The 288,358-nt window shown below is 43.2% G+C and overlaps 4 protein-coding genes and 5 pseudogenes across 9 annotated transcripts; 3 read left to right on the plus strand and 6 right to left on the minus strand.

Moving 5' to 3' along the window:
* The first annotated feature begins 10,186 nt into the window (after positions 1–10,186).
* APLP2 (amyloid beta precursor like protein 2) lies at positions 10,187–79,818 on the plus strand. The gene is made up of 18 exons (XM_021671250.2): positions 10,187–10,280; positions 44,874–45,047; positions 46,366–46,489; positions 55,984–56,096; positions 56,884–57,071; positions 57,568–57,776; positions 58,875–59,042; positions 62,012–62,142; positions 63,122–63,196; positions 64,706–64,864; positions 65,725–65,853; positions 69,236–69,335; positions 71,163–71,315; positions 72,826–72,861; positions 75,844–75,929; positions 76,575–76,649; positions 77,007–77,162; positions 78,363–79,818. The coding sequence occupies exons 2-18, from the start codon at positions 44,928–44,930 to the stop codon at positions 78,462–78,464; spliced, it is 2,124 nt and encodes a 707-aa protein (XP_021526925.2). The 5' UTR covers positions 10,187–10,280; positions 44,874–44,927; the 3' UTR covers positions 78,465–79,818.
* LOC135274736 (U4 spliceosomal RNA) lies at positions 49,106–49,212 on the minus strand (annotated as a pseudogene).
* A 3,643-nt stretch (positions 79,819–83,461) lies between the features above and the next one.
* Positions 83,462–83,895, minus strand: LOC105734223 (glutathione S-transferase Mu 1-like; annotated as a pseudogene).
* Positions 83,896–95,649: 11,754 nt separating this feature from the next.
* On the plus strand, positions 95,650–141,793 carry ST14 (ST14 transmembrane serine protease matriptase). Its single transcript, XM_012476985.2, has 19 exons — positions 95,650–95,757; positions 121,194–121,353; positions 121,606–121,733; positions 121,921–121,991; positions 122,805–122,962; positions 123,179–123,214; positions 123,505–123,745; positions 126,696–126,835; positions 127,181–127,278; positions 128,305–128,414; positions 128,540–128,670; positions 129,790–129,894; positions 130,253–130,363; positions 130,453–130,566; positions 130,886–131,008; positions 131,863–132,049; positions 139,919–140,193; positions 140,914–141,050; positions 141,134–141,793. The coding sequence occupies exons 1-19, from the start codon at positions 95,677–95,679 to the stop codon at positions 141,293–141,295; spliced, it is 2,568 nt and encodes an 855-aa protein (XP_012332408.2). The 5' UTR covers positions 95,650–95,676; the 3' UTR covers positions 141,296–141,793.
* A 16,941-nt stretch (positions 141,794–158,734) lies between these two features.
* Positions 158,735–243,754, minus strand: ZBTB44 (zinc finger and BTB domain containing 44). Of its 6 annotated transcripts, none has more exons than XM_021671257.2 (6): positions 243,706–243,754; positions 189,034–190,107; positions 173,667–173,751; positions 170,902–171,011; positions 169,259–169,559; positions 158,735–166,707 (listed from the first exon to the last, which is right to left on the minus strand). In XM_021671257.2, exons 2-6 carry the CDS (start codon positions 190,049–190,051, stop codon positions 166,425–166,427), a joined length of 1,797 nt encoding a protein of 598 aa, XP_021526932.1. In that variant the 5' UTR covers positions 190,052–190,107; positions 243,706–243,754; the 3' UTR covers positions 158,735–166,424. The 6 variants fall into 6 exon arrangements, with proteins under 6 accessions (XP_021526932.1, XP_021526931.1, XP_021526929.1 ...); XM_021671256.2 differs by having other exon boundaries at positions 170,902–171,014; XM_021671254.2 differs by having other exon boundaries at positions 170,902–171,065.
* On the minus strand, positions 207,051–209,954 carry LOC110568363 (NADH dehydrogenase [ubiquinone] 1 alpha subcomplex assembly factor 2-like; annotated as a pseudogene).
* Positions 221,050–229,517, plus strand: LOC105734227 (ATP-dependent RNA helicase DDX18-like; annotated as a pseudogene).
* Positions 234,920–235,036, minus strand: LOC135274720 (small nucleolar RNA U3; annotated as a pseudogene).
* A 32,876-nt stretch (positions 243,755–276,630) lies between the features above and the next one.
* Positions 276,631–276,786, minus strand: LOC110568362 (mitochondrial import receptor subunit TOM5 homolog). Its single transcript, XM_064375320.1, has one exon. It carries the CDS (start codon positions 276,784–276,786, stop codon positions 276,631–276,633), a length of 156 nt encoding a protein of 51 aa, XP_064231390.1.
* Positions 276,787–288,358: the final 11,572 nt, after the last annotated feature.

Below are 288,358 nucleotides of genomic sequence, written 5' to 3' on the forward strand. Positions count from 1 at the left end.
CACCGCAACCTCCGCCTCCTGGGTTCAGGCAATTCTCCTGCCTCAGCCTCCTGAGTAGCTGGGATTACAGGCACACGCCACCATGCCCAGCTAATTTTTTGTATTTTTAGTAGAGACGGGGTTTCACCATGTTGACCAAGATGGTCTCGATCTCTTGACCTTGTGATCCACCCGCCTCGGCCTCCCAAAGTGCTGGGATTACAGGCGTGAGCTACCGCGCCCGGCCTTCTGATTTTTTAAAAAAGTGTTCTAAGTAGCAGAGAAAGATGTGATGGCTAAATAACTCTTTGACTCCTCTTGAGTCACATTTTTATAGAGACTGCTCTGTTTATTGTTAAGCATGTGATTTTACAGAATATCACAAAATCTTAAAATGTAAGCAAAAAGAATGGCAAGCCACTGATATATTTTCATGTATCCACTGAAGGCTGTATCAGACTAATATTTTCCAATATTTGGTGGAGAGTTGGTTAGCATCATGTGATCAGGAGATCATATATTTCTAAGTCAGTAAAACCAGGATTCAGTTTCCTTCTCTGCTAGTACTGGTTTTGACAAGTTATTTAACCTCCTTGAGCCTCAGTTTCCTCATCTGTAAAATGGGGTTAATACACATTTTACAAATTTCAACTGTGTCTCTTTCATTTTCAATTTTTTCCCTTCCACCAGCGCTTTCTTATCAGTTACAAACAGGAGCAACAACAAAGTTCTCCACCCACATCCCACAAGAGCTACTCTCCTGGTTTTTGCTCTTTTAAGCATTGAATATCTGGAAAGAGATGACTATACTTGTTAGCTCTCCTTCCTCCAAGCCACTTACACCTTTACATCCTGCAAATAGCTTTTACCCTCTCAAAGAAACGACCAATGACCAAGTTCAATGATCTCCAAGTTCAGTGGTTCTTTCTTAGTTCTCATCCTACTTGGCCTTTTCTAGTTTTTGACTCTAGGCTGTGGTGATAAATACTGGTTGAACAGAACAGTAACATAACCTTCTGGTTGCTTTCTACCTCTTTTGTTGCATTTCCTGTTGGCTGTCTCATACAGTTAACCAATAACCATTCGGAAGGTAACTCCCAAAATTCTAATTCTGATTCCAACCTCTTACTCTACTGCATCTCATGCTGAAGATTTTGCTGGCATTTCACATCTCCACCTTCCTCTCATCCCCATAATCTTCTTGTTTCTCTTATTTCTGCCGATGGCATCATCATCATCACCATATTGTCCCAGGCCTACGTTCCGAGGTTAAAGTTCTCTTTATCCCTCCTTCCTTCTCCTGCACTCGACTCCGCTGACTTCCCTGTCCAGTGACTGGCCAAGACAATACACTTTACCTTTTCCAACCAACTCCTTTCTAATTCCACTCCATCTCCCTGAGTTCTGCCCACATTTTCTCTTTCCCCAAGATCACAGTGGGCTCCTAGCTGCCTCCTGGACTCCAGGCTCTACTGCATCCCTCCCGTAGCTCTCACACTCATTTTTTTTTTTTTTTTTTTTTTTTTTTGCCTAAAAGCCAACTGTAATTATGTTCTTGTCCAAAGGTTTCTATGGCTCCTCAGTATCTTTCCTGTAAACCCACCAACCATCCTGCCTTAATATGAATTACAAACCCTGGGCTCCAATTAAGTGAAACATGACTGGCTTGTTCTCTTCTATCATGCTTTTCCAGTGCTATGCCTTTGCTTGCATTGTTCCTTCCACGCTTCTTGTCCTCTCCTTGACGCTGCGTGAGCACATCCTGTATGTAGTCCCAGGAAACCTCAGATAGCCTCTCCTCTATAATCCTCACCTGGTGTCCTCACACAGATGTAACCAACTTCCTCTGCTCTTCTTAAAAAACTTCACTTCTCTTAAGCCATTTATGACTTTTCACCTACTGCTATGCTTATGTACACCCAGGTTTTAGCTTCTCTGACAGATTGTAAATTTCACTTAGTTCTGTGTTCATTTAGGAAATATTTTTTGAACACCTGTTAAGTACAATCACTATGCTAGATTGTGGAGGTACAGACATGAACAAGACATGGTTCGTCCCCTCAAGGGACTTGTGATATAATTAAGGAAACTGAAAGGAAAATAAACAATTAATGCTTAGTTTACACATAGTATGACAAAGTTGTGTGCATACAGAATGTTAGGGGAGCAAAAAGGAGGTGCACCAAACTCAGCTTAGAAGAAGAAAGGGAGGAGCAGAAAACTTCCATGAGCAGGTGACATCTGAACCAAGTCTTAAATACTATGTCAGGTGTGGATGAGGGGGAAAGGCAATCTGGGTAGAAGGAAGGCGATATTTAAAGGCTATCAGCTATAGGCCAAGGCACAGAATTGATTCATACTTATTTCCCATACCACATGGGTTCTAACACATGTACTAAACCAGGGACATTCCATTATAAAGTATTCACAATTCTGATTTGGAATGAAAAAAAAAATGGCAATGGCCAGGCACGGTGGCTCACACCTATAATCCCAGCACTTTGGGAGGCTGAGGCGGAAGGATCACAAGGCTAGCAGTTCAAGGCCAGCCTGGCCAATATAGTGAGACCCCTGTCTCTACTAAAAATATAAAAATTAGCCAGGTGTGGTGGTGTGCGCCGGTAGTCCCAGCTACTTGGGAGGCTGAGGCAGGAGAATTGCTTGAATCTGGGAGGTGGAGGTTGCAGTGAGCCAAGATCAGGCCACTGCACTCCAGCCTGGGTGACAGAGTGAGATTCCATCTCAAAAAAAAAGGCAATGTATTAAGTTGCCAGAAAGTTATGTTATCCAATTTTTAAATTTCAAAAGATGACTATCCTAACTTTGTTGTTGTTGAATGTTCTTTCTTTAGTGAAATGGTGATGCTAATACAGTTATGTTTTAATTTAATGCATTTATTTGGAAAACAAAACAAAAAACAACTGGTAACTTAAAATTAATTATTCCACTTAAAAAGTGTTTTTTCCGGTCATGTTATTCAAGAATTAAGTAACCACTATGTTAGACCGTCAGTTCTCAAGAATATTAGTGGGTTAGAATTATTTAGAGAGCTTTAAAAATGTATGCCAATTTATTTTTTATCTTTTTGTTTTGTTTTGTTTTTTTGAGAGTTTCATTCTTGTTGCCCAGGCTGGAGTGCAATGGTGTGATCTTGGTCATGGCAACGTCCACCTCCTGGGTTCAAGCAATTCTCCTGCCTCAGCCTCCTGAGTAGCTGGGATTACAGGCATGCACCACCACGCCTGGCTAAGTTTTGTATTTTTAGTAGAGACGGGGTTTCACCATGTTGGTCAGTCTGGTCTTGAACTCCTGACCTCAGGTGATCCACCCACCTTGGCCTCCCGAAGTGCTGGGGTTACAGGCATGAGCTACCGTGCCCAGCTGAAAAATGTATACCAATTTCTTTAGGTCACCCTAGCATTAGAGATTTAAAATTTCTGACATTGGGTTTTTAAATATGTCTTTTTTTTTTTTTTTTTAAGACAGAGTCTTTCTCTGTTGCCCAGGCTGGAGAGCAGTGGTGCGATCTCGGCTCAGGTTCAAGCAATTCTCCTGCCTCAGCCTCCTGAGCAGCTGGGACTACAGGCACGTGCCACCATGCCGGGCTAATTTTTTGTATTTTTAGAAGGGACGGGGTTTCACCATGTTAGTCAGGATGGTCTCAATCTCCTGACCTTGTGATCCACCCACCTTGGCCTCCCAAAGTGCTAAGATTACAGGTGTGAGACACCGTGCCCTGCCAAAATGTGCCTTTTAAAAATAAATTCTTGGCCTGGCACAGTGGCTCATGCCTCTAATCCAAACATGTTTGGGAGGTCAAGACAAGAGGATCATTTGAAGTCAGAAGTTTGAGATCAGCATGGGCAACATAGTGAAAAAAAAAAACTAAAAAAAAAAAAAAATTACCTGGGTGTAGTAGTGCATGTGGCGGGAGAATTGCTTGATACCAGGAGGTCAAAGCTTCAGTGAGCCATAATTATGCCACTGCACTCCAGCTTGGGCGACAGAGTGAGACTGTCTCAAAAATAAAATAAAAACAAACTTCTTAGTTGATTTTGAAAAGCATCCTGATTTGGGAGCAATTATCCTAGCCAAGTGTACCTAGCCTGAATAGATATTGGATAAATAAATATCAAATTAATGTGAGGGTTCTGCTCATGTTAAGTATACATTTAGGAGACCAATAACAAGGTCTGAAGTCGAGGCAGCAATTAAGAGCCTACCACCCAAAAAAAGCCCAGGCCCAGATGGTTTCACAGCCGAATTCTACCAGACATACAAAGAGGAACTGGTACCATTCCTACGGAAATTATTCCAAATAATCCAAAAAGAGGGAATCCTTCCCAAATCATTTTATGAGACCAACATCATCCTAATACCAAAACCCGGCAGAGACTCAACAAGAAAAGAAAACTACAGGCCAATATCCATGATGAACATAGATGCAAAAATCTTCAATAAAATACTGGCAAGCCGACTACAACAGCACATCAAAAAGCTTATCCACCATGATCAAGTAGGATTCATCCCGGGGATGCAAGGCTGGTTCAATATACGCAAGTCTATAAATGTAATTCACCACATAAACAGAACCAAAAACAAAAACCACATGATTATCTCAATTGATGCAGAGAAGGCCTTCGACAAAATTCAACAGCCCTTTATGCTAAAAACCCTCAATAAACTAGGTATCGACGGAACGTATCTCAAAATAATAAAAGCTATTTATGACAAACCGACAGCCAATATCATACTGAATGGGCAAAAACTGGAAGCATTCCCTTTGAAATCGGGCACTAGACAAGGATGCCCTCTCTCACCACTCCTATTCAATATAATACTGGAAGTTCTAGCCAGAGCAATCAGGCAAGAAAAAGAAATAAAGGGTATTCGATTAGGAAAGGAGGAAGTCAAATTGTCTCTATTTGCAGACGACATGATTGTATATCTAGAAGACCCTATCGCCTCAGCCCAAAATCTCCTGAAACTGATAAGCAACTTCAGCAAAGTCTCAGGATACAAAATCAATGTGCAAAAATCACAAGCATTCCTATACACCAATGACAGACTTAAAGAGAGCCAAATCAAGAACGAACTGCCATTCACAATTGCTACAAAGAGAATAAAATACCTAGGAATACAACTAACAAGGAACGTAAAGGACCTCTTCAAGGAGAACTACAAATCACTGCTCAACGAAATAAGAGAGGACACAAACAGATGGAGAAACATTCCATGTTCATGGTTAGGAAGAATTAATATCGTGAAAATGGCCATACTGCCCAAAGTAATTTACAGATTCAACGCTATCCCCATCAAGCTACCAATGACCTTCCTCACAGAACTGGAAAAAACCACCTTAAACTTCATATGGAACCAAAAGAGAGCCCGCATAGCCAAGTCAATTCTAAGCAAAAAGAACAAAGCGGGAGGCATCACACTACCGGACATCAAACTATACTACAAGGCTACAGTAATCAAAACAGCATGGTACTGGTACCAAAAGAGAGATATAGACCAATGGAACAGAACAGAGGCGTCGGAGGCGACACAACATATCTACAACCACCTGATCTTTGACAAACCTGAAAAAAACAAGCAATGGGGAAAGGATTCCCTGTTCAATAAGTGGTGTTGGGAAAACTGGCTAGCCATATGCAGAAAGCAGAAACTGGACCCCTTCCTGACACCTTACACTAAAATTGACTCCAGATGGATTAAAGACTTAAACATAAGACGTAACACCATAAAAACACTAGAAGGAAACCTAGGCAAAACCATTCAGGACATAGGCGTAGGCAAGGACTTTATGACCAAAACACCAAAAGCATCGGCAACAAAAGCCAAAATAGACAAATGGGACCTAATCAAACTCCACAGCTTTTGCACGGCAAAAGAAACAGTCAATAGAGTGAATCGGCAACCAACAGAATGGGAAAAAATTTTTGCAGCCTACCCGTCTGACAAAGGGCTGATATCCAGAATTTACAATGAACTAAAAAAGATTTACAAGAAAAAAACAAACAAGCCCATTCAAAAATGGGCGAAGGATATGAACAGATACTTTACAAAAGAAGACATACATGAGGCCAACAAACATATGAAAAAATGCTCATCATCACTGGTCATCAGAGAAATGCAAATCAAAACTACATTGAGATACCATCTCACGCCAGTTAGAATGGCGATCATTAAAAAATCTGGAGAAAACAGATGCTGGAGAGGATGTGGAGAAATAGGAACACTTTTACACTGTTGGTGGGAGTGTAAATTAGTTCAACCACTGTGGAAAACAGTGTGGCGATTCCTCAAGGACCTAGAAATAGAAATTCCATTTGACCCAGCAATCTCATTACTGGGCATATATCCAAAGGATTATAAATCGTTCTACTATAAGGACACATGCACACGAATGTTCATTGCAGCACAGTTTACAATAGCAAAGACCTGGAACCAGCCCAAATGCCCATCGATGATAGACTGGACAGGAAAAATGTGGCACATATACACCATGGAATATTATGCAGCCATTAAAAAGGAGGAGTTCACATCCTTCGTAGGGACATGGATGAACCTGGAAAACATCATTCTCAGCAAACTGACAGAAGAACACAAAATCAAACACCACATGTTCTCACTCATAGGCGGGTGTTGAACAAGGAGAACACATGGACACAGGGAGGGGAGCACTATACACGGGGGTCTGTTGGGGGGGAGGGGGGATAGTGGGGGGGTGGGGAGTTGGGGAGGGATAGCATGGGGAGAAATGCCAGATATAGGTGAAGGGGAGGGAGGCAGCAAATCATACTGCCACGTGTGCACCTGTGCAACAACCTTGCATGTTATTCACATGTACCCCAAAACCTAAAATGCAATTAAAAAAAAAAAAAAGTATACATTTAGGAAAATTAACTTTGCTTTTTTTCAACAAGGAAATGCACACAACTTAAGTGTGCATAGAAGAGAGCTGATTTAGAAGAAAGTCTAATTCTTTTTTTTTTGAGACAGAGTCTCTCTTTGTCACCAGGCGCAAGGCTGGAGTGCAGTGGCGTAATCTTGGCTCACTGCAACCTCTGTCTCCCGGGTTCAAGCAATTCTCCTGCCTCAGCCTCCCGAGTAGCTGTGACTACAGGCGTGCGCCACCACGCCCAACTAATTTTTGTATTTTAGTAGAAATGGGGTTTCACTAAGTTGGCTGGATAGTCTTGATCTTTTGACCTCGTGATCCGCCCGCCTTGGCCTCCCAAAGTGCTGGGATTACAGGAGTAAGCCACTGCACCCGGCGAAAGTCTGATTCTTAAGAAGGTAGAAGAAACAGGAGGTTATTTTATTTTACTTTATTTTTATGTTTTGGAGACACAGTTTCACTCTTGTTGCCCAGGTTGGAGTGCAGTGGCATGATCTCAGCTCACTGCAACCTCCACCTTCCAGACGCAAGTGATCCTCCTGCCTCAGCCTCCCAGTAGCTGGGACTACAGGTGCCCGCCACCACACCCAGCTATTTTTTATTTTTTTGTATTTTTAATAGAGACAGGGTTTCACCATGTTGGCCAGGGTAGTCTGGAGCTCCTGACCTTAGGTGATCCACCCACCTTGGCCTCCTCAAGTGCTGGGATTACAGGTGTGAGCCACTGTGCCCAGCCAGGAGGTTATTTTGGGGCCTTTTGCTTTTATGCACAAAATAAAATAAAATGAAAACATACTACTCATAAGCCTTGGTAACTGACATGAGCATATTTGGGATGAAAAATTATTGTTTGAGAATTGCAAGACCAGGTATGATCCTGTCAGTGTCGTTCAATAAAAAGACAGTAACATTTTAAAGTCCAGAATGTTGATGAATGGGACTATCAGCTCTTAGTAATGATCCTCCCATAATTTGAAAATACAAATAAACTTCTTTCAAGACCTAACTAATTTTAGATTGAAGACCCTCTAAATCATGTTCCTGTATTTCCTTGTACTATCCCCATGATATTAGAGGTCAGTTTTGAAGATATAGTCTCCAAAGCATGAATATTCATGCCACTGCTCTAAAACTCAGATGTCTGACTTGCTTTTCTCTGAGCATTTAGATTCACAGAATTTGAGATCCCTGAGTTTAAGGCCCTGATTTTGTAGGTGAGGAAATCGGCCCCTGAGGGGCTACATGTCCCGCCCCAGGCTCCACAACAGAATGGAGATTGAGGTAGTCACTTGATACTGTTCCCACGTACTTGCAGATGAACCTGCACTTAGTAATACATCGCTTTATCCTCCTGCCCCTTACATTTAAGTCACTTCATGCTTTTCACTAATGTACATTCATTGTAAGTTGAATCACACAAAGTGGTGAAGTGAGACAGGTTTTAATATTCACATTTAACAGAGAAGAGAGTTCCTGAGGTTGGAGGTAGGGGACAGAGAGTGTGAGAGAAAAGCAAGCTCTCTGGTGTCTCTTCTTATAAAGGCACTAATCCCGTCATGACCTTCTACCCCCATGACCTCATCCAAACCTGATTAGCTCCCAAAGGCCCCATTTACAAATACCATCACACTGGGGTTCAGCGCTTCAGCACACACGTTTCGGAGTGGGGACGAAATTCTGACGATAGCAAGAGCCAACTTCATCCGGTTCCAGAACTAGCATCAGCGCCCAAGACAACTGGGTTCAATAACACCGGGCAAGCATTTATTGAGGCCTGCACTGTGAGGGGCACTGCAGCATGACACACCCGAGTCTTGTCAGCGGCCTGAGAGAGGTATGGAAATAACTAGGGAGCAAGTGCCACAGTGGGAGACAGCCCTCTGAGCCTTCTGAAGCGATGTTACAGCCAACTGAGCAAGGAAGAGTGAAAATGCTTCCAACAGATAGATGTTGGGGAGAGGGCATTGCAGGCGCAGGAACAGTGCAGGAAGGGCTGTGAAATGGAAAGGTGTCGTCTTGGAGGAATGGGGCAGAGCCAGTTTACCCACAGGGAACTGGGCACGTAGGAGTGGTGCAGATTAAGGCTGGGAAATCCCGGGCTCTTCTTACAGCCGCACTCCGTCTACTCCGTGGACATCTCCTCCCTTCTATTGTCAGCGTCCTGGAAGCAGGGACTGTGTTCTCTATGTATTTAGTGGAACCTGAAGGGACGAGTCCAGGTCTCTCAGAGGCGGTACCTAACTCACAGGCTACTGAAAGGAAACAAGGCCAGCGGAGCCCTGGTGGTGGCGAGGCTGTGCCAATTGCTAAATGGGGCAGCAGGACGTTTTTCTCCAGTGAAGTGGAAATGCCGCGGAGCAGGAAGGCAGAGAAGCAGGTCTCCCGCTAGTGCGTCTCAACAGAAGGAGCAGCGTGCCCTCTTCCTAAAACACACGAGGAAGGGGGCCTGGGCTGTGAGGCCGGCGTGGTCCTTGCACCCCTGGTCTCCATCCCTGACCCGGGCGGCCGCTGGGAAGGAAGGGTCGGGAAGAGGCCTAAGGACCGGAGGCCGAGCGTGCGGAGCGCTGCCGGCTCAGTGGCGAGAAACCGGCCGAGCGGGCTGGGCGGAGCAGCACGGGAGAGGCGCGCCCTGCGCCGGGCTCGCAGGAGGAGGGCAGCTGCCTCCTGTTGTCCTCCCCCTGCCACGGGGTACGGCCCTTGGCAGACTGTCCCGAACTCCTAATTCATTCTGTTTTCAATAAAACCATCTCCAGAACCAAAAAGAGGGCGGTACCCAAAGGAGTCTGAAGAATGCTCCGTAGGGGCGGGGAAACGGGGCGTGCCCGTATCGGGAGGCTGCAGGCTAACGGACGAGCGCGGCGGGGACACACAACCGCGCCGGGTGGCGGAGGCCGGAGCCAGCCCCGCGGCCGCATAGCTGCGGCCCCGGACCCACCGCGCGCACGTCCCCGCGCCTGGCGGCCACTGGGTCCAAAGCGGGGGCGGGGCCTTCCGCGGCCGGGGGCGGGGCCGGGCGGGGGCGCGCGGCTGGACCGGGCGGGAGGAGCAGGCGCTTCCATTCCCTGACTGGGTCTGGACTGCATGGAAGGCGGGGTCCTGAGGGCTTCTGCGGGCTGGCATTGGAAGCCGCAGAAGGAGGACGTGGTTTTGTGAAGTCAGTTCCGGTTGGTGTAAAACCCCCCGGGCGGCGGCGAACGGGCTTCAGATGATTCTGGGTCGCGGTGCACTGAGCGCGGAGCCGGTGTGTGTGTGAGCCTCAGAGCCGCGCGCTAGAGCGACCCTGCGAGGGATGGCGGCCACAGGGACCACGGCCGCCGCAGCCACGGGCAGGCTCCTGCTTCTGCTGCTGGTGGGGCTCACGGTGCCCGCCTCGGCGCTGGCCGGCTATATCGAGGTGGGGACCGGAGTGAACGCCGAAGCGTCATCTCCTTCGCTCGCCGAGGGAGCGCGGCCTGCGGGCGGGCCGCGGGAACCGAGGCAGGGCGGGCCGGGGGCGCGGCGCGAGGGGTCCGGCGCTGCGGCGGGTCTGGCGCCCCCTCCCCCGCCCGCCCCTGCTTGGCGCAGTGCTTAGCGCTGGAGGTCGGGCTGCCTCCGCCGCCGCAGAGGCCAAATGAAAGACGTCGAGGCTGCGGGGGGCGGCGGGCCGCCTCGGCCGCCCCAGCCCCCAACCCACCCGCGGCGCCGCCACCTCCTCCGGGGACCCCGTGCCGCCCGGGTGCTCGCCCCGCCCTCCCCCGGGACAATGCGAGCCTTTGCCTGGGCGCTTCCCTCCCGACGGAGTCCGCGGTTCGGCTGTCTCCAGGGGCGGCCCCTCGCGGACCCCGTACGCTCCCTGGCGCGGCTGCGGGGCTTCGGCTCCGGGCCTCTCACCTGCGAGCGGCGGACTTCGCCTTTGTTGCCAGGTGGACGCGGCCCAGGCCTCCGCGCGCTGCGGGGATGCTGCGAGCCCCGGGGGAGCTCCCGCGCCCGGCCGCCCGCTACTCCCTCTGCCGCCCGGGGCCGGGGCGCGGACGCGCATTTTTAGTGGCGCTGTTTGCCTGTGTCTGTAGAGGGAGGAAACTCACTCTGGATGCGTTGACCGCTTTCGTGAGGGTTTCAGTGAGCAGCGAATGGGCCAGCGAATGCATGTAAACTCCTGGAAAAATCGTCCTCTTCGGTGTCAGAATTCCAGCAGTGGTTGTGCTTCAAGGTCGCCTCCTGAGCATCCCCTATGCGAGGAGGCGAAGCGGCGGGGGCATTCGCGGGAGATGTCAGGGTCGGCGGCGGGGTCTAAGGGGTCTTCGGCGCGGGCAGGAGCGGGCCGCCTTGGAGGAGCCCTGCTGTGGCCGAGGGAGACAGCGGGCTAGATCTTTACTTCCCTTCTCGAAATAGTGCTTGAACTGCTGGAGTGGAATGTGTAGTTCTGGTGTCGTTTATTTCTTCTCCCTCTTCGCTTTTTTAAAAATTACAGTTGGTTTCTGCGTACTTAGGTAATTTCAGAGAGACCTGAAGACTGGATTTGATTAGGCATTAACTGATAACTTTCTTTTAAAGATCTCAGGTTTAGAATATGTTTACTTTTACAGAATGTTCAAGTATTTCCATGGGTAAAATAAATTTAATAAAAAACCTCTCTGATAGAACGGCTTAAAACCTTCGTATTCATCCTGCTTAAAGCTTTGTGACTGTGAGGGTAAGAAAGGAGTTCAGCTTTGAGAAATAGTAAATGTTTATCTACAGAGGATTTTAGATTACGATTGTTTGAGTCTGCACACAATGGTCAGAGTTGTATCTGTGATCCCTGATATGATGTCGCATGAAAACAGCTAGGTGAGTGAGATGGGAGGGGAAGAAGAAGGGATTTTATATGGAAGATGGGACTTCATTAGTGGATCGTGTCAGAACCCATCGTTCACACTCGCACCCCACTTCCTACTGGGATGAGTGCAATTTCAAGCATTAGTGAATTCACAGTAAAGGACTCAGCAGTTTCAAGTAATGTGTTAATAGTTGTGCAGCGGTAAAAAAAGATACCAGAATTCATTGTTGTGAATTAAATTTAATTGTTAGCCACAACGTTGCTCAGTTGAAAAGTATGGCTGAACAAAGTAGGAATTAAACATTTCTGGCAAATGGTTTTATGATAACTCCTGTTCTTTGGAGCTGTATTTTTGCTCCTACTGACTAAACGATCTTTCAAGGGGCCTTTTGTCAAGCTAGCAGAATTTTATTCATATGAATATCATTTGATTTTGTTTATTTGCTGTCAGGCAAGGGACTGCGGAAGCTTAATTTAGATGAGAATGGCCTAAATCAGGATGTCTTTGGGAAGGCCCTGATTGAGATTAGCCAAAGGGATTCTGGCCAAATCCCTCATCAAGTTGCTTGGCACAGAATTATTGATTGGCAAATCTTTAGTGTTGCTTGGTGTTGACTGACTTAATCTCTTACACCTGTTTAAAAAGGAAAAAACTCACCTCTGGACTCAGGGTCACTTCCTTTCTTAAATCCGAGACAAGTTCTCCTGTGTGCATGCTCCCATTTGGGACTGAGACCAGTATTGTGCTGGAACCCTGCATACTATGCAGTAGATGACTAGGCTCCTGAGAACCAGAACTTGAGTTTGTTCTGCCACATTTGAAAGGAAGAAGGCCATTTGGTTGCCAATTTTCAGGAAACTCAAACCAAAATTAAAGGATGACAACTGAGGCAGAGTAGAGAAGGCTTTGTGTTGGTATTTCTGACGAGTGGTATGGGAGATGTCTAACTGTACCTTGGAGAGAAACCTTGGTGTGCTTCTGATAGGAATATCGGTTTTGTTTGTTTGGTTTTTGTTTGTTTGTTTTAAGATGGAGTCTCGCTATGTTGCCCAGGCTGGAGTGCAATGTCGGGATCTCGGCTCACTGCAACCTCTGCCTTCCGGGTTCAAGTGATTCTCCTGCTTCAGCCTCCCGAGTAGCTGGGATTACAGGCACCTGCCACCATGCCGCGCTAATTTTTGTATGTTTAGTAGAGATGGGGTTTCACCACGTTGGCCAGGCTGTCTCGAACACCTGACCTCAGGTGATCCACCCGCTTTGGCCTCTGAAAGTGCTGGGATTACAGGTGTGAGCCATGGTGCCTGGCCCATTATTTTTATCATAACTATGTTTTAAAAATCTTTTGATAAATACAATAAGCTTAAGTTTTATCAATTAGTTCCTCCTTTTGTAGAGGGAATTTGTTTTACTATCTAAAGCCAGGCCTTCCCAGAGTGTAGCCACAAGCCACATGTGGTTATTGAGCCTGTAGGGTGACTAGTGTGACTGAATGAATTTTTCATTTTATTCAATTTTAGTTCATCTAAGTTTACATTTAAAAACTGATTCAGTGGTTGGGAAACTTTTAAACAATTTGGTTATGTGAATCTACTTTTTAAACTACATTTTATGAAATCTAAATGTAGATCAAGTATTTCCTATGAAAATTTAGCTTCTGAATTGATATGTACTGGAAGTATAAAATACACACCAGAGTTTGAAGATTTAGTATTTAAAAAACCCTCAGTTTTTATATTGACTAAATTGAAACAAAAATACTGTAGACAAGGACCAAAATAAAACATTGAAATTATTTTCACCTGTTTCTTTTAACTCTAATATGGCTCCTAGGGTATTTAATACTACGTATGTGGCTCACATTGTATTTCTGCCAGATGGTGCTGATTTAAATTTTTGTTTAAAGTTGATCCTGCATATGTTTTTATTAGCACAGTTTTTGAATATGTTCCCTTGCTTGAAGTTGGCCCAATATGATCTTAAGTATTTTGGTTAGAGCAATTTTGCATGTATTGATTTTTAAACTTTTTCAATTAAAAATGTTTTACTTAGAAATAACTTTAATTGCTGGGCACGGTGGCTTATGCTTGTAATCCGAGCACTTTGGGAGACTAAGACGGGCGGATCATGAGGTCAGGAGTTCGAGACCAGCCTGACCAACATGGTGAAACCCTGTCTCTACTACAAATTCAAAAATTAGCTGGGCTTGGTGGCGCACACTGCACTCCAGCCTGGGCGTCAGAGCAACAAGAGTCTGTCTCGAAAAAAAAAAAAAAGATAACTTTAATCATATAAAAAATACAAAAATTGTACAATTCTCATACCCTTTACTCAGATTCACCAATTGTTAACATTTCTTCTATTCAGCATTTGCTTTATCATTCATTCTATTATTTTTTATTTTTTGCCAAATTATTTGAAAGTAAGTTGCATTCGTCATCCCCTTTACCTCTGAGAACTTCAGTATATACTTTCTAAGAGCCAAAGACATTGCCTTACGTAGCCTTAGTGCAGTTATCAACCTGGTGAAATTTAACATTGATACAATACTTGGATCATATCTGCTGTCTGTTTTCTAGTTTGTTTGTTGACCCAATCATGTTCTTTATAGCATTTGAAAATGTGTATTTTTTTTTTTTTTTTTTTTTTTGAGATGGAGTCTTGCTCTGTCGCTCAGGGTGGAGTAGTGCAGTGGTGTGATCTGGGCTCACTGCAACCTCTGCCTCCTGAGTTCAAGCAATTCTCCTGCCTTAGCTTCCTGAGTAGCTGGGATTACAGCGTGCACCACCATGCCTGCCTAATTTTTGTATTTTTTGTAAGACGGGGTTTCACCATGTTGGCCAGGCTGGTCTTGAACTCCTGACCTCAGGTGATTCACTCACCTCAGCCTCCTAAAATGCTGGAATTACAAGCGTGAGCCACCACGCCTGGCCCCTTTCAAGATTGTTTAATTCTGGCTGGGCGTGGTGACTCATGCCTGTAATCTAAGCACTTTGGAGGCCAAGGAGGGCGGATCAGTTGAGGTCGGGAGTTCAAGACCGGCCTGCTGACCAACAAGGCGAAACCCCGTCTTCTTTAAAAAAAAAAAAAAAAAAAAAAAGATTGTTTAATTCTGTTTACCGTTACTGAATTCTCAGGCTTTTTGGATTTTCTTTCTAAAATAACAAGAAAAATTATATACATAGTACATATTCATTGTAAGAAATTTAAAAATACAGATAATAAGATATGAGAAATAACCTAAAATGGTCTTATCCAGGGAAACCTTACTGTAATGTTGTATATCCTTCTATTAATAGAAGGAATACATCATGTACATAAATTTTATAAAAATAGCACACATTGCATATTAAAGCCATCACTTAACAATTATTACTTTGGATTGTGCTAAAATGAACTATTCAACGAAAATAATGTTTTCTGTGTGACAAAAAGTAGGGGTAAATCTTTGTACAGTAATTGTAGTTTTCATTGAAGGGCCAGTTGAGAGAGAATTCTAAATTGCCTATAATTCAATTTTCATGGGTTGGTTTTTAGTGAGATAAACTAGATTACCTTGAAGCTTAATTAAATTTAGTGTATTGTACCTTGATTTATGGCCTAAGATGGAAAGTGGACCACGTATGCACATTCAAGTAGAAATGAGTTCCCGTCCTTTGTGTCAAGTACAACTAATAATCGCTTTTGCTGAGGGAATTTTTCTTATATATGCATCATGAAGTCTTTATTTTTATTTTTTGAGACAGGGTCTCATTCTTACTGAGGCTAGATTGCAGTGGCACAGTCATGGCTCACTGCAGCCCCAAACTCCTGGGCTCAAATGATCCTCCTGCCTCAGCCTCCCAAGTAGCTAGGAGTACAGTGCATACTACCACACTCGGCTAAGATCTTTTTTTCAAAATGAGGTCTTTTAAAACATAACTGTGATCTATTTTTTTTAAAGGTGAAGATTAGAAAACGTGGATTTTTCATTTGTAATTCATCCTGCTAGTATTTATTAAACCCCTGTTCCATGGTTCTGTGCCAGGTGCTAAACAATACAGTAGTAAAAACAAATGTGGATAGTGCTTTTTACTGTGCGAAATGCACTTGTGTATGATTTCTAGGCCCTAACCCCAGAGATTCTCATTGAGTACCTCTGGGATGCTCAGTTTCAAAAGCTCCCCAGGTGATTCTAATGTGCAAGGAGAGAAAAACAAAACAAACTCTTTGGGTAAATTATCTACGTAAGTCCCTAACAGTCTGGTGAAGTCGGGATTCTTTTTTTTTTTTTTTTTTGAGACGGAGTTTCGCTCTTGTTACCCAGGCTGGAGTGCAATGGCGCAATCTCGGCTCACCGCAACCTCCGCCTCCCGGGTTCAGGCAATTCTCCTGCCTCAGCCTCCTGAGTAGCTGGGATTACAGGCATGCACCACCATGCCCAGCTAATTTTTTGTATTAGTAGAGACGGGGTTTCACCATGTTGACCAGGATGGTCTCGATCTCTTGACCTCGTGATCCACCCGCCTCGGCCTCCCAAAGTGCTGGGATTACAGGCTTGAGCCACCGCGCCCGGCCCGAAGTCGGGATTCTTATCCCCACCTAAAAAGGGAGTCAGTAGGCTGGGTGCAGTGGCTCACGCCTGTAATCCCAGCACTTTGGGAGGCCGAGGTGGATGGATCACGAGGTCAAGAGATTGAGACCATTCTGGCCAACATGGTGAAACCCTGTCTCTACTAAAAATACAAAAGTTAGCCAGGTGTGGTGGCACACACCTGTAATCCCAACTACTCAGGAGGCTGAGGCAGGAGAATTCCTTGAACCCAGGAGGTGGAGGTTGCAGTGAGCTGAGATCATGCCACTGCACTCCAGCCTGGCGACAGAGTGAGGCTGTCTCAAAAAAGATGGGGAGTCAGTAGAGGCCTAGGGTTAAACATCACACAGCTTGACCAGGGGAAGGAGTCTACCCATCCTATGTAAGCCCACTGCTCTTTGCTGTCAGCATGGTTCATGTTTCCCTTTTGGACGCGGATTTCTTTTTACTCCTACCTGTCTTTCCCAATACCAAAACCTGGTATGAGTGTTTCCCTTAAAAGGAACTAATTTCATATAAGTTCCAATATATTATGACCCCGTATATGCCAAATGATTAACAGTGACCCTTTGAAGTATGTAATTACGGGGGATTTTGCTGTTTTACATTTTCCATTTTTTTTGGTGTCATTCAAATGATATTCACTGATTTTTAAAAACTTTTTGCCCTCCTCCCCTCCCCCGCTTTTTTTCTATTGAGACAGAGTCTCACTGTCATCCAGGCTGGAGTGCAGTGGTGCCATCTTGGCTCACTGCAACCTCTGCCTCCTGGATTCAAGCGATTCTTGTGCCTCAGACTCCTGAGTAGCTGGGATTACAGGTATGCGCCACTATGCCCAGCTAATTTTTGTTTTTAGTACAGGGTTTCACCATGTTGGCCAGGCTGGTCTTGAATTCCTGACTTCAAGTGATCCACCCGGCTCGGCCTCCCGTAGTGCTGGGATTACAGGCGTGAGCCACCACAGGCTCAGCCCTTTTGTGTCTTTTTATATTATGTGCAAGTTCTCTTTTTTTAGTAGTAAGCTGTGTCATTTTTGTTTTCTGACCAAAAATTTTAAGAAAGGAAATTATGGCTCCCTATAGGGAGTTTTATCCAAATCAAGGTATGGGATTATTTGGGAGAGAGAAGGCTGCCAGCACCTGATACACAGTCAGTGGCCAGTGACCAGTGTGATGGGGATAAGATTGTGGTCCAGAAAAGAATTAGCCTGCCTTCCTCGGGGCTTACTCCCCTAGTGGTTGTGGAATGGCTACTGCAGTTCCAGGGGACATGCTTTGATATGATAATGTCCAGAGGAGGAGGAGATGGTCTCTTCCTGTATATCTCCTTTTAAGAGTGAAGAAACCTTTCTCAAAGCCCACCAGCGTAAGACCTCCCTAGTGTCACTGGGCAACAGAAGTGTATCAGATGCTTCTAGCCAAAGCAAGCCTTGGCAAGGGAAATGATACTGCCTCCACAGCCTTGGACTTCTCAGGGCCTGCTTTCTGAAGCATGTGGCCAGGAGGAAGAGGAGGAGGAGGAGGATGCAGCCTCCAATCAGGTTGGGCTTTTCAGATGGTGATACCTCTTACAAAAAAAAAAAAAAAAAAAAAAAAATTGGGCTTTGTTGGAAAAGAAAGCTGTGGATATTGGTGAGAACCCAGTGTCTCCTACAGGGGCATTCCCTAGTTGGGAAGTTACATAGCTGGGATGGCTGAAAGAGAAAGAATTAATTTCTTCTGTGAGTTAAAAGTTACCTGGCAAAATTTAGGCATCTGAGACATCACAGTGCATTTGTTAGATCGTGGCACTTCATTTTAAAGGGATAATGTTATCCAGAACAGAATGACTGGAATGGTGAAGAATGTGAAACATTTGACATGAAATGTGAATGGACTGTAAGAGAATATTTAGCCCAGATAAGAAAATGTGAGATTTAGTGGTGGTAGTACAGATCATTAATATTTTCACATATTTTATGCTTTGTCTCTGGAAGGCTAAACATGTAACTTGCTTAGGTTGAAGCAGGGTTTTTACTTGGAGAGGCGAGCTGTTAGAGCTCTCTTTCATTTTACTCCCTTTGATTATGAGCATTTCCCCCATAGGATAGTTAAACATGTAAAAAAGACCCTATGTCCAGCCCCCAGTTTTATTGAACCTTAACATTTCTCATGTATGTCTTAGCCTTTAAAAAAAAAAAAAAACCCACTGGATACAGAAATAAAAACATTACCAATAAAAGCCTCATTTGAACTTTCCAGAAGTAACTTGAATTAGGAGTTTACATTTCCATTCATGTTTTCATTAAATTTCCTTAGGCCGTTATTAGAGTTGTAACACATTTATCAACACATAGCGTTAATTATTTGTGCATACTCTGATGATTTTAGAAGGTAAGAATGTCAAGCTGCTCAAACTGAAAGTAAAGATAACCCTTTACTTAGGAAAGTGCCAGCCACCCTTGCTGCTCCTATCTAGCATTGAAAGCCCTTGAGTATTTTTGAGCTTTTAAGTACACAAAAGAAAAAAAAAAGCTCAGTGTATTTTTGTAAATCAAACACTTGTGTAACTACCACCGAGGTCAAGAAATAGAATATTGCCAGTATCCCCCTTTCTTCTTCGCTCAGGAGTAACTGCTCCTCTGACTTTATGGTGATCACTTTTTCTATTTCCTTATAGTATTACTTGCAGTGCATTAGTCCCTAAACACTGTAATTCTTTTTTTTTTTTTTTAGCTTCATATAAGTGGAATCATTCAGTATATATTTTTATGCATTTGGTCTCTTTCACTAGACACATTTTTGAACACCACGTGTATCGAGTGTAGCTGTGGCTCACTGGTTTCTGTTGCTGCATAGTATTCCATTATATGAATAAACCTGAATTCGTTCTGCTGTTGATGGATGTTTGAATTGTTTCCAGTTTGAGGTTATTAAGATAATGCTGTTCTCTCTGTGGTTTGCCTTTTCACTCTCTTCATGATGTTTTTTGAATAAGTTCTTAATTTTAATGGCTAATTTTTTAGTTTTTTGTTTTATTATGGTAGGTACTTTTGGTATCCTGTTTGAGAAGTCTTTCCTACCCTAAGGATATAATGATAGTCTCCTATATTGTCTGTGAGGAGCTTTATTGTTTTGCCTCTCTCATTTGGAGCTATAATTTAACTGGATTTTTGTGCAGATGTGAAGTTAGGGGCCATTTCATTTCTGTTTTTTCCACATAGATATCTGGTCTGCACCATTTATTGTCAAGGTCATCCTTTCCCTTTTGCTCATCTTGGTCACCCTTGTTGTAAATCAGGTATCTCAAGTGAATCTGTTCCTGGGTTCTCTCTCCTATTCCATTCATCTCTTTGTTGATCCTTGTACCAACTCCACATTGTTTTAATTATTGTAAAATAAGATTTTATATCTAGTAGATGAAGCCTTTCTACCTTGCTTGTCTTGAATAGTGTCTTAGCTCTTCCTTTAACCCTTTTCTTTTCACATAAATTTGCCACATTTCACCAAAACAGCTACCTGTTAGAATTTTGATTTTGCATTTTGTCTATAGTTTAATTGGGGAAAAATTGACGTTTTTCAAATACTGAGTTTTCCAATCCAGAAACATGACGTGTATTTTATTTAAGCCCTCTGTAATTCTCCCTTCAGTGTTAGGTAGCTTTCTGCATACAGATCTTGTATATCTTTTGTTAGATTTATTCATAGATATTTGATCTTTTTTATGCTATTGTAAATATTTTGTTGTCTGTGTGGTTGTGGAAATACAATTGATATTTTCAGATTGACCTTGTATTTAGTAACCTTGCTAAACTTGCCTACTAATTATAATAATTTATCTGTAACTTTGAATTTATCTGAGTTATTCTGTGAATTGTGACAGCTCTATTTCTTTCCAACCAATCTTTGTAACTTTTATTTGTTTTTCTTGCTTTGCTGCACTGGCTAAAATGTTCAGATAGGAGAGATAATAGCTGGTATCTTAGTCTGACTTCTCTCAGAGGGAAACTGTAATTTATATGATACTTGTAGTTTTTTGGTAGATATCAAACCCTTTACCAGATAAAGAAGAGCTTATATTCTAAGTTTGCCAAAGATTCTTCTCATGAATGAATGTTAGGTTTTTTTCAGACATCTTTTTTGGCAAGTATAAGATGATCATATGATTTTAATTTTGATGGTGCGATGTGTAAGAAACTTTGCATTCCTGAAATGAACCAAACTTGGTTTGTTTATTTTCTGGATTTGGTTTGCAAAAAGTTTGTTCAGGAGTTTTGCCTCTTTGCTCATAAGTGAGTTTGACCTGTAATTTTTCTCTTTTTATTATATACTTGTCAAGTTCTGATTTCAGTTACTGGCCTCATAAGTTTTGGGGGAGGGAGCATTGCCTTTATTATTTGAGATGGAATCTCACCCTGTTGCCCACGCTGGAGTGTGGTGTCATGGTCTGTGCTCACTGCAACCTTTGTCTCCTGGGTTCAAGTGCCTCCTGCCTCAGCCTCCTGAGTAGCTGGGATTACAGGAGCCAACCACCATGCCTGGCTAATTTTTGTAGTTTTCGCTGAGATGGGGTTTCGCCATGTTGGCCAGGCTGGTCTCAAACTCCTGACCTCAAGTGATCCACCCACCTTAGCCTCCCAAAGTGCTAAGATTACAGGCATGAGCCACCATGCCCGGCCAGACATTTCATTTATACAGGTGCTTACAGATTGGTTAATTTGAGGTCTAGGCTAATGTGTGTTCTGGACATAAATTTTCATTCGACTTGGAGCCAGAGGACACTAGCAATCCAGGATCTTACTCTAAGTTCCTGGACTGTGGTGACTAAAGCTGAAGTCTGTGGAGTCCTGTCAGTTTCTGATTTATCTTTCTAGATTCATATGCTTTGAGTTACAAACTCCAAACCTTTAAATTCTCCAAGTTATGAAAAATTTAGAAAATACGGTTTTGACCAAAACAAAAACAAACCCCCAAAAACCAAAACTATAGTTTACCTTTCAGGTAAAAAACTGTTTTGTTTTTCTGGTTTTGTTTTGTTTGCATCTTAACTTCTCAGAGTAGATTCCCCCTTATGCGTGTATAACTCATTTTTTCTTCATTTAACATATTGAATAATTTCCCAGCCATTACGTATTTTATAACCTGTGTATAGCTTTTTTTTGGGATCACCCTTCATTGTTGGGGGCTTTTGAACACCTTGCAATTTTAAATGTACAACATTCACCCCTCTAAGTAGCCATTCATACTTTGAATTTGGATTTGAGTACCTAAACTTTTGTATAAACATTTTGAGTTATCGCATAGGGATGTTGCCTGCTAGCCAGTGATTGGATATTTGCAGTAGTATTGAACTGTTATTTGAATATTTTACTGCATTTTGCCCTGATTTTGTAAGAGTGAAAAAGGAGAGAAAAATGTTTATTTTATTGATAAGAAGCACATGGTGATAATTGGTGCTTTTTTGGTGTTTTTCTAGGTAGAGTTTCTTTGAACTTAGGCAAATACTCAGTGGGCTCAATTATGTGGAAAAAATGAAGGAATGCCGATAAAATGCTGGAAACAGATTTTCAAGGGCGTGTTTTCCCCTAAAACAATAGAAGTAATTGAGATCTGATAAATTATTACTTGCTAGTAGCAGAATCTCCAAATAACATGCATACATTTGTAAGTGGTTCATGTTTACAGACATACACCTTATGTGAAAGTAGAGGACTGCCTATTCTATAATTTATTTGATTCCTTTATAACTGAACATGCATGTTTCTCATTTTTCTCTAATGTAAACAGAATACTGTGGATAGCTTTAAAAAAAAAAATCACTGTGGCTATATCCCAAATTGGCATTTAAAAGAACCTCTAGAAAGGACTTGATCGAAAGTGGAAGACTTTGTGGTAATTGGTTCATTTGAGGCTCTTATAGTCATCATTATTAGCAAACATTTATTAAATTGCTATACACAGAGCACTGTGACAGAACAAATACTGTAGCTGAAGGCACTATATGGTTCCTAAGATGATACAATAAATAGAATAAACTATTTCTGTTGGAGAAATGCTGGTCAACACTTTTCCAGTCTTCTTACAGATTTTATTAATTTAGGATTTTAATTTTTATTACTCAAAAAAGCTTCATTTTTTTTTTTTTTTTTGAGAGTTTTGCTCTTGTTGCCCAGGCTAGAATGCAGTGGCTCAATCTTGGCTCAATACAACTTCCGCCTCCCAGGTTCAAGTGATTCTCCTGCCTCAGCCTGCCGAGTAGCTGGGATTATAGGCACCTGCCGCCACTCCCAGCTAATTTTTATATTTTAAGTAGAGATGGGGTTTCACCATGTTGGCCAGGCTGGTCTCAGACTGCTGACCTCAGGTGATTCACCTGCCTTGGCCTCCCAAAGTGCTGGGATTACAGGCATGAGCCACCTCACCCCGCCTCATTTTTTAGTTTAACTTTTTGACTCTGTGCTTGTGCTTTTAATACTTCCACAGTGATTTTCTGCTTCTCAATAACGAAAGCACGCTTGATCTGGTCACAAACACATACAGAACAAATGGAACCACATGGCCCTGATGCCATGTATTTTGTTTTGGACAACCTCCTAAGAACTTCTGGTCTCCCAGCTTGAAGCCCTCTAAGTCTGCCTGGGCACACACCACTGCAGGTGTTGGTGCATTTGGGACAGCCTAGTTTTGTTGGAGGCTGTATTGTAGGAAAGCCTGTGATGGTATGTCAGACTCATTGCTTATAGACAGCATCCCCAGAAGAGCGAGAAGAAAAAGCTTTTCATATACAGATTAAAAAAATCTAGCTTATCTGTTTTCTTACTGATTTATAGTGTTTCCTTCCAGATGTTTTACACATCAGCCACAAGACATAAGCATTTTCTAAATTGAATAGCCTAAAATCCCCAGATATTTTTGTGTATATGGTAAAATATACATAACATAAACTTTATTAACCATTATAACTTTTTATTTTTTTTTTGAGACATGGTTATCACTCTGTTGCCCAGGCTGGAGTACAGTGGCACAGTCATAGCTCACTAGAGGTTTAACTTCCTGGGCTCAGATGACCCTCCCGCCTCCCAAGTAGCTGGGACCACAGGCGTGAGCCATCATGCCTGGCGAATTAAACATTTTTTTGGTGGAGATGAGGACTTGCTCTGTTGCCCAAGCTGGTCTTGAACTCCTGGCCTCAAGCAGCCCTGCCTTGGCCTCCCCAAGTGCTGTGATACAGTTGTGAGCTGCCACGCCGTGCCTTAAAATATTTTTTTGTGGTATGAACACTTAACATGAGATCTATTCTTAAATTTTTAAGTGCACAAAACAGTATTGTTCATTGTAGATAAAACGTTATACAGCAAATCTCCAGAAACTTAGGCATCTTGCAAAACGAAAACTATACCTGTTGAACAGCAACTGTTTTTTCCTCCCTTCAGCCTGTGTCAATGACAGTTCTATAATTTGATTATTTTAGATATCCCATGTAAGTGGAATCTTGCAGTACTTACCCTTTTGTGACTGGTTTATTTCACTTAGCATAATGTCCTCCAGGTTCATTCATGTTGTTGAATATGGCAGGATTTACTTTTTTTTTAGGCTTAACAATATTCCATTTTATGTCTATATCACATTTTTCTTACTCATCTCTCAATGGACATTTAGGTTGTTTCCATGTATTGGCTATTGTCAGTGATTCTGCAGTGAACATGGAAATGCGTGTATCTGTCTGGGATAATGATTTTAATTCTTCTGGATATATATACCCAGATGTGAGATTGATGGATCAAATGGTAATTCTACTTTTAATTCTTTAAAATAAGAATCTTCATACTGTTTTCCATAGCAGCTGCACCATTTTTTTCACCCAACAGCATATAAGAGATTCTCCACATCCTTGCGAATACTTATCTTGATAAATATATAGCCATTTTAACAGGTGTGAGGTGATGTTTTAATTTGCATTTCCTGCGTGATTGGTGATGTTGAGCATCTTTTTGTGTACCTGTTGGTCATTTTATGTCTTTTTGGAGAAATGTTTATTCAAGCCCTTTGATTATTTTCTAAATCAGGCTTTTGGGGTGTGTGTGTGTGTGTGTGTGTGTGTGTGTGTTTGCCATTGCATTTTCTGAGTTCCTTATATATTTTCCATACTAATTCCTTATCAGATAAAGGGTTTGCATATACTTTCTCCCATTCTATAGGTTGCCTTTTTACTTTATTGTTTCTTTTGCCAAAACTTTGTAGAAGCTTTTTAGTTTGATGTAGTGCCATTTGTCTAATTTTGCTTTTTTTCTTATTAAAATTTTATTTTATTTTATTTATTTTTGAGATGGAGTCTTACTCTGTCACCTAGGCTGGAGTGCAGTGGCACAGTCATGGCTCATTGCAGCCTCGACCTCCCAGGCTCAAGCCATTCTCTCACCTCAGCCTCCAGTATAGCTGGGACCATAGGTGTGTGTCACCATGTCTGGCTAATTTTTTTGGCGGGGGGGGTGTGTTTATGTAGACACTGGGTTTTACCATGTTGCCCAAGCTGGTCTTGAACTCCTGAGCTCAAGCGATGCCCATGCCTCAGCCTCCCAAAATGCTGGGAGTACAGATGTGAGCTACCACGCCTTGCCATTTGTTGAGAATTTTATTACAAAACAACATTGAAGTGTTTTTTGTTGTTGTTTTTTTTTTTTTGAGATGGAGTCTTGCTGTATCACCCAGGCTGGAGTGCAATGGCGTTATCTCAGCTCACTGCAACCTCCACCTCCCTGGTTCAGGTGATTCTCCTGCTTCAGCCTCTCGAGTAACTGGGACTACAGGTGCATACCACCACGCCCAGCTAATTTTTGTATTTTTAGTAGAGACTGGGTTTCACCATGTTGACCAGGATGGTCTCCATCTCTTGACCTCATGATCCTTCTGCTTTGGCCTCCCAAAGTGCCGAAGAAATCAAATGGGAAATTAGAAAATGTTTTGAACAAATGAAAACACAACATACCAAAATCTCTGGGATGCAGCAAAAGCAGCACTGAGAGGGAAGTTTATTGCAATAAATGACTACATTAAAAAATCTCAAACAGCCTAACTATACACCTCAAACTAGAAAAAGAAGAATAAGCTAATCCCAGAGTGAGCAGAGGAAGAAAATAATTTGCAACAGAATGAACAAAAACAGTAGAAAAACAATAGAAAAGAATCAAAGTAAGAGTTGGTTTTTTGGAAAGATAAGCAAAATTGACAAACCCTTGTCTAGACTAAGAAAAACAGAAGACTCAAAATCAGATATGAAAGAGGAGACATTACACCTGATACTGTGAAAATAAAAAGTATGGTGAGACTATTATATGAACAGTTGTATGCCAAAAAATTGGGTAACCTAGAACAAATTGGTAAATTTCTAGAAACATACAAACTACCAAGACTGAATCATGAAGAAATAGAAAATTTGAGCAGACCAATAACAATGAAGATTGAGTCAGTAATCAAAAACCTCCCAATAGGCGGAGTGCAGTGACTTTTGCCTATAATCCCAGCACTTTGGGATGCCGAGGTGGGTGAATCACCTGAGGTCAGGAGTTTGAGACCATCATGGCCAACATGGCAAAATCCTTTCTCTTCTAAAAATACGAAAAAATTAGCCAGGCATGGTGGCATGTGCATGTAATCCCAGCTACTCGGGAGGCTGAGGCAGAAGAATCACTTGAACCTGGGAGGCAGAGGTTACAGTGAGCTAAGATGGTGTCACTGAACTCCAGTCTGGGCAACAGAGCGAAACTCCGTCTCAAAAGAAAAAAAAAAAACCACAACTTCCAACTAAGAAAAGCTCAGGACCAGATGGCTTCACTGGACAATTGTACTAAACATTAAAGAAGAATTGACACCAGTTCTTCTCATCGTCTTCCAAAATACTGAAGAAGAAACACTTTCATTTTAACTACTTTAAAGTGTACAATTCAGTGGCATTAAGGACATCCACAGTGTTGTGCACCATCCTCACTGTCCATTCCACTACTTTTTCAGCCAAACAGAAACCCTGTACCCATTAGACACTAACTTTCTATTCCCCTCGATCCCCCAGTCCCTGGTAACCTCTCTATGAATTTGCCTATTCTAGGACTCAAGTAAGTGAAATCATAAAATATGTCCTTTTGAGTTTGGCTTATTATATTTAGCATAATATTTTCAAGGCTTGTGCATCAGAATTTCATTTCTTTTTGAGACTAATATTCCATTGTGCATATATACCACATTTTGTTCATCTGTTCATGGACACTTGGGATGTTTCTACCAGTGGCTCCTGTAAACAATGCTGCTATGAAAATTGGTGTACATGTATCTGTGAGTCCCTGCTTTCAGTTCTTTTGGGTATTTACTAAGAAGTGAAATTGCTGGATCATACAGTATTCTGTGTTTAAATTTTTGAGTAATTGCCAAACTGTTTTTTCACAGTGACACAGTGACTGTACTGTTCTGTAGTCTCACTGACAGTGGACAAGGGTTCCAATTTCTCTACATCCTTGCCAACAGTTATTTACTTTTTTCAAATAACCATCCTAATGGGCATGGAGCACTATCTTATTGTTTTGATTTGCATTTCTCTTATAACTTAGTGATATTGAGTATCTTTTCATGTTGACCATTTGTATATCTTTGGAAAAATGTCCAAGTCTTTTGCCCATTTTTGAATTGGACTGTTTTGTTGCTATTGAGTTTTAGGAGTTCTTTATATATTCTGGTTGTTAATTAGATATGTGATTTGTAGATATTTTCTCTCATTGTGCTGTTTGTGATTTCACCCTCTTGATAGTGTCCTTTGATGCACAAAACTTTTAACTTTGATGAATTCTAGTTTATCTAGTTTTTCTTTTGTTGCCTGTAGTTTTGGTGTCATTTTTAAGAAATCATTGTGAAATGTAATGTTATGAAGCTTTTCTCCTAAGTCGTCTTCTAAGTGTTTCATAGTTTTAGCTCTTAAGCTTAGGTCTTTGATCCATTTTTAGTTTGGTTTTGTATATGGTTAAAGTAAGGGTCCAGCTTCACTCTTCTGCAGCTTGCTATCCAGTTTACCTGCAACATTGGTTGCAGAGACTGTCCTTTCCCCATTGAATTGTCCTGGCAGATCAATTGACCATACATGCAAGGATTTATTTCTGGACTCTATTCCAAATGTCTGTCTTTATGCCAGTATCACACTGTTTGCTTATTGTGGCTTTGTAGTAAGTCTTGAAATCAGGAAGTATGAGTCTTTGTTCTTTCTCAAGATTGTGAGATTTCATATGAACTTTAAGATGCATTTTTCTGTTTCTGAAAAAAAAAGAAAAAAAGCTGTTGGGCTATTGAGTACTACATTGAATCTGTAGATTGTTTTAGGTAGTCTTGTCATCTTAACAGTATAAGTCTTCTAACCCTCATATGCCATAGATCTTTAAAGTTAATTATGATAAGTTTGTAACTAACAGAATACAATTAATTTTAGTTTACACTATGGCTTTTGCATGTGTTTGGTGAATTTTATTCTTTTAGAGTAATTGTCGTCAGCCTCCTCACTGTGATACCTACTACATAAACTAAAGTGGAGGTTGAAGACTGCAGGCTGCAGGCAGAATGTGGCCTGTCCTTGTGTTTTATTTGGCCCTTACCGTGTTGACCCTCCTTGTTTCTTAAATTCAAAGTAAATATATACATTTCCAAATATCATGTATTTTAATATAAAAATTCTGCTCCGGTTTTAAAGAAAGCAGCAGCCCCACTTCAGTTGGTGAAGAGAGCCTGTGGTCTCCCTGAGGGGGCTGAGTGTGGGTCTCCATTTTTGTCTTACCCTCTACCCTTTGTTCCCTGTCTGGGATGTAGAGGCAGTTGAGTTTTCAGTCTTTGTTGAAAAGGTGGAAAAGAGAACGTTGGTTTGAAATGATCTTTTGTAGTAAATATTTAACACCATGGCAGATTTCAAGTGAACCAAAAACCACATTTTATAGCAGAATCCTGTGATCCTGTCCCTTACCTTCTTCTGAAGAGGATTTCTGCATAAGACTATAGAATGTTTTTCTGTCTAGCCACTTCTCCCCACCCCCACAGCAGCTATTAGAAGAATGATTATTTGCGGCTTGATTAGCTTCCTCAGGACCTACATTAAAAAAGTATCCTGCTGTTTTGAAAGATTAATCTTGTGAATTGATACAAGTCATTAATACTGAATGTTGGTTAGTGTTGTTTTTAAACAATAGGAATAGTATTCAGAACAGATTAAAATCGGATTAGAATATTTTGAGTATTGCTTTTAAAAGATTAAATACAGAGCACAGACTCAAGCCTGATAAGCTCCCAGCCGAGCATTTTTTATATGTAGTTTCTCTGTGTATGTGTACTGAGTGAAGAAGCTGAACTTGTCACAAAATGTGGATGCATGAGGCATATTATTGTAACTTGAATTCAGATGGCCCCACAGTTACTCCAGTCTCTCAGCATAATTGGTTAAACTTGGTCTGGGCGATATCTGTAAGTCATCAAAGGAAGGAACTTTTAGGACAAGGAAAAGATAACCATCTTTGATTGTTGGGGGGCGGGGGGAGGGAGGCTGTAAGCACTGGTAAGGAAACATGTAGTTTTCTAAGAAGTGAGCTGAAATTGAGAGTAAGAGATCTCTGAAGATTCTATCTTTGGGAACATCTCTGACTTCATCCTTGACATGATTGAGGCCTTCATGTAGAATGAATTAGCAATGAGAGTCATGTAGGCATATATACTGGAAGGAAATAATAAGGTTCTTAGAGCAACACCAAATACTCATGCTTGTTCCAGAGAAGTTTCCCAGGAAAAGCAAATGTCGTCTCTCTCTACTTCACCAGCTTTAAATTTTGAGACCTCAGGCAGTCTAGACCACAAATAAAACACTCCAGAAGGACTTTTATAACTGAGATACTTAAGTTTTTAACAACATTTGTGTCCTTTTTTTTCCTTTTCAAGTTTGTTCAGAGATAGACTTCCAACTGATATTAATAATATACCTGTAGAAAATAGGGACTGGCTTCTTTTCTCCCCCCATTGCACAGTCTTCCCAGGTGGTCCTGCCTAATCTCTGGGCTTAAAATTCTTCCAGCCTGGTAATGAATAGAAAATCCATAATTCCAGCTCAGATTACCCTCTGGAACATCCATCCTCTATTTTTGTCTGGTGGACAAAAATGCAGCACTTGATAAGCTGTGAGTCCTTCTAGTATGATGCACTCAAAACTGAAGTTTATCTGTCTCCAATCCCCAGTTCCCTCCCTACCACCCCCCTTCAGTTTCTTTGGCTGTTAGCCATGCCATTTTCCCATTGGTCAGAATTTGAAAGCTGGAATCATTCCGGCCCTTCCCTCATGTCCCCTGTCCAAATATTTCTTGTCTGTCCCTTTCCTATTCATACTGCTCTTACCTTTGTTCATCATCTTTTGCCTGGATGAATGCAGTGGCTTCCTAACTAGCCTCCTGTCTATACTTAATCTTTGCTGATCACAGCCTCCTACGCTCTAAAGTATGCATAGCAGGGTCATGCGCACGCTGGAAGGGAGCCCAAGCACATTTCCTTGGGGAAGAGTTCTGAAGGCTCAGCCCCTCTTCCCCCATAGCTGTTGCTCTCCTGTGCCAAGTCCGTGCATGCCTCTGTTAAGGCTCTTCTCAGTTGCAGCATGCTCACTGTCTCCACGTCCTCAGTTCGCATTCACAGCGTGCACCTTACACCGTAATCCTGTTTCTCTACATCTGGATCCTGTCTGTCAGAGTACATATGCTCCCTAAATACACATGTTGAGTCTTGTTTACCCAGTGTATTTGTTTGCTAGAGCTCCTGTAACAAAGATGCCACAAATGGAGTGAGTTAAGCAACAGAAATTTATTGTCTCACTTTTCTGGAGGCTAGAAGTAAGTCCCAGGGCAAGGTGTTGGCAGGATTGGGCTTCTTCGCAAGGCACTAATGAAGGGTCTGTTCCAGGCCTCGCTTTTGGCAGCATGACTCCAGTCTTCATGTGCCGCTGCCTCTGTGTGCATGCATGTCTGTCTCTCCATTCCCCTTCTCAGAAGGATACCCGTCATACTGGATTAAGGGCCCACCCCACTCCAGTATTACCTTTTCCCAATTACGTCAGCAGTGACCATATTTCCAAATAAGGTCACATTTGGAGGTATATGGGGCTAGGATTTCAGTAAATGAAATTTGAGGCCATATTCAACCTGTAAGACACAGTGACTAGTGTGTTGACTGTGACATAACTAAAATAATCAAGTGAAATGATCTTTGAATAAAGGGTCAGAACCTTACTTTCTCCAAAGTTATGTTTATGACAGTCAGAAATAAAAGCTTATGATCTTGAGAATACTTTCCCATCTCTAGTTTTCCAGTATATTCGTAATAGCTTTTGAATTGTTGCGTGTCAAAAGATGCTGGTGGAGTATTCTAGTTGTTCTAGCTTTGTCTTGATGGTAGAATGCCACTTAGTTTTCAGTACAGTTAAAGTATGAATAAACTAACAAAGAACAGGAAGGGAGCGATGCCTATGAAATCTTGAAGATGGAAAACCGTCTGAGCCAGCAAATCAGAAAAGGCTGAGACCTAATCTCAGTCAGGAGGAGCCAGCTAAGAGCAACCTGATTTGCAGAGCGAACTCGGATGAGAGATGATGGAAAGCATCAAGGCTTCTGAAGACATGCTGCGGCCCTAGGGGACATAGATGAAACTGAGACTTCAGGAACACCTTGAACATGGACAAAAACAAAACAGGAAGTAAAGGCAACGTGAAGGCAATGTGAGGAATAGATAAGACAAGTTCTTACCTCAAAGGAGAGAAGAGGGGGCATTATGTCTATGAAATAATTGTTTGAAATTTAAAGACGTTCAGATAACAAAGGGTTCTTGGAAATTAGAAATGTGGAAGCAGAACTTTAAGACCCCAATAGAACAAAAGGAGAAAACAAAAAAAACTAGAAAAGACAAGTAGAGAGTCAATCTAGGAGAGCCAAGATATAATTAATAAGAAATTCAGAAAGAGAATAGCAGAAACACAGGACCCTGTGTGTCTAGGCCAACAGGGCCACTGAGAACTCAGGCTGGTCAATGATGAAAAGACCAGGCATGTTAGGTTGAAATTTCAGAATACCAGAGATTGAGAAAATCTTGGAACTTTTTTTTTTTTTTGAGATGGAGTTTCATTCTTGTTACCCAGGCTGGAGTGCAATGGCGCGATCTCGGCTCACCGCAACCTCCGCCTCCTGGGTTCAGGCAATTCTCCTGCCTCAGCCTCCTGAGTAGCTGGGATTACAGGCACGCACCACCATGCCCAGCTAATTTTTTGTATTTTTAGTAGAGACGGGGTTTCACCATGTTGACCAGGATGGTCTCGATCTCTTGACCTTGTGATCCACCCGTCTCGGCCTCCCAAAGTGCTGGGATTACAGGCGTGAGCCACCGCGCCCGGCCCGGAACTTTTTTGTTTTTGAGACAAAGTCTCACTGTTGCCCAGGCTAGAGTGCACTGGCGTGATCTCAGCTCACCGCAACGTCCGCCTCCCAGGTTCAAGCAATTCTCCTCCTCAGCCTCCCAGGTAGCTGCGATTACAGGCATGCGCCACCACACCCAGCTAATTTTGTATTTTTAGTAGAGATGGATTTTCTCTATGTTGGTCAGGCTGGCCTCGAACTCCCGACCTCAAGTGATCCACCTGACTTGGCCTCCCAAAGTGCTGGGATTACAGGTATGAGCCACTGTACCCAGCCTAATTTTTGTATTTTTGGTAGAGATGGAGTTTCACCATTTTGGCCAGGCTGGTCTTGAACTCCTGACCTCAAATGATCTTGCCTTGGTCTTCCGAAGTGCTGGGATTATAGGTGTGAGCTACCACACCCTGCCAGAATTTACTTCTATGTATTAAAAAAAACCCAGACCTGCACAGAGGATTGGTAAGATTGGCTTTAGATTTATCAATAGCAGTGCTGAAAGCTAGAAGACCTTAAAATCTGAGGGAAATTATTTCCAGCCTATAATTTAGTGCTCATCCAAAGTATTGACAAGATGTGCACATAAAATAAAAACCTTTTTGGGATCTGTCATGTTTGAAATTTTCCATTCACACACACTTTCTCAGGAAGCTCTGGAACACTGTGAGCCACTAAAACAGGAAGTCGAGAAATAGGAAAGTACTGAGTCAAAACCAAAGAAAGGGGAAGGAATTTTCAGGACTCATGAGAGCTGTGTTGAGGCAGAGAGAATAATTGGTCCAGATGAAGCAGGGAAATGGAGGGCCCGAGGAGGGATGAGTTCTAGAAGGAAGCAAGTGTAACCAGTGGGTCAGTGTGTCTGACTTCACTGAAGGGAGTTTTACTAACTTTTCTGACAATTTCAGGGAGAATTAGTGGTCAATGCTTATGAAACCAAACAAGTAAAAGAAGATTCAGTTGCTTACTCTGATGGGGAAATAAAAGCCTAGAAAAGAATTGTAATCACGGTATGCTTTTAGGTTATAATAATGGAAATAGACCTGGTGCGGTGGCTCACACCTGTAGTCCCAGCACTTTGGGAGGGTGAGGTGGAAGGATTGCCTGAGGCAAGTGACATTTTGTCTCTACAAAAAAGAAGTGAAAATTAGCTGGGTGTGGTGGTGCATGTCTGTAATTCCAACTACTAGGGAGGCTGAGGCTGGAGGATTGCTTGAGCACAGGAGTTCAAGACTGCAGCGAGCTATGATCGTACCACTGCACTTCAGTTTGGGCAACAGAGGAGACCCTTTCTCTAAAAATCATAATGACAGTGGAAATAAAGAAGTACTTAAATTCTAGTGATGGGAGATGGTCACTGCAGATCAGTGAGCAAGGTCATTTCAGATTGCTTGAGAGAGAGAAATGGGTTGGAGGAGAAGGCCTTCCATGGAATGCCCCTTTGAAGAGAGTCCTGAGGGTGAGACCATCACACTTGCTTAGGAAACAGCAGGGGCAGGGAGTTCTAGGAGTTCATTACAATCCAGGACAGTCATTCTCAACAAGAGAGGACAGTTGGCCTTGAGGTGAGACGGACCCTGGCTTGTGACATCAAGGGTGGTGCTGGCCTGGAGGGATGCTAGAGTGTGGCAGGGGCTGCACCATGGTGGGCCTTGCAGGCCACACTAGTCACTCTGAATTCTCTGGAACAGAAGAGCAGTGTCTTCTGCCTTGAGGTGATACAGAGTGCTGGGTGGTGAATGGATCCTAATAGTACAAAAGTGCTGTTGGGGCTGGGTGCTGTGGTTCATCCCTGAAATCCCAACACCTTGGGAGGCCGAGGCTGGAAAATTGCATGAGGCTTGGAGTTTTGAGACCAGCCTGGGCAACATAGCAAGACCTCATCTCCACAAAACATTTAAAAACCAGCCAGGTGTGTTGGTGCACACCCATGGTCCTAGCTCCTCGGGAGGCTCAGGCAGGGGGATCACTTGAGCCCAGAAATTCAAGGTTATAGTCAGCTGTGATTGCACCACTGCACTTCAGCTTGAGTGACAGAGCAAGACCCTGTCTCTAAAAAGTACCAAAAAAAGGTGCTGTTGGACTTTACACCATATGGGTGTGTGTTCATGTGCGCTTACACACACGTTTACGTCCCTTTTATTCATTCTTTTTACTTGAAATTAGCTTTTCCTGCTGTCTTTTATGCATTTATTTAGTAGTTAGGTGGTTTGATCCCCAGAAGGTTAATTAATGGCCAGTGCAGCAAGAGGTAAACATACTGACTAGTGGCTCATACTTGCTTTATTACTTTATTTTTTTAAATTGTTGATAATTACAATAATGCACATGGGCATGGATCCAAGACAGGAAGAATTATTGTCTGCAGGCAGATCTGCTGTAAGCTGGTAATACAGTCTGATTTACTTTTAAATTTAAATGCCACATAAGTCACAGGAAAGATGTCTTAACTTGCTTTGAATTTGGAAAGGGTAGAGCACTTTCATATTTTTGTTATTTTCACAGTTTTAATGGGCATTAGAAGTTAAATTGATTTGTTATATCCAGATTGATATCTGAATGTTACATGCGCCTAATAAAATGGTTAGCAGAATGACTGTGTAGAAATTTGTATTTAAAATGTAAAGTTTCTCTCTCCCTGCCCTGTGAAAATCATTTGGGCAAATTGCCATTTTTTTTTTTTGTTACAAGCAGATATATGGATTATTCACCCAAGAATTTCATGCCTTTCAACATAACAGAACCTTAGAAATTAAAGGGCCAGGTTTGGTGACTCACGCCTGTAATCCTAACACTTTGGGAGACCAAGGAGGTGGATTGTTTGAGGCTGGGAGTACAAGACCAGCCTGAGCAATATAGTGGGACCCCATCTCTACAAAACAATTTTGTTTAATTAGCCGGGTGTGGTGGTGTGTAACTGTAGTGCCTACTACTTGGGGGCCTGAGGTGGGTGGATCACTTGAGCCTGGGAGGTTGAGGCTGCAGTGAGTCTGGGGGACATAGTTGAGACGCTGTCTGAAAAAAATTAAAAAACAACGACCAAAAAAAAAACCCGCAAGAAAAACGTAAGCCTGTGATTTCCAATGTTTGGTTTTTATGGAATAACAGAACTAAGAAAAATGTTTTAAATAGATGAGGTTGTTCTTGATTAATATTACAGAAGAATAATTTTTTAAAAGCAGCTACGTGTTTATTGTTGCCATCATTTTATGGAACTGTTTTAATAACAAAAGGTAGAAGATGATATTAGAATTCAGGACAGTTATTCTTTTTTTCTTTTTTTTTGAGACTGAGTCTCATCCTGTCTCCCAGGCTGGAGTTACGGCGCAGTCTTGGCCCACTGCAACCTCCTCCTCCTGCGTTCAGGCGGTTCTCCTGCCTCAGCCTCCTGAGTAGCTGGGACTATAGACATGCACCACCATGCTGGGCTAATTTTTATATTTTTAGTAGAGACAGAGTTTCACTGTGTTGGTCAGGCTGGTCTCGAACTCCTGATCTTGTGATCCGCCCTCCTTGGCCTCCCAAAGTGCTGGGATTACAGGCGTGAGCCACCACTCCTGGCCAGAATAGCTATTCTTAAGCAAGGACAGCAGTTCTGTACCCTTACACATCAATGTGTGCACAGTACATACACACTAGACCTAGCTTAGGTTTCTCATTTTTCAGGGGCCACTGAAAACCTTTTGCAGACCCTGTTAGCCCCCTAGTGGATGTTGGAGACCACCCCCTGCTTTAAAACACTGGCAAAAATCATATATTAAAACACGGATGTTTCAGTTGCATGGATTTGTTTTCTTATTTTTTCCCAGGTACGTTAAAGGAAAAGAGATCTCGTGAAGTCAATTTCAGATCTCTGACATTGGTTATTCGTGTTTGTGGTTTTAACCTCTTGGAGTCAGTTACAGTATTTCAGCCAAAGCTGGCATGTTGGATAGTTTCTCAACTTAACCTTGGTAAAATCACTAATTCGAGTGTTTAGTGAAATCGTTGGTCAGAAAAATGGAATATTTTAAAAGTAAGTATAGTTTTTTACAAGTATATGAAATACTCAGACTATGCTTAAAATTACCTGATTTTTAATGACTGACTTAATGCGTATAAAAAGAAAGTATATATCATAGAGTACCAGGTCAACCAGAGGAAGCTTATAATTTCTGAGAGTATTGCCAGGTTTGTGCTGGGATATTTCTACAGAAAACCCTTCATCATCTGTATTATTTCTGACATCTGAATCAATAAGAATGATTTAGAATAAACATTTCATTATTAATATTTAATCAGTAGTACTTCTGAGTGTTTGTTTCTTGAAATCATTTCACCCTTTTAGGATTTAGGAAACATTATCCCTCTGCACTCCCCCAAGCCCTGCACGTGCTGGTCAGCACACTCTTAATAAATAACTGCCTAAGTCATACTGGCCAATGAGTTCAAATGTTAAGCCCAAGTTCACACCATTTAGATCATCTTATATTAATTCCGAGGCCTCCTGCCTTCCTGACCTCTGCAGTTAGCATTCCCTGCAAAGTATGACAAATGCCTGCTTTGCTTTGGAGTCACAGTGAATTCTGACTTAGTGAGGAAACCCATGTTTCTTGTGCATGGGCAGTTTTAGGAAAATAGAGTTATTTCTTTTATAGTGTGAAACATAGTTAATCTTGTATGTGTCTCGTTGTAATACCTAAACTTTGAGTAGCACTTTATTTATGTTGCACAAAAGTGAATACTAAGTTTAAGAGAGATTAAATAACTTCCATGAGGTTACACAGCTAGGAAGCAGAATGTCCATCAAGAAATCCAATGTAGAGAAATAATTTACGTAGTGCTCTTTTGATCACAGAAGCGTCTTGGTAGTAACTGCAGATTCATCTTGACCTCACTTCCCAGTCCCAGAGGCTGGGCCAGAGCCAGGAAGTCAGCACCTCTTGGCAATTTTCTTTTAAATGGTAGGACTGTATTAAATCATTCATCTAAACATGTGGTGACTGAATTCCCACAAAATATGAAGCATTAATGCACCCTGCTTTCCGCATATCCATAGTTAAAGGGTAAATGTGCACTCTTTTGAACCCATTTCATGGCATCCTGGATTTGTGAAGGATGGCCAGTCATGTAGGGACTCTGTGGCCTCTTTCCTTGTGTGCCTTGGGTTCAAGCCCCAGTTCTGTGTAATTACAGCTGCAGAGTGGAAAGAGCCAGCCTGATGATAGTGATGCTAACGGCTGAGTGCTTACTCTGTGGCAGGCATTGTGCTCAGCACTTCTGTGTGTTATCTTAATCTAATCCCCACAGCAGGCCTGAGCAGTTGGTATGTAGATTAAAAATTAAAACCTGTTTTGTAGATTAAAAATTAAAACCTGGTAATGATAATAGCTACCAGTGCTTGAAGACCACTTCTATGTGACAAGCACTTTTCAAACACTTAATATGTATTAACTCCTTTAAACGTCAAAGCAGCACTGATGTGTAGTTAACTATTATTGTCATTACCTTAAAAATGATGAAACTGAGGCCCAGGGAGGCTAGGTGACCTGCCAGAGTTGGCACAGCCAGTTAGTGATGGAGGTAGAACTCAGTCACTGTGTGTCTGCATCTTAAAGCCACACTCTTAGTCTTTCTCCCAGGTCAGTAGTGCAATGAGTAGAAGAGTAATGGTTGGCTGAGTGGTCTCCATACTCCCGGGAATAAGTTTCTGAGACTTCCTATTTTATAATGGGCAATCAGAAAAAAAAACACAGGGACTGATGAAGAACCTATTCATTTGAGAATTTCAGTTGTGTAAACACTGTTCTGCATTTTTTTTTTTTTTTTTTTTTTTTTGAGACAGAGTTTCGCTCGTTACCCAGGCTGGAGTGCAATGGCGCGATCTCGGCTCACCGCAACCTCCGCCTCCTGGGTTCAGGCAATTCTCCTGCCTCAGCCTCCTGAGTAGCTGGGATTACAGGCACGCGCCACCGTGCCCAGCTAATTTTTTTTATTAGTAGAGACGGGGTTTCACCATGTTGACCAGGATGGTCTCGATCTCTTGACCTCGTGATCCACCCGCCTCGGCCTCCCAAAGTGCTGGGATTACAGGCTTGAGCCACCGCGCCCGGCCTCTGCATTTTTTTTTAACATGGAAGTATTTTATATATTTGTATATTTTCAATAACTTCCTCTATAAAAGACTTCTCAGCTCTCGTCTCAGCGACACATGCTGAAAGACAGACCTCTATTAAATCATGGTGCTTGGCTCTTTACCACTGTAATCCAGATGGACAAATTACCATGTTTCCATAAAAAGCCTTGGAGACAGCCTAAACCATTTTCAATCTTGGAAATGATACCTCATTTATACTTTAATATTTAAAGCTCTAATAAAAGCTAGGGTTATTTGTATAAATTACTGCCTATGAAAATAATACGTAACAGCTGGTATATGTCACTATAAGAAAAATGGCTTTTTGCGCTTAGAGTTTTCCCCCTACACCCAGTTCACCGGTTTCTAATTATAATTAAGTTTAAATGTTAAAAAATAAAAAGAACAAGAATTTTCTATTCATGTAATGCAAACTCTTTCAAGAATAGGTTTTCTCATTTTACCGTTATAAAACAAGAAAATGCTTAACAAGAATCCTGCTATTTTATTACATAGTGGTTTGAAGCTTCACTCTGCTGCTCAAAAAGATACTCTTAAGGTTTCAAACTGTCCAAACTCTGGTCACTGTTTGGACAGTAAAAAATGTGGCATTCCTTACACATTAGGCTCTGGGTCAGAATCGTAGTAGTTTTTAAATTGCAGAAAAATAGAATTTAATATGTGTACACATGGGGTTTTACTGCATCAGGATGTGTGCCCATGTGTTTAGAGTAATGAATACACTTTTCAGGTATTAAGCCTGTTCTGATTTTACTTACTGGCTGCTCTACCTCAAATTATGTCTTCTCTTTTTGACAGATTAAACTCTTAATATTGGAACAATGCATTCCAGATTGAAAATTAGGCATGTAATGAACAGAATTTAAAACAAAAACACTATTTTGAGCAAATTTTAGACTTAAAAAATAGTTGCAGAAATACTACAAGAGTTCCCCTATACAGTAACCCTGCTTCCTCTAATGTTGACATCTTTCATAACTCGTAATGCAGTGATCAAAACCAGGAGGTTTGCACTGGCACAGCACTATTAACTGACTTACAGACCTTATTCAAATAATTGCTGCAGTTTTCCACTGATGTCCTTTTCCTGTTCCAGGATCCTGTCCAGGCTCCCGCATTGCATTTACTTGTCATTTCTGCTTAGTCTTCTCAGATCTGTTGCAGTCCCCAGCCATTCCTGATCAGCACCCTCAAATGTCTCATTGTGGGTGAGGTTAATGTGGGTGTCTGATGGGTGTCTTTGCTCTAAAGTATTTGTCTTCCTTTTTGTAGCTAATATCTTGGGGGAGATAACCTTGAAAGGATACTAAAACAGGATTTTTTTTTTTTCACTTTGTTCAGTTTAGTAAATCTTCAGTTCAGTGAAGATTTATAATGGGCAACCAGAGAAAAAACACAGGGACTGGGCATTAAGTTGTTGTAATTTGTGAATCTTGAAGTAGTACCTCAGCACTTGAACAAATATGAATGAAAATAATATATAGGATCTTCATATCTTTTAATAGATGGTCCTTTTACCAACTTTTTCTTAAAAAAGGTTTTTGAGCAAGCACGTCATACCTTTCATTGTCAGTAGCTTGTGAGTGGTAACTAGATGCCTCAAAGGCCTGCTTCATTCCGCATTTGTTAGAACTAAAACTGTGTTACCTTGTCTTTGCAGGGTGAAACTTTAATACTTGTGTGTCTTATAAAGCCTTCCCGTTCAAAGAGACCTGATTCTCCCAGTAGTAGGATTAAACTGTGCTCTTGGGAAGTACTTCCCTCTATGGTAGGCACCTTTACAAGCCCTGGAGCCAGATTTGATCCTGGGGTAGTAGCTTCAATGAGGACAGAGATAACTGGCTGTGCACATTTGCTATGGAGTGGTGGGAGGACTGCCTGGTCCTAAGGGCTTTGTAAAGCGAGGTAGGCTTAGATGGGTCCAGGAGTTGCATCACTTGAAGTGATTAAAGGCCCTAATTTAAAGTAGGTTGAGATTTAGGTTTATTGAGATTTACTTACTTATTTCTTTAAGCCATAACAGGTTTTCGACCAAGTTACTAGAAGCACTTTTTACCAAGTTGAGTTTCTGTCCTTGGATAGCTAAACTGTTCCCCAAGCCAAATTAATGAAATGGAATTTCTTATTAAGAATGAATTATTAAGTAAAATGGAAGTGCTGGGCTAGGGAAGCAGTTGATGCAATTTGTTTTCGAAGCCTTAAATGTGCTGCAATGTGCATAGATCACAAGGACTGGCTTAAGTGCCAACGCATGGGGCATTCATTTTTTTTGTAGAGGATTCCAGGTTTATAGGATATCAGAAGTGCTGACTTGGCAGCAAAATCCCATTTGTAACATGTTTAATTAGGAAACAGATTGATTTATATGTTGTTGTAATGGATCAAGGCACAGTCTGTGCACAAGGAAATGGAGAACACATTAAATAAAGGCATTTTCAAGGTAGAAGTACAAACATTACAGAAAAAATTAGCCTCTTATACTGTAGGTAGGGTTGGGGCATGTTTGATTAGTTGACTCCATAGACATGGTCCACAGAGGCTTTTTATATTTCAGATGATACCTTCTTGAGAGTCTCTTATGACCACAAGGATTAATCTTTCTGAACTCAGAAGTGAATCACTACAGCATATTAGCTGTCTGGACTGATTCCAGTTTCTCTGCTTTTTCTTGGTGGTAACTGATGTGAGGATCTGTTGGTGCTTAGCTGCCTCTTCCTGTTGCTTTAACCTCCGGTATTTTAGATTCTCTTTAGGGAAGATAGTACTGACCCTCTCAGCACAGAGCTCAAATGCACTTACCACTGATGTGTTGACCTTAGTGGTTGACCCATAAACTGAACATTTATACAGTTGGAACTCTTGTGGTCTTTTAGCCAACAACCATAATGAGTAACATGTGGAACAATCTTTGGTGCTGATAAATGGCTTCTTACGATGAAATGGACCATTTCATGCTGTGGCTTGGGTGACCTCATGTAACAACTAATTACTGTTTCTTAACTGTATTCATTTTTAGAATTTAAGGGGTAAATGGTTTCTCCTTCTACAGGCTGAACTGCTGAAAGATTAGATACCACCTGAAATCTGATTTGTTTAGTAGCTGCCTTTAATGTTAAAATATAGAAAGCCATAGTCAGAATCTAGGAAACACTGTTCAGAAGCTTTCAGATTTAACTAAAGGAGTTCATTCATAGCAGGTTTAGGAAACACGTTTCTTCTGACCTGTAGATTGTTTTTCATATACATATTTATCATGTCTTCTTGGATTTTCTTCATTTAATTCTATCTGAGCTTTTGAAGTAGGAAACAAAGAATTTGGGGGAGAGCACTGGTTTCAGTACACAAAAATATCCCTGGGATTTCCTTATCTTTATCTTTGGATATCTCCATATTTCTCCAGATACAATCCTTTCTAGCCATAATCCTTAGATTACAAAAAAACAGGGCTTTTGGTACACATCTTTTTTTTGAGAGAGATTCTCTGTTGCCCAGTCTGGAGTGCAGTGGTGCAATCTCAGCTCACTGCAACCACTGCGTCTTGGGTTCAAGCGATTCTGGTACCTCAGCCTCCCAAGTAGCTGGGACCATAGGCGTGTGCCACCACGCCCAGCTAGTTTTTATATTTTTAGTAGAGACAGGGTTTCACCATGTTGGCCAGGCTGGTCTCAAACTCCTGACATCAGGTATCCACCTGCCTCAATCTCCCAAAATGCTGGGATTACAGGGGTGAGCCACCATGCCTGGCTTGGTACGCATCTTGAACTAAGTGTGAAAATTAAGCACATCTGTCTTGTGTATTTTTTATACATTTTAATGATTTGTTTGAATTAAGCACCACTGGAGTCTCACCTATGAATAAGTGTGTGTTCCTTTCTGCAGGTATCTTTAGATCTTTCCTTCGTTGGGGGAGGCAGGAACTCAACATTGGTCTGTAGCTTCACTTGCATTCTTACTGAAGGCATAGGGCCTTCTACTTTAATAAATGAGTATTCATCCCAGCAGGGTATAGTCAATTCTATAAAGGTGCTAATTGTTTGTTGGGTTTAATTGAGGTGTTTTTCAGCCCTGACAGATATTGGCAACATTTTAATTCCAAATTAGCTTTCTCCCAGCTATCCAACAAAGGTTGGTGCTTCCTTCTCTTATAGTAGAAAGCAGGTTCATTTTAATAAACTTTGAAGCAAAACGTATGTCAGATGGTAAATTGGTCCTGGAAAAAGACCATAATATATTTCAGAATCAAATTTGAGTTCCTGATTAGAAGGGTTTTTTATGTCTGTGTAGTTCATCAGCATAAATAAATGAAAGTTTCCTAGAAAAGCATACATTTTTCATATACTTTAAAAGTCAGCCAGGTGTGGTAGCTCATGCTTATGATCCCTGTCCTTTGGGAGGCTAAGGCTGAAGGATCACTTGAGCCCAAGAGTTTGAGACCAGCCTGGTCAAGATAATGAGACCCTACCTCTACCAAAAAAAAATATGTATATATACTGGGTGTGATGGTGCATGCCAGTGGTCCCAGCTGCTCAGAAGGTTAAGGCTGGAGGATGGCTTGAGCCCAGGAGGTCAAGTCTGCAATGAGCCAAGATTGCTCCACTGCACTCCACCCGGGTGACAGAATAAGACCCTGTCTCAAAAAAAAAAAAAAAAAAAAAAAAAAGTGGGAGCGTCAAAGCTACCCTTTCTTATTAATAGGAAAACCATGTTATGTTTATGCTGTTTTTAAAAAGAACAACATGATAGTCCATATAATCTAACCCTGCTCCTCCACAAGTTTTAAGAACTGTTTTTTTTTTATTTTTTTTGAAGGAAGTTTTGCATCAGGGGTGACTACAAAACGCTTCTGGCTATAAGCATGCATATGGCGTGTTTCTTGAGAGATGCTTATGCTTTTCTCATGTATGGTACTCTGCAGGAGCCGTGCTGTTGTAATGTTACTTCTCACCTATAGTTTCTGAACTGTTAATGGTTAGACTGCACAGAAAAGGATATGAGCCAAAGACAGACCTTCTGGAATAATTGATTATTTTTACCCAACATGAGTTAAAATTGTTCATGAAATCCTTTTTAGTGTTCTGTGTCCATGAATGATGCTATCACATAATTGAGTCATGAGAGCCAAACTAGACATCTTCCTCTTCCCTGTCCTCGTATCTGTTATCACACCTTGGCCTGTTTTAGGCTCTGTGATCTCCTGAATCTCTTTCTCCACCACTCCACTGTAGCCCAAGCTACCATTATTTCTCTCTTGGAATGTGCAGCTCCAGCTTCCTGAATGATTTCCCTGCATATACTCATTTCCTTTCAGTCTGTTCTTCACTGTGCAACCAGAGAAAGCATCAGAGCTTTGTTATGAAAATAGTAACTTTATGCTTAAAACCTCTCAACACTGCAGTGATAAGGACTGAAGTCATTTCCTGGTCTACAGACTGTTGTCCCTGCATGCCTCTCCCACCATCTCTCTGCCTCACAATCAACATTGCCTCAACATGGGATGCTTAAAGTGCTACTCAAGTGTCACTTTGTTTAGGAAGCTTTCTTGATCAGCTTCCTACCCAAGCTTAGGTTAGATTCCTTTTTTTTTTTTTTTTTTTGAGATGGAGTCTGTCTGTCACCCAGGCTGGAGTGCAATGATATGATCTCAGCTCACTGCAACCTTTCCTTCTGGGTTCAAGCAGTTCTCCTGCCTCAGCCTCCTGAGAAGCTGGGATTACCGGCATCCACCACCACACCCGGCTAATTTTTGTATTTTTAGGAGAGACGGGGTTTTGCTATATTGGCCAGGCTGGTCTCTAACTCCCAACCTCATGATCTACCTGCCTCGGCCTCCCAAAGTACTGGGATTATAGGCGTGAGCCACTGCGCCCAGCCCAGATTCCATTTTTATATGCTTTCTCAACACTGTGTTCTTTTCCTTCTGAGAACATTTGGGAATATGATCACACTTTTGTGAGTTTTAGCTCTTGCATTAGAGCCCCAAGAAAGCAGGCTATTACTTTTTGGCCCACTCTTAATATGCTAAGTATTTAGTATATTGCTTTGCAAAATAGTAGTTGCTCAATAAAATTTTGTTTTGTGGGTAAATTAAGTAAAAATATTGGAATTTTAGTAATTCTCTACTTTCATGATTTGATGTGTGCAAAGGAATAGAAAGTAGATTTGCTTCTACGCGGACACACTACAGTTGAGTTGTATGTTCTAAATTTAGAAGTATCCCAGATATGGGGATTGAGGGTTAGATTTTTCCTTTGCCTTTCACTTTGATCATGTATGTCCAAAAGTCACTTTTTATTCTGTTCCAGCTCCTCAGAAAATAATTTGTTTACAAAGATACAAATAGTAAATAATGAAGGTTTTTTTTGTTTTTGTTTTTTGAGACTGATTCTTGCTCAGTTGCCAGACTGGAGTGCAGTGGTGTGATCTCGGCTTACTGCAACCTCCCCCTCCTGGGTTCAAGCAATTCTCCTGCCTTAGCCTCCCAAGTAGCTGGGACTACAGGTGTGTGCCACCACACTCAGCTAATTTTTGTATTTTTAGTATGTTGGCCAGGATGGTCTCGATCTCTTGACTCCGTGATCTACCCACCTTGGCCTCCCAAAGTGCTTGGATTACAGGTGTGAGCCACTGCACCCGGCCTTAATAAAATTCTTACTTTTTTTTTTTTTGAGACCAAGTTTCGCTCTTGTTGCCCAGGCTGGAGTGCAGTGGTACAATCTTGGCTCACCGCAACCTCTGCCTCCTGGGTTCAAGTGATTCTCCTGCCTCAGCCTCCCTAGTAGCTGGGATTATAGGCATGTGCCACCACGTCTGGCTAATATTGTACTTTTAGTAAAGGTGGGGTTTCTCCATGTTGCCCAGGCTGGTCTTGAGCTCCTCACGTCAGGTGATCCACTTGGCTTGGCCTCCCAAAGTGCTGGGATTACAAGTGTGAGCCACTGCGCCCAAATATTGAAGGTTTTTAAAAGATGAATTCTGTCACATAGAACTGAATGAATGTTGCCCCTGTGTTAGCCTTTTTGGAGTAAACCTGCAATTTTTTTTCCCTTTGGTAGGCTCTTGCAGCGAATGCTGGAACGGGATTTGCTGTTGCTGAGCCTCAAATCGCAATGTTTTGTGGGAAGTTAAATATGCATGTGAACATTCAGACTGGGAAATGGGAACCTGACCCAACAGGCACCAAGAGCTGCTTTGAAGCAAAAGAAGAAGTTCTTCAGTACTGTCAGGAGGTAAGAGTGTTGCCAGTAAGTTAAAACTATTTTTTTTCTGGGGCAGGGTTGAATCTATTTACCTTAGAAATAGATATCTACCTTAGAAATAGATATTCTGTCATTCTTCCCTTTTGACCTAAGACCAAGATGCTAATGACTAGAGCCCCAAGCCTTTTATTTCTAAATGTGTGGTATGACTGAGAACTCTCGAAGGCTTTGCCTGCGTATTCTGTGAGCTCTCAGTTCTTTAAGGAAAGGATACCGCAGAAGCTTGGCAAATACCATGGAAGCGCAGCCTAGTTCTCATCCACCCACTTGTCTTGGAAGATGGAAAACAAAGCATGTCAGATGTAAGCTTGTGTTTTCCGCTTACTGATAGAAAGCTACCAGTATTATAAATGATCATCTCAGGTCTGATTCAGCTTTGGGTTTAAGAGAAGATGATATGAGATGTTATAACTTACTGATTTATTTTTTCTGATAGAGGCAGGGTCTTGCTACATTGGCCAGGGTACTCTTGAGCTCCTGGCCTCAAGCAGTCCTCCTGCCTCGGCCTCCCAAAGGGCTGGGATTCTAGGCATGAGCCATCACTTCTTTTTTTTTTTCTTTTTTCTTTTTTTTAAGATGGAGTCTTGCTCTATCGCCAGGCTGGAGTGCAGTGGCACACTCTTGGCTCACTGCAACCTCTGCCTCCTGGGTTCAAGCTATTCTTCTGTCTCAGTCTCCTGAGTAGCTGGGACCATAGGTGTGTGTGACCACGCCCGGCTAATTTTTGTATTTTTAGTAGAGACAGGGTTTCACCAAGTTGGCCAGGATGGTCTCGATCTCTTGACCTTGTGATCCACCCACCTTAGCCTCCCAAAGTGCTGGGATTACAGGCGTGAGCCACCATGCCTGGCGAGCCACCACTTCTTACCAAGACGAGCATGCAGGGCCAGGGTGAAGTTGTTCTGTAATTTCATTGGCAGAGGTTTCCATAGACTTGCCTCATAGACTCACCTCATAGACTCATCAAGTTAACAGCTACTCTACAAGCAAACTTGACATGAATTTGTTTTGGGCTAAAAGCTTCCTACTTTTGTTTGTCCTTAAATACAAATTCCTTTTGAAAAGAGAAGGCATGGAAGTGTTCAGAAATCGAAACTGTCAAAAGAACACCAGTACAGTTATCTTTTTACTTGATGACTTCAGTTGGAGCCAGAGGTAGTGGAGTGTAACTTTAGATGTATATAGGATGAGCGTGGAGGCTGAGTAAACTTAGACACACCATCCTTACTTGCAAGTGTGTGTCTGTCTGCAGATTGATTTATTGTGTGTGTTTTTGTTTTCTTAACAGATATATCCAGAGCTACAGATCACAAATGTGATGGAGGCAAACCAGCTGGTCAGTATTGACAATTGGTGCCGGAGGGACAAAAAGCAGTGCAAGAGTCACATTGTTACACCTTTCAAGTGTCTTGGTGAGTGTTCTTCGTTACTTTTCCGGAAGTGCCAGCCCCATCCCATTTTAAAATTTAATTTTCTCTTGGCTCACAGTGAAATACTTAACATCTGTTAAGCTGGGTGCTGCATGAATTTATTGAGGAGAATTTCTCTTAGTGGTGTTTACTGGCCTGGAGTGTCCGTGGTTGACCTCCTCCCTGTGATGAATAACTCTGCCTTCCCATTGTAGACATCCTTCCATGGGACTGAATAAGGGTGCTCTCCACAGAGCAGTCGCACTTATGCCCTCACATTGTTTCATATCAATGGTTTACGGTGATAGTGGTGAGTAGTGTTAAAGCAGCCCAAGGAGAAGAGTCTTCTGTTTCCCTTACTTCATCCCACACACATTTGAACTGTTAGACCAAACTTCTTACAGTTTTCAGGAGAAAGAAAAGTAACTTGTAGCAGCCTGTGGACAGTCAAGGGTACCAGGGTCAGGACTCATAGGACCTGCCATTCTGAGTTTGGGGCTGGTAAGGGTGTTCATGACTGTGTTGCTGGTGTCAACATTCAGAGCCAATTTGAGTAAAATGGTAACAGTTTGTTATACAGAAACAGAGTTGTTGCTTCAAATGCTCAGGGAATATATTCATTTTACCCATTTGTGCCTGACACATTGAAATTATACTCACATGTCTGTGGTCTGGGTGATTCAGGAACAGATGTAGATGTGGTCACAGAAACTTTTGATGACTTAATATATCTGTGAAGCTGTGTTTTTAGTTGTTGTGATGAAAAGCAAATATGCTTTGAAAATCGCTGAAAAAGAAATGAGGGTGATGGTGTTTGGTCTGATTGCAGTTGGGGGAGGTGTGCAGGGCCCAGTGGGCACTAAGGTGATAGGACATAAGTACTTACTAAGTTGTTGGGTCTAACTACTTGTAGGTATTTTTTTTTTTTTTTCGCCTAGGAGTACTGTGAAAAAATTCCTAAGATACTCGGGGAGCTATGAGTCAAAAACGTGGTCATCACTGGCTTGTGTCCTCTTCCTGCATCAGATTCCCACTGCCCTAGTTCAGCCTGTGGTCACTTCTTATCTGGGCCAAGAGCAGCCTCCAAGCTATTTCTCAGTCCTGTTGTTCAGTCTGTTGCCTACTGATGGAAAATGAAGACCAAATCATGTCTCTCATGCACAAAATCTTAAAGAATGTTGCAACTCCTTAGCATGCCTTCAAAACTACATGATCTGGCCCTTGCTCAACTCTTCTCTGTTCTCTATGACTCTGCCCCATGCTTTAGGCTTCATCAGCACTGACCGCCCCAGGGTGCTGGGCCATGCACCATCCAGCTCTCAGTATTTGGAATGGCTTTCCTCTGCTAACTTTGCTTGGGAAGTTCTTCTTGCAAGGCTTACCTCAGGGGTTGCCTCCTTTAAAGGGAGCCTTTCTTGGTCTTATTTTCTATCTATTCGTCCAGGTTTCTGTAATACTTTTTGCTGTTGCCATTGCACTTAGCGCAATGTACCGTGATTGTTCATAGACCTTTCTCCAACTATGCTGTGAACACCTTGCAGGCAACCCTGTTTTAGTCTTTCTTGTCCCCTCAGCACCATGGTAGTGCCTAGAATGTAGGATATACTGTTTACAATAATTATAAAACAAGAATGCTACCATAGTTGGTACACAGCAGAAATTTTATTTCATTGCTTTATTTCCCAAATGATATAGTTTAAATTTTTTGTCATGTTACGGAACCAAACAGTAATATTGTCATTAATGAAATGCATAGAAGACCGTTTAACCATAATCCATTTGGTACCTTCTTTGCATTGTGGTCACTGAATAAAGCATTATACAATCTTTGGTATTACTTCAGTTATTCACGTTTACCTCAGCATCCATTTGGACAACTTTTGAACCAGTTAGTAGAGCTATCCATTGGTATTTTTAAGTAAGCACAGTTGCCTAAGCCTAAACTAATAAGGGATGACATGACTGGAGTTTAAGGGAGGGAGTAGGAAAGGCATACTGCAGTTCTTCCTTATCATCAGTTAGATTTTGATGTCTCCCTGCGCCTTCCGCTATCACCTCCCCTTTGAGCAGCTGGGCAAAACTGACATCATTAGTTAATAGTGACCACCACCATTTTCCCCCATAGACTCCGTAGAAAGCCTTGGAGATAGTCTTTTAGAGTTGCTATTGCTTTTTTAAATTAAAAAATAATAGTTTAAAAATAATTTCAAATTTACAGAATAGTTACAGAAATGGCACAGAGTTCCTCTGTATACCGTTCACCCAGATTTCAGATTTTCTAACTGTTAACCTTTGATTAATGTGGTAAAAAATTCTCCCTTCCTCCCACCCCTCACACACATACTCAAGTTTTTGTTTGTTGTTTTTTGAATCATTTGGCAAGAAGGCAAACATGGTATATCCTTATGCCTTAATACTACAGTGTGTATTTTTTTAAAAAAGGAAATTCTATGTAACCGTAGTATAATCATCAGAAATCAGGATTTTGTAGACAATATCTGGTTGATCCAATATCTAATCTACAGACCCTACTTCGGTTTCACCTGTTGTTCTAATAACATCCAGGTTCTAATCTAACATCACATGTTGCATATTTCCTTGCCCTTTATGACACTGATTTTTTTTAAAAAAACTACAGGCCAATTCCTTTATAGAAAGTTTTCAATCATCAATAATCTTATCTCAGATAAACCTCATTGGCTACGATACTGCCACTGCACAAAGCTCAGTTCCTTAGAATGCTTGGCAATTTGTGTTTGTCTGTGATCCTTTTGATTTATTAATTTTTGAGGGGAGTATTAGAGAAGTGTTCTCACTGCATCGTAGTAGGAGTTGTGCATTGTCAGTTTGTCTCATCATCTGGCTAAGATGGTGTCTGCATTCATTTGTTTATTATATACACATTGTCTGCATTTGGCCAGTGGGGGCCCCTTTATGGTGGTTCCTGTATCCTTTTAATATATCCTTATCATTCTTTGAGAACTTCACTTTCGGATACAAAAGATGCTCCAGGCCCATTCTGTATTTTTCCTACTCCACCCCTGGAGTCTGTTTTCTCTAAGACACCATGGTTTCTTTTAGTGGGGAATGCTATTTAGAAACCAAGATCTGGGCCTTAGGTGATTTGCTTTTTGTTTTTGGTTATTTTTGGACAGGTAGTGTTACTGTGATATGAAAACTACTAAACAAGTTCTGATTTAATAACTACTTAGAAATCAAAATGGGTCTTGGTAGCTTTGAGGTGCTTTCTTTTGCATTCGTACCTTGGTCTGTTGGCGTAGCTCACTTATCCATTGCAGGTGTCCCTTTGCAAGTCTTTCTCGCCTTTGAGTTCATGACAGCCCATTGACAGTTCACCCTGTTCCTGGTGTGGATCCCTGTGCAAGGTGAATGTTGCACTCATGAGAGGTAGTCTGGATCCTTGACTTCTCTGAACCCTGTTTTCCCTGAAACATACCTCAGGCAACCAACAGGCCTCATTAAGTAAAGCTGTTTTCTCCCACCTGGATACAGCTTCCACCAGCTCCCTAAATTACATGGTTTTCCTGTTTGCACCTGGAGAGTGTTTTTGTAGTAAATTTATTTTGTATTTTTATTTTTTAATTTTTGTGGGTACATAGTAGGTATCTATGGGGTACGCAAGATATTTTGATACAGGCATACAGTGCTTAATAGTCACATCAGGGTATGTAGTAGATTTACTTATAGACATGGGTGTTGGTGTTGGTGGCTTCCTCAAATAGGTAAACAGCCTTTGTTATTCTGAAAGGAATTTCAGCAACTCTGAAAAAGCTCTAAAACGTGAATGGCTGCCACAGCACTGCTGGAGAGAAGTAGTAGGAAAGAAAAGCTGAATCACAGGGAATGATTAGAAATTGGAGATAAATTCTGACTGCAGCTTAAATGAATATTGTATGGGTTAGGTTTTGCTATATTGCCATATTCATCGATCAGCAAAAACAATAGAGCTTTATGTTTGTCCAGTGACTTAGGAAATTGTGGCAATTATATTATACTCTGCTGATTAAATTGAGGATGTTATGAATTTGGATATAAACTATTAAAGTGAGAGCAAACCATTTTCAGTGTTCTATAAAACAGTAATACTGATCTGCCTTGGTAAATTTTTTTTTCCTAAGAGCTTCTGATAAAAAAAATTGTAGCAAAGGCAAAGAGTAGCAATGAAATGATAGAGAGCGGATGCTGGGATTTAAATGTGTTTCCTCTTTCAGTTTACTTTTTTAAAAGGGGTTTATTTTTCAATAAAAGAGGTTTGCAGTGGGGGAAAGGGACAAAAACAATTTTATTTCCAGTTTCTTTACCAAGTTAACTGTGATTAGCATTTTGGTGTATAGATGACAATTTTTTTCTTTGGATACACTTGGAAATGTGTATGCTTTTAAATGTTTTTTTTTTTTCCTGTAAATGTGATTATACTACGTATGCTCCCCTGTTTATTTTTTAGTTCTGTTTATTTTTATTTGACATTTATTGAGCTTTTATTATTAGTGCTACTTTTAGGGATACATACATCTTTGAATAAAAGACAAAGTTGGAAAAAAAAAAAAGATTAAGTTGGCCTTAAGTAACTAGCCTGAAGAAGGGGTTAGAGATATGCGATGTGTTTGCTTTTGTTTATTTATTCAGTGATTTTAAAAATTACTAAACCGCCATGGAAATTTGTCCATGTTATATATACACATAAGCCATATTTCTTGTAACCCCGTAGTATCATGTCGTATATATGTATCATCATTTAATTAATTCTCTCTTGATGGACATTAGGTTTGTTCTAGTTTTTTGATATTGATAACACTAATGGAGATTTTAATTCACTTGTTGCCTAGTTATTTCCTTAGGGTTTGTGTATATATTTTTCTTTTCTTTTCTTTTCTTTTCTTTTTTTTTTTTTTTTGAGACAGGATCTCTGTCACCCAGGCTGGAGTGCAGTGGCGTGATCTTGGCTCACTGCAGCTTTTGCCCCTACCCCCGACAGCTGAGATTACAGGCGTTCGCCACCATGCTCAGCTAATTTCTACTATTTTTAGTAGAGACGGGGTTTCACCATGTTGGCCAGGCTGGTCTCAAACTCCTAATCTCAGGTGATCCACCTGCCTCAGCCTCCGAAAGTACTGGAATTACAGGCATGAGCCACTGCATCCAGGCATCCTTAGGATATATTTTTAGAACTGGAATTGTTGAATCAAAGAGTACTGTTAAAATATATATATATATATTTTTTAGGCTGGGCACAGTTGTTCACGCTTGCAATCCCAGCACTTTGGGAGGCCAGGACAGGAGGATCATTTGAGGTCAGGAGTTCAAGACCAGCCTGACCAACATGATGAAATCTCATCTCTACTAAAAATAGCAAAAATTAGCCAGACATGGTAGCAAATGCCTGTAATCTCAGCTACGCAGGAGGCTGAAGCAGGAAAATTGCCTGAACCCAGGAGGCAGAGGATACAGTGAGCTGAGATCGTGCCACCACACTCCAGCCTGGGCAGTAGACTGAGACTCCCTCTCAAAAAAAAAAAAAAAGCCAGGTGCCATGGCTCACACCTGTAATCCCACCACTTTGGGAGGCCGAGGTGGGTGTATCACAAGGTCAAGAAATCGAGACCATCCTGGCCAACATGGTAAAACCCCATCTCTACTAAAGTACAAAAATTAGCTGGGTGTGATGGTGCGTGCCTGTAGTCCCAGCTACTACATCTACTACCCAGCTACTACCCAGCTACTACCCAGCTACTACCCATCTAGAGGCTGAGGCAGGAGAATTGCTTGAAACCAGGAAACGGAAGTTGCAGTGAGCCAGGATCGTGCCACTGCACTCCAGCCTGGTGATAGATAAAATTTTAATTTTAAAATTTAGTTTGTTTTCAAATTCAGTGTGTTCTTTTTTGATTTTTAGAGGTCAGATAAATTGACTCAGTTATGGAATAGCTGAAGATTGGTGGCATTTAATTTTATAATTTAACATGGAATTCATTATTTTATTAAATGTCTGGCATTTTCAGAAAGATTTTGATGTTAAACTTTTAATTCTGAAGTATTATACCAAGCATCCTGAAAAGATAAAACCTAATGTGATGGTTGCTCATATACTCACTGTCCAGATTTAAGTTCTTCAATGTTTTGTCATGTTTGTTTCATATCCATCTTTTTTTATTTTTTGAGATGGAGTCTCACTCTTTCACCCAGGCTAGAGTGCAGTGGCACAATCTTGGGTCACTGTAACCTCTGCCTCCGGGTTCAGGCTATTCTCCTGCCTCAGCCTCCGGAGTAGCTTGGATTACAAACGTGCACCACCATGCCCAGCTAATTTTTGTATTTTTAGTAGAGACGGGGTTTCACCATGCTGGCCAGGCTGGTCTCGAACTCAGTTCTTTTGCAACATTCACATGCCTCTATAAACAATTAAAAATTTACATTAATGGCATCATACTATACCTGACCTTTTACAACTTGCTTTTACTTTGCATCGTTTTGGAGTTTATCCACGGTGTTACGTAGATTTAGTCAAAAGTTGTAGTGTTTCTGACCAGGCACAGTGGCTCATGCCTGTAATCCCAGCACTTTCGGAGGCTGAGGCAGGCAGATCACAAGGTCAGGAGATTGAGACCATCCTGGCTAACATGGTGAAACCCCATCTCTACTAAAAATAAAAAAAATTAGCTGGGCATGGTGGCGTGCGCCTGTAGTCCCAGCTACTGGAGAGGCTAAGGCAGGAGAATCGCTTGAACCCAGGAGGCAGAGGTTGCAGCAAGCCGAGATTGCACCACTGTACTCCAGCCTGGGCAACAGAGTGAGACTCCTTCTCGGAAAAAAAAAAAGAAAAAGAAAAAGTTGTAGTGTTTCTATAGAATATAGATCAGTAGTGAAATTGCTGCTTTAATTTTTTTTTGATGTTATAAATTGTACATTTAAAAGTGAGGTTTTACAAATTAAAGTGCATTAACTGTTGCTTAAATATGGATTGCTTTTATGAGTATGGCTATGTAGTTTTATAAAACCGAGTTACTCAAGACTTCACAGTAACATTAACATCAATAATGCCTACTGTGTGTCAGTTTGGTTTTTTTTAAACAACGAACCTAAATGTGGAACAATAGTTTCTGTTCTAAGCTTTTCTTATGTTGTATAGATGATGTCATTTAGTCCCCACAAGATAAAGAAACTGAGGGACTGAGAGGTTAAGTAACTTGGCTAAGATCACTCTACTAGTAAATGACAGTGCTGAGATTTAACCCTGGCATTCAGCCCTGCATATACTCTTCCTTATGTATACACTGTTGTTACTTCTTGTCATGAATGAACAAATACAATAACAGCCTAGTTAATTCAGAACAATCACACTAAACCATGTGAGTTGGTGGTTGGACGTCAGAATTTAAGTAATTTCTGCTTGGATTGAGTATCAGGGTTGTTTTTCCCTGTAGAGGCAGATTCTAGCTTACCATTCATGTTTTTGCTGTTTTTAAGCAATGATTATAAGTCTACTTGATTGTTAAAGTTTGTATACAGGTCCTGCCTCCCCTAGAGCTTTTGGGGTCCTCAAGGGCAGCAGTGTGTCAAAGCTCACCTTTGCATTCCTGCTTCAGTGTTATATTGAGCTATTTGAGCTCAGAGTCCCTGTGCTAGCAGTGCTGAGAAACCTGACTGCCATTTGTAACGTTCTTTTCATGTGGGGGACTGTTACACTGCTGTAGCTTGTCTTATCAGGAGCCCATCTTCCCCTGCTTATTCCCCCGCTTACCAGATCAGCAACTCCCTTTCTCTTACCACTGGGGCAATAGAAAGACCAACTTCAGTGCTTTTGCCCAAGGCCCAAGGTAGAGGATCCTGAGAGACCCAACCATGAGGGCCAGGCTGGGGTGGTTCTGTGTAGACTTCCCACTAGCTGAGCCCTAAGCTCTTTCTTAGACCACATTACTTTCTCATGATATTTTCAGGGTTTTTCCCTCTTAACCTTAGAGGTTAGCCTACCTGCTGCTTCTCCCTGCCACTGCTTCCTGCATCTTTCCTGGTATAAGCACACTTACCTCCCTCTCTTTCTCTCCCTCTCCCTCTACACTGTGTGGATCACATGGCAGACGGATGTGCAGTGCAGATTACTGAGCCTTACCTTACACTACTGAATCAGAGTCTCAGGGTGATTATCCAGTGATATGTATGTTGTATGTTTCTTACTTTTTATTGTGGCAAGTTACAAACATGGCCAAACAGAGACAGTGATACCATTCACCCTCAAGTACTGATTGCTCAGCTGTATAACCATCATCAGTTCATAAGCCATTCTTCCTCCTTCTGTGGGTCCACTCCCTGAAACCCCTGATTATTTGGAAACAAATCAGATACCTTTTTTTTTTCTTCCTATAAATAAACAGCTATGTGTATCTTTCTCCCAACTTTTTGGGACAAGTTTTAGAAAATGTAATAGTGAATACCTGTATACCGTTTACCTAAATTCTCCAATTTTTCCTGTTTTTCTCTCTCTGAATCTTGTATTTTTGTGTTGCTAAACCATTTGAAAGTTGGGACATCATGACAGTTCATTTCTAAGTATTTCAGCTGGTTTCTTTAAGAGCTAGGGATATTCTCCTGTATAATGACAATACAGTCGTAAGTTTTTGGAAAGTTTTCTAAGTGTCCAAATAGTGTTCTTTATAGCTTCTTTTTTAAAAGGATCACATACTACATTTCATCTAGAATAGTTCCTTAGTCTTTCTTTAAAAACAAAAAACTTTCATGACAATGATACTTTTTAAGAGTCCGTGCCATTTGTTTAGCATAATATCCCTGAATTTGGATTTGTGTTACTGTTTTATCATGATTGGATTCAAATGATACATATTTTTGCAGAAATACTCTGTAGGTGATATCTTCCTTTTAGGACATCACACATACTAGTTTGTTCATTATCAGTGATGTTAAGTTGGTTATCTGGCTAAGGTAGTTTTGCCAAAGCTTCCCACTATAAAGGCACCTTTGCCCCTTTGTAATTAATCATTCATTGATTATTCCTACTGGATTCAATTAGTACATCATGGTTTGTCTAAAGTAAGATTCATCTGTGCTTCAGTAGAACACCCAGTTTTAGTTTCTTGGGCATTTGATTGGAAGAGGTGTGGGCAGAAATAAGGAAGTCAGAGCCATGGTGGGAGAGTAGCTGCATGTGTTTGAGGTGGGAGTGGGTGATCCTACTGCAGCATCATCACGGGGTTACTGTAACCCTGCAGTGGGACTGCAAGGGACTGCAGTCGGGGGGCTTTTAAAAGTTCCCTGGCATCATGGCTCTGACAGATTGGTGACTTCTTGTGGCTGCTTGGCTAGAGCTGTACTGTGTAGTCAGCCTTTGAAGGTACAAGATGTGCATCTGCTCATATACATTAGACTGCTCCTGGCTGTGTAAACTGTCATCATAAACTTCAGTGAGGGGCGTTTTCACTTGGAATCATGGTCATATCCACTCTGACAAAGGTTCTCTTTTCCAGTGGGTGAATTTGTAAGTGATGTTCTGCTAGTTCCAGAAAAGTGCCAGTTTTCTCACAAAGAGCGGATGGAGGTGTGCGAGAATCACCAGCACTGGCACACTGTAGTCAAAGAGGTAAGAGAACTCAGGGGGAAAAGTCAGCTGCTGTTGTATCTATTAGGAGAGAAGGTAGCACTTTTCTCCAGTCTCACCATGCTTTTAAGTTAATTTTGTTTCCCCCTTGTCTCCTCAAGATTTACAATTCTATCTTGTAAGTTAGAAATATTTGGGAGAGGAGTAGGTATTTGTATAGGAGAGTTCAGCATTGACAGAGCAGCTTCTGAAGTTGAGGATATTAAGGAGGTGGCTGAGCGAGAATACTGTATGCTGCTGGTGAGGCTCCCAGGAAACCATCCCAACCCTAAGGCCTGCGTGGAAATCGCCAAATATAGAAAATATGGGTCTGGATGTGTGCACAGCCAGGGTTGCATGCCATCTCGCTTTTCTGGTGGTGAGAAATGCCCTTTCTTGTCTTCTGTAATTAGGTTGGCTCTTTGGTCAGTAATCTTCCTTTGGTCAAATACTGAAGTAGTGCCCACACCAGTGACGAAAATAAATTAACATTGACCACCTTCAACTGGCGTTGGTCATTATTAAAAAAAATTCTCTTTTCCTTACTTTTTCCCATGTTTGGGATTTCAGTATTTTTGGACCAGATCTTGTTTCACCATTGTAAATTAAAATTTATAAATCTTAGAATAATATTATAAATTTTTTTTTGACAGAAAATGTATGTGTTCATAAGAGAAAGCATTGCTAAGTGATTTGATAGAGTTTCTTTTGGATGAGGCTAGAGATTGGGGTGTATTTGTTCACATTTACTCTGGAGTATGTTCTGATGTGGTCTGTGGGTTTCTTTTAGGCATGTCTGACTCAGGGAATGACTTTATATAGCTACGGCATGCTGCTCCCATGTGGTGTAGACCAGTTCCATGGTACTGAATATGTGTGCTGCCCTCAGACAAAGATTATTGGATCTGTGTCAAAAGAAGAGGAGGAGGAAGATGAGGAGGAGGAAGAGGAGGAGGAAGACTATGATGTTTATAAAAGGTAACTTTTCTACTTTGAGCCATGACGCCGCTTTGCCTTTTTGTTAGCCCTTCTGTAAAGATGGCTGCTGGCTGCTAGTCCCTCACTTCTGGATAAGCTGGGCATTCCCTTGTTCTACTACAGTTGCTTAAGCTTGCATTTCATTGTAGCCGCTGCCCATCACAGGAGTACCTGTGACTTTTGTGTTTATTTCATTCTGGGCTTCGTTATTTTCTGCAGGTTACTATGATTTTTTTTTAAGTGTCCATACCATTTGTTTAACATAATATCCCTGAATTTGGAATTGTCTTATTGTTTTATCGTGATCAGATTCAAATGTTCACAGATACTTCCCTTTTGCTGATGTAGCTGGGCTCAGGGCCTTAGTGGTACAGTGAAATGTGCGTTGAGCTTATTTCCTGCCTCTGTTTTTGTGTTTCAGAATAGGGAAGGGACCTATTGTTGTGCTTTGTGCATAGGAGTTATTAACCTTCCTTTTTTCTATTTTGGCCTTCAGTGAATTTCCTACTGAAGCAGATCTGGAAGACTTCACAGAGGCAGCTGTGGATGAGGATGATGAAGATGAGGAAGAAGGGGAGGAAGTGGTGGAAGACCGAGATTACTACTATGACACCTTTAAAGGGGATGACTACAATGAGGAGAACCCTACTGAACCCAGCAGCGATGGCACCATGTCAGACAAGGAAATTACTCACGACGTCAAAGGTAACTCCACGTAGAGCCGTGGCTTTGAAATCCACGTGGTAATTATTCACTTAGACTTTTGCATTGCGTCTGTTACAGGTAAGTCAGTCACAGATGGAAAGGTGTGGTATCTCTGCACTAAAGATGAGTTCAACCCTCCAGTGCAGTGTTGGTGCCATCTTAACAAAGTAGGCAGGCAGGCACATGCAGGGAGAGGTGTAGGATTGAATTAGAGAATAGGGACTGGAGAATAACAGAGACAACGTAGTCCGCCCTTCAGCAGGATTCTTCCACGTTCAGCCTAAAATGTTCCCTCCCCAAGGGGAGCTCCCCTCTTTGATACTTCTCAAGTCCTGGCCTCCTAGAATAGAAATGACTTCTTTTCCTGCGTGTGTTCTAATCTGTAGGCTGCCCTATTTGTCCAGATGTTTGTAGTTGGGAGGGTGAAATTTATTGACCTGCTGGTAACAGATTGGGACCTGCAGTTTTTTTCATCTTGCCAATTAAAACAAGAAAAGGTTGCAGTAGTTCCAGAGCCATTTACATGCAGCCTCCTGCGGATTGTATATTTGAAACCAGTTAAGATCTGAAGAATTATTTGGAACCCAAATGGGAGGAAATTACTTAATCAGTTGAGAAGTTTACAATTTGCATTAGAGAACATAAAAATGGGAAACACTTTTCCGTTCTAGGTGCTTTATTCTTTACTGTGGGTATCACCACTTAAAAAAGCCTTTCCACTCACATTGTCCCCTTTGGTCCTTGAAACTACCAGAATAGACAAACTAGGCAAATATCTTCAGTGAGCAGATCAGAAATGCGAGGCTCACACAGCTATGAGATAAGGAATTCCTCTATGTCAGTCCAAACTTGGATCTAGACTCCAGAGGGTGCCAAAAAAATATTTATCCCAGTTCCTAAAAGTCTCTACTCCATGGGGAAACAACTTGTCCTCAGCAAGGCTGGCCTGAGCTGGCGCGCTCGGCCAGCCAGGGCCTCCGGGCTCCATCCCATCTTGGGCCTCCCACAACCCATCCCCTGGCTTGCTGGCCTGTAGCATTTTGAAGCATTTGACGTCACTGCCTCTGTCCTGCTGACACTCTGACCATTTTCACACAGCTGTCTGCTCCCAGGAGGCGATGACGGGGCCCTGCCGGGCCGTGATGCCTCGTTGGTACTTCGACCTCTCCAAGGGAAAGTGCGTGCGCTTTATATATGGCGGCTGCGGCGGCAACAGGAACAATTTTGAGTCTGAGGATTATTGTATGGCTGTGTGTAAAGCGATGAGTAAGTCCCGCCTCACACTGGCCCTGTGCGGCAGCACCGTCCTGTCCGGTGTCCGTCTCCCCGCCGTCCTTGTGGCCGCATCTGTGTGATGTCCCTGCCCACTCGGGTGTTTACTGTCGGTCGTCCTCCCCTCATCTTTGTGCTTTCTTAGATCTAGGCTTTGCTCTCCTGCTGGCAGTGGTAAGCTCAGTTCTCGTGTCCCGTGCTCACCGTGTGTCTGGTGCTGCTTGGTGGTGGTGGTGCGTGCCCGTCTTGGTATAGCGGGCGGCATGACCAGGGGCTTGTCCTTTCTCATCTGGCCTTGGAGTCTGCAGGCTCCTGGGGCACTGTAGTGTCAGTGGGGAAGGCAGCCGTGCCCCGGGCTGGCTCTAGCTCAGAGGCACCGAACGTTCCTGTCTTTGAACTGCCCTGTCACTAACCCCTGTGCTGTATGCCAGCTCAGAGGATGCCTGCTCTCGAGAGGAGTGACAGTGGAGTACTTTGGGCAGTCTAGAATATTGAAATATCTTGCATAATGCACTCTAGAGAGAGCTGGCAGCCGAGTGGTAGTGACTCACTCTGTTTCTCCAGTATTTTGCAACACCAGGTCACATAGAGCTGTAGGAAGTGAGAGGATTTCATTTGGTGTGTGCTTTGGTCTGACAGGAAGTTCCGTGGTTTGGTTGAATTGGGTTTATGCTGGACGTTGGTAGGAAGAGTTTCCCTTTTCTCCATGGCTACTCCTTTTTCTCATTAAGACCTTTATTCTCTCACCTTGCAGCACTAACCTACTCATTAGGAAAATCCTCAGGCCAGGCAGTTTTCCTTGGTTCCTACTCTGGAATTTGTTGGAATAATAATTTGCTATAAAGGATCTGGCTATAGCTTCCGATGGTTTTTCATTCAAATGCCTTCATGTTCTCTTTCTTCCTTCTACCAAAAGATCTTTCAAATCTTAATGTGATATGGTAATGCTTTGAGTGCTTCCCTTCCAACTCCAGGAAAGCTGTTTTTATTTGATAATAGTTGAAAGATGAAATAAAAGGAGTCCTTAGGGAACCTTGATGAATAAACTTTGCATATTCAGGAAAGATTTAGAGATAGAAATTATTGTGATACTTATTACTTTGTAAAACCTGAATGGAAGCCTGAGGAATCTCACGGAGTATGGAGGTGGTGGTCTCTGCCTGAAGGGTGAGCTAGGTAGTGGTGTGAGACATGATGGAGTGGCGGGTCTGTAAAACTCCCATTTGCTGTGACTTGGATGAGGTTTGCCTTGGAGGAGCAGTGTGTTCATGTACTTGTGGGACCTCTGCCTAGAGAGCTTTGCAGGTCAAGAAGCATCAGGTTGCCTTCCAGTGGTAACGTTTTTGTTCTTCTTTGAAGGGACTGAGGCTGGCGAATGTGCTGGCTTCGTGAGTGAGTAATTCACAAGGACAGAGGGTGTCTTCAGAACAAAGCCCTCTGGCCGGCTGTCCTCTCCACTCTGGTCCCAGGGAGGGTGAGGGCAGCCTGTGTTTGCTGTTACCTTTATCCAGCCCAGCTATGTGAACCAAATGCTCCATCTCCAGCGCTCAGGCCTTTACAGCACAGGCATGTGTCGCTGATCCACGTGATGGACTACAATGCTTGCAATTCTCCTTCACTGAACTTCTGAGTATCTTGGGGAATGGTGTTTACTAAGTTACAGATTCTAATTTAATTTATCTGAAAGCGGGATATTGAGATCCTTTTTAAACTTGTGTAGGACTCATATTCTTTATGACTTTAGTTGTAGTTTTTAATTAAGTCTTAAATAAAGGGGCAAATAAAAGATGCTTCCAACAGAAAAACTTGAATTGGCTGGCTAATTTGTAGCTATACTGATCAGTTACACAGTTGCTTTAATGTATTAAAATAATGCAATTCTAGATTTGCTTCTAAATTAAAAGTCAGTCAGACCTTGGCATTCACTACTTGCTCTAAAATTGTGTCATAATCTATCAAGAAAGTTCACACCAGCTTGGGAAATCTTGCATGAAATTAGGCTAATAAGGTGTTACCTTAGGTATGTCTTGAGAGACTGACTGAGTAAACTTGTCATCTCAGTTCTTTCCCTTATCAGACTAAGTTCCATTGTGCAGAGACTCACCTGCCTGGGCCCCGTAAGAGGCCCATCCAGCAGTGGGGGTGCTCCAGTGGGCCTGTACTCTGGGGAACACTTGGGAAGGCTGATTGGTCAGTGTCATGGATCAAAAAGCCCTATCTTCGTACTGGCGAAAGGTGTCCTTGTCAAATAGAGCAACTTAGTTTTATCCTTTTTGGTTCTGTCACTGATGGTGGGGCTAAGAGTCCTTCAGTGATACTGAAAACTCAAAATTATAGCTGGAGTGTTGTGGACTTTCCCTACCCAGCCTATATGCAAAGAACATTCAGTTGAGCCTGTTTTCCATTGTAAATTATGACCCAAGGATAGCCAGAAGAGCCGGGGTATCTGAGTAATAAATTTCTTTAAAAATAGGGAATCACATAAAAGTGCCTCTACAGGATCTGATTTCTGCCTTTGTCTCTGTTCAGATGCTATCAGTTGGATGAGGTTTGCCTCAGAGGAGCAGTGTGTTCATGTACTTGTGGGACCTCTGCCTGGAGGCAAAGTACATGAACAAAGGGTAGCTATTGTTTAGGTGTCCAGGGTTCAAGCACTGAAGGGAAGGTATAGAAGAAACCACCTCTTTTTCAGCCCTGAGATCCTAAGTAATGCCTCTGTTGGTGCTGAAGCTGGCAATAAATTGCTGTATTCACGTGGGCTGACATGGTTGATGAATACTATGTAAGGAAGATTGCCCACTGTAATCTAACCAAGTGAAGTCTTGGCAGATAGCAGCACCCTGCACTTAAGAGAATGCCACAAGACAAATTGAGTCCATCCTGCAGGTCCTGAGCTGGGTTTTCTTCCTGGAGCACCAGTGCACCTGATCCCAAAGAGAACTTCCTCTGTAATTTTGTTTCAGTTCCCCCAACTCCTCTGCCAACCAATGATGTTGATGTGTATTTTGAGACCTCTGCAGATGACAATGAGCATGCTCGCTTCCAGAAGGCTAAGGAGCAGCTGGAGATTCGGCACCGCAACCGAATGGACAGGGTAAACCTTGACAGTTCCTTCATCTTCATGGCGCTTGGCTTTGGGTAGCATGGTTCTCATAGCTGAAGAAAAGTGATACCTTCTCCCTAGATTGTCAAGCTGATGTGTAAGGACTGGTAAGGCAGGAGAGAGTGAATCAGTGGAGCTGCCTTCTGGGTGGACTAGGCCTCCTTCCCCGCCTGCATCCAGCTAATAATATAATTACCCTCTGAGTACTTAGCATGTCCCAAACACTCAGCTGAGCACTTCCTCCTATACCTATTATCTGCTTTTTAAAATTTTTTATTCATTTTTTTTTGCAATTAACTTGCTTTAAAATTTATTTTAAAGAAGGAAACCTTTTGTCACTGTTATCAATAGAAAGCTAGTACCATTTGCCATGAGAACAAGGTGACCAACCATAAGATATGTTAGATGAAAGCAAACATGTACTAATACATGTTAGCTAGATACTGCTGTCTGTAGAAGGTTCTGAGTCTTAGTGATGTTTCTTTTCCTTTAAAAGGGTTATTAGAGAGCAGCAGGAGCACCAAAGTGCAGCTTTTCTTCTGGATTTACTCAGGATTGAAAGAAAATTGAAAAGAGAATGCCTTGCTAGGCCTAAGCTCCACCCCAAATCCCACACAGTCCCATGTTGGGCTTATAGTTTGCAAAATGCTCATTGTTTTACCTACATCAGCTCTGAAAAGTAGGTATTAACCTCAATTTTTTTGGTTAGGAGACTAAGGCACAGAGACTTTTAAATAACTTATCCAAGGTTATGTAACAAAGAGGTCATGGAATTGAGACTCCATTTGGGGATAGTTGAGGCCTAGAACCTTCTCAAGCAGTAACAATGCTGAACTCATAAGGGATCATATGATTGGTTTCCTTTTTGCAGTTTCCTATTAGACTTAGCATCTGGCAGTAATTATAGAAAATGGAGGAGTTGTTTCAGGATATTAATCATGGCTGACAGTGTTTTTGACCTTTGTTCTAGGTAAAGAAGGAATGGGAAGAGGCAGAACTTCAAGCTAAGAACCTCCCCAAAGCAGAGAGGCAGACTCTGATTCAGGTGAGATGCCTTCTCCAGGGACATAGCTTTCAGCCTGACCATTGGAAAATATGGTCAGAGCCACACTCCCAACAAAATTTAGAATTGGACACCACCTCCTTTTAGGTGAGGGCTTACATTACAAGGAAGTTGTAACTGGCCTATTTTTCTTTTTCACCTTAAGTTTTGTTCACCTATGATAGAAGTAAACCAAACCCCCACCAGAGCACACCTAATTCATGCCAGAAGGTAACCTTAGCTCAGCTGCCATTTGTTAATTCTGCTTTCCTGGCAAAAGTCCTCTGCTGTTTTCAGTCTTAGACTGTGACTTGTTTTTCAGCAGTACTGAGTTTCTTTTTTAGGACTAATTGAAAGTCAAAGGATAGAAAATAAAAATCTCTGGTACAGTTCATCTGTAACTTTATAGACTATAGCTAAAATCGTAGCAGCAAACTGCATTTCCCTTCAGTAGAAGAGTGTTGATAGGAATAGGGATAGCGGTTTCCAGGACTGATTTGCTTTTTACAGAACTGATTCTGTAAATTTTATATCATTTTATGTTTAGCTGAAATCTCTTTCCTCCTAATGTTAATACTTTAGTAAAATGCAATTTTAAAAACCCTTGCTTTTTTATTGATCACTTAGAAAATCTAACAGTTTTAATTCCTGTGTAAGCCAGTGCATCTTGTTCAGGGAAATTAAGTTCAGCAGGCTTAACCTGTACCTGTAAACCTGGCCGAATACCTCACAGATAACTTGCCCTTTATTATTTTATTGATAGTAATGGCAAAAACCACAATTACTTCTGCATAAACCTAATGACAGGAATGCTTCAACAGAACTTACCATGTATCTCCCATTGGTCAGTGGTCTCAAGGTTTGAAAGTTGGTGCCTTGCTGCAATGTGGGAAGGACAGTTTTCCTTTTTTTTATGGAAACCAGGCCTTGGGCTTGGAGGCACTAGCACTTTCAGTTATGCAGATACTGAGGAGTCCCTCTGACACTCAGATTTAACTTGCTCTCTCTCTTTTTTTTTTTTTTTTTTTTTTTGAGACAGAGTCTCACTCTGTCACCCAGGCTGGAGTGCAGTGGGACAATCTTGGCTCACTGCAACCTCCACCTTCTGGGTTCAAGAAGTTCTCTGCCTCAGCCTACCGAGTAGCTGGGATTACAGGCGCGCATCACCATGCCCGGCTAATTTTTCGTATTTTTAGTAGAGATTGCCAGGCTGGTCTTGAACTCCTGACCTTAAGTGATCCACCCACCTCAGCCTCCCAAAGTGCAAGGATTACAGGTGTGAGCCACTGCGCTAACTTGCTCTCTTTAAAGAAGGAAATAATTCTCCTGATAGAAATTGAATGAAGGTAGAATGAAGTAGACTTTGATCCTACCCTTGCTCCACTCTCCAAACCTGTTACCTGTTAGTCTCGTGTGGGTACAGACAAGGAGAAGCACTGGGGTCTAAGGTTGCTTGCTTAGGCTTCCTCTGGGTACCATACATTATATGTGGTTCCTGCTGTCTTGGTTTAGCACTTCCAAGCCATGGTTAAAGCTTTAGAGAAGGAAGCAGCCAGTGAGAAGCAGCAGCTGGTGGAGACCCATCTGGCCCGAGTGGAAGCTATGCTGAATGACCGCCGCCGGATGGCTCTGGAGAACTACCTGGCTGCCTTGCAGTCTGACCCACCACGGGTGAGTCACAGACAGAGCCGAATCATTGATGAGTCCTAGCGCTGCCTGCCCTGACAAGTGGTATATGTAGGGGACCAGTGCCTGACACTCAGGTCAGTAAAAATGACATTTGTATGACAAGTTCTGGCAAAGTTGAAGCTAAGGAAAGATGATTAGGGAGGAAAAGGTATTACATTTGAATACCTGTGTATATAAGCTTAGCATTACATCACTTTATGCCTGTGTATACCACCTGTGATGTGAAAGTGTTTTATATTAGAAAAGTATGACCTCAGGAAATTGGTAATCACCAGTTATTGAACTTCCTTTCAAAGAATGAAAATGTGCTATTCATGAAGACTTTGGAACAAGTTACATTGTAAATAAGATGATGAAGAAAGGGGTACAGTAATTTCTTCTGAAACTCTTGTGTGAGTGGTCTCAAACTATTTTGTCCCTTAACACTAACCTGCCTTGCTTTGGGGGATGGAAAGCATTAGGAAGGAGGATATTTGTATCCTTAATTAAGCCAGTTAAAGTTTTCTCTCTTTGGGCAACACAAGAGACTACCTAGCTTATAATTCAGGTGTCAGAGGCTGAGAAAGGAAAAAGGACAGATAAGAAGAGAACAGTGGGCTGGAGATTCTGAAAAATACTGAATGTTAAGGATCCAATATAACTTTGGAACTTAGTTTTGCTATTTTACCTAGACAGTTTTTTTTTTGTTACTTGGTAAGCTAAAAAAGCTTTCAAAGTTGCAGCTTTCATTCTTGTGCCTAGCTGAGCTTTACATTCTTAAGTGAACTTTTTAAGCTTTTGTTTTCCTGCCTGTTTTCAATTCTCTAGTCTCTGGATATTAAAACAACTGTTCTGTCTTGCAGCCTCATCGCATTCTCCAGGCCTTACGGCGTTATGTCCGTGCTGAGAACAAAGATCGCCTGCATACCATCCGTCATTACCAGCATGTGTTGGCTGTTGACCCAGAAAAGGCGGCCCAGATGAAATCCCAGGTACAGTAGATGCAGTAGAAATTGTTGCCTTGAAAGCATTTCCAGTGGGAGACATAATACCTAGACTAATGGTTGAACAGCACTGTTAGTCATGTTTGTTATTAGTCCTTAAAAAATGATTTTTGATTTCCAAGGACATTTGGTACATGAGCTGGTTTTTGCAAGGGTGCTATTTTTAAAACATCTTTTTAATACTTTTTTTATATTAACCACTTTGTACTTAATTTCTAAATTCTTTTATATTATTTCTTTCTGATTTAGGGTATTGCTGGAACCAGTGTTTGAGATCCTTTTCTAGGTATATTTATCAAGGAGATCTTAAAAATTGGTCTCTTGTTTGGTGCAGTATAGTTTCTGTTTAGACTTTTACATTCCTAGGCTTTGTCCAGCTTTACTTTAATCTACAGAGGTTTATTTCTGGTTCCTCTTTCTAATATTGGTAGTGTTCATATATTAACTTGAGTTTTACTTTCTTGTATTCATAAAAATGAACTTGCCTACAAGACTGCTAGCTTTCATTTAAACCAGGAAGTCTTGTAGCTCAGCCTGTTAGTTTTCCTAGAGGGCCTTATAGTAACGACGCTGATCTTATTTGATTTCCTCTCATATTGTAAATACAGTGCTGTGCTGAGTGTGAATGCCAGGGTACATGAGCTTACTTACTGCATGGGTGCTGGCCCGTCAGCCCAAAACCCTCCTTCCCCACGGCTGCTTTGTATATGAAGATGGCAAGGTAATGTGCCTAAAGGCCTTTGAAAAGTATTGGAGCTGAGCACTTATCTGTGGGGCCGAGGTCTGTGTGTCACTGTCTGCGTGCCAGACTCTGCACTGGCTGCTGCCAGGTGGACTCCCTTGAGTGCCCTTGAGTAGCTCACATGCTAGCTGTAAAGGTGAAGAGCAGGTTTTCTTTAAAAAAAAATTTTTTTTTTGAGATAGAGTCCTGCTCTGTCACCCAGGCTAGAGTGCAATGGCACAATCTCTGCCCACTGCAACTTTAGCCTCCCAGGTTCAAGTGATTCTCCTGCCTCAGCCTCCTAAATAGCTGGGATGACAGGCGCCCACCATCACACCCAGCTAATTTTTGTAGTTTTAGTAGAGACGGGGTTTCACCATGTTGTCCAGGCTGGTATTGAACTCCTGGCCTCAGGTAATCGCCCACCTTGGCCTCCCAGAGTGCTGGGATTACAGACATGAGCCACCGTGCCTGGCCTAGAGCAGGTGTTCTTAGTTGTACAGAGTTCACTTCAAAAGCTGGTTGTTTTGGGGAATTAAAGACCTCAGGCTTCTAAAGAGTGGGAAGAACGTGGAAAAGGGCTGGGTTGGAGACTCTAAGAGGCATCTGGTGTGGGCCTGGAGCTCAAGGCTTTGCTTTACCCTGGATGTAGCAGAAGAGGAGAAAGTTCAAGAGTCCTGGATGGAAATTGCATGCATCTTGACAGGGCTTAGGGTTTTTGGGTCTACTTGATTTTTTTTTTTAAAGACTTAATCATTTTCCAAACGTTCTGTTGAAAAATTAAATTATTGTGTTGTGTTTTAGCCAGTTTTGTGTGGTGAGAGTCGAAGGGAAGGAGAGATTTTGATCAGTATATTAAATTAATAGAGAATTCCTGCAAGTGAGATCAAGCTTCCAAAGGTGTTTACCTTTGGGGAGAAAACCCAGCTCTCCTGTCTGCTACTACTTACTGTCTGCTCTTAGCTGTAATTCTAGCAAAGCTTAGTTGCTGGATTATATTAACCTTCTGCCTGTTCCCTATTGTGTTTTCTAAACACTAGAAAAAGTTGCAGATATTCAGCCTGTTGTAACTTGTGCCATATCTGCCTGTCTGGAGATGAGTGAGATACCCCCATACTATAGCCAAGGGTTTGCTGTGGAGACACTAATTTCCAGTCTCCCACCCTGCGGTTCTTGTCCTCTGTGAGTGTATGAAGTGTCCTCTCTCATGAGGGTCCCTGTTCCTCTGGGGAGGTGTAGCAGGACAACACTTCCTGAACCCCCCTGGGTGTTGCATATCGGCTCCATTTGCATTTTTCCTTCAAGGCACTCTTGTGCTTTCCTTGATTGACAGAATGGCAGATATAAAAATAAATAGCTTTCATCATTGCTTTTAAAGTTTAGAGAGACATCAATCTACAATAAAAGCATCTTTCCATTTAACTTTTGTTTTCATTTTGACCCTTCATGTTAATGGCTTCAAGGCCACAAAATTAATCCATTGGTTTCCAGCACTGTCTTTAGGAAAAGCTTGGTAATTGCAGGTCTAACCAGGCAGGGATGACTTTGCTTGAAAAGCTTGTGGGAGCTACAGCATCACACCTCGCTGTGTCACTGGGGGTGGATGCTAGCCCAAGTCACCTTTCACTTCCATCCTGAAAAGCTGTAAAAATAGCGACCACTTCTGATGGCTTTTTTTTTTTTTAAATGAATAACCTTAGAACTTTTGCATTCAGAAAAGGCAGTGAGCTATGGTAGATGAGTTTTCCTTTATCACTCCCTTAAAATCAGGTTCGTACCTCAGCATGAATTTTTCAAAAAATAACAATAATCATTTAAGCAATTGCTTCACTAAGCAAAATCTGTAATGGTTTCCTCTGTCGCCATATCTGCTTTTCAGCTAGTAACTTAAGTCTTTTTTAATCCCATCTAATCTGACCAGTGGTAGAAATTGACTCTTTCCTTCTTTCACTCAGCAAAACCTTACTGAATATTCAGCATTGTACAAATTAGAGTTCTTTGTTTAACTCAATATAATTAGTAGTAAGTTCCTCATATGAAAATCCAATCAATAACTAGCTAGTAAGCATTTTTTAATAAATTGTTTCTTAACTTGGAGCACTCTCTTTGGATACGTTCTCACGTCACCTGAGGGAATTATACAGTTTGAACACATTCTTCTTCTTCTTTTTTTTTTTTTTTTTTTTTTGGAGACAGGATCTTGCTCTGTTGCCCAGGCTGGAGTGCAGTAGCACAATCATAGCTCACTGTAGCCTATTGGGCTCAAGTCATCCTCCAGCCTCAGCCTCTCAAGTAGCTACGCCTGGCTAATATTTTTATTTTTGGTAGAGACAGAGTTTTGTCATGTTGGCCAGGCTGGTCTCAAACTCCTTGGCTCAGGTGATTCTCCTGTCTCAGCCTCCCAAAGTGCTGGCATTACAGGCGTAAGCCACCACTCCCAGGCTGAACACATTCTTATACTTTAGCAGTCAATAAATATGGCATGAGCATTAATACATCTCCCCTGAGCAGTTGCTTTGCTGGACTCTGTAGAGAATATACTTTGTAAAGTGGTTTTTCCAGAAGTTGTGTTGATGTTGCAGCTGCAGATTTCCTCCTGGCCTAGTTATTTTCAGTCACAACACCTCTCCCCCATAACTGTGCTTCCAGGTGATGACACATCTCCACGTGATTGAAGAAAGAAGGAACCAAAGCCTCTCTCTGCTCTACAAAGTACCTTATGTAGCCCAAGAAATTCAAGAGGAAATTGGTGAGTACTGGCTATTTGTGTCAAGGTCATGTGGAACTTCTTGCAGAGGCTCAGGAGTGAAAGCTGGGCAAGAGTAGAGAGAGACGAGCAAGCAAGGCCTGGGCAGTGGGGCATTAGCACACACTGGCTTCAGAAGTCTGGAATCCGCTGGAGCTTACATGGCAAGGTGAAGGAGGAGCCAAGGACAGACGCACTGGCTGTGGGCCACAGAGCCTTGGGTTTCACTGACCTTCACTCTGTTAGCGGAAGAACTAGGGTGTGAAATTGCAAGAGACTAGATTTCCTGTTACCATTTTCCTCCTTAATTATGACTATTTCAAGCACCTGATATTATATAAATTCTCACCTCCTCCTCCTCCTCTTTAGGAGGTCTTTATCTTCTTCATTTATTCCACAAGTTTTATTGTGTCTGCTGTGTCACAGAGTAAAATGGTCCATAAGCAGACAGTACCTGCTGGAGTTCATGTTATGATAGGAGAAAAACAGACAGTAAAACAAGAAAACAAGTGTCAGGTGGTGATAAGTGCTGTGCAGAGTTAAAACTTGGGTGGAGTGGTAGAGAGTGGCTGCTCAGGGCACCTGGCTCTGGGGGCGGTGTCCTGAGATCCAAATGATAAGATCTCAGCGGGAGAGCACATCTGTGGCAGAGGGAGCAGCAGCTACAAGGGCCCCAGGGCGAAGTCAGACATCACATTTGAGTAGATCCGTGTGGCTACAACATAACAAAGGGGATGCAGCCAAAGTATGCAGGGACCAGATCAGGAAGAGATTTAAGTAAAACCAAGGAGTTTGGATTTTATTCTAGGATAATGGGAAGCCGTTAGAGGATTTTCAGCTAGGGAAAGACTAGATCTGGATTATGAATTTTTAAAAGCTCACTTGGCTGCTGTGTGTGGAGTTGATTAAAATTAGAAACCAGCCAGGAAGCGATTATAGAAATCCAGGAGAGGGCTGTTGGGAGTATGCACTGAAGAGGTGACGGGGTAGGAGAAGGAGCTCCCTGGGGACAGCCGGGGACGGTCTCTAGGATGTGTTCTGCTGGGAGTGTGCAGGGCTGTGCCCAGGGCTGCGTGTGGGGTTGGGGGAGCAGCATTAAGAATTGCACTTAGGGTTCCACGGTGAGCAGGTTGGGGGATGGTGGTACCTTTGCCGACTGAGGTGCAGTAGGAAATTGGGAACTCTATTGATACATGTTAAGATAGAAATTTCTGTTGGATGTTATGTGGAGATCTAAGTAGGATCTAGGTTCAGGCAGTAGCTCCAGGATTCGGGCCTGGGAGTCGTGGTATATAGTCAGTATTTAAAACTGGCATTGGGGAGAAGTAGGGCAGAGGGTACGAAGTGGTAGTTGTAGTTATGTGGGGTGCATACGTCTAGAGATGGGATGGACAGCATGAAGACTGTAGTTAGTAATACTGGACTGTATGCTAAGAATCTGCTGAGAGAGTAGATTTGAGGTATTCTCATTTTTAAAAACGTAACTCTGGAAGGTGATGTGTATGTTTGCTTGACTGTGGTAATCATTTCACGGTGTACACGTATATCAAATCATTACATTTTATACCTTAAATATGTATAAGTTTTAAAACCCTCGAAATCTGTGGCGTTGGAGACCACTTAACTTGAGTGTGGAGGTGGAGGCAGGGGTGCCTGGGACGGTGCCCTGGGGTCCCCGATGCTGGGGCTCTGTGGTGCCACAGCATCAGGGAAGGTGTTTCAGGCAGGAGCCAGGAGTCACAGTGGGGTCGCTGAGCTCTGAAGCATCCCGTGCCTGGACACCAGGCCCTTCTGAAGCCTGCTGTCTGTCCCCTGCCCTGTCTTCATCAGATGAGCTCCTTCAGGAGCAGCGTGCAGACATGGACCAGTTCACTGCCTCCATCTCGGAGACCCCTGTGGACGTCCGGGTGAGCTCTGAGGAGAGTGAGGAGATCCCGCCGTTCCACCCCTTCCACCCCTTCCCAGCCTTACCTGAGAACGAAGGTGTGTATGGGCGACGGTGCCGCTTCTGGGCAGCAGGGGGAGGACAAAATGAGAGATTTTAAGTAAGTTTTTCCTAAAACCAGATTGAGTTGGGAGACTGTGTACCTGTGAGAGTCAGGGGAAGGAAGACTGGATTCATTGAGCACCTAGTGTGTGCAAGGATCCTGCTAGGTGCCTTCAAATCATTGGCATCAATATCACCATTAAGTTAGGACTATTTCTCCCATTTCAAGATGGGTGACTTCAAACCCCCCTTCTTCCAACTTGGGCACTTCCTCACACATGGGAGGCACTTGGCAGTTGAAACAGCACCTTCCTGTTACGCTGTTACCTTTGCCCAGCTGTCTTGGGAGGTAGATGCCAGAGAGGCTGAGGAGGTGACGAGGCTGCGCACAGTCACATCTCTGACATGAGGTGGGGATAAGAAACTGATCCTCTGGCTCCTAGGCAGGCCTTCTTTCCTCTACTCCTCTGCTGGTTCTCAGTGTCTAAGAGGATCTCTAAAAGCTGTGAATCTGCTCCAGAAATAAACAAGTTGCTGAGACCAGTGCTCAGAGAGCAGCCCGTGTCATCGGTTCTGTTGGTTGCTGTTGCTGATGATGGGGTAATGATAAGAATGGCCCATAGCTATGGAGTCCATGTTATATGCCAGCTTTATTTAGCTAAGCATCTCAGTGGGTACTCTCTGTCCTCGCAGTAACCCTCACAGGTGGGTACTCCAGTGTCCCCTTGTGGGGATTATGAGTTTTAAAGAGGTTAAGTAACTTGCCCAGGGTCACGTAGCTTGTAAGTGGAGAATCAGGAGTCAAACCCAAACCAGTCTGGTCCTACAGTCACTGTGGTACAGTCACAGACCTGACTGGATACAGCACTGGAACAGAGGCCTCAGGAAGGCATCAAATTGGGGTTGGAGGGTGGGGGTGCATCCAGCTTAGCCTTCAGACCTTAACGGAAATGCCTTCTAAACTAGTTATCTCGGAGTAGTTGGCTCTCCGGAAATAAAACAGGATCTGAGGAAGTGGCATGTAGATGAAGAGGCATCATGCCATTCCCAAATCTCCATGGGTCTATTGGGTGGCCATGCTTAGACAACTTCTTACGTGCTTTTTGGGAGTCGGGACAGCTTGGATATACCTGAACCAGGACCTTAGCTCCCTGTCAGCAAACCACAACTAACACTAACTTCAATTTTTGCTTTTTTCTAAGAAAAATAATTATGTGAGCTAAGCTAAATAGTGCAGGCATCTCCCAGAGTTTCCCTAAAAAGGCCCAAGACAGACTTACTACTTTTCTCTCTTATCAAGGATACTCTCCAGTGATTCGCTGTGGCTCGTGACCCTGTGGCTGGTTTGTTCATGGGATAGTTCAGGCATGGTGTTTTTAAGGAGGAATACTTTTTGTTCACATTATAGAGAAACTCTAAGATAGAAATTTTAAAAGAAGCCGTTTTCTTTTTTAATCTCCTTTTGTGCTATTTTATTTTGTTTTTTATTGTTTTCCTTTCTGCTAGACACTCAGCCGGAGTTGTACCACCCAATGAAGAAAGGTTGGTTTGTCCAAGATGTTCCCTTTAAGACCTTCATTCCTCTCCACTCCCCAGTGTGTCCAAAGCTTCATGTTCTGTTTCATGCCATCACCTGGCTTTCCCCACCTCATTTCTTCCGACACAGCTGTGAGTGGAGTCAGAGCAGCCCTACCTCCATGTTGCTAACAAGCTGTCCTGACTCCAGCGCTCCGAGGCCAGTTTCTGTGGTGTTGGTTACCGTGTGGTCATGCTAAGCTTTCCCTCTGGGATGTCCAGAGAGTGCACAGCAACCAAAATAGATTTCATGACCTTTTAATCTGGGTAGATTTTTAGAAGTATATCCAACTTAGGACGGTTGTGAACTGCTGTATCTATATAAATACGCCTCATTTGCAGTCAGGTGGAGAGTCTTTCTCTTGTCCCTCTTTTTCTCTGCAATTCCCATTTACATCTTTTCTTTTTGGCTCTCCTTGCCCTTGTCTGTGCCAGTTGTCTCATGTCCCCTGAGTTGTAGCATTCCTCAGAACATCAAACACCGGTGGATGAAATGAGTGGAGACAACCCAACTCACTGTACTGAGTCTCCAGTTTTCAAAACAGTGTTCACTAAAGCGCTATGTGGGATACTTTGCATACTTGATCTTAGTCCACTGAACGTCCCTGTAGGATGAGTAGGGTTTGTAGCTCTAGTTTCTGTGATGACATGACTTGCTCTAAGAAGTGGAGGAACCAGCATTTGCACCCGGTTCTCTGTCCTCCAGAGCCATGTGATTTCATTACCTAAGTTAGTGTCGCAGAGTGCTCCAAGTGAGTGGGTGGCCTAGTCATTGTGAATCATTTCAACATTTCACGTTCATCATGTGTTATATGAACCCGCCCTTGGCTTTGGGAGACTTCTTATGGGTGGGCCAAATGGTGATGCCTGGCTAAGAAGTTGGTGTTCAGGTTGTTCTCAGAACACAAAGTGTGATTTGAATGAAAATCACTACGTGTAGATGCTTTGTTTTGTTCTACTTGGATATGCCTATGATTGGGGATGACTGTGCCGACATTCCTTTCAACAGCACAACTGAAATGTTTATTGAGAAAGATGAGTTTTCTGGAAGTTTAACTGGGTTTTGCCTTCATACTTAACTGTTATGAGTTGGGGACAATTTAAACATTAACTTCGGTGTCTTGAAGTCACTTGTTTATTTTTTTATTTTTTTAAGAAATACCACCTAGAAAGTATTATAACAGTCTGGACCAGCAGTAGGTCTTTTTTTTTTTTTTTTTTTTTGAGATAGGGTCTTGCTATCACCCATACTGGAGTGCAGTGGTGCGATCTTGGCTCACTTCAACCTCCGCCTCTTCCTACCTTTGTGTGTGCGTGCGTGTGTGTGTGTGTGTGTGTCTGTGTGTATAGTAGAGACGAAGTTTTGCCATGTTGCCCAGGCTGGTCTTGAACTCCTGGACTCCAGCAATCCTCCTGCCTTTGCCTCCCAAAATGCTGGAAGTACAGGCATGGGCCACCTTGTCTGGCAACAGTAGGCCTTTGGTTGGCTCAGTGCCACATTAATTTTTGAATAAGTTCTCTGCCCGTGTGACCTTTAAAATTCTGAGAGAAAAATATGGAAGGAGAATTAGAATTAATTGGGCTTGGTCATAAGCATCCTTGCTGAGGCAGCACCCTTTCAGATCTCTCTTTCTCAAATAGTTGGAGTGCAGTATTGCTGTTTCACGGGCATTTTGAGACAAAAGCTAGGTCTGATTTGACTAGAATCAAGTCGTGCAAGTCTTTAAAGTTGGAGCTTTAGACAAATTGCATCATTTTTGACTGCATTGCATTAGTTAGCCTGCAACTTCAGCAGCTGTGGAAGCTGTTACTAATTGCTTTGTGTTAAGAACAAGTCTAGTTGTGAGGCAGAAAGCTCTGCTGTGGCTGCACCTTGTGCCATTGCCTGCCTTTAACCAGCCCAGGGACAGCACGCAGTGCTTTGCATGTCCTCATGTTGAAATCTCACTTGCAGGTAGTTACCTTAGAATGCCAAGTATGCTGTCAGGTTGATCTAGTTATAAAAGGCTCAAATCACAGACATTTATATTGAACTGTATTTGTTATTATTAATAAGGAATTCTTATAATAGCTAGAAATCACATGCTTTGGAACTAAAAATAGAGGACTGCTTCTCATGTTCCCTCCCTGGGTCTGTGCTGCATCGTCGTGCTGCGTATTTGGATACTATCATTCAGAGTGCCACACACGAGTGACGTTGCTCAGGCGATGTCTGACCTTGGCAAGAGGAGAGTTGCTATTCTTGCTGCTCCGTTTAGAGAAAGGTGCTTTCCATGCTGATGTTAGAATTCTGCATGTTGGTGGAATGCTTCCTTCCTGTTTATCTTCTAGTAGCCACTTAGGATATGAGCATCTAGGATCTCGGCACTGAGAGGGATTCAGCATGGTGGAAGATGCAGGAAGAAATCCGTAATTACAAACTGTGGTTGTAAACTATCACCTGGGAATCTCCCAGGACCAACTAAAACTTGAAGGAAAAATAAGAGTTTAGGTTGGGGAGGGTATTTGAGGCAGAATGATTTCCCTGTGGGCTGACCTATGTCCAAGACAGTTGTGAGGATGGGTGCTGTGGGAGCAGGCTGTGGGTAGTAGGTGCTCCAATAATGGTGTTGTGTGTTTCCCATGCTAGAATGCCCCTGGGCTCTGCTTCTATGTATCTTACAATAAACATTCTCTCTGAAGGCTTGCATTTCATTTTTCCAAGTTGTAGACAAGTAAGCACTCCCTCCTCCTCCATTATACCCATTGGTCCTCTGCAAATGCCTGTCTCATTCATCTTTAGAGAGCACAGGGCACCCTCGGACATGTGAACGCAGTGGCAGATGAGTCGCAGGGGGGAGGTGCGTGGTGAGGGGCTCACTGGCCCTCAGGAGAAACTTTGCTGCTTCTGTGCACTGGGTTTGAGATGGGCCGTCCTTGGAAACTCAACCGTGATCTCTTTCCACACAGGATCTGGAGTGGGAGAGCAGGACGGGGGACTGATCGGTGCCGAAGAGAAAGTGATTAACAGTAAGAATAAAGTGGATGAAAACATGGTGAGCCTGTTCTTTCTTGTGCCCAACACATTTTGCTTTTGAGACTCATTAGAGGGAGTGACCTGGTGTCAGATGCTTCCAGAGCATGTCTCTGTGTTCGTTTTCCACACAGTAGAAGGTTGGGGGCCTCCAATGACTCCCACAGACTGGCTGTGGTATTGAGCATCTAGGTATGAAAAGAATTAAAGAGCCCTTTTCAGCAGTAGCTCATGTCTTGCTGTAGAGTAGGAAAGTATATTTACAACTAAAGATATGAATAACCTGTTAGAGGCCATTTTAAAGTGAGTAGAGAGTTAATAACTTGAAAATGGAAAAGTTATGTGGTTCTTATACTGCCTTAGGTTTATACCCCCCTTTTATTAATCTAATATTTTCTGTCACTTTATAGTTCTGGATTATCCCCAACTGAGTTTGATATTTAAATGTGGCTTTTTGGTAATCTGTTCTGAGATATGTCTCTACATATTGTAGGGCCAGCTGCCATAATATAGTCTTCCCTCCATACCTGCCCCTTCATTAGGGGTTTAAGGAGGACTGTGACAGAACTGGTTGGTTAGTGGGGGATCCCACAGGTACCTTCCATCAAAGCAGCAAGTAGCCGGGGAAGGAGGCACTGATACCAGACTCCGTCTACCCATGTTTCAGGTGATTGATGAGACACTGGACGTTAAAGAAATGATTTTCAATGCCGAGAGAGTTGGAGGCCTTGAGGAAGAGCGGGTACGTGTTTAGCTCCAGAACTCCAGAACCTAAGGTTTTATGTCAATCTTACATATTTCTTCTTTGGACCTTCTCAGTTCAAGTAGAAAGCGGGAGAGATACCTGGTGTGTTCATAAGGGTCCCTCATCCCCAGCTTCCCATACTTCTGGATAAGAAAGCTAAAATTAAAATCTCCATGGAGATTGGGAAGAGTGGGCATTCTCCACCTATAGGTGGTTCCCTGCAAAGCAGAATCTTGGTGCTACTCTGGGTTTTAGGGGCTCGACCTGCAAGGAGCGTGGCCCTCGGTGAGTTACTTATCTCATGGCTGCCAGATGGTCACTGGGACTTTGTTCCACATCTGCTTTGTTACATAGGAATCCGTGGGCCCACTGCGGGAGGACTTCAGTCTGAGCAGCAGTGCCCTCATTGGCCTGCTGGTCATTGCAGTGGCCATTGCCACGGTCATCGTCATCAGCCTGGTGATGCTGAGGAAGAGGCAGTATGGCACCATCAGCCACGGGATTGTGGAGGTGAGCTGGGCTGCGGAGGGCCTGCTCTGCACTGTGGGCCACGTGGGGGTGGGGACCTCTGAAATCAGGCATCTTCACTCCTTAAGAACTTACTGGACATGCCGCCTTCATCAGTTCAGTCACTCACTGGATTCTTAGGTCCTGTTTTTGGAAATCAGCTCCTGCCACAAGGGGCTGTTGCCAACTTTCAACATTAGTTTGGGCTTTCGCCGTGTGTGTCAGAAAGTCATGTGAAGATTTTATGCTACAGAGGGTGTTACTCTTTTCTTAGATTATTTCCTTAGTGTTCCTTTTTTCAGGTATGTTGTTTTTAATGAGGGGAAGAAGCAACAGGAAATTTAGAAAGAACTGAAGGAGACTGTTTCTGTTCTGTCTTCTGGTAACTGAACTTCTTTTGCCACTCATTCCTTATCCGCAAATATAAATACAATAAGGACTTGAATGAGCCCTGGGAAATTACTGCAGATGCTGGTCTTAGTTTTGAGAAAGTCTTGCTCTGTCACCCAGGCTGGAATGCAGTGGTGTGATCTCAGTGCACCGCAACCTCTGCCTCCTGGGTTTAAGCAATTCTTGTGCCTCAGCCTTCCGACTAGCAGGGACTACAGGCATGTGCCACCACAACCAGCTAGTTTTTGTATTTTTAGTAGAGGTGGGATTTTCCCATATTGACCAGGCTGGTCTCAAACTCCTGACCTCAAGTGATCCACCCGTCCTTGGCCTCCCAAAGTGCTGGGATTACAGGTGTGAGCCACTGCACCTGGCCAGTTACTTGGTTTTATCTCCGGCTGGAGACTGGCCTAGTGGTAGAATTTCAGAGCTGGAAAAGACCAGAGATCCCTTGGTCTCACTGTCTCCTTGCTAGCCTACTGCTGAGTGACTTGCCTTGGCTGGCCCAGGTAGTAAGCAGTGGCTCGGAGCCTTGCTTGTCACCATGGTGCTAGGAAACCCAGTTGACTGTCATCTTCCATGTGGGCTAAGCTTTCAGGGCTCTAGTTTCTAAAGCATTGTGTCTTTGATCCCCTTATTTTCTTTCTCCTCCTGTGTTTCATCACCGGTTCTCGTTTGGTCTGTCTGATGGGAACAGGCTGCTGGCTGCATTTGGTCCTCAGGGGATTGTGCAGCAAATTGCTCGGGTCTCCCAGCACCCTGCGCAGGTCTCTTACCAGACACCACAGTGACCCTCAGGTTTTGTTCTTCCAGGTTGATCCAATGCTCACCCCAGAAGAGCGTCACCTGAACAAGATGCAAAACCATGGCTATGAGAACCCCACCTACAAATACCTGGAGCAGATGCAGATTTAGGTGGCAGGGAGCGCAGCAATCCTGGCGGAGGGGTGCAGGCGGGCCGGAAGATCCCACGATTCCGATCGACTGCCGACCAGCAGCTGCTGCCAGGGGCTGCATCTGACATCCTGACCTCCTGGACTGTAGGACTATATAAAGTACTACTGTAGAGCTGCAATTTCCATTCTTTTAAATGGGTGAAAAATGTTAATATAACAATATATGATATATAAACCTTAAATGAAAAAAATGATCTATTGCAGATATTTGATGTAGTTTTCTTTTTTAAATTAATCAGAAATCTCACTTCCATTGTATTGTCTGACACATGCTCTCAATGTATAATAAATGGGAAATGTTGATTTTCAATAATAGACTTATATGCAGGCTGTTGTTCCAGTTATGTTGTGTAAGTCAACTCTTAAGGCTCATTCCTTGTCCTGGCTTTTATTTAAAGAAAAAAAGAAGGCAGTATTCCCTTTTTAAGTGAGCTTTCAGGAAGTTGCTGAGAAGTGAGGTGGAATAGGGAAGTACAATGAGCACGGAAGCACGTGACAATACCCTCACAAAATGATGCTAAAGGACCAGTTTCTTGAAGTCCAGTGTTCCCACGGCTGGATACCTTTGTGTCCCCATACAAGTCCCGTCACCAAGGGCGTTAAAGGCATGTCATTCCAGTGTCTTCTAGAGCTTAGTGTACACAGATGAGGGTGTCTGCTGCTGCTTTCCTTCCGAATCCAGTGCTTCCTCAGAGATTAGCCTGTGTAGTTTGTATTTGACATTCTTCACTGTCTGTTGTTTACCTGCCATAACTTTCTACTCTTCACTTCGCCTTCCAACTATGTCCAGATGTGCAGGCTCCTCCTCTCTGGACCTTTCTCTCCAAAAGCACTTACCCTTGGCCTCCGCTTTGTCCCCTCACCTCCACCCCCTCCTATCACCAGCCTTGTGACGTTCACTCAGAGACCACACCAAGGAGGCGGCTGATGGCCCAGGAGAGAACACGGGGAGGTTTGTTTGTGTGAAAGGTGAATAGTCCAGGCTGTCCCTGAAACTGGGTCTGTGAACACTGCGGAAAGCTTTGAACAATTGTTTTCTTCACATGAGTCTTTGTAATGCTTGTACAGTTGATGTTGATGCTCACAGCTTCTGCTTTTTCTTTCTTGTTATTTTAAATCTGAAGGTTCTGGTAACCTGTGGTGTATCTTTTTTTTAATTTTCCTGTGACTGTTTTTTTTTTTTTTTCCTCCCCTTTGACCCTATTCATGTCTCTACCCACTATGCACAGATTAAACTTCACCTACAAACTCCTTAATATGATCTGTGGAGAATGTACAGAGTTTAAACACATCAATAAATACTTTAACTTCCACTGAGACTGCTTGTTTCATTGACCGCGAGATTGATCTGTGTGATGGTCCTGCCCCCTGCCTCCAGGAGTGTGATACCTTCCTTCCACAAAAGACCCCAGCTGCGCCTCAGAGGCAGAAATACGTCTACTCGGGGCTTGACTCTAGGCCTCCAATTCCATTTGGCATTTAGAAAACAAAGTAAGAGGGAATGTCTGTGTAGAACATTTGTCTGGCAAAATTTAGGCTACTGATATTTATTAATATGAGACTTCTTTTTTTTTTTTTTTTTAGATGGAGTCGCGCTCTGTCGCCCAGGCTGGAGTGCAGTGGCACAATCTTGGCTCACTGCCATCTCTGCCTCCTGGGTTCAAGCATTTCTTTTTTTTTTTTCTTTTTTGAGACGGAGTTTCACTCTTGTTACCCAGGCTGGAGTGCAATGGCGCGATCTCGGCTCACCGCAACCTCCGCCTCCTGGGTTCAGGCAATTCTCCTGCCTCAGCCTCCTGAGTAACTGGGATTACAGGCACGCGCCACCATGCCCAGCTAATTTTTTGTATTTTTAGTAGAGACGGGGTTTCACCATGTTGACCAGGATGGTCTCGATCTCTTGACCTCGTGATCCACCCGCCTCAGCCTCCCAAATAGCTGGGATTACAGGCGTGAGCCACCGCGCCTGGAGGGTTCAAGCATTTCTCCTGCCTCAGCCTCCCGAGTAGCTGGGACTGCAGGCACATGCCACTATGCCCAGCTAATTTTTGTATTTTTAGTAGAGGTGGGGTTTCACCATATTGGCCAGGATGGTCTGGATCTTTTGACCTTGTGATCTGCTTGCCTTGGCCTCCCAAAGTGCTGGGATTACAGGTGTGAGCCACCGTACCTGGCCTAATATGAGACTTCTTAATGCTAATGGAAACAATGAGTAGGGCTTTTGGCTGAATTTTCAGAGAAATGCTTACAGTTTCCATTTGTTTAAATAATCTGCCACTGGGGGGCCCCATCCTCATTGATGGGGGTGTCTGGTTTGTTGCCTTGGCAACTGCTTAGAGGGCTTTCTGCCTAGGGACAGTTTTGTCCACTGAGCTGATATTTTTAATGCTCAGCTGCGGGAAAGAGGGTCAAGTTAGGGGTAAATCTCAGTTCCTACCCTAGTTTAATGCCAGTTTAAATATATGGAGTAGTTAACAAGGTAATGTGTATACGTGTGTGTAGATGTACATGTGTGTACCTATGCGACGAAATCTTCTTTAGGTACTGCAGCGTTTTATGAATGAGGAAGCATCTTGTGAGCCAGGTGAACAGGCTGGTTCTTTATCCCATCGCCACTTCCCCATCAGCCTCTCCCTCCTGCCTGCGTTGGCCACTGAAGTTGCTGCCAGGAAAGCCCTGAAGAAGAGGGAACTTTTTTGTTTTTCAAAACCAGTTTCTGCCAGAGCGCTCTGAAGAGTATTGTTACCTGACCCTCTGCGGTATCAGCTGGAAACTGATCTCAGGGTCATTCTAATTTCAAAGCTAACAGACCAGCTTCATTGATATTTAGTGCCTGCCATGTACTAGCTTCCTCCAAGGCAGTGCTGCATTTTGTCAGAGTGACAGAGTCTCACTCTGTTGCCCAGGCTGGAGTGCAGGGGCGTGATCTCAGCTGATTAGGAACTCTGCCTCCCAGCTTCAAGCAATTCTGTCTCGGCCTCCCACTAGCTGGGACTACAGGCGTGTGCCACCATGCCTGGCTAATTTTTATATTTTTAGTAGAGACAGAGTTTCACTATGTTGGCCAGGCTGGTCTCAAACTCCTGACCTCATGATCCACTCGCCTCGGCCTCCCAAAGTGCTGGGATTACAGGTGTGAGCCACCGCTCCCAGCTGCATTTAGTCTTAACCTTTTGAGGCATTCCCCTCTTCCAGAAAGAATGCTGAGGTCTTCCATGGATCGTTAAGGGGTGGAGCAGAGATGCAAACCCAGCTTGGTGGGAGTTCTTCCTTTATTCAGTGTACATCAGTCATGGAAGACAGGCGGGGGTGGCGGGTGGGGGCAGCCTGGCACCCAGTACTCGTCCAGCTGCTCAGGTCTCGTGTCTCTTACCCGTCACTCACATTCCTGTTGATGTTGAGTTAGGAGTTTTGGGCTGGTGAAAGTGCAGTAGTTTCTATTTACACATTCATTACCCAAATGGGGTCATCGAAGAGACAGTCGGGGTTAGCTGAGGACCGGGGAGGCCTGAGAGATGACGTGGAAATGTACGAGAGGCAGGGCTCCCAGGCAGCCTCACCCTAGGCTGGCTCCACTCTGCTCCCTGGTGGCTCAGCCACTTCCCAGGAACTGAGAGAAGCTCATCTCCTGGTTTCTGCCTTGGTGACTCAGCCTTGACCTCTGGGGAATGTGGCCCTGCCCACCTTGCCGCCAGCCTCAGGTGCAGACAGCCGAAAGTTGCAACAGGTGCGAAGGTCCTCCTACCTGCCTGTCTGCTTTCAATTGCAAATCAGAGCCCAGCAGCTGAAGTCTGAGCCAGGACATCAGATGCCCTGATCTCTGGTTTCAGTTGTGACAACTGATAAAGCTCTTATTTTAGGAGGCGCAGATGAGGATGTAATGAGTTCCTAAGGTCTGGAGAGGCCCAAGGGTCCACTCTCATAGGAGCAGGCAAAAAAATATTTTAAAAAGGAACATTCTGTCTTGCAGTACTTTTAAAGTCACGGACATAGAATGGATAGAGGGAACTGGAAGGCACCTTGCAACTCCTGATTATGGCACAGCTGAAACATGGCCACAGGGTCACACGCTGTTAGGGGCAGATGCAAAGGCCGTGATTATGTACAAAGGACTCTCTTCTGGGACAAAGGGTAAAGTAGTCCTTATAAGACAAGGAGACCGGTGTCAGCTGGTATCTTGCCTGTTACCGCCTGTGAAGTAAGGGAAGTCGCGTCTGTTCTGCCCTCTGTGGGTACTTACTTTTGACAGGCAGTAAGGACCACGGACTTTGTTAATGCATTTCCACTGTGGAGCACCCAGATACCCAGAGACTGGGACAGGAGACATGAATTGTTTTTTTCCCTAGAATTCTTGAAATGGATAGGGCATGGCATTCTTGAGGAATCTGCCAGAGATCTGTGGCCAAGATACAAGATAACCCGGATCTGATTGATTTTTTTTTTTTTTTTTTTTTTTTGGTGTGTGGTTGAGGCTTGACCTGATCAGGTGGGCCTAAGGCAGAGGCCATGCTGCAGGAGAAGGGCCTGTAAACCAGTTAATGCTGCTCTTTCATGCAGCGCTGGGACAGCTCGGGGCTGAGCTCCACAGGCGAGGGGCCTGCCTCGAAGCAGACACAACCACTAACAGGAAGGAAGGTGAGGCTGGCTTTAGTGCAGGGAAGGGTAATATTGGGAGGGGGACGCTGATGAAGGAAAGTGGATAGCTGAGGCTTTAAATGGCCTGCATGGGACAGGGGTTTAGGGGAAGTGAAGAGGGCCAATAAAGTCTTGGGGGTAAAGAAGGGAATAAACAGGAGAAAGGAACAAGGAGGTGGGTGCCGGGGTGCAGAATCCACCTGCTCACCACAGCCTGGGCTGAGTATGGGCTCCTCATTTCCACCCCTTGGCCTTCAAGGCACTGCTTGTCCCAGAAAACCACCCTTGTGTACAGAGGTCTTGGGAGGAAGTGGCTGGACTTCATGTAGGCAGACATCTTCTCCAAGTCCTCAAATCAAATTGGGAGATGAAGTCCTTTGGGTTTGGGAAGGCGTCCAAGCACTTGGGCTCAAATATACAGCAGAGGTCAAGGACATCATAGGCAAGGAAATCTACAAAGGTGATCTTGCCTCCAACAAACCATGGCCTCTTCCCCAGGAACTGTGAGAAGAGCTGCATCATTGTAGGAAGTCCCTCCAAGTATTCTGGCTTTAGTTTCTCAGAGTCAGGGCTGTAGCAGACTCTGGCCAGCTGATTGGAGATGTCCATAGCCTGGTTCTCCAAAATGTCCACACGAATCTTCTTCTCTTCTGTCTCCCCACCGTCCCCCATTGTGTACTTCTTAAGTCTGTGTATTCCAGGAGCAGGCGGATGGCGTGGGCCAGCCCGCGGATGTCCCAGTACCCCAGGGTCATGGACTTAGTGCTGGTTGGTGTGGATTTGGCAGACAGGCCTCACCTGGGCTGAACTGCTACCTCCTCTGGGGGTTCCTGTGCATTTGTTTTGTTTTGTTTTGTTTTTTGAGACGGAATCTCGCTCTGTCGCCCAGGCTGGAGTGCAGTGACGGCCAACTGCAACCTCAGCCTCCCGGGTTCAAGCAATTCTTATGCCTCAGCCTCCAGAGTAGCTGGGATTACAGGCGTGTACCACCATGCCTGGTTAATTTTTGTAGTTTTTAGTAGAGATGAGATTTCACCATGTTGGCCAGGCTGGTCTTGAACTGCTGACCTTGAGTGATTCGCCCACCTCAGCTTTCCAAAGTGCTGGGAGGCATGAGCCACCATGCCTAGCCTGGTTGAACTTAAAATATTGACGTCACTGCCTCTTTCTGATTAGAGCAGTGCCCTCCATCAATAAAACATTTATAGTGTGTACCATATACACAGTTATTTTAAACTATATATTGTTATTTTAAAATTATCTGCATTTATTATCATAAATAGAAACTTGGAAGGCATAAAAAAGATGAAATACTTTTTCTAAATTTTATTAAATAACAGTACAAAGCCTTTTGGGTCCAGTCAAATATTGCTAGTTTTAGTGCAGGCAAAGTGATTGCTTTCATTCCCTCCTTCCTCTCTCCTGATGGAAGTCCGTATTGTTGATTCAGATTTTGTTTTTTTTTGTTTTTGAGACGGAGTTTCACTCTTATTACCCAGGCTGGAGTACAATGGCGTGATCTTGGCTCACCGCAACCTCCGCCTCCTGGGTTCAGGCAATTCTCCTGCCTCAGCCTCCTGAGTAGCTGGGATTACAGGCACGCACCACCGTGCCCAGCTAATTTTTTTTGTATTTTTAGTAGAGACGGGGTTTCACCATGTTGACCAGGATGGTCTCGATCTCTTGACCTCGTGATCTGCCCGCCTCGGCCTCCCAAAGTGCTGGGATTACAAGCGTGAGCCACAATTCAGATTTTCTTAGTGTTTACCTAATGTCTTCTGTTTTCTCCCAGGAAATGACATTTTTTTTTTTTATTATTTTTTTAAAATTTCAAATAGAGATGGGGTTTCACCATGTTGGCCAGGATGGTCTTGATCTCTTGACCTCGTGATCCGCCTGCCTCGGCCTCCCAAAGTGCTGGGATTACAGGCGTGAGCCACGATTCAGATTTTCTTAGTGTTTACCTAATGTCTTCTGTTTTCTCCCAGGAAATGACATTGTATTTAGGCTCCTCTGGACGGTAAAGGTTTCTCAGACTTTCCTTGTTTTGATGATCTTGACAGTTTTGAGGAGTTATTGGTCAGGTATTTTGTAGGATGTCCCACTATGGGGCTTTGTCTGATGTTTTTCTCATGGTAATGCCTGAGGTATGTGTTATTAGGAGGAAGACCAAAGAGGTGAGGTGTCCTCCTATTCTATCAAGGGTACGCGCTGTCAACATGACTTAGACCTTGACACCTGGCTGAGGTGGTGGTTGTCAGGTCGTCTAAAGTTAATCTTCCCTCCCCCGTACTGTCACACTGCACCATGTGCAGCCACACTTAAAGGATGGGAGTTATGCTCTCCTGTATCTTATTTTTGTAATCGTGTTTTAGTACTTTGAATTAAAGCAATTAGAAAATCTGGTTCAAAGTTCAGTTTGTCGCAATACTATATTTAATGGCGATCAAAGCTGAAAGAATTATTGATTATGGTGATAATTTCACAGGTGTAGATATGTGTCAAAACGTACCAGACTGGACACTTTCAATATGTGCAGTCAATTATATTTCGATCAAGCTGCTTTTTGTTTTTTGGGTTTGTGTGTGTGTGTGTGTGTGTGTGTGTGTGTGTGTGTGTGTGTGATGGAGTCTCACTCTGTTGCCCATGCTGGAGTGCAGTGATGCGATGTCGGCTCACTGCAGCCTCTGCCTCCCAGGTTCAAGAGGTTCTCCTGCCCCAGCCTCCCACGTAACTGGGACTACAGGCGCCCACCACCACACCCAGCTAATTTTTGGTAGAGACGGGGTTTTGTCTTTTTGGCCAGTCTGGTTTCAAACTCTTAACCTCAAGTGATCCACTCGCCTCAGCCTCCCATTTGGGACTACAGACATGAGGCATACTGCACCTGGCCAGAAAAAATAATATTTGTATTTCATGATCAGAAAAATTGAACACCATGAGAGGAGCTACATTAGAAACATCTGTGCTTTCATCCAAACCTACCGTACTCTAAAGGTTGTTTTTTACTATATCTTCTAAGAGTATTTACTAACAGAAGAATGGATTATAGTATTGCCATATCCTTTTCTGTGTATCATTTCAGCCATTTTTACTGTTGCAAGAAAAAGTGATTCCACCATGGTTTATGGCTTTTTGCCTTTAGCATTTAATGAAGAAATCTCAAGCTGTGCATTTATCATTTCTTTTTTTTTCTTTTTTTTTTTTTGTAGAGATGGGGTTTCACCATGTTGGCCAGGCTGGTCTTGAACTCCTGACCTTGTGATCCACCCATCTCGGCCTCCCAAAGTGCTGGGATTACAGGCATGAGCCACCTCGCCTGGCCCATTTATCATTTCTTAATGAAACTTCGTAAATTACTAAATCGAGTTGCATGACTTTGAGCACTGAAGAGATTGTAATGGCTTGTCTACATGGACTGGACATTTAAATTTTAAGTCTCATTAATCACATTGGCCTCATAATATTAGTTAATACCTCAAGACCACACTTAGAGTGAAGAATACCACTATTAATAGTAATTGTAAATTCATGGTCTTAATAACTTAAACTTTTTGGGGAACGACTTCTTAGATGGTAATTGTTTTCAGCTGAGGACTGAGCTCAGCATGTAAACAAGTGAATCAGTGGACTTTGATTTTAATGAAACCTGTGTATACGCCACGCAGCACCCTGGGTCAGGGAGCGAGCTGAGCCAAAACTACGCATATTAGGTGGAAGGAGGGATGAATTTGGGTGTGCATATGATGTGGATAGGGCAGAGGAAGTCAGAGAAACACAGAGCATCAGACAAGTGGCCCATGGTGAAATATGTTTCCAGAAACACTCTGAAGACACGCTCCCACACTTGACTCACATTTCTGTGCATCTGCATTTACCCAGTTTAGGGATACCCAGTGTCTTTTGAACAGCCCTCCTAGATTGGGAGACTTTCCATCTTTTGAGTCCTGCCTACCTCAGGCAGAAACCAGAACTCCCCTTCTCAGCTTCCTTGCAGGTAGGGCACAGACATGTCACTGAGGACTTAAGGAGATGCACTTGCAAGAGACTTAAGAGGGAACAAAGCAAGGACACAGGCACTGCAGTGATCCCGCTTTCTGGTGGGGTGGAGGTGGGAGTGACCTGCTCCCGGGGCAGCAGCAGCAGCGCTGGTGAGTGGGGCTGGGCTCAGGGATTGAGCTCTAGCGGCACCTCCTTGGGCGGGAGCAGTGGGGGCATCCCTGAAGCCTTGTGGTGTGGCTGGGGCCTCGTTTCTGGCTCTGTTCCTCCCACACATTCTGTGAACCACCTAACAATTTTTAAGTGATTTCCTTTTTTCTCCCTCAAATTAGCTATTCTGTTTTTTGTGAGATGCAAGTTGACAAAAATTCCATTAAGTGCCAATTTACTGAGCTCTAATGGAAAAGTTGTACCTGTTGCCTTCATTTGATAAAGGAGGCAGGTTTAAAAAAAAGTGATATGAGAACAAGAATTCTCAGTGTGAAAAAGAAAATACAGATCCCAACTAGAGTAAGTCAGTACTCCGTGATCCTAAATTAGAATTGGGAGTATCAACATGAACAGGATAGGTGTTTTATCTCTTTCCAAAAGTCCTGGCTTTGACTACCAAAAGCCCCAGAAACAAAGACTAGGTAGAAATGAGCGTCCCCGTGGAAGATCATTTTTCATAAAAAGATGTTAGGATGTCTTCAAGAAATGGCTGATTGCATGTGTGGACAGGAAATGCACAAGGTAAATCTGCAACGTCATACCAGAAAGCAAACAAAAAGATCAAAGATGACAAGAATTGTGTCAAAAGGACTCAGCTGACTTAAAGAAGGTCCCAATGGCCAAACAGGGGACACTTTGAACATCAATAAGAATAAAAACAGCAATGAACCCAGATATATCAAATCTCTTTTGAGTCCAAGAGTTCATAATAATACAAAAGCAAGCAAACAAACACCAACTGGTGCCTTTGGAAGATGTTAAAGAATTAACTATTTTACACCAGCTAAATAAAGGGAGAAGGATGGTGAGGCGGGTAGATGACCTGAGGTCAGGAGCTTGTGTCCAGCCTGGCCTACATGATGAAATCCTGTCTTTACTACAAAATACAAAACAATTAGCCAGTCATGGTGGCATGGGCCTGTAGTCTCAGCCACTTGGGAGGTTGAGGCAGGAGAATCACTTGAACCCGGGAAGCAGAGGTTGCAGTGAGCCAAGATCATGCCATTGCACTCCAGCCTGGGCGACAGAGCGACTGAAAACAAACAAATGAAAGAACAAACAAATAAATAATTAAATAGAGGCTCAAGCATTTATCCTTCCTTTCCTATGCAAACCTTACCACCGGGTAACCAAACAGATGATGAGAAATTTCACTTTCTAGAAGTATTTCAGAAAGTGAATAAGCAAGGGATGAAAAATTGAAATCTTGCTGTTCCCATTTCCTCATGAATTTAGAATGCAAGCACAGAGCTCACGATGTGAGACAATCAGACATGTCACGTGTTGAAGAACACACCTCCCACTGTGAAGTATCTTCCCTCCCAAAAAAGCAAACCTTTATCTGCTTGTGCCTCTAGATATGACAGTTTGCAGGGAATACAAAGGACAAGGAACCCATGACATAGACTCCACTACGAGAACACAATCGGCAAAATCCTAACTGCAGGAAAGTCTCCAGAACAAATGATCTAGTTTTTTCAGTAAATAAACTGTAAAGAGGGGTGAAAAAGATGAAGTGGGAACCTATAGATTTAAAGTGACCAGCTGGGTGTGGTGGCTCATCCTGTAATCCCAGCACTTTGGGAGGCTGAGGCGGGTGGATCATCTGAGGTCAGGAGTTTGAGACCAGTCTGGCCAACATGGCGAAACTTGTCTCTACTAAAAATACAAAAATTAGCCAGGTGTGGTGGCATGCACCTGTAATCCCAGCTACTCGGAAGGCAGAGGCAGGAGAATTGCTTGAACCCAGGAGGCAAAGATCACAGTGAGCTGAGATCGTGCCATTGCACTTCAGCCTGGGTGACAGAGCCAAATTCTGTCTTAAAATAAAATAAAATAAAATAAAATAAAATAAAATAAAAACAAGGTGACTCACGCCTGCAATCCCAGTACTTTGGGAAGCCAAGGCAGGTGGATCACAAGGTCGGGAGTTTGGTACCAGCCTGGCCAGCATGGCAAAACCCTGTCTCTACTAAAAACACAAAGAATTAGCTGGGTGTGGTGGCGTGCATTTGTAGTCCCAGCTACTTGGGAGGCTGAGGCAGGAGAATCACTTGAACCCAGGAGGCGGAGGTTGCAGTGAGCCAAGATCGCACCACTGCACTCCAGTCTGGGCAACAGAGTGAGACTCCATCAAAAAAAAGAGACAGAAAAGAAAAGAAAAAGAAGAAGCACTTTAAGTGACTGAGGTGAGAGGAGGATTGCTTGAGCCCAGGAGTTCAAGACCAGCCTGGGCCACAGGACGAGATCCTTTACCACTGGCGGGGGAAATCTTTCTATGCAAGATGGCCGAAAAACAAACAAACAAAAAGTTGGCTTGGCATGGTGACTCACGCCTGTGGTTCCAGTAACTCTGGAGGCTGAAGTGGGAGCACTGCTTGAGCCTGAGAGGTTGAGGCTGCAGTGAGCCCGTGATTGTGTCACTGTACTCCAGCCTGGGCAACAGAGAGAGACCATTTCAAAAACCAAACCAAACAAAAAACCAAGGAAGTAAACCACCATCCATGTCGGTAGAGTGGTCATTCTTACTAGGGGGAGGAGGGATTGTTTTGGGGACAGGCACATAGAGGGCTTGGCGTGGGGATTGGCAATGTTCTATCTCCTCTCACATCTGGTCTTCTAAGGAGTTGCCTTATAATAATCCAGTAAGCTGGATATTTGTTTTATGCTGTTTTCTATATTTGCACCACATTTAACAATAAAAAATTTGTGACAACAGAAAACCAGAAAACATTTACTTACATTTTTCCTTATTCATGTAGTCTTTGAATAATTTAACAAAGACTGATTGAGTGTGTGCTGGGGATGCTAGCTGACACTGGTCCTTGCCTTCAGGAGCTTTGTGCCTGGAGAGGGGACCTTTCTCTGCCATCACAAGGCCTGGAGTGGAGCAGGGAAGGAGAACTTGCAGGGCTGTGTGTCGCCCAGGGAAAAGACGATGGTGCTGTGGAATAGGGACACAGCAGGAGGGAAGAGGAGAATCAGACAGACTCTAAACATTTTTGAAGATAGAACCGACTCATTGTTGATTTATTTGTGTTTGTTGTTTGTGGGTGGGTGGGATAAGGAGAGAAAAGAAGTCAGTGATGTCTTCTGGAACTGTTTGACTAAATGGATGATGAAGCTCTTTGCTAAGATGGCTAGATCCAGAGTACCATAAACAAACAGGCGTTCCTGGCACTCAAACCTGCTATGCTGCTATAAAAGGAGGGCTCATCTTGTCCCCCACATCCCCAGAACATCATCTTTTGTTTAAGGATGGGGTCTCACTTATGTTGCCCAGGCTGGAATACAGTGGCCATTCACAGGTGTGATCATAGCTCACTGCAGTCTAGAACTCCAGGTCTCAGAGATCTTCCTGCCTTGGCCTCCTGAGTAGCAGGGACCACAGGTGCACATCACCAAGCCTGGCCTCCTAGAGCATAATCTTTTATCTCATAGAGCTGAATGGGTGTCTTGCCCACAGAAGTGCTCGGTGTTGTCATTTGAATGCTATACATATGCAATGCATCAGCTGCAAATCCAGATGAAGAGGAAGCCACGCAGAGGCCAAGACCCTCCCCTAGGACTACTGTACCACACCAGCTCATTGAAGTGCGGGAGCCAGGAGGAAGTGTAGCCATTAACTATTGCATCAAACCCATTTGGTTTAATCCTCATTAAATTATGATATGCTGGCCGGGCATGGTGGCTCATGCCTGTAATCTTAGCACTTTGGGAGGCCAGGATGGGTGGATTACCTGAGGTTAGGAGTTCAAGACCAGCCTAGCCAACATGGAGAAACCCCATTTCTACTAAAAATACAAAAATTAGCTGGGTATGGTGGCGGGCACCTGTAATCCGTACTTGAAAGGCTGAGGCAGGAGAATCACTTGAATGTGGGAGGTGGAGGTTGCAGTGAACTGAGATTGCACTATTACACTCCAGCCTGGGCAACAACAGGGAGACTCTATTGAAAGGAAAGAAAGAGAGAGAGAGAGAAAGAAAGAGAGAGAGAGAGAAAGCAAAAGAAAGAAAGAAAAAAGAGAAAGAAAGAAGGAAGGAAGAAAGGAAGGGAGAAAGAAAGAAATTATGGTATGCTTTTGTTCCTGAATTCAGTGAAGAGACTCAGCAGCAGACAGCCTGAGCAAGGGCGTACTCGACAGACACCGATCAGCTCCATGGGCTGTCCTCGCTCTCGACAGACACCGATCAGCTCCATGGGCTGTCCTCGCTCTCGACAGACACCGATCAGCTCCATGGGCTGTCCTCGCTCTCGACAGACACCGATCAGCTCCATGGGCTGTCCTCGCTCTCGACAGACACCGATCAGCTCCATGGGCTGTCCTCGCTCTCGACAGACACCGATCAGCTCCATGGGCTGTCCTCGCTCTCGACAGACACCGATCAGCTCCATGGACTGTCCTCGCTCACTCTGTCTCCAAATAGCATTTTCAGCACTCTTACGTGTATCAGGAAAATCAAAGTACACTATACCATAAGCCCTAATTTATGGAAAAGATTAATTATTAACTTCTGAGGAAAGTTAATAATATCAACTTTGCTATTTTAGCTGAATTTGGGTCTCACCAAGGGGAGGGGGGCAGGTCAGTGAGGATGGGGTGGGAAGGACCGTGCAGGAAAAGGCAGCATGGTCTCGAGGATACTAAACATCTGGCATTTAGAAAGTGCATTTTCCCCACGAAGCGAATTTGACAGGGAAGCATGAGGGCTGCGCCAGCACAAAAGCAGAAGCGGTCCCAGGTGTCGAATCCACATAAACCTTGTTGTTCCAGCGGCTTTAAGTACATTCATGGATGCCAGCTCCATAACCGGTTCATGCGGCTTTATTCTGTTCTATTCTCAACCTCTCCCACACCTTTTGCTGTTCGCACTTTTCTTCCTTATTGAAGGAGTGTGAGTTGTCTGCAGGCTTGGCACGAGCTGCTGGGGCTGGGTTTGGCCCTGGTGTCCCCGTCCTGGGTGGCAGCAGAGCACTGTCTGTTTCACACTTGGGCTGGGTCTACCTGACATGGCTCCCATGTTGTCACCAGCTTCAGCCAATGTCTTTTAGCCTGCGGGCAGGTCCTTATTTGCATACCCTCTAAGTGGCCCCCGCCCCAAGGACATGGGGGCTTGTTGGATATACCCTTGAGGGGCCCCAGGTACACAGATGTGGCTTTCCCAGCCGGCAGTCCTGGAACCAGGAAGAGGATGGCCCCCTGGAGAGAGGAGAGATGACAGATTTGTGGTGCTGGGGCTGGGAAAGGGCCAGTGAGGGGTGGTGGGGAAGGCACAGTGGGTGGTGAAGGATGGGTAATCTGGTCATGAGTCATTCTTTCTATAGCAGAGAAATGACACTGGCCTCAGGCCAAGATCTGCACTTGAGTTGGATTTACTCCTGGCGAGTGTGAGAATCTGGTCCTATTCTTGAGGCTGTCTGCTCTTGGGTTCCTTCATTTACCATTTAGGAACAAAAGCACTGACATTTCATAATTTTGGGGGATTAAACCAAATGGGATTAATGTGATAACATACGGTTACAGTGCTTCCTCCATCCCAGAAGTGCACATAGGGTGCATCCAGCAAAGTACCCCAGTGCAGTCATCCTAGGGGAAGGGTCTTATCCTGCATCACTTTCTCTTTAACTGCATTTGCAGTCAATGCATAGTATTCATACGTCATCCGAATCATGCTGAGTGCACAGCTCTACGAGATAACAGATGATGCCCTAGGAAGTGGGGAGATGACGTGAGTCACTGCGTTTACGGCAGCACAGCAGGTTTGTGTGCCAGGAGTACCGTCTCACTGATGTCACATCGGATCTGGCTTGCTTTCCATCACTCACACTAGTTGAAGAATGCTGTGCCATTGGTAATCCAAAAGAAAAATTATTTATATATATATATATATATTTTTTTTTGTGTGTGGTATAAGCAGGATATTTAGACATATCTTTTTTTTTTTAGAGATGGAGTCTCGATCTGTCTCCCAGGCTGGAGTGTAATGGCACAATCTCGGCTCACTGTAACCTCCGCTTCCCAGGTTCAAGCAATTCTTCTGCCTCAGCTTCTCAAGTAGCTGGACTATAGGGGTGCACCACCACGCCCAGCTAAGTTTTGTATTTTTTAGTAGAGATGGGGTTTCACCATATGTTGGCCAGGCTGGTCTTGAACTCCTGACATCAGATGATCTGTGCACCTTGGCCTCCCAAAGTGCTGGGATTACAGACGTGAGCCACTGTGCCCAGCCTTTTTAAAAAATATTTTCTGTTTAGCATTGGAATGCTTTATGTGATGGAAGGTGGCAGATTCATTCTTCTTTCAATTAAATTGACCCAATGTATTGTGCTAGTCATTATGCTAGGCTCTGAGGGTGCAAAGGCAGATAAGACACAGACAGAAAATGCAATGAAACGGTGCTGCGTTCCACGAGAGAGACACAGAGCGAGTTCTGGTTGAGAGGGAAGGAAACTCCTGGGGAGGAGGTAGCATATCAGTCAGGACGCTTGAGGTTTGCAGCAATATCAAACAACTCAACTCTAGGTGGCTTAACGTCCCGAAAGCTGACTGACTCTTCATTCATGCTACATATCCAGTGTGTGTCACTGCAGTCACTTAGGGTTACAGGTCACAGAGGTCTAATCTCAGAAGAGAGCAGGGAATTGTGCAGTGCCTCCTTATGCCGCTATGTACAAGTGGTGTGTCCCCTTATTGGACATTTTTTTTGGCTACCGCTAGCCATACTGCCATACCTAACTTCAAAGAAGAGAGAGTAACACCCTGGCCTGTGCCCAGAGACAGATGGCTAGAAACACTCAATGAACACCACCAAAAAACCCCATCAGCCACTTTGACCCAATATGCAGAGGTGACTGTGAAGGAGAAGGGCTTCCAGGACATGAGAAGTTTTAGGAAAGGGGCCAAGGTCAGAAACGCTGGCCAGAGGGAGGGGATCCAATCAGGAATGCTGGGAGGCACCGCGCTAAGGTAGGACAGTGGGGAGTGTGAAGCCAGCCTGAGGAGGTTGGATTTGATTGGAGATACGGAAAGTCAGAAAGGAGCTGTGGTTTCAGATTTACCTGACTGCTTTGTGTAGGAGAGATCAGAGTGGGGCAGCCCAGAGGCAGGAGATTTTTCTTACACAAAGCCAGGCAAAGGTCCCTGAGGACTTGAACAGGGGTCTTCTGAATGCGCAGGAAAGAAAGGAGTATACCTATCAGCTGAGTCTTGACCAGATTTGGAACTAACTGGATGTGAGATGTAAGCAGGGTGAAGAATCAAAGGTGATTCCAGAATTTGAGCCTGGGAGAATAATGCCGTTAGGATGAGAGAAAACAGTGGAAGATAGGGAAGTCAGGGAAGGAAGCTGGGGCTTGTTGATCTCAAAGCGGGGATTTTTATTTTATTCACTCCTGTTTCCTTGTACCCAGGACCGTGCTAGCGCATAGTATGTGCTGGTAGTGTTCATTGGCTATGGAATACAGAACAGAAATGGAGGCGTCCCCAGGTAGAACTGGCACTCCTTGGCGGTGTCTGTGCTGGGAGGGAGGTTTTCTTATCTGAAGCCATAAGATGAGGCGTGCTGCCAAGAGAAAAAGCTTAAAGCAGAAAGGGATGAAACTGAAGGGAGAACTTTGGGAATCACGACATTTAGGGCTAGAAAGTAGGACCTGAATCCAGGGAAAGGGGGCATCTGAGGAAGTATCAGATGCTGCAAGTGGGCTGGGGCGGTTCTGGTTTCTCTTTAGTTTTGCGGGGTTCATAAATGCGATTTAGTCCTGTAGCAAGGTGAGCAAGGTGAAGGGGAGAGACCAGAGGAGCATGAAGGAGGAGGGAAAAATGGTTGGCATCCAGGAGGCGGATGAAGGGCTGCCCTCCGGGGGCGGCCCCTGCGAGGGCCGGAGGGGTGGGTAAACGCTGTCGTGGTGGTGGTGACGGCCCTTGCGACCACAACCCGAGTGAGGCTCCCTCACGTTCAGGCCCTGCGCGGAGGGGAGGATCCTCCCCCAGGGCCGGCGTGGGCGGGCCGGTGAGCCGGGCAGGTGCTCAGGCGAGTGCGGCGGGAGGGGCGGGCCGAAGCCACACCCTGAAACTACCTGCGCCGGCCGGGTCGGAGTCTGAGAGCCGGAGCAGGAGCAGGAGCGAGAGGGAGCGGAAGAGAGAGCGCGCGCCAGAGACAGGGCACCGAGGCCGGTCGAGCGCGCTGGGCCCGCCCGGAACCCCGCCGCCTGCGCCTCGCGCCCCACGCCCAGCATCCCGCGCCCCGCGCCCCGCGCCCCGCGGGCCATGGGAGCCGGCCGCCGGCAGGGACCACGCCTCTGAGACCCACGATCGGCCTCGGGGACCATGAGGAGCGATCGGGCCCACAAGGGCGGAGGGGGCCCGAAAGACTTCGGTGCCGGACTCAAGTACAGCTCGCGGCACGAGGTGAGTGCGGGCGGGGGACCCGGTGCTCGGTGAAGCTCCGCGCGCCTGACCCTGCAGCGCGGCGCCGGGCTCGGCCAGCTCCCCTGGAGTGCCCGTCGGTGGCCGGGCGCTGGGCGCACAGGTGGAATTTCCTGTTCGGCGGGTGCCGGGCCGTGGGCGGGCGGGGCTGGCCGGACCTTTGGTACCCGACAGGCTGTGCCCCGCCAGCGGGGAGGCAGGAAGACCCTGGGCCTGCCTGCGCCCTCGGTCCTTCCTCTCGCGCTGTTAGCGCACATCTGGAAGAAACCTGGGGCTCGGCGTGGGGTTATTTGGGCGGAAGTGAAGTTCCAGTGGAGTTTGGAGTCTCAGTCATCCGTGGCCTCTGCAGAAAGTTTCTTTTCTCTTTCTCCTTCCCGGTCAAAAGGCACCTTAGGACCTTGCAGAGGACAACTGGGAGGCCAGGGCTTTGGCTGCCGTAGGCGCTGGAGCTAAGAACTCCAGAGCTGGGCTTGCCTGGGCTTCGCGAGAGGGAATGAGCCCTTTGGGAAGGCGGCTCTCTGGGAAGAGTTGTGGGAACACATACACGTCTCTAGGCTTTTGCAAGGTACAGAAACAGGAAACTCTTTGGCAGAAAGAACAATGAAAGACCTATTGAAAGATCTCAAAAAGACTATATGTTCCTGTATGGAGTTGGGAATGGGTCGCTAGTCACTTCATTGAGGACCCACTTAGATGGTAGTGCCCGGGCGGGACCAGCAGCCAGGTCTCTACCCTCTCTGTCCAGCGCAGATCCCCAGGTTTCCCGGAAGGCCAGAGCATACCAGGTCAGGGCGGCGCTGAGAGGCAGGGACTGTTGGCAGAGAGTTTTGCTCCTCTGCAAATGATGGCCTCCCTGTCCTGCCAACCCTCACTTTCTCCCCTCCTCCCGGGTGCCCCTGGGTTCCATAACCTCCGCCGTTGCTCCCAAATCAAGCCTGATTTTGGTGCTTTCTGAGATCAATTCCTTTTCTCCAAGCAGCATCACGACTCAGGGAGCTGGCAGAAAATCAGACGCTAGGGCTTTGGAGGCTGCCTGCACCACAGACAGGACCTGGGGCTGGCCTCTGTTGTTTTCTCCACTTTTCACCCTCAACAAGGAAGGAAGCTTCCAGTGCATTTGGAAGCTTGGGCCCTTGCCCTGGCTGTGTCTGTGCCCTGCCGTGAGGCAGATTCATCTTCTTGTCCTTGCTCTAATTGCTATATTTGTGGGTCCTTCCTAATTGCCTATTTGGGGCTCTAGACTCCTGCCTCCTCAACAGAGAGCCTGCTGTTTGGAATTTGTTATTTCAGGGCAGTCCCACGCCCCCACCCTAAGTTTGTTCTTTACTTCCCTTTCTGAGACTCTCCTGCCCACACCGGGAAAGCAGGGTCTTCCTGGTCGTGCATCCCAGCCTCTTCTCTGAGCCATTTCGCCTCCCGACAGCGGCCAGGCTGGGGTTCACCCTTCACTCTGCCCCAGGGTCGCACATTGAACAGACTTCTTCTGTCACCAGCAAACCCTGGCTTTTCATTTCCTCCTCTGTGAAGCTCCTTTGCTCTCTGCGCCCTCGGGCTGTTCCTTCCTGCTCTGCTTCTGTGATTTTCCTTCTCATGGCTTGCTCTTTGTCTTTTCTCCCGCCAGGCTTTACCGAGCTCATTCGGTACCTTGTCCTGGGCCAGGCATGGCTGAAGGGCAGGCTCTCGGAGACTAGTAAGATGTGGTTGTTTCCTTTAAAGAACATCCAGTCTGGAGAGCGTAGCTGAGAGACGAGTGCCAAAGTTATCTGCGAGGTGGAGTATCCAGAGGAAAGTGACCATAGCTCATTTCCATGTCTTACAGATTCCTCCCACCCCGGGCCTCACCAGAAATCTCAGTCCCTGGAATCACCTTGTAGTGTGTGTTTGCAGCTGGGATCTCCATCCCTGGCCCAGAGGTGTGGCTGCTGCCCCTGGGTTTGCTGTCTGGGTCAGCAGAGCCTGGCCCACAAGGGTGCTGTTGTTCCTGGGTTCCTTGTCCCCAGCTGCATCCATCCCTGCACCCTTGTTTGGTGGTACTTGTATCTGACTGTCCCCTTCCCAAGGCTGATGGCGTGACCCCCGCCCCACCCCTACTGTTCCCATCAAGTGTTCTCCATGGCCTCCAGAGCCCTGATGCACATTACTACATCTGGGGATGGAGTGAGCCCAGCCTGCCAGCAAGCGGGGACACAGATGCCACTCCTTATGGCTATTAAAGAGAACCAGGAAGCCTGCCTCCCTGAGGGTCTTGATTCCTGTTGAATATTTGATGGTGACTACGAAGCTGCCTTGGTATCCACTGGTTCCTTCTGAGGTCATGATTGCCCTAGTAAGACTCAGAATCCCTTAGGCATCAGAGACCAGGGTTGGAAAATTGGATGTTGTGTGGTCAAAATCAGAAGTCTGGGGGCTAGGCTGTACAACTCTGCCTATTCAGAGAGTCATCTGCTTATTAATTGGTCAACCATTCAGGCATTCATTCACATAACAAATATCTGCTAGGTAATCCACTGACTGAGCCTGTGCCAGGTGCTGGGAACTAGCACTGAAGAAGATCCTGGACTCGCAGCCCCTGCCCTTGGGGCCACCGAGGGTACTGTGGGATACGGGGAACTAAATTCTGACTCATGAGTACTAGCTTCTCGATAAGCCCTGGGTGAGCACTTGGCATCTCTCTAAGCCAGGCTGGAAGGGCCAGGTTGGCAAATTGGGGCTGCAGGCACCTGTGATGTGGGGCAGGAGGTAACATGCGGCTGAGACCCGGGGCCACCTTGTCTAGCCACGTGATCTCAGAGATGTTACCCAATATCTCTAAGCCTTGGTTTCTGTGGCTGTAAAATGGGAATGACATAAATGTTCCATGTTTGTTGAAAGGATTAAGAAGGATACTTTACATGAAAGCCCTTTGTAAGTTGCAGTGTGGTGTTCAAATGATGCAGCTTGAGTTTTCGAGTTGAAAGGGACTTGAGACAGGCAGGAAGGTCATATAGTATCAGTAGGAGACGCATGTCGAGAGGCTGAGAACCCAGGTTGTCAGTGGGGCTCTAACCTTGCAGAGGAGCCTTCCTGCCCTGCCAAACACAGGGAAATGCCCCAAGGATTCAAGGAACCACTTGCCAGCAACAGAGACCTCTTCCTAAGGCCTTCTGGTTTTCATTCCCCCCAGCCCCGCCCTTAACCTAGCTTCTAGGAGAAAGATCTTTCTATGAAAAGAAAATGTGTGCCAGCTGTATATCCCTTTCTCCCTTTCATCCCCTGCCCCTCCCACCTTAGAAAATTAAAGTTCTATTTTGTTTCATTTTTTAGAGATGGGGGTCTCGCTACGTTGCCCACACTAGACTCGAACTCTTGGGCTTAGGCGATCGATCCTCCTTGTCTCAGCCTTCTAAGTAGTTGATGTTACAGATGTGGCCACTGTGCCTGCATAAAACTTCAGAGAACTGCCTTCTTTGTTCTCTAGAGCATGTGCTGGGCAGGTGTGTGCAGGGGGTGAGGGAGAGGGTCAGGAAGGCAGAAAGCAGCAGGAAGCTAGGATTATCCTGTAGGTGCGGCCCCAGCTGCTGGAGTAGACAGGAAGTCTGCCTTCTCTGCCTTCTCTGGGGGCTTTCTGGACCCTTCCCTCTGCCTTGGCCCTGGGAACACCTGGAAATTCCTCGTTTAGGAGTTGGGAAAACTGAGGAAGAGAAGATGCCCCTAGCTCGATGGCTGCCTTCACCTGCTCTCAGTGGAAATGGTCAGAGGGTGGATCTGCTCAGAGCTGGCTTGTTGGCCTGATGCCACGTTGTCACAGGCTGCAGCAGGACAACCAGTCACAGCTCTCTTCTGCTACCTGGCCCTTACTCTGCTTCCTGGGAACCAGCCTACCTACTGCTGCGGCCAGTGGCCTCTGTCCCTCGAACACTTCAGTCCTGGAGTTCCCTGATGTCTGTTCCTTCTCAGGTCTGTGGTTCTGCCCAGACTGGTGGCTCATGTCTCTCTTAAGAGAGAAGTTGTCTTTGGAAGAGGAAGGGAAATGTGACAGAGCCCCCAGGAGCCGGGTTCTCAAGATGGTGTTGCTTCTGATATTGTGCAATGATTACTAGAGTGTCTAGGATACTAATCATCATTAGCATTTATTGAGCATGGCTGGCTCTTTGTCTTTTTTCCTGCTAAGCTTCATTGAACTAACTCTGTACCTAGTCCTGGGTCAGGCATGGCTGAAGGGAAGGCTGATGTGATCTTACTGGTCTTTGAGACCAAGTATTACTCCTCTCAGAGATACGTGCTATTATTATTCCTTTTTTTTTTTTAGACAGGGTCTCCCTCTGTCACCAAGGCTGGAGTGCAGTGGTGCAATCATGGCTTACTGCCACCTTAATCTCCTGGGCTCAAGCAGTTCTCCCACCTCAGCTTCCTGAGTAGCTGGGGCTGCAGTTGGGCACCACCGTGCCTGGCTAATTTTTGTATTTTTTGTAGAGGCAGGGTCTTGCTATGTTGCCCAAGCTGGGCTTGAACTCCTGGGCTCAAGTGATCTGCCTGCCTCAGCCTCCCAAAGTGCTGGGACTACAGGTGTGAGCCACCACACCCAGCCGTATTATTATTACCTTTTTAGAGGTGAGGACAATGGAGCACAGAGAGGCTAAGTAACTTGGCTGAGGTCACAGAGCAAAATAGTGCTGGAATCCGGATTGGAGCCCAGGTAGTCTGGCCCTGCTGTATCCTATGTGGACTGCGACATGCGGGACGGGGCTGTCAGCCCACAGGACTCAGGAGGGGATGGCATACTAAAGGTTGAGAATTCATCTGATTTGGGTAAGAAACTGGATTTCTCTTCTCAGGATGTTTCTGAGATGCCTGGGACTAAATTATAGAAGCCATTTGGTAGGATGGGAATAGAAACTTCTGGAATTCTCAGAGGTCTTAGCCTGGCCTGGTTGGCAGTGGTGAGAAGTGTGTTTGGCGTTTGCTCATAGCTCTTGGGCATTAGTTGCCCTTTTTGTTTTGTTAAGAACCTTTCCAGAAGCAGCTCCCTGCTAAAAATTCTGTCTCAGATGCTCCTATTATCAGAATTTGCCTATTTGGCCTGGGCTTTGCAATATTTTGGGATTTTTTTTCCCTTGAATCCTGGGACAGTCGGCTAACTGATCAGAATCTTGGATCTTTTGACTCTTTTTGGCCCACGTTGGTGATGTGGAGGTGGTGGTGAGGATGATGACGGCAGTGGTGATGGTGAAATGGTGAAGAAGAATGTGATAACAGTTATTTCTACCTTTCACTAAATATCTACATTTCAGTTCATGACCTCACTTTATCCTCACAACAGCCATGTGGGGAGGCCGGGCTGGTGGCTCACACCTGTAATCCCAGCACTTTGGAAGGCTGAGGTGGGTCAATCACGAGGTCAAGAGTTCAAGACGAGCTTTGCCAACATGGCGAAACCCTGTCTCTACTAAAAACACAAAAAATTAGCCGGGAGTGGTGGCGGGTGCCTGTTGTCCCAGCTACCTGAGAGGCTGAGGCAAGAGAATTGCTTGAACCTGGGAAGGGGACGTTGCAGTGAGCTGAGATGATGCCATTGCACTCCAGCCTAGGTGACAGAGCAAGACTGCGTCTCAAAAACAAAACAAAACAAAACAAAACCAGCTATGTGGGAGAAAGAATGCCCAGCTCACAGATGAGAATACCGAGGCTCAAAGGGTTTGTGTAAAGGCAGTAAGAAGTAGAGCAAGAACGCAAACTTAGATCTGCACAACTTCAAAGCCTGTGAGCTCATCACGATGCCATTATAAAACTGTATTCCAGAGATGGTTGGTGATGGTTATGTATCCCCAGAAAATGGTTAGAACATGTTATTCACCAGAGAGCTGTGAGCACATAAAAAGGAAGTGGCGATTGCCTGGCGCCAGTGCTGGTGTGCTACAAACATCACAGAAAACAAACTTGTCTGGTTTCCCCTTTTGATGCGGTTTCTTAGCTGGTGGACCAGGAGCACAGCTGGAGATGTAATTTCAATGTCACTTTGTGTATTATACATATGATTAAAAATTATGGTGGAAGTTTTAAAATGAAAAACGATTCACCCACTCATGCCCACAAATCATTTTTCACGCCTCTTTCCCTTCCTTACTGTGTGTGGTTCAGCGTGTCGAGTTGGTGGTTGTGCACATATCCCTTGTATCGTGGGCAAGGTGTTTTATTGGCTCCTGTCTGCTGGGCCCCAAGCCTTGGGTGCTGGAGGATGGAAGGTCTGGTGGGCTTGTGTCTGATTGAATGGCTGTGCCTAGGTGGGGACTGTTCCTGAGTCCACATCACTTTGGGTGGTGACCTCAGGCTGCCCCTCACTCCTTCCTGGGTTCTGTGCCATTTGTTATTTAGTAACAGCTCAGATGAGGACCTGGGGCATTTGTCTATCAGCTCCTTAGATGACACCAGCTGGGAGGGAAAGGCCGATACCTTGTATGACTTGATTATGAGTCAGAGCATCTGTACAGCCTGCCTGATAGGCTGCACTGAGCAGAATGTATCCATCTGGGTCAGGAGTCAGTGCTGTGCTCATCGCACCTCCTCCCTCAAACATGGAGCAGAAACCATGAGATCCGGAGTCCTGAGCTGACGGCGAGCCCAGGAGAGACCAGGCATGGAAGTGTGACTGCCCAAAGTTGAAGTGTGCTTTCTTCCCCTCCTGTTTTTATTTGGTTATACGTTTAAAAATTATCATCAAAAGGGTTAATATGTACATATTTAAAGAAAACTTGGGCCTGGCATGGTGGCTTACGTCTGTAATCTTAGCACTTTGGGAGGCCCAGGCGGGTGGATCATGAGGTCAGAAGATCGAGACCATCCTGGCCAACAAAGTGAAGCCCCAGCCGTCTCTACTAAAATACAAGAAATTAGCCAGGTGTGATGATGTGCACCTGTAGTCCTAGCTACTTGGGAGGCTGAGGCAGGGGAATCTTTGAAGTCGGGAGTTGGAGATTGCAGTGAGCCGAGATCACACCACTGCACTCCAGCCTGGGTGACAGAGTAAGGCTCTGTAAAAAAAAAAAAAAAAAATTCTCATCACAACATTTAGGAAGGTTTTTTTTGGTCACACAATATAGAAATGTACAATGTAAAATGTGAAATTCCTCTAAAATTTCCTCTCCCAGGTTTTAGAACCTCTGTAAATGGTTTGGTTGAGATTCTCCCACAAGTCTTACATGCGTGTTCTGCTGTTTGTGTGCACGTCTATTCTCCGCCAAATGGAGTAGTCACTAATTTCACTCTGCAGTAAAGCCATGATTGTGATTAATGAACTTATCAAACATTCATTAGATATCATACCTCATGATTGCGTTGTGGAGCAAGACAAACTTCCTTCCCTCCCCTGTCACAGGAGGCTGGAAGGGAAGGTATTGGGGAGGGATCTCCCAGAGTTACTCCAAGGAAACGCCTGAGCTGAGTTTGAAGGGCTAAAGTGACTATTTTTTTCTTTCTGAGATACGGCCTTGCTCTGTCGCTGAGGTTGGAGTGCAGTGGCGCAATCTCGGCTCACCGCAACCTCCACCTCCTGCGTTCAAGCAATTCTCCTGCCTCAGCCTCCCAAGTAACTGGAATTACAGGTGCGTGCCACCGCATGCGGCTAATTTTTGTATTTTTGGTAGAGACGGGGCTTCACCATATTGGCCAGGCTGGTCTTGAATTCCTGGCCTCAAGTGATCTACCTGCCTTGGCCTCCCAAAGTGCTGGGATTGCAGGCATGAGCCACTGCGCCCAGACTATTTTTTTCTTTTCTTTTTTTTTTGAGGTGGAGTTTCACTGTCGTTGCCCAGACAGGATTACAGGCATGTGCCACTATGCCTGGCTAATTTTTGTAGTTTTAGTGGAGACAGGGTTTCTCCACATTGGTCAGGCTGGTCTCGAACTCCCGACCTCAGGTGATCTGCCTGCCTCGGCCTGCCTGTCTGTTGTTGCCCAGACAGGGTGCAATGGTGCGATCTCGGCTCACCCAAACCTCCACCTCCCAGGTTCAAGCAATTCTCCTGCCTCAGCCTCCTGAGTAGATGGGATTACAGGCGTGAGCCCCCATGCTCGGTCCTATTTTTTTCATTTAATGTTCTATCTTAGATAGCTTTGCCACCTTATTATCTACTTTTTGAAAAAACGTTTTTGATTGCCTCATGAGCTTTCATCAAGGGAATATATCATTCTTTCCTTCTTCTTTATAATTGTTTTATTGTTTGGGTGTGTTACTTGAATGCATTATTGGACAATTAATGGAAAAAGAGCAAACAGAATGAGGGAGGTGATTAGCAAGCAGCCCCTGTGGAGGCCATGCTGTTTAGACCTCTTGTGGGTTATGCTGGTGAATTCTGGAAACAGTGTCTTCAAGGGAATATGGCTAAGGGTGAGATTGAATCAGATGGCCAGAGGTTTAGAAAACATTTTGTTTGAATAATCAGAGGAGTTGAGGATGTTTAGCCAGAGGAGGTGCAGACTCAGAGAGCCACTAGCAGCAGCGTAGACCTTCCACTGGAGTGTCTCCTTAACTGGAGAAGCTAGACCGCTTCTGTTGCAGTGCTAATTAGCGCAGCAGTGATTGCGGTGCCGATCACGCTTGGTGGAAGGAAGAGCTTCCTAATACTGGTACTAAGGAAAATGCTATTTCCTCCAAAAGAATTGTCCCGGCAGGATAAGAGGTGGGTGACGTGCCCTCTAGAATCTGTCCCAGCTCTGAGAATCCAGTTCCAAGGGTAGACCCAGCAGTTCTCCTCTCACTTGTATCCTATTCCTTGTATCCAGGAGAGAGTCTGGTTCTAATAGAGGACACAGACCTCCCAGTGCCCTCCCCTGGGGGCCCGTTTGCATAGTTGGTCCTTTTCCCAAAACAGGTGCTCAGATTTGTGGCCGTGGAAGGGTGTTTCAGAACCTAGCCAGGCTGCAGGCGGGTTTGGGTCTTTCCTGCTAGCTTCTGCAGATCCCTGGGTTCTCCAAGGCAGGCTTGGGTCTTTCCTGCTAGCTTCTGCAGATCCCTGGGTTCCCCAAGGCAGAAACAGACAGTGACACCTCCATGCCATGGAATGCGACTCAGCCATGACAAGGAACAAGCTGATGGATGCAACAACTTAATGACCTCCAGGGAATGCTGTGCAGTTAAAATAAAGCCAACAGTTCCATACACACTGTATTATTTATTTATATAACATAATTTTTGAAGTGACACCATGTTAGCAGCAGAGACAGATTGGTGATTGTGGTGCTGAAGGAGTGGGGAACAGGAGGGAGGTGGCTGTGGTTACAGAAGCCACAGGGCATCCTCTTGTGGGAGCTGTTCAAATTTGACTGTGATGCTGGAGAGGAGCCTCTGCTAGTGATGACATACATAGAACTTAATACTCACATTCGTAGCAGTGAAATGGGAAATCTGAATAAGATCTGCGGATGATACCGCAGCTGTGGTATCATGGTGTAGTTTTATGAGGTGTGACTATTGGGGGAAACTGGGCCAGCTGTACAAGTTGGTACAACAATCTCAACAATCTCAGTGTAATTTCCTACAACCGCATGGGAACCTACAAGTATCTCAATAAAAACATCAGTAATAAAAGGCACACTAGCTCGTGAAATCAGAATGTGGATTTGGTAAAAAGTCAGGAAAATGAATGAAAAGAAGTTACGAGGCACTGGCTGCACCTCTTGTTTCTCTTGTTGGGTTTTGGGGGATCTGCCTGGTTGTGCTGCTGCAGGCAGATCTGGTGACTTGTGGCGGGAGGAAGGTGGGGTGGCTGGGCTGGGAAGTGGGTCTTTGACACATAAGGAGAGGGCTGGTGTAAACAGTGGGATTAGAGAGTCAGGGATGCAATTCTCTGGCTAGAATTAGCAAAAGAGGTTATGTCCTGATGTGTGTGTTTTGGGGGCGACACACTGAACTGAGGCCCAGGAAAGGAGGCGATTGGGCAGAGTCCAATCGTAAATGGGGTCTGAGGACAGTGGGTGGCCAGGCCAGGGCTGACTCCAGAGAGCTTGGGGGACTGCCAGCAGATCCCTGAGGTGTGGACCGAGTATTTTCTCCCCTTCTTGGTTGAAGGCACTTGGCACCTGGTGGATTATTCCAGCCTGCCCTGGGGAGGCCGCCTAAGTCTGCTTATGGAGAGAGAAGACCTTCCATCAATCCATCAATTAATCAATCAAGTGCTACCTCTGGGCAAGGCCGAGGGTGGAGGGGGAGGGAGAAAGGCAGTAGGAAGAGGAAACCGGGGCACCATGACCACCCAGGACTGCCAGGTCCACCCAGCATGGTGCAGGCTGGGGAGGAGGTGAGGCCCCTGGGAGAAAGTAGTGTGACTTGGTGTGGTCCAGGGAGGATTCCTGGCGAGGCTCAGCTTTGGCCTGTGTGCTCGAGGGCAGGCAGGGTTCTGTAGGCGGTAGGGGAGACCAGCCATCCTGAGCAGACAGATGGGACTGCCTAGGAACCTCTTGGTTCCTAATAGGCTTGGGGGACCTCCTGACTAGACCCGAGGTCCGAGTTGGGGGAGCCAGTGCCCCTAGACCAACGTTGAAGGATGACAACCCATATACAGGGATGGAGACAGCAGGGGTCTGTCTCTTGGGCCCAAGAAGTGAGCTTTGTAGTAGATAGAGTTTTGCAGAGTGTTCCTTTTTTTCTTTTGAAATCAACACTGTATTTATTGATTTAGACTACTTTATTGAGGTATGATTGCTATACAAAAAGCCGTACCTATTTAATGTGTACAACCTGATGAGTGGACGTATGGTGACACCAGGGACACCATCACCATAAGTTAGGCTGTAAAAATATCCATCACCTTCCAAAGTTGCCTCCCGCCCTCTTTATCTATTATTCTATTTATCTATAATAATAATTATTTTGTGGCAAGAACACTGAAGACAAGACCTCTTATTGAATGTACAGACTAACTGTACATTTTGTTTATCCATTCATTCGCTAAGTTTGTTTCCACATCTTGGCTTCTGTGAACAGTGCTGCAGTGAGTATGGGATGCAGCTATCCCTTCAGGGTCCTGGTTTCAATTCCTTCCTTTGGATGAATACTCGGAAGTGGGCTTGCTGGGTCAGCAGAGCATGACCTCTCTGGGCTTCAGTGGGCTTTCCTGCAATATTGGCGGGGAGGTGGGGGGTCTCGTGAGTGGTGCAAGGTCAGAGATAACGAGGTGCCTGCACGTTTGTATCTTTCCACAAGGTCAGGCTTTTATTGATGCAATTTCAATCATAAAAGCCACGAACCACATGGAGCTCTCAAAGAGGCAATTCTCCTTAGTACTTCCTGCTCACACGGAGTCAGAGCCTTGGGCACACGGGCTGAAGCTGTGCCACAGGCAGTCAACACTGCAAACCATACATAATAATATACTTAATCAGTATATAAATGTATAGATTAAACATTCCACATCAGAGTAACATTTATCATCAAGAGAAAGGGGTTAGGAAAAAGGGCTAATGAACTAGTTCAGGGAGAGCCGGGAAGACAAAAAGAACCTCATGCTCTAGCCTGGGCAGTCTGTCTGTTTCATGGGAAAGAGTTTCTGATGTCGGCAGAGGCTTCCCTGGCAGATACTAGGTGCTTATCATGAATGACAGCAAGGTAGTGTCAATTAAGACAGCCATTTCAGGCTGCTGAAGTCCTGCTCTTTTCTCTTGTTTTATTTTTCTTTTCTTTTGTTCGGCTTTTTTTTTTTTTTTTTTGAGACAGGGTCTTGCTCTGTTGCCCAAGCTGGAGTGCAGTGGCATGATCACAGCTTACTGCAGCCTCGACATCCCAGGCTCAAGTGATCTTCCCATCGTAGCCTACTGAGTAGCTGTGCCACCATGCTGAACTAATTAAAAAATAAAATTTCATAGAGATGGGGTCTCACTGCATTGCCCAGGCTATCCTCCCACCTCAGCCTCCCAAAATGTTGGGATTCCAGGCGTGAGCCACTGTGCCCGGCTGTCCTCTTTTTATGGCCACAGAGTCCTCTACTGAGGACTGACAGTGGAGGAGTATGCTTGTGTATATCCTTGTCTGGTTGGATGCTGTGTTTATTTATCTGCAGGACGTCTTGTCCCTGCTGACAAAGCGAAACGTAAGATGATGTCTTTCTCTAAGATGGAGTTACTTATGTCAAGGGTGCTCTGTGCAAGCCTCACACATCTGCAATGGGACCCTGTAGGGGGGCAAAGAACTGGCTTCAGGCAGGACTGCCTGACACAAGTCTCTTCTTTCCTTTCTGGGGAGCTGGTGCAGGGGAGGATGTAGGGTAATCAGGTGAGTGGTCAGGGCTGAGAGCCTGAGCTGTTGGGGTAAATACTTTTCTTGGTGCCTCAGTTTTCCCCTCTTAAAAGTGGGTTAATAACCCCTTATGACCTTCCAAATAGAACATAATTAGCTAATTCCTGCTAATGACTACCTACTGTATCTCTTTGATTTTAATTTCTCCACCCACTGTTCACCCATCTGCCCAAAGCCAGGCGGCCCCATTCCTCCCTTTGGTCTCGTGGACCAGCTGGAGTTCAGATTCAAACTTCAAAACAAAATGAAAGCTGGACACGGTGGCTCATGCTTGTAATCCCAGCACTTTGGGAGGCCGAGGCGAGCGGATCACCTGAGATCAGGAGTTTGAGACCAGCCTGGCCAACATGGCAAAATCCCGTCTCTTCTAAAAATACAAAAATTAGCCGGGTGTGGTGATGGGCACCTGTAATCCCAGCTACTCGGGAGGCTGAGGCAGGAGAATTGTTTGAACCCAGAGGCGGAGCTTGCGGTGAGCTGAGTTGGTGCCACTGCACTCCAGACCGGGCAACAGAGTGAGGTTTGGTCTCAAAAAAAAAAAAAAAAAAACCCACCCAAAATGAAAGACCTTAACAGCACAAGTCTACTATGTGGGCCTCAAAGACCAGTGGGGAGTGGCCTGGCAGGTCTTCCCAGGAGCCCAGGAGCCAATCCTTGGCTGGCCTACATCCACCCACCTTTGCCACTCTGCCCCAACCCACGCTCCAGAGGGGCTCTGCTGCTGTCCCGCTTCCCTGAAGCCCCTCTGTCCACTGAGGATGCAGAGACTGGCCTCTGGGAGAGAGAAGAAGGCCAACCAGGGTGCCCCTACCCACTCATGCCCATGGGTGATTTACCCCACAAGGCCAGAGAGTGCTGGCCAGGTTACAGCATGCTCTGGGCCTCAGCTTACACATCAAGTTTCTGGTAATTTTCAAAAACATTTTTTAAAACAATGAAAACCTTGTTTCAAATATATATTTTTGCAAGGCCTCAAAATAATGGAATAATTGGCTTGAAGCAGGAGCAGGGCACAGAGGGTCTCTGGATCATTCCTTAAGACAAGTTAGGGATTCAAAACCACAGACAGACGCAGGGCAGCAGGAGGAGGGAGACTACAGCCCCAGGAGCTGCTCTGCTGCCTCTGAGGGCTCCCAAGGGATTGTGAGGGAGGCGGCGGCCACAGCAAACACACTCATTATTTTTGACATCTTTGTGCCATGTAGGTATTTTCAATAAATATCACCTCTAATTCTTAGAGCAACTAGGCTTCATTTTCAGATGAAAAAAGGGTTAAGAGGCTTTATCAAAAACCCAGATAGCTGAAAGTGTGGCAGAGCTGAATTTTGAGCCCAAATCTATCTGACTCCAAAGCTAGTGTTGCCCCCCACCCACACCAGGCCCTTCGCTGCTTCTCCTGGGGGTGGGGTGTGTGGGTGCGGGGTGGCAGTTATGACCAACTCCCTGTATAGAGCCACCCTTGACGTAAGTAACTCCATCTTAGAAAAAGACTTCATCTTACATTTCATAGGGCACTTTGCCGACAAGAACAAGGTGTTTGCTTGATAAATTTAAAGACTGCATCCTTCCAGACGAGCACACTCCTCCACTGTCAGTCCTCACCAGAGGACTCTGTGGCCATAAAAAGAGCAGGACTTTGGCTGCTCGCCCTCTGTTGTCACTGGAGATGAGCACCCAACATCCACTGCCAAAGGCTCTGCCCACATTACAGACTCTTCCCTGAAAGACTGATGAACCGTCCAGCCCAGCCCAGCCCAGACTTTGTTAGTCTTCATGGCTGTCTGTGGACTGGTTCATTAACCCCTTTTCCTAACCCCTGTCTCTTGATATGTTTTTCAGGTTTGCCATTAAGTGTTACCTCATGGTTCCTGATGATTCTAAGTCTGTTATATCTTGCATGGCTCTGCATACCAAGAGAGCATTCATGTAGGAGAACTGCACGTTAGGTGGTGCTCCTAACAGAAGTGTTCTCTGAATTTCATTTATGGCTGGAATTTCCAGCTGAGTGGCAAATTCATTATATCTATCACATACCGTCCCTAAGAGAGCTGATTTTCTTGGATTCCTTTGTCCGTGTGTTAGATTGTTCCAAGTCCATCTCCAGATTTTGTTGGGCCTAAATATGGGTGCACGGCTCTCTAGGCTCATGTGATCCAGTCCCAGAGGGCTAGAACACATCTTGGCTGATTAGTTTCTTCTCTCTTTCCTTCCTTCTTTCTTTCTTTCTTTCTTTCTTTCTTTCTTTCTTTCTTTCCTTCCTTCCTTCCTTCCTTCCTTCCTTCCTTCCTTCCTTCCTTCCTTCCTTCCTTCCTTCCTTCTTCTTTCTTTCTTTCTTTTTTGAGACAGTCTTGCTCTGTCGCCAGGCGCCATGCTAGAGTGCAGTGGCACGATCTCGGCTCACTGAAACCTCCGCCTCCTGGGTTCAGCAATCCTCCTGCCTCAGCCTCCTGAGTAGCTGGGACTACAGGTGTGTGGCACCACGCCCAGCTAATTTTTGTATTTTTTAGTAGAGAGGGGATTTCACCATGTTGGCCAGGATAGTTTTGATCTCTTGACCTCGTGATCCGCCTACCTTGACCTCCCAAAGTGCTGGGATTACAGACGTGAGCCACCGCGCCCAGACTTCTTTCTTTTTTTTTGAGATGGAGTCTCTGTCTTGTCCAGGCTGGAGTGCAGTGGTGCGATCTCCGCTCACTGCAACCTTTGCCTGCCAGGTTCAAGAGATTGTCCTGTCTCAGCCTCTGAGTAGCTGGGACTACAGGTGTGTGCCACCACACCCGGTTAATTTTGTATTTATAGTAGATACGGGGTTTCACCATGTTGGCCAGGCTGATCTCAAACTTCTGACCTCAGGTGATCCACCTGCCTCAGCCTCCTGAAGTGCTGGGATTACAGGCGTGAGCCACCACACCCAGCCTTGGCTGATTTGTTGATGGTTCTAATGGTTTATGATTTGGTAGTTTTATAATAGTTCATGACGTTTCCTGCTTGTGCAGGGATCCGAGTTTCTGTGCCTGATAGTGCCATGGTGTCTGCTCCATTCTCCCGCAGAAGGAGGGGCCGGTCCGCATTGTGCTCTGTCTTTGGCAAAACTCCGTTCTTAGTTTTAGTAACTCTGCTGTGGTGTATTCTCTGTCCTCGCTGGTGTCCTGAGGTCTGCGATTCTCATAGTTATCATCAATAACTCTCTTTCTAGTTATTGTAAGTCTTTCTGTATATACCCGCCTCAGTGGTCATTGTAATCTCCTAAATTCTCTGCATGGGTTCCTCCCTAAAAGTTACCTCTGACAGGGATTTACTTTTCCTTAAAATTCTTTGAGCTGCCTCTTTTCCTGTCTGGCAATCTGTGAGATACTTTGCATTAAAAGTGCAGGGATTTGTTTCCCCTCAGGGATCATACAGGGAGTCTTTCTGACTTCCAATTCTATTTGGGCAACTGTTCGATTTCCCACCTTGGTCAACCGTATGAGTGGGGATTATGCAATCATTGGCTTTCTCTTCTTTCAGCCGAGTTAAAAATTTGTTTGGCCAATTCCCATCTCCTAAGTTGAGACCATGCTTACTATGCTTCCTAGCCTGGCGTCAGCCGAGACCGTGTCAGCTCTTGGAGCTATAGGACGTGGGTAAAGAACCCCATCACCTGAGGTTTTCCTCAGGGAGCCAGACTTTCAAGGTGTAGTGAGATTATGTTTCTTTTTCGAGAGGGAGGCAGTATGTTTTTTCAATCGGCTTGATTTCTAATTTAAATGTTAGTGGAGGCTTTGGCCTTAGAATCTGCTGTGCCAGCTATGCCTGCTAAGCTGATTGTGCCAATTCTCATGAGTGGTGCGAGGTCACAGACAACCAGGTCCGTGCACCTTTGTGTCTTTCCACAAAGTCAGAGATAGTGATGTGACTTCAGTCACACCTGAGCCGCACGGAGTTCCCAAGGAGACAGTTCTCTTTAATACTTCCTGTTTACTCTGTAGTCAGAGCTTCAGGCACACAGGCTCAAACCACTCCAGTCAACACTGCAAACCATACATAATAATATACTTAACCAATATATAAAAGTATAGATTAAACACTCCACATCAAAGTAACATTTAACATCAAGAGAAAGGGGTTAGGAAAAAGGGTCAACACACCAGTCCAGGAAGAGCCACGAAGACAAAAGTAATCTCCTGGTCTGAGCTGGGCTGTTCGTCAGTCTTGCAGGGAAGTTTCTGATGTTGGCAGAGCCTTCGTTGGCAGATGCTGGGTGGTTATCACGAGTGACAGCAAAACGCTGTCAGTGAAGACGGCATCTCGAGCTGCTGACACTCTGCTCTTTTTATGGCCACAGAGTCCTCTGGTGAGGACCGACCGTGAAGGAGCGTGCTTGTGTGCTCTTCTCTGGTTGGATGTAGTCTTTATTTTGTTCTTGTTCTTGTTGTTTGTGGAGATGGAGTCTTGCTCTGTTGCCCAGGCTAAAGTGCAGTGGTGCGACCCTGGCTCATTGCAACCTCCGCCTCTGGGGTTCAGGCAATTCTCCTGCCTCAGCCTCCCGAGTAGCTGGGATTATAGATGCATGCCACCACACCTGGCTAATTTTTGTGTTTTCAGTAGAGACAGGGTTTCACCATGTTAGTCAGGCTGGTCTCGAACTCCTGACCTTGTGATTCGCCCACCTTGGCCTCCCAAAGTGCTGGGATTACAAGCGTGAGCCACCGTGCATGGCCAAATATAGTCTTTATTTATTAAGCAAAATGTCTTGTCCCTGTTGGCAAAGTGCCCTATGAAATGTAAGATGAAGTCTTTTTCTAAGACGGCGTTACTTACGTCAAGGGTGCTCTGTACGAGGCTCCTGGTCCCCTGGCTGCATGGGGAGGGCCCTGGGAAGTGCTGGGAGTTGGGACAGGACCCTGACTGGAACCCGCAGGAGCCGGCTGCTGGCTGGCAGAGACCCACTGGGTTTCTGTGTTGACGGAAGTCCTCACAGCAGTCCTCACAGCTGGCTGAGTCAGAGCCCGGGGGACTTTCCTTCAGGCTCCCACCAGGTGTGGAGACTTGTGGTTTACTTCCTTCTGTGGGAGTTCTGGACTGTGGGTCAGCTTTGTGTTCCCCTGATGGGCTGGAGTTACAGATATTTCTGGATCTTTCTTGCGGCCCTGCAGCCCCATTTTCTGGCAGCTCCTTCTGTTGGGCAGCTGACGGCGGTGACGGGTCAGAAAGGTGGGCAGGCCGGGGTTTGGGAGTGTCCACTACCAGCTGGCTGGGCTTGCGGCTGGCCCTGTGCTCTCCCGGGAGGACCTAGAGTGTGTGTCTCTGGGAAAAGTGATAGCTTCGGGGACTTCTGGGACGATGCTTATAACCAGTTGTGGGAGGGTCCCCAGGGCATGGAACAAAGTTCGACCTGGCACAGCAGCTCCCCTGAATCCCAGGTGGTTGCTCAAAAGAGACCAGCTGAGGCTATAAGCCAGCTCCTCCTGCTGGTGATGGGAAGGGGTGAGCCTCCTGGAAATGGCGAGTGGTGTTTCTCCAACTTTCAGGTTCCCAAGAATAACCTAAGGCATTTGATAAAACCTTCCAAATCCCAGGCCCTGCTCCTGACTGATGACATCAGAATCTCCAGGGAGAGGGGCTTGGGAATCTGGATGTGGAACAAACACTGCGTTTGTTTAAGTTGATTTTTATTGTTATTTTTCATGACCAGACAAGTCCGAGAAATGCTGGGGGTTGCGATCAGTGGGAACCCAAGGCTCTTGCAGGTTTAGTGAGAATTGGCTCCTAGAGAGATGGATTGCCCCTGGTTGGGGAGTAGGTGGGAGGATTCCAGTGTGGGCTTTCTTTTCCTTTCTCGTTTGCCCCTCGGTCATCCCCAGATAAGCACTCAAGTGTCCTCTCTTATGAGACCCGGTGCTGCGTCCTGGACTGCTGTAAGTGGCAGGTGGGGTGGGGTCCCGCCCTCAGGAGCCCGCAGATGGGCTGACCACCGGTTCTGTGCACAGTTGCCGGAGCTTTCCAGTGGCTGCTGATTTAACTGGGGAGGGCCTGTCTACATGGGGCCCCTCCTAGCTGGAGACAGGTCCCTTTTATAATCAGCAGCCTGATGAAGAGGACTTCCTGTAACATCCTTCTGATATCTGTCTCCTTTCAGTATCTGTTTCCTTTCAGTATTGCCCAGGTGACAAACACGGTGTTCATTCTTGGCAGTCATTCCCTGTTGTCATCTGAGGTGGGCCCGAGCTGTGCTGGGTTTCCGGGTAATCTGGCCAGGATCCAGCACAACCCTGTGGCCAATCCAGCAGGGAGCGGCCACGAGGTTGTGCTGGCTCAGTCTTTCCCTTGCAAAGGAAGGCATCTTCGGACTGCCACAGAATGCTCTCTTCCCCAGCAAAACCCTTGCAGTTGCTCGGGCAGTACTTTCCTTTCTCGCTTGAACAATTACAGGGGTAGTTTATGGTTCTCATGACTCTGGTGGTGGTGATGACGTCATGGGATTGAAATCCGTCTCACCTGGTGGGTGGGTACACTGAGTCACTGAGTGTGTCAGTCAAGAGCATTGGGCACAAATCAGTGGCACTTGGCAGCAATACACAAATCCAGCCACCCCGTCCTCGCTTCAGGTCTGAGCGGCACAGCTGGGTCCCTAGCCGGTGGCATCGCCCCTGCCCCTTGACCTTGATCTTCAGCCTCAGAAGCAGATTACCTGTTGCCATGTGATTGCCCTTCAAGGTCCCTCCCCGGGATTCCAAGTGACCTCTTCAGGTTTCCAGGTTCAGCCCCTTCCATCCCAGCCGATCACACTCTACCATAGCCACAGGAGGAACAAGCTTTAGAAAAGGTCTGGCATGAAGCTTCGTTTCTCCCTGTCTGCTTTGGCTGGAATCTTGTGTGGGTTTGCGGGCGGTTGGCAGTATTTTGTTGTTTGTAAGTGTAGGGGCTCTTCCCCATTGCTTTTCTCTAAGAACAACCACACTCTTGAGCTACCCATGGCAAATTCTGGCTTTGGACTTGTTGATCCCCAGAGCCAGTGGGGTTGTGGGCCCTGGAGGGTTTGCACCCAGTGACAGGTCTGAGTGTGTATTTAAGGAACCAGGAGAGTGTTCCTCTCAGAGGGAGGATTCTCTGGTTGACTCAGACAGAGTTTTGTTAGCTCAGCATTTAGCTTTCAGCCCTGGTGAGTTTCTGACTTATTGAGAGTAGGCTGGCCGCAATAATCTTTCCTATATTATCAAATAAAATAGGTCTCTTTTTTGGCCCTCTAGAAATCAGTGTTTTTTCTTTTGGTTTTGGAGAGCTCGGCTTTGGGGAGGATATGCATCAGTTGCTCTAGCGTGCTTAAAGCAATGAGATAAGATGAAATAGGACTTCTCCACTCTCCCTTCCTGGGTTTCTGGATCTGACCCCTCGCTCCCTGTGGAAAGTTGGGTGGGATGGTGATGGTCAGATCTCCTCCCTGCTGGGTGGGATGGATGGTGGTCTTTGCTGGGTGGGATGATGGTGGTCCCTGTTAGATCCTGGCCTTCTGGGGTCTGTACCCTGCCTGTCCTGAGCCCTTTATTCCCAACCACGCTCCTATAAGTCATTCCTCGCCCCCTTGTCGGAATGGCCTAGAGCTGAGCTGTGTTTCTGGGCCCTTTGGCCAGGATCTGACTAGAGTGGGCCAGTAGGAAGAGGCTGTGATAGCTACATGGCCTCTATCTGTGTTTATGGTAAGCAGACACCTGGCTTCATAGCACCATTTTATGTGTGCACCTGCAAATGTGTTTACTTTTAAGAAAGAGAGACAGGAGAAGTGAAAGCAGGCACAGACATACATTCCCTCCTGTCAGCTCTGTGGCCCCGTGGAGAGGTGTTCTGTTTACAGTTGAGCTGGGGTGGATGGGAGCTCCCTGAGACCTTCCTTTCTCCTCCCCTGCCCAGGAGTTAAAGGAGCTTTGCTGCTTCACTGACTTGACTAACTTTGTGACCTTGGACAGGCCACTCCCTCTTTCAGCCTCAGTATTCTTACCAATAAAATGATGGGATTATGCAATACTATCTCTATTACACCTGAAAATGGAGCCAAGAGCTAAGACTATAAAAGGAAGCAGCCCAGTTACTGATTAGATGGCACTTTTGGGCTGAGTGGAGCCACAGAGCTCACACCACAGGGAGGGCGGTGGACCCCCCATTCAGCTAGCGCCACAGTGACAGCCTCGCTCCATGGCAGAGTCTGGGGTGACCCTGGATCTACCGTTAATGCCCTCAGCCACCTTCCCCCTTCTCATGGGAGCCTCTGCCTACTTTTCTGTTCCCCTGAATTCTTGCTCCCTGAGTTCTGGAACCTAACCATGCTGGGAGGCAGAAAACCAGGACCAGATTCTGGATCTGCCACCAAGTGCTAGGTGACCTTGCAAAATTAGCATTCTTCCCTGCCTTCTCTATATAACAGGGGTGATAGCACCAGCGAGTCTTTTTTTTTTTTTTTTTTTAGACGGAGTCTCAATGTCTCCAGGCTGGAGTGCAGTGACGCGATCTTGGCTCACTGCAACCTCCGCCTCTCGGGTTCAAGCAATTCTCCTGTCTCAGCCTCCCGAGTAGCTGGAACTAAAGGCATGCGCCACCACCCCAGCTAATTTTTGTATTTTTTTTTTTTTGAGACGGAGTTTCGCTCTTGTTACCCAGGCTGGAGTGCAATGGCACGATCTCGGCTCACTGCAACCTCCGCCTCCTGGGTTCGGGCAATTCTCCTGCCTCAGCCTCCTGAGTAGCTGGGATTACAGGCACGCGCCACCATGCCCAGCTAATTTTTTGTATTTTTAGTAGAGACGGGGTTTCACCATGTTGACCAGGATGGTCTTGATCTCTTGACCTCGTGATCCACCCGCCTCGGCCTCCCAAAGTGCTGGGATTACAGGCGTGAGCCACCGCGCCCGGCCTAATTTTTGTGTTTTTAATAGAGTCAGGGTTTCACTATGTTGGCCAGGATGGTCTTGATCTCTTGAGTTCATGATCCACCTATCTCGGCCTCCCAAAAGTGCTGGGATTACAGGTGTGAGCCACAGCACCCAGATGCACCAGTGAGTCTTGAATGATTCACAGGAGTGTTGTGAGGATCCAGTAAGAAAATAGTTGTGAAATTACTCTGTGAATTGGATATACATCTAAATATAATAAATTATTATTTTGTTTCATTTCTTTCTTCCTTTTTTTTTTTTGAGATGTGGTTGGAAGGCTTGCCCAGGCTGGAGTACTATGATCGTGGCTCGCTGGAGTACTATGATCGTGCCTCACTGCAGCCTCAGCCTTCCTGGGCTCAGATGATCCTCTTCCCTCAGCCTCCCGAGTAGCCAGGACTACAGGTGCATGCTGCCACGCCTGGCTAGTTTTTTATATTTTTGAGGAGATGGGGTTTAGCCATGTTGCCAGGCTGGTCTTGAACTCATGGGCTCAAGTGATCCACCCAACTTGGCCTTTCACAGTGCAGGCATGAGCCACCATGCCTGGCCCTTTTGTTAAATTTTTTTTTTTTTTGAGACCAAGTCTCGCTCTGTTGCCCAGGTTGGATTACAGTGGTATGATCTCGGCTCACTGCAACCTTTGCCTCCCAGGTTCAAGCGATTCTTTTTTTTTTTTTTTTTAAATTTAAATTAAAGACAGGGTTTCACCATGTTGGTCAGGCTGGTCTTGAACTCCTGACCTCAGGTAATCTGCCCGCCTTGGCCTCCCAAAGTGCTGAGATTACAGGCATGAGCCACCACACCTGGCCTCAAGCGACTTTTATACTTCAGCCTCCTGAGTAGCTGAGACTACAGGTGTGCACCACCATGCCTGGCTAATTTGTGTATTTTCAGTAGATACGGGGTTTCACCATGTTGGCCAGGCTGGTCCCGAACTCCTGACCTCAGGTGATCTGCCTGCCTCAGTCTCCCAAAATGCTGGGATTACAGGCATGCGCCACCACACCCAGCTAATTTTGTATTTTCAGGAGAGACGGGGTTTCTCCATGTTGGTCAGGCTGGTCTAGAACTCCTGACCTCAGGTGATCTGCCCGCCTTGGCCTCCCAAAGTGCTGGGATTACAGGCATGAGCCACTGGGCCCAGCCGACACTGTATCTTAAAAAAAAAAAAGATTGCATTGAATCTGTAGCTAAATTTGAGAATAGATACCTTAATATTGAGTCTTCTAATCCATGAACAGCATCTATTGCTCAGTTAATTTAGGTCTTTCAGAATTTCTCCCAGCAGTGTTTTGCATCTTTCAGTGTACAGGTTTTGTGTATTTTTTTGGTCAGATTTACCTCTAAGTATTTCATATTTTTGAAGCTATTGTAAATGGTATCTTTTAGTTTTAGTTCCCAGTTGTTCATTGCTGATATGCCAGTACAAAGACAGCTACGGGAGTGTTTCTAGCAGCTTTATTTGTAATGGCCTCAAATTGGAGACACCTCAAATGTTTATCAACAGGTGAACAGGTAAACACATGCTTGTGCATCCAAACGATGGGATAAAGGCAGCGACCGAAAGGAATGCACTGCTGTGCACACAGGAACCAGGGTGAGTCTCGGAGGAATTGTGCGGAGTGAAAGAAGCCGGATGGAAGAGAGTGCATACTGCAGAATTCCATTTACATAAAGCTCTGGGAAAAGCAGCCTGAAGCAGTTCAGTGGTTTCTTGGGGAGGGGAAATGGATTCAGGGAGGAACATGTGGGAAGGGCCAGGAGGAGACTTGGAAGGCTATGGACACGTGCATCATCTTAATTGTGGATGGTTTCATGGGTGCGTATGGATGCCCCAAATTGTACACTTAAATGCACACACTTTATTTTATGTCAATAATGCCTCAATTAAGTTATTTTTTAAAGTCAATGGAAGGTTTGCAAAAGCAAGTCAAAAAAATTCCCAAAATAGAACCAGACGAAGAAACGCAAAATACAGGAGAGAAAAGACGACAGCTAGAGGCGTAGAGGATCCATTCTTTATCCGTGATGTTCTGAAATGTCATCACAAAGCAGTAGGTTTGGCTACGTGTGCGGTTTCATTTGTCTTTCTCACCATCACTGAGCCTTCACACTGAAAGATTTATGCCTTTCTTCAGCTCTTGGAAATGTCCTTTTGGTATTTCTTTGGTAATGTTCTCTTCTCTGCTAGGCTCAGAAAAGACTGGGCTCAAGTGTTCTAGAAGACAGAGATGAGACAAGAAAGGGCATTGTTAGAAATCCCCAAATCTCCACCTCCGCCCCAAGGAAAAACACAGATACCCCAACAGATTCCCAGAGCAGATGGGTAAAATAATCTGGAGAGATCGAATCAAAGACTATCTGGACTTGAGGACTCCAGGTACAGAGAAAAAGCTGTGGTGAGAGGTGAAAAGAAGGGGAATGAATCTCATCTACCCGTTCCTGAAATTTAGTGGCTGGGTTTAAATCACTCCAGCCAGGAGGTTAGAAAATTCTTCTCTGGAGCAATGAAACCATCCACAGAAGGACGTATACAGCCTAACAGTTGGGAGTACCCAGAAAACAAATCTGTTTAGCCACTCACTTGTGTCCCCTGCCAACCCCGTGGTGAAACCAGTTATGGCAAGCCATGCACACAGAGCTTCCAAAGGGCCTCCAGGAGCTTGTTTCTGAATAAAAATAACCACCAAGGACCCCTCAGCATTTGAGGAAAGTCTTCAACATGGAAGAGAAAATCAAAAAGAGAAAAGGTACTCACTGGAAATATAAAGATGAGAAGGTTTTGCATTCATGAAACAAGATGCCAGAGAAGAGGAGAATTCAAAGAAGAAGAAAGCTCTTAGAAATTAAAATTTTGATACCAGAAACGAAAAACTCAATTGAAAGGTTAAAAATAATGATATGGATAATACAGAGAAAGAATACGTAGAGGATAAATATAGTAAGGATTGAAGAGTGGTAGCCCAGAGAAAATAAAAGGGAGACATAATCTAAAAACTATGACAGGAAAATCACTTTGGGAGGCTGAGGTGAAAGGATAGCTTGAGGCCAGGAGTTTGAGACCAGCCTGGGCAACATAGCAAGACTTTGCCTCTACAAAATTTTTTTAAAAAATTAACTGGACCTGATGGTGTACAGCTATAGTCCTAGCGACTCGGGAGGCTGAGGTGCGGTGACAAACCAAGACATGTCACCTTAAACTTACTCTGTTGAATTATGAGATCACCACCAGAAGAATGATATCAGGAAACCGTTAAAAGGGCTGACACCTGTGAGCTTGGGATGGGCCATTGCTTTTGTTGTGAGCTGTATTGAGTGGGTGTGAGGGAGTTAAGCCTAAGGTGCCACAGCACCAGGCCATGGTGCATCCCCAGGATTCAGGGCAGCCAGATGGCGTGCACTATGGGCAGAAACCCTTGCTGGTCTGTCACTGGGTGCAGCAGACACCTGCCTGCCCCCTCCCTATTCTGGGTCCTCATCCTGGATACCCTTGGCAGAGAGGAACCCGTGGAAGTTGCCAGCCTGTTTGTTGGGCGTTCTGTTTGCTTGCTTTCCTTCTCTTGGGACTGTGCATGGGTGTGGATTCCACAGATATCTGGCCCTCTCAGTGTGCTGTGAGGTCCTGGACTGGGGTGCCCAAGGTTAAAGGCAGAGCAGCTTTTTCCATGATGGCACTGCTTTTTTACTTTTGGCTGGTTCCATGTTGGCAGGGCAAGGCTCTGGGTAGGGTGTACAGTTAAGTGCCAACCACAGGCTCCTGGGCCAGGTGATGGGGGGACTGAATCTGGTAGGGGCCGCGTCGGAGGGAGCAGGGTCTGCTCTTAGAAGTCTGCACAGGGACACCACGGTTGTCAGTCATGGCCCTGGGCTGGGGCCACTCTCTGCATCAAAGGTGATCACTGAAGGGGAGACATCAACGAATAGGTTTAGACAGCCTTTCGTTGTGTTTTAATTTAAGCAAACAATTCTTAAGCAGTGATTGCCTGGTGTTGTCCAGACACTGGGATGTGTGGTTGGGAATGCTGACCTCATGTTCCTCCCAGAGCATGCCCAGGGTTCACGTCCCAGAGTGTACGCTCTGGGCAGTGGTCCCCAAGCCCCTGGGGAAAGCCCCTTCTTCTCCCCCAAGCCCCTGCTTTCTTCTCCAAGCTGGATCTCACAAAATGTGAACATCTTCCCCAGTGGGGAGCGGGGGGTGGGGGGAAGAGGGGGCGAGAGCGTCTGAGTGGCAGTGCCTCTCTCTGCAGGATGTGAATGGCTTGGAGGAAGGAGTGGAGTTCCTGCCTGCCAACAACGTCAAGAAGGTGGAGAAGCACGGCCCGGTGCGCTGGGTGGTGCTGACAGCCGTGCTGATCGGCCTCTTCTTGGTCTCGTTGGTAGTCGGCTTCCTGGTGTGGCATTTCCAGTGTGAGTAAAGCTGGGGCTGGCACTGGGGAGGGCGACGAGTGGTGGCTGTCCCTTCTCCCTCAGCGGACAGACCTAGGGCCACCTAGTGAGGACACAAGAATCTCTCAGCTTCTCTGGAACCCTATGAGAAGTGATGGGAAGGTCAGGGATGGCTCATGGCCCCCTCCCGGCATTCATTCCCCATTGTGGACGGTGAGGCAAGGCGGGGGTGGTACCGCCTCCCCTGACTGAGCACCTTCTGGTCTCGCACAGACCGGGACGTGCGTGTCCAGAAGGTCTTCAATGGCTACCTGAGGATCACAAATGAGAAGTTTGTGGATGCCTATGAGAACTCTAGCTCTACTGAGTTTGTAAGCCTGGCCAGCAAGGTGAAGGACGCGGTGAGTGTGGCCTGCCCAGAGCCATGCCAGGCTGTCTGCCCTGGCATCCCACACATCGGATAGGAGGACATGCCTCACCTCGGATGGGGGTGGCCTGCGAAGGGGGCCCAGGCCCCGCAGGGGAGGGAGCGGCCGGGGCAGGATCATCGCCGTGAGGAGCCCGTCATGAGTCTCTGCCCTTCCTCAGCTGAAGCTGCTGTACAGCCGAGTCCCGGTCCTGGGCCCCTACCACAAGGAGTCGGCCGTGACGGCCTTCAGGTGGGTGAAGGGAGAAGGCTCAGTGGATGCACCCAGCCTGGCTAGGAATGTGATCGGCTGCAGTGTGCGGGACAGAAAGCGGGAGATGGTGCTGGAGGTCCTGGCCTGGAGAGCCAAGGAGGGTCCTTGCTCTGCCCTCCTGGGCATTACTTGGCAACCTGACTCTTCTGCCCCCATGGCAGAGGTGACCATAGCAATTACTGTGATGAGCTGCCCAAAGGCCTGTGAAGTGCTTGGCATGATGCCAGGAACGGCCATGAGTCTTTATTGTTTTTCCAAATTTGGGTTTGGAGGAGTTGGGGCGCTCAGGCAGGTTTCCATGAGTCCCACATTTTCTGTGCTTGGGAAGTTTTTCATGCATACTTTTGTTAAAAAGAAATAGACTTTATTCTCAAAGTGCTTTTTATTTTGTCTGTTCATTTGAACCCTGGAGAATGCCGTGTGGCAGGTGGCATTCCCCATTCCTTTCTAGGTCAGAAAACATGCTCAGGAAGGTGACACTTGGTGTCTCCTTGCTTGTGGCCAAACTCCAATGGGATTCTTCCCCTCATTCCTATCCCTGAGCGGGCCCCAGAATCGGTCTGGTTGGGGATGAGACTGTGAGAGCAGAGAGCAAAGTGGCAAGGCCTCTCCTTTCGGAGTGGAAAGATGGGTGCACACAAAAGCGGAGCTGGGGCAGGGCCCCTGCAGATGGAGGGCCCAGGTCAGCCCCCACGGGAGGCCTGAGCGGCCCACGTGCCCTGGAGTCGCTCTGGGCCAGCGTGGGGGAAGTGGGGCCTAGAGCCCCGCCTCAGGCCCCCGTTCTCCCCCCAGTGAGGGCAGCGTCATCGCCTACTACTGGTCTGAGTTCAGCATCCCGCAGCCCCTGGTGGAGGACGCGGAGCGCATCATGGCCGAGGAGCGCGTAGTCATGCTGCCCCCGCGGGCGCGCGCCCTGCAGTCCTTTGTGTTGACCTCAGTGGTGGCCTTCCGTGAGTCTGAGGGTCCGGGGTGGGCATGGGACCGGCCAGCCTTCCATGGAGTGGGGCTGGGCCCTGGACCACAGCAGGGAACCGGCACTCCCAGGACCTGGTGCCCCAGAGGGAAGACTACGTGCTGGCCGGGCACCTCCCTTTAGATAATAAGGAAGCAGGAATAAGGAAATGGATCGTATCAGTAAACACTTTATTCCCCCTCTTATTCTTCAGCCACTGACCCCAGAACAGTACAGAGGACCCAGGACAGTAAGTATCATGTCTGCCCCCTCCTCTGGGTGTGGAAGAGGGGGTGTGGCCAGAAGCCCTTGAGCCAGTGGGCTCCCCAGAAGCATATCCCTCTGAATGAAGTATATTATGATGGTCTTTCCAGGCCCTTCTGAGAAACCCTCTTCCTGGTTTCCTGAGGCTCAGCGCAGCCTGAGGCATCTCAAAGGGGCCAGGCCTGAGGTGCACGCCCATGGGGTCTCGGGTTCTTCCCTCGGTTCTGCCCAGCCCTGCCCCCCTGACACATGCCCTTATTCTTGTCTCCTGTGCAGACAGCTGCAGCTTTGCCCTGCACGCCCGGGGCGTGGAGGTGACGCGCTTCACCACGCCCGGCTTCCCCGACAGCCCCTACCCCGCTCATGCCCGCTGCCAGTGGGCCCTGCGGGGGGATGCGGACTCGGTGCTGAGCCTCACCTTCCGCAGCTTTGACCTTGCGTCCTGTGATGAGCGCGGCAGCGACCTGGTGACGGTGTACAACGCCCTGAGCCCCATGGAGCCCCACGCCCTGGTGCAGTGAGTACCCCGGGGAGTGGGTGGGGCTGTGAAGCTTGGCGGCTGCCCCGATGGGGGCCAGCCTCTTCAACGGATTGTGGCACAGGCCTGGGATCCAGTTTGTGACTCTTGGCCACAGGCCACTGCCAGACGTCCAGGCAGCAGGAGACACGTGTGGTGTGATCCTCACTGGGAGCTCCAGCGGAGTCTGGAAGGTGACTGTCTCAGTCGTGGCAGGGTGGAGGAAGGTCCAGTGGTCCTCAGATACCAAATCTAGCCTGTGCAGGGTGTGATCCCCTGAACTGCCAGAGAGAAGGCACTGCCTGCGGTTGTAAAATGTAAGCTTTGTTATGCAGGTATGTGAAGGCCAACAGATCAGGAGATGATTGTCCTTGAAAAGGCAATTTTGTTGGCCGGGCATGGTAGCTCATGCCTGTAATATCAGCACTTTGGGGAGGTTGAGGCGAGAGGATCCTTTGAGGCCAGGAGTTTGAGACCAGCCTGGGCAAGCAAGACCCTGTCTCTATAAAAAATAAAAAACTTAGCTGGGTGTGGTGGTGCGTGCCTACTCAGGAGGCTGATGCAGGAGAATCTCCAGCCCAGGAGGTCGAGGCTGCAGTAAACTGTGATTGCACCACTGCATGCTAGCCTGGGCAACAGAGCACGACCCTGTCGTCTCAGGCCACATGAGGAAGCACCAGGGTTGGGCAAGGGGTAACAGGAACAAGGAGAAAATGTAAGCAAGAGCTTTTATTATGGGCTGGGCATGGTGGCTCATGCCTGTAAGCCCAACACTTTGAGAGGCCGAGGGAGCTGGATCACTTGAGGTCAGGAGTTCAAGGCCAGCCTAGCCAACCTGGTGAAAAATCAGCTGGGTGTGGTAGTGGGCACCTGTATTCCCAGCTACTCAGGAGGCTAAGGCAGGAGAATTGCTTGAACCTGGGAGGCAGAAGGTGCAGTGAGCTGAGAATGCACCACTGCACACCAGCCTGGGTGACAGAGCGAGACTCCATCCCCAAAAAAAAAAAAAAGCCTGTATATGGTTTACACAGAAAGGGCAAGACAAATCAGGGTGACAGGTTTAGAATTGGCTTGTTTGAATAATTTCAGCAGACTCTGAGGCATAGGAGCTGTCCCTGGTTCTCTGATATTTAGGCCTGGGGTGCTTAGGGCAAGGAATAGCGGCCCTGAGTGTGAGATCCTGATGGAGAAGTTGGGGCTGGGCCCTCCATGGGTGGGTTTGCACAGGGAAGGTTTGCTTGCAGGTGGGTCTTTTCCTATCTCTAAGCATTGGCCAGCCCCGGAGGGCAGTTCCTCCAGTCAGCAGGGCCCAGATGTCAAAGCACCCGCATTATAGAAAACAGAAAGGCGTGGTTAATGCACCAGTGGGATACGCACGTCAGGGTGGAGTGTACCACGCAGAGGTGCTGCGCGTGGGGGGTGAGCGCCTCTCCTGCACTCACTGGGCCAGAGCCTTCTGTGGCTGTCTATGGAAATGAGCTGGGCGGACATTTCATGATTAATAATGGGCTAAAATTCAGGCCAAAACCAATCTAGAACCATCTGCTGCCACAGCTTTGCAACCGGGACTTTTTTTTCCATTTAATTTATTAATTGTACAACAAAGAAATACATGGTCCCAGTGGGAAAAGGAAATCAACAAGCAAAAGGAAGACTAAAGTCACTCATCCCTTACTGCCTAGAAATAACCACTGTTAATATTTTTTTAAATTTTATTTTGAGATAGAGTCTCACTGTGTCACCCAGGCTGGCATGCAGTGGTGTGATCTCAGCTCACTGCAAACTTCTCCTCCCAGGTTCAAGGGATTCTCCTGTCTCAGCCTCTCAAGTAGCTGGGATTACAGGAGCATGCCACCATGCCCGGCTAATTTTTGTATTTATTTATTTATTTATTTTAGTAGAGATGAGGTTTCACCACGTTGGCCAGGCTGGTCTTGAACTCCTGACCTCAAGTGATCTGCCTACCTCAGCCTCCCAAACTGCTGGGATTATAGGCGTGAGCCACCGTGCCCAGCCAAGTTAACAGATTTAAGAGCACCAAGAACCATGCCAGGCATGCTCTTCTTTTTATTTTTATTTTTCGAGTCTTCTGGTCACCCAGGCTGGAGTGAAGTGGTGCAATCATAGCTTACTGTAATCTTGAACTCCTTGGGCTCAAGCAATCCTCTGACCTTGCCTCTGAGTAGCTAGGGCTATGGGTAAGCACCACCATGCCTCGCAAGTTTTTTGATTATGGAGATGAGGTCTCACTGTGTTACCCAGGCTGGCCTCAAGTGATTCTCCTGCCTCCCTCCCAATGTACTGGGATTATAGGCCTGACCTTGGCATGTTCTTAATAAATGTTGGTTGTTGCGACTGCTGTTGTTCTGATTGAGCCCACAGTTTATTTAATAAATCCTCTGTCATGTGCATTCATTGTTTCTAGGGTGTTTTTTTGGACAGAGTCTTGCTCTGTCGCCCAGGCTGGAGTGCAATGATGCAATCTTGGCTCACTGGAACTTCCACCTCCTGGGTTCCAACGATTCTCCTGCCTCAGCCTCCTGAGTAGCTAGGATTACAGGCGTCCACCACCACACCCAGCTAATTTTTGTATTTTTAGTAGAGATGGGGTTTTACCATGTTGGCCAGGCTAGTTTCAAACTCCTGACCTCAGGTGATCCTCCCGCTTTGGCCTCCCAAAGTACTGGAATTATAGGCATGAGCCACCGCGCCTGGCCAGGTGGTGTTCTTTTAAACAAAGATAAACAGTTTATCACTAACTCCTTCCATCAGTGATTATGTGGGGAAGGACTCACCTGAATAAAGGTCTTTATGACTCCATTCTTAGCCCTCTGTGGATGGGACCTGCGTTAGGGACGGGGTCCTCAGGCCCCTCTGGGAGCCTGGTCCAGGTGTGTGAGAAGCTTGGGTTCTGTCTGCTCTTCTTAATGCTTGCCCTCTGCCCCCACAGGTTGTGTGGCACCTACCCTCCCTCCTACAACCTGACCTTCCTCTCCTCCCAGAACGTCCTGCTCATCACGCTGATAATCAACACTGAGCGGCGGCATCCCGGCTTTGAGGCCACCTTCTTCCAGCTGCCTAAGATGAGCAGTAAGGAAGGGCAGGGCAGGGCGGAACTGCCTGTGGAGAAGGGGAAGGCCTTAGTGGGGGATGACCTGAGCTTAGGAGACCACAGGCTAGACCCTGTGGCTGGCAAGCTGGCCTAGGTCAGCAGCAGAGGCTGAAGCTTAAGCCAAAGGCATCTGGCTAACCTCCCAGGTCAGGAGCCCTCCTGAAGCTTTAGCCCCCAGTGCCCAGCCCTCCTGGCTGTGCACTTGCTGTGCAGCGTCCAGGTGTCCAGGAGGCAGCTCCAGGCCTCAGGCTGCAGAGCCCTCGCCTGCCTGCTTGGCCGGGCAATTTCCCGATCCTCATGCTTTCTCCCACCTTTCCTCTCAGGCTGTGGAGGCTACTTACGTGAAACCGAAGGGACATTCACCAGCCCCTACTACCCGGGTCACTACCCACCCAACATGGACTGCACATGGAACATCGAGGTAGGAGCTATGGGTGTGTGTGTGCATGTGTATGCTCTGTGTGTGTGTGCATGTGTGTGTGTGCATGTGTATGCTCTGTGTGTGTGTGCATGTGTGTGTGTGCATGTGTATGCTGTGTGTGCATGTGTGTGTGCATGTGTATGCTCTGTGTGTGTGTGCATATGTGTGTGTGTGTGTGTGAGAGAGAGAGAGAGAGAGAGAGAGAGAGAGGTGGATGGCAAATGAGGAAGGCAGAAGAAAGGAAAGAGCAGCTTCTTTATCAATCCCAAAGAGGCAGCCCGGCATGGTGACTCACACCTGGGAGGCCAAGGCGGGAGGATCACTTGTGGCCAGGAATTCAAGACCAGCCTAGGCAACATAGTGAGACTTCATCTCTACCAAAAAAAAAAAAAAAAACAAAAATTAGCCAGACATGGTGGTGCACACCTGTAGTCCCAGCTACTCAGGAGGCCGAGGTGGGAGGATCACTTAAACCCAGGAGTTTAAGGCTACAGTAAGCTATGACAGTGCCATTGCACTCCAGCCTGGGCAGCAGTGAGACCCTGTCTCAAAAAGCAACAAAAACACACACACAAACAAACAAACCCCAAAGAGACCATGTGTCTGAGGACCCAGGGCGGGGTCCGGGCTTCCCCTGCAGTGTCAGGCAGACCCAGACTCTTATCCTAGCTCCTTGTCCGGTGACTGAGGGACCTGGACAGTTGCTGAAGCTCCCTGGGCCTCAGCTTGCCCCTAGATGAAGTGAGGGTAGACCCAGGGTAATGGCGCCTGGGTCTCAGAGGTGCCGTCAGGAAGACATCAAAGGTGTGTGAGACAAGAGTCGCCCATCCATGCCCCTCACGCCATCCCAGCCAGAGCCACCTTCCTTTCCTTTCGTCACTAACGCCGGGAGAACTTTCCAGCCTGTCTTGGTGATGGAAGGCATAGTGTCTCTCCCTGCTCCATGCCGCCCCTCCCCTGCGATGTCCTCGGGTTCAGGAAGGAGGGAGGGAAGCCGCAGATTCCCAGCAGCCTCTGTTCCCTCAGGTGCCCAACAACAAGCACGTGAAGGTGCGCTTCCAAGTCTTCTACCTGCTGGAGCCCGGCGCGCCTGTGGGCACCTGCCCCAAGGACTATGTGGAGATCAACGGGGAGAAGTGAGGCCCCGGGGGCATGGGGGCTGCCGGTCCCATGGGGCAGGGGGAGGGCTCCCACCAGCCCCCCAGCGCCCCGATTCTGAGCTGTCCCTCCTCGCCTTGTGCCCCCCGACCCCCTGCTCCAGGTACTGTGGAGAGAAGTCCAAGTTCGTCGTCACCAGCAACAGCAACAAGATCACAGTTCGCTTCCACTCGGATCAGTCCTACACCGACACCGGCTTCTTAGCTGAATACGTCTCCTTCGATTCCAGAGACCGTGAGTGAACGCCGTCGGGAGGAGGGCTGACGAGGGCCTGGCCTGCATGTTCTGTCTACCGTGCGTCTTGTTAGCGTCGTGCTTTGCTGATTCTAAAATGCTGGAGAATATAAGAGCATCTCACCCCTCCTGAAGCTTTGGGAGGAAAACCTGCTACCTTTGATGTGTTAATTAAAGCAGGATGGCTGTGAGCGCTGGTACACTCTGTGCCCTTCTGGGTTGCAGTCACAGCATGAGGTACCTGTGGCTGGAGACGCCCCTCACCTGAGCTCCCCCGGCCATCTGTCCCTCAGGCCACCTTCACCGTGACTTTGACCTTCTGAGCTTGCCTCTGTGGCCTGTTAGCACCGTTAGGATTAATAGCGTAATTCTGAGACACATTAGGAAGTACTGTTGGCTGTGTGAGCAGCGGTTCTTTCACGTATATGATGTGTTTTTATTTCAACCCTGTGTCATAGAATAGCTTTGGGAAGACATGTAACCATGCTTAGGAATCCAGATTTAAGGTAAAATTCAAGGGCCTGGCTCACCACCCAAAGTGCACTCGGACGAACCAACACCTTTGATCTAAACACTTACCTGTGACTGAAGTGTACCTGTGCCGAGGTGGTGACAATGGCCTCCTTACAACTTTGTCATCTGCAAAGTGGTCAGATGACTCCTGATTTCAGAAACATTGAAATGTGGAAAATGTTTAGAGTGAAGGAAGCACGCTATGCCACGCTGCATTTGGATAGGACATGTTCAATGCATCGGGGACCTGCTGAGCGTCACAGGCAGGGCCTGGCCCTCAGCGACCCCAGGCGGCCCAGCAGGTTCTGCAACCAGCCGGTCTCTCTGCAGGGTGCCTGGGGCTTCCTGGGCCCCGGTCCTCAGTGGTGGGGAGGGACCCCACCAGCCCAGGTTAGGGTCTGTGGCCAGCCCTCCACCACACTGGCTGCAGGTGCAGAAACACCTTTGTCACAGCTTGGTGGGCCTGGGCAATCCCTGCCCTGGGCCACAGCGCTCGTCCTGCTCCTCTGTGTTTGTGGCTGGGAGGTTGGCCTGAGGCGGGGAGCCGGGAGCCCCCAGAGGGAGGCAGGTGGGTACGGGGGGTCTCAGGTCTGCCTGTGCCCGCAGCGTGCCCTGGGCAGTTCACGTGCCGCACGGGGCGGTGTATCCGGAAGGAGCTGCGCTGTGATGGCTGGGCCGATTGCACCGACTACAGCGATGAGCTTGACTGCAGTGAGTTGGGCTAGGAGCCCCGTCCCCCACCCTCCTTCCCAGCCCTGACTGCATCCCATGGACCTGCTGGGCTGACTGCCAAGGCAGAAAGGCCAGAGGTGGTGGAAGTTTGCTCTTGGCCCTGTGTAGAGACCTCTGGCCTCCCTTCCCACCCTGCCGTGTGGAGATCTTGGCCTCTGTGGGGCAGGAGGTGGGGTATCTGGGAAGTGCTGAGGTCAGCTTGGTAGCTAGTGGAGCAGGGACACTTGGGCCTCTCTGCAGATGGGAAAGTGGTCCCCAGGGAGCTCTGAGTGCCTATCCTGGGGAAGCAGTGAGTGATGAGGGCCTCGCGGCTGACCCTCCCCTTACCCCGCTCCAGTTTGCAACGCCACCCACCAGTTCACGTGCCAGAACAAGTTCTGCAAGCCCCTTTTCTGGGTCTGTGACAGTGTGAATGACTGCGGAGACAACAGCGACGAGCTGGCGTGCAGTGAGTGCTGGGGGAGGGTGCCGCCGGGGCACGTGGGTGGCCAGGGCGGGCAGGTGGCTCCTGGTGGCTGAGTCCCCGTGCCTTTCCAGGTTGTCCGGCCGAGACCTTCAAGTGTTCCAATGGGAAGTGCCTCTCGAAGAGCCAGCAGTGTAATGGGAAGGACGACTGTGGGGACGGGTCCGACGAGGCCTCCTGCTCCAGGGGTGAGGCCGCCCCATCCACCTTCTTGCTGGGAGGCTTTGCCCCTGGTGGAGGCTGCCCTGAGCACACCCACGTGCAGGGTACCCCAAGTTTAATGAACACAAACCACCTGTGTGTTCACTGATGAGAGAGGGCGCCAGTTGGGGGAGAATTTTCCGGAAGGTGGAGAACCTGTAGCAGGGCGAGGAGGCCAGTGGGCTTGGGTGGGGCAGGCCTGGTGAGGGGTAAGGTGCAGGGATCGTGAGTTGCCACTGGGGGTTTCTGGCTTCGGGTCGGATGCTGTGGAGGAATTCATTCCCTCCCTGTGTCCTCCTTGAATAGTGAACGTCGTCACTTGTACCAAGCACACCTACCGCTGCCAGAACGGGCTCTGCTTGAGCAAGGGCAACCCTGAGTGTGACGGGACGAAGGACTGTAGCGACGGCTCGGATGAGAAGGACTGCGGTGAGCGGGGCATCCGAGTACGGTGGTGCAGGTTGTTCACTGTGTCAAGTGCTCACTGAGCAGCTCACGTAGCAGCCTCACTTAGCAGCTCTGCACTTGGGTGAGAGGGTGTGTCTCCTGGAGGAAAGGATAGCCTTGCCAGTTGGCATGAAGGTACCACTCCATGGGCTGACTCTGTTCTTAGAGAACGGCCTGGGCAGCCAGCATCTCAGGGCTTCTGTGGCATGGCGAGGTCGTGGCTGCAGTGCGGGGCTGGCGCCTGCTCTGTAGACACAGCTGTGGGAGTAACCTGGGAAAGAGCAGCCCCGCTCACCCAAGCCCAAGGCAGGGTCTCACCCTTGCCCGCCCATACTTTAATTTGCAGTCTCTGTGTTTCAGAAGCGTTGGCGGCCACAGGTTAGAGTTGAGCCCAGCTGCAGCTAGTCTGTGTCAATCACATCACTGGTTCATTTGTCCCTCTGAGAGCTGTGCCCTTCAGCATCCAGACAAGCCTCTTTCTGCCACTCCCTCCCCTGCGACGTCCCAAAAGATGTCAAATCAGGCAGATGACACCCAAATCAAAATGAAGCTGACCAGATGGCCTCTGGAGGCCCTCGTTGCATTTGTGTGGGAGGGGGAGGTGGGAAGATGAGGGTTTGAATTTGGGAGCGGGGAGAGAGAGGGGCATGGTGGGAGTCTGTGAAGCTCGAAGATAGTTTTGGGGTCTCTCATGCTGTGGCCGCTCCAGCAGTGCTGTGCACGCCGAAAGCTGGCTTCCCCACATGGGGTCTCCTGGTACCCACCATGTGTCCCCTTGGGGTTCGGTGTCCTCACCTTGACTTGCTGTTCTCTCTGGTTCTCTGCCCCCTCTGCAGACTGTGGGCTGCGGTCATTCACCAGACAGGCTCGTGTTGTGGGGGGCACGGATGCGGACGAGGGCGAGTGGCCCTGGCAGGTGAGCCTGCACGCGCTGGGCCAGGGGCACATCTGCGGTGCTTCCCTCATCTCTCCCAGCTGGCTGGTCTCTGCCGCACACTGCTACATCGACGACAGGGGATTCAGGTGGGTCACTGGGTGGGCAGCAGGGAATCTCCTTGCTGGCATCTTGCGTCTGTGAGTCATGCCAGGGTGGGTTGGCACTGGGGCAGGGCATCGGAGGGGTGGGCACATGTGTTAGTCCATTCTTGAGTTGCTCTAAAGAAACACCTGAGCCTGGGTCATTTATAAAGCAAAGAGATATATGTGGCTCATGGTTCTGCAGGTCGTAGAGGAAGCGTGGCACCAGCCTCTGCTTCTGGTGAGGGCCTCAGGGAGCTTCCAACCATGGCAGAAGGTGAAGGGGGAGCCGGCACATCACACGGTGAGAGCGGGAGCAAGAGAGAGCACGGGGAGATCACAGACTCTTAAGCAGCTAGCCTCCTGTGAACTCAGAACTCACTCATCACCACGGGGAGGGCACCAAGCCACTCAGGAGGGATCCGTGACCAAAACACCTCCCACCACGCCCCACCTCCAGCACTGGGAACCCCATCTCAGCATGAGATTTGGAGGTGACAAACATCCAAACCAAATGAGCAGATATCCCAGGACGGGGCTTCGTAACAGTAATGATAACAGCTCACTGCATCTGGTGCCCATTCACAGCCAAATGCTGTCTCTGAGCCTCTCCTAAAACCCCCTAGCAAGTTAGGCAGGTCTGTTGTATCCTCATTTTACAGAAAGTAAGGTTCAGAGAAATAGGGACATTTGCTGAGGATGGCACAGCTCTTAAGGGGCAGAGCCAGACTTGAGAACCGGTGTGGTCTCCAAGTTGCAGTGAGCCTGCACTGTGTGACTCCTCGGGATTGGCCAACATGAGCTTTGGAGTCATGCTCCAGCTCTGGCTTGCCAATGACTTTGGCAGGTTATTCAAACTTCCTAGGCCTTGGGTTCTTCACTGATGATGGTGATAGTATCAGTCCCTACCCTAAGAGTTGTGAGAATTAAATATGATGCTGTACTTGAGACACAGCACTGTGCCTGGCGCACAGAAGGTGTTCATCATGTCATGGCCTCAGACACACAGGCGGATGAGAGGCCTGGAAGGGTCACGTGGGCGTTGCAGGAACGGCGGCACAATGCTGGGCTGAGCTACTTGTGTCTTAGCTCCCGGCCTCTCTGTGTGTCTGGCCATTGGTTGCAGGAAGGAGTGTTAGGGCCTGGCTTGCTCTGAAGAGGCAGGTGCAGGGGTGTGGCCCTTCTAGAAGATTCTGCCCTCGGGAGGAGGGGATGGGCTTCCTGTTGGCAGCTCCGGGAGCAGACAACCCAGGCCCTCAGCTGCCCTTAGCAGGGAGGAGAGATGGGCCCACAGCAGAAGGGAGGCCTGCGGCACAGGTGGAGTGCTCTCAGACACATGCATAGGGCTCAGGTGATGAAGATGGACAGCAAGAACCTGAGGGGAGTGGAGCCGACTCTGTGGTCCCTGGCCTCACTGGATGCTTGACATATGGCTTTGTCTAGCCTCAGACTGTCCCTTGTCTCATTTTGTCACACTCAACTCCACACAGAGCAGGAACGATTTTCTTTTTGGAGTATTGGGAGCTTATGTGCAATGGTGCAAATCATAGCTCACTGCAGCCTTGAACTCCTGGGCTTGAGCGATCCTCCTGCCTCAGCCTCCCAAGTACCTGGAACTACAGGCACATGCCACCATACCCAGCTAGTTTAAAATTTTTGCAGAGACAGTCTTGCTAAGCCTGGCCTCCAACTCTTGGCTGAAGTGATCCTCCCATCTTGGCCTCCCGAAGTGCTGGCATTACAGAGATGAGCCACCATGCCTGGCCTGACCACAGCTCTTGATGGCAGCTTCAGTGTCTCTTTGACATGCCCCATTCTTTCCTTTTTTGAGTCACGTCCTTGCTTTCTGGCACTACCAGGTACTCTAGGCTCATCTTGTGCTTCCCCAGCCCAGTCCTAGGATCAGCCATTTCTCCAAGGAGTCCTTTACTGGGGATGGTATTTAGAGACCAAGGTTCGCATGCTCAGTGTGCTCATTGTCACCATGGTGTCATGTCTAGACCCCGTCAGCAGGTGGATCCAGGAAACGGCTGTGTATATACTAAGAACTGCCCTGCCATCCTGCACTGCTTCCTCTTTTCCTTTGTTCCATCGTTTCCTTTTTCATTTCCTTCTCCTTCATCCTCTGTTGGTCATTAGTCATACTTCTGCCAATGAATAGTGCAATTAATATTCAACACCCATAGTTACTGTTGGCACTAGAGAGACCAACACTTGGTCCCTGCAGATTATGCGTCACAGACTTGTGAGGGTAGGGACAAGACATGACACCCACGCACAGTAAGTGCTGTGCCAGGGCTGTGTCCAGGCCCCCTTGGGCCCAGGATGTGGAGTTTAGAATTCCAAACCCACATGCCTGAGGGGCTGGGGAGGGTGACTGTTGGTGACACCCAACAAGGGTGTCTGAACTGAGGGTTGAAGGTGAGGGTGTTTGTCAGCTTGACCAGGTGGCTCAGACCTTCCAGGCAAAGGGACTGTCATGTGCAGAGGCAGGGAGATGTGAGGTGTGCAGGGGCCTGGCGTCAAGGGACCCTGAGCACGTGGCTAAGTCATCATGCACTCATCGGGCATTGCCGGGAGGCAGCATCACGTTGTGGTTAAATGCATAGGCTGCCTAGGTTCAATGTGGCCTATGACATGTTAGCTATATGAGCCTGGGCAAGTTACCTTCTCTGTGCCTGAGTCTTCATCTTAAAAAGGGTGACCCTACCTTGCGGGGCTGTTTTGGGGATAAAACCGTTTACTGTGTCAGCATTGAGAAGAGTGAGTGGGACATCAGAAGTTCTACCTGAACACTAGCGATTTCCAACTGCACTGCAGCCCCTGGTGGTCACCCTGGGGGATACCGGTGGCTGCATCTTCACAGCCGGTCTCTCAGCTGCTGGTAGACGCGCATGCCTTAAACAATTAGAGGCTGAGTCTGCTGATGTAATCAAATATTGTTCGACTGATTGATGTTGGCTGGGTTTGCAGAGAGGGCTTTGGGAAAGCGAGGTGTTGAGCTGAGGTCGCCGGGTGAATGGCGTGGGCTTGGAGGAGCGAGGTGGAAACCTGCAGGCACAGGGCAAAGAGCTGGATGGGGGCATCCGTGCTGGGTGTTGGGGTCATGGGGAATGGAGCCAGAGGGACAAGGATGGCTCTCCCCTCTGCCTCATCCCATGACACCCTTTCAGCTACATCCTCACCTCCTGAGTTCCTGAAGCATCTCTACTGTCTTTCATTTGCACTGCCACCACCTTGCCCATCCTAGCTCACCGTAGCCAGGGCAACTGCAGCGCCTCTCCCCATCTGCTTCCTCCCCTCTCAGCACGCTGGTCAGCACCACTCAAGCCCAGCATGGTCTTCCCAAAATCTGGTCATGCCAATCTCTTGCTTCAGTGCCTGCCACGGCTTGCAGTATAAAGCAGGATCTCCTTCTTTATATTGATGGAGTTCAACTCCTTTTATTTTTTATTTTTATTTTTTTTGAGATGGAGTCTTACTCTGTTGTCAGGCTGGAGCACAGTGGCGCAGTCTCAGCTCACTGCAACCTCCGCCTCCTGGGTTCAAGTGATTCTTCCGCCTCAGCCTCACAAGTAGCTGGAACTACAGGCACATGCCAAACACCCGGCTAATTTTTGTATTTTTAGTAGAGACGGGGTTTCATCATATTGGCCAGAATGATCTTCATCTCTTGACCTCGTGATCCGCCCACCTCGGCCTCCCAACAACTCCTTCTTTATACTGAGTCCATCCAGCCTCAGTCTCCAGTGCAATTCTCACCTTCCCCATGTTCAATGTGGGGGCTTCCTAAACATGCGTTTGCTCTCTCGCTCTCTCTTTTTTTTGGAGATGGAGTTTCACTCTTGTTGCCCATGTTGGAGTGCAATGGCACCATCTCAGCTCACTGCACCTTCCCCCTCCCGGGTTCCAGGAATTCTCCTGCCTCAGCCTCCTGAGTAGCTGGGATTACAGGTGCGTGCCACCACGCCCAGCTAACTTTTTTGTATTTGTAGTAGAAATGGGGTTTCATTATGTTAGCTAGGCTGGTCTCGAACTCCTGACCTCAGGTGATCCACCCGCCTCAGCCTCTCAAAGTGCTGGGATTACAGGCATGAGCCACCGCACCTGGCTGCCTTTGCTCTCTTTCAACATGCAGCATTCTTCACCCCTGCAGGCCGGGGCTGGCCAGGCCTATGTAATGTTGAGGCTTGGTTCATAACTTGCTTTGTTTTCCAGCTGCCAGCCTGTCCTCTTCCACAGCTTTCTACCCAGTCCTCTGTGGAACCCTTCACATCGCACTGTAATTACTGGTTTTCATGTCTCTCCCCATGTACACTGTGAACCTGAAGACTGGGTCATAGATTGCATCACAGATGCCCATTGTTGAGTGAATGGGGGTCGGGGGGTGAGTACATGGCTGGGGCACAGTTAGAAAGGTCAGGCCGATTCATGGTGAACGCAGGCCTGGATGGGTCACAAGGCCTTGCCTGGCAGCTCTTAGGAATCCTTTCAGGGTGTGGAATGAGATGAAAAGGATCTCACAAAAGCAGCTTTTGGGAAGTCATTTTCTGGTGGCAACAGATTACAGACAGTGAAGCAAGATTGGGCATAGCCCAGGTTGGAGAGCTGTGCTTTGGCTTAGGCGTACGATTCTGTGGGGAGATGGCTGTAAGAAAGGCCAGAAGGGGACCGGGCATGGTGGCTCACACCTGTGATCCTAGCATTTTGGGAGACTGAGGCAGGTGGATCACCTGAGGTCAGGAGTTTGAGACCAGCCTGGACAACATAGTGAAACCTCATCTCTACAAAAATTAGCTGAGCATGGTGGCGCGCACCAGTAATTCCATCTGCTCGGGAGGCTAAAGTGAGAGGATTGTTTGAGCCCGGGAGGCCGAGGTTTCCGTGAGCCCAGATCACGCCACTGCATTCCAGCCTGGGCAACAGAGCAAGACTCCATCTCAGAAAAAAGAAAGGCCAGAAGGTGATGGATGCCAAGGTAGCGAGAGCGGACCAGGGCTTCGGCGGGCTCGGGGAGAGATGCGGAGGCAGAGGCTCGTTCAACGCTCCAGGGTGAGGGAGGTGCCTTGGCTGAGCCGTTCAGTAGCCTCTTGACTTTCCTGAGAGGTCAGGGAAAATCAAGCGGGTCTTCACGCCTTTCTCTTGCCACACACATTTTCTATGTTAAATATGTATTTTTCCAATGTTTTATTTTGAAATTTTTCAGACCGAGAAAAATGTTGTAAATACAATGAAAGAAGAAAAGGACTAGGACAGTGAACACTCTTATACCTTTGATCTACATTCAGTAATTGAGTTAATCACGTTTGCTTTCTCTCTGTTTGCAGAGCACGTATTTTTCAGAACTGTTTCCTAGTAAGGAGGAGCCACTGTGAGGCTTCCCACCAGGTGCCTCGGCCTGGTGGTACGAGGTCAAGAACAAGGACATTCTCACACACTGAGAAATGGCGGCATTGCTTTGTGCTGTGAGCTGCCATGCTCGTCATAAATGTCCTCCCATCATGTCCAGCATGTTCTTCTTTAGAGCTTTTTTTTTTTTTTTTTTTTTGAGATGCACTCTATTTTCCAGTCTGGAGTGCAGCAGCGTGATCTCAGCTCACTGCAACTTCTGCCTCCCAGATTCAGGTGATTCTCCTGTCTCAGCCTCTGGAGTAGCTGGGATTACAGGTATGTGCTACCACGCCTGGCTAATTTTTGTATTTTTAGTAGAGACTGGGTTTCACTATATGTTGGCCAGGCTGGTCTCCAACTCCTGACCTCAGGTGATCCACCCACCTCGGCCTCCCAAAGTGCTGGGATTACAGGCGTGAGCCACCACACCTGATCTTCTTTAGAGCTTTTTAAACAGTGCTAGGATGCAGTGAAAGTTCATGCCTTGTATTTGGTCATTAGGTTTCTTTAATCTCTTTTTAATCAAGAACAGTTTCTCTAAGCCTTTTATTTGTGGTCTTTTATGGCATGACTTTTTTGAAAAGTCCTGGCCAGTTATCTTACGGGATGCCTCTCAATTTGGGTTTTCCTGACTGTATTTTCATGGTTGAGTTAGCAAGCAGTGCCTGGGTGGTGCTGTACCCTTTTCAGGGAGTGCATGATCCCTGGGTGGAGCCTGAGTACCTGGCTGGGGGCACCCAGCCAAGCTTCCCCTTGGCTGTGAATACATCATTGCAGGTGATTCTTTCAATCAGCGTTGAGCGCCTCATTCCCCAGCCATATTTTACCTGGTGTCTGTGTCTGTTGGTGATTCTTACGTGTGTTGATTATTACTGTGGCAGATACGAATGTGGTTACTTTTTGTACAATTTTTTCAGCATTTAGCGGCTGCTTTTTCTTTTTTTCTCTTTCTCTTTCTTTCTTTCATTTCATTTCATTTCATTTTTTTTTGCGACAGAGTCTCACTCTGTTGCCCAGGCTGGAGTTCAGTGGTGTGATCTTGGCTTGTTACAACCTCTGCCTCTCGGGTTCAAGCGATTCTCCTGCTTCAGCCTCACGAGTAGCTAGGATCACGGGTGTGCACCACTTGGCTAATTTTTGTATTTTTAATAGAGACGGGGTTTCACCATGTTGGCCAGGCTGGTCTTGAACTCCTGACCTCAGGTGATCTGCCTCAGCCTCCCAAAGTGCTGGGATCACAGGTGTGAGCCACCGCGCCCGGCCAGGGGCTGCTTTTTCTCTGTAAAAAATAGCTTTCCTGCTCCCCTTATAAATTCTTTTGAAATTACTCTTTAGATTCAGGGTGGACCAATGGATTCTCCCTGCCCTTTTTTTATTTTTTGTCATTCTGTCACTATTTATTTTGGGGATCTTATCGTCCTCACTTTAGCTAGCTTTGTCAGATGGGCCGCATTGGTGTTTGAGTGCTCGTTTGCTTCCTGCAGAAACAATGTTCCAGGTTTTCTTTATCCTTCCCTTTAAGCCCCAGATCTGAAATCAACCATTTTTCCAAGGACCCCCGGTTCCTTTCAATGGAGAAGAATATTTAGATACTAAGTTCTGGGTGCTACTGGGAAGAGCACTGCTTTTAGGTCAGTTTTTAAAAATCTTGAGCCGGCCAGGCACAGTCAGTGGCTTTTGCCTATAATCCCAGCAATTTGGGAAGCCCAGACAGGCAGATCGTTTGAGGTCAGGAGTTCAAGACCAGCTTGGCCAACATGGCGAAACCCTGTCTCCACTAAAAATACAAAAATCAGCCAGGTGTGGCTGCGGATGCCTGTGGTCCCAGCTACTCGGGAGGCTGAGGTGGGAGAATTGCTTGAACCCAGGAGACGAAGGTTACAGTGAGCTGAGATCATGCCACTGCACTCTAGCTTGGGTGACAGAGTGAGACTCCGTCTCAAAAAATAACAAATAAAATAAAAATCATGAGTATTTCCTGATACCTCGGATCCCATTCCACATCTGTGCCTCCCTTTCCCCATACTGGGATGGGCTCTGGCTCTGCAGTGCACATGGCACAGCTTCAGAATCGCCAAACCTATCCCATAGCCAACAACAAACGTAATAGATACAACTCAACATAGTTTTCAATTCATTTTGGTCTCAGGATATATGCCACTGCATTAAAAATTATTTGGATTGATTTTTCTGTTATTCCTCCTGTGAAAGATCAGGTACATAACATACCTAATTTTTGGTCATCAGATTAAAAATGTATTTGAGGAGGGGGGAAAAGAGGTCAAGAGGGGTTTCGTGCTGCAGCGGGAGGCACTTAGTAGTTTCTAGCTTAGGGTCAAGATCGAGTAAGAGCTGGCCCTGTGGTCTTCTCTGCACAGCTGCTGTGCCTCATCTATGCGCAGTCCTCTGGGAACGCACAGGGTTGCGGCGCCGTGTGCACAGACCCGAGTGACCGCGCCGTCTCACGGTGGCTCTCCCTCCCAGGTACTCGGACCCTACGCAGTGGACAGCCTTCTTGGGCTTGCACGACCAGAGCAAGCGCAGCGCCCCGGAGGTGCAGGAGCGCGGGCTCAAGCGCATCATCTCCCACCCCTCCTTCAACGACTTCACCTTCGACTACGACATCGCGCTGCTGGAGCTGGAGCAGCCGGTGGAGTACAGCTCCGCGGTGCGGCCCATCTGCCTGCCGGATGCCTCGCATGTCTTCCCTGCCGGCAAGGCCATCTGGGTCACGGGCTGGGGACACACCCAGTATGGAGGTGAGCTTCAGGCTGGCCCAGGGCTCCGCAGGGGCCTGGGGCCTTCCCCTAAGGCCGTGTCGCCTCTGCATGTCCAGCCTCGGGGCTGGGGGCTGCCCCAGTCTCTCTTTGTCTGGCAGGATGAGGCTGTCCAGGGCGGAATGGAGGCCTTTAGTAAAAGGGGCATGGGATTTGCGGTCCGGCTTTGCCCCTAACTACCTGAGTGACCTTGAGCGAGTTGCTTAAACTCTGATCCCGTTTCTTCAGCCGCAAAATGAAGATGGCCACACCTTAACCCAGTGGCGCTTAAGGCATGTTGGGGGTGGGTTTGGAGGGAAGCAGGCCATTCGTTGACAGACGCTGGATTGAAAAAATGCACTCTATAGCATTTGTAGACTTTGGAGAGGAAAAAGAAAAGGAACCGGACGCCGAGCTCTAATGCCCTCCCAGAACCCTGGCGGCGTTTGCGGCGCCTTGCCTCCGCCTCTCTGTTTCCTCACCCCTGTTTGCCACATGGCATCTGTTCCATCTCATCTCACCTGGCAGATCTCAGCATGCCCCCTACTTTCTCTAGGTGGCTGCTATTGCCAGAGCCCATTGGGTAGACGCGATTTACCCGTTTGTCAGCCCCTGGCATCTGGGCTGTTCCAGAGTTTTGCTAGGAAAATGACCAGTGGGGAGCATCGGATGACGCTGCCCCGCCGCAGCCCGGCTCCCAGCCCCGTCCTGCCCTCTTCCCAGGCACCGGTGCGCTGATCCTGCAGAAGGGTGAGATCCGCGTCATCAACCAGACCACCTGCGAGAGCCTCCTGCCGCAGCAGATCACGCCGCGCATGATGTGCGTGGGTGTCCTCAGCGGCGGCGTGGACTCCTGCCAGGTGCGCCTAGGGGCAGGAGGGAGGCAGGTGGGCCCCGGGAGAGGTGGGGCAGGGGACTCACGGCAGGGCTTGTTTCCGCCCAGGGTGACTCCGGGGGCCCTCTGTCCAGCGTGGAGGCAGATGGGCGGATCTTCCAGGCCGGTGTGGTGAGCTGGGGAGATGGCTGCGCTCAGAGGAACAAGCCAGGCGTGTACACGAGGCTCCCTCTGTTTCGGGACTGGATCAAAGAGGAAACTGGGGTGTAGGGGCAGGGGCCACCCAAATGTGTACCTGGGGACCGGACCGCTGACTGCACCAGCGACCCCAGAACAGAGGCTGTGAATTGCATCCCCGGGACTCCAGATCTGCCTAGAAAACCTCTCTGCTTCCTCAGCCTCCAAAGTGGAGCTGGGAGGTGGAAGGGGAGGACACTGGCGGTTCTGCTGGCCCCACTGGGGGCAAAGGTTTGAAGACACAGCCTCCCCAGCAACTCCAAGCTGAGCCGAGGCTGGTTTCTGCACGTCTGCCTCCTCTATCTCTACGGAGCAGCGGGAATGGAGCTTCGGGCCTCGTGGTGAAGGTGGTGGGGCTGTGGACTTTGGGCTGTGGGGCCCTTAGCAGTTGGGCCATGCTCTTCAGGAAGCCCAGGCTTGGAGGACCCTGGAAAACAAACGGATCTGAGATAGGAATTGTTTCACTGGCTCCCAGGGTGGGCTTCAGTGTGTGTATTTGTGTATATGAGTAAAACATTTTATTTCTTTTTAGGTAAGCTTCTTTTCTTAATGGAGTTGTGCCCTCCTTCCTCCTTCTTCCTAGCTCAATTTACAAAAAATTGGTCTTAAATTCCCTCAGCACAGACCCTGGAGTCAGGCTGAGCGGGGGCCACAGCGCCATTGCCTTCTGCAGGCCAGCAAGGGGCGGGTTTTGCTCTGACCTGGAGCTTCCAGGACTAGGGGCCTGGTGCCCTTGGTAGGAGGGACATGCGGGTTGGTGATACAGGGAGAGGAAAGTGTGGGGACAGTGGAGAGGGGCACACTGGCTGCCCAGGCCTAGGTCCAATCTAGGAGGAGGAAGAGCTATGTCAGAGGAAGATGGGCAGAAGCATGCCTTCGTGTTTGGTGAGGAGGTGGTCATGTGAGCAGTGTGTGTGTGTGGGGGGTGTGTGTGCACACGCATGCACGGGCACAGATAGGAGGCTGTGCATGGATACCTATCTGTCCAGCAAGGACTGAGCAGATGGGTCATCCCCCTTGATTTTTTTTTTTTTTTGAGTCAGGGTCTTGCTCTGTCACCCAGGCTGGAGTGCAGTGACACGATCATAGTTCATTGCAGCCTCAGTCACCTGTGCTGAAGCCATCCTCCTGCCTCAGCCTCAGCTGAGGGACTAGAGGTGCCCACCATCACACCCAGCTAATTTTTGTATTTCTTTTTTGTAGAGACAGGGTCTCACTATGTTTCCCAGGCTGGTCTCGAACACCTGGGCTCAAGTGATCTTCCCACCTTGGCCTTTTGCTGAGCCACCTCCTCCAGCCTCCCTTGATTTTTACTTATTAATTTAAAATATTCCCTCTTGCTGGGCATGGTGGGTCATGCCTGTCATCCCAGTACTTTGAAAGGCTGAGGCAGGAGGATCACAAGGTCAGGAGTTTGAGATCAGCCTGGCCAATATGGTGAAACCCAGTCTCTACTAAAAATACAAAAATTAGCTGGACATGGTGGTGGGAGCCTATAATCCCAGCTATTCGGGAGGCTGAGCCAAGAGAATCACTTCAACCTGGGAGGCGGAAGTTGCAGTGAGCCAAGATCGCACCATTGCACTCCGGCCTGGACAGAGCGACAGAGCAAGACTCTGTCTCAAAATAAATATATATGGCCAAGTGTTGGGAAGGCAGAGGGTAGCCGTGGCTCACCACCGTGTCCTCGGCTTAGGCCTGCTCCTGGAAGATGCTATGCGTTTGTGCAGTGAATGATCTTTGCCTGCCATGAGTTAATGAGGAAACCAAAGGGAGGAAAGACAGTCTGATTGGAGCAATCCTTCAAGGCTTCTCGGGGGAGGTGGGCTTTGCACTGCCTCTTTCATTCTGGCCTGAGCATTTTACTCTTTTGAGGGTGTGAGTTTTGCCTGGAACCTGTGTGAGCATGTGTGTTGCATTTTCCTCCCAGGGGAGGGAAGGAACACCTGATCTTACCAAGGCGTGGGAAGTGGAAGGACTGATGACCTGAAGGGCTCCTGTGCGGTTGCTGCCGTGTTATAAATGCCATTCCTTTTCTGCCTGACGTAGTCATTCCCTCCTGATTGCATTGGACAGAGGTGCCCCGTGCAGGCGCTGAGCTATGGTCTATGTTAAATGGAGAGATTTCACGGGGCCCATGTGTGCTCTGGTTCCTAAGTGTGCATGAGCCTTGGCAGCCAGGGCTTGGCCCAGGTGTAGACATGGTCACTCATGCAGTGGGATTCAGGGAGGCCAGTCCAGTCCACACCACTGCAGCACCCTCAGCTCCACTGCGGCTTAACAGTCTCTGGACTGCTGACTCCCCCATGTCAGATTCTTACCTGGGGAGCAGAGTGAAAACACAGATGGCTAGCCTTCGGGGGTCACTCCACCCTTTGGACTCTCTGCGGGAAGTCTGGGTGGGACAAGATGTGTCACTGTGACAGTGTTTCTTGTGGGGAGATCCCCTGGGACTCATAGGTGCAGTCTCATGCTTCACCCAGACCTGAACAGAAACTGGGGGGCCTGCTGGGTGGGGCCAGCAGCTTGTGCTCTAAGAATTGTTCTCGTGAGGTTGGAGAGCACCATTAGAGCAGTAGGTCATGCCACTCCAAGTGCCACAGAGCAGCACATCGCCAAGTGCTCCACAAGATGCCCAGAGCTGCAGTTTGTAGGATGCTCTTGGTCCTGGGAGGATCCTGGAAGCCTGCCTAAATGTACAGAAACATTTGATCCCTGGAAAATCAATCAAGTGTCAATGCCTTTTAAAAAGATTATGGGGCCAAATCCCGCGTTACTTCTGGCTGGAGATCAGAAGATCAGGCTGAGAATCCCTAACTCACCGGAGGCCAGACACATCATCAGGCCCAGTGATGATACCTCTCAAGAAGACAGAAGTCTCCGGTCCAAGAGCCTGAGCTGACAGGATGGGAATGCCAGCAGGCTGTAGCCATTCCTTCTTGCTGAGGATGGCAGCACAGCCCTGCAGCGGCTGGGAGAGGCCAGAGGCCTGCGTGCGTCTGCTGCTGACCAGCCTTTCCTTCAACCGGGTGAAGGCCACAGCTGAGGTCTGAAGGGGTAGAGGAGGAGGTGGGAGGGCCACCGCTGCTCCCCCACACGCTCAGTGCAGCCCCGCAGAGCCTTTCCCCTACTGACCAGCTGTTTTCGTTGCTGAGAGCTCGAGATAATCCGTCTGTCTTGTCCCCCAAACTACCTTGTATTGCTGTTGTTCTAGCTACTAATCAGGTAAATGTAATGAAAGTTTAACTCAAGTCCTGCTTATTGAAGCCATGGAGAGTCCTACTCAGACCTAGAATCTGCAGGAATTGCAGTGAAATTTAGATTAGGATGAACTTTATGGAAAAGGTAAGGTTTAAAATCCTGGGCCCAGTTTGGAGGTTTCCAGAGACCTTGAGCTACAGACTCCAGGGTCTGAACGGCTGTTGTTTAGGCTGTTGGCCACACGGTGGCGATGTTGCGCTGTTCCAGGGCGCGGGCGCTCACTGGTGGGGCGGGGTGGCTGGGGCCATCTGATCTTGCAAGGCTGCCTTCTGCTGCTTCTCAGTCACCTTTCAGGGTAGTGAAATCGGTGCCTGGCTCAGGGTGAGCATCAAAGAGGCCCCCATCCTGAAGCCTTTCCTGGCCAGCCCTTCAGCCCCTTTAGTACCTCCACCTCCAGTCTGTAGCCAGGACCTGTGGGCTTTCTGGCTCTGGGGCCTGGAGGAGGACCTATTCTCAGGGCAGGCTCTAAAGATGGCTTTTGAGATTGAGGAGGACAGAGAGATGACCTGTGGGCCCAGGTGGGTGCCATCTCTAAGTGTGGAACTTCATCCCACGAGACACAACTGACCTCAGAGACAACTTCGCAGGGAGGGCCCTTTACCACGTGTGGCATGTCTGTCCATACCCACGTACACAGACAGGTGTTCTGGGGGCAGCGGGATGTGTGTGTGTGTGTGTGTGTGTGTGTGTGTGTGTGTGTTGGGGATTGTGCAGTCCTGGAATAGACAGATTAGAATGTACCAGAAGAACATGACCTGGCTACTACACAGGATGCCCTCTCCCTCTCCAGGGGCACCTGAGGTGCCTACAGACCCAGGGTCAGGTGCCTGTGATCAAACATTACTTCTCATTTTTCATCAGTTTTCCAGGCTTGAGGTATGTGTGTGTGTTTGTGTGTGTGTGCATGTATGTGCGTGTGCACGTATGTGGATGTGGGCGTCCGTGTGTGTGTGTGTGTGCATGCGTGCGTGTGTTGCCCACTTGCGACCACACATGAGGTGTGTGTGTGCATGCATGTGTATGTGTGTTGTATGTGCGTGCATGAGTGTATGTGCATATGTGTATGTGTGTTTGTGTGTGCGTGTGTGTTGTGTGTGCCTGCATGTGTATGTGCATGTGTGTATGTGTGTTGTGTGTGCGTGTGTGTGTGTTGCTCACTTACAACCACACATGTGGAAAATTGGATCTTCAGTCAGGGATTCTCAGACAATTGAATTTCGTGGAGTGGTGAGCTGAAAGGAGAAACATGGTGCAGCATATCCAGCATTTATGAAGATCAGCTTCCAAGTGCTCTAAGTGCTTTCTGAGTCTTATTTCCATTCAACTTCACAGCAGCTGCGTGGTCTTTCCACTTTATAGATAGATAGAACACCAAGGCACCAAGAATCTGCATAACTGCCCAAGGCCCCACACTCAGATATATAGTATTGGATGTAGGAATTGAACGCCAGTGATCTGGCTCCAGAGCCAGTACTGTGCTCTATCATATCCATATATATCATGTATATATGATATACATATCAGCACCGTTGCTGTATCGTACACATCCACCCCGTATACTATATACAAGTCACATACTGTCACCAGCATTTCATAAAGGAGATTTTAACATGCGAAATGCAGGAAGGTCATACTTTTGGTATAAAAGACAGTGTTGTAATGCTGGGCACAGTGGCTCATGCCTATAATCCCTGCACTCTGGGAGGCCGAGGTGGGTGGATTGTTTGAATCCAGGAGTTCAAGACCAGGCTCGGGCAACAGAGTGAAACCCTGTCTGGAAAAACACAAAAAAATTAACAGGACATGGTGGCAGGCGCCTGTGATCCCAGCCACTTGGGAGACTGAGGTGGGAGAATCATCTGAGCCCAGGTTGTGGCTGCAGGGAGCCAAGATTGGGCCACTGTACTCCAGCCTGGGCAAACAGTGAGACCCTGTCTCGAAAAATTTAAAAAAGCAAATGTTTTAAATGTTTTAATTTTTGGGCAAACACTCAAAACTGTCTCAGCAGCAAATATGTGTAGACCAGCATTTGGGAATTGTCCTCTAATGAGTCCTCTTTCTTTTGGGAATCCTGACAAACCTTCCAGAGACCTTCGGGCTGTGAAATGTTCCGGCCAGAAGACCCATTTCCCAGGCTAGGGGTTTGCTCCAGGCTGGTCATGCACTTGTCGTCCATCTGCATCGCCACCTTCAATGGCATTGCTTCTTGGGTTCCTGGAGTCCACTCAGCCAGATGGAGGACGATTTTCATTAGCCACAATGCACCTAAATTTGCTCAGTGAGGATGGTTAATGGGGACAGGAAAGGGAGCAGGATGTTGGTTGAAGGAGGTGAGCACAACAGCTATCTCAGGCCAGGCCACCGGGCCATTCCTCAGAGTGACACAGGAAGGGAGCTTGGAAAGGCCTGAAACACCACTAAGAATGATGAGACCAAACCCCAAAGAAGAAATGGGAGTACTTGCCCCTGGTTTTATATCTTTGGACTGCCTAGAAGATGGTTCAAGCTGCTGTCCCATGAGATGGCCAGCACAGTGTTGGCAGTGGGGAAGACATCAGGGCAGGCGTTCCCTTAGGGGCATAGGGGCACAGGATCCTGCAACGCACAGCCAGAAGTGCCAGTGGCGGGGGCCGGCCTGGCTCCACTCCGGGGCTCTGGCCGGCCACCAAAGGGAAACCTGTGTGTAGACACCTTCCCACGCAGGCCGTTCCCTGCCCTGGAAGCTGATGTGTGTGTGACACTAGTTTCTTCTGTGACCTGATACGCCTACAACGAGGACATTGTATTTTGATGGAGAGATCCTCTTAGGATTAAAATGGGCTTGACCATCCTCTTCCTTTTTTTCTCTCCTTTTCTCCTCAAGAGGAGTGTCTCCTCCCAAGTTCCACCGTCCTGCGCCAGCTCGGAGACCGTGTGTCCATTCCACCCTTTCCGCTCCCTCCCATCGTTTCCTAAAAAGCCCCCGTCCAGGGCTGTTTGCGGGCGGAGGTGGACTCCGCTCCATTGTCCGTTTGTTCCATAGTCTCAGCATCTTCCAGCAGGAGGGACGTGTGTGTTTTCCTGGGATGGGAACTCAGCTTTCCCTTGGCCTTGGCTGGCTGCGGCTCCCTCCCCCACGTGCTGCGTTCACCTTGGAGGTTATCACTGTTTCCCCCGCCCACACCCCTGGATGGAGCAGAACCAGCCTCTGCGCCAGATGCTCTGGAACTTCATATGGTCTCATTTAACTCAATAGGGAAAGAGCTCAGCGGGGAAATTCTTCCATCCTCAGCCTGAACGCTTTTTCCACAGAGCTCTGAGAACACAGTGTGGGGGAGGGGGTCGAGGGACCAGGCCCACCAGGGAAGGGTGGAGAAGATCTCACTCTCCACGCAGAAGGACGTTCTGAGAACAGCTCCCAGAATACCCCAGGGCATCTGACACCTCTTCGCAGCTCATAATCCACTTCCCGTCCAAATCCTGATGAAGACAAATAGGACAGAAGAAATGTATAGGTATCGACTAGGAAAAAAATAAAATCTGTTTGAAAAAAATAAAATGTGGCAAAAGAAAGGGTAACATGCTCATTTGTATGAGCCGAGGGAAAGGATGAGAGAAGCAGCCACTCATTAATTCGCCAAATCAGCTGTCTGTGACCAGGGAATGGGCACCTGGTGTAGGCTGGGGGGCACTGGGCCCCATGTGAGGCAGACACTTGGGAAACGAGGTCCTAGGCATGTCTGGTGGGGAGAGAGGTCACATTCTTGGCAGGTGAGGTCACAGGGTGTGGCCAACCGGCCTGAGCTGAGAGCAGGGAAGGTGCCTCTGCCTGGGACCTTCTCGGGTATGTGTGAGGACCGGTGTGATCCTTCAAGGCTCAGTGGAGAACCTATTTCCCGGGACAGCAGTGGCCTGAGGGACATCCTTTCAGAACTGGAAGCTCACGGTTGGAAAGAACCTTACATTCAAGGTGACCCGTGCCAAATGCCAGTGAGGCATTCTCATCCCCTCCTAACGTGGGAGCACAGATAGGCCCCGTCCAGCCTGGGACCTGACTGTGACTCCGCCCCGTGTGCCCCTGACCTTGCTAAGTGGGATGCTAAGCGACCTCTTTCTCTCTCCTGCGCTGGATGCGAGAGCTGGAGAGCACCTGTCAAGTGTCACCTTCATCACAGTCCTAGGAAGTGGGTTCCATCATTCCCAGCTACAGGAGAGGACACTGTGGCCGTGTGGGGGTGAGCCTCCTGCTCAGGGTTCCTCAGCGGGGGAAGAGAAGAACACACCTTGGCTGCTGGCTCCACCCGCATGTACGATGACAGACTGCACAGCCTCCTGCAGCCAGTGCCTGCTCCACCTGGGGCTTTAGGGGCTGGAGCCAGGCAGGACCTCTCTCTCCAGGTCATAAACTCACTGGCTTAGGCACACGTGGAAAAGGCCCAAAGAGACTTTCACTAGCTGGACTCCAACCCGGCTTCATCAGCATTTCAAAATCTACCCCACCCTTTCTTTCCTGGGCCGCCCCCAGCAGCCCCTGGGCATTTCCCTTTCTAAGGGGCCAAACCATCTGCTTCCTCTTACTCCTCGGCCTGAGGCAGTGTGGACTGGAGGGAGAGCATGTTTCCTTGAGGTCTTGGCTGTGGGCAGTAGAACGACATGTTCTGTCCTCTGATTCAGGAGGATCAGCCTGTGACCCTCGTCTTCCTCGCTGAGCAGTTCAGTTCTGCTGAAGGCTGCTTGGCCTTGTGGGAAGCTTAAGCAAAGGGAACAGAGGCCAGGGGTGGTTGGGTGGGGGCTCGGCCTGGAGCCGCGACGGGGAAGAGCTGGAGAGAGATTCTGCAGGGCTGGCCTCTGTGCCCAGATTTTCCAGTCCCAAAGAAGACCCACAAACTGAACCTGTGTGGGGGGACAGAAATATTTCTGCATCACCAGTGACAAGGATTTTTCACTGGGACCTGGGGACATGTAGCAAGACCCAAGCTGAAAATATAATTCCGTTTTGCTCTAATTCAAAGACTTCTGAAAAATGAATGGTTAACAGCTTGAAATTTTTTGTTGGGTATTTATTTTAAACAGAAGGCATTTGATTTCTTTTTTGAGATGGAGTCTTTCCCTGTTGCCCAGGCTGGAGCGCAGTGGTGAGATCTCAGCTCACTGCAACCTCTGCCTCCCTGGTTCAAGTGATTCTCTCACCTTAGCCTCCTGAGTAACTGCGATTACAGACACCCACCACCATGCCCGGCTAATTTTTGTATTTTTAGTAGAGATGGGGTCTTGCCATGTTGGCCAGGCTGGTCTCAAATACCTGATCTCAGGGGATCCACCTACCTCGGCCTCTCAAAGTATTGGGATTATAGGAGTGAGCCACAGCGCCCGGCCTGATTTAGTTTTCAAAAGAATATTTTGTAAATTTGGGTTGAGTAAAGAAAGGTGATGTGGGCCTAGTTCAGAGTCCACTGTGGGGCTCACTGCTGGTGATGGCAGCAGGGACATGCACACTGCGTTTCAGCAGGACCAGCTGGGCAGCAGGGCAGGATGGACGTGTGGTTCAGAAGCAGCTTTGGGCAGCCCACCTCTCCCACAAGCCCCTGCCCACACGGTTTATGGTGTATCTCAGTGAAGCATAGATGTCGAACAGCTGTGCTCCCATGAGTGGAAACATCAGGCCTGGACACGTCAGGTTGGGACACCGCTGTGAAGGTGGCATTCCAGGGGCTAACCCGACTGCCTTCCTGTGCCCTGACCCTCACCCCGGGTGCTTTGGGCATACAGTGGGGAACGCACTGTGTCTCGGAGAAGCTGGCAGACACTTAAAAGTCCCCCAAGCGTTTCCTGAACACTTGACCAAAACACTCCATCACTGCACACTGAAACAGGCCTTACTTCTGAGACCCTGGAGAATGCTAAGGGCTGGAATCACACAGGAGTCCCCGGCACCTTCCCAGGTTGGAGCAGGTTTATGGGAGGCCAAGGGAATTTGGGAACATGGTCACGGGTAACCAGGTCCTTTCTCTGCTCTCTTCTCATGGGTATGGAGATGCTGCTCAGACCACCTGTGCCAGAGCTTGGATCTCATCTTATGTAATGTACCTGGAAGCCTCCACATCTCTAAGGCTTTTCTTCTCCAAGGTTAAATATCGCTAACCAGTTATGTTCATATTAAGGCCTAGGGAAGCAGATGAAGATTGGGGTGGGGGTTGCTAAAGTCCTGCAGAGCTGTCACGTGGCACCACTTCCGGTATAGGGGCACCAAAGAGCACCACGAGCTGTGAAGAGCTCGACTTCTCTGTGGACAGCTCATAATTGGTGCTCCCTCGTTCCTGAAAATGCCTGAGGGAGGAAGTGTATTGGCTCATATCATACTGGGGGTGTTTAACTGTAAGCTGATTACCAGACTTGCCTTCCCATGGACCCATTTCCAGCAGCTTCTCACTTCCATCTCCCCGCCTGCCCATCTAAAGGGTGCTCACTGGCGTCTGTTTGCCAGGCCTTGTTCTAGGAACCAGGAGTACAGCTGGGATCCTCAAAATAACTCAAAATAACACCTGGAGGGGAAAGCGATGCTCATGCCAGGCTCCTGCCTTCCATCCCCAATGCACCGAGAGCCCTCCTGCCTTCAGTCTACCAATGGGGGAAGGAAGGACCCTTCCAGAGGCAGAGGGTACAGCTGAGCGGTTTGCAAACATTTTATCAGCACTCAGCCACTGAAGGACGAGTTTTTGGCTCTGAAAGGGTAAGTGTGTTTCTCACCACACGTTCCCGTCACTCTGGATCCACAGGACCTGGAACCTGCTATGGCCACCCAGATGCTTTTTATCCTTCTTGAGATGAGCGAGCCTCCTCTGTTCTGGACACTGGCTGTTCTTGGAACTGCACCACGGACAACTTCTGGGAAGCAAGCACCGAACCTGAGTGTCTCACTGAGCACAGGTTACGTAACTGCCACTTCCCACACCTAGAGGTGGCCTCTTGAGATGCCAGGTGGGGAGAATCAGGGACAAGGCCCACACTCCGAGGTTCCGGAGCGTGCTGCGTGGGTGGCAGCTGGTTCCCCTGGAGACTGGGGGCTGCTGGGCAGAGCCGAGCTGCTCGGTGGTTTCCCTGCTCTTGGCTCTTTCTGCTCACCCCTCCGCCCCACTCCATACCTAAGCTTTCCGCTGGGAGAGGAACTGGAAAGTCCACTGACTCACAAAAACGCTGGGGCCAACCAATGACTGTCAGTGGAAGGGCCCAGGCGGAGAGACAGTCAGCAAATTGGGGAAATTCTTTCCACACCTGAGGCCTGTCAACAGAGGCCGGTCAGGGCCGGCTGCAAAGGCAGGCTCCACTGGGAGCACAGTGACTTCACTCCGCGTGGAAGGGCTCTTGTTCCCATGTGCTTCAGGGGTGGAGGCTCAGGGCCCTGTGATCCAGTCCCATCAGGGTCTGGGAGAAGTTCTGGGAGTGGGCACTTAGGTGAGCATGACTGGTGGTTACAGAGCATTCTGATGACATGGAGAGGGCTAGGGGTCCAAAGGTTCTTTCTTACTGAACTAGGGAGGCCTCTGCCTCTCCTTCAGTTTTCCCTCCTTTCCACCGAGATAAGTTACACACATGTCTGTGTGTCTGTGCAGATATATGTGCATGTATTGGCGTACTTACAAAGTGCAAAGTAAAGTTAGAACCAACTCTTCCTCCGAAACTAATCTGTGCCAGTCTTTCTCTTGAGAACACAAGGAAACCCCTGCCATGTCTGCCAGCCTGTATGTATGTAGTGGATTGGAATTCTCATAGGTAAGTGTGGGGGTAGGGTTCTGTGGAACCCTAGCTCTGCAGAGAAATCAAACACAAACATACTGGCACATATTGGGCACCAGTGGATGAATCAGTGCAAATGCACATTGCCCGTTTAAATCTCATCCCTTACCCTGGCCTTCTCCAGGGCAGTTAAGTGCTCTTATGAAAGCCATTTTTAATCTATTGAATGAACACATAGTACATGCCTGTGAAGCACATCTGCTGTGTGCACGTTCTGGGGTTGGCACACGCAGGAGTAGCTGTGTAGTCAGCCAGTCCCTCTGTGGTTGGGGATCTGACATGTAGAGGACTTTCAAATGGCATTTTAAATTCCCATAGATGACAAAAATTTGGATATGGAGAATGAACTCTGCTTTTTAAAAAATTAAAGTTGACAAGTGCTGTGAGCACCCGGCTCTAGCTCAGAGGCACAGGCTCCTTGGCTTGTGTTGGGGAAACAGGCTTCCTTTGACTGTCCAGGAAAGGTCATCTGCCTCCCAGGTTCATGTGATTCTCCTGCCTCAGCCTCCCGAGTAGCTGGGATTACAGGCGCTCACCACCACGCCCAGTTAATATTTTTTTGTATTTATGTTGGCCAGGCTGGTCTTAAACTCCTGACCTCAGGTGATCCACCCGCCTTGGCCCCCGAAAGTGCTGGGATTACAAGGTGTGAGCCACTGCACCTGTCCTCAGAAAAGCCATCTATTAGGCCTGGAAACAAGCCTCCTCCACTCCCAGCTCCTCTGGTGCGTCACGTTTTAATCTCTCTGGCACTGCCTGTTCTATTTTGGCTTCTTCCCAGGCTCACACCAGCTGTTCCCTCTGCCTGCAGCCTCTTTCCTCACTGGGCCTTTCCTCAACTGTCACTTCCTCACCAGGCCACCAATGCTTTTTCCCCACTTTGATCTTTCTCCTTAGCCTTTGCTACCACCTGCTTATCTTTGTTGTTGATCATACCCAACCTTCACCAAGACTATAAACTCCAGGAGGGCAGGATTTCTGTTGTTCTGTTCACTGCTATCTGCAATGTCTCGTGCGAGTCATTCAATGCTTACAGATGGAAATGAGGAGGAATTGCAGGCAGCAGAATTTGTACGTGAGAAATGTTTTTGGAGCACTCGACCCCACCAACCTGGTTTAGTGGAAGTTACATTCTGTTGGAGAGTTAGTAACTTAATAACTAAATAACCAGCTAGATGACTTAATTTGCATGACTACAACGGCGGCTGGAGGAGCGGGGGCGGGAATCTCTCCTTTAGCCTAATTCTGAAGCCCAACTCTTGAACTTGGTCTAATTCTTGCTTCATTTTCTCTGGGAAAGTTTCCTCTCAAAAAACGAACAAGAAAGGGAGGTTGCCTAAGCATTTACGGAGGCCACGTACTTGGTGTTGCTACATCGTAGAATACAGCTGCTGTTCTCGACTGTGCAGAGATGAGACCTGGACTGAAGATCAGGCCACCTCTCCCCAACTTCCGTCTCCTTCAGCCTGGATGTCACGAACACACACCCCTTCCTCTCCAGCGCCACTCCCATCCCCTTCTGGGTTCTTACCCGAAGTTCTGCTGAAACTCAGGGGTCTCAGTTAAGTCCATATGCATCTCTTTAATCTGCTTTTAATCTTTCTAGAGAGGGCTCTGCTCATGTTTTTCCTGTGCTTGAAAATGTGAGATGATTCCCACCAAATATAGCTGCTGCAGTTCTTCAGGTCTTCTCTGACCTGGTGCTCGTCTAGTTTATAAGGTTTTCTTCCACTCCTCCCCTCAGGGATCCTGCAAGGCTCAGCAAGTTACACTTCTTCTGTTCCCTCAAGCTGTGAGGCTGCATATTGCTTCCTGGAGCCATCTCCTTGTCCCTCACTTGTCTGTACAAATCCTACACATCTCTTCTCAAGAACACCCAGCTCAAGCGTCACCTCTGCCATGCTGCCTTCCCTCACTCCTCCAGCCAGGTCTCTCTCTTCTTCAAATTTCCAAAGTATACTTTTTGGTGTTTCTCTCATGGCAATCAGTTATTTCTATCAGTTGTACTTCTGCAATTCTTATTTCTGCTTACTTCCATAAGCTCCTTAAGGGCAGAGACTTCATTCAAACAGCCTTGGGCCTGGGGACCCCTTGGTACAAAAAACAGATATGATCACTGTCCTAGCGGAACTTAATGTAATGGGGTTTAGTCCAACTGTTTTTAAATAGTCAGTTACCACAGTAACAGAAGCGCAGGATGTTATGCGAACAAAACATAAAGTCCCAACATAGCGGGGAAGGCTCTGGGAAAGCTTCCTTAAGAAGAGATACTTAAGGCCAGGTGTGGTAGCTCAGGCCTGTAATCCCAGCACTTTGGGAGGTTGAGGCAGCCAGATCACTTGAGGTCAGGAGTTTGGGACTGGCCTGGCCAACATGGCGAAACCCCATCTCTACCAAAAATATACAAAATTAGCCGGGCGTGGAGGCGAGCACCTGTAATCCCAGCTACTTGGGAGGCTGAGGCAGGGGAATCACTTGAACCCAGGAGATGAAATCTGCAGTGAGCTGACATTGTGCCACTGCACTCCAGCCTGGGTGACAGAGCAAGACTCCGTCCCCGCCGCCAAAAAAAGAGATACTTAAGGTTGAACTTGATGGATCAGGAAACCAGGTGAAGGGGAGAAAAACGGCAGATGCCAGTGTTCTAAAGAACAGGTTGGGCCGGGCGCGGTGGCTCACGCCTGTAATCCCAGCACTTTGGGAGGCCGAGGCGGGTGGATCACGAGGTCAAGAGATCGAGACCATCCTGGTCAACATGGTGAAACCCCGTCTCTACTAAAAATACAAAAAATTAGCTGGGCATGGTGGCACGTGCCTGTAGTCCCAGCTACTCAGGAGGCTGAGGCAGGAGAATTGCCTGAACCCAGGAGGCGGAGGTTGCGGTGAGCCGAGATCGCGCCATTGCACTCCAGCCTGGGTAACAAGAGCAAAACTCCGTCTCAAAAAAAAAAAAAAAAAAAAAAAAAAAAAAAAAAAAAGAACAGGTTGGGGAAATGCTAGCCAGGCTGATAGTAGTTGTTCTGAGGATTAAAGTTAGTATTAATTCATAACTCATACAGCCTTCTATTTCATTTAAAAGTGAGGGCTGGATACGGTGGCTCAAGCCTGTAATCCCAGCACTTTGGGAGGCCGAGGCAGGTGGATCACCTGTCAGGAGTTTGAGACCAGCCTGACCAACACGGAGAAACCCTGTCTCTACTAAAAATGCAAAATTAGCTGGGCGTGGTGGCACATGCCTGTAATCCCAGCTATTTGGGAGGCTGAGGCAGGAGAATCGCTTGAACCTGGGAGATGGAGGTTGTGATGAGCCAAGACTGCACCATCGCATTCCAGCCTCGGCAACAAGAGCAAAACTCAAAAAAAAAAAAAGTAAGATGCTGAGACATTTGCTGAAGTGAGGGTTGACGCTACTTATCAGGTGACATGATGAAAATAATTCTAGGTATTCTTTCCTAAAGTTCCCGGACAAGTACCGCTAAGCACTGTCATAAATTGAGCTTATGACCAATTCTTGGCAACATTTAATCATTCATTCGACAGTTTTTGAGTTCTCTGTACCAGGTACTACAGAGGACACACAAATAAAAGGCATACTCCCTGACCTCTTAGTCAGGCGAGGGAGACAGAGGCGAGTGCAATGCCAGTGTCTTGTAATAACAGACAAGGCTTCTGTAGTGGTCACAATACACGAGGCATGGTTCTAAGCATTTTACATGTAACTCACTCGATTCTCACAACTACCCTGAGGTCGATTTTACAAGGCTGTGTGGCTAAGTGGTTTGGTAAAGCCAAACAAAATCTACAGGAGTGAGTCAACCTCAAACCGTGGGTAGGGCAGAAGGGGAAAGTGAGGATTGAGGGGCGGGTCCGGGGGAGCCGGGGGGCAGGAGGCTTTATGCAGGGCAGTGGCCTGATTAGAAAGATAACTCCAGTAGCAATGCCAAGAATGGACTGGAAGGAAGCCCAGCTGAAGGGAGGGAATGGCAGCAGAGGCTGGTGCTGTTATTAGGCCAGAAACCACAAAGGCTCGAATTAAGCTAGTAGCAGCAGGAATGAAGAAAATAATGGAAAATGTTATCAACAGGGGTGGGAAGGATAACCCTGTGGAGGTATTAAATAGGTAAGAGCACATGAGAAAAAACCGACCAGTGCACATCTTTAGAAAATGGTCACGAGCAGTTCTTTTCACACCGTAAAAGTTACAATGGCTCTCCTGTAAGATAATTTAGACACAAACCACCTGCAGAATTCGTATTTCACTCTAGCATTACCTTCCCTCAAAGGTTTCACAAAGTGCCAGTGCACAAAAGAACCCCAATTCCTGTTCTAGGAACTGTGCTGGGAGAGAGCAGAGTCCAGAGACTCCACCAAGTCAATACCTCTGAGACTCCAGCCCTGTTCCCAGCCTGATTTCTCAGTGGCTCTCTCCCTGTAATGGGCGAGAAGGGCACCGTCTATGTGGCTCACACATCTGTTACAACTTTTCCTGTTTATCTTACTGGCTTTCTGAAGATCAAATAGCTAAAAGTGCTAGCATTTTATGAACCATAAAACAAACTGAAAAGGATTGTTTACTAATTTTTGGAGTCATTTGCATTCAACAAAGAATGCAACAAAGAATGTTCCTGGACAAAAGTTATCATGTATACAGGTCCTACTATATGTACTGTTGTTGACACGTCAAAGAGAGCATTTCTGTCTAAGCCCCCAATTTAAAATAGGCTACAGAACATTTATTTGGTGTAGTATTTTCTTGTTACGTCCTAAGGCAACTTTCTCAACAGAGGGTCTCTAGACGTCAACAATCATCAAAGGCAAGTCATTTGAGCTGGCCCTTTACTAGGGGTGTGTGTGTGGTACTGAGCCTAACTTTCAAGGTCTCTGATAAACGAGACACTCGCTAAATGACTTCCAGCCAAAGGCAGCCAGAAATGTTAAGTCATGGAAAAAATTAGGCAGGTGTGGAAGAAAGGGCGTGGGATAATGTGAGAAAGCCTTGCAAAACGATGCTAATGCCAGCTCCTCTCTCTTATCCACAAAATATACATAAACATTTTAATTTTTCAGAAAAATTCAAGTAAATGAATTGGAATTTAAGAAAACAACAAAATAGCTTTCCGTTTAAGGGTGTTCAAACCCTAGTTATAAATCTATTTGTTCAAGAGGACTGACTTTCTAGATTGAACATGCCTTGTCTTAGTTTTTCTATCTGTATAGAAGTTTACTCCCCCAAAAAGAAATACATTAAATTGTGGGATTTGATGTTGTTACCAAGTTCTCCCCCTTTAAACCTTTGGTATGTTTGCAGATTTTGTTAACTTTCTGTTTAGTTCTTAGAATCAAAATTCCTGTTCAAAAAAGAAAAAGCCCCAGCTACTAATTTCTGCTCTATCAGTTGATAACACATCTTTGGTCATTACCTTTACTATCATTCTCTGAAAGGAATCTTTCTGGTACATAATTTATATGTAAGTATGCAAAGCAAACTGACAGGTTCTCACTCTGTTACCCAGGCTGGAGTGCAGTGGTGCAATCTCAGCTCACTGCAGTCTTGATCTTCCAGGTTCAAGCAATTCTCCCGCTTCAGCCTCCCGAGTAGCTGGGACTACAGGTGCGAGCCACTAAGCCCAGTGTTTTTTTTTTTGTTTTGTTTTTTTGGTACAGATGATGTCTTCCTATGTTGTCCAGACCGGTCTTGAACTCCTGGGCTCAAGTGATCCTCCTCCTTCAGTCTTCCAAAGTGCTGGGATTACAGGTGTGAGCCACCATGGCTGGCAAGGATCTATCTGTTTCCAGTTCTACATTCTGCACTTATATGCTTCATCTGTGGCCAAGGCTACTAAAGAACCCAACATTTTCTGACCTTGAATGATTTGGTAAATTGTTAAAAATGCTCAACACATTGGAATGAAAGAGCATCCTTCTTAAAATTTACCCTCTTCCTCTCTGAACTTAATTCTAAAATGATCCAGGTAGCTTGGGGTCAATAAAATAATTTTCTTTGCCTGTTACTGTCATTCTAAAGACCAGTATTGTCAAAATCCACATCAATGAATCTAAAGTTAGAAAACTTTTCCTTCCTTAGGATCTCATAGATTCATCACCTATGTAATGAGCTGTTTTCCCCTACTAGGTACCTACTTTTTACTCCCTGGTGGTAAGATATCGTTGAAATGGCACCAATTGGTCTCTAGTCAATAAAATATGACTTGGGAAAGAATCAGAGCAACTTTGAAAGATGCAACCCACCCACGAGTACCTAGCTTTATACAAGAACCTGATTCAACAGCTCTAGGATTGGATGAGTTCCTCTAACCAGCTGCCTTTATACTCTCCTTCCAAGGTATAGTATGGTGTTTGTGAGATCTTTGCACTTACGCTTCTGCCTTTTCTCACTCACATGACCTCAGCCAACACCACCATCCAGCAAACAACAAATAACAAGAGCAGGAAGTTTTATTCCATAAAGCGTAAGATATTTTAATGAGAAAACAAAACCAAAACCAAACCTTAGTCTCATGTTTCTATCTAAAGACACTCAAAACTAGTTTTCCCTTACCCATCCCTTTACTAACTGCAACTTTGTGACCATGTAATAAAGGCCAGTTTAAAGATTTTTTTTTAAAAAAAGTTTAAACCTTTTTTAAAAAGATTAAACAATCAGGCTAGCAAAAAGGTACTCAATACATATTTTCCTTATATCAAACAAGCTAATATTTCAGTACAATATAACTATACAGAATATATACAATACACTTATGTTCACAAAGCAAACACTATAGGCTCAGAACAGATTTGAAAAAACATGATATTCACATTGATTACAATAACTCTAAAAATGATTGTAACGTTGAAACGGCACTTAGTTTACAAAAAGTCACAAAAATATATATATATATATGTAGTCACCAAGAACTATGGTTCCTGTAAAATACTAATAGCCAGATACTAGTATATAAAATGTGAAGTTCTGACATTGTATACATTTTTTGGAAATAAAACAAAATCCAAAACCATTTTTGTTATTGTCAAAAGTCAAACATGCCAAGTAACTTAGCTATGGCCAGTGTCACCAAGTAAAGCCATACTTGAATGAGATGACGACTGGATACAAAGCTGGTGAACTGGGGACTGGCATAGTTAAGAGCTGTACTAGTTCTAGGAAAGGAGTAGAAGACATAAAAACACCCATCTATGTAATTTAATTCACATTTTTCCCCCTGCATCACCTTCCCTTGAGAGTTTCACAAAATGCCAGTACCCAGAAAGAATCATAATGCTATAACTGGCTGGGTAAAAAAGTCCCTCCCACCCCGACTTCCTTGCTGCCGGGCTATAGGCAAATATTAAAGCATGCATCAGCTACACAAAGCGATCAGTCGCCCATCTGGAAGACCATGGTGTACAGTTTCCGCCTAGGCTGGTTGCACTAGGAAGTACTCCAGTTTTTAAATGGAGCCAGATTTACGTTAGCCCTATAAAATATTCAGCTACTGTAGCAGCAAATATGAAATTACAGAACAAAAACAAAATTTTTTAAAAAATTCACTTGTTACATCAAAAATTTTTTCCTCCAAATCTGTCTCCTTTAACTAAACAACAGTTTCTTCTGTCACTTATTTCTGGTCTATCACCTCAATCTGACTTTTTCATTATGCCTCTCTGGAAAAAAAGACATTTCTAAATCCTGGAGAAGATTAAATTTACTCTTAAAAATGGAAATACAGACATTTTAAAGTTAAAAAAAAAGTCTGTTCTAAAAGTTCTTTCACAAATATATATATTTAAATATTAAAATAGGCTACCTAGGATTTTTATAAAATGGCTTTTGAAAAGATAGTAGAGGCACAAATACGCCATATACTATCCTCCAAGTTGGACGTAAGGTGCCACAAGGGTGCCCTATAAAGAGGCAGGCAATCTCTATCTGATGCAACAGGAGGCACCAGTAATAACAGAAACATTAAATATATTATTGGGAACTTGAACCAAAACCAAATTTTACTCTATTAGGGACTGTTGCTTTTTTAAAAAATACCTTGAGAGATATAAGCATTAGAAGTCATCACTTTGTACAAGGAAGAAAATGAATAAAGTTTATGACCTTACTCCTTCCAAATACCTGATGTCATTCATTTCAGGTACCTGAAAGATGAAAAACAGTGCAACTTTCAAAAGTTTAATGGACTACTCTCAGTATGAGAGACTTTACATAGCATCTGTCAACTTGAAAATTAAATTGGTAACTGAAATAAAAAATCTCCTAGAGAACACACATAACCTAATCCTAGAAAAGGCTCTCTTTAGAAAGCAGGTGTTTCTAAGAATTGCATGAAAGGCTTCCCAACTTGAACACAGCTTCCACTAATACCAAGGGAAACAATGTGTTTTAAGAGGAGACAACAGGGCTCCCTTAAAGCAGGAAGATTTATCCTTCCTCAGCAGGTGATGTACTTTGGTAACCTCAACATTCATTTGGGGGATGATTTTTCATCTGTTTGACTGAATAATGAAATCTAAATACGGCTAGATTGGCATGTGGGTAAACAAAGGCAATTTAATAAAAGTCATGACACTGGAGCTCCTCAAACCCCTAGGCAGCAATTTTATCAGTGTATCATCACAATTGTGCCTGGGACTTTAAGATTAATTAGCAAAATTCGTCAATTTAAAAGAGAAAGGAAATAATACAAGAATTTGATTTTATAAACCAGGTACTTCAAACAAAAACTAAAAATTTTAAAGTTAAACAAATTTTTAAAAGTTTTTGTTTTTAATCCATAGTCTTTACTCTTAAGTTCTTTGTAAACTATCATGCACATAGAAACCTTGGTATTAGTTGGAATAGGCCTAGGTCTTATACAGTGGGGGTTTACTTAACTAAAAGTAGCACAAACACTTTAAAAGCAATCTCAATTTTTTGGATACTGCCAAACCGAGATACCAATAACATCATCTGAAATCTCTGCAGAGACTATTTATAAAAACGTGGAACAGTTTTTTTCTGTCATAAAAATATAATCATGATAGAATGGAAATATCTAACTGTATCAGTTTAGTAAAAAGTTTTTTAAGAAGTATAACTACTGATGGTACTAGTGCAAGTCTTTAAACCATAACTGACATAGGCTTAATCCCCCCATAAATATTACAACATCTCAACTTATCCATAGTCTAAAATGAAACATCCAGAGAGCGACTGTTCCTTAGTTGAGCCTGGGGATTGGATCAATTCCACTTTGTTGTTTAATCTGAACCATTATTGCTTTTGGCTAATTCATCTTGCTGAGGACTTTCCAAATAAAAATACTCTATATTCTGTCAAGCAAAAATTACACTGCAAGATAAAAATGGGTATAGACAAAATAAGGAACAACTGAATTTAAATGTTCATGATTTGAGTTTAAAGCCTGTGGGAGTATGCTTAGTTATAATATTCCTCATAGACATGTTTGCCACAATAGAGCTTCTTTGTTATCCCAATTTTGTTCTGCTGCTTCAGAAAAGAAAATTTAGCTTTTATACATTTGTATCTCAATAACTTTCAAAATCTAAATATATTACAAATAAAGCATCTTACATTAATAACTTACAGTGAAAACTACATTTATTTATTACCTTTTGGCAACTTTGGGTCTGTTTCTTCTAACTGTAAACTTCACACTAGCTTTTTTCCCCCAGTTAATGTTAATATTAATATTGAGAAAATTTTAAATTCTCGTTCACTTGGATGTATATTTCAGAAATACAACTTCATACTTTGCAGATGAGTGAAACACAGTAAAAAGTTTCTAATTCTTTTGTTCATCAATTCCACAAATCTCAAACTTCAGCTGAAATATTAAAATTTTAGGATTATTCATTCATCAAGTAATAAGAACAATTCTCTGTTATAGAATTGCCACTGTATTATATAGTAATGTATTTTTCAAGGACTATTAAAGCTAAAAGGGACTAAAAACATAATCTGAGAATCTTCAAGCCAAAAGCTGCTAACATAGATAACTGGCCTCTATTTAGGTGAAGAGAATAAAAGAAGAAATAAAAGACTGAAAGATTTAATACAGCTTCCAAAGGCTCCCAAGGGAACCATTTATAAACTGGGAGAGTCTCCTGAACCAGCCTACTGGTTAAGTTACTAATAATTATGGACATTAGATGTGTTAACTAGTCTATTTCATTTGGTAAAGTATTTTAACAAAATGAAAGGTTTTTTGCTAGTTTTTAAGACTAAAGGGCATGTGTCATAACAGGGGACCTAATTATTGTAAGCCAGAATGGTTGTTGAAATGTCAAAATGTAAGACTGAATGAGGCTATTTAAACATTTTAGTATATTTTGTCTTACTGAAATTGAGAACTTAAAAAAAAAAAACTGGCAATGTAATTAAATGCGTAACTCATTACTTGAAATAAAAAGATTACCTGAAATTCAAATTAAGAAAAATCTATTTAAATATATTTGTGGGTGATAATCTCCATCTGTATCCATTTATATAAAACTTAAAATGCCAAAAAAAAATAAAGACCAATATTAATCCCTTTGTTTCTGAATTAGATGAAATCACTGACATGCTAGATGCTACCACTATTAGAATATACCCTTTAAAAATGAAGAGAACAACTGCAGGAGCTTTAACATCTATTATCATAGGTGAACGTCTTTATTTACTTCTAAAGTACATCACACCTATTTGGTAGTTAAAAAAGTGAAAATAAAAGCTTCTCTTGTATAAAATGCTTGGTTTTAAAAAGGCAATTTATTCTGCATTCTGAAATTTAAGCCCTTTAGATACCACAAAGTTACCTTCCTGGCCTTAAGAAAGATAGCTATGTTTAAGTACTCTAAACTGGAATATTTATGTTTAGTTACACTTGTAATTTCTAGTGAATGGGATAATATAGCTGGATATCTCTTCGTAATATTTTCAATATGTCCTGGTAAAAGTTATGCATCCAGGCATCCCTCTCTAAGATGAATTTGAAATAAATCTAAATACCACTATATATACAATTATCCCTTGCAAATTTGTTTCCTAAAACAGATCCAGTATCCTTAAAGTACATATATCAAGAAAAATGTAGACTCTCACTGAAATAGAAAAAGGCCTTTGTATCATTTTATGTTAAGTACTGGTTAGTTACTGGTATTGGTAAGATCTGGGCAGCAGACAACTAACCAGATACGCATTTTCACAGTATTTTTTGATTTCCCATAAAACCTGGCAATTTATAATTACCAATGAAAATCTAAAATTTCTACTTGGGAAAGAATACCCAGTGATGGGTAATCCTTCATTCTGAGAACACAGAATATCTTACAACTACCAAAATTGTGCTTGGCTCTTTTAATGTAAAGTTTTCAAGCAATAAATCTGCAAACAATTCTTATACATTTATCTTCTTTATTCTTATTTCTTTCCTTTTTTCCCCCGCTCTTTCCTCTTGCTCTTTCAAAAATAAAAAACCTCTTGGAACTAAGAGTAACAATAATTCCTGATTATAATTTTACCTATTCTTGTCAATATAGATTTTTAAATTAATTTTGAGATTTATCTATTGGTAGGCACGACAGTTTTCAAAGACCACAATATGACATTAAAATAAAAATTCCTGACCTTTCCAGTTGAGAAACAGCAGTACTATATGAAGTATTACAGTCTGCTGCAGAAAGTAATTCAACCCATCAGTAAAGAAGCATAAATGGTGGAAGCCTATCATAACCTGTGTATTCTGATTCTCCTGAAGGTAACACACCTATGTTTGAGAGCAAATGAGTAAAAACAAGTTCATGAGTGAAGTAAAGAGCTGAAAACAAGTTGAGGACTGCAGAATATGGGCAGAGACAATCTTAACCTAAAACAATTCTAAAAAAATGTAATGTCCTTTTCCTTTTTTTGGGGGGAAAAATTACAGAATTAGCCAATTTTTAAAACTGAAACAAATCAGTTTAATTAAAAATATATACATTTAGCATGGTCTAGCACCTGAACAAAATCCAGATCTTGTATTGACTAAAGAACTGTATTTTCTGTCTCTTTTCTAATCAAATCAGGTGGTCTCATAATTATTAAACTTTGGGTATCTACACAGAAACTTATTCAAATGTTCACTGTTCACGGACTTACAAATATTTAGGATAAATATTAGAGATGCTTTAATGGCACCAGATAAAAAGTATACCAAGTCTAGAGAATCATAAAAATTTCAACTACACACCAAAAAATTTCATATTTTTAGCAGCAGAAATGGTAATATTCATTGCTTTAAGGTTTTCAGTTTCTAATTAGTATTAACAATTTTTTTCTCCCAAACAGATTTATGAGTCATAGATGAAAATCTTACAGCCTATTCTCATCTTTTACATTGTTGCCTACATTGTGTAAAAGCTATACTAATTGCTTTTAATAACTTTGCAATGTCTAAAAATATGTAAGGACAATGTATTGCTGTCATATGGGATTTAGCAAACAATCTAGTTGGGTAAAGAATGTAGCCTTGGCCAGCTGCAGTGATCCTAGCAGTCTGGGAGGCCAAGGGAGGAGGCGCAGTGTGGGAGGCCAAGGGAGGAGGCTCACTTGGCCTAGGAATTCAAGACCAGCATGGGCAGCATAGTGAGATCTCATCTCTATAAAAAATAAAAATAAAATTAGCCAGGTGTGATGGAGCATGCCTATAATCCTAGCTACTCAAGGGGCTGAGGCAGGAGAATTGCCTGAGCCCAGGAGTTTGAATCTGCAGTGAGCTATGACTGAGCCACCACACTTCCGGCTTGGGCGACAGAGTGAGATGCCACCCTCTTTAAAAAAACAAAAAACAAAAAACAAAAAAAAGCCGGGCGCGATGGCTCACGCCTGTAATCCCAGCACTTTGGGAGGCCGAGGCGGGTGGATCACGAGGTCAAGAGATCGAGACCATCCTGGTCAACATGGTGAAACCCCGTCTCTACTAAAAATACAAAAAATTAGCTGGGCATGGTGGTGCGTGCCTGTAATCCCAGCTACTCAGGAGGCTGAGGCAGGAGAACTGCCTGAACCCAGGAGGCGGAGGTTGCGGTGAGTCGAGATTGCGCCATTGCACTCCAGCCTGGGTAACAAGAGCAAAACTCCATCTCAAAAAAAAAAAAAAAAAAAAAGCCAAAAAAGAATGTAGCCTCAATAGAGAATTCTTTATTACATCCAAAAGAGCACAACGAAAACATCCCCAACAATACATAAACCTGTATGTAAAATATAGAATATCTCTAATATTTTAATTTATATGGTAGCAGGCCAATATATGCAAGAGAAGAGAACATATTGATGGGGCAAGAGGAAAAATGATTAACTGATTTGGGTAATGACTTAAATTAGTCAGGCATTAACATTCAGAGACCAGGTAAACAGCAATTTTAGTCAGAAAAGCAATATGAGAAGTTCCTATGAAGCTGGGATTTACATACTTCACTCTCCATTCCTGGTCATTTCATCCACAGCTTGACTATTGTCAATCATAGTTCTTTGCCTTTGGAGTGGTACTATAAAGGTATAGAGAATGTCCACTGCAGTACCAAAATTTCACCAGGAAAAAACATAATGGAAATGACAAGGCTTTAAAAAAAAAGTATGCTGAGTTTCGTAAGTATTTACCCTAATAATTTTTAAGAAAGCTTACCATAAATACTTCCAGAAACAACAGGCTTTACAAAATATTATACAACATCCTGTGTACAGCAGTAAGTATCTATTCTGGCCATTTGTCAAACTGTTTAGTAACTAGTTTCTTGTGTACTTTTTCATCTCAAGAAGGTCAATAATCATCTGATTTCCTCTCTAGCTAATGATCTGTTGTTAGCCTACTTTTAACAATGGAAGAAGAAACTGGTGTACGTATGTTTTAAGTCAACCAGTTCTCCTTAAGTCTCGTAGTTTCTGTTTCAACATCATGTTATTGTGTACTTACAGAAGCAATCTCTCATTTATGAAAAATAAAATTAGTTTCAGGGCTCAGAAAGTAAAAGGGAAATACTTTCCCAATCTCCCCCTCCCCTGCTGCCCAGCTTTTTTTGTTTAAAAAATTAAATTTAATTTAAATATACAAGACCAAGCACAGGCACTTTCCAAAAAACAAAAATGAAGCCAAATCACAAATTACTCAATAGTTATAGAAGACAGCTCTGACTTTGGGGGGTCATCTCTGGTTGCCTCGGCACAAGCACTGGTCTTTGGCTGCTCGGGCACTTCTTCCTCTTTTTCTGCCAGCCCACCAAGAGACCCCAAGGGAAAAGTGCTTTCACAATTCTGGGTCGAGGAGACCTGTGAAATTACAGGCATTTGAACAGAGGAGTTGCTTTCAAAACCGTGTTCTCCAAGATCATATTGAACAAGGGTCTCTTCTTGTTCCTGGTTTAAGTAGTCCGGCACTAGGAAATCACTAGATAAGAGGCAAAGGATGAAATACAGAATTAATTTTCAAACCAGTAATGGATAAGCAACAATAAAAAGCTCTGATTTATACAACAAAATTGGGACTTTTCATTTCACTAATTGTTCAGTGAAGATTAAAACTTAGGAACTTTCAACTTACAAACTTTCCTAAATATGAACCAAAACATCCAGTAAAACCAAAATGTATCAATCTTCCCTACCACCAATACATCAGATTATCACTTTTATTATAACTCTGGACACCCTTAACACCTTTCTTGTTCTATGTAGAGGAGTTTCCACATACAAAACAAATGTAGGATGCTCACTTAAACAAAGATCATCTGAGTAACTTTAATGCTTAACTTTTCTTGATTATATACTGAGTAATAGATATATAAACCTAGCTTTATATTACTAAACTTGACATTAGTTAAGAAATTAAGTCCTTATGCATAAGTGACCTGATACATAATCTACTATATAAAGTTGTGAAATGTAGAAAATAATGTATGTGTATCTTGCTATTACATTTGGTTTATGAAAATAAATTATCTTTGAATCAGAATTTGGAAATGAATGCCTTGAGATTGGTTATGTGTTAACCCTCAGAAAGTATTTAATTATTGATACCCACAGGAAACATGGACAGTAAAATATACTAAAACAGTGGCTATTTTCCTTAAGTAATGAGATCAGAAAAGATTTTAAATTTCTTCCTTATACTTTTCTGTATTTCCTAAATTTTCTACTTATAAGCATTTTTTGGTAGTTGAAACCAAGCATGTAAAATAACTCTTATCTTAGAGGCTTTATTTAAATCTTATTACTGAACTAAAAATTTCATTATATCAAAATTGTCAATAATGTATGTAATCAGACTTGGTAAGTTTATTTTATAATTTTTATTGTTCAGTATTAATAAAAAATTAAAATCTGTTCATCTGCAAAGCAATTTAGAATGCCCTATGTTATATTTTCTAAGAAGTCTTCAGGTGTTAGAGAAGAGTGGAGAATACAGGGCTCTGTACAGGGAAGATAAAGATAACAGGAGTAGTTAACAGGAACACTATTTTAGTCCCAAGCAAACTATGTTTAATATGATTATGTATAACCTAAGGTTTAGTGAGATGGCAACCACACATTCAGAATTAGAGATGACTGCATTAAATAAAATGAATGTCTGATTTGAGGGGAAAAACAAAATCTATGCAGGAATAATTTGGAATTTGTTTAAAAATAAGGTTTTTTGGATATCAAGTGGATGTTTTGTTCTGCAAAAAAATAAATAAATAGATAAAAATAATAAGGTTTTAAGTCAGGTGTGGTGGCCCACACTTGTAACCCCAGCAGGAGAACTGCTTGACCCAGGAGTGCATGATGATTGTGCCTGTGAATAGCCATTGCACTCCAGCCTGGGCAACAATGCAAGACCCCATCTATTCAATTAAAAAATTAAAAGGTTTTAAAAATAAAGGTATTAAAAATGTAAAGAATTGGCCTGGGCATGGTGGCTCACACCTATTATCCCAGCACTTTGAGAGGCCAGGGTTGGTGGACCACTTGAGGTCAGGAGTTCAAGACCAGACTGGCCAACATGGTGAAACCACATCTTGACTAAAAATACAAAAATTAGCTACGTTTGGTGGTGGGTGCCTGTAATTCAAGCTACTCAGGAGGCTGAGGCTGTTGTAAGACGAAATCGTGCCACTGTATTCCAGCCTGGGGGACAGAGTGAGACTCTGTCTCAATAAAAAAAAGGTAAAGATTCGTAAAAATTTCATTTTATGAGAAACTAAGGATCCCTACAGAAGTATAATTCTTATAAATGATTTAAAACAACAGTTTTATATCTAGAGGAGAACTTAGAAACCATAGTTTAAAGCTTAAATTTTCTCTAAATTTCAAGCTTTTTCACCTGTAAAGTGACATGTTTAATCAACAGCAGTTAGTGGCAGAACTAGAACTAGAACCTGATTTCCTTGGATGCGCTATATATCAGAAAGGTAATTCTATTATAAAAGAATAGAACCCTAAACTGAATGAAAACAGGAATGACTTTATGAAATCTAAATTATCACACCCATTATAGTTACTGTTGAAACTTTTCTTACTGGTCAATGGATATTCCTTTATATAGAATTTTTTTAAATAGAGAGAAGTGGTCAAGAATTTTACTAACATCCAGAGTCTGAAGTAATCCAGTATCACTAAGTATCATCTGACATGGTAAAATTTCCAATAAGATCTATTTAAGGTCCATTACAGAATTACTTAAACCTTGTATTATTTAAAAAATATCTCAAGAGGACAAGTAGTCTATTTCTACAGGAAAATATTTTTAATACCAACTGTAAAATATTTATAATTTTACATACTTAGAAGACTCAGCAAAATTTTATCAGATCAGGAGTTTAGAGTATGAATAGTGGGGATTTGTAACGAATGTGACTGACTAGCTGGCAACCTGATGCAAAAACACAGCAGGCTACCCTAAAAGCAGGAAAAGAGAGTTTAGAAAGCAGTTTTCCTGGTTGGGTTTTCGTTGTGCACCTCACCTGCTCTGGAAGTAGTTTGCTAGCTCTGATGCTTCATGGTTCAGACTCCTCAGGTGCACGATTAAATTTCCAGAGTTGGTGAACATGGCGCCACATGTTTTGCACTCGTAAATCCGAGGCTTGCGGATAATATGCCGGGAAACCCTCATGTGGTGCTTATATTCCCCGAAGGAAGTGAAAGTGGCACTACATATCTGGCACCGGAAACAGCGTTTACCTTCATGCTTTAGGCGATGCATCTTTAGCGAGTAAGCCCTGGTGAACTTTTTCCCACAGCGGTCACACTGAAATGGTTTAATTCCTATAAAGAAAACCAAAATATAATCTAAAAACAAAAAATAAACTGAAAAGTCATAAACCTTACAAATCTGTGAATATTTCTGTAGCAATACATCATTTGAAAAGACAAAAATTACCAGCAAAAACATATTCTAATTTGAAAATGTGCAGAATTTGAAAAGTGCTTAAAAATGAAAAGAAAAAAAGGCAGCAGGGGAGGCAAACTAGGTAATGTCTACTGAAGATGATTTTTGAATATTTTTCTAAATCATCTATTTTACTAACTTCAAAACACAATTTAACTACAGTATGTAGACAGAACCCAAATCTCCATGTAACAGCATGTATTATTTCATTTCATTAGAAAGGTTTGTATTGAAAAGATGTGAAAATCATCACTACCTACTCTCTGTTCCCTATCTCATAGAGAAATAAGAAGAAGAAAGAACACTTCTAATATCTCTGAATGTAAGGAGCAAGACAGAACCATCATTTGATATAATGCTTTTTTTGGGGTAATCTGATGTAATATTGCTAGAAATAAGTAAGTTATAAAGTATATTAATAGTCTTCTTAAATTCATTATCACAGTTTTTTGGGGAAAAAATTTTAAAATCTTTCAAAACACAATCTGTTGATTGAACAAAGTCACAGAGAATTGGTGCTAGGCCAGGGACTATAAGACCTATCTACAGAAGAGGGAAATGAGATATTAACTCACACAGCTGAAAACAGCAGCAAAGACCTCTTACTCATCAGAGGTCACTGTTTTACCCACAAGAATCCTGTTGCCTTTATGTGATTATTGAACTAAAGTTTCAAAACCCTTCTATTCATCTATCCAAAATCTCTCTTATGTTTTAAAAATATACAAACTACAAAGCTGACTCATCAGGGAACACGGAGATTTGAGACTGTAGAATTGAAAGTAAATTAGCAAGAAAATATATTTTAAACACACCTTTTATTTGGGAATAATTTCAAACTTACAGAGACGTTATAAGAGAAACAGCACAAAGAACACCCACATTGACCCTTTTAACCTTATTTGGTTTACCATCTGTGTTTGCACTTGTTTATCTCACCTCTATGTGCACACCTAATATGTCTTTTTATTTACATATTACTCACTCCATATCACCTTAGGTTCTTTTCATCAGAATACTTAACACCTATGGCAAACAACTTTCTGACACTGCACCATTTCAGCAATAAACCTTAGCTATTCTGTTTTCATTTGATTTCTCAAGAGTTTTTTTTTTCTTTTTTAAACTCAGAAGCACCTGTTTTCTATTTTAACTGGGACTCCAAAATAAAATGTTTTAGAGTGTTTACTTATGCAACAACAGGGAAGGTGACATTACCTGAGTGGATGAGCATGTGCTGCTTTAGGTTCTGAATACGGGTGAATCGCACCCCGCAGGTTGGACACTGAAAAGGTCTGTCTGGACCATTTGGACTTGGTCGTTCTGTACTGCTGGTAGAAGGAGCAATGTAGAGTTGGTAGGGATACTGAACATTTTCCAATCTAAAAAAAACAGACCAAAGAAGGCAACCAGGCTCTGATTTTTAAACTGAATAAACACTGCTATAGGTCAATTTTAAATAAAAAAAGATAAAACACTTAAAAGACTTTTTGAAACAGTTTAACGGTTAGATTTCAAATTTTACTTTAACAATATGAAAAATAATGTTACAGTCCAGAATGCTTTTGTTTTTTTGAGACAGAGTCACGCTCTGTCACCCAGGATGGAGTGCAGCGGTGTGATCTTGGTGCAACCTCCGCCTCCCAGGTTCAAGTGATTCTCCTGCTTCAGTCTCCCTCACAGTTGGGATTACAGGCATGTGCCACCACACCCGGCTAATTTTTGTATTTTAGTAGAGACAAGGTTTCACCATACTGACCAGGCTGGTCTCAAACTCCTGACCTCAAGTGATCTGCCCACCTTGGCCTCCCAAAGTGCTGAGATTATGGGCCTGAGCCACCGCGCCCAGCCCAGAATGCGTTATCTTGGTTAAACATGGACACACAACCACAGAACATATCTACTATTTTACCTTAAATGTCCTTAATCTTAATAATCCTTTTCTTCTAACCACTTCTGAAATTTAGGCATTAATACAAGCCTGAATTAATAACTCTCTTCATTTAGCTCCACACTCCTCTAATCCATCCTTTCACTGCATCATAGTGTTCTGATCAAATCAGTCCATTGTCTAAAATTCTACAATGGCTGTTATCTTCAGAATAAAATCAAACCCTTTTGCAAGGTATAGAAGATTCCTCATGATGTGAACTTTTATGCCCTTCTAGCCTCATTTCTTGTCATACTCCCCAAACATACCCCATACCATACACCTACTCATTTTACGAAATGTAGCTAGGAAGTCACATACTCCTCCTGAAAGCCTTCTTTGATTGATCAGTGGTTTAGGTAGGCATCCTCCTATGCAGGGCAACAGAGCTCTGCAGATCACTTATGATGATCTGTTTGTCTACCTTCAATCCTTATCCTTCCTCCAAAATCAATTGAGTTCCTTAAGGGAAGGGGCTGCATATTTCATCTCTAAATTTCTACCATGCAGCACAGTATCTAACACATAACAAACAACCCGATTAATACTTGAAATTAAGGAGGCTAGGCACATTGCTGTTTATGCTTTCATTAATCCATTCAAATGATTCCAGTTCATAACCTCCCTACTAGGTTTAGCTATCCAAGAAAAATAAACCTAGTTTGAGTCCCTTGAATCCTTCAAGTTTTCAACAAATACCATTTTTAAGATCGTCTTGGACCTTCTCTGAGGAAGAATGTAATCATTCAGTAGAGTCTACATTCGGTGGGTGAGACACAGATAATAAATAATCAAGGAAATTATTAGAGCAGATAATTAAATTAGAAGGATTTAAGAGTGATTGGGTACTGCTTGAGACTGGTGGTCAGGAAAAGTCTCCTTGAGAACTGATACCAAGACAGTGATCTGAAGGTCAAGAATCTAGAGCCAACAATGTGAAAATTGGGAGAGAAAGCTTTTCTAGCAAAGGTCCTAAAGTGACAGAATGGCCCAAAGGCAGTACTCCAGGAACTATGAAAGAAGATCTATGAGGCTAGAATGTAGTGTAAGAGGGAGAATGGTCTGAAAGGAGTCTGGCAGAAGTCATATCATGTAGAGCTCTAAGGCATAGCAAGGACTATGGATTTTAGGTATGAAAAAAGAATGTTAAGAATCTATAGCTTAAAACAGTGACATAATCTGACTTAATTACAAAAGAAAAGATGATTTTGGTTGCTACATAGAAAATGGATTAGAATTGGGGAAAAATGAAATCAGAGGCTAATTTGAAGGCTATTGCAGTAGTCAAGGCAAAAGATAGTGGTGACTTAGACTAGGGTGGCTATAGTACAGACTGGAAAAGTAGACAGGGATATATTTTATAGGCAGAGTGGACAGGACTTGCTTAAGGATTAACTATGGGGGAGATGAAGAATGGTAAGGAAAAAGATTAATTCTCAGAGATTTTGCTTGAGAAATTAGGGGGATAATGATGAGGTGTACTGAAATGGGAGAAAAGCTGGAGAAGCAGGATTCAGACAGGGAGTTAGAAATCAAGAGTTCTGTCTTGGCCTTGTTCAATGTGAAATGCTCTTTATACATTTATGTGGAAATATCAAGCAGGGAGGAAGTTATGAGTACACAGATCAGACTCTGGCAGATGTTTTTCACAGCAGTCCATACAGTACACATTCTGACTCTGCACACCATACAGTCTGTACCACTCAACTCTGCCATCCACAAACAATATGTCAACAAATGAGCGTGGCTGTGTTCCAATAATACTTGGTTTACAAATAAAAGTGGTGGGCTGGAATTGGCCTGTGGTTCATAGTTTGCCGACACCTGATACAGATACGATTTAATGCAATGGGACTAGGTAGTTATGGAAATGCTGGAAAAAAAAAAGCCTTGTATAGGTGCTCTAATTTATAATGTGATGATGCTACTTCATTACTCTTCATATACTGAAGTGAGGTTGCAATAAACTTCTACAACTCTGAGATAAAATGCTTGAATTTGGAGTTGTAAACACAACCCTTACAAGGTAATGACATGCTATATTAGTACTGACCGATCATCATCATCCGGAGGAGCATTAGTGCTAGACGTGCTTTGAAGTGTAGGCAACCCCTCAGTAACGCCTTCATCTACTGAACCTGTAAGTAAGAGAAAGAGGACAACTGTAATCCTTTGGTGTAAATAAAGCCAAGATTGTAACTGAAAGCCATATTATATCTAAGTCACTGACACATATTATCTAGTGTTCATATCCTGAATTATTAATGCAAAATAGTAGTGTTCTATATTTTTAAATGTTTGTGATTAAGAGTCACATAGTAATATAACATTTAAATTCTTCTAGAAATAGTTCTGACAGATTTCAGAAAGCAGTGCAATTCAAAAGCGAATAAAAATCCACACAAAACTGAATTAACCATTTAAGGAAACACTGACAATTTTTATTTTTAAAAACTTATTTAAGACATACAACTTGTTGTACAACTTTTACACAGAATTTAATAAACACCTGGGTAACCTCCATGCATAAGTCACATGAAAACACTGCCAGCATCCTGGAAGTCCTCATTTATCCTTCCCTGATCATACACCCCTCTCTTCTCCAAAAGCTTTTTATGGTTATCATTTTCCTTCTCCCATCCCCTTACTTTTAAAAGTAATTTTATCTTGAATGCAAGTATCCATAAATTAGGGATTAGTTCTTGCTGGAACACAGCTTTGTCTGGACTAGGACTACTTCTGCACTACAGTGCCAGAGTTTAGTAGCTTTGGTTGTAACAGAGACCATGTGGCAGTTAAATCTAAAATAGTTACCATCTTGCCTTTAAGGGAAAGTTTGCCAAGGCTTGCCATAAACAATACTTTTTAGCATTGTCTGGCTGTTTTATAGAAACCAGGTCATACTATATGTATTCTTTTATCTTGCTTCTTTACTCCAACATTGTGGACTCATCCTTGTTACATGTAACCAAAGTTTATTTTCACTGTTGTATAATTTTCATCATTCATTTTACTCTTGATGGACAGCTTTGTGGCTATTAAGAACAATGCTGCTATGAATATACTTAATGCACATGAGCATGCTTTTCTCATGTGTGGAGCAACTTTTCAAAGACTTTACAGCTTTTACAAACTCTGAGCTTTCAGTTTCATTTCTCCTGGTCTGAGTTGATGAACCAAAGCCCATTTGTGTTTTGACAAATGTCTTGAAGGCAAAACTGACTTTAGTGCTCTGATGATCTACTTACCTCCCTGGGCCAGGCTTTCTCCCCCAATTTAACCTTGCAGATCCTGACCATCTTTTCAGCTTTTCAAATAAAGGTGAATTTTTAAAAACTTAAAATTTGTTGTTTTTAAACAACAATTTGGTGAAACAGCAGAATCAAACAATCTAGCCTATTCTCATTAGGTAATGAACTTTGCCAATTTCTTTACTGAACCCAAATTAGCTGTGTTGCACCAAATGAACAAATCTGAGCCTCTGAGAATTTCGGTCATTTAATAGCAAACAAGCTTTTGGTTACAATGTTTTAATGAAAATGAAAATGTACTAACTGTAACAGTTTGTGCACCACAATATACATGTGAACATTTAATAACATCTGCTAATGAACATACAGGATGAAATTTCCTCTTGATGAAAATCTGGAATCTGATACTTAAGTTTCCCTCTTTGGATCACTTAAATTAGCTGTCATTAGGAAATACGTAAATTATCCACCTAAGGATAAAATTTTTTAAACTAAATTTTAAGGCATTCAAACTTACTTTATTTAATCATTTGTACTGGAAAATTTGTGACAGGGTTATATTTTGCCTTGACTTCTTAAATGAAGGATACTAAATATAACATTTTTTGTTTCTTGATGACACCTCAATCATAAAGAACATTCATTATTATACTGTGTTCTAATACATGAATATACTCCAAGGCTTTTGAAAATAGGCAGGATTATGTGTGTTTACATTCACCCCTATTGTACCCCCATTTTTTCTGGCCTCCCCATTCCATCCCTTCTGACGTGTGTGTAGCATTTCTGTGTCTTTTGTTTTTCTCTTTTTCTTAATATCAAATGGCATTTATGCTTTTCCCCTATGTTTACTTATGCAACTTATTCCCGGGTCCTTCTGACTTGTTTTTAATCCAGATGTAGGGTAGAGAACCAGATAATGCTACATTTTAAGAAAGAACTGTTTACTTGTCAATATCTTCCCATTCTCAGTTTTTTTCCTTAAAGAAAAGAGAACTAAACATTAACATTTCAATCTGTCCTGGGATAAAAAACTGGAAAAACCCCAATATTTAGACTTGGTCTCATGGAGACAGAAAGATCTATTTTATAGTATTCTGAACTTATTCAGAGTGTAGACAATATTAAAGCTTATAGGCAAAGGCTTGCCGAAAAACACTTGGAGTTTTGGTAAGGGCAGGCCAAGAAGACTGATCTAACCGACATTTGCTTCTCATTATCAGGCAGTCCATACTACTTCTAGGAGGGAGCGGACTCATGGTGAGGTGAAAATAAAAACCACACTGTCTGGCACTGATACTAATATTGTCGAACGTTTGTTTAAAAAGCTGGTCGAAAAGAACTAAAATGGAGTACAAGATACATCTAGCAGATGGTCCTTCTTCAAACAAATCCATCTCTATATTCTAAAATGTCTGGATCCCCCAATTCAATGGATAATGAGCATGCAAAGCAAAAGCAAAGCAACTTTCCCTCACCCATGGCTACTGAATGTAACAACAGCTAAAAATGAAGGCCACTCCGAGCTAAAATGAGTTAAAACAGACTTTCAGAATTCTATGTATACTGTTGAGGAAAACATATATTATCACTATCAGCAAAAAATAAATTTTGTAAGAATCTTTTTTTTGAGGTGATGGTTTATGCAAATGATAACACAAGTAATCATATGAATTGGAATTTTAAACTGATTTAACAGCAGGAGATACATATATATATATACCCACACACACGCACACATGCCCGCACACACACAAAAACACACACACATATCTACATGCAGTATTACCTTCCTGAGGTGACAGTGATGTTTCTTCAATTATTAAATGAAGTTTCCTTTGTATACTATAGGAATTCTGTTCTCAGTGGTAGTGAGAGGCTAAGAATTCTGATCAGATGCTTTTTACCTTGTGAAACAGTAAAAGTGATTCACAGAGACAATCAGCTTTATATGGTTCAGGGCTAGCTTATCAAGACAGAGTGGACTCTCTTCCCAATTAGAAGTGCTATATGATAACTTCTGTTGCATCAAACTCAAGTTGCTGTTGTCACTGTTTAGGTATTCAAGATACTTAAAAAAATCCTTCTGAAATTGAAAAGTAATTACAGTGGTCATCTCCTATTAAGTATTTACCATGTGCCAGGCATTGTTCTAAAGGTTTTCAATATAAGATCTCACTTCATACTTGAAAAAGAGAAGCATCTTCCAACATTTAGAAAAAGGTCTGGCACTCATTTAGGAGTGGGGCCTGGTCCTTATGGCCACAGTATTCTCCTAAGGGACATAAACAGTCTCACAGAACAATGTAAGATCAAGTCACTCTGTGACCCTTATTAAAGAGAGACTAAAAAATACTTTTATTTGTGCAATCACAAAAATACCAGTCATCCCTATCTCTCTCCAGCTAATGAGTCACTACTGCTATAGATTCACTTTAGTCTGCATCCCTAGATAATATTTATTAAGATGTTCAATCATAGAATTATCTCCCCTTTCTGAAATCACCTGTCTTGAGCAAACCTCACTTCCTTGAATCCTCCCTAATGGAGAATAAGCATCCCTGAAGTCACCTAACACAAGACCAAATCCTCTGCTAAGATCTTTTTAACACGTTCTTACTGAGAACCAGCCCTAAAAACCCCATGGTGTATAATCTCCCTTGTTGCAAGTGAGCAACAGACTCAACTTGTTCAGTCATAGGTGGTCTTTGGATATAGGGCCCTGGCAGAAATGAAGACCAATGGAGATTCAGCTAAAGTCCTTGTTGCTTTGTCCTTGGATCCTTAATGAGAGGGCAGATACAAAATCCCTTTTGAGGTGTCACCTGCCCTTGGTTGGGACATAAGTTCATGCTGAATTAAGCTTAAATAGTTCAATGAAGCCCTTCACTGTCAGGTTTGTTTTCCATGAAACAGTCTTTTGAAAATATTTTGGTTATTCAGATTCTGTTGCTCCTTGGTGAAATTGTTTTCTAGTCTAACACCTGCTCTGATGATCATCTGCCTGCCTGCCTACTGTGTTAACGGTCTACAAGAGAAATAAACTATAATGAGAGGATGAACATAGGTTGGATTAGTTCATCTGAACTGGCCCTCGGGGCCAAGTTCAGATCTCTGACTGGCAAAACCATTTCAAAACTTTGCAAGGTGTAACACAGAAAAACTGTGAAAACATTATGGTAAAAACAGAAGCCAGTCAGAAAAACAAAAACATGTATTTCATGATCCCACCGATATAAAACATCCAGAATAGGCAAATATTACTATTTAGAGTGGTTTGCCTAGGAGTGGTGATATGGTTAGGAAGGACTAGGGAGTCATCTTTTTAAGTAACATGTTAGGCTCAATCTAAAATCAGCAGTCTTTTTTCTCCTTTAAATTTGTTGTATTTATTGTTGCAAGTTGAGGATACTGAATTTTACAACCTTTCCAAGGACAAGTGGCAACAAAGGAAACTTAAAATAGTAGGTAAAATCCCATCTGAACTAATTTCACATATAATCAAATTATTATTTTAAAATCTGAGGGTAAATATACTAAACACTATATTCCCCACCCCTAAAAAGACAAGATACCTCTCAGAGATGTTCTTTAACAAATTAGTAAGTAAAATTAAGTACTCTTATAGAACTTACAGGGGAAAAAGTACCATGCACATCTACCCTTTCTCCCTTTCAGATTTGTTGACTGCCTTCAATATCCCAAGGAATTTACTCTCTTTTCTGTATGGCTTTGTTTTAGTATGTAAGTTTGGAGTTAAGATAGGTTTGTGAGCGACATTTGCCATGAAGGCAAGGAACAAAAAAAAAATCACAATGGGGTCAGGTGCAGTGGCTCATGCTTGCAATCCCAGCACTTTGGGAGGGTGAGGCAGGCAAATCACTTGAGGTCAGGAGTTTGAGACCAGCCTGGCCAAAATGGTGAAATCCTATCTCTATTAAAAATACAAAAATAAGCCAGGTATGGTGGCGGGTGCCTGTAATCCCAGCTACTCAGGAGGTTGAGGCCGGAGTACCACCTGAACCGAGGCAGAGGTTTCAGTAAGCTGACATTGCGTCACAGCACTCCAGCTTGTGCGACAGAGCAAGACTCGGGCAACACAACAAAACAAAACAAGCAAAAACCCCAAAACATGAAACAAACCACATTGGGATTATCTGATTATATGATATTCAGATCAGAGTGGTTCCCATGTCCGCTTTATAGAATCCATATTTACAATAATATATAGGAAACAGATCACACTTATGTAACTGAAAGGTTTGTTCTACTTTTTTTTTTTTTTTGAGACATAGTTTCGCTCTTGTTGCCCAGGCTGATTTTGGCTCACCACAACCAACTCCCAGGTTCAAGAAATTCTCCTGCCTCAGCCTCCTGAGTAGGTAGGATTACATGCCTGCACCACCACGTCTAGCTAATTTTTTTCTATTTTTAGTAGGGGTTTCTCCATGTTGGTCAGGCTGGTCTCAAACTCCTGATCTCAGGTTATCCACCTGCCTTGGCCTCTCCAAGTGCTGGGATTACAGGTGTGAGCCACCACGCTCGGCCTACTTATTAACTTAGTAACATCATAAAGGGCCAGGCGCGGTGGCTCACGCCTGTAATCCCAGCAGTTTGGGAGGTTGAGGTGGGCCAATCACTTGAGGTCAGGACTTTGAGACCAGCCTGGCTGACACGGTGAAACTGTCTCTATTAAAAATACAAACATTAGTTGGGTGTGGTGGCTGTGCCTATAGTCCCAGCTACTTGGGAGGCTGAGGCAGCAGAATCGCTTGAACCTGGGAGGCAGAGGTTGTAGTGAGCTAAGACTGTGCTACTGCATTTCAGCCTGGGTGACAGGTGAGACTCAGTCTCAAACAAAAGCAAAAACAAAGCCGTCATAAAGGCATAACCTGAACTGATTATATATACTTGGGAGTGGTAACAGATGACTATTTCACATGCCTATTTAGGAACATACTTATATTTGGGTTTCTACTTTCTTAAATGATTAAAATTGTAATTATTCAGTAGGCAGTTTGTTACTCAGCAGGTACTAAGGTGCTTTCAATTAAAGACTCTGGTAGTTTAGTAAAAACTTGGTTGTATCAACAAATAGCTATGATTTCTTGAAATTAAATATTTTGTTGGATGTGTGTTCATGTAAATTCTTCAAAACTATCTCGACTCCAATTCAGGAATATGAACTTCAGTGGCTGCTATGGATGAAATCATTTCTCCCAAAAAAAGACTCTACGTCTTGGCTGCTGGTGAGATGGCTGAATTGGAACAGCTCTGGTCTGCATTTCCCAGCCAGACCAACATAGAAGGTGGGTGAGTTTTGCATTTCCAATGACGTACCCTAGGGTACGTCAAGCAAGTGGGTGCAGCCCACGGAGGGTGAGCAGAATCAGGGTGAGGTGTCACCTCACCCCAGAAGTGCAAGGAGCCAGGGGCTTACCTTTCTCAGCCAAGGGAAGCTGTGAGGGACTGTGCTATCTGACCCAGATGCTTTTTCCATGGTTTCTGCAATCCGCAGACTAGGAGATTCCCTCATGTACCTATACCACCAGGGGTTCGGGTTTCAAGCACAAAACTGGGCTGCTATTCAGGCAGACACCAAGCTAGCTGTTATTTTTTTGTACCCCAGTGATGCCTGGAACTCCATCGAGACAGAACTGTTTCGCTACCCTGGAAAGGGGGCTAAAGCCAGGAAGCCAAGTGGTCTCGTTCAGGGGGTCCTACTCCCATGGAGCCCAGCAAGCTAAGAATCACTAGCTTGAAATTCTCACTGCCAGCACAGCAGTCTGAAGTCCACCTGGGACAATGGAGCTTGGTGCGGGGAAGGGTATCTGCCATTACTGAGGCTTGAGTAGGCGGTTTTCCCCTGACAGTGCTAAAAAGGCCTGGAAATTCTGACTGGGCAGAAATCAACACAGTGTGGCAAGGTGGCTGTGACCAGACCGCCTCTCTAGATTCCTCTTCACTGGGCACGGTATCACTGAAAGAAAGGCAGCAGCCCCAGTCAGAGACTTATGGATAAAAATCCCATCTCACTGGGACAGAGCACCTAGGGGAAGGGGCCGCTGTGGGTGCAGTTTCCACGAACTTAAATGTTCCTGCCTGCGGGCTCTGAAGAGAGCAGTGGATACTGACAAGCAGGGTTCTACCAGCACAGTGCTCAAGCTCTGCTAAGGGACAAACTGCTTCCTCAAGTGGGTCCCTGAACCCCGTGCCTCCTGACTGGGAAAGACCTCCCAACAAGGGTTGACAGACACCTCATACAGGAGAGCTCTGGCTGGCATCAGGCCAGTGCCCCTCTGGGGCAAAGCCTCCAGAGGAAGGAGCAGGCAGCAATCTTTGCTGTTCTGCAGCCTCTGCTGGTGATACCCAAGCAAACAGGGTCTGGAGTGGACCTCCAACAAACTGCAGCAGACCTGCAGAAGTGGGGTCTGTTAGAAGAAAAACTAATGAACAGAAAGCAATAACATCAACATCAACAAAAAGAACCCTCACACAGAAACCCCATCCAAACCCATCCAAAGGTCATCAGCCTCAAAGATCGCAGGTAGATAAATCCACAAAGATGAGAAAAACCAGCAAAAAAATGCTGAGAATTCAAAACCCAGAATGCCTCTTTTCTTCCAAATGATTGCAACTCTTCTCCAGTAAGGGCACAAAACTGTACAGAGAATGAGTTTGACGAATTGACAGAAGTAGGCTTCAGAAGGTGGGTAATAACAAACTCCTCTGAGCTAAAGAAACATGTTCTAACCCAATGCAAGGAAGCTAAGAACCTTGACAAAATGTCACAGGAATTGTGAACTAGAATAACCAGTTTAGAGAAGAACATAAACGACCTGACAGAGCTGAAAAACATGGCACGAGAACTTTATGAAGCATACAAAAGTATCAATAGCTGAATCAATCAAGTGGAGTCTGAAGATCAGCTTAATGAAATGAGGCATGACGGTAAGATTAGAGAAAAAAGATTCAAAAGGAACAAACAAAGCCTCCAAGAAATATGGGATGCGAAAAGACCAAATCTACAATAGATTGGGGTCCCTGAAAGTGACAGGGAGAATGGAACCAAGTTGAAAAACTCACTTCAGGATATTATCCAGCACAGTTTCCTCAACCTAGCAAGACAGGCCAACATTCAAATTCAGGAAATACAAAGAAAACCACAAAGATACTCCTTGAGAAGAGCAATCCCAAGACACATAATTGTCAGATTCTCCAAGGTTGAGATGAAGGAAAAATATTAAGGGCAGCCAGAGAGAAAGGCCAGGTTACCTACAAAGGGAAGTGCATCAGACTAACAGCGGATATCTCTGCAAAACCCCTACATGCCACAAGAGAGTATTCAACATTCTTAAAGAATTTTCTTTTCTTTCCTTTTTTTTTTTTTGGAGATGGAAGGAAAAGAATTTTCAACCCAGAATTTCATATCCAGACAGTTTCATAAGTGAAGGAGAAGTAAAATCCTTTACAGACAAGCAAATGCTGAGGGATTTTGTCACCACCAGGCCTGCTTTACAAGAGCTCCTGAAGGAAGCATTAAATATGGAAAGGAAAAACCAGTACCAGCCACTGCAAAAACACACCAAAATATAAAGACCAATGATACTATAAAGAAACTACATCAACTAATGTACAAAATAACCAGCTAGCATCATGATGACAGGATCAAATTTGCATATAACAATATTAACCGTAAATGGGCTAAATGTCCCAATTAAAAGACACAGACTGTCAAATTGGATAAAGAGTCAAGACCCATTGGTGTGCTGTATTGAGGAGACCCATTTCACATGCAAAGATACACACAGACTTGAAATAAAGGGATGGAGTCATATTTACCAACCAAATGGGAAAAAAAACAACAACAAAAAACAGGGGTTGCAATCCTAGTCTCAGATAAAACAGACTTTAAACCGACAAAGATCAAAAAACACAAAGAAGGGCTAAATAATGGAAAAGGGATTAAAGCAACAAGAGCTAACTATCCTAAATATATATGCACCCAATACAGGAGCACCCAGATTCATGAAACAAGTTCTTAGAGACCTACAATAAGACTTAGACTCCCATACAATAACAGTGGGAGACTTTAACACCCCACTGTCAATATTAGACAAGTCAACAAGACAGAAAATTAACAAAGATATTCAGGACTTGAACTCAGCTCTGGACTGAGCAGACCTAATAGATGTCTATGGAACTCTCCACCCCAAATCAACAGAATATACATTCTTCTCAGCACCACATAGCACTTATTCTAAAATCAACCATATAATTCGAAGTAAAACATTCCTCAGCAAATGCAAAGGAACAGAAATAATAACAAACAGCCTCTCAGACCACAGTGCAATCAAATTAAAACTCAGGATTAAGAAACTCACTAAAAACTGCACAACTGCATGGAAACTGAACAACCTGCTCCTACATGACCACCGGGTAAATAACAAAGTTAACGCAGAAATAATAAAGTTCTTTGAAACCAATGAGAACAAAGAGACAACGTACCAGAATCTCCGGGACACAGCTAAAGTAGTGTTTGGAGGGAAATTTATGGCACTAAATGCCCAGAAGAGAAACAAGGAAAGATCTAAAATCAACACCCTAACATCACAATTAAAAGAACGAGAGAAGCAAGAGCAAACAAATTCAAAAGCTAGCAGATGACAAGAAATAATGAAAATCAGAGCAGAACTAAGGAGACAGAGATACAAAAAACCCTCCCCCTGCAAAATCAATAAATCCAGGAGCTGGTGTTTTGAAAAGATTAACAAAAATAGATAGACCACTAGCCACATTAATAAAAGAAGAGAGAGAAGAATCAAATAGACACAACAAAAAATGATAAAGGGGATATCATCACCGATCCCACAGAAATACAAACTATCATCAGAAAATACTATAAACACCTCTATGCAAATAAACTAGAAAATCTAGAAGAAATGGATAAATTCCTGGACACATACACCCTCCCACGACTAAATCCAGAAGTCGAAATCCCTGAATAAACCAATAACAAGTTCTGAAATTGAGGCAGTAATAAATAGCCTACTAACCAAAAAAAGCCCAGGACCGGATGGATTCACAGCCAAATTCTACCAGAGGTACAAAGAGGAGCTGGTACTATTTCTGCAACTATTCCAAACAACAGAAAAAGAGGGACTCCTCCCTAACTCATTTTATGGGACGACCAGCATCATCCTGATACCAAAACCTGGCAGAGATACAACAAAAAGGAAAAGTTCAGGCCAATATTCCTGATGAACATTAATGCAAAAATCATCAATAAAATACTGGCAAACTGAATCCAGCAGCACATCAAAAAGCTTATCCACCATGATCGAGTTGGTTTCATCCCTGGGATGCAAGACTGATTCAACATATGCAAATCATTCCACCACATAAACAGAACCAATGACAAAAACCACATGATTATGTCAATAGATGTAGAAAAGGCCTTCAGTAGATGTAGAAAAGGCCTTTGATAAAATTCAACACCCCTTCACGCTAAAAAAAAAACCCTCAATAAACTAGGTACTGATGGAACATATCTCAAAATAATAAGAGCTATTTATGTCAAACCCATAGCCAATATCATACTGAATGGGCAAAAGCTGGAAGCATTCCCTTTGAAAACTGGCACAAGACAAGGATGCCCTCTCTCACCACCCCTATTCAACGCAGTACTGGAAGTTCTGGCCAGAGTAATCAGGCAAAAGAAAGAAATACAGGGTATTCAAATAGGAAGAGAGGAAGTAAAACTGTCTCTGTTTGCAGATGACATTATTGTATATTTACATTGTCTCAGCCCAAAAACTCCTTAAGGTGATAAACAACTTCAGCCAAGTTTCAGGATACAAAATCAATGTGCAAAAATCACAAGCATTCCTAAACACCAATAATAGACAAGCAGAGAGGCAAATCATCAGTGAACTCCCATTCACAATTGCTACAAAGAAAATAAAATACCTAGGAATATAACTTAAAAGAGTCATGAAGGATCTCTTCAAGGAGAGCTACAAACCACTGCTCCAGGAAATAAGGACACTAACAAATGGAAAAAAAATTCCATCCTCATGGAGAGGAAAAATCAGTATCGTGAAAATGACCATACTGCCCAAAGTAATTTATAGATCCAATGCTATTCCCATCAAGCTACTATTGACTTTCTACACAAAACTAGAAAGAAACTACTTTAAGTTTCATATGGAACCAAAAGAGTCTGTATAGTCAAGGCAATCCTAAGAACAAAGCTGGAGGCATCACGCTACCTGGCTTCAAGCTATACTATAAGGCTATAGTAACCAAAACAGCATGGTACTGGTACCAAAACAGATATATAGACCAATGGAACAGAACAGAGGCCTCAGAAATAACACCACACATCTACAATTATCTGATCTTCGGCAAACCTGACAAAAACAAGCAATGGGGAAAGGATTTCCTATTTAATCAATGGTGTTGGGAAAACCGGCTAGCCATATGCAGAAAACAGAAACTGGACACCTTCCTTACACCTTATGCAAAAATTAACTCAACATGGATTAAAGACTTAAACATAAAACCTGAAACTATAAAAACCCTAGAAGAAAACCTAGGCAATATAATTCAAAACATAAGCATGGGCAAAGACTTTATGGCTAAAACACCAAAACCAATTGCAACAAAAGCCAAAATTGACAAATGAGATCTAATTAAACTAAAGAGCTTCTGCACAGCAAAAGAAACTGATCATCAGAGTGAACAGGCAACCTATAGAATGGGAGAAAATTTTTGCAATCTATCCATCTGACAAAGGTCTAATATCCAGAATCTACAAGGAACATAAACAAATTTACAAGAAAAAAACAACCACATCAAAAAGTGGGCGAAGATTATGAACAGACACTTCTCAAAAGATGACATTTATGTGGTCAACAAACATATGAAAAAAAGTTCATCATCAGTAGTCATTAGAGAAATGCACATTAAAACCACAATGAGATAGCATCTCACTCCAGTCAGAATGGCGATCATTAAAAAGTCTGGAAACAACAGATGCTTGTGAGGAAGTGGAGAAATAGGAATGCTTTTACATTGTTGGTGGGAGTGTAAATTAATTCAACCATTGTGGAAGACAGTGTGGTGATTCCTCAAGGATCTAGAACTAGAAATACCATTTGACCCAGCAATCCCACTACTGGGTTTATACTCAAAGGATTATAAATCATTCTACTATGAAGACACACGTGCACGTATGTTTATTGCAGCACTGTTTACAATAGCAAAGACTTGGAACTAACCCAAATGCCTATCAATGATAGACTGGATAAAGAAAATGTGGCACATGTACACCACAGAATACTATGCAGCCATAAAAAAGAATGAGTTCATGTCCTTTACAGGGTCATGGATGAAGCTGGAAACTATCATCCTTAGCAAACTAACACAGAAACAGAAAACCAAACACCACATGTTCTCATTCATAAGTGGGAGTTGAACAATGAGAACCCATGGATACAGGGAGAGGAACATCACACACCAGGGCCTGATGGGGAGGTGGTATGGGGGGAAAGGAGAGGGAGAGCATTAGGACAAATACCTAATGCATGCAGGGCTTAAAATCTGGATGACAGGGTAACAGGTGCAGCAAAGCACGATGGCACATGTATACCTATGTAACAAACTTGCATGTTCAGCACATGTATCCCAGAACTTCAAGTTAAAAAAAAAAAAAAAGACACTACATGTTAATCCTTGGTACCAATGAATGTAACCTTATTTGGAAATAGGGTCTTTGTAGATGTAATCAAGTTAAGATGAGGTCATGTTTATTACAGTTGGACCTGAATCCAATGATTGGTATCCTTTCATGGAGAGAAAGATTTGAAGCCAGTGACAGAAGAGAGAGATAGGGAAGGTCACCTGAAGACAAATGCAGATACTAAAGTAAAATATCAGATACTGGAGCTACAAGCCAAAGAACACTAAGGATTGTGGGCAGCTGCCATAAGCTGTTGGAAGAGGCAAGGAAGGATTCTTCCCTACAATCTTCAAAGAGAGAAAGACCCTTCAAAGGGAGGTAACACCTGTATTTCAGACTTCTGGCCTCCTAAGCTGTGAGAGAATAAATTTGTTTTAAACTATTCAGTTTATGGTAGTTTGTTGCAGCAGCCCAGGGAAACTCACACAGAGGGTAAAAACATAAGAAACTAACAAAGTTAATATGGTCTTCTTAATTCTCCAATCTTTTGGACAAATCTGTATTATTCACTGTTGGCTTTTCTTCTATCCCTTCCCAAACCTGAATATAGTTTCCCCAACGATCAGTCCCTTGGTTTTGGCTCTTCTGTTTTTTCCTATTGATACTAAATTTGCCACTACTAATAGAAAAGTCCCATGTTGGTAGTCTCACTAATCTTGTCTTTTCTACTGCTTTTGGCATGACACTGCTTGATCATCATTCAAGCACAATTTACACAGAATTGACCTTGATGATTTACTCTCAAAACTGGATTCTGACCATCTTCCACTGATTTTCATACTGCAGTAACTGCATTGAATAGATTCATATGATTGCCATTATTTTCTACAGTACTAAGGAAGAAAAAAGCAACTGTAAAAGATTTCCAAGTGTAAGACATTAGCTGGATTCAGAAATAACAAAATATTGAAAATTTGTGACTTCGAATCAATGGAATATAATAAAGTGTTATCACTATTTCCTAGTCATCAGAGTACTCTGACCTCTCCTGTTCTTTCAATACACATATTCAGTATCATCAGGTACTGAGTCTTTGTTTACAAAGTCTTGCAACATCTGTTTTCTTTCACATGGTTTGAGTCTTCATCCACACCAAGTTAACTGTACTGCAACTGGTCTCTGAGATTGTCTCCATACAACCAAACTCACTGCATGTCAATACCAATTTTCCTAAAATATCTGCATATTTTTTTTTTAATCCCTTTAATGTAGACTCCTAGTTACTAGCCACCACTAAGATAAAACCCAAGCTTACTTGGTGTACTTGTGGCAGATACTGCTAGTTGCATACTCAATATCCATTCTGCTCTAATTTTGTTCAAGGCATTTATGTACCCAACTAATACCCATTACCTTTCCAGATTTCCTTGCAGTTAGGAAAGACTATGGGACACAGACCAGCAGAAGTTTTTTAGGAATTTCTGAGAACACAGGTGCTTTCTTTATACAAGCATTGCCCCTTTCTAAAATACAAAGCTGAAGATAAAGTGAGCATCTCATGGATGAAACCAACAAACTGAAGATGGCACATTATAAATATACAAGTCGCCTAGGCCACTGATTACATTGAAGATTCACTGTACCAGCCCTGGACTTTTATTTCTCAATACTTTACGTGATAAAAATAAAACCTTGCTATGGTTTAAGTTACTGTAGAAGGGATTCCGTTACCTGTACTTAAATGCAACCCTTACTGAAACTAGGATTCAAGGCTCTTCACAGCCTGCACTCAACTACTCCTTTTTGTCTTATCTCCCACTATTTCCAGCACTTTCAGGCATCTGTGCTTATTTACATAATTTAGCACTGAATTCACTGTTTACCAAACACACAATGCTCTTCCATACCTCTGTGTTTGCATACATGCTCCGTGCTTTCATGTTTTCACAGAAATGACATTCCCTCACTTGGGTAAACTCTTACTTATTGCATAAGACCCAGCTCAAATATATAGTGTTAACTTGCTCTTTTCTTTGTTGCAACCATACTACTCTGTTCACACCCCAGCACTTCAAATAGTTCACTGTAATCATTTACTTACATATCTGCTTCCCCAATCAGATGATCAATCTCTTCATTGCAGGGACTATGTGTTTTTCTTTATGTATCATCAATGTTTGCTTGGCACATGGTAAGTTTTCAATACATATTTTAATTAAGAATAAACACAAACTGGATTTAACTGAGTTTTTTGTGTATGTGTATCTGCCTTTGTCCCATCAGATATTATTCAATTATTTCTATCTTCACTAATGTGCAACTTGTAAAAAATAAGCGATAGTGCTACTGGCATCTTAAACAAATCCAGTCATCATGTTTTACTCTTTATATTTCCTATATGACCAAGCACAAAACTTATCTACCAGGAACTCAAAAATGTTTGAATTGACTTTACAGCACCATGAAAAACACAGAAGACATTATACCTATAGAGGAAGACTGTGGACTAATCAGAAGGTCCTCTTGGACTTGTTCACTTCCTGGAACTGTCTGCTGATCACTCAGGGAACTCTGAGATGCACTGACAGGCTGGGACACTTCCTCATGGACTTCCTCGTCACTTAACCTTTCTACTTTGACCCGGACATCTTCTTCGGTACCTAAAGGCAAGGTAGTTTTTGTGCTCTCACAAGTCACATAATCAGTCATTCTTCTACCAGTCTCAGATGGGCCAGGTAATTCTAAAGTCCGGGTATTTTCTCCTTGCTTAACTTTCTCAGGCTGAATCCTTCGATCAATTCCAAAAGGAAAAGTCCAGGGAAAAGCTAAGGAAGAGTCAACTGGTTGGTTTCTATTTTCTGAGTAGGAAGCTGAAGAATTCAGTACCTGGGGTGAACTTGTTTGTGTGCTACACTTTACAGGACTTTCAGGAGACATAACAATGTAGCTTTTACGCTTTCTCCGGGATTCTCGGCAGACAGGAATCGTTCTTTCTACCACACTGCACTCTGAGGACACGGGAGAAATGCTCCCATCTCGAGAAGTAAAATTGCAGTTAGAATTATTTTCTTGCCCAGCATCTAGACCCTTTTCAGGTTGGCTGTTGGGTGTATTCCATAAAATGCTTGATTTCATGAACTCTGAGCAGGTGCTGGCAACACTGAACATTTGCATATAGCTGGCTGCTGCTAGAACATCAATAATATTTTCTGTGTTAATCGATAGAGTGGCTGTGTAAGCATATTCTAAAAGAGGTATAAAGCCAGTCACTGTAACATGATGCAGATCCAATACATTCTTGTTCTCATCCTCGGCTTGGCCTACAAGTTTGGTGCGAAAGAAATCACTGCAAGCTGCTAGTACCACCTTATGTGCCCGGAAGATTTTGTCCTGGACACGAATAGTGATATCACAAAAATGTCCATCATTTCGCAGCATATTTAGCTTTCCAAGCATTTCCTGGCTGTGGGAAGAGGAGCTATGAGTAAATGTTTTCACACCCATCTTTTACTTCCTCTTCTACAGATGCTCTTCAAGGATGCAAATGAATCACAAATATCCTAAAAAATACATAAAATAAATCATTAATTGATATTTTAGTAGTTTAAATGTGATTTAGATCATTTTCATGTGGACACTGTACTAAATTAAAAAGCTGAAAGATTATGAGAGAAACTTCAAGATAGGGACTGTATAGAAATATATTCTCCCTATCTGCCTTCCAAACGGTCCAATCAGTGAAGTCTGTGAACCAATGTTTTAATGAGCTGCAGGGCTGCAACAGTTTGTAAATAATGACAATTGTAGAGTGTCTTCTATGTGCCAGACAGTATTTGTAATGCTTCACATTGAATAGTTGATCGTCATCATATCTGTCAGTAGGCACATTATTACTCCTGTTTCTAAATGTGAGCATGCAGCAGGCAATGCCAGTGTAAACATTAAACAATCCATTACATAATCATCCCTGTGAATGTTTTATGCAGGTAAATGTATAGAGGAAAAGAAAGATGAGAAAAAGAAAAAAATGAAGTAGAAAGAAAAAAACCCAAACAATTTCAAAATGAATTTAAAAAGGCTGCCAGGCATGGTGGTTCATACCTGTAATCCCAGCACTTTGGGAGGCCAACGCAGGAAGACTGCTTGAGCTCAGGAGTCTGAGACCACCCTAGCCAACATGGCGAAGCCCTGTCTCTACTAAAAACATACAAAAATTAGCTGGGTATGGTGGCATGGGTTTGCAGTCCCAGCTATTTGGGATGTTGATGTGGAAGGATCACTTGAGCCTGGGAAGCAGAGGTTGCAGTAAGCTGAGATTGCGCTAGTACACTCCAAGCCTTGGTGACAGAGTAAGACCCTGTCTAAAAAAAAAAAAAAAAAAAAAAGTACAGACTCTTCTAACTTGAGAAGACACAACGATCAATGTGGAACTGTCCCATGTCAGACTTCACAAAAGGATAAGGCATAAATCTGTTTCAAAGCAGCCAGGTAAAGTTACTGAAATAATTATCTTGACCATAATTACTGACAGAAGTTCAAATGCAAACTGAGTGCTCCACATACCCTTCCTAAAGACAACTGACCACAATGAGACACTAGACAGCCAGGGACTGGTCTATGTAAACCACCATTTAATGTATTTGCTGATTTAGGTCTCACAAAAATGAGATGAAGAGGAAGAAAATAGAAGGGCTATATATAAAGTGTTTTGTTCATTTACTGCATCCCAAGAAACTAGCTTCTGCTTTTAAAGCATGGCCTTCAAGAGTGCTTAGTTTGGGAGCATGTGGTTGAAGAAAGAAACATGCTTTCAGAGCAAGTGAATTAGTTATAATCCAGGGACCATCTGCATGAACAAAGGTGTGAAGGCGAGAAATTAAAAAGCATCTTTGGAAAACGTGCATCAGAGTATTAAAATGAAACGATTTCAATTTTGAATAGGTACCAAACAATAGATAATGTACTACATTGTCAAGTGGGGCACAAAGGCACCTTATACAAGGGGGTAGTGGAAAACTATTTTCAACCTGAGTTACATCCACCTGCAATCATTTTCCATGTTCAAAGAGTAGACATGAAAAGGATTTTTGCTGAGCATAATCAGTGAGTTGGAAACCCCATTCTACTTCCCTGCTTACTCCCCTGCAGGGAAAGGGGCTTCAAGGCATGTTGATCCTTTATCTCTGGTCTATGGAAAATATGTTACACTTGAAAAAACTCTAAAGGGCACATGAGTCTGATTTAAACAACAGACAAGGCCAAGGAGTATGCCTACTGTCTCTCAACATATATAAAGGCAACATAGTGGAGTGGTTGAGAGTACAGACTCTGGAGCCAGAATGCTGGCTCTGCATGCTGGTTCTGCTATTTTTAACTGTGTGACCTTAGGCAAGTCATTAAACAAACCCTCTGTATCTTAATATATTCATCAGTATAATAAAGACAACACAACACACCTAATAGAGTTCTGAGGATTAAATGATCTAATACATGTTAAGTGTTTAGAATAGTAACTAGCAACACAATCCAATGCTATAGAAATGCTAGTTGCTGCTGCTACTAATATTACCATTAGAGACCTTTGCTTCCTGGAAGGGCCAGAAACCACACCAGCAAATGAAGAAGAGTGAAAGAAGAAAGTTGGGGAAGACAGAAAGAAAAAGGAGGCAAACCAAACCTGACTCTTCAACTGCAAGCCTGTAGTAGGCCTGAAGTGGGAAAGGAAGGAAAGCTTTCACCTAAGATTATTAGTTCTTGAAAAGATTGTTGGTATTTCCTGAAAGTGATCAGAACAGTTATTAAAACTTGCTCTCCAGGAAGCTGGAGGAAGAACTACCACCACAGAATAAAATGGCTCATGAGTACCTCCTGTAATGCACAGTACAAAGTCTGATAGAAGTATGGGATGAGAGAGGAAGGTGATGATGAGGAAATGCAGTTCAGAAACCACAAAGTATAACTTGAAGTTTTATAAGTTAGATAAGTCTCTTTTAAAAAATCTTGTCGGGAGTGGTAGCTCACACCTGTAATCCCAGAACTTTGGGAGGCTAATGTGGGCGGATCACCAAGGTCAGAAGTTTGAGATCAGCCTGGCTAACATGGTGAAACCCCATCTCTACTAAAAATACAAAATTAGCTGGGCATGATGTGATGGTGCACACCTGTAATCCTACCTACTTGGGAGGCTGAGGCAGAAAATCACTTGAACCCGGGAGGCAGAGGTTGCAGTGGGCCGAGATCATGCCATTGCACTCCAGCCTGGGCAAAAACAGCAAAACTTCATTAAAAAAAATTTTTTTTTTCATTTATCTCTGTGTATAGATGAATATGTGTATGTGTAGTTACACGTTTAATTTGGTGCTCATTTAAAATTCTTGAGTAAAGATCAGTATTAACTACAATTACTAATTTAGACTTTGAGTATCATTTACAAATAATAAAAATGTACGTGTAGCCAGGCGCAGTGCCTCAAGCCTGTAATCCTGGCACTTTGGGAGGCCAATGTGGGCAGATCACGAGATCAAGAGATCGAGACCATCCTGGCCAACATGGGGAAACCCCGTCTCTACTAAAAATACAAAGAGCGTGGTGGCGCACGCCTGTAGTTCCAGCTACTCGGGAGGCTGAGGCAGGAGAACTGCTTGAACCCAGGAGGTGGAGGTTGCAGTGAGCCCAGATCGCGCCACTGCACTCTAGCCTGGCTCCTGGCAACGGAGCGAGACTCTGTCTCAAAAAAAAAAATCGTGTAGCAGTTTGCAATTTAAACTATTCAATAAATCAGAAAGTTTACTTCCCACCCATTTTATTCCAAATTACTGATGAAATATTGCTTTCAGACATTCTTATGAAAGAGGTATGTTGCTAAACAACATATAATTTAAGGGAATGCAAAAAAAAAAAAAAAAAAAACCTACAATTTTTTTTTTTTTTACAGTTGAGTTGAAAAAATTTTGCCAAATAAGGTATATAGCCTAGTTGATAAAGTAGAACGGCTTAAATTAGACAAATCTTAGGTTTTAAATTTTCACTTCCCCATTTATCAGCCAGGCATTAAATCTAAGTCAAGTTGTTCACCTCTCTAATGATGCTTCTATTTTTTTCTCATCTGAAAAACAAGAATCACAGAAATTATACTTCCAAGATAGTCAAGAGGATCAAATTAGCACAATTCTTGGCATTAAGCAAGCATTCAATAAATGTTAGCTATTTATTCACACTAGAAAAAGTGTGAACAAAAATTAAATGGAGATCAAATTTTAAAATGTCTACTCTTTCTCACACCATATTCTGAAATCTGTATTTTGATATATAGATTAGCTGATAAAAATTATCAGAAGATTTGACATTAAAACAAAGTAGCTCTTAGCATATAAAGTGAGGTGGCTGTCTAACATGATTAAAGAGGAAGTAATGAGACTGTGAACCTTGAAAATAATTTTAGTTAGATGAGAAAATATAATATTTAAAAGAATGTGCCTATTTATGCAGTCACATCTCAAAATTGGAGGCTAACTTTCAAAAGATACTAAACCAGGGTTTTTTGTTTGTTTGTTTGTTTGTTTGCTTGAGACGAAGACTCACTCTGACGCCAGATTGGAGTGCAGTGGCACAATCTCGGCTCACTGCAACCTCTGCCTCTCAGGTTCAAGTGATTCTCCTGCCTCAGCCTCCCAAGTAGCTGGGACTACAGGCATGTGCCACCATGCCTAGCTAATTTTTGTATTTTTAGTAGACACGGGGTTTCACCATGTTGGCCAAGATGGTTTTGATCTCTTGACCTTGTGATCCGCTGGCCTCAGCCTCCCAAAGTGCCAGGATCATAGGCGTTAGCATAGTTAAAATCCGGCCTGATACTAACCAGGTTTTAACTGTGCTAAAACTAAACTGAGATCACTCAATTGCAGCTTATATTCTAATTAAAACCAATCGAGGACAGAAAAAGTTAAGGAGAGGGGCATATAGGTTTAAGATGCCTGTAAAAGGAATATCCAGGTGGAAATTTATACATAAACTTGTCTGTATTGGTTAATTATCTACTATGTACCAGATATAACACTAGGGGCTTTAGATTTGCTATGTCACATGAGGGTAGATGATAATACCCTTATTTTACAGATGAGGAAACAGGGGCTCAGAAAATTATTTAGTTCAAGACCACTTACGTTTATACGAACCTTCAGACCTACAATCTCCTTCAATAAGTATGGGTAGCCACATGGAAGTAGAAGAGCACTATTTGCATTTGAAAAAGATTGTCTTGGTGGCAGCAGTGAGGATAAAGAAAATGCATCTGAGAAATATTTAGGATGGAACACCACCTGGGTATGATTTTTTATTAAGGCTGGGTGGAATAGTAGCTAGAAGAGGAAAGTCGGATGGTTGTATCTCTAACTTTGTTTTCACCAAACAAGATGAAAGAAGAGCTGGTTTTGATAGGGGCTTGTGAAGGGGGAAAGAAATGTTTCAATTTTGGATATACTGAGTTTAAAATTCCTGAGAAGAATATCCACGCATATACGTATACATGAAATTGCCCACTCTGCACTGCAGTTCAGGGAAAAAGTCACTGATAAATTTCATTCTGTTGAATTTATTAGAGCTGAAGACATGTAAAGAATGTATGGCGAAGAAGGGGCAGAAAGGCAAGTTGTTAGAAGTTTAGAGCAGATAAAGCAAAAGGACTTGGTGAAAACATTTTATGGTACCTAATTTCTCTTTTGATCCTGTCCAGTATTTCCCATAACATACAACACAGTGAAATAGGATGTGAGGGCGATCTGGCTGCGACATCTGTCACCCCATTGATTGCCAGGGTTGATTCGGCTGATCTGGCTGGCTAGGCGGGTGTCCCCTTCCTCCCTCACCACTCCATGTGCATCCTTCCTGAAGCTGCGTGCTTGGTTGAAGAGGATGACCATCCCTGATAGAGGAGGACCGGTCTTCGGTCAAGGGTATACGAGTAGCTGCGCTCCCCTGCTAGAACCTCCAAACAAGCTCTCAAGGTCCATACAACACAGTGAAATAAATGAACGAATAAATTTATATTATAAAATTGCTATCTGATTTTGCTATATAAAATGCCTACATCTATTCATTATAAATAGTTAAAAGAAAAAGTTGCAATTTGAATTTATAGTCTTCAGTTCTGAATTAAAAGCATCACTGATATGAAATGATAATGTACTTAATCTCCAGTAATGACTAGCACCCAGAATGGCTTCTAAATTCCATTTCTCACCCCAAAAAACTATAAATTCATGGGTCCTTAGGGAAATGGCTGATTCCATGTCTCAGGTAGTAAATGTCTCCCTGGAATATCTGACCAGATAGCAAGGAAGTTATCAAAGATTACTAAGGGTATGTCAAAGCTCATGTCACCTTGAGGAGGTTCCCAAGACAAATCTAGGAGAATATACTCCAACTTCCTGCCAGCCCTAAGCAACCACTAATCTATATTTTATCTATAAACTTCCCTATCCAAGACTTTCAAATGAATAGAATCATATGTGAACTTTTGGGACTCACTTCATTTAGCATAATGTTCTACCACGTAACATGCCTCATTTACATTTATTGCGGAAAAAATATTCCATTCCATATTCCACATTTTGATTATCTATAGTTAATGGACACAAGTTGTATCCAGTTTTTGGCTATTATGAATAATGCTGCTATAAACAGTCATGTGTATGTTTTTGTGTAGATGCATGTTTTCAGTTTGTTGGGTAAATGTATATGAGGGGAATTGTTGGGTAATACGGTAACTCTGTATTTAATCATTTGAGAAACTGTCAGACTGTTTTCCCAAGGAGCCACACTTTTATATTCCCATCAAGAGTGTATGAGGAGGCTGGACGAGGTGGCTCATGTCTGTAAGCCTAGCACTTTGGGAGGTCAACATGGGCGGATTACTTGAGGTCAGGTATTTGAGACCAGCCTGGCCAATATGGTGAAATCCCGACCCTACTACATCTTTAAAATACAAAAAAATTAGCTGGGTGTGGTGGGGGGCGCCTGTAATCCCAGTTGCTAGGAGGCTGAGGCAGGAGAACAGTTGAACCTAGGAGGCAGAGGTTGTGGTAAGCCAAGATCATAACACTGCACTCTGGCCTGAGTGTCAGAGTGAGATCCCATCTCAAAAAGAAAAAAAGAGTTTATGAGGATTCTGATTTCTCCACATCCTCACCAATGCTTGTCATTATCCAACTTTGATTCTAGCCATCCTAGTGGATGTGAAATGGTATCTCATTGTAGTTTTGATTTGCATTTCCTTGATAATTAATGATGTTGAGCATCTTCATGTGCTTACCGGACATTCATGTATCTTCCTCGGGGTCCATGTGGAGTTCTGCCCATTGGGTTTTCTTTTTGTTACTAAGTTGTCAGAGTTCTTTATATATTCTAGATATGTGCTGTTTACCAGAGAAAAGGTTTGCAAATATTTTCTCTCATTCTGTGGGTTGTCTTGTATGATGGCGTCCTTTGAAGCACAGAAGTTTTTAATTTTTATGAAGTTCAGTGTTTTCCTTTTGCTGTTTATGCTTTTGGTATCATATCTACAAATTCCTTGCCAAATACAAAGTCATGCAGATTTACTCGTGTTTTTTTCAACGAGTTTTAAAGTTTTAGGTCTTTAATCCCTTTTGAGTTATTTTTTGTATATGGTCCCACTTCGTTCTTTTGTATGTAGCTATCCAGTTGTCCCAGCACCATCTGTTAAAAAGAGTATTCTTTTACTACTGAAAGATCTTGGCATCCTTGCTGAAAATCAGTTGAACACAAATGGGTTTATATCTGGACTCACTCTATTCCATTGATTTACATGTCCTTGTGCCAGTACCACCATGTCTTAATTACTGCTGTTTTGCAGTAAGTTTTGGGAGTCAAGAAGCTGAGTCCTCTTACTTTGTCCTTTTTCAGTACTGTTTTGGCTATTCTGGGTCTCTTGCAACTCCATATTAATCTCAGAATCAGACTGTCAATCTTTACAAAGTCAGCTAGGATTGTGATAGGAACTACAGTGAATTTACAGATTAGTTTGGAGAATACTGCTGTCTACAATATTCAATCTTCTGATCCATGAACATGGGGTATTTTTCCATTTATTTAATTGTCTTTAATTTCAGCAATGTTTTAAAGTTTTCAGAGTATAACTTTTTCTTTGTTAAACTTATTCTTTAATGCCACTGTGAATAAAATTCTTTTCTTTTTTTTTTTTTGAGACTGGGTCTCACTCTTGTTGCCCAGGCTGGAGTGCAGTGATTATACTGGCTTTATACTCTGCAATCTTGCTCAACTTATTTATTAGTTCTATACATTTTAAATGAAATCCTTAGGATTTTCTATACACAGGTTGAGTATCCCTTATCCAAAATGCTTGGGGGCCAGGCATGGTGGCTCATGCTTGTAATCCCAGCACTTTGGGAGGCTGAGGCAGGTGGATCACTTGAGGCCAGGAGTTTGAGATCAGTCCGGCCAACATGGAGAGATCCCCTCCACCGCCCCCACCAACTAATCTACAAAAAATACAAAAAAAATTAGTTTGGCATGGTGGTACATGCCTGTAATCCCAGCTACTCGGTAGGCTGAGGCGTGAGACTCATTTGAAACCAGAAGGTGGAGGTTTCAGTGAGCCAAGAGCATGCCACTGTACTCCAAACTGAGTGACAGAGCGAGACCGTCTCAAGAAAAAAAAAATGTTTGGGACTAAAAATATTTTGAATATTAGAATATTTGCATTGTACGTTATCAGATGAGCATTCCTAATCCAAAAACCTGAAATCTAACGAGCATTTTCTTTGAGTGTCATGTTGGTGCTCAAAACAATTTGCATTTTGGAGCATTTAAAATTTTACATTTTTGGTTTGGGATGCTCAACATGTATAAGACCATGACATCTGAAAACAGTGTTATCTCTTTCTTTCTAAACTAGATGCCTTTTATTTACCTTGCCTAACTTCCTTACCTAGAGTCTCCAGTGCAACGTCAAACAGAAATGGCAAGAGCAGATATCTTTGTCTTGTTCCTAGTCTTAGAGGGGGAAATTCCCAGTCTTTTACCACGGATTATGATGTTAGCTATGAACAGGTTAAGAAAAGTCTTCTCTATTCCTAGTTTGCTACAGTGTTATCACTAAAGGGTATTCAATGAGTCAAATGCTTTTTTCGCATCTATTGATATAATCATATAATTTAAAAATTATTATATTTATATATTGCATTAATTAATTTTACATGTTGAACTAGCCTTGCAAACCTGAAAAAAATCCCAGTTGGTCATGAGACATAATTCATTTTTTTTTTTTTTAATATGTTGTGGGATTCAGTTGGCTAGTATTTTGTTGAGGACTTTTACATCTATATTCATAAGATATTTGTTTGTAGTTTTCTTGTGACTCCCTTGTCTTTTATTATCAGGGTAAATACCAGCCACATAAAATGAGATGGGAACAACAGTTTCCTCCTTTCCCGCTTTTTGGAAGAGTTTGTAAAGAATTGGTATTAGTTCTTTAAATGTTTGGTAGAATTCACTGTAAAGCTATCTGAGCCTGGGCTTTTCTTTGAGGGGAATTTTAAAATTACTAATCTTATTACTTGATATAGATCTATTCAGATTGTCTACTGCTTCTGACATTTGACATATGACAATTGTATTGCCATAAAAGTTTTCATAGTATTCCTTTATAATCTTTATTATTTCCTTCCTTATGCCCCCTTTAGGTTTGGTTTATTCTTTTTTTAGCGTCTTAAGGTGGAGGGGTGAAGTAATTCATTTGAGATCTTCTTCCTTAATATAAGCATTTACAGCTATAAATTACCTCTAAGCATTGCTATAACTATATCCCATGAGTTTTTGTGATGTTGTATCTTCATTTTTATTTACCAAAGAACATTTTCTTTTTTAAAATAAATTTTAAAAAACAGAGACAGGGTTTCACTTTGTTGCCCAGGCTGTTCTCAGACTTCTGGGCTCAAGCTATTCTCCTGCCTTGGCCTTCCAATATGCTGGTATTAAAGGAGTGAGCTACCATGCCCAACCCACCCTAGAATATTTTCTGACTTCATTTTTGATCTGTTGGCTATTTAGGAATGTATTGTTTAACTGCCGCATATTTGTGAGTTTCTCAAATTTTTTCCTGCTTTTGATTTCTAACTTCATTCCATATGGTCTCAGAACATAATCTGCACTTTTTTTCTTTGACCTATTAAAATCTACTGGCCTGGAGTGGTGACTCACACCTATAATCCCAGCACTTTGGGAGGCCAAGGTTGGTGGATCACCTGAGGTCAGGGGTTTGAGACCAGCCTGGCTAACATAGTGAAACCCTGTCTCTATTAAGAATACAAAATTAGCTGACTTTGGTGGCAGGTGCCTGTAATTTCAGAAATTCAGGAAGCTGAGGCAGGAGAATTGCTTTAAGCCAGGAGGTGGAGGTTGAAGTGAGCTGAGATCACGCCGTTGCACTCCAGCCTGGGCAACAAGAGTGAGGGTGAAACTCTGTCTCAAAAAAAAAAAAAAAAAAAATCTACTGAGGTTTGTTTTATGGCCTAGCATGTGGTCTATACTGGAGAATGTTCCATGTGTACTGGAGAAGAACGTATACTCTACTGTTGCTGGGTGGAGTGTGCTATAGATGTCAGCTGGGTCTAGTTGGTTTATAGTATCTATTTACTTGTTGACCTTTTAAGTATTCTATACATTATTATTTTAAAAAAAAATTTTTTTTTTGAGACAGAGTCCCGCTCTGTTGCCCAGACTGGAGGGCAGTGGCATGATCTTGGCTCACTGCAACCTCTGCCTCCTGGGTTCCAGTGATTCTCTTGCTTCAGCCTCTCAAGTAGTTGGGATTATAGAAGTGCACCACCATGCCTGGCTAATTTTTGTATTTTTAGTAGAGGGTTTTTCCATGATGGCCAGGCCAGTCTCAAACACTTAAGTGATCTGCCTACTTTGGCCTCTCAAAATGCTGGGATTACAAGTGTGAGTCACTGGGCCCATCCTGTTCTATACATTATTAAAAGTGGTATACTGAAGTTTCCAACTACTAATGTTGAATTTGTCTGTTTGTTCATTTCTGTTTTTGCTTCATGTATTTTGGTATTCTGTTATTAAGCATAGGTAGCATAACTGTTACAGCATCCCAATGAAATGACCCTTTTATCCTTATAAAATGTCTCTAGCAACACTTTTTTTATAAAGTCTATTTGTTGGATACGAATAAAACCACTCTTATTTTCTTGTGGTTACTGTTTACATGATATTATTTCCATCCTTTTACTTTCAATCTATTTTTCTTTGAATGACAATTATGTTTCCTTTAGCTAGCATATAGTTGGACGATGCTGTTCATAAACTTAGTCTAACAATCCTGTCTTTTGATTTCAATCCATTTAATATTATTTGCATCGTTAGATTCAAACCTGCCATTCTATGTCCCATGTCTGTTTTGTTCCTCTATTATTCCTTTACTACTTACTTCTGCATTATTTTCTAATGTGGCATTTGCATGATTAAAATGATTTTTTACTATATTTTTTGATTTATGTTTTTAGTAGTTGCTCAAGGTTTTAGAATGTATGCCAGAACCAGCTTCAGATCTATAGTAGCTTAATTCTTGTGATATACAAAAACATTACTACTACATATCTCAATTCCCTGCCCAATTTGTAGTAGTATTGTTACACATACCATATCTGGTCTTGATAACAAACACAACACGGTCATGATTACTACTTTCCCATCTGTAGTCATTTCCTTAGCCCAATAAAGCTTTTCTCCTACCATCTTTTTTTTTGTGCTGTTATTGGCAAATATATTACACATTTATTACATTTCTTTGTTATGGGATCAGCATTACGTATGTATATACACATATAAAATAGTTTGCTTTTTAATATACTTATAATAAGAAAAGATAAAAAATGTTAACTTACTTTTTTTAAGTAATTATATAATTACCTTTTCTGATACTCTGTTTTTTTGTGTGCATTCAAATTACCATCTAGGGTCATTTGCTTTCAGCCTGAAGAAATTCCTTCAATGGTCCTTGTAAAGTGGGTCAGCTAGCAACAAATTTTCATTTTTGTTTATCTGGGAGTCTTTATTTTGCCTTCATTTAAAAAAGATAGCATTGTTGGACATGAGATTTTTGGTTGACATTTTCTTCCCCCTGTCCTTTGAACAATTTGAGTATGTTCTCCCATTGCCTTCTGGTCTCCACAGCTTCTCATAAGAAGTAAGCTGTTAATCTTACAGTGGTTCCATTTTGAGTGAGTTGTTTTCTTACTACTTTAAAGATTTTCTTTTTAAAACTTTTAGCATTTTTGCTGTATGTTTAAATTGCTACATTTTTCTTACTTAGAAAAAGATTTTTAACTGCACCATTATACTCCAGCCTGGGTAACAGAGCAAGACTCCATCTCAAAAAAAAGATTTTCAGTAAATAAAGATGCTCCAACTTATGGACTTATGGAATTATATCCAATAAGCTCACTGTTAAAAATATTGAAGTTAAAAATGCATTTAATATACCTAGCTTCCTAAACATTATAGTTTACCTTCAAAGCGCGCAAAACACTGATATTAGCTTACACAGTTGGGCAAAATAACCTAATGCAAAATCTATTTTTAATAAAGCGTTAAGTACCTCATATGATTTATTGAATATCACATTGAAAGTGAAAAACAGAGTGGTTGTAGGAGTACTTGAAGCATGGTTTCTACTGAATGCATTAATCACTCTCACACTATTGGAAACTAAAAACTTCTAAGTCAAACCATCATTCATTTGTATGGGAAGTCTTCTGCTATCATTTGAGTGTTTTTTTCTGTTGCTATCTCAAACCATCATTCATTTGTACGGGAAGTCTTCTGCCATCATTTGAGTGTTTTTTCTATTGCTATCTCAAACCATCATTCATTTGTATGGGAAGTCTTCTGCCATTATTTGAGTGTTTTTTCTATTGCTATCTCATTTTCTGTTGTTATCTTCTTTCTCTTTCTCTTCTCCTTCCAGTACTCCCTTTACTCTTCAGTGCTTAATGGTATGTAGGATGGTGTCCTATGTTTTGCTGAAGCGCTGCTCATTATTATCTTATCTCTGTTCCTCAGTCTGCATAATTTCTATTGATCTATGTTCAAATTCACTAAATCTATCTTCTGCCAGTGAAGAAAAGCACTGCTAGTGAATTTTTGGTTAATTATATTTTTCAATTCCAGAATTTCTAATTGGTTTTCATAATTTTTATATTCTTGATATTCTCTATTTTATGCAAAATTGTCACCATACCCACTTTTACTTATTTTTCCTCTAGTTCTGTGAACACACTTAGGATGGCTACTTTGAAGTATTTTCTGTTAAATCTGACATGTGGTCTCTCTCACACAGGTGGTTTATACGGGCTGCTTTTTTTCTGGTGCAAGAATCATACTTTCTTTTTTCTCTGCATGCCTCATAATTTTTTGCTAGACACTAACATTTTTTATAATACAAGTATAGCAAATCCAGTTACTGTTCCTTTCCTCTACCTCCCTTTTTCTTGTGCTTCTTACTGTTTCTTGCTTAGTTTTCAGTGACTAGGTGAATTGTTTCAGCTAAGTCTATTTCCCCACTTTCCCAACCTCCACAATGCTAAGCGTTGGATCCACAGAGAGGTATTATTTTTGGGTACGCCCAAAGTCACCTAGGATTTACAGTGATATTCTAGGCTCTCTTTCTCTTATCACACCCAGGTATTAAACTCCACTAACTGCTCTACTTTTTTTTTTTTTTTTAAATGCCCTGGATGTATATTCTACAAATTAATTGAAATCAAATTGTGGCTCAGGCTGGGTGCAGTGGCTCAGACCTGTAATAACAGCACTTTGGAAAGCTGAGGCAAGTGGATCACTTGAGACCAAGAGTTCGAGACCAGCCTGGCCAACAAGACAAAACCCTGTCTCTATTAAAAATACCAAAATTAGCTGGGCATAGTGGTGTGTACCTGTGGTCCCAGCTAATCGGGATGCTGAGGCAGGAGAATTGCTCAAGTCCAGGAGGCAGAGGTTGCAGTAAGCCAAGATCGTACCATTGCACTCCAGCCTAGGCAACAGAGCGAGACTGTCTCAAAACCAACCAACCAACCAACCAAGCAAAAAACTGTGGCTCATTTGAAGAAATAGTTTGAGGTCTGTCTGGTACTTCTTCTTGCTACAGTAGAGCTTTTCTTCTTAGCTGTCTTATTCTGGTCTTCCCTATAGTCCTCTCCAACAACTACCACTGTTTTTCAGAGTGCCCTTAGCTTTGAAATTCTACACACTATCTTGCCAATTAAGCTGCATTCAGAAGAGATTAAAAACTATTGGTCTACTTCTCCCTGCCATAAAAAATCTCTGAGCCAAGTCTCTAAAGCTGGGGATGGAAATAATTGCAAGGTTCTCTCAGAATGAAATCTCTGCTCTAGGAGCTGAGTACTTGGTAGAAGGGGGACAACAGCCTGAGGACTTCTAGGCTTGACTCTCCTAGTCTTACTTCACAAGCCTTCACAAGGGCAATTTTGGCCCCAGTATTCTCAGGGTGTCAAGCCAAAAGTAGAGCCTTCATTTCATTAGCAGGGGATGGGTAAAAAAGGGAGCCTCTACCTCTGAAGTGTACTTGCAAGTATAATAAATGCAAATGGTTTAATCACAACAATGAAAACACACCAGAGACAGCATGAGGAGAAAAAAGAGAAAAACCATGAGCTCAATGTATTAACTTCAAACATATCTTAGGTGTGTTATAAGGAAAACGTTGGAAAAGAATACATACCATTCAAACACTAATCAAGAGAAAGCTGAACTGAATTAATTTACCAAGTGAAATAATTTTGTGTATATACCTTAAAAGACAGCTTCATTTTGTTGCAGGATTGAAGAAAAAAAAAAGAGAGCTTTAAAATACATGAAGTTAAAACTGACAGAAATAGAAGAAAAAATATGTAAGGCCTTAATCTTGAGACTTTAACACTTCTGTCTCACCCATCACAAAACCAGTTGACAGAAAATCAGCAAAGATATAAACACCATCAACCAACTGGATCTAACTGACATTTATAGAACATTCCATGCAATAACAGAAGAACAGTCTTTCTAAGTATGTTCTCTGACCCTAATGGAATTACACAAAAAATTAGTAACAGAAAGGTAATTAAAAAACCACCAAACTTTTTTTATGTTAACCTTGTTTCTGTCATTTATTAGTTCTAGCAGGCTTTTTGTATTTTTTAAAAGATTACTTGGGTATAAGTAATCAGGTATCTCAACAGGAAGAGTTTTGTTTTTTCCTTTCAAATCTCTATGTCTATTATTTTTCTTGCCTTTTTGCACTAGTGAGAACTTCCAATATAATGTCTAATAGGATTGCTGAGAATAGGACCTGAGCGAAGGGACAGTCTTGCGTTTTTAGCATTCAGTCTTATTATTCTAGGTTTTTTGTAATTGCTCTTTACCAGATTGGGGAAGTTCTCTTATTAACACAGCACACTTCTAACAACCCATAAATTAAAGGGCAAGACTCAAGGGAAGCTATAAAATGTTAAAGTGAATAAAAATGAAACACATCTAAATTTATGGAATGCAGCTAAAATAGTGCTTATAGGGAAATTCATTCCATTAAATGATTATAGTTAGAAAATAAGGTCTCAAATTAATCATCTAAAGTGCCTGCCTTAAGAAGCCAGAAAAGAGGCCAGGTGTGGTGGCACACGCCTGTAATTCCAGCACTTCTGGAGACTGAGGCTGGCAGATCACCTGAGGTTGGCAGTTCAAGACCAGACTGAACAACACTGAGAAACCCCGTCTCTACTAAAAATACAAAATTAGCCAGGCGTGGTGGTACACACCTGTAGTCCCAGCTACTCAGGAGGCTGAGGCAGAAGAATCACTTGAACCAGGGAAGCAAAGGTTGCAATAAGCTGAGATTGTCCCACTACACTCCAGCCTGGTCTCCATTCCCGAGCTCAAGCAATTCTCCCACCTCAGTCACCTAAGTTGCTGGGACTACAGGTGCCCACCACTGTGACTAGCTCCAAATTTGTTTTAATTGTAGTAAAAAATATATATAAAATAAAATTTGCCATTCTAACCATTTTTTGTTTTTTTGAGATGCAGTCTCACTGTGTCCCCCAGGCTGAAGTGCAATGGTGCAACCTTGGCTCACTGCAACCTCCACCTCCTAGGTTCAAGCAATTCTCCTGCCTTAGCCTCCCAAGTGGATGAGACTACAGGTGTGTGTAGCCTGGCTAATTTTTTTGTATTTTTAGTAGAGGGGGTTTCGCCATGTTGGCCAGGCTGGTCTCGAACTCCTGACCTCAAGTGATCCACCCGCCTCAGCCTCCAGAAGTGCTGGGATTACAGGCATGAGCCACCATGGCTGACCCATTCTAACCATTTTAAAGTATATAGTTCAGTGACATTAAGTACAATTACACTGTTGGGCAACCAGCACCATTACCTATTTCCAAAATTTTTCATTAGCAAGGCCAGATTTTTACAAAACTCAAAAGAACTTCAGGGAACAAAAGCAAAGAGTACCACAGACTTTATTTTGGCATGATCACTGCAAAAGAATCTTACAAAGTATGTAAGAATTAATCAATTTAAATTCATATCAGAAGATTTTCATTTTCATATAAACACAATAAATCATATGTTCAATCTCATTTTTAAAACAAGCTTTATTTGACAATGAGAATGAATTTTGATTTTTCTTTCTTGATATTAAAAAGGTAAACAGGTGGGCACAGTGGCTCTTGCCTGTAATCCCAGCACTTTGGGAGGCCAAGGCAGGCAGATCACCTGAGATTAGGAGTTTAAGACTAAATGGCCAACACTGTGAAACCCCAACTCTACTAAAAAAAAAAAGAAAACAAAGAAACAAACAAAAATTAGCTGGGTGTGTGTGGCAGGAACCCATTCAAGTAACTAATAATCACAAACACTTTGGTAATTTCTAATTGCCACAACTATTCATGGTACTTTACAAAAGTATGAGGCAATTAAGCTACAGAAGTCCAATTCCTGAAGCTCTTCTTTTACTTCACAACTGATCAAGTGATAGTAATCACAAAACCTCTGCTAAGATCTCCTTTGAGGACCCTGGATGAAGCTAGTCAAGAACAGGGCTTTACCTTGGGCACAGTGGCTTATGCTTATAATGCCAGGACTTTGGGAGGCTAAGGTGGGTAGACTGCTTGAGCTCAGGAGCTTAAGACCAGCCTGAGCAACATGGTGAAAACCCATCTCTACAAAAAAAAAAAAAAAAAAATTAGCCAGGTGTGGTAGCGTGTGCCTGTAGTCCCAGCTACTTGTAGGGATGAGGCAGGAGAATCACTTCAGTCTGGGAGGTCAAGGCTTCAGTGAGCCCAGATTGAGCCACTGCACTTCAGCCTAGGTGAAAAAGTGAGACCCTGTGTCAAATAATAATAATCAAATAGTAAGAACAAGGTTTCAGAGATACAGCAGCTCTATAAATTACCAGTCTTTGGAAATACAGAGAGCTATGGAAAATTTCTGCTCTAATATAGTCAATATTATATTGTCTCTAGAGGAACCACATGCCAGAGTATGGAGTATGACTCTGGGACAGGTAGTTTTCATTATCTTATACTATAATTATTACTACTAATGGCTTGAGTGTTATGTTAGAGATTAAAAAAGACAAAGGATGAATGAATAGATTGAAAAAGAGGCAATATTTTACCCTCTCAGATTCGGAAAAACACTCAAATAGAATAAATAAATTTGAATTTTAGCGCTTAATGGGTGAATAGATTATTTTATGGCTCAGGAAATGAAGTTTAGCTTAAAAAACATTTACTGGTGGCATATAGCGCTAAAACCCAGAAAGGTAAACCAAGTCAATACCTTAATGTCTGAGCTAGGGATGGAGCACAGATTACTTGGTTCTTAAGAGTCCACTGCTTTGTACAAAAATTACTGTAAAAAGAGGACCTGGGGGCTAATCTCTCTAACTTACCAGTCTCTCTAAATTATACTTTACTTTTTTTAACTTTTGACTTCTTTTGTCAAAATAGTCACATCCATATACACAAAATGATCTGACCACAATGCATTCACTGATTGTGGCTCTATCTTGTGGCATCTGGGATTCTGGCTGAAAGGTTTTACTAGTGCTCGTGGGAGCCAACGAGGGTTCTTCCTTTCCAAAGTATGGAGCAAAGCCATGTCCTTTGAGTTTGAACTGGTGGAACCAAGAGTTCCTCACTGGTCTCTTTACTAAGGAGTTTTTGGTTTTCATAAAAATCCTTGCTTTTTAATTTCTTCTCTGTATTTTTCATTCTATAGTATTTCTTCCACAGTAGGTGCAGTCTTTCTCGTTCTTTTTTGAGACAGAGTTTCGCTCTTGTTGGCTAGGCTGGAGTGCAGTGGCCCAATCTCGGCTCACTACAACCTCTGCCTCCTGGGTTCAAGTGATTCTCCTGCCTCAGCCTCCCGAGTAGCTGGGATCACAGGCATGCGCCACCACGCCCGGCTAGTTTTTGTATTTTTAGTAGAGATGGGGTTTTACCATGTTGGCCAGGCTGGTCTCAAACTCCTGACCTGAGGTGATCAGCCTGCCTTGGCCTCCCAAAGTGCTGGGATTACAGGCTTAAGCCATTGCACTCAGCCTCTTTCTTGTTTTTCTGATCCAAGCTTCCCTTTCTGTTGGAATATCCCCCACTTCACAGTCTACTTTTTTATTTGCTGCTTGTACAATTCTTTTCTCTTGAATAGTTTGTCCTCACCTTTCCAGTTCTTGTACTCTGGAATGGAGTAGTATTTGTTCCCAAACCAATTCGTGCTCACATGCTCCTTCTTTTGACAGTGATCTCTACAAGGCACAGAACAAATCCTGAGACCAACCCATGCTGTTCACCCTGCTCTCAGCACTGCTGGCAGCTGGTCCGCAGCAGGGGTAATGCTCCAGCTACTGACCCAGCCCACCTAGAAGTATTCTTTCTAGTGAATTGATAATAGTGTTAAGAATAATTGTTTCTATAAAGGAACAATTGTTCTTATTAGAATAAAAATATTAAATCTGTTCAAACCAGCAAATCAACTATCCCAAAAGTGACAAACTACACAACTAAAAAGATTGGTGCGGACAAATGTTATGACTCATTACAGTAAATTCTTTTCTAAATTTTCAAACCAAGAGGAAATAAGGCAAATTCTGTAACAAAATGATCCTTTAAAAAATGAAAAAATTACCAACGGGCTAGAATATTAAAAGCTGAATCCTTAGCTATAGTTATTTGCTGCCTAACAACCTAAAGAGAAAAAAGTGATTGCAAACATGACAGACATTAGCCTATTCTGATTATCTGAATATCCCAAAAAAATACATACTTTTCAACCTGTAAATGTATTTTTAAAATTACAATGAACTTTTAAAAAGATCTATTAATTTGAATATTCTCTGAAACTTACCACCTGAAATTTCCCAGTAAAGTATATCTCACACCATAACGACTCAATTTCTATTAAGGTTTCTAATTCTAGATCTGCTATAGACACTCCTGGTATCCCTGTCCCTTTAAACTATAGAAGATCACTACAAGGATAAATATATTTTGATTTTGGCTTGGCGTGGTGGCTCATGTCTGTAATCCCAGCACTTTGGGAGGCCGAGGCAGGCAGATCACGAGGTCAAGAGATCGAAACCATCCTGGCCAACATGATGAAACCCTGTCTCTACTAAAAATACAAAAAAATTAGCTGGGTGTGGTGGCACACGCCTGTAGTTGCAGCTACTCGTGAGGCTGAGGCAGGAGAATTGCTTGAACCCAGAAGGAAAAGATTGCAGTGAGCAGAGATCACGCCACTGCACTACAGCCTGGGTGACAGTGTGAGACTCTGTCTTAAAAAAAAAATATATATATATATATATATATATTTTTTGAATCTTTTGACATATTACTAAGCATTAATTAAAGGAATTACTGTCTTTTCGTTTTTTTGTTTTTTTCAGTAGCTGTAGGTGAAAATGTAAGGCACACATGCAACAGATAAAACCCATACTTTTTTTCCCATTTGTTTGTGTTCTCTCTTATTTCCTTGAAACCCATACGTTTTTTTTTCTGATGGGAAGGTGGATACTAGGGGCTTTTGAACTGATTTTTTTTTTTTTTTTTTTAAAGAAAGAAAGAAAGAAAAAGAATAAAGAGGAGGAGGAAAAAGGAAGAGAAAGAGAGAGAGAATGGGAGTATTGCTTTCTTGCCCAGGCTAGAATGCATTTTAGTAATGGGTATTGAAAACCTCTTTTATACCAATAATTATACTTGATGTAAACAGGAAGGAATAAGGGAAGAAAATAACAAACGAGCAGCCAACCAGTATTTCATTTAAACCTATGAAATGCTATGCGATTACTGAGGAGTTATTTACTTCCAATTATGTAGTCACTTATGGAATAGGTGTGAGGTGGTAATGTATGTTTTATGTATTTGAAGTGGAGAGTTCTATAAATGTTTATTAAGTTTACTTGTTCCGGGTCTGAGTTCAAGTCCTGGATGTCCTTGTTAATCTTCTCTCGTTGATCTATAAAATCATTAGCTCTTCTTGTTACATTGATCCTTTTGCCATTATGTAATGTCCTTCTTTGCCTCTTTTGCTCTTTGTTGCTTTAAAGTCTACTTTATCAGAGGCGAGAATTGCATCTCCTACTTTTTATTTATTTGTTTATTTTTACTCTCTGAATGGTCTTTTCATATTACCTAAAACTCAGTAACAGATTTCTTCACCTCATGCATAAGTATTTCACATTTAATTCAATTATCAATGAATATATTAATATTGCCTGGAGATAGCATACACACTAGGTAGAACAACTGCTTTTTAGTTCAGACAGATCTGCATGTTAATCATGGTTATATGACTGTAGTGGCTGGATGACCTTAAACAAGTGAGCTTTCTGAGGACTGTTATACAGATTAAATGAGATTAGTCTATGTAAAGTGCCCAGTGCCTAGCATAGGTTGTTTATATAAGAATATGGTGCAGCAGTAATTGATGAGCTATCATTATTGACAGATCTCTGACTCACCTTTGACTCGGAATTGACTCGAATGTCAATTCTGGGTTTTTACTGACCAGCTAGAGTGCTAGACAATTCCATCTGAATGTGTCTGCCATCTTGGAAATTTGATGTCTGAAAACAAACTCAAATTATTTCCCAACTACAATACCACTACAGAATTTCTTAATCTGCTAAGGATGGATGCCTTCAATTGCTCAGGCACCCATAGCTTAAAATCTAGTACTCATGTTTCATTCTCCATGCCCCATCCCTCATCTCTCATCGAAACTGGGTATCATCCCTCAGGCACTCTCCCTTCACAGCCAAGTTTATAAAAATTACAGATACTCCCCACTTATAAATGTTTATTGATAAATCAAAGTCATTTCTCAGAGCAAGAGTGTTAACTATGCCCACTACCAAGAGATGATAACAATGGGTATGCTCATGTAAGTCTTGGCTCTCTAGTCTTCATTGGTTTGTTCTCCATGCTTAGTTTTGAGGTATGTAAGAAAATTATTAAATCCAGCATGTTCAATAAGCACAAAAACAGTAAGAATGTTGAAAATACTACTAAACAGAGGTAAGTAATTATGGTGGAAATAAAATAGAGATATATTCATCAAGAATGAGAAAGCATGCTGCTCCCATAAACGGGATCAATATTAAATAGTATGAATGACTGTGAAGTACTTACAACAAATCCTGCAACTTATAAAGATGATACATGATAACTGATAATAGCAAGAGACAGGAAAAAAATTGGAGAAATGGAAAAACTTTGGAGTATGTGGTTAACACTAGAAAGCAGATTTTAAACTCGGATATCAGGCCTCTTTACACTCTTAAAATTTATTGAGAACTCAAAAGAGCTTTTATTTATATAAACTATATCTAAAAATATTTACCATATAATAAATTAAAACTTAGAAATTAAAAAAATTATTCACCTAAAAATAACAGTAAGTCTGTAACAGTAAGTCTGTTATATTTTAAGACAACATAGTTTTCAAAAAACTAAATTTTCTCAGACCCCCCAAAAAAAAGAAAAAGGTAAGAGTAGTACTGATTTTTGAAAATCTCTTAAAGTCTATTGGAAATCAGCTGAATTCTCATGTGTTAAGTCTGTTACGGTATCACATTCCCAGCACTTTGGGAGGCCAAGACAGGCAGATGATACCTGAGGTCAGGAGTTTGAGACCAGCCTGGCCAACATGGTGAAACACTCTCTCTACCAAAAACACAAAATTTAGCCAGGCATGGTGGTACACACCTGTAGTCCCAGCTACTTGGGAGGCTGAGACAGGAGAATCACTTGAACCTGGGAGGCAGAGGTTGCAGTGAGCTGAGACTGCTCCATCACACTCCAGCCTGGGGACAGAGTGAGACTCTGTTTCAAAAAAAAAAAAAAAAAAATCACATTTCAAGTAGCCTCTGGAAAACTCCGTCGTATATCTGAGAGAATAAGACTGGAATGAAAAATGGCAACTAATGTCTTTAAACACTGCTAGAAGATTGTCTTGATCTCACGGACACTCTAAAAGGTTCTGGGGATCCCCAGGAGAGTCTCCAGATTACATTAACCACTGTTTTCAAGTTTAATGTTAAAAATGAGGACATGGGCCAGGCACAATGGCTCATCATACGTGTAATCCCAGCACTTTAGGAGACCGAGGCCAGCGGATCACCTGAGGTCAGAACTTTGAGACCAGCCTGCTCAGCATGGTTAAACTGCATCTCTACTAAAAATACAAAAATTAGCCAGGCGTAGTGATCTGCACCTGTAATCCCAGCTACTTGGGAGGCTGAGGCACAAGAATCGCTTGAACCCAGGGGGAGGCTACAGTCAGCTGAGATCTCGTCACTGCACTCCAGGGCCTGGGGGTCAGAGCAAGACTGTCTCAACAACAAAAAGACATGGTTAGTTATTTGTAGACAAGAACTTAAAGAAGACTAATAAGCAAGGTGAATGGACTGTTGTTTAAATAAACCACAGAAAGATAGTTCCTCAAGATTCTACCAAATCTGCATACCAAAAAGTAGTAAAATAGTGTGATGTGGGAAGTGCTCAAGGCGTCTGTTTTGCCATTTGTCACTTAAGACAGATGGGTGTAATGTTTGTGTATCTGAGGAAGGGGTTCCTACCTGAACAAATCTGCAATGTAGATATAAAAAATTTAGGTAAAAGATGGTGGTCAGGAGAATGTTTATGTTTCCAAGAAAAATAGAACCTGCTAGGTAGCTTCAGAGGTTAGGTATCCTTGCAGATTTAAAAAAAAAAAAAAAGACACACAGAACAAGCCAACTAAATGTTTTCATGTCTGGATTGAAGGTCTAGAATTGTGGGGGTCATTTTGTTACCATAGGAGAGCCAACCTAAGGATGGCAAAGCAAGAAAAACTTATGTCCTCAAGGATATCACTGAATTGCTAATTTAACCAACTCTGAGGGTGCTTTCTGTTTTAAATAAATGTCCTTATTGTTTAAGCCACTTCATTCAAGGTTTTCTGATAACATAAACTGAATACCCTCATACACATGTCCTATAGGTACCTCAACAGGTCCAAGTGAATTCATTATCATCTCTTAAAAATGTCTTCTTTTTCAAGTACTCTGGTCAATGACAGCACCAACTCCAAAAAGCTAAAAATCCCGAAATGTCCATGTTCCAATCTCTTGAATTTGTGAATGATACCTTTATGGCTTTGCAGATGGGGTGAATTATGTTGGAATGGGGGAAATTATCCCAGATTACCCAGGCAGGCCCTAAATGCAGTCACAGGTATTCTCATGCAAGGAAGGCAGATGGAGACTTGACACACACAGGAGAAGGTGAAAGGCGGGGAAGAGGAGGTGGTGTAACAATGTGAAGATTGTAGTGCTGAATAATATGGTCACAAGATAAATGCCTGCAGCCCTCACAAGCTGGAAGAGGCAAGGAATGGGATCTCCCCTAGATCCTTTGGGCGCTTAGATCACTTGGCTAAGATTATAGGGCTACTAACAGCAACTTATATCTTGATGGTAAACTTTCTCACTATTTTATAGTCTCTATTATGCTTTTAGATACTTAAGGTTGCTATCTCTCCCTCCCTACTCTGCAAAATGAACTCTTTGTCCTAAACTGATTTTGACTCATAATTTTCCAAATATACCATACATATTTCCACTTCCCCAGCTCTAGTCCTTTTTTGGAATTCCCTCCTCACTGATTTCAACAGATCAAGTTCTACTTTATTTTGTTTTCCCTTCTAACCTAAATGCCAGCAAAGCCTTCCATTTTTCTTTCTTTCTTTTTGAGACAGAATCTGGTTCTTCACCCAGGCTGGAGTGCAGTGGTATGATGCTGGCTCACTGTAACCTCTGCCTCCCAGGTTCAAGCAATTCTCATGCCTCAGCCTCCTGAGTAGCTGGGATTACAGGCGCCTGCCACCACGCCCGGCTAACTTTTGTATTTTTAGTAGAGATGGAGTTTCACCATGTTGGTCAGGCTGGTCTTGAACTCCTGACCTTGTGATCTGCCCCCCTCAGCCTCCCAAAATGCTGGGATTAACAGGTGTGAGCCACTGCGGCTGGCCAGCCTTCCATTTTTATGTCACTTTCAAATGTTCTTTCAAATACATTCTGTGGATCTTAAAATCTTAATGAAACTAAAGATGAGAAAAATAAAGATTAGAGAAAATATGGCCTAACAAGGACTCAAATTCAGAACCTCTGATGTTAATTAAATCCTATCCTCATTTTACTATTAAACCAAACTGTCTTTCTCTACACTGAACTCCGGTAGTAGTTCTATTTGGCTCCCTGATCCCGCGTTTGATATCGTATCAATTTAGGTTTACCAAAGTACACGCTCCATCCCTGTGGGGATCGCTCCAGCGTTGAGACCACTCGGTGTCCCCGCCATAATGGAGCTTGAGCCCAGACATGTTTCTCACCCCCTGGAAGCAGTCGAGACCAGTGAAAGAGAGATTTAATAGAAGTTTGAGTTTGCAGAAGCCTATTTCTGGTCCACTGACCTAAAAGGCTGGGTGAAGGCTGTGTGGTTTTACTAGACATTGTTTCTTGAAGTACCTGCTCTGGGCTAGTTTTATGACTTTGTTTACCCTCTATTGATGGGTCCCATGCTTGTTCCTGTGACTGCTATTTGCAAAGTTAATGGGTCTATCGCCTCTCTGATGACTTGCATAGATCATTAACATTTTAACTATAGGTTTCCTCACCCTGATAATGAGACCCACCTCCATGACTTGATTGTACCCATTGTGTGACTTGATTGTACCCATTGTGTGTTTTCCGCTGCTTGTAGCCGGATGGCTCTCTCTTCCCTTTATTAAGATAATGGCATCTGTTCTGATAATTGAGATGGGACTAAGAATGCTTATGTAAATGAGGTGGGGCAAAGAATGTTCCTGTAAAATGAGGTAGGAAAAGATATATATACTAACTCAGTGTACAATAAAGTTGCTGGTTTTAGGGCCAGCCCTCCAGACTCCAGCTGTCCTGTCTTTTCTTTTCTTCCGCGCACTCTCTCTTCCAGGTATTGGGACCCTCTTGCAGGCCAAGAGACCCCGGCAAACGTGCCGCTCTCACCGGCCCCCGACACATCCCTACAATGATTATTCCAATATATTTATAGAATAAATCACATCTGCACTCCCAGCATAGGTTCTTTAAAAATCACTGAGTGCTTTCCTGAGATATAATTCATGTACAAGAAACTGCACAGTGTACAATTTGATGAGTTATGACATATATCACCACCACCATCAAGATAAGGAATATTGCCATGATTCCTGTTTCTTTGCAATCTCACCTTCCTGTCCTTGCCAGAAATTATCAATGTGTTTTTCACTTTAGTAGCTGCATTTTCTAGAATTGTATATAAATGGGATTACATAGTATGTACTCTTTTTGTCTGATTTCTTTCATTGGACATAATAATTCTGAGATTCATCAATGCTGTTGGGCCTATGGATTTTTGTTCTTTGTATTGCTGAATACTATTCCACTGCATGGATGTAACATCATCTGTTTGTCATTTAATTGTTGATAGACTTGAGCTGTTTGCAGTTGAGGCTATTACAAATAAAGCTGCTATGCACATCTGTGTACAAGTATTTGTGTGGACAAACCAGCAGATGTTAATTCTTTCTGTTTCTATACCATTTATATGTTATACTCTTAATATTGCTTATTATACTGCAGTGATTCCATAAAAAAAGTCACTATTCTATCCATCAGTACAATATTTTACATAGAGTAAGTGATCAGTAAATAATTTACAGATTTTCCTCTCCCACGGGCCTACATGCGACTTGACAGAAAAGGTTGAGCCCTGTCTGTATTCTATAACTGCCTAAGAGAGTGTGTATACTGGTATGCAACAAAAACATAAGAAAAACATTAAAAATTAAAAAATAAATATGTAAATTAAAAATTAAAAAATAAATAAATAAATAAATAAATAAATAAATGGAGGAGAGGTCCAAGATCACTAGCAGCTCGGGATTGTAGCTCCCAGAGAAAGCGCACAGAATGAGAGGACGCCACACTTTCAGATGAATTTTTGTTACCCACGGACCGGAAGATTCCCAGCAGAGTGGCCCCATGGGTCGCCAGGGCGACACTTGTGGCCAGCATCGCGGTTTTGCCGGCACCCCGGTGCAGCGGTTCTTGCTGCAGAGTAAACGGGACTGGGTCCCCTTTTGATTGACGTTTGGAGCTCTGGGAAGGCAGAGTCGCCCATTTACCTGATTGAAGAAGGGACTCAAGAGGGAAGCCAGACTGGAGATTCCCGGGCAGAAAAGCACCACGAATCTTAATACCGCTATTTTGGCCGGTGCAGTGGGTTGCTCAGATTTCGGCACTGGGAATCAACAAGTTGGACATCCACTCAGAGACCTAATTTGAAAGTAGGCAATTACAAAGATGACAGGTGGATGAACTTACAATGATGGGAAGAAACCAGTGTAAAAAGGCTGAGAATACCCAAGATCAGAATGCCTCACCTTCTATAGGTGATCACAGTTCCTCATCAACAAGAGAACAAGGCCTGATGGAGAACGAGTGCGTCCAATAACAGATTTAGGCTTCAGAAAGTGGATAATAAAGAACTTTAGTGAGCTAAAAGAACATGTTCTAGCCCAATGTAAAGAAACTAAGAACTTTGAAAAAAGGTTTGATGAAATGCTAATGAGAATTGACAACTTAGAGAGGAATATAAGTGAATTAATGGAACTGAAGAACACAATACGAGAACGTCACGAAGTATGCACAGGTTTTAACAGTCGAATTGATCAAGCAGAAGAAAGGATATCAGAGGTCAAAGACCAACTTAATGAAATGAAATGAGAAGACAAGATTAGAGAAGAAAGAGTAAAAAGGAATGAGCTAAGTCTCCAAGAAATATGGGACTATGTGAAAAGACCTAATTTACGATTGATAGGTATACCTGAATGTGACGAAGAGAATGAATCCAAGTTGGAAAATATTCTTCAGGATATTATTCAGGAAAACTTTCCTAATCTAGTAAGGCAGGACAATACTCAACTCCAGCTAACCCAGAGAATACCACAAAGATATTCCTCAAGTAGAGCAACTCCAAGACACATAATCGCTAGATTCATTAGGGTTGAAATAAAGGAGAAAATTCTAAGGGCAGCTAGAGAGAAAGGTCACGTTACCCATAAAAGGAAGCCTATCAGACTCACAGCAGACCTCTCACCAGAAACCCTACAAACTAGAAGAGAGTGGGGGTCAATATTCAATATCCTCAAAGAAAAGAATTTTCAACCCAGAATCTCATATCCTGCCAAACTAAGCTTCATAAGCTAAGGAAAAAAAATTTTTCGTGAACAAGCAAGCACTCAGAGATTTCATCACCACCAGGCTTGCTTTACAAGAGCTTCTGAAAGAAGCACTACAAACAGAAAGGAACAACCAGTATCAGTCATCCCAAAAACTTACCAAAACGTAAAGAGTATCTCTATAATGAAGAATCTACATCAACTAATAGGCAAAATAGCCAGCTAGCATTAAATGACAATATTGAACTCACAAATATTAATATTAATTCTAAATTTAAATAGATTAAATGCCCCAATCAAAGACACAGACAGGTAAATTGAATTAAAAGTCAAAACCCATGGGTACGCTGTATCCAGATCTATTTCACAAGCAATGACATACAAAGACTCAAAACAATGAGATGGAGGAAGATTCACCAATTAAATGGAGAGCAAAAAAAAAAAAAAAAACCGGAGTTGTAACCTTCGTCTCTCACAAAATAGACTTTAATAGTAACAAAGACTAAAAAGAAACAAAGAAGGACATTACATAATGGTAAAAGGATCAATGCAACAACAGGAGTTAATGATTATAAATATAATATGCACCCAATACAGGAGCACCCAGATACATAAGACAAGTTCTTAATGACTTATAAAGAGACCTGGACTCCCACACAATAATAGCGGGAGATTTTGACACCACATTGTTAATATTCCACGGATCAACGACATAGAAAATTAATAGGGACATCTATGATTTGAACTTAGACCTGGAATAAGTAAACTTAGTGAATATTTATAGAATTCTCCACCCCAGGTTCACAGAACATACATTTTTCTCGGTATTATATTACACCTATTTTGAAAGTGACTACATAATTGGAAGTAAATCACTCTTCAGCATTTGCATAGCATTTCACAGACTTAAATGAAATATTGGTTGGCTGTTTGTTATTTTCTTCCCTTATTCCTTCCTGTCTCCGTTGTTAAGCACAACTATCGGCATAAAAGAGGTTTTTAATACCTATTTTTAGACTGCATTCCAGCCCGGGCACTAGAGCAAGAATCCTGTTCTCTCTCCCCCTTTTTCTTTCTCTCACACACACACAAAAAATAAAAAAATAAATAAAAATAAAAGAGTGTGCATTGAAAAATCGCAGAATAAATGCTCTTGATTTATGGTGCTTATTTTTGGGATAAGCATATTATTCTTTTATGTTCAATCACATTATTAAGAGCTTAATTGCAATTAATAAACAAAATATATAAATTAGTATTTTAAGAGTGTAACATATAGCACAGACAAATATTTTGTAGAAAACCTGTTAAAACAATTGATTTAAGAATGGAAGAACTACAGCTCAAAGTAGAAACTTCACGTTAAACTTACATGGCCAATTATATATACGTACTCAAACTAGTAAAAATTACAACTCAACCATCCTACCAAAAGTTAAGATGCTTCTCACTATTAACAATCTTTTTTCTTTACAAATATAGCAGTACCTGATATTTTATATTTTGCTCTAAACTTGTCACTCTTACCAATCTAAGTAAATGTCTATATTTTCCCATGATATAAACCAAGTTTTTAGATTGGATTCACATTAGAACTCATATTTGGGAACATGCTTTTTCTTTTTCTGAAGACTAATGAAGGTGTTTAGTGCTCTTTATTTGACACTAGTTTACTTCCCTTAAGTGTTTTTTAAGTTTTCAGGGAGAATTTCAAATGGATTACTTTATCTGAGTTTAAAAAGATAATTTTAGGCCTGGCACAGTGGCTCATGCCTATAATCTCAGCACTTTGGGAGGCTAGGGCAGGAAGCTCCTTTGAGCCTAGGAGTTTAAGACCAGCCTGGGCAACACAGAGAGACCTTGTCGCTACTAAAAATAAAATTAGCCAAGTGTGCTGCTGTGCGCCTGTAGTCCTGGCTACACAAGAGGCTGAGGCAGGAGGATCACTTGAGCCTAAGAGGTCGAGACTACAGTGAGCTGTGATTTCACCAGCCTGGATGACAGAACAAGATCTTGTACAAAAAAAAAAGACCATTCGGCCAGGGATGGTGGTTCATGCATATAATCCCAGCACTTTGGGAGGCCAAGGTGGGTGGATCACCTGAGGTCAGGAGTTCGTGACCAGTCTATCCAACATGGTGAAACCCTATCCCTACAGGCAAGGTGACTCATGCATATAATCCCAGCACTTTGGGAGGCCAAGGTGGGTGGATCACCTGAGGTCAGGAGTTCGTGATCAGCTAGCCAACATGGTGAAACCCTAACTCTACTAAAAATAAAAAAAATTAGCTGGGCATGGTGGTACATGCCTGTAATCTCAGCTACTTGAGAGGCAGAGGCAGGAGAATCAGCTGAATCTGTGAAGCAGAGGTTGCAGTGAGCCAAGGCAACTCCAGCCTGAGCAACAAGAGCAAAACTCCATCTCAAAAAAAAAGAGATCATTTTGTAACTAGTCATTTTTAAATGAAACAAAGATTCCAATCATTTTCTCTACAAATAAGCCCTTTCTAGTTCAGAGACTTGAAAAAGTAATGGAACGTTATCAATAAATCAATTAAATCAGTAACATTAAACGATTAGGATTTCCTCTCATTGCTGGTAGTCACCAATTCATGGTGATTGTTACTTTCTACATCAAGGGAAGATAAATTAATATATATTGAGTAGCTCCTACCAAATGTCATTATCTCACTCTGGACTCACAAACTCTGGTAAAAGAATTTTTTAAATCCAGTTAGGTACCGGGCACAGTGGTTCACACCTGTAATCCTAGCACTTTGTGGGGCCAAGTTGGGTGGATCTCTTGAGGCCGAGAGTTCGAGACCAGCCTGGCCAACACAGAGAAATCCTGTCTCTACTAGAAATACAAAAATTAGCCAGCTGTGGTGGTGAATGCTTGTAATCCTAGCTATTACTTGGGAGGCTGAGGCATAATATTTGCTTGAACCTGGGAGGCAGCAGTAACAGTGAGCTGAGATCACGCCACTGCACTCCACCCTGGGTGACAGAGGAAGACTCTGTCTTTAAAAAAAAAAAAAATCCAGTTTTAAATGAGGAGACAGAAAATCAAATTACCTTGTCCATATCCCTATAACTAAGTAACGAAACCAGGACTTACACAGAGGTATATCTGACCAAAAAAAAAAAATTCAATTCCCACTTCATTCTCCCTACTCCATCATACTGCCATTTGTAAGAATTTAACCCATTTATGCCTTTAAGCCAGAGGCTGCAATTTTTTGAATTTTTGCACTCAGACCTTAGTGATGACCTGAGCAGTAGGACAGAAATAACTCCCACATACTTAGCATTCCAATAATGGAACACTAGGCATAAATTGGTTAATCACAGTACTTAAGGGATATCTGCTATTCACATCATATTACTAGAAAGAAAGATTGAATAGAGGGCCTATCTATCTTACTCATCCATTTGGCTCCTTACATGAGCAAGTAAAATTCAAGTTAGTTTTGGTCAACTAGCATTTAAAGAGCTCTTATTTTCCCTAAAGAGTTTTTAAGTGTCTATACCAAGTACTTGAGAGTTCAACCACATATATGCTTTAAAACATGTACACAAGTGGAAGTAATGTCAGCCCCGAGAGCTGAGTAGCTGTACTATGTGGGGTGCTGCAGTCTAGGCACTTTTTGGACAGTATGTTTTACCTGCTGATGAAACTCCTGCACAAGAAGATTGAGAAGCAGAATCTCAAATTGCGGCAGCAATTGAGATTCTAAAGTTGCAGGGGGCCTCAAATCTGACCCAATCAGAAACTCAAAATGGAGATGTGCCTGAAGAAACAATGAGAGGTGGAAAGTCTAAAAAAATCAAAACATTCTATGAATGTGGGCTTATCAGAAGCTCGAAATAAAGATGTGTCTCAAGCAGCAGTGGAAAATATGAAAGTTAAAAAATCTCCCCAGAAATCCACTATATTAACCAATGGAGAAGCAGCAATGAGGTCTCCCAATTCAGAATCGAAAAAGAAAAAGAGAAAAATGATGAATGATGCTGGGCTTGATACAAAAAAAGCAAAAATTGAAAACAAAGGTGAATCTGAAGGAAGTGCCGAGACTTCTAAAGAAATAGAAAATAATTTGGAGGAGCCAGATAATGATGGCAGTGAGGTGCCCAGCCTGTCCCTGAGACTGACAGGAGCTTTTCAGGATACTTCATTTGCTTCTCTATGTAATCTTGTCAATGAAAACACTCTGGAGGCAATAAAAGAAATGGGTTTTACAAACATGACTGAAATTCAGCATAAAAGTATCAGAACACTTCTGAAAGTCAGATATCTTCTAGCAGCTACAAAAACAGGCAGTGGTAAAACCCTGGCTTTTCACATCCCTGCAGCTGAACTCATTGTTAAGATAAAGTTCATGCCTAGGAATGGAATGGGAGTCCTTATCTACTAGAGAATTAGCCATGCAAACTTTTGGTGTTCTGACTCACCATGTACGGGTTGATAATGGGTAGCAGTAACAGATCTGCTGAAGCACAGAAATTTGCTAATCGGATCAACATCATTGTGGCCCCACCAGACCGCTGGCTGGACTATATGTAGAATACCCCAGGGTTTATGTATAAAACCCTGCAGTGTCTGCTTATTGATGAAGCTGATCGTATCTTGGATGTTGGATTTGAAGAAGAATTAAAGCAAATTATTAAACTTTTGCCAACATGTAGACAGACTATGCTCTTTTCTGCCACCCAAACTCAAAATGTTGAAGACCTGGTGAGGATTTCTCTGAAAAATGAGCTATCGTATGTTGCTGTTGATGATGATAAAGCTAACGCAACAGTGGAAGGTCTTGAGCAAGGATATGTTGTTTGTTCTTCTGAAAAGAGATTCCTTCTGCTCTTTACATTCCTTAGGAAGAACCAAAAGAAGCTTATGGTCTTCTTTTCATTTTGTATGTCCGTGAAATACCACTATGAGTTGCTGAACTACACTGATTTGCCCATCTTGGCCATTCATGGAAAGCAAAAGCAAAATAAGCCTACAGCCACATTCTTCCAGTTCTGCAACGCAGATTCGGGAACACTACTGTATACAGATGTGGTGGCAAGGACTGGACATTCCTGAAGGTGACTGGATGTTCAGTATGACCCTCCAGATGACTCTAAGGAATATATTCATCGTGTGGGTAGAACAGTTAGAGGCCTAAATGGCAGAGGGCATGCCTTGCTCATTTTGCGCCCAGAAGAATTGGGTTTTCTTTGCTACTTGAAACAATCCAAGGTTCCATTAAGTGAACTCAACTTTTCCTGGTCTAAAATTTCTGACATTCAGTCTAAGCTTGAGAAACTGATTAAAAAGAACTACTTTCGATTCCACCAAGACAGCCGAATAGGAACAGCTCCAGAGAACAGTTCCCAGCAAGAGAGCCGCAGAACATGAATGATCTCTGCATTTCCAACCAAGGTACCAGGTTCATTTCAATGGGACTGGTTGGACAGTGGGTGTAGCCCAAGGAGGGCTAACCAAGGCATGGTGGGGTGCTGCCTCACCCAGGAAGTGCAACTGACCAGAAGATCGGCGACTCCCTGCTGCCCCCTGCACTGTGGTTTCAGACACCACGCTTTTCCCATGGCCTCTGCAACCCACAAACCGAGAGATCCCTGCTGGGCTGAAAAGCGACATGAGTTAACAGCACAGATCTGAGTGGCAGCTCTGGCCAGCGCCAGGGGTTGTCAGCACAGATCTGGGTGGACGTTTTAACTAGCACCGAGAGTGCCTAAGGGACAGAGCTACCTGCTCCCCAGAAAGAGGGGGAGCTGAAAGCAGGGAGCCAGGTGATACAGCTGAGCGGGTCCCACCAACCCCACAAAGAGCAGCAAACTGAAGCCCTCTCGCTTGAGAGTTTTGCAGCCAGCACATCAGTTCGAGCTTGACCCGGGACTATCAAGCTTGGTGGAGGAAAGGATGTCCACCATTGCTGAGGCGGTTCTAAACATGCCTGTGTAAACAAAAGCCAGAGGAAGCTTACACAGCAGCTGGACTGAGTCGGTGACAGCTCAGCAGTACCTCTGTAGGCAGACGAGGGACAGACTGTCTCCTCAAGTGGCTCCCTGACCCCTGTATAACCAAAAAGATGCCTCATACAGGAGAGCTCTGGCTGACACCTGGCGGGTACCCTTATGGGATGAAGCTACCAGAGGAAAGCCCAGGCAGCAATCCTTGCTGTTCTGCAAACCCCACAGGTGATTCCCAGGCAAGCATGGTCTGGAGTGGACCTCCAGCAGTCCTAGAGCAGAGGAACCTGACTGTTAGAAGGGAAACTAAAAAACAAAAAAAAAAATAGCTTTAACATCAACAGAAAGGACATCCACTCATAGACCCCATCTGAAATCACCAACTTCAAAGATCAAAGGTAGGTAAATCCACAAAAATGGGAAGAAACCAGCACAAAAAGGATGAAACCATCAAAGACCAGAACGCCTCTCCTCCTCCCAGCTTAGAGAAGAACATAAACGACTTGATGGAGCTAAAAAACACAGCATGAGAACTTTGCAATGCATACACAAGTTTCAATATCCAAACTGATCAAGCAGAAGAAAGGATATCAGAGACTGAAGATCAACTCAATGAAATAAAATGAGAAGGCAAGATTAGAGAAAAGAGAGTGAAAAGAAATGAACTAAGCCTCCAAGAAATATGGGATTATGTGAAAAGACCTAACTTACGCTTGATTGGTGTACCTGAATGTGACGGGGAGAATGAATCCAAGCTGGAAAACACTCTTCAAGATATTATCCAGGAGAACTTCTCTAACCTAGCAGGGCTGGCCAACATTCAAATCCAGGAAATACAGAGAACACCACAAAGATACTCCTCAAGAAGAGCAGCCCCAAGGCACATAGTCATCAGATTCACCAGGGTTGAAGTGAAGGAAAAAATGCTAAGGGCAGCCAGAGAGAAAGGTCAGGTCACCCACAAAGGGAAGCCCATCAGACTCACAGCTGATCTCTCAGCAGAAACCCTACAAGCCAGAAGAGAGTGGGGGCCAATATTCAACATCATTAAAGAACTTTCAACCCAGAATTTCATATCCAGCCAAACTAAGCTTCAAAAGTGAAGGAAAAATAAAATCCTTTACAGACAGGCAATTGCTGAGATTTTGTCACCACCAGACCTGCCTTACAAGAGTTTCTGAAGGAAACACTAAACATGGAAAGGAACAACCAGTACCAGTCACTGCAAAAATGTACCAAATGGTAAAGACCAATGATGCAATGAAGAAACTGCATCAACTAACGGGAAAAACAACCAGCCAATAACAAAATGGCAGGATCAAACTCACACATAACAATATTAATGTTAAATGTAAATGGCCTAAATGCCCCATTCAAATGACACAGAGTGACAAGCTGGATAAAAAGTCAAGACCCACTGGTGTGCTGTATTCAGGAGACCCACCGCACATGCAAAGACACACACAGACTCAAAATAAAGGGACGGAAGACGATTTACCAAGCAAATGGGGAACAAAAAAAAAGCAGGGGTTGCAATCCTAGTCTCTGATAAAACGGAGTTTAAACCAACAATATCAAAAGAGACAAAGAAGGGCATTACATAATGCTAAAACAATCAATGCAACAAGAAGAGCTAACTATCCTAAATATATATGTACCCAACACAGGAGCACCCAGATACATAAAGCAAGTTCTTAACCACCTACAAAAACTTAGACTTCCACACAATAATAGTGGGAGACTTTAACACTCTACTGTCAATATTAGATCAACGAGACAGAAAATCAACAAGGACATCCAGGACTTGAACGCAGATCTGGACCAAGCAGACCTAATAGACATCAACAGAACTCTCCACCCCAAATCCACATAATATGGACTTTTCTCAGCACCACATCGCACTTACTCTAAAATTGACCACATAACTGGAAGTAAATCACTTCTTAGCAAATGCAAAAGAATGGAAATCATAACAGTCTCACAGACCACAGTGCAATCAAATTAGAACTCAGGATTAAGAAACTAACTCGGAACCATGCAACTTCATGAAAACTGAACAACTGGCTCCTGCACATCGACTGGATAAACAATGAAATGAAGCAGAAATAAAGATGTTCTTCGAAACCAATGAGAATAAAGACACAATGTACCAGAATCTCTGGGACACATTTAAAGCAGTGTCTAGAGGGAAATTTATAGCAATAAATGACCACATGAGAAGTGAAGCAAGATCTAAAATCGACACCCTATCATCAAAATTGAAAGAGCTAGAAGAGCGAGATCAAAAAAACTCAAAAGCTAGCAGAAGACAAGAAATAACTAAGATCAGAGTAGAACTGAAGGAGATAGAGACAGAAAAAACCGTTAAAAAAAAAATCAGTAAATCCAGGAGCTGTTTTTTTTTTAAAGATCAACAAAATAGACCACTAGCCAGACTAATAAAAAAGAAAAGAGAAAAGAATCTAACAGATGCAATAAAAAATGATAAAGGGGATATCACCACTGATTCCACAGAAATACAAACTACCATTAGAGATTACTACAAACAACTCTATGCACATAAACCAGTAAACCTGGAAGAAATGGATAAACTCCTGGACACTTACACTCTCCCAAGACTAAACCAGGAATAAGTCGAATCCCTGAATAGACTAATAACAAGGTCTGAAGTTGAGGCAGCAATTAATAGCCTACCAACCAAAAAAAGTCCAGGTCCAGACAGGTTTACAACCAAATTCTACCAGATGTATAAAAAGGAGCTGGTAACATTCTTTTTGAAACTATTCTAAACAATACAAAAAGAGGGAATCCTTCCTAACTCATTTTATGAGACCAGCATCAACCTGATACCAAAACCTGGCAGAGACACAACTGAAAAAGAAAACTACAGGCCAATATCCATGATGGATATTGATGCAAAAATATTCGATAAAATACTTGCAAACCAAATGCAACAGCACATCAAAAAGCTTATCCATTCACAATCAAGTAGGCTTCATCCTGGGGATGAAAGGCTGGTTCAACATACGCAAATCTATAAACCTAATCCATCACATAAACAGAACCAAAGACGAAAACCACATGGTTATCTCAAGAAATGCAGAGAAGGCCTTCAACAAAATTTAACAGCCCTTTATGCTAAAGACTCTCAATAAATTAGGTATTGACAGAATGTATCTCAAAATAATTAAAGCTATTTATGACAAACAAATAGCCAATATCATACTGAATGGGCAAAAACTGGAAGCATTCCCTTTGAAAACTGGCACTAGACAAGGATGCCCTCTCACCATCTATTCAATATAGTATTGGAAGTTCTAGTCAGAGCAATCAGGCAAGAAAAAGAAATAAAGGATAGTCAATTAGGAAACGAGGAAGTCAAATTGTCTATTTGCAGATGACATGATTGTATATTTAGAAGACCCCATCATCTCAACCCAAAATCTCCTTAAGCTGATAAGCAACTTCAGCAAAGTCTCAGGATACAAAATCAGTGTGCAGAAATCACAAGCATTCCTATACACCAGTAACAGACAGGGTGCCAAATCATGAGCAAACATGCATTCACAACAGCTATAAAGAGAACAAAATAAAATACCTAGAAATACAACTAACAAAAGATGTGAAGGACCTCTTCAAGGAGAACTACAACCCACTGCTCAAGGAAATAAGAGAGGCCACAAACAGATGGAAAAACATTCCATGCTCATGGTTAAGAAGAATCAATATTGTGAAAATGGCCATACTGCCCAAAGTAATTTATAGATTCAACACTATCCCCATCAAGTTACCATTGACCTTCATCACAGAACTGGAAAAAAACACTTTAAACTTTATATGGAACCAAAAGAGAGCCCGCATAGCCAAGACAATCCTAAGCAAAAAGAACAAAGCTGGAGGCATCACGTCACCTGACTTCAAACTATACTACAAGGCCACAGTAATCAAAATAGCATGGTAACTGGTACCAAAACAGAGACATAGACCAATAGAACAGAACAGAGGCCTCAGAAGTAACGCTACACATCTACACTCATCTGATCTTTGACAAACCTGACAAAAACAAGCAATGGGGAAAGAATTCCCTGTTTAATAAATGGTATTGGGAAAACTGGCTAGCCATGTGCAGGAAGCTGAAACTGGACCCTTTCCTTACACCTTACACTAAAATTAACTCCAGATGGATTAAAAATTTAAACATAAGACCTAACACCATAAAAATCCTAGAAGAAAACCTAGGCAAAACCATTCAGGACATAGACATAGGCAAGGACTTCATGACTGCAACACCAAATGCAATGGCAACAAAAGCCAAAATAGACAAATGGAATCTAATTAAACTTAAGAGTTTCTGCACAGCAAAAGAAATAATCATCAGAGTGAACCTGCAACCAACAGAATGGGAAAAAATTTTTGTAATCTACCCATCTGACAAAGGGCTAATATCTAGAATCTACAAAGAACTAAAGCAGATCTACAAGAAAAGATTCCATTCAAAAGTAGGCAAAGGATATGAACAGACACTTTTCAAAAGGAGACATTTATGAGGCCAACAAAAATATGAAAAAATGCTCATCATCAATGGTCATTAGAGAAATGCAAATCAAAACCACACTGAGATACCCTCTCATGCCAGTTAGAATGGCGATCATTAAAAAATCTGGAGACAACAGATGCTGGAGAGGATGTGGAGAAATAGCAATGCTTTTACACTGTTGCTGGGAGTTCAAATTAGTTCAACCATTGTGGAAGACAGCACAGCGATTCCTCAAGGATCTAGAAATAGAAACTCCATTAGACCGAGCAATCCCATTACTGACTATATACCCAAAGGATTATAAATCATTCTATTACAAAGACACATACACACGTATGTTCACTGTAGCACTGTTTACAATAGCAAAGACCTGGAACCAACCCAAATGCCCATCAATGATAGACTGGACAAAGAAAATATGGCACATATACCCCATGGAATACTATGCAGCCATAAAAAAGGATAAGTTCATGTCCTTTGTAGGGACATGGATGAATCTGGAAACCATCATTCTCAGCAAATTTGACACAACAACAGAAAACCAAACACTGCATGTTCTCACTCACAGGAGGGTGTTGAACAATGAGAATACATGGACACAGGGAGCGGAACGTCACACACTGGGGTCTGATGAGGGGTGGCGAGATAGGGGCGGGACAGAGGGGGGTGGTATGGTTGGGGAGGGATAATGTTGAGAGAAATGCCTGATGTAGGTGACGGGGGGATGGAGACAGTAAACTACCATGGCATGTACGTACCTATGCAACAATCCTGCAAGCTCTGTACCTGTACCCCAGAACTTAAAGTACAATTAAAAAATAAAAAAGAAAAGAATATGCAATTCTGAACATCAGTATAATTCTTCTCTTTTTTGTTGTTATTAACAAGATGATGGAAAATTTTCAGTTTTTCTTCAAATTTTGTGACTATTTATACATAGTATGTATATATAGTGTGTATGTGTGTATACATACATATATACACAAACATATATATAGGAGATTTTCAAGATGGAGCTAGAAGTGCATATGTACATGCTTACATGTGTGTATTTGTGTGCATTTCAGCATTTCTTGAGTGTCTGGGGTAGGCCTGCCATGATGGTGTTTTCCCAAACTATCTCTTTTCAATCTTAATCCTGTGTAATAATAGATAAGATTCTCTCCATTTTAAAGGTGAAAAAACTAAATATAGCTACCCAAGGATATATGGTTACTATGTTATAAAGTCAATACTTAATTGTATGTTAGTCCTTGTTCTGCTAAATACTAAATTAAATAAAAATAATCAGAAAAAAAAAAAAAAAAAAGAACTACTTTCTTCGTAAATCAGCCCAGGAAGCATGTAAGTCGTACACATGAGCCTATGGTTTCCATTCTCTGAAACGGATCTTTAACGTTAGTAACTTACATTTGCCTCTAGTTGCTCTGTCATTTGGTTTCAAGGTGCCTCCTTTTGTTGATCTGAATGTCAACAGCAATGAAGGCAAGCAGAAAAAGCAGGGAGGCGGTGGTAGATTTGGCTACCAAAAAAACCAAGAAAGTTGAGAAGTCCAAAATCTTTAAACACATTAGCAAGAAATCATCCCATAGCAGGCAGTTCTCTCACTGAAGACATGCCTTTCATCTTGAATAACTTTGTCCTAAAATGAATTTTTTCCCCCTTGATTTAACAGGATTTATGTAGCCTTTAGAATTTAAACTTATCTAACAAGAGTATAAATTGACTTGGGTTGCAAGCACTGAGCATTGTTACTTCTATCAGCTCTCTTTGTTTATTTTTGGAATATAAAACAGGCTTTAATTGTCTTGGTTGCCCAAGGGCAGAGCAAGGAATATCTGGTCTTTCTTGTGATTATATAATATTTTAATTTTAAATATTCCTCCCTCATACACACAAATGTTACTGTTTTAATATAATTCTTTTTGTACCCTTTAAAAAATATATGTACACAAGTGCAGTGGCTTTCTCCAACTTACCTCTGCACAAGCAGTTAACTTTATATATATCTTGGTATGGGCTGAATTGGGTTCCCTGAAAAGATACGTTGAGGTCCTAACCCCCAGTGCCTCAGAATGGGACCTAATTTGGAAATGGAGTCTTTATAGAGGTAATCAAGTTTAAGTGAGGTCATTAAGGTATCATCATATAAAGGGGACATGCACATAGGGAGGATGCCCCATGAAGACTGGAGTTGTGCTGCCACAAGGCAAGGCACTGCCAGAAGCAAAAAGAGAGATGTGGAACAACAGATCCTTCTCTCATGGTCTTCAAAAGGAACCAACCCCACCTACACCTGATTTTGAACTTCTGGCCTCCAGAACTACGAGACAAAAAGTGTCTATTAACAGCCACCTACTATGTCATACTTTGTTATGGCACTCTAGCAAATTAACACATGTTGCTTTTCAAAGTAACGTAAAATTTAACTATATTACATTTTAATAAACTAAATGTTTCAACTAACAGGTAGATTGTCAGAAGAGATAAAAGCATGCTCAAATATATGCTTTTTATAAGAAACCCACTTTAAATAAAAAGAGACAGATAGATATGAAAGAATATATATCATGCAAACAGTTAAGAAAGCTGGAATTGGCTTATTTTAATACCAGATAAAATATTCAAGACAAAGTATTATCAAAGACAGAGGTGAATAACAAAAAAAAGTGTATGCTTCAAAATAAAACACTGACAAAATTAAAGGAAAAGATAATTCCACAATAATAATTGAAGATTTTTTTTTTTGAGACAGGGTTGCCTAGGTTGGAGTTCAGAGGCACAATCACTGCACGCACAGCCTTGACCTCCCAGGCTCAAGGAATCCTCCCACCTTAACCTCCTGAAGAGCTGGGACTACAGGCATGCACCACCACATCCAGCTAATTTTTGTATTTTTTATAGAAACAGGGTTTCATTATGTTGCCCATGCTAATCTCAAACTCCTGGGCTCAATGGATCCACCCACCTTGGCCTCCCAAAGTACTGAGATTACAGGTGTGAGCCACCGCGCATGGCCAAAAGTTGAAGTTGTTTTCTTTGTGGGTTTTGTGTGTGTGTTTTTTTAGACCGAGTCTCACTCTGTTGCCCAGGTAGGAGTGTAGTGGTGTGATCTTGGTTCACTGCAATCTCCACCTCCTGGGTTCAAGCAATTCTCTTGCCTCAGCCTCCCGAGTAGCTGGGACTACAGGTGCACACCACTACGCTCGGCTACTTTTTGTATTTTTAGTAGAGACGGAGTTCCACCATATTGGCCAGGCTGGGCTTGAACTCCTGACCTCAGGTTATCTGCCCGCCTCACCCTCCCAAAATGCTGAGATTACAGGTGTGAGCCCCACCCCCCCCACACACAAACACCAAAAACCATGAGTAAAGATGTAAAATATCTGCAGCTTGGGAAACATGGTGAAATTCATCTCTACAGAAAATACAAAAATTAGCCAGACATGTGGTATGCACCTGTAGTGCCAGTTACTTGGGAGGCTAAAGCAAGATGATCTCTTGAGCCTGAGAGGCGTAGGTTACAGTGAGCCGAGATCAAACCACTGCACTCCAGCCTGGGCGACAGAGTGAGACCCTGTCTCAAAAAAGAAAAAAAAAAAAGACATAAAAGCAATCACCTTAACCAAATTGACATTTACAGTGCAGAAGACACATTCTTTTCAAGTGCAAAGTGGTGTGTTCACCAAGAAAGATCATATGTGGGGCCATAAGACAAATCTTAATAAATTTTAAAGGAATGAATGCACAAAGTATGTTCTCTCACCAAAAAAAAATAATTATAATTAAGAAATTAATAAAATATCAAGAAAATCCTAAGTATCTGGAAATTAATGTACTTTTTCTTTTTTTGAGATGAAGTCTTGTTCCTGTCCCCCAGGCTGGAGTGCAATGGCACGATCTCAACTCACTGTAACCTCTGCCTCCTGGGTTCAAGCGATTCTCCTGTCTCAGTTTCCCGTGTAGCTGGAATTACAAGCACCTGCAACCACGCCCAGCTAATTTTGTATTTTTAGTAGAGACAGGTTTCACCATGTTGGCCAGGCTGGTCTGGAACTCCTGACCTCAGGTGATCTGCCTGCCTCAGCCTCTTAAAGTGCTGATTACAGGCGTGAGCCACCGTGCCCAGCCACAATGCACTTCTAAATAATAATCCACGGGCTGATCAAAAAAGTAATCAACAAAGAAAACTGGAATATATTTTTAACTGATATTGAAAATATGACATTATCAAAATGTGTGGGATGCAGCTAAAGCAGCACTTAGAGGAAAATCTGTAGCTTTAAAGGATATGTCAGAAATGATGGTCTTTAAATATCAATGACCTTACCGCCTCATACCCATTCGAATGTCTATAATAGTAAAAAAACAAACAAACAAAAAAAATTAACAAGTCTTGGCAAAGATGTGGAAAAATTGAAACCCTTATGCACAGCATAAGGTAGGGGGAATGTAAAATGGTGGAGCCACTGTAGAAAACAGTATAGTGGTTCCTCGAAAAATAAAAAAAAGAAATTACCATATGATCCAGCAATTCCACTTCTGGGTATACACCCAAAAGAACTGTGAAAGCAAGGACACACCAGTATTTGTACATTCACGTTCAAAGTAGCATTATTCACAACAGCCAAAAGGTAGAAGCAACCCAAATGTCCACAAGAGATGAATGAATAAAATGTGGCACAAATACACAGTGGGATATTATTCAGCCTTAAAAAGGAAGGAAATTCAGATATATGCCACAACACGAATGAACCTTGAAGGCATTATGCAAGTGAAATAAACCAATCATTAAGGAACAAATATCATATGATTCCAATTACATGATGTATTTAGAGAACACTCAAATTTAGAGACATAAAAGTAGAAGAGTGGTTGCCTCAGGATGTAGGGAGAGAGGAATGGGGAGTTAGTGTTTAATGAGTACAGAGTTACACTTCTGAAAGACGAAGAGTTCTCAAAGATGGGTAGTGGTGACGGTTAACAATGTGAATGAGATTTGATGCCACTGAACTGTACACTTAAAAATGGTCATGATGGCAAATTTTATATTATGCGTATTTCATCAAGATTAAAAAAAAAACAATGGCCTATGTGTCTACTTTAACTAGAAAAAGAGCAAAGCAAACACAAAATAAATAGGCAAAACACAGACATAAGTCAAAGAAAACAGACAAGCCATAGAAAAAATTAAAGCCAAAACTTGGTTCTCTGAAAAAATAAGTAAAATTGACAAACCTTTAGCTAGACCAATTAAGAAAAAAAAAAAAGGGGAAAAAAGTGAAGGTGGGGCAGCAGAAGGGAAATCTGTGAAAGAGATATACAGAATAAGCAGCATGGTAGGAGTTATTTCAGAAACCAAGGGTAGAAGGTATTTCAAGGAGTGGTGATTGACAGTGTCAAATGCTGCTGACTGGTTAAATAAGATAAAAACCAAAGTCTATTTGATTTAGCCACAAAGGACTCACTGATGACCTTATAATAGCACATAAGGGAAAGAAAAGTAGAAGATTTAGAAGCAAGATTGCCATAGACAAAGAAGAATATACAGAAATGAGGAAGTGAAAACTGTGAGTACAGATAATTCATCATAGTTTGGTTCTAAAAATACAGCAAGGGGGTTAGCTAGACAGAAATAAGGGGTCAAGAGAAGACACTGATTTTTTACAGAATGGACAAGCTAGAAAATGTTTTTTTCCTCGTTTTTCTCTCAGATTTTTTTAATTAAAGTAAAATATAAAGGAGAATGTTTTGATTTTTGTTGGAAAAGACACAGAAAAGAGGGAAAGATTAAAGATACAGGAAACAGGTGATAACAGATGGCAAAAGGTCCCTAGACAGGTAGAAGGAAATGGGATTCAGAGGATGAGTGAAAGGATTAGCCTTAAAAAGGAGGAGGTCCAAGGACTGGGGAGAGAAAAGAAAGAGTACAGCTATAATTAAGTTTATTGGTGGGGTGTTCAGAAGTAGCGAGAGTTCTTGTCTGGCTTTGGCTTTACTCGTCTTTCAAGTAGTAAGAAGAGGTAGACTCCTGAGAGAAGAGGTGAAGAAGTAAAATTTTTAAGAAAATAATGGGCTGGGAGCGGTGGCTCACACCTGTAATCCCAGAACTTTGGGAGGCTGAGGTGGGTGGATCACCTGAGGTCGGGAGTTCAAGACGAGCCTAACCAACATGGAGAAACCCTGTCTCTACTAAAAATACAAAATTAGCCGGGCGTGGTGGTGCATGCCTGTAATCCCAGCTACTTGGGAGGCTGAGGCAGCAGAATCACTTGAACCTGGGAGGCACAGGTTGCGGTAAGCCGAGATTGTGCCATTGCACTCTAGCCTGGGCAACAAGAGCGAAACTCCATCTCAAAACAAACAAACACCACTTAATACCTGTAAAAGGCTAGCAATATCCTGAGGTAACAATACCAAAATTGTAAAAAGGCCAGGTATCAAACATTTGTAATTTTAAGTTTTAAGGATTTTTTTTTAAAGCTATATAAGAAAAGTATTAAAAGGGAAGAATATTCAATGTGGAGACAAGAAAGAAGAAAGATGTTATTCTCTAAGAGTGAAGCATTAATAAGCTTCACCCACCCATTTCACTCTTGCAAGACAGAGTTATCAATGTGAAATAACATGATAATACAAGTCAGTGCTTTATTCCGGGGTAAGTTACATAAAAATGTGCCAGCCAATATCAACTTTGGCACTAATAATATTAGTGAAAAAATTAATTTAACACTCAATGTGGCCTTCAACTGGAAGTATAATACAAATGTAATGTATCCTTTTACTTTTTAAAGGCACACATACAATCACTATTTTAAATCCTATGGCATGGAATATTTCTAGCTTATTGCTTAAAATGGGTTAAAGTATTATTTATAATATAAAGAATAAAGGAAAACTAATGTAACTTTTAGCTTAACGGGAAATAAATTTTAAACAATTATTCTGAGGTACCAAGGACTGAGGATACAGCAAGTACTGGTTTTTATACAGCTGCCAATACTGCTTTATAATAAGAATATATATTTTTTTCTTCTTTTAAAAAAATACTGATTTTTCCAGTGCTCTACACATTCAGATAAACTTCTCTGGTAATGAACTACAGAAATGATCCCTGAAAGTACAATCTTAAAAATATATTTTTAATCAGTAACATTATAAACATTTTTAGATACAGCAAGATTTAAAGAATTTTATACCAAACTGGAAAGGAGGAAGTCAAACTGTTGCTGTTTGCTGATGATATGAATGTATACCTAGAAAACCCTAAAGACTCTTTTGAAAAGCTCCTAGATCTGATAAATAAATTATCAACGTACACAAATCAGTAGCACTGCTAACACCAATGATGACCTAGCTGAGAATCAAATCAAGAATGCAATCCCTTTACAACAGCTGCAAAAACAAATAAGCAAAAAAATTAAAACAGGAATATACCTAAGTAGGTGAGAGATCTCTACAAGGAAGACTACAAAACACTCTTGAAACAAATCATAAAAGACATAAACAAATGAAAATACATCCCATGCTCATGGATGGGTAGACTCAATATGGTGACAATGACCTTACTGCCAAAAGTAATCTATAGATTCAATGCAATTCACATCAAAATACCATCATCATTCTTCACAGAACTAGAAAAAACAATTCTAAAATTCATGTGGAACCAAAAAAGAGCCCACAGAGCCAAAGCAAGACTAAGCAAAAAGAACAAATCTGGAGGAATCACATTATCTGACTTTAAACTACACTATAAGGCTATAGTTACCAATACAGCATGATACTGGTATAAAAACAGGCATGTAGATGGACGGAACAGAATAGAGAACCCAAAAATAAAGCCAAATACTTGCAGCCAACTGGTCTTTGACAAAACAAACAAAAACATAATGTGGAGAAAGGACACCCTAGTCAACAATGGTGCTGGGATAATCGGTAAGCCACATGTAGAAGAATGAAACTGGACCCTCATCTTTCATCTTATATAAAAATCAACCCAAGATGGATCAAAGACTTAAATCTAAGGCCCGAAACCATAAAAATTATTGAAATAACATCAGAAAAATTCTTCTAGACATTAGCTTAGGCAAAGAATTTATGAACAAGAACCCAAAAGCAAATGCAACAAAAAAAAAAATGAGACCTAAACTAAAAAGCTTTTATACAGCAAAAGAAATAATCAGCAGAGTAAACAGACAACCCAGAGTGGGAGAAAATTTTTGTAAACTATGCATCCAACAAAGACTAATATCCAGAATCTATAAGGAATCCAAACAAATCAGTCAAAAATAAAAAAACAAAAACCAATCCCATCATCAAAAAGTAGATAAAAAACACAAATAGACAATTCTCAAATGATATAAAAACAGCCAACAAACATGGGAAAAAACGTTCAACATCACTAATTATCAGGGAAACACACATTAAAACCACACTGAGATATTACCTTATTCCTGTAAGAATGGCCATAATTTAAAAAAAAAAAAAAAATAATATTGGCATCAACGTGGTGAAAAGGGAACGCTTTTATACTGATGGTGGAAATGTAAACTAGTACAACCACTATGAAAAACAGTATGGAGATTCCTTTAAAAACTAAAAGTAGAACTACCATTTGATCCAGTAATCCCACTACTGGGTATTTACCTGAAAGTAAAGAAGTCATTACATGAAAAAATGCACATACGTTTATAGCAGCACAATTCGGAACTGCAAAAATATGGAACCAATCGAAATGCCCATCAATCAGTGAGCAGATGAAGAAAATGTGGTATATTTACACCATGGAAACGGAATGAAATAATGGCCTTTGCAGCAACTTAGATGGAGTTGTAGGCCATTATTCCAACTGAAGTAACTCAGGAATAGAAAACCAAATATTGTATGTTCTCACTTGGCACTAAGCTATGAGGACGCAAAAGCATATGAAAGACTTTGGGGACTTGAGGGGACGTGTGAAAGGGAGTAAGGGAAAAAAGACTACACACTGGGCACAGTGTACACTGCTCAGGTGACGGATGCACCAAAATCTCAGAAATCACCACTAAAGAGCTTATCCATATGACCAAAACCACCTGTTCCCCCCAAACTATCAAAAATTTTAAAGAAATCAGTGAACAAGCAAAAAAAAAAAAAAAAAAACAAATAAAAAAGAATTTTATAGTTAAATACCTGAAAAGCCATAACTAGATTCTACCATTAACATTCTACCATAATTGTTTCATCACATACCTATCTGCCCATCAATACATCTTGATTTTTGATATTCTACTTTTAAAATGCCTCTTAAAGTGGTATCTAAATGTAGTTTCTGAAGCAAGGGGTCAGAAACTCCCATACCTAATAGAAAGGAAAATGATATGCAATCGTGGGTGGCATGTGACCCTCAACGATCGACCACAAACACCAAGACAGTCTCATAATACCATATTTTTTTTTTTTTTGAGACACAGTCTCGCTCTGTCGCCCAGGCTGGAGTGCAGTGGCACGATCTCGGCTCACTGCAACCTCAGCCTCCTGGGTTCGAGCAATTCTCCTGTCTCAACCTCCCAAGTAGCTGAGACTATAGGTCACCATGCCTGGCTACTTTTCGTATTTTTAATAGAGATGGGTTTTCACTATATTGGTCAGGCTGGTCTTGAGCTCTCGACCTTAGGTGATCCACCCATCTCGGCTTCCCAAGGCATGAGCCACCACGCCCAGTCCAATATACCACATTTTTACTGCACCTTTTCTATGTTTAGATATGCTTAGAGATACATATACTTTCCACTGTGTTACAAAAGCCTACAGCATTCAGTACAGTAACATACTGTACAGATATCTGGCCCAGGAGCATAGGCTATACCACATAACCTATATGTATAGTAGGCCATACCATCAAGTTTTGTCTACACTTTATGATGTTCACAATGACACAATCACCTAACAACCCACTTCTCAGAACATATGCCCCTTGTAATCTTTGAGGTTGTTACAGCATCATACATGTAGCTCCTTATTCATGGTGACTGAAAATATATTAAATTTTTATGACTTGTTACATTTAGTTGTGGTAGCAAAGCAGCTAAGTGCTAACTCTAAACAGCCTTGAGTTTGAAACCTGGTCTAGGCAAGTCATTTAATGCTTCTAGGTATCAGTTTCCTTACTGCAAAATAAGATACTAGTAGTAATGTCAAAGGGTTAATGTGAGATTTAAATAAGATAATGTATAAAATGTTTAGTACAGTTGGCAATACAGAAAGGACATAACAAATGTTAGCAATTATTATCATCACTGTATTAGTTCATTCAGCCTACACAACAGGTTCTAGCTGCTACGTGGGCACACATACCCATGCAACTGTTTGTAGTATTATTTTTCATTACCTTATGTGCTCTAACAACCTTGGGTAGTGATTTTACTGAGATTAAAGACAGAACGAGGATGAACAGGTCCAAGTGCACCCATTCTCCATCTTTCCACTCCACTCCCTAACAGAACTAGATGTTCATTCTATTATCGAAAGCAGTGATTGTGGAGTCCTAGAGTAAGGGAAAAGGAGTCAGCCTGGTGGGAGCAGGGTACAGCAAGAAGAAAAAGCAGATAAGGTATAAGTCTGCCTTTCTTCACGGTCCAAGAAACACAGCCCTCCTGCACAAATAACTCACAATCTTCCTGCACTCAACTTATCACCAGACTCTTGGCTGACAGAAAAATGCAAGTTAGCTCACTGCAGCCTTGGCCTTATCAGTACTGCACATAGCCCTCTGCAGCATACAGCACAAGTATCATCCTATAAAATCCCCAGCAAGCCTTTGTCTCCTGGCAGTCAGCTTCTCTCTTGCTGATCTGCCCACTGCACCCTTGCAACCAACCTACTTCCACACTTTCTCTAATAAATCTGCCTTTCTTTACCTACAATTGCCTTGGTAAATTCCTTTACTGCCTGCAACACCAGCCCCAGCTAGTTGTGACCTATGACAGTGAGGATGAACACAAGAAAACACACTACGGGCACGGTTCCGCTTTTCAGCACTTGGTTGACAGGAGGTTGATAAACTGCCTAATTGTGCTCTGCTTCCTTTAGATGAATACTGCTGCTGCCTCTTAAAACTTCATTTGAGACCACATAATTATGAATTTCTATCAAATTTGGTCCAACCCAAACAAAATGTGTTATCCTCACTGATCACACATCCAAATGCCTTTATATCTGTACATAGCATATTTATGCCAGTTTTGCTGTAGATGGAGTTGGCTGGGCATGGTGGCTCACATCCGTAATCCCAGCACTTCAGGAGGCCGGGATTATACTTTGGGAAGCTGAGGCAGGTGAATCACTTGAGGTCAGGAGTTTAAGACCAGCCTAGACAACATAGTGAAACCATATCTCTACTAAAAAATACAAAAATTAGCTGGGCGTAGTGGTGCACACCTGTAATCCCAGCTACTAGGGAGGCTGAGGTAGGAGAATCGCTTGAACCCAGGTGGCAGGTTGCAGTGAGCCAAGATCGAGCCACTGCACTCCAGCCTGGGCAACAGAGGGAGACTACATCTTAAAAAAAAAAAAAAGTAGAAAAAGTAGGTAGAATCATAAAACCTCTACCAACTACATGCCTCTTTAAAGACATCATTTAAGTAAAAGCTGCCGTTTACTTTTACGCAATTTTTATTTAAAAATATGGTATCTGGGCTGGGCGCAGTGGCTTATGCCTGTAATCTTAGCACTTTGGGAGACCAAAACAGCAGAATCACTTGAGCTCAGGAGTTTGAGAGACCAGCCTGGACAACATAGTGAGAACTCAACTCTATTTAAAAAAAGAAAAAAAAAAAGAAAAAAAAAAAGAGCCAGGTGCAGTGGTGCATGCCTGTAGTCTCAGCTACTCAGAAGGCTGAGGCAGGAAGATCGCTTGAGCCCAGAAGTTCTGGGCTGTAGTATGCTATGCCCATTGGGTGTCCACACTAAATTCAGCATGAATATGGTGACCTCCCAGGAGTGAGGGACCACCAGGTTGCCTAACGAGGGGTGAACTGGCCCAGGTTGGAAACAGCAGGTCAAAACTCCCATGCTGATCAGTAGTAGGATCACATCTGTGAAAAGTCAATGTGCTCTAGCCTGGGCAACTCAGTGAGCCCCCTGTCACTTTAAAAAAAAAAAAAGCAAGCATGAAATCCACTTCTCTGCTAACTTCTAAAAAATTAGTCTTAGTTCTTTTCTTTCTCTTTGCCAGAGAAAGCAGAATCTAATTTTAAAATTTGAAAGTACTATGTGGCTTCATATAACATACTTTGTCTACTGCTAATTCTCCTGAACTTGATATGAGCATGTAATAGGATATTAAAAAAGTATGGTAAAAGTAAAGAATACCTCATCTTAAAAAACTAATTTGGATGAGGTTTCTCCAAGTATACTTTTAAAACATTATTTTGACTTCTACACTACGTATATACTTTACACATTCAGAAATAAAATAAAATCCTAAGGAAAAACTGAAACCTATGAACCATATCAAATTGGTAGCATAACCAGAGAAAATTATTTTAAGTGACTTTTGAACACAGTACTCATTACACATTCTTCATGCAATATATTCTAAATATGAAAATAAATGCAAAAACATCTTAAACCTTATTAAGCTTATTGATATTAGTAATACCAGCACTGTAATTTTAAAATGATTTTATGTATACAGTGGGAGAAAGCAAATACATTTATTTTTCTTTTTTTGACAGGGCCTCACTCTTGTCATCCAGGCTGGAGGGCAGTGGCTTGAACATAGCTCATTGCAGCCTCAACCAGGGCTCAAGCGATCCACCTGCTTCAGCCTCCTGAGCAGCTGGGAACACAGGCACACACCAACATGCCTGGCTAATTTTTTCATTTTTTGTACAGATGGGGTCTCATCATGTTGCCCAGACTGGCCTTGAACTCCTGGGCTCAAGCAATCCTTCCACATTAGCCTTTCAAAGTCCTGAGATTACAGGCATGAGCCACCATGCTTAGCCAGTTTATTAATTGTATTAAATACCAAGATTTTCATTTAAGACAGGAGACAAATACAGAGTCAAGGAAGAAAAAGTCTGCTTGCTAATAGGAATTGGAATATCACTCTGAACTCATGATTAAACAAGCAAAAAACTTTTCCTTAGTTTTCTCCTCTCAAAGTACCTAGAAGCAATGATACCGCAGCAGTAATGAATATGCCAAACATCCAGAACTTGGTTTCTATATACAATTTCTCACCAAGACTCCTTGGATAAATAGTCCTTTCCAGAGGTGAGGAAACAAAGCATAAGGTAAACCTGGAGTATTTTGTGTTAGAAAGCACTCCAAGATTAATTGGGAGCAGGGGTGTCAAAACACACAAGAGTCAGCTTGAAATGATTCCTACTGACCAAATCTGGGACAATTTGGCCATTAAAAAGAAAAACGACTGTAACTGGTTATAAAACAAGGAATAAATTAAAACCCATGGGAGTCCATAGTGGCATTACTCACCCCTCCCCGAAAAAACATCTTATTTGCCATCATTGGGGGTGACTATTTCTCCAGCTCTTTACTATGAATATTGAAAAGCAAAGAGAAGAAATTTAACATTTAATTTGCATTTTGGGGAAGAACAATAGTTTACCTGCACTTAATGAAGGAAATCTCTTTCTTAGAGAGAATGTCCAATAAAATAACTGATTTAAGCAACAGTCATCATGGGTGCTAAAAATCACTACGCAAAAGATTGTCAGAAACTGGGTATTTGCTTAGTGTCCACGTATTATGCCAAGATTACATATTAATCACAAACTGGCAAACCACACCTTTACAACAGGTCAGTAGTCAGGACTTTAATCAAATGGTTACATTTAGCATCATTAATAGTGTGGGAATCTGACATTATGTGCCTCCTATATTATGCAATAGGAGGTACACAGCATCACCTATTAAATATTCTTGCCAAGGAAAGTTTTACTTTAAGCTAATTAAGCCTTCCTTTACACCTAACTTCCAATTAAATAGGAAATTTAGGGAGAAAGAGGAATAAATGAAATGACATTAGGAGGGCACAAATCCAGAATGTGGGTATATTCTACAAGGCAACTGGTTTGGTCAATTAGGTGTCAGAAAAAAAGGAAGGAGGGAACATTCATCCTATTTAACTTTCCCAGCAAAAAGGAGGGGGGATGGATACTATTCTTTTTACAAAAGAAACTAAAGACTTAATTATCAAATGCAATCAATGCATGAATATTGACTGACTACAGCTGGGGGAGGAAACCTCAAAGACACTTTGGAACAATTGAGGAACTCTGAATAAGGAGTTGTTGATTTTGACAGGTATTAATAATGATACTGGGGTTAGCAGGAAAATGTCCCTATTCTTAGGAAATACATGCTGAAACATTTGAGGATTATGGTTTCAAATAATTACACACATACAGAGAAAGAAGGGAAACAATATGGCAAAAATGCTAATCACTAAATCGGATATTCATTGCATTGATTAGCATTTTTATTCATGCACAATTGCATAGAATCAACCTCTATAAGACTGAAATTTTTCGTAACAAAGTTAATAAAATTGTACTTCCATTGAGAAGTACAGAAGAAAGTATACGAAAGTATACCTATACCGGAATTATATTTGGGTTGAAATCTAAACTATCTTACTAGTTGTGTGCCCTAAGGCAAGTTATAATTCTTAGGATCACTATGTTTGTCACTTCTGTAAAATTCAAGTAATCATACTTGCATCATTAGGTTCTGAGAATTAAATGATTACAAATGCAAAAATGCCAAGCAGTACTGCAGAAAATAAACCTGGTTTTCATAATCAATATATTACTACTAATCCTAAAATAAAAAACTACAGGACAATGTTCATTATATTCACACTCTATAAGGGGAAACTACATTAGATAAAATTATTATTAGTCCACTGGCAGTCCAAGTGAAGTAATGGGGGAAATGAAGATTTATACAGTATTTTTTAAACCCAAGAATTCCAACTGAACACCTAGAGAAAAAGAAATCAAAATTGTGCAGCCTGCTTCCGGTATTAGCCTATCTCCAAATAAAACATTAAGGAAATAAGTTGAAATTATAGAGAATTTCTTCCTGACTTCAAGAGATCATCTACTTACATGCTAAAAATGAAATTAAGTTTTTGTCTTCATTTCTATAAGTTCCAAAAAATGCACACAATTACGGGGTTTTATTTTAAATTCTGCTTGGAGTCACAGAACTCACATGGACGCAATTCATTTAATCAGTTCTAACGTACCTGTCATTTCTCGAGGTAACCCCTTTTTCTGATTAGGCCAGCAATTTTAAAACGACTAGATGCAGAGTGATCCTCAGGAAGGAAAGAAAAAGAGGTGTTTGTGTATATACACACACATATATACACATACATATTTTTAAGTAAGTGCCATCTTTCTCTTTCCTGTACCACAGAAAAAGCAGAAAGGGAAAGGAGGAAAAAAACCCAGGTCCGACCCTCCCGGGTTCGACCAGGTGAGAGGTGGCAACACCTCCGGCCGCTCCGGGTTAGGCTGTTGGGCAAATGGGCGTGCAAAGGACGGGCAGCTCCCTGGAAGGTCGGGTAACTGCTCCGGGACCGCGGGGCCCAAGGCCGGTCTCCTCCCTGAAGGATTAAATGCCACCGAGGGGATCCCGTGGGTGTCTCCCGGCGCGGACGAGGGTGACAGACCCGGCTCTCCGCTCCCTCCGGCGCCAGGTGGGGCCCACGCGGTGTCAGCCCCGGGCGGCGTGCAGGGGCCGCCCCCCGCGCGGCCGGAGCCCGCCCTCTCCTCCCCGTTACCTGCGGGCGGCGGCGCCGGGCCCGGAGGCCTGCTGCTCCTCCTCCTTCTCCCGCCAGGCTGGGGCGGCGAGGCGGCGGCGGCGGCGGCGACGGCCCGGGGGGAGGGGGCGGAGCGCGCGGCTCGCTGCCTCTCGCCTCCCCCGGGAGGCTCAGGGGCCCCTATCTCGGGCCACCGCGCCTAGGCCCGTGAGCAGCCTGTGGCTGAGGCATGGCGGCACAGCCCACCGGCGTGCCTGCGAAGTAGGAGTGCGAGGCGGCTGGGAGGATAGCACCCCTGGCGCTCGGAGGGGCCTGAGGGGAGGAGCGAGGGCGCCTGGGAGCCGCGCGCCGGCGGCCGTTGGGGACGGTTGGCCGAGGGCAGGCGGTTGTTTGGGGAGCGCGGCGACGGCTCGCGTGTTCCCGGCGGGGCGGGGTGGGGAAGGGGAAGGGGACTGAGGGGAGGGGAGGGGGAGGTTGGGAGGGAGCCGCCGCCGCACGCGTGCGGGCCGGAGCCGATTGCCGCTCAGCTCACTCCAGCCTGTTTGGGGGCACTTTGTTTGTGTCCCACAATGCTCTGCGCGGGCGGCCCGGCTAGGGAGGGAGGGGTGGGGCGGGGCAAAGCGAGCTCGGGGGCGGGACTCGGGGCGGGACTCGGGGCGGGGAAGGAAACGTGATGATTGCGCAAGCGCAGAAAATGGGCCCTCCTGGCCGTCGGGACTTGCACGGTGGGTGACTCCTTTTCCTTAGACGGTAGAGCCCTCGTGACCCAGAAAGGCCGTGGGTCTTGACACAGTATTTTTGCCTATGTGTGCACAGGTGCAGATTTTCGTATACCCCCATAAGCCCTGTCCCATTTGTCCTTCCTCTAAGCCGTCCTCCCATCCAGCTCCCCTCTCACACCTGGGAAGCATTTCTCCGCATGAGTCACACTTCTAGCAGTTTTTTTTTTTCTTCGAACTAAAAACATAACTCCTATTTTCTCTGGTAGTTTCTGTAGCCAGGGCGAAATCGAAACACTTCAGCCCCTCTTCGGCGAGGGAGGTCAGTTGGTAATTGCCCATTGTTCACCCATGGAAACAGGCCTGCCAAGGCCGCCCCGCAGACGGTTGAGCCGGTGCCCCGGTCCTGGGCGGACAGCGACCTGCGGCGGGTGTCTGGAGTGTGCGGCTCCTCGGGCCTCCTCGCAGTGCTTGCTTTTTGACGTTTAGCACTTGCCTAGGTGACCCTGGCAGGGCGTGCGGCTCTGAGATGAGTGGAGAAATGGACTCCCAGGTCCCTCTCGTTCCTCCAACACAGGGACACCTAGAACTTCTCCAAAAATATACCTTACTTCTTCCACAACCGTGAATCTGTCGTGTTTACTTCACCATCACTTCCCTGGCCTTCCCGGAGGAAGTGTGCGGGCCACCCCAAAGTAACCGGTATGCCCGGTGTGTTTTGCAACTCTTGGTCAACTGCAAAATCAATCAACCTAGCCATAAGTCTTGGCTTCCCTGACCAGGCGGGCGAGCGCGCTCCGCACCGCCCCCGGAGGTCGTAGTGGCGCCCAGGACTGCAGGCGGCAGTGCCCCAGGTGCCTGGGGGCGGGCGGGGTGAGGGCAGGTGCTTCTTGGGCGCTCTGCGTTTTCCCACGCCTCCAGCTTGCAAACCGAAAGACTCTTTCCAGAGGATTTTGTGCAAGGGGGGTGGACGTCCCCCGAAGTAGAGTGGATTTTTCTTCTGAAACACTTGGCAACGTCTCACCATAATTCACTCTTTGAGAGACAGCCAAGCACCTGAGCACCCTAATTCTGACACTTGAAATCTTGAGGAAAAAAGGCATAAAAACAACTTCTGTTTTTATAGTCCTTTGCAGTTTCCATCAAGTTTTCAAGTATGTTATTTAATCCTCACAGCAACTGTAATTCACAGGTTTTATCACAGGTTTTTATTATTATTTCCACTATCATTTTTATTATTCCCATTTCAGAGATGAGAAAAATCAGAAAGATGCGAATTAGGCCCAGAAACTTTTGCACCAGATTTGGAGAGGGGAAGGGAAAGAAGGCGGAATGCTTACCCGGGAGAGGACTGGTGGCCACAGAGTGAGACTCAGGAAAGGGCAGGAGCTAGAGCCCTGGTGAGGGGTGTGTGAGAGTGTATGTAGGCGGAAAGCAACTGGGAAAGAATCAGGATGGAATGAAGTAGTCAAATAAATCCTATCTACCTCTCCGAGTGCCTTTAACAGGATAGTCAGTCAATGAAAGACCATGAGACAAGTCTTTAGTCCGTGTTTCTCCAGGGACTGTGGTGGCAGCTCCCCAACTACCACAATGACACAAAAATTTTCTTTCCTTTGTAGTACAACTTGAAGTCAGGTAGAGGAATGCCTCTAGCTTGGTTATTTTTGCTCAGAATTGCCCTAGCTTTTCAGGGTCTTTCGTGGTTCTATACAAATTTTAGGATTGTTTTTTCTAATTCTGTGATGAGTGTCACTGATATTTTGGTAGGGATTGCACTATACATGTGGGTGGCTTTGGGTAGTATGGATATTTTAACAATATTAATTCTTTCAATCCATGAGCATATATTTCCTTAATTTTTTTTGATTCTCTTAAATTTCTTTCATCAATGTTTGTATTTTCCGTGTAGAGATTTTTCACTTCTTTGCTTAAATTTATTCCGAGGTGTTTTATTTTGCTTTTTTGTAGCTATTGTAAATGAGATTGTTTTCTTGATTTCTTTTTCAGATTGATGGCTGTTAGCTTCTAGAAAATCAACTGATTTTTGTATCCTGCAACTTAACTGAATTTGTTCATCAGAGTTCTGAGAGATTCTGTAGGTTTTTCTAAATATAAGATCATGTCATCTGCAAACAAGAATAATTTGACCTCTTCCTTTCCAATTTAGTTGCCCTTTATTTCTTTCTGAGCCTAATTGCTGTGGTGAGGACTTCCAGAACTATGTTGAATAGCAGTGGTGAAAGTGGGTATCTTTGTCTTGTTCCAGATGTTAGTGGAAAGGCTTTCAATGTTTTCCTGTTCAGTGTGATATTAGCTGTGGGTTTGTCATACATGGCTTTTATCATTTAAAAACTTTTTTCCCTTAGATTATTCTCTTGTCTCCTCTGCTTTTCCCACTTAAAAAAAATTTTTTTTGGAGGCAGGCTCTTATTGTTTTGTCCAAGAGTGCAGTGGTACAGTCATAGCTGCATATAGCCACAAACTCCTGGGCACAAGCATTCTCTGGCCTTAGCCTTCCAAATAGCTAGGACTACAAGTGTGCCACCATGCCTGGCTAATTTTAAAATATTTTTGTAGAGCTGGGTCTTGCTATGTGAACTCGGGGCTCAAGAGATTCTCCTGATTTCAGGCGTAAGCCACCATGCCTGAGTTTCTATTTCCTGCTTTTCTATTTCTCATTTAACATTGAAATATTTTATCATCCTTCCACTCCACCCCCACCTCATGTCTGAAGACTTTATTAACTAACAAATGACTGTGAGGCCCTTAAGGGCTCAGTGCCAGATGCTTGGAGAGGGTGTGAGAAAAAATACAAAGAAGATTAACTTTGCAGGAGCCCTCTTGTCTGTTTTGACTCTGGGCAGGGTCAGTTTCTGTGTCTTCTGCAGCCTCCCACCTTTTTCCTTCTTGAGCCGGTAGAGACTTGCCTATGGGTTGCTGGAATATATACACCTTTCTTTAACACTAGGTTAAATAATACTGCTGGGAGGATTTTATGAAATCAGAATCTTGTACACAGGTGAAACAAACAAATGTAGACAGTATGAGGAACCTTTAATTATTAACCTGGTGTGGATGATTCTGAGGAATTCAAATTCCAGGCAAATTCCAGGAGTTATATTTCAGCCATGAGCTGTTTAGGGGACTAAATTCTGGCAAAAGATGGTACTTCCTTGTGGAAGACCATTAGAACTGAGTGAAAACTCATTTAGTCTGAAAGCATTAGCATTAAGGCATGAATGCTTTCTACCCAACCTTGCTTCCTTATTAGATCATCGAATTACACATGTAAAAAATTAATCTCACTCCCTTTCCCTAAAATTTGTACCTCTTCTAGTGTTCACATTTTGCCATTTACACAGTGGAGCAGGTCGACTTTGCTACTTTACTACTGCATCTTAATTCCAATCCATCAACAAGTCCTGTTGAATCTGTCCATCTCCACTGCCACTGTCCTAAAATAAGATGATACTAGCTTGTGCCTGGAGAGTTATAATGCCACTTAGGTGGTTTCCCGAATGCAATCTCCCTTTTTCTCTTTGTCTAAATGGTCGCCAGAGTTGTAATACATAGCAGTCAAGTCACCCAACAATGGTTTCCTATTGTTCTCAAGATAAAGTCCCAAACCCTTAGCATGGCTTTCACACCACTACGCAATCTGGGCCCTTTCAGTGTCTTGAGCTTCATCTCTTAACTGTGCTCTTTCAGGAAACATGCCAGTTGCAGAGGCAGTTTTTTTTTTTAACGTCTTCTAAAATGCCATGCTCTTTCTCCACTACACATATTATTCCTTCTGTGTAGAAATACTGTACTCCATTCCTTAGCTGATTTCCTTTCCATCCGCAGATCTCTTCTTTTCCATATAGATACATACATATACACACACACACACATCAGCTTTCTTGAGATATAATTCACATGCCATACAATTCACCTATTTGAGGTATGTAATTAATTGGCTTTTCGCATATTCACAGAGTTGTGCAACCATCACCGTAATCAATTTTATAACATTCTCATGACCCAGAAAGAAACACATAACCTGTTAGCAGTCACTCCCATTTTCTCCCAACTCTGGCCCTACAAACCACTAACTTAGCTACTTTCTGTCTGTACAGTTCTGCCATTTTTTCTTTATGCAGTTTCAGTGAGGAGCTGTACCATGTTTGGCTGGTATATCGGTTAAGTTGTCTGCATTGTTTTTCCTCTCTTTTTTTACCCCAGCATTTGTAAAAAGGGACTAGGTTGTTTGCCCTATAGTGTTTGCCACAATTGATTTTGTCAGCTGCATCCCTGTGGAGTATTTATGTTCCCTTATCTGCATTTAGTGTAATTTGGCAGTAGGATCTAAATGTTTTATCAGATTCAAGTTTAATTTTTGGCAGTATTACTTCATAGGTGGCAGTGTACTTTTCCACTGAGAAATATAGAATGTATGGTTGTCTTTCTTTTTGTGTTGTTGGCAGTCATTGATGAGAAATATCTAGATCAATTCATTCATTAGGAGTTTTTAAATAGTGATTTAATTCCATCATTCTTCATTTATTAGCTATTGTACAACGTTTCTACAAAGGGAAATTGCTCCTTTTTGATGATTTGATTACCTAGTGATATTGTTTATATAGGAAAGCAGGATAAATGGTTGATTCTTTCCCTTTTACCAAATAATTGCATACCTTAATTGTTCTTTCTCCTCTCCTTTCAGCCACTACCATCCTGATCCAAAGTCCTTAACCTGACCCCTAAGACCTTGAATCTTTGGGATCCTACTCCTTTTTCAAGGTCCTGCATGATTTGGTCCCTATCTCTATAGCCTCCTTTCAGGCCACTTTCCTCCTCTCTCACTATATCCAAGCCATGCTGACCTATTTTCATTTCCTAAGTCACCAGAGTTTTTCCCATTTCAGGGCCTTTGTACATATCCCCTCACCTGGAAAGCTTTCTCCGACTTCCCCTAACTCGCACTTACCTTTCAATCATAGCTTTGTTAAGGAAGACTAGATTGGTCTTCTGATTACGTCCTCTCATACCACCCTCTATTTGACCTTCGTGGCACTTCTTATACAGATGCTCCTCAACTTATGATGGGGTTATATTGCAATAAACCCATAATAAGTTGAAAATACCATAAGTCAAAAATGCATTTATTTATTTGATATGGAGTCTCACTGTGTCACCCAGGCTGGCATGCAGTGGTGGCATCTTAGCTCACTGCAACCTCTGCCTCCCGGGTTCAAGTGATTCTCCTGCCTCAGCCTCCCAGTGGCTGGGATTACAGGCATGCACCACCATGCCCATCTCATTTTTGTATTTTTAGTAGAGATGGGGTTTTACCACACTGCCCAGGCTGGCTTCAAACTTCTGACCTCAAGTGATCCACCCGCCTTGGCCTCCCAAAGTGAAATGCTGGGACTAAAGGCATGAGCCACTGTACCCCGCCAAAAATGCATTTAATACATCTAACCTACCAAACATCCTACCTGGCTTACCTTAAATGTGCTCAGAACATTTACATTTGCCTACAGTTGGGCAAGATCATCCAACACAAAGTCTGTTTTACAGTAAAGTGTTGACTATCTCATGTAATTTATTGTGAAAGTGGAAAATAGAATGGTTGTATAGACAATGTGAAGTACAGTTTCTTTGGTATATTTATCGATTTACACTGTTGTAAAGTCAAAAAATCTGAAGTTGGGGAGTGTCTGCAGTTCATAGTTATGCTTGTTTGTGATAAGTATATGTCTGATCATTCATTTAAAGTCTGCCTCCTCGCCAAACCATAAGTTCCATGAAGGCAGCAATCGTATCTACTATTTTTCTTCTAAGATTAACTTAATGATTGGAATATAGTATATGCTCAAAAAATAAATGTTGAATTGAAGTCATATTTGGGAAAAAGAAAATATTTTATCTTGGCTCGATGCGGTGGCTCACACCTGTAATCCCCGCACTTTGGGAGGCTGAGGCGGGTGGATCAACTGAGGTCAGGAGTTCAAGACCAGCCTGACCAACAAGGTGAAACTCATCTCTACTAAAAATACAAAAATTAGCCAGTGTGTTGGCAGGCACTTGTAGTTCCAGCTACTAGGGAGGCTGTGACAGGGGAATTGCTTGAACCTGGGAGGCGGAGGTTGCAGTGAGTCGAGATCATACCACTGCACTCCAGCCTGGGTGACAGAGCAAGACTCCATCTCAAAAAAAAAAAAAAAAAGAAGAAGAAAAAGAAAATACTTTATCTCAACTTGTAAGGAGTAAAGATAGCTAAGATTTACTGAGTTCTTCTGATATTCAAATCTAAGTAATCTGGCTTCAGAACCTAAGGTATCAGGTTGAAATTCCAATATAGGTGTACCTCACAGATATTGTGTGTTCAGTTCCAGACCATCACAATAAAGTGGGTCACACACATTTTATGGTTTCTCAGTACATATAAAAGTTATCTTTACACTATACTATGGTCCAAGATTGTCCAACCCATGGCCTACAGGCTACCTGCAACCTAGGACAGCTTTTGGTGTGCCAAACACAAATTTGTAAACTTTCCTAAAACATTATGAGATTTCTTTTGCAATTATTATTATTATTATTATTTTAGCACATCAGCTATTGCTAGTGTTAGTGTATTTTATGTGTGGCCTGAGATGATTCTTCTTTTTCCAATGTGGCCTAGAGAAGCCAGAAGATTGGATACCCCTGCTATAGTCTATTAAGTGTACAAGAGCATTATATCTAAAAAATTTAAAATTAAAAATGCTGTATTGCTAAAAAGTGCTAATGATCATCTGAGCCTTCAGCAAGTTATAGTCTTTTTGCTGATGGAGGGTCTTACCTCAGTGTTGATTGCTGCTGACTGAGCAAATGGTGGTTGCTGGAGGTTGGGTAGATATAGCAATTTCTTAAAAAATGAGATGACAATGAAGTTTGATGCATCAACCGACTCTTTATTTCACAAAAGATTTCTCTATAGCATGTAATGCTGTTTAATAGCATTTTACCCAAAGTAGAATGTCTTTCAAAATTGGAGTCAGTCCTCTCAAACCCCGCTGCTGCTTTATCAACTAAGTTTATGTAGTATTCTAAGTTCTTTGTTGTCATTTCAACAAAGTTCCCAGCATCTTCACCTTTATATTTATCTTGAGTAGATTCCATCTTAAGAAACTATTTTTGGCTGGGTGTGGCATATGCCTATAATCCCAGTATTTACAGAAGCCAAGGTAAGGGAATTACTCAAGACCAGGAGTTCAAGAGCAGCCTGTGCAACATAGTGAGACCCCATGTATACAAAAAAGAAATGTTTTTAAATTAGCTAGATGTGGTGGCATACACCTGTAGTCCTAGCTATTTGGGAGGCTGAGGTAGGAAGATTGTTTGAGCCGAGGAGTTTGAAGTTACAGTGTGCTATGAATGTGCCACTGCACTCCAGTCTGGATGACAGAGCAAGACCCTGTCTCAAAAAACAAAATAATTCCTTTGCCCGTTCATCAGAAGCAACTCCTTATTGTTCAAGTTTCATTATGAGATTGTAGCAATTCAGTCATATCTTCAGGCTCCACTTCAAATTCTAGTTCTCTTGCTATTTCTAGCACATCTATAATTACTTCCTCTACTGGAGCCTTGAACCCTTCAAAATCATGAGGGGTGGAATCAACTTCTTTCAAAGTCCTGTTAATGTTGATATTTTGACCTCCTCCCACAAATCATAGATGTTCTTAATGACATCTAGAATGGTGAATCCTTTCCAGAAGGTTTTCGCTTTGCCCAGATCCATCAGAGGAATCACTATACATGGTAGCTAAAGCCTTTTGAAATGTGTTTCTTAAATAATAAGACCTGAAAGTAGAAATAACTCTGTGATCCATGGGCTGCAGAATAGACATCGTGTTAGCAGGCATGGAAACAACATTAATCTTGTACATCTTCATCATGCTCTTGGGTGACCAGTTACACTGTTAGAGAGTAATACTTTGAAAGGAATCTTCTTTTCTGAGCAGTAGGTCTCAACAGTGGGCTTAAATATTCAGTAAACTATTCTGTAAACAGATGTGATTTCCTTCAGGCTGTGATGTTTCATTTACAGAATATAGGCAGAATAGATTGAGCATAATTGTTAAGGGCTCTAGGATTTTCAGAATGGTCAATGAACATTGGCTTTCACTTAAAGTCACCAGTTGCCTTAGTCCCTAACAAGAGAGTCAGCCTGTCTTTTGAAGCCAGCCACTGCCTTCTTCTGTCTAGCTATGGAAGTCCTAAATGTGTCTCCTTCCAATCAAAGGCTGTTTTGTCACAAGAAGCATAGCTTTCAGCTTATCTCAGCTTTTGATATGTCTTCCTCACTAAGCTTAATCATTTCTAGATTTGATTTAAGGGAGAGAGTGTGACTCTTCCTTTCACTTGATCACTTGGAGGCCATTATAGGGTTATTAATTGGCCTAATTTCAATATTGTTGTGTCTCAGGGAAAAGGGAGGTCTGAGGAGAGGCAGAGAGACTGGAAACGACTGGTCAGTGGATCAGTAGGAACACACACATTTTATTAAGTTTACCATCTTATATAGGTGCAGTTTGTGGTGTCCCTAAATGATTACAATAATGATCAAAGTTCACTGATCACAGATCACCATAACAGTTATGATAATTAATGAAAAAGTTTGAAATATTATGAGAATTATCAAAATGTGTTAGAGATATAAAGTAAGTGCATGATGTCAGGAAAATGACTTCAATAGACTTGTTTGATGCAGAGTTGCCAAACATCTTCAATTTGAAAAATGTAGAATCTGCAGAGTGCAGTAAGGTGGGGCACAATGAAACATAGCATGCATATATACTCAAATCTGTAGGAATACACCATGCAACTCTATATATTGAAGAGGAACTAACCTTAATTTTGGGGGGTTCTAAATTTATAAATCCCAGGGAAGAGACTTATTGACTTAGCTTAGTTTGAGTATTCATCCCTAAACCAATCAACTAAAATCAAAGCAATGGGAATATTATAAGAAAATGCAGCTTTCATGCAAGATATATGGATGCTATGGGGCAGTTTTCAGGAGAAGGAGGTATACCAGATAAACAGTCTCATAGTAGAGCACATGCATATTTCTTTCCATAGTCTGATTTCATAAATTATCTTGTCTAGCATAGTGCAGTTTTCCCATACTGAACAGACACCTTGCCTACTTAATGAAAAACAAGTAAAAGACATGACCAGCTATTACATTTATCTTTCATTTTCAGAATCTCAGTTGATCAGGTCTGGATGTGGTTGTATAAATTTTGCAATCTATTGGCTAAATGGCAAATGTAACAGCTCTCAAAACAATGCAGTCATATCTTTTGCAAAGGTTCCAAGGTCAGCTCCTGTTGTGTGAGAAATTACCTTGTGGCAATGGTAACCTCCTAGACCCTTAGGCAAAGTTATCTCGGGGGAAGACCCACAGGCCAAACTAAGAATCTAGAATCACACAATTAATTAAGTAATTTAAAATATTCAACGAGAAGTGAGAGCAAAGAGTGAGGTAGATTAACCCCTTTTGGATAAGGTACAAGCAGGGTAGAAGGACCATACTACCTGAATCTGGATTATGCAATGTTCATATTCCTGTCTTTCCCCTTGCTGTGCCAGCTTTTCTTTCTGACGGTGTGGTTATGAGCATCAGAGGTGATGTTTGAGTAAGGGGATCCAACAGACGGAAGGTGTATGGAACCAGCTTACACAGGGACTTGCCTATTGGAAAGACAACAGGGACACGTATGCATGGCAGTAGCTCTATCTCATCAATCAGCCTGATGAGTAGGTCTCAATTTCATTTGCATTTTTGAGGCAAAGGACAAGTGGGGTCAGCATGGTATTGACTATAAGTGGCTGATGTAAGGCTTCAAAAATGTCAAGGGCTTAATGTATCTCAAGTATATTTAGTGAATCATGAATATTTGCATTGGCTTGGTCCTTCCTTCCCTTTCTATCTTCTTTAGAACATGTATGTTCCAACATGTCTCACATGCCATTTGCTTCCATACTTGGTTTCATGTAGCCTTTTTATTTTTGTTTTCTGCTGTATTAGTAAAATTGAAAATTCTCTAAAAATTTAAAATATGTATGTTACAAATCAAAGATTATGTATAGTCAAGACTACCATGGAAGCTCTCTTAAATTGCTCAAAAGGCACAATATATTGCATTTATGAGCCACGTTGGAGGCTGACATTCTGTCTCAGTAAGTCTAACCTGGAGAATTTTCCTTGCAGCATTGGAACAGATGGCTCATCCTTCTATTGAGCCCCAGAGGAAGTCATTGGCTTGCATTTAGGACCTCTGGACTTGGAGTCAGACTGCTAGATGCCCACACTATGAGAGGCACCTGGAAACAGACCAACTGAGAGAATGACACATTTGTGTCTTCTATCTTCTGCTTACTCTGGGCATTAATTTGCTTAGTCAAATGATGCTTATACTTCCTTCTCTTAAGCCCACTTTAGTTCATATGAATTAAATGTGTGTATGTTCTACTTCTAGGGTACAAAAAGTATTAAATGATAAAAGACAACTAGAATATACACATTTTTTAAGAAAATCCTTTAGAAAAGAAGAAAAGAGCAACCTACAAAGGTCACTTGCCCAGATCTTATAGCACATCTTGCTGGAGGAAGACAATAAAGTAAATCATAGGGCCAGCAAACTTCATGTGCATCTGTTTGTTAACTTACTTCCTTAAGAGTGGATTAAGTTCAATATGGCTGCCTCAGGATTTTGCTAGGAGACTCTTCCTTGTTTGTATCCTACATGGCCATCCCTGAGTGTGATGGTTAATATGTGTCAATCTGACTGGGCTAAGGGATACTCAAATAGCTGGTAACACATTTCTGGGTGTGTCGGTGAAGATGGTCCTGGAAGAGATTAGCATTTGAATCAGTAGATTGAGTAGAGGTCACCCTTACCAACGTGGGTGGGTGTCCTTCAATCCATTGAGGACCTGGATAGAACAAAAAGGTGAAGGAAGGGTGAATTTGTTCCCTCTGCTTAAACTGGGACATCCATCTTCTTTTACCCTCAGACAGCTGTGCTCCTGATTCTCAGGCCTTGGGACCCAGACCAGGATTTCCATCAGCTCCCCTGGCTCACAGGCCTTCTGACTTCTGACTTGGACTGAATTACAGCATCTGCTGTCCTGGATCCAGCTTGTCGACGACCGCACATCGTGGGACTTCTTGGCCTCCGTAATCACTTGAAACAATGCCCACAGTATATCTCCTATTAAAGAAATATATATCTAATCTCTTATTGGTTCTGCTTCTCTAGAGAACCCTGACTAATACACTGAGAAAGAGTTTGGGGAGGATTCCTCTGAAGGGGACTCGACTCTATTTTAGCAGTATATTCTATGTTGGTGAATACATTTGAGCTGGGTCTTATGGGCTGAGCAATAATCACAGGTGATTTTGCAAGGCTTGAGTTTTGTTTTATTTTATTTCAGTTTTTAAGACTGAAACAGCCCATTGCATTAATTTTTGGGGACAGTGTTTGCCAATGCAGAAATCATTTGTGGTTAAGATTATGATCTAATCATTCACCAGACTTATAACAAATGGTCTTCACTGGGTCACAAAAATACTGTACAACAGTGAGGTAATTAATATTTTCTAATAAAAAGTAGAACTCTCATAGTAGCCGTCTAGATGGGGGAGAAGGTGTTCTCAATTTTGTTATGTGTTTTTAGTTCTGTTTGGCAGTTATATTACATTTTTCTGACTCATTCATTCTTTTGCACTTAGATGACTATTTTCTGTCATCTTCTGTCAGTCCTCCAATACTTCCTTTCCCACTCTCTCTCAGTTGATGCCCATCATAAAAAACTACTACAGGCTGGGCACAGTGGCTCATGCCTGTTATCCCAGCTCTTTGGAAGGCCGAGGTGGGTGGATCACCTGAGGTCAGGAGTTCGAGACCAGACTGGCCAATATGGCGAAACCTTGACTCTCCTAAGGATACCAAAAAATCAGCTGAGCATGGTGGCAGGTCCCTGTAATCCCAGCTACTTGGGAGGCTGAGGTAGGAGAATTGCCTGAACCTGGGAGGCAGAGGTTGCAGTGAGCCAAGATCGTGCCACTGCACTCCAGCCTGGGCAACAGAGTGAGACTCTGTCAAGAACAAAACAAAACTAAACAAAAAAAACTACTACAAATGTGGTGACTTAAAACAACACACATTTATTATCTCACAGTCTAGAAGTCAGAAGCTGGACAGAAGTCTTCCTGGGTTAAAACCAAGGTATAGGCAGGACTATGTCCATTTCTGGAAACCACAGGGAGAAGACCTTTTTGCCTTTTCTTATTTCTAGAGGCCACTTGTACATCTTGGCTCATGGTCTCCTTATTCCATCTTGAAAGTCAACAACTCTCTGACCCTTTCCCCATCATCACATATTTCTCTCAACCATGTTCTTCTGCCTCCTTCTTCCACTGTTTTTTGTTTTGTTTTGTTTTCTTGAGACAGAGTCTTACTCTGTTTCCCAGGCTGGAGTGCAGTGCTGCAATCTCGGCTCACTGCAACCTCTGCCTGCTGGGTTCCAGCAATTCTGCTGCCTCAGCCTCCCGAGTAGCTGGGACTACAGGTGTGCGCCACCATGCCCTGATAATTTTTTGTATTTTTAGTAGAGGCGGGGTTTCACCATGTTGGCCAGGCTGGTCTTGAACTCCTGACCTCATGATCCACCTGCTTTGGCCTCCCAAAGTGCTTGGGATTACAGGCATGAGCCACCATGCCGGGCCCCCTTCCACTGTTTTTAGTAATAGCCATAGAGAAGATGTAGTTCACATACCATATAATTCATGCATTTAAAGTGCACAATTTGATAGTTGTTAGTATGTTCATGGAGTTGTATATACATCCATTACCAGAACCAAGTTTGGAATATTTTCATCATCCCCAAGAAACCCTGTGTCCTTTAGCAGTTATCTTTTATTCTTGCCCATCACTCATTCCTAACCCTTGACAACCACTAATCTGCTTTCTGCCTGTGTGGATTTTCCTCTTCTGGCCTTTTCATGTAAACGAATCACACAGTATATACTCTTTTGTCACTGCTTTTTTCACTTGGCGTGCTTTCAAGGTTCGTCCATGCTGTAGCATGTTTCAGTACTTCATCATCCTCTTCCACTTTTAAGGACTCATGTGATTAGATTGGGTCTACCCTGGTAATCCAGCAAAATCTTCTCATCTCACAGTCCTTACCCTTAATCACATCTGCCAAGTCCCTTTGGCCATGTAAGGTAACACAGTCACAGATCTTGGGTTTAGGACACGGACATCATGGGGGGTCATTACTCAGAGAGAAAATAAAAGCAGTCAGAGAGGAATTCTGACAAACTCTCTATCTCCACTGCCTATCCCTTTTTCCTCAGCATGTTCGTCCATGGCCTCTGCCTTTCCCCCATCAAGATGGTAGAGAATCTCATGTTCCCAGCATTTCTCACCACAGACTTCCCCTTTCTCTCCTGCTAGCAAAGGCCACTGCCGCTCAGCACCGGGCCCCTTCTCCTCTCGCTTACTCAGTGGCACTGCTGGAGCTACCCTCCCCTCTCTTGCATTATCCTTTCTTTTCTCTTGGACCATTTCAATTGGTGTAAAACAGTTTGTAATTTCACCCCTCTGAAAACAAAGTCATTTTTTGATCCCTTTCCCTCTTCTACTATTGCCTCATTTCTTTGTTCCCCCGACTCTTTACAACAAAACTTCATGGAAGATTTGTCTATGTTGTTTTCAATTTTTATTTTTCAATTCTGTGTTTTTTTTTTTCAGAGAGTCACTAAATTTTTTTTTTCTTTTTCAATTCTATTTTTCTTGTGGGGGCAGTCTTACTATGTTGCCCAGGCTGGTCCCGAACTCTTGGGCTCAATCAGCCCTCCCGTCTTGGCCTTGCAAAGTGCTGGAATTACAGGCATGAGCTATCATGCCCAGCCAATTTATTGTGGTTAAATATATGTAACAGAATTTACCATTTTAACTGTTTTCAAATATACAATTCAGGGGCACTAATTACATTCACAATGTTGTCCAACCATCAACACTACCCATATCTAGAATTTTTCATTCCAAACAGAAACCGCACACCCCTTAACCAATAGCTTCCATTCTCCTCTGACCCTCAGCCCCAAGCAGCACCATTCTACTTTCTGTCTCTGAATTCGACTACGCTGGGTACCTCTATAAGTGGAATCATGCAATATTTATTCATTGGTGTCTGGCTTCTTTCATATAGCATAATGTTTTCAAGGTTTGTCTCTATGGTAGCATAAGTCAGAATTTCATTCCTTTTCATGGCTGAGTAATATTCCATTGTATGCATATAACACATTGTGTTTATCCATTTTCTTGTTGATGGACACTTGGGTTGTTTCCACTTTGGGGCTATTGTGAATACTGCTGCCATGAACATATGCATACAAGCATCTGTTGAGTCATTTTTCTTAAGTTCACTACAGTTAGGCTTTCAATCTCACTGGTCAACACAAGTTGTTCTTGTCAAGGTCATTAATGATCTCTGTGTTGCTGCAACCAATTATCAATTCTTCATTCTCATCTTATATAATAGTGCCGTTTGAGTTGATCATTGCCTCCTCCTTGAAGTCTTTTCTTTGGTTGACCTCAAGAATACCACCACACACTCCCAATTACCTTCCCACCTCATTTGCCACTATTCTTTAGCCTCCTTTCTTAATCATCCTTGCTGCCCCCTCCACAGTCTTTGGAACTATTCTCTTTTCTGTCTGCACTTTCTCCCTTAGTAATATCTTCCAATCTTAAGGTGACTCCAACTACTTACTTGACATCTCCATTGGATATCAAGTGAGCATCTTACATGTAACATGTCCCAGAATAAATTCCTGATCATCTCTATACTCCCCATAACAATATGCTCCTTTCAGTCTTTCTGAACTAATCCAATGGGATCCTTCTAGTTGCTTAGGCACAAGCCTTGGAATCATCTTCTATTCCTAGATTTCTCTCCCACCCCATATTCAGTCTATTAACAAATGCCGTTGGCACCTTCTGTAAAATATTTATAGAATCTACCATGTATGGTGGTGCACACCTGTAGTTCCAGCTTCCAGCTACACAGGAGGCAGAGGTGGGAGAATCGCTTGAGTCCAGAAGTTTGGGGCAAGCCTGGGCAACACAGCAAGACCCTATCTCTAACACACACACATACCACACACACACATACACACACATACACAATTTGATCGTTTATCTCCATTTTTATGACTACTGCCTTGATTCAAGTCATCAACATCTCTTGCCTGGATTATTTCCATAATCTCCTAACTAGTCTCCCTGAGTCTTCTTTTGCCTCTCTTCAGTTAATACTCAACACACCAGCAAAATGATGCCATTAAAATGTAAGTTTCTTTTTTTTTTTTTGAGACGGAGTTTCGCTCTTGTTACCCAGGCTGGAGTGCAATGGCACGATCTCGGCTCACTGCAACCTCCGCCTCCTGGGTTCAGGCAATTCTCCTGCCTCAGCCTCCTGAGTAGCTGGGATTACAGGCATGCGCCACCATGCCCAGCTAATTTTTTATATTTTTAGTAGAGATGGGGTTTCACCATGTTGACCAGGATGGTCTCGATCTCTTGACCTCGTGATCCACCCCCCTCGGCCTCCCAAAGTGCTGGGATTACAGGCGTGAGCCACTGGGCCCAGCCAAATGTAAGTTTCTTATGTTATTCTTGTTAATCAAGAAGTGGTGAAAGACCGGACAGTAAAGCAGTAAGACACTTACTGAGGTCTTAGGAAATGTGATTCAGGAGAAACAGATGTGATCAAAGGCCAAATTATGTTCTGAAAAAGAAAGAGGAGTAGCAATTTTTTTAAAAGATGCTGAGGGTGATTACACTAGTTGTTTTGAAATAATTATTGTTGGTAGAGGAGGCCAGCTTAGTACATGAGTCCATATTTCATGGTTGTAGCTGTTCAGGAGTTACAGCACTGTCAAAATTTATCTATTTTCCAAGATGCTTTGGTCATGGGGATTTGGCATAGTTCAAAGGTTCAAGGCAAGTTTCTGGATTTTTTTAAATTTCCAGAGTTGCAGGTTTTATGGAAGTGGTACTTCTTAGAATGGCTTCCCAATTTAATTTAATTTAATTATTTATTTATTTTTGAGACAAGGTCTCACTCTGTCACCCAGGCTGGAGTATAGTGGTGTGATCGCAGCTCTCAGAATCGAGCTCCAGGCTTAAGTGATCCTCCCACTTGAGCCTCCTGAGTAGTTGGAACTAGTCACATACCATCACACCAAACTGAATTTTTTTTTTAATTTTTATTTTTAGTAGAGATGAGGTCTCACGATGTTGCCCTTGAACTCCTGAGCTCAAGCAATCCTCCCGTCTTGGTCTCCCAAAGTGCTGAGATTACAGGTGTCAGCCACTGCACCCAGCCCTGATTTAATTTTAGAGCTCTGAACCAGAGTGATGCCATTTTGTATATCACATTTCACATTCCCTTGTTTTGATCAAGATCTGACAGGAGATAGAATTGCTGATCAATTATTATTGGTTGGTCACAGATTTGTTATATATTTTCTTTGGAGCTAGAAATGTCTGTTTCTAGAGTGTCTTGTCCCACAGAAGGGAGTTGTCAAAAGATAATGTACAGAGATTGGCTAAGTTTGAGTAACAAGGGAGCCATTTTCATAAGGAGGCCTGCATTAGTCTATGGCAATTAGCTGTACATCAGGAAAGGCATACATTTGATTAACCCAGTGTAAAGGTCATTCTTCAGTCTTCTTTCCTGAAATAGATGATGAGATTTCAGGAAGGAGATAGAAGGCGATTGTGTTTCTTTTGGTAAGAAGCTTTCTTGGTCAGATAAAGGAATTCCAGAGGGAGACCCTCTATGCCCTTGGAGAGAGAGGGAAAGACAGAATTAGAGGGACCTTGATTCTGAGGCTTATTTCTGAGGCCTTTCAATTTTCAAAAGCACTCAGCATGCCAAAGCACCATATTTTTGGGGAATCATTTTCTGCACCACGACATTTCCATATGAAACTTCCCTAGATGTTTCACACAATAAAAGCTGAGTTGGTGGCTGTAGAGAGAATATTTGAGTTAATAGCTGAGTGGCAAAGGATCCCATTAACCCAGTCTCCCATTTCTGGAAATAGGCCAGCCCCCTTAAACAGCTGTATCTCATTTCAGGAGGTGGTGTTGCAGACAGGCTCTCACACAGAAGAAACACAAAGGTTAATGTTTGGAACAGTGTAAACCAGTTTCTTTAGAGTTTGGAGGGCTGTCAGTTGAGGTGTCTTGATGTTAAACTCAAAGCATTCTCAGCTAAAGTGGAAATAGGCAGTAGCAATCTGACAGCTTTTCTGGTCTGTAATTTGTATATCACAAGGTTGTTAATACATGAGCTTCAACTTGCAGGCCCTCAGGAAAAAGATAGTAGCAATTTCAGTAAGTCCAAGTCAGAAAAATGGAATACAAATTTGGAAACATTAGTTTGGAGACTTGTAACCAGGAAGGAATTCAAAATTCAGTCTGAATTGTAGGCAAATAATAGAAACAATGGTCAGTGCTAGAATCTAACAACAGGTGTACTATAATTTTCTTCTGAAACATAATTTTTCAATCTCTAGTCCCCCATTTCTAACAAAGATAAATCATAGCAGAACCAATTTATTTGCAGAATAATTTTAGTCTTATTATACATGGCCTGATGATTTGCATAAAGAAGCAGTAATAGTGATCAGCTATATAGGCTCTTTATAAATTGGCTTTGCAGGGGCTTTATCCATAAGAATCTCAGATTATATTTTTAAAAGCCTCTCAAGGCTGGGAAGCCAAGTCAAGGATTTTCCATTAGATTGTACCTGTAATAACTATACAAATTGAATGAGTTCCTCTCTTCTCAAGGTCCCCAAAATTTCTTGAGGTTCCTGGGCCTGTCAGAATGTGACATTTTTTACTTACTCTAGTATCAAAAATCCTTTAAAGGAACTGTAGAAACAGGACGGCCTTTTTCCAAGTCTATTGCCTTTAAAATCAGTCTCAATTCCTTAAAGCAGCCTGATCACATATGAAAATACGACTTTCCAGTCAAAGCCTTAGTAAAATAACCAGTGTCTCTCATTGTGTTCTATCACAGAAGAAAATAGATTCTTATTGAATGTATTCAAATATCTATATTGCCATAAAATAAAAATACTCATTAATAGTTTCTAAATTTTGACAATATCAGTTAGAGAGAACAGTAAATGTTTCCATTTTGCTCATAAAAGTATACTTTCCCAATTACTGTAAGCTATAAATATCTTAGGAGAAAAAGATTTTTTTTTTTGAGATGGAATTTGGCTCCATTGCCCAGGCTGGAGTGCAGTGGCGCGATCTTGGCTCGCTGCAAACTTCTCTTTCCAGGTTTAAGCAATTCTCCTGCCTCAGCCTCCCAAGTAGCTGGGATTATAGGTTCCCACCACCACACCTGCTAATTTTTGTCTTTTTAGTAGAGACAGGGTTTCTCCATGTTTGTCGGGCTGGTTCAAACTCCCAGCCTCAGGTGATCTGCCCACCTCAGCCTCACAAACTGCTAAGATTACAGGTGTGAGCCACTGCGCCTGGCCTAAGTTTTTGTTTTTGTTTTACCTCTGGAAAACAAAACAAAACAAAACAATCAGCAGCATGTCTATAATCCCAGCAACTTAGAAGGCTGAAGTGGAAGGATTGCTCAAATTCAGGAGTTTGAGACGAGCTTGGACAATACGGCGTGGCCCTGGCTGGGTGCGGTGGCTCATGCCTGTAATCCCAGCACTTTGGGAGGCTGAGGCAGGCAGATCACAAGGTCAGGAGTTCAAGACCAGTATGGCCAACATAGTGAAACCTCGTCTCTACTAAAAATACAAAAAATTAGCCAGGTGTGGTGGTGTGCACCATTAGCCACGTGTGGTGGTGTGCGCCTGTAATCCCAGCTACTTGGGAGGCTGAGGCAGGAGAATCGCATGAAACCAGGAGGCGGAGGTTGCAGTGAGCTGAGATCGCGCCATTGCACTCCAGTATGGGTGACAGTGCAAGACCTCTGCTTATGACCTTGAGATTGTTCAACTGGACTGAGTAAATAAAAAAATGGTGTGGCCCTATCTCTAAATAAATAAATAAAAGAATGTTTCAAGCAAAAAGTCATAAACATCACTTCAGTCCTTTATCAGGTTAGTCCCATGTAATTAATTATTGTTCTGCATGATGTCAGGTTAGCAATCTTTTAAGTACAGTTTTTTTCATTGGAGTTTTTTTTTTTTTTTTTTTTTTTTTACCCAGTCCAGTTGAATAATTTCAAGGTCATAAGCAGAGGTCTGTATTTAAGAGTACATTTCAGAGGCTTTTTGAGGAACCTCCTTGAAAATATACTACCTTATGATTTCCAAAGAGCTTTTAGAAAAAAAGCATCATAATGAAGGAATTTACCAAGACATATCAGAATTTTAGGACTTTCATACAATTTTGGAACATATATTAACACATTTATACAAATATAACTCAAAGAAAATTAAACACCATTTCTAAATTTGACAAGGCTTTCTATATGATTTTAACATACCATAAGCCCAATATGTCTCTCTTGGAGTTCCAAGGGCTCTTTTTGGAATGTCCAAAAGTTAGTTTGAAGTCAAAATAATTTAGAACTTGAAATCTTCTTTTGAGTAGTTTGTCAGATATCAAAGTTTTAAAACACTTGATTTAAAGCGAATTTTAATAAAATCTTATAAACAAATCTGTCAGCTTTGACCACACAAGACAATATTTCCACAACTGTTTTATAACTTCTTACAGATTTTTTCCATTCTCTTTTCCCCAGCAACTCTCTACATCCATCCAATTTTGTTTGTTTACTTGTTTGTTTGAGATGGAGTCTCACTCTGTTGCCTAGGCTGGAGTGCAATGGCATGATCTTGGCTCACTGCAACCTCTGCCTCCCGGGTTCAAGTGATTCTCCTGATTCAGGCTCCCGAGTAGCTGGGATTACAGGTGCCTGCCACCACACCCAGCTAATTTTTGATATTTTTAGTAGAGACAAGGTTTCACTATGTTGGTCAGGGTAGTCTCTAACTCCTGACCTCAGATGATCTACCTGCCTTGACTTCCCAAAGTGCTGGGGTTACAGGTGTCAGCCACCACGCCCAGCCCCATTCAGTTTTATCTATTTTTCTTTTTAAAAAACTTATTAAATTTTATTTTTTATGGGTACATTGGAGATATATATATATATATTTATGGGGTATATTTTGATGCAGGCATGCAATGTACAATAAACATGTCAGGGTAAATGGACTATCCATCACCTCAAGCATTCATCATTTCTTTGTATTATGAACATTCCAATTGTATTTCCTCAATTATTCTAAAATGTACAACAAATTATTGCCTCATGTAGTCACCCTGTTGCGTTATCAAATATTATATTTTATTCATTGTATCTAACTATATTTTTGTACCCATTAACTATACCTATTCTATAACCCCACTACCCTATCCAGCCTCCTGTAACCATCATTCTATTCTCTATCTCCATGTATTCAGTTGGTTTAATTATTAGCTCCCACAAAATGAGTGATAACGTGAGAAGTTTGTCTTTCTGTGCCCGGCATATTCCACTTAACATAATGTCCCCCAGTTCCACCCATGTTGTTGCAAATGGCAGGATCTCATTCTATTTTATGGCTGACTAGTACTCCACTCTGGATATGTAGCGTATTTATCCATTTACCTGTTGATAGACACTTGGGTTGATTTCAAATCTTGGCTACTGTGCATAGTGCTGCAGTCAACATGGGAGTCCAGGTATCTCTTCAATATGCTAATTTCCTGTCCTTGGGGTATATACCTAACAGTGGGAGTGCTAGATCATATATAGTTTTATTTTTAGTTTTTTGAGGAACTTCCGTACTGTTCCTTGTAGTGGTTGTATTAATTTACACTCCCACTAACAGTGTATGAGGTTTCCCCTTTCTCTACATCCTCACCAGTGTGCGTTTGTTATTGCCTGTCTTTTGAATAAAAGCCATTTTAACTAGGGTGAGATGATATCTCACTGTAGTTTTTTGTTTTTGCATTTCTTTGAGACAGGTGGCCATTCTGTTACCCAGGCTAGAGTGCCGTGGTGCAGTCGTGGCTCAATGTAGTCTTGACCTTCCAGGTTCAAGTCATCCTCCTGCCTCAGCCTCCTGAGTACTTGAGACTACAAGCATGTACCACCACGCCTGGCTATTTTTTTAAAAAAAAATTTGTAGAGATGGAGTTTCCCTGTGTTGCTCAGGCTGGTCTAAAACTCTTGGGCTCAAGAGATCCTCCCTCCTTGGCCTTCCAAAGTGTGGGTTATAGGCATGAGCCACCACACCCAGCGTTCGCTGTAGTTTTGATTTTTATTTATCTGATGGGCAATGATGTTGAACACCTTTCATATACCTATTTGCCATTCGTATATCTTCTTTTGAGAAATGTCTATTCAATATCATTCTTTTTTATTCATTCCATTTAAACAACCTTAAATTAACCTCTAAACTAGACAAAATTACTTTTCCTTTAACAAACCTCACATATTTATGTTTTTAAAAATAATCCTCTAACAACACATTCTACTTTCCTTGTCCAATCTGCACACAGAATCACTTCTCTTATATCTAGTCATTTTAACTACAGTTTGAATTCTTAGTGACCCTAACTTCTAGTGAAAAACCTATGAAGTAAGCAGTTTTAGTTATTATGTACCAGATACAGAGCCTAGGCCTGAGGACAGAGCTGTGAAGACAGTGCAGATAGGAGCTAACCTCTCCCAGCATGGCCAGGAGGCATAGCTGGGCCAGGGAGTATGTATTGACCTTGGTTCTGCCCTGAAACAGTGGCCCAGGTGCTGTAGATATGCATGTCTCCAGACCTCACCATAGGCATTGTCTAGAACCCTGAATCTAAAGGCTCAAAACCTAATTTTAAAACAGCTTTATTTACCAAAGATTACTAAAGTCACGTGAATTTGAAAAGCATTTGGGGCCAGGTGTGGCGGCTTATGCCTGTAATCCCAGCACTTTGGGAGGCCAAGGCAGGTGGATCACCTGAGGTGAGGAGTTCAAGACCAGCCTGGCCAACATGGTGAAACTCCATCTCTACTGAAATTACAAAAATTAGCCAGGCATGGTGGTGGGCGCCTGTAATCCCAGCTACAGCTACTCAGGAGGCTGAGGCAGGAGAATCACTTTAACCTGGGAGGTGGAGGTTGCAGTGAGCTGAGATTGTGCCACTGCACTTCAGCCTAGGTGACAAGAGCAAAACTCCATCTCAAAAAAGGAAAAAAAAAAAGCATTTGGGCTGTTTATGAGTACTCATTTATTAATAAATCAATTTGGTACCGTATAGACAATATACTAACACAGATATGTACACACAGAAAAACACAAATAAAGATTTTATAGTTTTGATTTAAAAATTTTTAGCCAGGAGACAGGTAAAACCGTTTAAAGAAACAGTTGGATTAAGTTGTGTCTCTTCAATTGGGCCAGTTGAAGTTTCTCCGGCCCACATAGCCAAAGCCATCTCAAAGTGCACAGAGGGAATATAAGCATTTCAAGAAGGAGTTTGGGTGCGTTAGAGGATTATTACAAGTGGATGCCAAGGTAATACAAAATCACAGGAATTTGCTGCAGCATTTTAGAAGGAAACATACAGATAAGCCTAGAGACCATTGAGAAACCTTTCCAAAATAAACAACTGGATGCCAGAAAGTAGTACTTTGTAAACCAGTCTAGTTAGATATGTGACTTCTAATTCAGTCTTTACTGTCTAACTGGAATACTGAGCTCAGGGCAAAGCCCATTAACTAACAGGGTCAACAAAGTATTTGCAGCTTCCAGGGCCTAATATTATATGTGTGAAAAGCAGACACAGCTGGAAGGCAGAGCATCTAGATCCTCAGAAATCAAAGATCACATTTTGCACTGGATCCCAGACCCCCTAAAAGAGAGAAACACCATGGGACTGGGCTGTACAATGCTTCCACAGTGCGCCTCACTCAAAGGGTGACCCAGCACCCATCAGCCCACTCTGGGATCAGTGCCCATTCCCCACAGGAGCCTTTTTTTTAGATGGAGTTCACCCTTGTTGCTTAGACTGGAGTGCAGTGGCATAACCTCAGCTCACCGCAACCTCTGCATTCCAGGTTCACGCGATTCTCCTGCCTCAGCCTCCTGAGTAGCTGGGATTACAGGTGTCTGCCACCACACCAGGCTAATCTTTTGTATTGTTAGTAGAGATGGGGTTTCACCATGTTGGCCAGGCTGGTCTTGAACTCCTGATCTCAAGTGATCCACCCGCCTTGGCCTCCCAAAGTGCTGGGATTACAGGTGTGAGCCACTGCTCCTGGCCCAGTTTTATCCCCTCGTGGCAGGTGTTCCCATAGCCTCCAAGTGTTCAAACCTCACTTTTCTTATCTAAACTTGCAATGAAACGAGTATTGCCCTGCAGTACTAACTATTCACTGCAAACAACGGCTGTCAGCCACCTCCAAAACTGCAGCCCTTGCTGGTGATGACCGGCCACTGCACAAATATCAGGCTTTCTCTCACAGTACAAAGGAATCCCTGGTACCTTCAAAAGCCAGAGGGATTTGAGAGGTCAATGCAAAAGAGAGCAGAGCTTTAGCCTTGAGAGGATCTTGCCACAGCGCTGGAACTCCATAAGGAAAACAGAGAATCCCAAAAATAGGTGTGGTGCCTTTTTCTGTGTGGCTCAAGAAAAGTGGTTTCAGGGCCACTAAAAGTTCCCCCTAGATCTCTTCACGTGGAATCGGAAATAGCAAAAAAGAAGGAGCAGTAGAAGTGGAAGGAGATGGAAGAACAAATCTTCAAGGAGCCAATTTGGAGATTTTAAAGCTTTCCAAACGGCCAGTGAAATTTTGCTTTTTTTTTTTTTTTTTTAAAGCAAAATCATGCCAAGAAAGGAAGCTGAACACAAGTAAAAAGGGGTTTCAGTTGACTAAAAAAATTCCCAGAAACAGAATCCAAACGAGAAAAAACAGAAAAGCCTTGAAAAAAAAAACCCACAAAAACTTATAGCATGAATATCAGCTCATATTTTTTTATTATTGTTTTTTGAGATGGAGTTTTGCTGTTGTTGCCCAGGCTGGAGAGCAATGGTGTGATCTTGGCTCACCGAAACCTCTACCTCCCGGGTTCAACCGATTCTCCTGCCTCAACCTCCCAAGTAGCTGGGATTACAGGCATGTGCCACCATGCCTGGCTAACTTTTTTGTATTTTTAGTAGATATGGGGTTGCTCTATGTTGGTCAGGCTGATCTGGAAGTCCCGACCTCAGGTGATTCACCTGCCTTGGCCTCTCAAAGTGCTGGGATTTAAGCTGTTTTACGGGATAGTTCTGGGCCTTGTGAGGACTGCTTTGCACCTCTTTGGAAATACTTCATGTGTCCATGTTTAAGTTATAATGTTGGTTAAGGTTTTTGCTTTTGGTGAGTCACTTGGGAGGTACCTTTGTTAAAAACAACAACAATAACAAAAATAATTGGCTGTGCACTGTGGCTCATTCTTGTAATCTCAGCACTTTGGTAGGTTAAGGCAGGAGGATTGCTTAAGCTCAGGAGTTTGAGACCAGCTTTGGCAACATGGCAAGACCATGGGCAAATAGAGTGAGACCCTGTCTCAAAAAAAGAAAAACAGATTAAAAGCCAGGATTATTGGCTACTTATTCTGGCTAAAATCTGAAAATAAGCGATATGAAAAGATTTTTTTAAAGAACTCTACAGTCAGAAATCAACCTAATGAAAAACTGTTATTCAAGGCTGGGCGCAGGAGCTCAAGAGATCAAGACCATCCTGGCCAACATGGTGAAACCCCATCTATACTAAAAATACAAAAAAATTACCTGGATGTGGTAATTTAGCTGGACCTGTAGTCCCAGCTACTTGGGAGACTGAGGCAGGAGAATCGCTTGAACCGAGGAGGCGGAGGTTGAAGTGAGCTGAGATCGTGCCACTGCACTCTAGCCTGGCGACAGAGCAAGACTCCATCTCAAACAAACAAACAAACAAAAAAGGAAAGTTTTTCTATGTGCATCTCAGATGAAAGATTAAAACAGTAAAACAGGAAATCAAAAGCTATCTCTGGAAGGAAAAATCATCAATAACAACTGAGTAACCCAAAAAGTCATGAGTCACATAAATATTAAACCATAACTGGGCCGTGGCAGTGAAAGCACGGAATTCTAACCATAGGCCACAGAGTGGGTGCCTTTTTTTTTGGTAAATAAATCCTGCCGGAAATCCAAAGCAGGCAGGTTTTTTTTGTGTGTATGTGTATGTATACTTTAGAGGCTGGGTGCAGTGTCTCAATGCCTATAATACCAGTCCTTTGGGAGGCCAAAGCAGGTGGATCACCTGAGGTCAGGAGTTCAAGACCAGCCTGACCAATATAGTGAAACCTCATCTCTACTAAAAATACAAAAATTAGCTGGGTGTGGTGTCAGGCACCTGTAATTCCAGCTACCCAGGAGACTAAGGCAGGAGAATTGCTTGAACCCCAGAGGCGGAGGTTGCAGTGAGCTGAGATTGTGCCACTGCACTCCAGCCTGGGTGACAGAGCAAGACTGTCTAAAAAAAAAACTTTGGAGACAGGATCTCCCTCTGTCACCCTGGCCAGAGTGCAGTGGTGTGATCTCAGCTCACTGCAGCCTCGACCTCCTGTGCTCAGTTGGTCCTTTCACTTCAGCCTCCCAAGTAGCTGGGACTATAGGCATGTGCCACCATGCCTTGCTAGCAAATCAGGCAGTTTGAGCATATGAGGACTTTTTTCTTCAGAGAACCCTGTTCTGAGAGCATACAAGAATTTTAAGCTAGTTTTAGGTCATAATTTTTGCTCTTTAATTTTGTCAAGATAATTTCTAAGGCTAGCCATAACACTATCATGTGTCTTTTAATAAATTTGATCTTTCCATAAATACAAATAATGCAATCATTTAAAAAGAGTGATCTCTAAAAACTTTTCAAATATGGGAGTCTTTCTAAAGGATCCATCTGTTGTCCACAGAAGGTGAGAAATTCTAATGGTGTAGTTATTCCAATAATGACCCAATCCAATAAGCCTCTTTATGGAAAGACCAGGAGACAATTTGTCCAGGTGTAGAGTAAGTTTTTAACCACATTAGTAAAAGGGTGCAGATGGTGGAATGGGAGGGGTAAGGCTAGGCAGGGGAGGTGACACAGGATGAAAACCAATAGATAGAGGTATGCTTGGTTCCATAGTTGTTTATTTTTAGAAACTTTTGAATTCTTTTTTAATTCAGAAAATTTTTAAAGCTACTTTGGCATTGTTATCTCTTAGGGATGCTAGTTTAGATCTCTGGAGTCTTTTAGATGCCTCAAGAAACCCAGTTAAGGGAGGTGTCCCACTAGGGCTGTTTTATCCTTTCATTTTAGCCCTGTAATTGTGAAGGAAAATAAGTTCTGGAGATTAAAAGAGCCTCAGGTTGGCAATTGTAATTCCAAATCACTTTCAGTGATAATGGTCCACCAAGAATGAAATTTACAAAATGAATGACCATATGTTTGTGCAAAAAACAAACAGGGGTTCAAGAAAGGGGGTAACTTAGCACCTATACCATCAGAAGCAAAAGGGCTCATGAATACTCACCAAAAAGGGAAAATTTCCTTTGTTGACAGCTGGCAACAAAGGCTACCCAATAAAGGCTTCAACCTCAACTAAGGTGGGAGATTCAGGAAAATGAGAGGACTCTCCAATAGGGTTTGAGGCTGTCAGGGAAGCAATGGAACATAAGGGGTTCCTGCAAGTACCATGCTTGAATCCATGGCAGCACTGGAGCACAGAGGAAGAGAGTGGCTTGCATCCCACTTATGACACCACTTAATATCAACCAAAGAGATGAAAGACCTTACTGCAAAGCAAGGAAACAAAGCATTTATTGGGTCCTAGGAATTGCAATTCACGAGACACAGATTCAGCTATAGGCCAAATTGGGTTCTGAAGAGAGGAAGGAGAGTAAGAATTTTTAAAAGGATGCTGAGGGTGGTTACATGATAATTGAGAGAATGATGATGGGTAGAGGTGGCTGGCTTAGTACATGAGTCTGTAGTCATTGGTTGTGGTTGTTTAGGAGTGCAGTGCTAGAAAACTTCAGCTGCTTTCCAGGATGTTGTGGCCATGGAGGTTTGGCCTAGTTGACAAGTTCAAGCTAAGGCCCTGTTTTTTGTTTTTCAAGGTTGTAGGTCATCCTTAGAATGGCTTCCCTGCTCCATTTTAGAGCTGTGAACCAGAGTAATGGTATTTGGCATATCACATTTCATACTCCCCTACTGAAAACACTCCAAAGCCTCTCCATCTCACTCATAATGAAAGTCGACATCCTGGAAACGGACTGCAAGGCCCTACACAATCAGGTCCTTCATTGCTTCTCCGACCTTACCTCCTATAGCTCGCTACCTCACTCATATTTCCTCGGCCATCCTGGCCTCGTTGCTTTTATCAAACATTCCAAGCACTTTTTCACAAGGGCCGTGCACTTGCTGTTTCCTCACTCTCACCCTCTTTATTCAGATGCCACCTTTTCACTGAGACCTTTCCTAATGGCCCTATTAAAATTATAATCCTGCCAGCACTTTACTTTTCATTTTTATTGTTATTATTTTTTTGAGACAGAGTCTCACTCTGTTGCCCAGGCTGGAGTGCAGTGGTGTGAGCTCAGCTCACTGCAACCTCCACCTCCTGGGTTCAAGCAATTCTCCCTGCCTCAGCCTCCTGAGTAGCTGGGATTACAGGTGCCCACCACCACACCTGGCTAACTTTTTTGTATTTTTAGTAGGGACAGGGTTTCGCCATGTTGACCAAGCTGGTCTTGAACTCCTGACCTCAGGTGATCTACCCATCTTGGCCTCCCAAAGTGCTGGGATTACGGGCATGAGCCACCACTCCTGGCAGCACTTTACTTTTCTTTATTGCACTTAATACTTTGTAAGATACAATATAATTGACTCAGTTACGCTTTTTGTTGTTTTTCTCTTCCTAGTAGAGTGTAAACTATCTAGGGCAGAAATGTGTTTCTTTTGTTCACTAATGTAGCCCCAGGGCCTAGTACACTGTCTGGCACATGGCATATACTCAAATATTTTTGTGTGAGATAAAAGACCAAGTTCTAGTCAAATCACACATGGGGGTGGTAAGTTGGTGGTGAAACCACCTGATACTCTCAGTATTGAAATAGGAAGCAAAGTTAGCTGCTGGTGGGCCATGGCTTGAAGAAAATGTTGCACATTTGGAGGAGCAGTTGTGGGGAATGGTAAAGGCAGCACATGAAAGGTTTCCAAACCTCAGAGGGTCTGGCTGAAGTTAAAATAGTCTATCTGTGAAGGATCAGTCTGAAGATTTTCTACAGAACCTTATCATAGCTACTATTTAACTGTGTCAAGAGTCCCATGCTAAATGCATTACCTTCACTATTTTATTCTCACAATAACTCTGAGATAAATATTATCATTTACATTTTACTGGAGAGAAACTGGAGACTTAGATCAGTTAAATAACTTGTCCATGGTTACCCAACTAGAAAATGGCAGAGCTGAGATTCAAAATCAGCTGTTTTACTCCAAAGTCCATGCTTGCACCATGCACCATGCTTCTCGTGGGTGTGGTGAAGAGAGAGGATGTTTGGATAGATCCAACCTGGAATGATTTCAAGGTGGATGAGGCAGAATAAAAGAAGTCTACAATGTTAGGTTGTAGGAAGTAGAGTGGTTGAATGATGTACTGTGATTCTAGGCTGGACAGAGATGGCGCCATAGCCATGAATGGAGTAAGGTTCCCAGAAGCAAATGGAGAAATGAAGGAATTAGTTACATAAATGAAGTAGTAATGCAGGGGGACTGACAATTTTAGCATCATGGCCGAATGAACCAGTGAAGATCTCTGCCACTCCTTTTCTACTACAAAGACATAGAAATGGTGTTCTTGGGTGTCGAAAGTAAAAGAGGAACTAAAGACTGGACCTATAAACCTGCTGCATTAGCCAGGGAAATATTAAAGTAGGATATATACTCTATAGGCTAGTTTCCCGGCTTTTAACACTGTGTAAGAATAGAAGATATGGCCAGGCGCAGTGGCTCATGCCTATAATCCCAGCCCTTTGAGAGGCTGAGCGGGTGGATCACCTGAGGTCAGGACTTTGAGGCCAGTCTGGCCAACATGGTGAAACCCAGTATCTACTAAAAATATAAAAAATTAGCCAGGCGTGGTGGTGGGCACCTGGAATCCTGCCTGGGAGCCTGAGGCAGGAGAATTGCTTGAACCTGGGAGGCAGAGGTTGCCAGAAACTGAACTGAGTACCTAAATCAAGCCACGGCTCTGGTGGAGCGACTCCTCAGTGAAAGGGGAAACTAAAAAATCCGTAGGGAGGTTGTAAGGGAATGTATGTCTCCCCCATGTTCAGACTTTTTCATCTGAATTCATCCTATGCTTATTGTATTAACTTGAAGAGGAGATGTTAGTATAAAAGCTGAGCCTGGACAATTAAATCCTTCTTGTGCCTGGCAGATGCAGATATAAAGCCACTACATAACACACTTCCATAACTCAGCAAACTCACAAGGGAAAAAAATCCCTTGAAAATGAGTTTGTAGTTAAATTTCAAACCACATAGAGAAATAATCCACTATTCAAAGATTTATCAAGCACAATATAATTATATTTCCAAAATTTTGATTTTTATAGAATCATCTTTAAAAGATAATAAAGTAAGTAGTTTTGAAAAATATGATTAAAAGCATGAAAGAAGATAAGATACAGGAATCATATGGAAAGAGCAAGACTCTGTAAAGAGACACTAGGTAGATTTAAAAGGAATCAAGTAGAACTTAGAGAAATGAAAAACTATTGTATTGAAATTAAAACTGAATAGATGGGTTAAATTATAGACAAATATAGCTTAGTAATTGATTAGTGAACTGGAGCACAGCTACAAGGTAACTATCCAAAAGATTGCACAAAAAGAAGAGATAAAAAATATAAAAGAAAAGTTGATCATGGGGTTAGTATCGAACACACATCTAAAAGGAGTTTCCAGAAGCAGAAAGTAGAAAAATATCAAGGAAAAAAGACAATTGTCTTGTATTTAAAAAGACAATTTTCCAAGGATTATTAAAAACTTGATTGCATGGGCTGGGGGCGGTGGCTCACATTTGTAATCCCAGCATTTTGGGACACCGAGGCAGGTCAGGAGTTCAAGACAAGCCTGGCCAAATAGTGAAACCCCAACTCTACTAAAAATACAAAAAAATTAGCTGGGCATGGTGGTGGGTGCCTGTAATCCCAGCTATACTCAGGAGGCTGAGGCAGGAGAACTGCTTGAACCCAGGAGGCGGAGGTTGTAGTAAGCCGAGATTGCATCATTGCACTCCAGCCTGGGCAACAAGAGTGAAACTCCATCTCAAAAAAAACTTGATTGCTCAAATTGAAGAAAGTTCATTTATCAAAGAATAAATTCTAGCAATCCTTATTTAAACACATTACAGAAAAATGCAAGGACACCAAAGACAAGGGTTACATATATACAAAATACACATTAAATTGGTATTTTAAGAACAGAAGCCAAAAAAACCCCCTTCAAAACACTGGAATAGTATCTTTAAAGTTCTTAGAAGAAATAAGCAGATACTAACAATAGACCTAGCTAAACTATCATTTGAGATGGTGGCTAGCATAGAAACCTTTTCAGATAGTCAAAAGACTGAGTGTTCATCATGCAGAGACTCTTTTTGAAATCATTAACAAATGTAGTAATTTAACAAGAAGGAAGTTGGGATCAGAAAAAAACAAATGGAATGCAAGAAACAGTGGTGTTCAAAACAAAGCAGGTCTACTGAGAAAGAAAGAGCCAGCCAGCTAGAGGTTTAGAAAGTTGTGGTCAAAGACTGGCAGATTGAGGCTTAATATTTTGGAGGTGGAGGAGTCTTGTATGTTGATAAATTCCATGTAACCTTGAGAGAGGGTGATTTAAATAGAGAGAGTGGAGTGAGGCTGATTTAATCCCAGAAAATCAATAAACTTTCAGGCTAAGTTATTGAAGCTATCATCAATTGTACCATTCTCCTCCATTATCTCAGATACGTTCTCCAGTTTTCTCCCAGTGCTGCTTTGAACACTAGGATACTGACCCCTATGAACTGTATTACTGAGGCTTTCTTTGTAGCTGGCTTCATGTTGGATTTGGCCATTTGGAGTCACTGCCCAAAAATCAAAGTGGAAGATAGAGACTGGAATATTTCTTTCCCATTATTTCCCTGTTTTAGCATTGCTTCTCTGGTGCTTGTGTCTCTCTATGACTGAAGTTCCTAATGGGTGGCCTCTTTTCCATGCCTCCAGCTCTTACTGGACCCAGATAACTGTGTTAGGCAGGCGTACTGGTACATACCTGTAGTCCCAACTACTTGGGAAGCTGAGGCAGGAGAATTGCTTGAACCTGGGAATGGAGGTCTCAGTGAGCCGAGATCATACCATTGCACTCCAGCCTGGGTGACAGAGTGAGACTCTGTCTCAAAAAAAAAAAAAAAAAAAAAAAAGGTGCCGATGCTTTGGCTACTGCCATTATTATAAGTAATAAACTGTCCTTCATGTTGACCCAGGAGCGGCATCATGTCTCCTACCAGCACCTGTGAAACTAATCTTATTAGCTTTCTTTTTTTTTTCTTAATTGATTTGTTTGTTAAAAACATAGACTAATGATCCTGTGCTTAAATGTGTCATTGTGGTTGTGTGCTGATTTCCATAAAACATAACTAATTATAAGGGACTCGTCACAAATACACTCCAGACAGAAGAAAAAGGTAAACAGAAATGACTGACAAGACAGTGTCATTTCAGACTTAGCTCCCTTAATACTTGCTAAAAAACGGAGTTTGACCTTATTTACAATTATACCAGTATTGTCAGAGGCCAAATGTCACAAGGATGAGGGTATACCAGCATCACAAGACATCATTTCATACTTCCCAAATAGTTTTATATTTTAGCTTTGAAGGTCAGTTAACAGAGCAGAACTTGTTCTTAACAAGCTGAAACTTTATGTCCATTCAAAGAGCCTCTTACACCTTTCTGGGCTTATGCACTTGCAGAGAAGAGTAGAAACTGTAACCAGGCTCTTCATATCATGCATTCATACGTGATCTCCCATCTTCATATGCTGTTCAATTTCTTTAAGGTAAATGGAGAGACTCGCAGTAGGGCCACGTAGATGAGAAAGTTCGGTATAGAGGAGATCACATCCTCGCACATCTTCCGTTTCATCTTCTCCAGGTCCAGCTTCGGCATGAGGCCCTCAGTCCGGAACATCGCGGCTCTGACTTAGCAGCCTTAAGCCGCCTCGCTCTGCTCTTCCCAGTGGCCGTCTTCATGTTAGCTTTCAAATAAGGTACGATCTCAGATTCTTTGCAGTTCTTGACAGGTAACTTGGCACCTCTTGTTTGTTGCTTTAAATCTGAGTGAGGCCCTGTCTCAGAAAAAATCTGATGATACCTTTAAAAATAGTTCTTCCGTAAAATTCATTTCAGTGAATTCTGTTTTCTGCTATGCCCCTGCCTGATATATCCAGAAAGTTTGAAATCGCAACAGAGTGTGTGATGGTTAATTTTGTATGTCAACTTGGTTAGGTTATGGTGCCCATTTTTTTGGTCCAACACTAGTCTAGATGTCACTGTAAAGTTTTTTTTAAAGACGTGATTAATTCTTTTTTTTTTTTTTTTTTTTGAGAGACAGGATCTCATTCTATTGCCCAGGCTGGAGTACAGTAGCACAATTATGGCTCACCGTAACCTTGAATTCCTGGGCTCAAGTGACCCTCCCATCTTGGCCTCCCAAACTGCTGGGATTACAGGTGAGCCACTGCACCTGGCCTATAATCTTTTTTTTTTTTTTAATGACTTTGAGTAACTAGCTTACCCCCAATAATGTGGGTGGGCCTTATCCACCTACTTGAAGGCCTAACGAGCAGACTGAGGTTTCTCAAAGAAGAAATTCTGCCTCAAGACTGCAATATACCTGTAATCCCAGTGCTTTGGGAGTCCAGGGCGAGAGGATCACTTGAGGCCAGGAATTCAAGATCAGCCTGGGCAACATAGCAAGACTCCATCTCTACAAAAAAATGTTTTAAAAATTAGCCAGGTGTGGTGTGCATGCTTATAGTCCCAGCTACTCAGAAATCTTGGGAGAATCAGTTGAGCCCAGGAGTTTGAGGCTGTACAGAGCTATGATTGTGTGACTGTATTCCAGTCTGAGTGACGGAGTGAGACCCTGTCTCTATATAAAGAAAGATAGAAAAAAAGACTGCAATTTAAAAACCCTGCCTGAATTTCCTGCCTGCTGGCCTACAGATTTCAGACTTGACAGTCTCCACAATTGTGTGAGCCAATTCCTTAACATAAATATCTCTCTCTGTGCATATATATCCTATTGGTTCTGTTTCCCTGGAGAACCCTGATTAACATAGGATGCCACAGAATTTAGTGAGAAGCCTATGCATACAAGGTCAAAGTCCCCAAATAATGAGTGGGAGTTTCTTAGGCAGAGAGTAGGAGACAGCAATAGAATGAAAAAGAGCTATTTACTGAAGAGAGTAGGATTTCTAGAGTCTTAAGTGGAAAGTGAGGAACATGCCTCAATGGTACCTTCAGGCAACAAAATAGGCAAAGTGCACATCACCTTGCCTCTGACTGTGCATCGAGCCTTGTCACCCATCCCTGTCACTCATGACCTACGCTACTGTCCAACTATCAAAAATGACTTGCTGCTCCTGGAATCCAACTCCATACTATTTTGTGTCTCCTTGACTTTGGTCTTGTAGTTCCTTCTACTAGGAATTCCCTGTCAATTTCTCCATGTTTCCTGTGTCCCCAGGACTCTTTACTCTCTCATAGTTCTTACCTCCTTCCCTGCCTTTTCTTCCTTCTCTCCAGTCTCATTAAAACAGTCAGGTGCACCATCTTCCTCACCTTCCAGCACAGACACTATTCTCTAATTGTGTTTGTATGTCTTCCCTCTCACTGGTCTGTGACCAAGAACTGTGACATTTTACTCAGGGTTATATGTACATAGGATAAGACATATAAAATGTGCTCTGCACGTTTGTTGCACGAATGAATGAGTGAATAAATGAATTTGACAATGACTATGTACATGGTTGGAACAGGGTTCAACTAGGATTTTCTTACTCCAAAGCCCAGTCTTTTTCCATATATGATGTGATTCAGTTCCTTAGGAATTCTGCATATAGAAGCTACCTTTTATGAAGAAGAATTTCTGTCCACAGTAGAAGGAAGCAACAGATGTGGGGAAATTGATAATGAATGCCCATTTAAAAAGAATAGAACACACCAACACACTTGTTTTGTTTTTATTTTATTTTGTTTCTTTTTTTGGTAAGCTACGCTTTTCTGGTTGCTGACAAGATTCTCAAAGAATTGATCTCAAATATAAGAAGGTATTTAGCATTTTGCTTTGCCACAGACAAGATATATAGTAGAAGTCCCTCTTGCTTCAAAATGAAACCCAGTCTGGAAAGCTTCCAGGATTGTCCATACTCGGTTTATTCTAAGAAGCTTTATTACACACAATGTTGAGTGAGCATCTGCCCATGTGATTTGATGTTGATGGCATATAGGGGAGCTGCTCCATTCCTTAATCTCCCCTGCTGTGGAAAGGGTAGACTTACTTCTAATAATGGGATTCTACATTTAGACATCAATTCCTTTAACTTAAGGCAAATCCTCCTTTCTGTCCAGTGCACTCTCCAATCTACAGCTGTATGTCAGGCTTTTTTTCCTAAATTCCACACCTAAATAGCCATCTGTTTCTGCCCCACAATCACCTCTAATACAGCACTTCCAAACAGAACCTAAAGACCAGGCATGGTGAATCACATCTGTAATCCCAACACTTTGGGAGGCTGAGGCAGGCAGGTCACTTGAGGTCAGGAGTTTGAGACAAGCCTGGCCAACATGGCAAAACCCTGTCTCTACTAAAAATACAAAACTTAGCCAGGCGTGGTGGTGTGTGCCTGTAATCCCAGCTTCTCGGGAGGCTGAGGCAGAAGAATCGCTTGAACCCGGGAGACGGAGGCTTCAGTGAGCTGGGATTGTGCTATTGCACTTCAGCCTGGGTGAAAGAGCGAGACTCCATCTCAAAACAAACAAAAAAACCAAACAGAACTTATGCCCCTCGTATCAAAACTATTTCTTCTTCTAGGTTTCTAATTTTTATGAATTGTGCCACCACTCACCAAGTTTCCCAAGATAGAAACCTGAGTGAGGGTCTTCCTTTCACCCACATCCAGCTGGCCACTGGTCTTTGGAGTCGTTTTGTTTTTAGAGACAAGGACTAACTCTGTTGTCAAGGCTGGAGTGCAGTGGTACAATCATAGCTCACTGCAGCCTGGACCTCTTGGGCTCAAGCAATTCTCCTATCTCAGCCTTCTGAGTAGTTAAGACCACACCATCCTGGCCAACATGGTGAAATCTCGTCTCTACTAAAGATACAAAAGTTAGCTGGGCATGGTGGTGCATGCCTGTAGTCCCAACTACTCAGGAGGCTGAGGCAGGAGAATTGCTTGAACCCAAGAGGTGGAGGTTGCAGTGAGCTGTGATTGCACCACTGCACTCCAGCCTGGCGACAGAGCGAGACTCTGTCTCAAAAAAAAAAAAGATCACAGTCCTGAGCCACCATGCCTGGCTAATTAAACTTTTGTTGTTGCACAGACTGGGTCTCACTCTATTATCTAGGCTGAAGTTCAGTAGTGTGATCACAGCTCACTGCAGCCTCGACCTTCTAGGCTCAAGTGATCCTCCTGCCTCAGCCTCCTGAGTAGCTGGGATTACAGGCATGTGCCACCATGCCTGGCCTTCTGAGTCTTTATCGTAAACACTTCTTGACTCTTGTCCACCTGCCTCCGTGACTGTTACCACTATCTTGCGTCAGGTCCCCCATCAGTCCTCACTTGTTTAAATGAGGAGTTGATCCCCTCTTCTGTCCATTCTCCACAATGTAGCCAGGGAAGTCTGTTTTAAAGATAGAGCTGACTCCTCTTTCTGAACTCTTATAGAATGGCTACTCATTGCCTGTAGGATAAAGTGTATGCTCCCATATCATGTAAGGTATTAATTTTCTGAGCCTTGCTTGTTCAGCTCTCCAATATTCTTCTTCCCATTCCATTTCTACAGACTTCATAAGTTTCCATGTTTTTTCAGTCTTCTCACGTTCTCTTTACTGTGTCTTTTTACATGTTACTCCTCTTGTCTGAGAAGCCCTTTCCCCACTTCACATGTTCTTTGAGACATGTTCTTTGAGACTCAGCTCAGTCACTTACATTCTTTCAACAGTGTTTCCAGACATTTCTTACCTAAGCTAAAAGTTCCCATCAATGTATTTCCCAAGGTCCCTATCCTTACCAATATCATGGTACTTATCACATGGGATTCTCTGCTAATTTTACTTCCATGGCTTTCCAAGTAGATTATAAAGTCCTTTATGAAGAGTCCTTTATGTATCTTTGAAAGCTGGGGACCTACCAGATAACTGACATTTGGTTAGTGTTCAATACATTTTGGTTAGGAAAAAAAGGTTAAACGACACTTAGCGGATAGTCTAAGAGGGTTATGAAAACACATTTTAAGCCTGGCAAGCTGGTGCCTGGCTCTAGTCTCAGCCACTTGGGAGGCTGAGGTGGGAGGATCCCTTGAGCCTAGGAGTTAGAGGCCAGTCTGGGCAACAGAGTGAGACCCCCATCTCTTTTATTTTATTTTTTTGAGATGGAGTACCGCTCAGTCACCCAGGCTGGAGGCAAGTGTCTCTCTTGCCTCAGCCTCCTAAGTAGCTGGTATTACAGGTGCTCACCACCACCCCAGCTAATTTTTGTATTTTTGGTAGAGACAGGGTTTCACTATGTTGGCCAGGCTGGTCTCGAACTCCTGACATCAGGTAATCTGCCTCCCCTGGCCTCCCAAAGTGCTGGGATTATAGGTGTGAGCCACTGCACCTGGCCTCCCACTTTTATTTTTGATTTTTGTAATATGAGTTTTCTGTGTCTTTTTCTTAGTCAATCTAGCTGAAGGTTTGTCAGTTTTGTCAATTTTTTCAAAGAACTAGCTTTTGGTTTTGTTGATTTTCTGTATTGTTTTTCTATTCTCCATTTTATTTAATTCTCTCTAATCTTTATTATTTCCTTCTTTCTGCTAGCATTTGGTTTAATTTGTGTCTTTTCTAATTTCTTAATATGTAAAGTTAGATTATTGATTTAAGACCTTTTTAAAAGAATATGTTTACAGCTGCACATTCTTTCTTAGCACTGCTTTCACTACATCCCATAAGGTTTGGTATGTTGTGTTTTTATTTTCATTTGTCTCAAGGTTATTTTCTAATTCATTTTGTCATATATTCAGTGGCCCATTGGTTGTTTAAAAGTATATTGCTGAATTTCCACATATTTTTGAATTTTTGCTATTAATTTCTAGTTTTATTTCATTGTGATGAATGGACACCTTGCATAATTTTCTGGCTAAATAAAATGGCTCATGCCTGTAATCCCAGTACTTTAGAAGGCTGAGGTGGAAGGATTCCTTGAGCCTAGTTCAAGACCAGCCTTGGGCCGGGTGCAGTGGCTCACACCTATAATCCCAGCACTTTGGGAGGCTGAGGCGGGTGGATCACCTGAGGTTAGGTGTTCGAGACTAGCCTGGCCAACATGGTGAAACCCCGTTCTACTAAAAATACAAAAATTGGCAGGGTGTGGTGGTGAGCACCTTTAATTCCAGCTATTCAAGGGGCTGAGGCAGGAGAATCGCTTGAACCTGGGAGGTAGAGCTTGCGGTGAGCTGGGGTCGCACCATTGCACTTCAGCCTGTGAGACAAGAATGAAATTCCATCTCGGAAAAACAACAACAACAACAACAACAACAACAACAACAAAACCAGTCTGGGCAACATAGTGGAACCTTATCTGTATTAAAAATAAATAAATAAATAAAAATTAGCTGGCCATGGTGGCGTGCAGCTGTAGTCTGAGCTACTTGAGAGACTGAGGTGGGAGGATTGCTTGAGCCCAGGATTTTGAGGCTGCAATAAGCTGTGATTATGCCACTGTACTCCAGCCTGGATGACAGAATAAGAACCTGTTTCAATTTTTTTTCTCCCTAGAGTTCTCTAAAGCCTAAAACAAAATTTCTTTAAAAATTGTTTTGCTGCCTTAAATATGGTCTATCCTAGTGATATAGTTTGGATGTTTGTCCAACCAAACCTTACGTTGAAGTATTATCCCAATGTTAGAGGTGGGGGCCAAATTTAATACTTCCCTTGGAAGTGAGTGAGTTATTGCTCAATTAATTGGTTCCTGCTGCCTGTAAAAAGAGCCTGGCACTATGGTCCCCCACCTTGCTTTAACTCTTCCCATGTGATTACTGCATACACCAGCTCCCTTTTGCCTTCTACCATGAGTGGAAGCAGCCTGAGGCTCTTGCCAGGTGCCTTCCAATCAGCATAATTGTGAGCCAAATAAACTCTTTTTCTGTATAAATTACCTAGTCTCAAGTTGTTGTTTTTTTTTTAATAGCAACACAAAATAGACTAAGACTTCTAGAGAATGTTCCATGTGTGTTTGAGAAAAACGTGTATTCTGCTGTTGTTAGATGGAGTTTTCTGTAAATGTTTGTTAAATCTACTTGTTTTATAGTGGTGTTAAAGTTTTCTGTTGAATCTTATTAGTCTTGTCCTTACTGACCTTCTGTCTGGTCATTCTATTCATTATTGAAAGTGGAATACTGTAGTCTCCAATTATTGTTATGGGATTGTCTATTCCTCCCTTTGATTCTGTCAGTTTACTTTATACATTTTGTGTCCCTGTTGTTTCCTTCATCTATATTTATAATTGCGTATCTTTTTGATGAAATCATCCTTCATCAATACGTAATCTCTTTTTTTGTCTCTTGAGACAGTCTTCGAGTTAACATCTATTTTGTCTGTTATTAGTATAGACATCCAGCTTTCTTTTGGTTACTATTTGCATGAAGCATCTTCCACTATTTTACCTTCAACCTTGTTGTGTCTTTAGATCTAAAATGAGCCTCCTGTAGACAGTACATAGTTGTATTGTATTTTTTAAATTCATTCTGCCAATCTCTTTTGATTGAAGAGTTCCATCCATTTACATTTAATACAATTACTAAGGAAGGACTTCTGTCATTTTGTTATTTGTTTTCTCTATGTTTCTGGCTTTTTGTTTCTAATTATTCCATTACAGCTTTCATTTGTGTTTAGTTTTTTCATAGTGACATGTTTTTTTCTCCCTTCTCATTTCCTTTTGTATAAATTCTATAGATATAATTTTGTGACTACTATAGTGAATACATATAACATCCTAAAGTTATAACAATGTAATTTGAATCAATACCAACTTAACTTCAATTGCATACAAAAATTCTACTCCCATATAGCCCTGTTCTCCCCTCTCACTTTATGTTATTGATGTCCTAAATTACATCTTTATATTGATTGTGTACTTACATTGGTTTCCAGGGGCTGCTGTATTAAATGGTCACAAATTGGGTGACTTTAACAAGAGAAACTTATTGTCTCACAATTTGGGAGGCTAAAAGTCTGAGATCAACATGTCAGTAGGGTTACATCTTTCTGAGGTGGTAAGAGAATGTGTTTTATGCCTCTCATCTAGCTTCTGGAAAAATTTGGAATTATTTGGCTTGTAGAAATGTCATCCTAATCTCTGACTGGGCTTGTAGAAATGTCATCCTAATCTCTGATTTCATCTTCTTATGTCATTCTGCCTGTCTCCAAATTTTCCATTCTTATAAGGACACCAGTGATGTTGGATTAGGGGCCACTCTACACTATTATTAACTCATCTTAACTAATTATATCTGCAATGGCTTTATTTCCAAATAAGGTCATATCCTGAGGTACTGAGGATTAGGACTTCAACATATGAATTTTGAAGGAATACAAATCAACTCACAGCATTCTTCAATAATATAGCTTTATGATAATTTTTAAAAGTATTTTTCTTTTAAATTCTTTAGCAGAGCTCTTTACCTCTTCATAAAGCTTTGAGTTACATCTAACATTCTTTAATTTTGATCAAAAGGACTTCTCTTTTCATTTCTTGTGGGGCAGGTCTAAATGGTAATAAATACTGTCTGCTTTTGTTTATCTGGAAATGTCTTAACTTCTTCCTCATTTTGAAGGAAAGTTTTGCTAGATATATAATTCTTGGTTGACAGTTCTTTGTCTTTCACCATTTTAAATTTATCCTACATCCTTCGTATCTCCAGGGTTTTTGATGAAAAATTGGATGATATTCTTTTTTTTCTTTCTGTGCTAGAAAAATCTTATAAGTGTGGTATTTTCATTGAAGATTCCTTACTGAGTTGTATCTCTCTTGCTGTTTTCAAGATTCTTTATTTGTCTTTTAATGGACTGATTATAATGTGTCTTGGTGTGGATCTTTTTGAATTTATCATACTTGAAGTTTATTTGGCTCCTTGGAGTTGTTGATGTGTGTCTTTTATGAAATTTGGGATGTTTCAGCCATGATTTCTTCAAATAATCTTTCTGTCCCTTTTTCTCTCTCTTCTCTTTCTGAGATCTCCATAATACATATATTAGGCTGCTTCATGGTAACTCATAGCTCCCTTAGACTCTGTTCATTTTCCTTCATTCTTTTTTCTTTGTGTTCCTCAGATGTTATGATTCTAATTGCCCTAGTCTCAAGTTTGCTAATTCTTTCTTCTGCTTGTTCAAATTAGCTGTTGAATCTCTGGTGAATATTTATTTTAATTATTATAGTTTTCAACTCCAGAATTTATTTTCTTCCTTCCTTCCCTCCCTCCCACCTTCCTTCCTTCCTTCCTTCCTTCCTTCCTTCCTTCCTTCCTTCCTTCCTTCCTTCCTTCTTTCTGACAGAGTCTCGCTGTGTCACCCATGCTGGACCGCAGTGGTGCAGTCTTGGCTCACTGCAACCTCTGTTTCCCAGGTTCAAGCAATTTTCCTGCCTAGCCTCCTGAGTAGCTGGGACTACAGGCCTGCACCACAATTCCTGGATCATTTTTTTATTTTTAGTAGAGATGGGGTTTCACCATGTTGGCCAGGCTGGTCTTGAACTCCTGACCTCAAGTGATCTGCCTATCTTGGCCTTTCAAATTGCTGGTATTACAGCCATGAGTCATTGCAGCTGGCTGGAATTTCTGTTTGGTTTCTTTTTATAATTTCAATATCTTTGCTGATATTCTCATTTTGTTCATATGTCACTTGTCTTAGTCTGTTTGGGCTAGTTTAACAAAATGCCATGAACTGGGTAGCTTATAAACAACAACAAGAGAAATTTATTTTTCACAGTTCTGGAGACCAGAAAGTTCAAGCTCAAGGAGCCAGGAGATTTGCTGCCTGGTGAGGGCATTTCCTGGTTCATTGGCAGCCATCTTTTTACTGTGTTTTCATATGACAGAATGCCTAAGGTGCCACTGGTTTTTGTTTTTGTTTTTTTTGAAGACAGAGTCTCATTCTGTCACCCAGTCTGGAGTGCAGTGGCATGATCTTGGCTCACCGCAACCTCCACCTGCTGGATTCAAGCAATTCTTCTGCCTCAGACTCCCCAGTAGCTGGGACTACAGGCATGTGCCACCATGCCCAGCTAATTTTTTGTATATTTATTAAAGACAGGGTTTCACCATACTAGCCAGGCTGGTCTTGAACTCCTGACCTTGTGATCCACCCACCTCGACTCCCCAAAGTGCTGGGATTACAAGTGTGAGCCGCAGCACCTGGCCAAGGAGCCACTTTTATAAGGAAACTTACCATAATTACGTAATTACCTCCCAAAGGCCTCTCTTCCTAAGATCTTGGAGGTTAGGATTTTAACATATGAATTTTGGGTAGACACAAATATTCATACCAAAGCATTCTGTTCCTGATTTCCTTTACTTCTTTTTCCTTTAGCTTTTTCTTTTTTAAATGGTATATTGAGTTTTGTCTAAGTCTGATGTCTGGGTTTCCTCAGGAATGACTCCTGTCAATTTATTTTGTTGTTTTGAATGAGTCATATTTTCCTCTTTATTTGTGTACTTTGTGATTTTTTTAAATTAGGCAAATGCCCAATTATTATAATATGGTAACTCTGGAAGGGACATTCTCTTTGTTTAGGATTTGCTGTTCTATTTTTCTCTTTGTTTTTTGGTTGTTGAAAGCTGTAATAGTCTGTTAGCTTTGAGAGTTTTCTAATTATTTTTGCAGAGGCTATTGTGTTGGATCGCTGAAGTCTCTGTTCCATTGGCTCATGTTTCGTTAATGCTTTAACAAAGTTTAAACAACAATGTTGTTTAAATGCCTGCAGCTTTGTCAGTGTTTGTAGATTGGCCTTGTCCTAGGGTATTTTTTTTCTGAGATGGAGTCTTGCTCTGTTGCCCAGGCTGGAGTTTAGTGGCGTGATCTCAGCTTACTGCAGCCTCTGCCTCCCAGGTTCAAGCGATTCTCCTGCCTCAGCCTCCCGGGTAGGTGGGACTATAGGCTTGTGCCACCACACCTGGCTAATTTTTGGTATTTTTAATAGAGACGGGGGTTTCACCGTGTTAGCCAGGATGGTCTCGATCTCCTGACCTCATGATCCACTGTGCTGGGATTACAGGCATGAGCCACTGCGCCTGGCCAATCCTAGGACATTCTTTTAACACTTAGCTAAGCTTGTTTTGTGCCTAGGGATCAGCTCGAGGTGGAAGCTTAAAGTCTTCTCAGGTTTTTTCTGATCATGTATCTTGCATGGCCTTACACATGGCTTCCTAAATTCTCTCATATATATGGCTGCTTTTGAATGTGCAGATTACTTAGTTATAGTGCAGTTTCTCCTCTGGTGTTTAGATGGTCTGTTATATACCTTCATCTGTAATTTTTTGTCCCAGGAGTCTGTGGGTCTGCAGTCACCCTGCAGGTTTTATGAGTAGTGCCTACCACTGTTTTCACATGAGTTCTGAGTTAGACAAAACAGAGACTATCTCTTTGTTTCAGTTTTTCAAGTATCTGCCATAACAAACGTACATAATAATTTGTGAACGAGGTCTGCTATACTCCTTCTGGTTCAAGGAAGGGTACTGAGAACTGAGCTGTTGCCAGTTCAAGGTCACATAATGAAGGGTGGGGTAAGGGTGAGTAATAAATAATGTCACAAAACTTTTCTACCATTTTGAAGATGGCTTTTTCTTGATTGGGCATTCGCTTGATGGCTGTCAACTTTATTTTCCAGAGCTCTGATAAAGTTGGTTCAAACAGTTTCTGCTTTCTTTTCCCCTCATGTGTTTCTGTGGGGAAAGAAAAGCTTGGCCCTTCCTAGCCTGCCATTTTGCTGATGTCCTCTTTAACATAGTTTTGCCTTCACTTGGACTTTCACCAAAGGACGACAAAGGACTTGGCATGTAACCTAAATGAAGGTGTGTACAATCACAATGTAACGGTGGGAACAGAGACACTCTTGGCCACTGCAAAGAAACTTGGAATAGGAACTTGGTTGGAGAATTAGGATTTTATAGACGAGGAATCTAGGAGGATATTGAATGACAGTTGAGAATGGAGAAGCTTATAAAATGCAGTTTTGTCCAGGTAGTAAATTGCTCGGGGAGCTGGTGCTTGCTGACAGTAGTGGACAGCTGCAGTTACATGCTGTGAATGGTTGGATCTGATTTCTGGTTGCAAATTATTTCTAGCTTATGAAGGGTCCTGAGCAATGCCAAAAGTGACCAAGTAGAAGAATATGTGAAAAGAATGAGACGACTGGTTCTGGTGTTAAACTAGAGCCTCCCCTCAGGGATCAGAGAACCTGTCTAATCTACTTTATTCCTTATGGCTCCTTTCATATCTGCTTGTT

The sequence above is a fragment of the Aotus nancymaae genome, unplaced genomic scaffold, assembly GCF_030222135.1.
Source record: "Aotus nancymaae isolate 86718 unplaced genomic scaffold, 86718_ANA_hifiasm-v0.15.2.pri h1tg000012l, whole genome shotgun sequence".
Taxonomy (NCBI): domain Eukaryota; kingdom Metazoa; phylum Chordata; class Mammalia; order Primates; family Aotidae; genus Aotus; species Aotus nancymaae.

Coding starts and splice junctions, on each gene's coding strand:
- APLP2 (XM_021671250.2), top strand. CDS start 44,928: ATGTTTTGTGGGAAGTTAAATATGCATGTGAACATTCAGACTGGGAAA. Junction 69,336..71,162: donor AGAAATTCAAGAGGAAATTG/GTGAGTACTGGC, acceptor TGTCTTCATCAG/ATGAGCTCCTTCAGGAGCAG. Junction 72,862..75,843: donor GTACCACCCAATGAAGAAAG/GTTGGTTTGTCC, acceptor CTTTCCACACAG/GATCTGGAGTGGGAGAGCAG.
- ST14 (XM_012476985.2), top strand. CDS start 95,677: ATGAGGAGCGATCGGGCCCACAAGGGCGGAGGGGGCCCGAAAGACTTC. Junction 123,215..123,504: donor AGTACAGAGGACCCAGGACA/GTAAGTATCATG, acceptor TCTCCTGTGCAG/ACAGCTGCAGCTTTGCCCTG. Junction 140,194..140,913: donor GGGACACACCCAGTATGGAG/GTGAGCTTCAGG, acceptor CCCTCTTCCCAG/GCACCGGTGCGCTGATCCTG.
- ZBTB44 (XM_021671254.2), bottom strand. CDS start 190,051: ATGGGTGTGAAAACATTTACTCATAGCTCCTCTTCCCACAGCCAGGAA. Junction 173,752..189,033: donor TCCACAGTCTTCCTCTATAG/GTATAATGTCTT, acceptor TCTTACTTACAG/GTTCAGTAGATGAAGGCGTT. Junction 171,066..173,666: donor CCTCCGGATGATGATGATCG/GTCAGTACTAAT, acceptor TGTTTTTTTTAG/ATTGGAAAATGTTCAGTATC.
- LOC110568362 (XM_064375320.1), bottom strand. CDS start 276,786: ATGTTCCGGACTGAGGGCCTCATGCCGAAGCTGGACCTGGAGAAGATG.